Below are 276,258 nucleotides of genomic sequence, written 5' to 3' on the forward strand. Positions count from 1 at the left end.
TTAGGCACCTACCATGTTCCAGGAATTGTGCTAAACTCTTCACAAATAGGATCGTGTTGTATCTTCCCAACAACCCTAGGAGATAGGTGCTGTTCTGCACATTTTACAAATCAAGAACCCAAGACAGAAGTTTGTTTCATTTTATTTTTTCAGGGTAATGAGGGTTAAGTGACTTGCCCAGGGTCACACAGCTAGTAAGTGTCAAGTGTCTGAGGTCCGATTTGAACCCAGGTCCTGAATCCAAGCCCGGTTCTCTAGCCACTGTGGATGGACAGATCCATACAAAGAATTCATGCAGAGGGAAGCCCAGGAAACAGTATTCACAGTCCGTAAAAACAACTCCACATAACAGCCCACAATGAATGTTACAAAGTTACAGAGAATAAGCTTGGTCCCAAAGAAGAGACTGAAAGAGAAGATGCACCCCCCACCCCAGCCCCACTGCGTTGTAGAGAGGCAGGAGGTCTTCCCCAAGGAAGACTTTGTGATTCTGTGACCAGTTTTGCTCATTTTTTCTCTTCTTCGTCTTTTGATTTTTTTTTCCCTTAAAAGAATTATTTGTAGGGCAAGCTAGGTGGCACAATGGATAGAGCACCTGACCTGGATTCAGGAGGACCTGAGTTCAAATCGGACCTCAGACTCTTGACACTTACTAGCTGTGTGACCCTAGGCAAGTCACTTAACCCTCATTGCCCTGCCCCCCCCCCCCCCCGCAAAGTATTATTTGCAATATGGATCATTTCCTGGGAGGGAGAAGGGAAAAGATACCAGGAGAAATGTTGTTGATGTAGAAATAAATGGCAAAAATTTATTCTAAAAAAAAGTTTTGATTCTCCTGTTTCTGCATATCTCTGAGTACCCATTAACCTTCCTCCAACCTGCCCACCCTCCCTTTCAGTATGTATGCATAACAGAACAAATCATCCATGAGCCAAGTCTGAGAATATACATCTTAGCCCACATCTCTGATCCAACACCTCTCTGCCAGGAGGTGAGAGGTATGTCTCACCCTCAGTCTTTTGAAGTCTCTATTACTGCTGGATGCTTTGATCCGAGTCCTGAGGTCCTTCACAGATGTTTTCCTTCCTACCCATTATTGTTGTCACCGTATTAATTGTTTTCCTGTCTCTACTCAGCTCCCTCTCCATCAGTTCAGATAAATCTTTCCAGGTTTCTCTGAATCAGTCCCCCTTCCTTTGTAATAGTGCAATGTATCCAGCTTTCCCCCAGTAGACTGTAAGCTGCCTGAGGGCAGGGGCTTTCCAGTTTTTGTGTTTCTACCCCCAGTGCCTGGCTCATAGAAAGTATTTAATGAATGCTTTTTAAATTTATTCATTCACCTATTTTGTTTCTAGTTCTTTGCAGTAACAAACAGGGCTGCTCCAAATATTCTGGTAGATACAGGTCTTTCCCTTCTGTCCTGATCCTCTTTCAGACATATGCCCCATAGTCATATCACTGAGTCACAGGGTGTGTACACCCTCGATTGAACCAGTTCCCAGCTCCATCCACAGGGCGGCTGTTCCCGTGCCTTTCCTCCCACAGCACCTCCACCAGTTGTCATTGCCCTCATTGTCATCACCAGCCTGATGGCTGTGAGGCAGAAGCTCAGAGGGGTTCCAGTTGGCATTTGTACCATTTTTTATATGATTTTTGGTCTTTTGTTTCTTCATCCTGGAACTGCTGACCCATCATTTAACCACGTGCTACTCTTAGGGCTGCTCTTATGTGTTGTGCCAGCTCATCCTGACGTTAGAGAAATGTGAAGATTTTCCCCAAACAATTGTTCCCTTCTTGTTTTAACTTGCATCAACTTGGCTTGTGCATACGTTTTTCAGTTTCAGGTAATTACCATTGTCCGTGTTAACTGTGGGGTTCCTGTGTCTCTGGATCAGGTGAAGGTTTAAAATGACTTTTTTTATATTGGGTTGTGAGCCCAGGTCTGACCTTATCACTTCTCTACTCATTAAACACCAGTGGTTTCCCTATTGCCTCTCATAGCAAACAGATTATCTTGGAAAGAAAGCCCTTTCTCCACAACCTTATCAGGGCATATCTCTCCTCTCCTCTCCTCTCCTCCCTCCCCTCTCCTCTCCTCTCTTTGTGTGTGTCTCTGTCTGTCTGTCTGTCTGTCTATCTCTGTCTCTCTCTCTCCTTTCCTCTCCTCTCCTCTCCTCTCCTCTCCTCTCCTCTCCTCTCCTCTCCTCTCCTCTCCTCTCCTCTCCTCTCCTCTCCTCTCCTCTCCTCTCCTCCTCCTCTCCTCTCCTCTCCTCTCCTCTCCTCTCCTCTCCTCTCCTCCCTCCCCTCTCCTCTCCTCTCTTTGTGTGTAGGTCTCTCTCTGTCTGCCTGTCTGCCTATCTCTCTCTCTCTCTCCTCTCCTCTCCCCTCCTCCTCCTCTCTTCTGTTTCTGTCTCTGTCTCTGTCTTTCTGTCTTTCTGTCTGTCTCTATCTGTCTCTCTGTCTGTCTATCTCTGTCTCTCTGTCTGTCTCTCTGTCTCTGTCTCTGTCTCTGTCTCTCTCACTCTCTGGGCCAACCCAGAATCTTGCTGTTCCTCACATGTGACACACTGCATTCCCAGAATGAATTCCCTTCTACTGCTGCCTCTCAGAATTCCTGGGTTCCTTCAAGACTCAGTCAAACTACCACCCCTCCCCACCCTGATCCCTCCAGCTTCCCTCTCCTTGCAAAATTCCATCCTCTGTCTTGCAGACATTTTTATAAATGCATTTGGTTCCTAATGGAATGAAAACTCCCTGAGGGGAAGGACTACTTATCTTCATCTTTGTGTGCTCAGGACCTAGCATGTGCCTGGCACATAGTATGTGGTTAGTGCTTGATTGATTCTGATCTGAACTCTACTCTGAAGTTTGTCTTGATCATCTCCCCATCTCTCATTTGGATGGAGCTTCTGCAGTCACACATTTGAGCTCCCTCCTTTCTCCCATTTCTAGAGTAGCACATTATAGGTCCCACTTTGTCCTTCTGTGTTTGCTTTGGTGGGGCCTTTGCACTTCATTCCTGCTGGTACCCATCTGTAGCACCTTGGTCTGGTTTGCTCTCCCTGACCCAAGCTACACCACCTTCCCTTCAGCACTCTAGCCCAGAGAGTTGGGGCTGGTGTCTCTTTTCTACCATTGACTCAAGCCACAATAGACTATGTTCCCTCATTGTAGGGAGCCACTTATCAAGAACATAGCTACATTTTGCCTAAGTCCTTGGGAGCATCTTCTCCCCTATACCACCTTGGTCTCTGGGTGGGCAATAAACTCAAAATTTAGCATGAATGCTGTGAAGTTCCCATCCAAAGGTGGCACTTTGACTGCAGGAGTCCTTGCCTCAGCTGCCAAAGGGCTGGGATCCCAAAGGTTGCTTCTTGCTCCACTGGCTCTGGAACTAAGATTTGGGAATGCTAAAACTGGAAGGCAAGAGCATCTTCTGCATCTTTCAAAACTCAGTTTCAGCCCCCTTGTGTAGGACCAAAAAAAAGCAAAAGCCACACACTCCTGGCCAATGGCTTTGAGTACCTTTGCAGACAATGAACAAGCCTCATCTTTACCAGGAGTTAGCCCACTAGAACCACAGCTGACTCATGACAACAGTGCCCTCACAGAGCTGCATCATGTTGGCCCTATTCTCATGGCCCTAGGGGGGCAGTGGGCTGGGTTGTGTCCTTGTGCATAGGGTCCTATGGGGGACATAGACCTGGCTCATATCTTCCCTGCCCTCAGGACCCAGAGGGGTACAGATTTGGGTTATCATGTCAGTCCTGACCTCAAGTCTCTGGTTGGAGGACACAGGAATGCCTCAGGTCAGCCATGCCTTCTGGCCCCTATGAAAACAAGGTGGGTTATGTCAGCCCTACCCTTAGGAATCTGCAGTACACAGCTCTGGGTCATGACATCTTTGCCTTCAAGTCCCTAGGGTGGAGTTGGGACAAGGCAGATCCTATTAGCCCTGGACTCAGATACCTCAGAGGAGAACAGAGCCAGCAGCATCCTGTCCATCCCTTCAGAGCTCTGGGTCATGCCAGCCTTCTGATGGCTTTTTCTTCATCCTAATCCTCTCTGCAGCCTTTGACACTGTTGGTCACCCTCTTCCCTCTAGGTTTTTGTGGCTGTTCTATAGAGATGGTATTGGAATCAGGAAATCAGAGTTCAAATCCAGTTTCAGATACTTACTAGCTGGGTAACCCGGGCAAGTTGCTTAACTCTGCCTGACTCACTTTCCTCAACTCTAAAATGGGAATAATAATGGCTTCTCCAGGGTAGTTGTGAGAATCAAATAAGAGATTGTAAAATGCTTATCACAGTGCCTGTCACAGAGTGGGCCCTTTATAAATGTTAGCTTTTACTTTCTGTCTAAATTCTGTCTTCTTTGCTAGATCTTTATTCAAGTCACTCTCACTAACCTCAGGTGTACCACAGAGCTCTATCCTGAACCCCCTCCTCTTCTCCTATAAGTACTTCACCTGCCAAGTTCATCAGTTCTCATGGACTTAATGGCCATCTCCTGGCATACGACAGGCATGGTGTTTGCTTAATGATTGAAATCTATTTGTCCAGCCCTAACCTCTCTTCTCACCTCACCTTCCAACCGCCCAGTGGACATCTGGAAGTGGATGCCCCAAGAACATGTTACACTTGACATGTACAAAACCAAACTAATTTTCTTTCCCCAAGCATTTTTCTCTAAGGTCTCTTTGTTCCCTCTATGTTGAGGACATACCATCCTCCAGTGCCTCAGGCTCCCAGCCTAGACATCCTGGACTTCTCACTCTCTGTCACCCCTCAGGTCCAACATGATACCACAGTTATTTTACCTCTGCAACATCTCTCCAATATACCCCCTTCTCTCCTTTGCCTACATCCCATACCTGGAACTCTCTCCCCCCTCACTTCTACCTTCTGGCTTCCCAGTTAAAATCCCACCTTTCCCAATCCCCCTTCCCTTGTTAATACCAGGTTAATCCTGGATCTTGTGATGATTATAAACATATGAGACATAGTTTCTGGGTAATTTAATCATTTTATTAATAGTCTGGTAGGTTATTAATAAAAGGATGGTCATTGAACATCCTCTCTCAAACCAATGATGCCTAATGGCAGTGGGATCACAGCTTATATATCCTTCTGACTGTAGGAGGTCCATCACATAGCAGTGAGATCTCATTGGTTGGGGGGGGGAGGGGCTGTGATCTCCCCTTCTTTCTCAGTCTGAGTCACAGATCCCCAGGCCACTCCAATCTTGATAAGAATAACCTCAGAGAAAGAATGTAGACCCCCCCCCCCACCTCGCCCATGATCAAAGCACAATAGTTTTCCCCTAGGTATGGTTTGGTCCTGGCTAAACCTCATCAGCAAAGTCCTAGACAAGGATCTGTCTCCACCCAAGATTCTTTGTAAGCTTGGGCTGGGTCTGACCCAGATAAATCCTACTTTCAATCCTACTTTCTTAGACCTTAGAGTGGGAGGGGGGCAGGGCAGAAAGGACTGAGAAAGAAGGGGAGATCACAGCCCCCCCCCCCAAGGTAGTGACTAGTAATAATCATTTCTCACAGTCTGTCTCCAATCCTACTTGTCTGCTGTCTCCCCCAGCACCTCGCCCAGTACCTGGCACACAGTTAGTGGTTGTCCTTCATTCTTGAAGAGGACCAAAATGAGATCACTATGTTAGTCAAGTTACAAAGTGTCCGTCCCACTGTGGCTGATTGGAGCTCAGGAGGCTCAGCCACAGGTCAGCTACAAATAGTCCTTGTGAACATTTGGGGCAAATTCTCTACATTTGCACATCTTGTGTTTCTTTTGAGCTACTTCAATTCTGCTTTGCCCAGAGAGCACAGCATCTCCTCTGATGAAGGCACGCCATGCTGGGCAGTCCTGGGCCAGTGTTTCCAAAGTTCTTCAGAGAGACCTTGAGAGTGTCCTTGTATTGCTTCTTCTGACCACCATGTGGGTGCTTGCCTTCTGTGAGTTCTCCATAAAATAGTCTTTTAAGCAAACATAATATGCCATTTGAACAACATGGCCAGTCCAGTGGAGTTGTGCTCTCTGCAGTAGTTTGAATGCTTGGAGGTTTAGCAAGAGAGAGCACCTCAATGTCTGGTACCTTATGCTGCCAGGTGATCTTCAGAATCTCCCTAAGCCAATTCAAATGGAAACAATTCCATCTCCTGGCATGGCGCTGGCAGACACCTACCAGGTTTCACAGGCATACACAACAATGAGGTCAGCACAATGGCTCTGTAGACCTCTCCCACACTTTCCTTTGGAGCCTCCCAAATGCTGAGCTAGCTCTGGCAATGAGTGGGTCATCCTCATTATCTATGTGTGCATCCCTGGAAAGTACAATGCCAAGGGAAGTGAACTTATCCACAGTATTCAGAACTTCTCCATTTCCTGTAACAGATGGTTCCAAGTATGCTTGGATGGTGTGGTGTTGGCTAGTGGAGCACCTGGGTTTTTTTGGTATAGACATTTAATAAATGCTTTACTGCCCTGAGAGGCCCCTCATGACCTTCACCTAGACTCCTGCCTGCCTTGCCTTCATGGCTCTGTGGTGGCACAAGTGCCCTGGACAATGGGTACCTGGAGGAGGAAGGGACTCTCAGCTATGTCTTCTGAATGTTGGGGACAAATCAGACAGCCCTCAATGATTTTCATTTGGAGGAATGGTGGGAGAATCACCCCAGGAGGAGGGACAATGCAGGAAGGAGCAGAGGGAGTCAGAACATCAAGTCTCATGGGGTTTTTAGGGTCACTAGATGGTGTCATAATGGCCTGGAGTCAGAAAACTTGTCTTCCAGTGTTCAAATACTGCCTCAGGGAGGTAGCTAGCTGGTACAGTGGATAAAGCACCTGCCCTGGATTCAGGAGGACCTGAGTTCAAATCCAGAATCAAGAAAATCCCAATTGGGGTCACAAAGGATAGGACATGACTGAAAATGACTGAACAACAACAAATCACAGGGTTAAGATTCTTGGTCACCGAGGGGTATAGTTCAGGGTCCTGGTCTATTGCGGGGGAAGGGGCTCAGAGCTCCCAAATTTCAGGGGGGAGGCTCATTGTTCCTGGTCTAGAATGAGGTGAACCTCCTATGCCTCAGGCAGGGGGTAAGGAGGTCAGGGTTTCTGGGCTTAAATGGATGGGCCTCAGACCCCTAAGTTTCAGGTAGGAGGGATCTGGAATTCCTGGTCCCAGGTAGATGAAAGCTCCAAGCTCCAAAGTCTCAGGTGGAGGGACACTCCAGGCTCCTGTTCTCAGTTGTAGGGGCTGGGAACTACTTGGTCTTAGAAGGGCACAAGTGGCTAAGGTTGGGAGGGAGCCCTCAGAGTTCCTGTGGCCAAGCTCCTGTTCCTGGGTTTCTAGTAGGGGTGGCTTAGGTCTCATGGTGAGGAGGCTCCTATGTCTCAGGTGGGGAGGCCTCACAACTATATATCTAGTGGGGCTTCTAGAGCTCAGGGCTTCTCATTTCAGGGGGAATTGGGGCTCCTAGTCTCCGGTGGCAGCTCTGGGTTCCTGCTCTCATGGACAGGGAGGGGGAAGGGGGGAGGAATGGGACTCAGAACTATGTCTCAGGTGAGGGGTTAGGGCTTCTGATCACCTGCTGGGTCCTGGACTTTTCCTGGTCTTACAGGGGGCTCAGAGTCCCTAAGTCTCAGGTGGCAGGTCAGGCTCCAAGTTGGGGAGAGAGATTTCAGGGCTCTTGGTCTCAGGTGGGGGGGGGGGGGGGGGCGGGGGGATGGTACTTGGAGCTGCTGGTCTCAAGTGTGACAGAGAGGATGTACTCAGGAGGGAGGTGGGCTCAGGGCTCCTGGACTGAAGTGTGTTCACCTCCCCCCCATCTCAGGTGTATGTGTGTGGGATGGGGGGAGTCTCAGGGCTCCTGGGATAAATTTCCCTCAGTTCTCATGTCTGTGGATCCCTGATCTCATGGGGATACATAGGGCTCCTGAGGTGCCCTCTAAGTTCTGGGGATCTCTCAGGTTAGATTCCCTTGGTCTCAGGTTGCTAAGGTCTGGGGAGCTTCATGCAAGGCCTCCAGGACTCCGGGTATCTTAGGGGATTCTCAGCTGCTGGCTCAGCATTCCTAAGTCTGGGGGAGAGCCCTTAGGGCTCCTAGTCTTGGTAGACCTGGGGGCTCCCTCATGCTGGTGGAGTAGGGGAGCCCTCAGTGGTCCTAAATATGAAGCGCCCTTAGGGATTCTGGTCTAGGGGTCCTGGCCTGGGGGATGGGTGGACATAGCTTCTCTGTGCCTCAAGTGGAAATGGGGGCTCATTCAGAGAGGTGCTCTGAGCTTCTTTTTTCAGAAGGGTGGTCCCAGAATTCCTGGTCTCAGAGTGGTCTGGGAGTGGTGGCTCAGGGCTTCTAGTCTAAGGGGCAATGCTCCTAAGTCTGGGCTCCTGGTCTTATGGGGGAGACCCTCAGCTTGACTGAGTGGGGGTGGGGCTCAGAGCTCCTGGTCTCAGGGACAGCACTGCTAAGTCAGGGGGGGACCCTCAGGGTTCCTGGTCTGCATTGGGGTCTTTGTGCTCATGGTCTAATGGAAGGCCCACAGCACTGCCGAATGGGGGTGGGGATCTTAGGGCTCCTGGCCTCATGGGGGAGGGGCTTAGGGTTACTGTTGTCTCAGATGGGGCCTCAGGTCTCTGCGGCACTCCTAAATCCGGAAGGACCTTCGGGACTCCTAATTCCATGGGAGGGCCTCAGCATTACTGCGTAGGGGAACCTCAGGGCTCTTGGACTGGCCAGTGGGCAGGACTCGGTTTCTCTCTGTCTCAGGCCCCCTCGTCTTATGGGGGAGGGATGAGGGGCTCCTTTTCGTAGTGCGTGGACTCAGAGTTGCTGTCTCACATGGGGAGCTCAGCGCTTCTGGTCTCATGGGGGAGGGGCTCCGATGTCTCAGGTGAGGGGCTCAGGATCGTGGTCTGGAGGGGCCCTCATCGCTCATAATTCTGGGGTGCCCTCGGAGGACCCGAATCCCCAGAGTTTGGGAGTTCGGGGGGGCGGGGATTTGGGAGGTCTGGCCTGAGGTCTGGGGTTTCTCCGGAGCTCCGCCTCTCTCCGCCTCTGGGTCCTGGAGCCCTAACTTCTGGCCCAGCCCCTGCCTCCGCCCCTGCCCCTGCCCCTGCCTCTACCTCCCTGTCTGGCTCCGGGGGTGGGAGTGAGGGGTAAGAGGTGGGAAGTCTCTTAGTTCTCTTCCCGTCTTGACTCGTCGGGTCTTGTCTTTTCTCTTCCTCCTTCCTCAATCCCGACTCTGGGGTTCTCGGGCGCAGCGACGGCATAGCAACCGTTACTAGGGAGGAACTAGGCGGTCTGGCTCGGCAGGAGTCAGGCATTCATGAATATTCAATTAGGTGAAATAGCCCCGCCCACCCGTCGCCATGGGGACAGGTCCCACGCGCTGCCTGTAGTGGCCCAGCTGAGGCCCGAGCGGCCGAAGCATGGCCCGGTCTGGGGGTGGGGGGGCCTCGGGCAGTGAGAGGAGCTGAGGCGGCTGAGGTAAGGCGGGGGCGCGCACCTTCCCATACCTGGCCCTTGGGATGACCCCCAAAGAGACAGGCTCCTCCAGAAAGAGACTCCCCATGGAAAGAGATAATCCCCTCCCCAGAGAAAGCGCTGAGAGACTCTCAGAGACATTCCGACAAGAATGCTGGCGGCTCCCACCTGCTTCTGCTCAGAGCCCTCCCGGGCTGGGAAGTCACCTCCTGCTCCGGGCAGCTCTTCTCTCTGTTCGTCTGCTTGTCAGCCTCTCGGCCCCTTTCTCCCTCCCCTCTGCCCTTTGGGGCGGAGCGGAAGAAGAGTGCTGCTCGTTCCCATGAGCACAATTTGCCTCTCACTTCCAAGGCCTTCACTTCTCAAAAAACTTACCCCGTGTCCCTCAACTCCCTATAGCGTGGACTCCAGGCCCTTCTCCATCCTGGCTGCCCCCCCCCCCCCCCCCGACGCTCATCTATGCTCACAAATGTCCCCATTCGCGGTCCATGGTGCTCAGAACTGAGCACAGACTAGAACCCAAGATTGAAAGCCTGGGAGGGCAGAAGGCGCTAATGCCTTTGGAAGAAAGGGGGGGCGGGGAATGGAGGTGAGCACCGGGAAGATGATGAGTTCACTGTGGGACCTGTTGAATTTAAAGTGTCTCTACAGTTTGAGACGTCCAATATGGAGATGAAGGACCAACTCTGGGGGAAGATTAGGAACTGGCCACATAGATCTAGGTATGGTTAGAGAGAGTAGTTACACCTATGGGAGCTGATGAGATCATCTAGTGAGTGTGTATGGAGAGAAGAGGAGGAAAAGGTCCAGGACAGAGCAGGGTGCAGAATGGATGATGAACCAGCAGAAGAGATGGAGGAGTGGTCAGACAGGTCAGAGGAAAAATTAGTATCCAGGAGGAAAATGAGTGCTCATCATGGAGAAAGCAGATGCTTGTTGACCAGTTGACTGAGGTGAACAACCATGTCAAATGCTCCAGAGAAGTCAAGAAGGTTGGGGATTTCAAAGAGATCATGAAATTGGGTTGATTATTACAAGACCCCTGGGGACTTTGGAGAGTTTCAGTCAAAGGATAATATTGGAAGCTGGACTGCAGGTATTTAAGAAGAGTGAGAAAAAAAGAAATGGAGGCACTGATTGTAGATGACCTTCTTAAAGAATTCAGCTACAAAAGGGAAAAGAGCTATGAGGTGATGGCCAGTTAGCTCCAGTGAGGTTTCTTGAGGATGCTTGTGGGAAGGAGCCAGGAAGCAGAAGGACAGATTGAAGATGTTACAGAGAATATGATAGAGGGGCCAATGTGCTGGAGAAGGTGGGAAGGAGTGGATCACATCTATATAGAGAGAGGCCCTGCCTCGGAAAGGAGAAAGGCCACCTCTTGTGACATGGGGGAAGGAGGGGGGGAGGGATGATGACAGAGGAACACAAAATGAGCGGAAGGAAGAGGTAGTTCATGGCCAATGGCTTCTCTGCTCAGGAAAGTCAAACCCTTCAGATGAGAAGGAGGAGAGGTGGTGGAGGAGGCTGGAGGAGAAAATGGAAGGTTTGGAACAGCCTCTGAGGGAGAAGGGGGGAAGGATTCCTTTGCTGCAGTGAGGACCCAGATCAAATGAAATCACATAGAGTTGTAATGGCCCCCAGGCAGCCCAGTTTTTACTTCTCTGGCTCTTTTCAGAATCAGTATGAAAATGAAGGAGGCTGATGGTAAGTCATTCAGGGCTGGGATATGGCCAGACATAACCTAACAAGGGACTGAGAGGAGAGAATAGCATAGAGCTGAACTGGTATAGGGAAGGAGGGAATGAAGGAGAGTGAAGCCAGAGCAGGGGTGATGAGACAAGAGAATTGGAGGATGGAGGGTAATGGTGAGGACAAAGGATAATTTTAGAAGCAGCAAATCACAGGGGAAATGGAATTGTCATCAATTATGATCTACTAAAGGAACTTTGAAGTTCTTGAATGGGGAAATAGAACAACTGTCCTGGGCAGTGGTCAAAGAGACCAGGGAATTTATTCTCTCATCATGAAAGACAAACCTATCTACTTGGTTTTTTTTGGTTTTTTGTTTGTTTGTTTGTTTTTAGTGAGGCAATTGGGGTTAAGTGACTTGCCCAGGGTCACACAGCTAGTAATTTGAACTCAAGTACTCCTGACTCCAGGGCCAGTGCTCTATCCACTGAGCCTTCTAGCTGCCCCAAACCTATCTACTTGTGAACGTGCCTGCATGTGGCTGAGGTGGAGCACAGGAAAGGAAGTCATGGAAAGTCAGCCCTAATATGAGGCCAGGAGATGGGGAGAATGTCCAGATTGAGCTTGGGTCTGGGGTCCATTATTGTGGCCTCAGGATCAGTAGGCCTCCACCAGGGGTTAACTCCTGAAGCCTTTCCCATAGATGGGGATAGCCACAAGGCAGCAGAGGTTTAAAATCAGGGTTTCCTTCCCCTAGGTGGGTTGCCTGCCAAGGCTAAGGAGCCTCACCTGCCCGAGGATCAGGATTAGGTAATGATATATTTGGATGAGTGAACCCAAACAGAAGAAAGGTTGCTGGTGATGGTGGTAGAGAAGGAGCCTGGAAGAGGCCATTGAGAGCAAAGAGGATTCCAACTCTCCCACCATGACCAAGTAGGTGGGTATGAGTCAAAGTGCAGCCAGTGCCAGAAAAGGTGTTCAGGCAGACGGATGTTATGTGGTAATGAGCCCAAGTCTCGGGACCAAAAGAGGGAAGGAAGAGGGTTTGGGGCAATTTCTGCCATTCTAGGGAGGTGACAGTGATATTGTTAAATTATCTCGATTTTCATTCCTCTCATTTATTAGGGAAGTTCAGCATCTTCTGAGGTCTTTTGAAGTTTTAATGTTCTCCTTTGTAAATTCTTTGTTCCTATACTTTGGCTACTGCTCCATAGCATTAATCATAGAGATTTTGTGTGCCTAGATATATGTAATGTCTATTACATAGAGATCATATGTATATGTAATATATATTACATATTAGGGGGTGTTTTGTTTGTTTGTTTGTTTGTTTTTTGCAGGGCAATGAGGGTTAAGTGACTTGCCCAGGGTCACACAGCTAGTAAGTGTTAAGTGTCTGAGGCTGGATTTGAACCCAGGTACTCCTGACTCCAGGGCCAGTGCTCTATCCACTGCGCCACCTAGCTGCCCCAAGGGGTGTTTTAATAGACATATTTGCTACAAATATTTTTCCCAATCTTTCTTTTCAAGATGATTTTTATGATGCAAAATCATCCATTTTCTCACCAATGATAATGTTTGTAAAGCACTTCACACAGTGCTTGGCACCCAACAGGCATTTAATAAATGCTTGTCTTTCTTTCCTTCCTTCTGTTCTGTTGAATAGCAAGCTCATTGCTCATTTTTCTTGCACTTTTTAAAAACAGCAGATATTTCTGTCACTGACCCAATTAGAATTGATTGAGGTTTATGGTCAGGCTCTGCCCTTCACCACCACCCTAACTCTACCCCCATCATTTTGGGCCATGCAACTGTAGCCTGGCTCCCCATGTAGTATTATTGCATGATACTCAGTGTGGGTTTCTTAAACACAGAAATTTTGTACTGATTGAGCTCGGTTTGGGGGTTCTCTAGTCAGTACCATTGGCTGCTCTCTTTTACTCTTTCCCCAATGCCAGATATTTTTCTAATTCTTGTCTTCCGGGTAATGGAGAGGTCAGCTCAGTTGAGTGATGAAGTTGGAGGCCAAATTTGCCCTAGTCTTGTCTAGGGCAGCAATGTCCTCCCAGTCACCCATGATCGCCACCTCAGTGTCATTCTTGACCTATCTAGCCTGTTGTCTGACTTTCTGTCCCCTCACCCATTGCTCAAGCTCTCATTCAGCTGCCTGGAAGGTTGATTACCGGAATGACTTCCTAATCGGTCTCACTGCTTCAAATCTCTTCCCTGTCCAGTCCACCCTCCATGGCTGCCAAAGTGATCCTCCCAGTGCTTCACTATTAACTCTAAGACCTAATGGAAATTCAGGCATTCAAGCACCTCCATCCTGACCCCTTCTTCTCTCTCTAGGGTTCCTACACATTATTATCCCTTACTCTGGTCTAGCCAAACTGGTCTGCTGGCTGTTCCTCACATTCTAACTTCATCTCCTGCCTCTCCACCTTTGTCTTGGCTGTCCCCCATGCCTGGGATGCTCTCCCTCCTCACCTCAGCCTCAGCTCAAATGTCCCCTTCTTCAGGCCTTTCCATGTCTCCCCAGATTCAATGAGTGCCTGCTCCTCAGAGGTTACTTTGTATCCACTTCATCTGTATCTCATAGATATGTGTACATATGAATATCAACTACCCAAGGGCAGGAATTATTTTTGCTGCTTCTTAGCACAGTGTTGAGCACCCAGTAGGCACAATACAGTCAATGCAAGTTTCTTTTCTTCTTAATAGTATTTTATTATTTTCCAGTTACACGTTGTAAAAATATTTTATACTAACTATGGCCTAATCTGGATGAAGGACTAATCTAGGGACTTTTGACTGGCTGGCTATCTGACTGCTATTAATTTAATATGAGCCATTTAAAAATTTCTCCACACTGCTCCCAAATTGATAAGCAAAAGATAAAGAAGCCTCTCCATAAAATAATCAAAACAGTTTATTTATAAAAATCAATGTAAGAGATAAGGGTTAAGAAATGCAAATTATACAACCTGTCTACTTTTAATATAATGAGGGCCGTGGAGCCTCTTGCCTTAGGGTATGTTCCAGCTTTCTCCAACTTTCACTCTTTTTCTCCTTCACTCCAGCTCCCCTGTTCTTTCACTTTAACTGCTCCGCTCCTTTCTTCTAACTCCAAGCCCCTTTCACTTTGTCGACCCCCCTTACCATCTAACTTTCCTCTCTCTACTGCCACACTGAACCCCCCTGTGTTTCTCTCTCACCAACCTCTCCTTCCGTTCTCCTAGTGCTCCAGAGTCCTCCAGCCTCCTTGCTTTTAGCTTTTTCTCTGTCTCCATCAGCCCCTCTCTTTACATAGCCTCAGTATCCTTAGTGTCCTTGTAGCAGCCCCCCTTTCTGTCCGTCCGCTCCTGCCCTGTCTCCTTAATCTTCAGCCTCCTCTTCACTCTCTTCTCCCCTGTATATATGTTCCTTCTCTCCCCTTAAACCTCGGGCTCCCTGCACACCTCACATGCCAAGCTAATCTGCTGGCCATGCTATGGCAGCCACCAACACTCGAGTGTCCCATGGGTAACACACCCAGGGCTCTAGGGGCCCATGCCCCCTGCTGCGTGCCCTGGGACCTCTACACAGGCTGCACCAGAGGCCGGCCTGCATGAGCCTGGGATCTCTGGGGTAGATCCCTTCAGGGTGGAGGGATCTGGGGTCTTTTCCCCCAGCCATCTGACCTGGCATCCCGTAAAGCCCATAGGGCTTTTTGGCTCAGCTGAAGTGAAGGGGGAGGGACACCAGCCCCTCTTACACAGAAAAAACCCCTGAGGGCCTAGGCTTTTTAATCTCAGCCCAAAGGCAGGGTCTCCAAATAAAAATAAATTCCCACAATGTAAAGATAGTTTTCAACATTTGCGTTTTTATAAGATTCTCCTCCTTTCCTTCCCTCCCCCCTCCCCAAGACAGCAAGCAATCTGATGTAGGTTATATACATACAATCACATTAAACATATTTCTGCATTACTTTTCTTGTGAAAGAAGAATCAGAACAAAAAGAAAAAACCTCCAAAAAAAAAAAGTAGAAACAGTGTGGCTCAATATGCAATCAGATCCACAGTTCTTTTTTCTGGACATAAACAGCATCTCCCAACATGAGTCCTTTGGAATTGTCTTGGATCATTATATTGCTGAGAAGAGCCAAGTCTATTACAATTGATCATCACACAATGTTGCTGTTACTCTGTGCAATGTTTTCCTGGTTCTGCTCACTTCACTCAGCATCACTCCACTTGAGTCTTTCCAGGTTTTTTCTGCAGTCCACGTGCTCATCATTTCTTATGGCACAATAGTATTCCATTACATTAATATACCACAACTTGTTCAGTCATTCCCCAATTGATGGACATTCCCTTGATTTCCAATTCTTGCCACCACAAAGAGAGCTGCTAGAAATATTTTTGTACATGTGGGTCCTTTTCCCTTTCCTATGATCTCTTTGGGACACAGACCTAGTAGGGGTATCCTGGGTCAAAGGGTATGCACAGCCCCATAGTCCTTTTTTTTCATAGGTCCAAATTGCTTTCTAGAATGGTTGGATCAGTTCAAACTCCACCAACCACGGTAAATGCAAGTTTCTTGATTGGTGGAAAGGTGTTAGTATAGTGGGCCCAGTGCTGGACTTGGTTATGTGGAAGAGCTAGATTTGAATCCTGCCTTAGACACTTCCTAGCTAGGTGATCCTGAACAAGTCACTTCACCATTGCCTGACTCAGTTTCCTCATCTGTATCACTCATAGAATTGTTGCAAGATTCAAGTAAGGATAGAAATGGAAAGTGTTTTGTGACCTTTAGCCTGAGAAATGAAAGATATTTTTAGCTCTCTGATAGTTCCCCTTTGCCAGTTTCCTTTTTTATAGTTATTCCTGATATTTTTGTCCACTTTTCCCTATGAATTTTGGTAGGACTTTAATGCTATGTGTAAAAATATTTTAACTGACTAGGGCTAATTTGGGGGACTAATCTGACTGGAGGACTAATCTGTAGCCTCTTGACTCACTGGCTATCTGACTGCTATTAACTTAATATGGGCCGTTTAAAAAGTTTCTCCACACTGGCCCAAATTGATAAGCAAAAGATTAAGAAGCCTCTTAATTAAATAATCAAAGCAGAGTTTATTTATGAGATACAATTTAAACATAAAAATACAGGGAAGTAAAATGTACAACCTGACTGCTTTCCGGCATGTCTCTTTCCATCCACCACACCTGGAACTTTTTAAGCCTCCTCCCGAGTACCAATGGACCTTCTTCTAGCGTTCTCCTGGTGCTCCAGCATCCCCCCAACCTCCTTGCTTTCTCCAATCTCCTGTACCTTCCCCTGTCTGTCTGCTCCATCTGTCTGCTACCCCTTTCACTTTGTTGACCCGCTGAAAAACCCCTTAGCATCCTCACCTTTTAATCTTTTAATCTCAGCCCAAAGGCAGGGTCCCCAAATCAAAATAAATTTCCACATATGGAAATGGCTACTGTTATTTTGACCGGTATGGAATTAAATCTAGAAGGTGGTTTGGGAAGGTTTGCCACTTTACCAAATTTTCTTCCCTCCTCATTCAGAGGGGAACAAATGCATTTATTCAATCCACCAGGAATTGATGTAATGCTTTCCAATATTCCAGGAGCAGTTCTGGGCCCTGAAGACTCAAGGATCAAATGAAAACAAGGCCCACCATTCAGAAGCTTCCATCCCACTGGGGTGGGGTGGGGAGAGATCACAATGACATGGATGAATCAATAGGAAATAGAGAGTGTTAAGAATGTTTGATTTCGGGGCAGCTAGGTGACACAGTGGATAGAGCACCAGCCCTGGATTCAGGAGTACCTGAGTTCAAATCCGGCCTCAGACGCTTGACACCTACTAGCTATGTGACCCTGGGCAAGTCACTTAACCCCTATTGCCCCGCAAAAATAAATTAATTAATTAAAATTTAAACTTAAAAATTAAAAAAAAAAAAAAGAAGAATGTTTGATTTGTAGACAGAGGACCTGGGATTAAATACTGGCTCTACCACTAATCGTGGTGTCCTTGAGCAAAGTGACCAGCCTCTCTGGGCATCAGCTTCTTCGTCCATAAGATGAAGAGGTTGCACTTGGTCACCTCTGAGGTCTCTTGTAGCTTTGCATCTGTAATTTATGATCCCCTCCAAATACCATCTGATTGGTAGAGAGGGAGTTACTGTTAACAAATGGAAGGGGGAGTAGGTTGAGAAGCCCCTTGTATGAGCTGGTTGATGAGCTGAACTTTGAAGGGTCAGCAGAATTCCAAGAAGCCAGGAAGAGAAGGAAGAATGTTCCAGGGAGGTGGGAGATAGAATCTCTTCTAGCCAGAAGATCAAGGAAGTCTTTTTAGAACATAGAGTGCCTAGGGAGGGGAGCAAGGTGAAATTGTAAAAGGATGTCTTTCCCATGCTTATTCATCCTTTATTTTCTTTCCTTTTTATCTTAGACCTTTTTGTTCCCCCCCCCACCCCGGGGCAATGAGGGTTAAGTGAGTTGCCCAGGGTCACACGGTTAGTAAGTGTCAAGTGTCTGAGGCCAAATTTGAACTCAGGTCTTCCTGAATCCAGGGCCAGTACCTTATCCACTGCGCCACCTAGCGGCCCCCAATCTTTCTTCTTTGATTCATGGCCCTGATACTCATTTATTCCCTCTTTAGTCTCTGTATTCTTCATGGAATTAAAGCTGCTGTTTCTTCTAAATGGTTACAATGTTTTTGTCTTGTAGATCTGGCCCCCAGCCCCCTTTTTCTGTTTACAAATACCAATTCCTAAAGTGATAGAGAGAAGTATTGCCCCTCAGTAGAAATGTTCCTGTGTCCCCGGATCTCCCTTCCTCATTTGTCATGAAATCTTCTCTTTGGATCGATGTCCTCCCATTCCCCATCTCCTGAGTCAGGATGCTGTCTGTGAAAGCACAATACTGTCTCAGAGGTAGTGGCCCCTCTAAGCCAAGTACTGGGAGACTCAACCCACTGGAAGGTGCTAACTACCTTTGTGGAATGCCTGTGTCACCATGGGAACACTCTCCAGTAGGATGCCCTCCCAGAACTAAATGGAGAGCTCCCCCTTTCTTTCCCCATTTCCTCCCCTCCCTTTGCCACCTCACACATTCTCCTCTTCTTCCTGAAACAAAAGAATTTGTTTTTCCTTCATTGTCAACTATTGACTTGATTTATGTCACACACATTCCCTTCTATCTTTTTTCTCCCCCTCGTCTATACAACTTTCACTCTACAGTTTAGACCCATAGAAACAATGGTTCATCTGTGGACAGAGTAAGATAAGGCAGCGTCTGTGGTGATTCAGGCCTCTTTTTCCATTTAAGCCCAGGTTTCACCCTTGTCTCCTCATGTGCTTTTAGAAAGAACCCTTTTAATGGTGCAAAATATTGTGGTAGCAAAACTTTATAGGTGTCTTTTTTTTAAGTCAGGATACGTTGTTTCAATACCCCTTCCTTCCTTGGTTGCTATATATGTTTACCCTTCTTGTATTTCTATAGTCTGTGGTGTTTGCAAAGCAAATAATCTGCTTAAGTATAGTTTTCTTTGTAGTAGTGCTACAAATGCCTCTTTTTAATTGAATGCCCATTTTTTCTTTGCTGATTAGGCTCAGATTTGGGGGACTATTTCATCTTGGGCTGCATCTTGAGCTCCTTTACTCTTTTTTTATTTTTTTTTTTTAGTGAGGCAATTGGGGTTAAGTGACTTGCCCAGGGTCACACAGCTAATAAGTGTTAAGTGTCTGAGGCTAGATTTGAACTCAGGTACTCCTGACTCCAGGGACGGTGCTCTATCCACTGCGCCACCTAGCTGCCCCTCCTTTACTCTTTGGAACGTTGTTCAATTACCTCCTATGGTTTCTGGTGGGTGCAGAATGATTTTGTTATTCAGATTTCTTTTCCTTTATATTTAAAAAAAAAATTGGGGTGGGGTTTGAACAGTGAGGGTTAAGTGACTTGCCCAAAGTCACACAGCTAGTAAGTGTCAAGTGTCTGAGACTAGATTTGAGCTCAGGTCCTTCTGAATCCAAGGCCGATGCTTTATTCACTGCGCTGCCTAGCTGCCCCCCGCCCTTTCCTTTATATTGAATGATCTTCCTTTAAACTTGGAGATGGCTCCCTATCACCTTCAGGATGAAATATCAATTCTTATTTGGCCCCTTTCTACATTTCCAATCTTGTCCCTCCCTCTTTCTCATGGACTCTGTGACTCAGTGACACTGGCCTCCTGGCTGCTTCATGAACAAGAGGACTCCACCCCCTGCCTCAGAGAGTTTTCTCTGGTTGTTTCCCGTGTCTGTAAGGTTCTCGCTTCATCTCTGACTCTTGGCTACTCTGGTTCCCTCCAAGTCCCAACTTGTCTCACCTTCTAGGAGAAGCCTTCCTCAGTCCTCGATATTGGTGCCTTCCCTCTGAGATGATCTATTCACAGCTGCTGGTTTTGCCTCCTGGAGAGACACAGCTTCTTTCTTTCCACTGGATAAGGTGGTGGTAGACATGGGGGGGGAGGGGCAGAGTTGAGTTGTGTTGCAGATTTGCTTCCTGCTTTCCATGGTGTGCACTTGTGACGGGGACAGAGAGGGGTTTGTTTAGAGGACCTTGGGTTGGTTTTATGCAATCCTATCCATGTAGGGACCTCTGGGGAAGGGATACTGAGTGAACTCATGAAGGATTCACCTTTGCTACGATTTGGTCATTGATTTATTACCTCATTAGTGTTCTTAGCTCACAGAGCAGAAATCACTTTATCTCTTGGGCATGATCCCTGTGAATTTGGGAAAAAATGTCTAGTCCTCCATAATGTTGGTCACATAACAGAAAGACGGGTTTTAAGTGCCAAAAAGAACAGTTTGGTGGGTAGTTGGTAACCTCATCCGTCAGGACTCATGATGACTATTTGCAAAAAGACTTCCATAAAAAAAAAAAGACTTCCATAAAGAGAATGTGATGGTGGCTAAAGCTACAATATTGACTGAAGAGGGAGAGACAGAGAGATGGAGGGAGGGAGGGATGGGGAAAGAGGGAGGAAGGGATGGGGAAAGAGGGAAGGAGGGAAGGAGGGGTGGGCAAAGAGAGAGGGAGAGAGGGAGGGATGGGGATCTTCCACAAGTGTTCTTTTTATCAGGTCTTTCTATGGGGGTGGATAGTAAGCTTCATCATTAGTCCCTTGGAATTGTCTTGGATCATTGCATTGCTGAGAGTAGCAAGTCATTAGCAACTGCTCATTGAACAATACTGTTATCACTATGCACAATGTCCTCCCAGCTCTGCTCACTTCACTATACATCAGTTCATGAGTCTTTCTAGGTTTTTCTGGGATCATCCTGTGTGTCATTTCCTGTAGCACAAGACCATTCCACTACAATCATATACCACAGCTTTTTCAGTCATTCCTCAATTGATGGACATTCCCTTGATTCCCAATTCTTAGCCACCACCAAGAGTTGCTATAAATTTTTTTGTACAATTTTTCCCCCTTTTCTCTTTTTCATGATTACCATTGTTAACTGTTTGCCTTCCATCCTATTCCCTCCCCCATGATATTTATTCTATTATCCATCTTGTTTCATCCTATCCCTCTTCAAAAGGGATTTGCTTCTGTCTGTCCCCTCCCCCACTCTGCTCTTCCTTCTTTTGCCCCTCTCTCTTTATCCCCTTCCCCTCCTATTTTCCTGCAGGGTTAGACAGATTACTCCACCCAATTGAATGTGTATGTTATTTGGGATGGGGATCTTCTTACACTTTACTCCCTCCTGTCAACAGTCTGCAAACAGTGACACTAGTCTTTTTGCTATTCCTCAGAGAAAACATTCCATCCCCCCACTCTGTTATTCCCCATCCCTCCTCATCTTCACCTCCTGGTTTCCATGGTAGAGGGAGCTTTCTCTTCTAAATTCCCTATATGAATGACAGCACAGATACAATTTCAACTCTATTATCTAATGTGTAATGGCTCATTGTTCCTGATGTACATTGTATCAGTTCCTTATGTATCTTGAATATCAGGCCTCTTAGAGATACATTCTGCAAAGACTTTTCCAAACAACTGCTTTTTTTCTTATTCCACCTGCATTGATTTGGTTCATGTGGAAACTTTTCTTTCACTTTTAAAAATATACAGCACCTGTAATTTTTTTGGTATAGAGAAAACCTAGAGAGGAAATTCCTTTAACCCATGCAGATCTGTAAACTGTTCTGTAACTTATGGTGTTAGAGTGCTTTATATAAATTCATTTTTAAATCTTGCATGATCATGCTTATCTCTTTCCTCCATTCTCCATTAGTATTTTTTTACAGTGTGACCTTTTATATGTATTGTATTACATATTACATATTACATATTACATATGTCATGTATTCATTCAGAACTTATTGTGGTATATGGTGTAAGCTATTAGTTTAAGCCTAATTTCTGTCAAACTAACTAAAAACTTTCCTGGTTTTTTAATTTTTTAACATTTTTATTTAAAATTTGAGTGTCAAATTCTACCCCCTCCTTCCTTCCCTTCCCTCCCCTCTCCCTGGGTTTGTCTTAGCATGTGGATGCCCAAGTATTTTCTTTGTCTTAGTTTTTTTTTATTTTTTTCAGGGCAATGGGGGTTAAGTGCCTTGCCCAGGGTCACACAGCTAGTAAGTGACTTGCCCAGGGTCACACAGTCAAGTATGTGAGGCCAAATTTGAACTCAGGTCCTCCTGAATTCAGGGCTGGTGCTTTATCTACTGCACTACCTAGCTGCCCCCATGTCTACAGTTATTTTATATCATTATCATCATTATTATTATTATTATTATTATTAGCCAACTAGCTGCACCCCCTGCAGTTATTTTAAATGAAATTTCTCTTTCTACTGTTGCTGCTGGACTTTGTTGGGAATATATAGAAATGCTGATGATTTTTTCATCGATTCTCTAGGATTTTCTAAGCATAACATTATATCATCTGTAAAGAGCGATAGTTTTGTTTCCTCCTTGCCTATTCTAATTCCTTAAATTTCTTTTTCTTCTCTGATTGCTAAAGCCAACATTTCTAGTACGATATTATCTTTCTTTCTTTCTTTCTTTTTTTGGTGGGGCAATGGGGGTTAAGTGACTTGCCCAGGGTCACACAGCTAGTAAGTGTCAAGTGTCTGAGGCCAGATTTGAACTCAGGTACTCCTGAATCCAGGGCCAGTGCTTTATCCACTGCACCACCTAGCCACCCCCCTCTAGTACAATATTAAATAAGAGAGGTGATAATGGGCATCCTTGCTTCATCTTTGATTGTATTGGGAAGCCTTCTAGCTTATCTCCATTACAGGTAATGCTTGCTGATGGTTTTAGACAAACATTACTCATCATTTTAAGGTAAACTCCATGTATTCCTTTGCTCTCAGGAATGGATGCTGTATTTTGTCAAAGACTTTTCCTGAAGGTATTCAGATCATCATATGATTTCTGTTGGTTGTGTTATTGATATGACCAATTATCCTGATAGATATTGAACTAGCCCTACATTCCTAGTATAAACCCCACCTGGTCATAGTGTATGATCCTTGTGATATATTGCTGTAATCTCTTTGTTAGTATTTTATTTAAATGTTTTGCATCAATATTCATTAAAGAAATTGGTCTATGATTTTCTTTCTGTGTTTTGGCTCTTCCTGGTTGGTTATTAACACCATATTTCTGCCATAAAAGGAATTTGTTAGAGCCCCCCTTTTGCTTATTTTTCCAAATAGTTTATATAGTAATGGAATTAATTGTTCTTTAAATGTTTGGTAGAATTCACTTGTGAATCCATTTGGTCCTGGGGATTTTTTCTTAGGAAGTTCATTGGTGGGGAGGTGGAATGGGGTGAATTACATCATATGCAGAGGTGCAAAAAACTTATTACAATAGAGAGAAAGAAGGGAGGGGTGAACATTGTTTTGACCTTTCACTAGATTTGATTCAAAGAGGGAATAACATATATGTTCATTGGGATAAAGAAACTTAGCTTATTCTTTAGGGAAGTAAAAAAAATAAGGGGAAAAGGGAGGGAGTGATAGAAGAAAGTACATTGATGGCTTATTCAATTTCTTTTTCTAAGATTGGGTTATTTAAGTATTTTATTTCTTCTGTTAATGTGGGTAAATTGTATTTTTGTAGATATTCATCTATTTTATTTATTTTTAATGTAATAAACATTTTTATTTACATTTTGGGTTCCAATTTTTATCCCTCCTTGCCTCCCTCCCTGCCCCCCCTCCCTGAGATGGAAAACAATCAGATATGTTAAACGTGTATGATTATGTAAAACATTACCATATTTGTCATTTTGTACAAGAAAACTTGATTGAAAGAAAGTGAAAATAGCATACTTCAGTCTGTTCCTTTAATATCAGTTCTTTCTTTGGAGGTGGATAGTATGTTTCATCAATAATCCTTTAGGATTGTCTTGGATCATTGTATTGTTGAGAATAGTCAAGTAATTCACAGTTCTTTATCAAACAATATTGCTGTCTCTGTGCATAGTGTTCCCTTGGTTCTGCTCATTTCACTATATATCATTTTTTTTTTTGGTGGGGCAATGAGGGTTAGGTGATTTGCCCAGGGTCACACAGCTAGTAAATGTCAAGTGTCTGAGGCTAGATTTGAATTTAGGTCCTTCTGAATCCAGGGCCTGGTGCTTTATCCACTATGCCACCTAGCTTCCCCCACTATATATCATTTCATACATGTCTTTCCAGGTCTTTCTGAAGTCATCCTGCCTGTCATTTCTTATAGTATAATAATATTTCATCACCATTTATACCACAGTTTGTTTAGCCATTCTCCAGTTGATGGGCATTCCTCTGATGTCCAGTTCTTAGCTACAATGAAAAGAGCTGCTATAAATATTTTTGTACAAATGGGTCTTTTTCTCTTTTGGGGATGTCTTTGGGATATTAGCCTAGCAGTGGTATTTCTGGATCAAAGGGTATGCACAGTTCTTCTATAGCTCTTTGGGTGTAGTTCCAAATTGCTCTCCAGAATGGTTGGATCTTTTCACAACTCCACCAGCAGTGGATTAGAGTCCCAGCTTTCCCAGATCCCCTCCAACATCCTATATTTTCCATTTTTGTTATATTTGCCACTCTGATAGGTGTGAGGTGATACCTCAGAATTGTTTTAACTTGCATTTCTCTAAGCAATAGTGATCTAGAGCATTTTTTCATATGAGCATAGACATCTTTGATTTCTCTGTCTGAAAACTGCCTGTTCATATACATTTAACATTTATCAATTGGGGAATGACTTGTATTTTTATAAATTTGACTCAGTTCTCTACATATTTGAGAAATGAAGCCTTTATCAGATATATTTGTTTCAAAAATTCTTTCCCAGTTTTTTGCTTCCTTTGTAATCTTGATCACACTAGTTTTGTTTGTGCAAAAGTTTTTTAATTTTATACAATCAAAATTTGTCTATTTTACATTTTGTTTTACTCTCTATATTTTCTCTGGTCTTAAATTCTTCCTCTGCCCATAAATCTGACAGATAAACGGTTCCATATTCTCTTAATTTGCTTCATCTATTTCATTTAGATTGTCAAATTTATTGGCATATAATTGGGCAAAATAACTCCTAACAATTATCTTAATTTAATCTTCATTGGTGGTGAATTCATCCCTTTCATTTTTGATCTGAGTAATTTGGCTTTCTTCTTTCCTTTTTTAAATAAAAATAACCAATGGTTTACCTATTTTATTGGCTTTCCCCCCCTCCCCATAAAACCTAGTTTTATTTATTAGTTCAATGGCTTTCTTACTTTCAATTTTATTAATCTCTACTTTGATTTTCAAGATTTCCAATTTGGTATTTAATTGAGGATTGTATGTTCTTTTTCTAGTTGTTTTGTTGTTGTTGTTGCTGTTGCATGCACAATTTGTTGATCTGAACTTTGTCTCTTTTATTGATGGAAGCGATTAAAGATAGACATTTTCTGCTAAGTACTGCTTTGGCTGCATCCCACAAATTTTGGTATGATGTTGTGAAAATATTTTGATGACTAAGGCTAATTTGGGGCTAATCTGACTGGAGGACTAATCTGGAGACTTTTGACTATTTGGCTATCTGACTGCTATTAACTTAGCATGGGCCTTTATAAAGTTCTACCACACTGCTCCCAAATTGATAAGCAAAATATTAAGAAGCCTCTTAACCAAATAATCAAAGCAGAGTTTATTTATGAGATACTATTTAAAATGAAGACTACAGGGAAATAAAATGTACAACCTGACTGTTCCTTCCACCTGCTGAGCCTGGAACCTTTTTAATACAATAAAGGCCTTAGCCACCTCTTGCCTCAGGGTATGTTCCACTTTTCTCTAACTTTCACTCTTTTTCTCCTTCGCTACAGCTTCCCTGCTTCACTTTCACTTTTAACTCCATCTGCCTTAAACTTCGCTTTCTCCAACCTGTACCCTGTGCTGACCGATTCTGTGCTCTCTGCTGCCTCCTGTTCTGTCTGTCTGCTCTGTCCTGTGCCACCTTTGCCGCCCCTCTAATCTTGTCAACCAGCCTCCAGTCCTCTTCTCAGCCCCCCTTCTCCTCTTGTCTGTCCCGTCTCCTTTGCTGTCTAACTCCCAGGTCTATATATATCTTTCTTATCTGCACTCAAATCTCGGGGCTTTTTGCACCCACACACCAAACTAATCCGCCAGTCAGGACTGCGGCTGGGGCTGGGAGGATGCTCAAGCATCCTGTGCCTCAGCACAGGCTACACCAGAGCGCCAGCCTGGATGAGCCCAGGATCTCTGGGATAGCTCCGCTCAGGGTGGAGGGAGCTAGTGCTCCCTCCCCCCAGCTCTCTGACCTGGCGTCTTGTACAGCCCACGGGGCTTTTTGGCTCAGCTGAAGTGGAGGGGGAAGGGCACCAGCACCTCCCACACAGAAGAGACCCTGAGGACCTAAGGCTTTCTAATCTCAGCCTAAAAGTAGGGTACCCAAATCAAAATAAATTTCCACAATTTCTCATTGTTGTCATTTACTTTAATGAAATTATCTATTATTTCTATGATTTGTTTTTTAACTCACTCATTGTTTAGGATTACATTATTTAATTTCCAATTAATTTTTAATCTCTTTCTATTATCCACTATTGAATATAATTTTTATTGCAGTGTGATCTAAAAAGGATGCATTTAGGGGCAGCTAGGTGCCACAGTGGATAAAGCACTGGCCTTGGATTCAGGAGGACCTGAGTTCAAATCCAGCCTCAGACACTTGACACTGGCTGTGTGACCCTGGGCAAGTCACTTAACCCTCATTGCCTCACAAAACAAAACAAAAATAAATAAATAAAAAGGATGCATTTTCTATTTTTGCTTTTCTGCATTTGGTTGTGAAGTTTTTAGGCCCTAATACATAGTGAATTTTTGTGTAGGTGCCATGTACTACTGAGAAAAAGGTAGATTCCCTTCTATTCCCATTCAGTTTTCTCCAGACAGCTAAGATATCTAACTTTTCCAGAATTTTATTCACCTTCTTAACTTCTTTATTGTTTATTTTTTATTAGATTTATCTAATTATGAGAGGGTAAAGTTGAGGTCCCTCACTAGTATAGTTTTATTATCTATTTCCCCCTATAACATTCAAATTCTCCTCCAAAAATGTAGCTGCTATACCATTTGGTGCATATATTAGTATTAGTTGTTGTTTGTCCTTTGTTTTCAAAGAAGACCATGACATCAGGGTGATATTGTCACTTACACTTAATTGAATTATTTTTTAACTGAGGGAGGGCTGTTCAAGGTCACCAACCTCACTGTCTCCTCCAGAGCCATCTGGGTTCAGTGTCAAGATATATATCAGGACAACTGGAGATGGCCCCAGATGATTAAGACAATGGGGGTTAAGTGTCTTGCCCAGGGTCACACAGCTACTAAGTGTCTGAGATGAGATTTGACCTCAGGCCCTCCTGTCTTCAAGGCCAGTAGTCTATCCACTGCACAACCTAGCTGCCTTTTTAGTATTGACATGACTTCATTGTCTATGGTACCTTTCAGCAAGTTATGTTTTCCTTCTTTATCTCTTTTAATCAAATTTATTTTTGTTTTTTCTTTGTCTGAGGTCATGATTGCTACATCTGCTTTCTTTGCTTCATTTGAAGCATAATAGATTCTGGTCTGGCCCTTTACCTTTGTCCTGTATGTATCTCTCTGCTTCAAATGTGTTTCTTGTAAACAGCATATTGTAGGATTCTGGGGGTTTGTTTGTTTGTTTTTTGCAGGGCAATGGGGGCTAAGTGACCTGCCCAGGGTCACACAGCTAGCAAGTGTTGAGTTTCTGAGGCTGGATCTGAACTCAGGTACTCCAGAACCCCGGGCCAATGCTTTATCTACTGCGCCACCTAGCTGCCCCCAGATTCTGTTTTTTAATCAATTCTTCTCTCTGCTTTCATTTAATGGGTGAGTTCATCCCATTCACATTTATGTTTATGATAACTAACTGTGTATTTCCCTCCATGCTATTTTTTGCTTATTTATCCCCCTCTCTCTTACCCCCTCAGCCTTTCCCTCCTCAGAAGTGTTTTACTTCTGATCAGAGCCTTCTCCAATATACCCTCCTTTTTATCAGTCTTTTATCTCTCTTTTATGATCCCTGACCCTTTTTATTTCCTTCTAGAGTAAGATAGATTTCTATATCCAATTGAGTTTGTGTTAGTCCCTCTTTGAGCCAATTTTAATGAAAGTAAGGTTTAAATTTTCCCCACCATTCCCTCATCTTCCTTTCTATTATAATAGTGCTCCTGTGCTTCTTTTATGTGGGACAATTTATCTCATTGAATCTCCCCCCTCCTTTTTCTTCCATTTCAATTTTCTTTCTCACCCCTTTACTTTGTTTCTTGGGGCATCATCCATCAAAGTCACTTTATATCCACATCCTCTGTCTACATATACTTTCTAATTGCTCTTATAATAATCCAGTTGTTGAGTTACAAAGTTTATCTTGCCATATAGAAATATAAACAGTTTAACCTTATTGAATTTCTTAGGTTTTCTCTTTCTTTTTTTTTAACCTTTTTATGTTTCCCTTGAGTCTTGTATTTGAAGGTCAAACTTTTTATTCAGTTCTGGTCTTTTAATTAGAAATGTTTGAAAGTTCTCTATTTTATTAAATATCTATTTTTCCCTGAAATATTATATTCAGTTTTGCTGGGTGGGTGATTCTTGGCTGTAATCCAAACTCCTTTGACTTCCAGTTTATCATATTCCAAACCCTCCAGTCTTTAACATAGCCTGACTCTAGCTCGATGATATTTGACTTTTATTTTTGGCTGCCTGCAATACTTTCTTTTTATCTGGGAGCTCTGGAATTTGGCTCTGATGTTCCTGTGAGTTCTCATCTTGGGATCTCTTCTAGATGGTGATCAGTGGATTCTTTCAATTTTGATTTTGCCCTCTAGTTTTAATATATATGGGCAGTTTTCTTTGATAATTTCTTGAAATACATTGTCCAGGCTTTTTTCTTTTATCATGGTTTTGGGATAGCCCAAGTATTATTATATTATCTCTCTTGGATCTATGTTCTAGGTCAGTTGTTTTTCCAGTGAGAATTTTCACATTTTCTTCTCTTTCTTTACTTTTAAAATTTTGTTTTATTGTATCTTGATATCTCGTGGAGTCATTAGCTTCCACTTGTTCAATTCTAATTTTTAAGGAATTATTTTCTTTAATGAGCTTTCGTACTTCCTTTTCCATTTGGCCAATTCTATTTGGGGGGGGGGGGCGGCAATGAAGGTTAAGTGACTTGCCCAGGGTCACACAGCTAGTAAGTGTCAAGGGTCTGAGGCCAGATTTCAACTCAGGTCCTCCTGAATCCAGGGCCAATGCTTTATCCACTTCACTATAATTTGCTTTTTTAAATCCTTTAAAAGCTCTTCTGGTAATTCTTTTTTTTTGTCCTGAGACCAATTTGCACTTTTCTTTGAGGCTTCACATGTAGCTATTTTGACACTATTGTCCTCTTCTAAGTTTATGCCTTAATCCTTCCTATCACCATAGAAACTTTCTATAGTCAAAATCTTTTTTCTGCCTTTTTTGGGTGACTTGGTGTTTTTATGTGAGAGTTCTGATCCTGCACTGTCCTGAACTTTTTGAGCCAGGGTTCTGGGTCTTACTGCTTAGACTGGGCTGTCTCTGGAGGGCAGGCTTCCTTTTTGGCTTGTACTGAGGGTAGGGCCTCCCTGTTGCCTACTCTTAGTGTGAGGTTTAGCTGCTGGCCTACTTTAGGGGTAGGAGCTGCTCCCAGGTTGCTATGAAGACAGGGAATCTCTGCCAGCAGGCTCTGGAGAAGTAATTTTGTTGTTGATCTGCCTGATGGGTGGGGCCCTCCTGATGGGTTACTATGGAGACAGGTTGTCTCTGGTAGCCAGACCTGGAGAAGTAATTTTGTTACTGATCTGCCTGATGGGTGGGGCCCTTGCTATGGAAACTGGGTCTCTCTGCTGGTCAGCCCTGGGGGTAGGGCCCCCTGCCTTGAAGCTTGAGGCTGCTCTTGGACTTCTTCCCCTGCCAGGCTGGTAGGCTGCTTCCCTGCTCCTGGACCAATTCTAAGGTGGTTTTCCAGTTGTTTGGAGGGTGATTTGGGAGGGCCTCAGAGGGTTCCTTCCTCACTCTGCCATCTTGGCACTGGAAGTGATATAGTATTCCCTTTTGGACTGCCATGTCCAGTTATTAATTCATAATAAGCTTATAGCCCATTAACTCTCATCTTTTTTTCAGATGATTTTGTGAGAAATAATTATTCATAATTGATACCTTGGGGGACCCATTTATCCACCCTTCTTTCTCAAGTCCCTTCCCTCCACTCAAAGGCAAGCTCTCCTTGAGAGATTCCATCAAATCTCTTCATCTTGGTCAGATCCAACCCAAGCTCATAAGGAATCTTGGGTGGAGACAGAGCCATTTATCTAGATAACCAAAGGCTTCTCCATTGAGTGTATGGATCACTCAGGGGCCCTTTGAATTGATAGCCCAAGACTGGAGATCATCTCTGTATTCAGGGCTCAATTTTTTATCTCATTGACCACCCACTGTTTCAAAAATATAAGTTCTGTGCCCCACCACTGTTGGGTCTTTGGTCTAAGAGAGATGGCCATAGACCTCATTTTACTAATAACCTGCTAGCCTTATTAATAAAATGATTAAATTACCCAGAAACTATGTCTCTCCTGTTTTTAATCTTCACAATTTGTTGGTTCATTGCATTTCCCTTCCGTTTTGCACTAAGGGCATCAGTTTTTTAAAACCCAGATGTAGGACTTTTCTTCTATCGATGTTAATTTATCTTTTATTCAGCTCAACATAGTATTCCAGCCTGCTGAGAGCTTCATGGATCTTGTCAGTCACCCAGGGTGCTAACACTACTCACATTTCTCCAAATGTGAGTTATCAAGTCCCCAATCCCCACAGAAGTACTTAGGGTATTAAATGCATACTGGATCTGGGACAAGACTATTTTAACCTCTCTCCTGCTTCTGTCTCCCCCAAAATACATAACCTCTAAAGAACCCAGAGAAGCTGGTCAGCAGATCAAGAAACACATAAAGTCCTCAAGAAGTTCATCAGACTAGCCCAGGGAGGTAAATTTGAAGGCCTGAGCAACCCCTGACATTAACAGGAAATGGTGGCTAAGGTCCAGATCTCTTGGCCCCTGTAACATGGCTCCAGTCCTCCAGCTACAGGGTCAAATGGGGAAGGGAATGGCTTCTTCTGCTGGCCAATGTCCTAAATGCTCAAACCTGGCAATTCTGCAACTGGAGATTACTCAGAAGGTGGCACCTCCCCCAAAAATGTCCCCTCAAGCTTAGTTGTTGACCTATGCAAAGAAAAGGAAACCAGAGGGCAACAGGACTAGAGATCTCCGTGGATATGCACATGCAGCCAATCCTTTTCTGAAAGTCATCACTCACTTTTCTGGTTGGGATGGGGAGAGGAGGAGGAAAGAAAAGATCTGCTTACCTCAAGGCCATTTGCTGTACTCTGGGATAAGGTACAGGGGGGAATGAAAAGGGAAGGAGTCAGAGGAGAGGATGAGAAGGGAGGAAGGGGAAGGAAGGGTGGAGAGACAGAGAGAGAGGAGGAAGGGTGTAAGGAAGGATAAAGAGGGAGGGAGAGAGAAGACGGGAAAGGGGAGAAGAAAGAATGGAGAGGGGGAAGGAGGGAAGGAAAGATGGAGAAGAGAGTGAAAGGACATGAGGGAAGGAAGAGGTAGAGACAGAGATAAGGGAGGGATAGGAGAGAGAAAGAAGAGAGAAGAGTGTAAAGCAAATGCTCCCGGTTCGTGCTTGGCAAAACTGAAGGTTGGCAGGGGCCCAGGCCCAGACATTCCCGGATGAAGGGGAGTGCACTCCAGCTGTAAGGGCAGGGTCTGCAGCCAGAACTCCTGGATTTGATCTGGGATTGGTCAGGTTCACGACATCCACGTCTGTCTCTGTCCAGACAAGACAATTCATGACGTCGCCCCATGGCTCGATGTCCCGGCTGTGGAGCTTCGGCCGCCCCTGGCAGAAATCTCTTGGCCGGCGGCTTTCGCAGTCTTCCTGGGGTACGAACCTCGGGGCTTTCTCCAGCACTGATAGACTGCTCTGCAACGGATCCGACCAAGCCAAATCCTAGCCCTTCTGTCTAGATTGCCCAGGGCTCCACCTTCCTGTGAGTCAGACCTGGCAGACTGGTCAGGGCTCTGCATCACTGCTCCTCACTTTCCAAGGATGGGGGCGGGGGGCGTCTTTGAACAGCCTAGTCACCCGCCTCCCTTAGGGGGCCTGCTGCTCTTCCTGCACCGCCCCCATCGCCTCCCCACCCACCCTGCACCCCCATGCCCTCCCACGCTGCCCTCTGGACCGCCTGCCCCCTCGCTCACAGACTTGCTTCGGTCATCTTTCCTTGCATCTTGTGACTCTTGCTGAAACCTTGCTCCTTCCCCACAACCTCCCTCCCTGTCCAGCACCACTGTCCTCAGCCCACTGGACTCCTCCCCTGCTCCATCGTCACCTGCAGGTTCTCCCCATGCCTCCTCCTCTGAGGGTAGTGCCATGTTATGGTGATTTGCCCATGTAAGCCAGTGGAGCACAGTGCACCCCCATGTGGAGAAATCCATGTTAACCCATCAAGATTCAGAAAGCTGTTCTTTCCCCATCTTGAGGCCTCCAGTGTTGTTCCATTAGACTATAAGATCCTTGAGGGCAGGAACTGTCTTTTGCCTCTTTTTGTATCCCTCAAGCTTAGCACAGTGCCCAGCACATAGTAGGTGCTTAATAAATGGTTTTTGATTGATTTGTTGATTGGGAGCACGACTTATTTACAACACATGAGGGCAGGAAGGATGTCCCCATAGATACCTATGAATGGCCCATCACCTAGTGAAAGTAACTGAGAGGCAGCCTTGTGCTCCTCAGGAGGTGTGAGAAGACTTGGGTGGACTTCCAGTAGTGTCTTGTAAGAGGACATGGTCACAATGCCCACGGAAGGCTTGGACCCAACCAGAGGACTGGATCCCTATCCAGAAACACAGATATGTATGTTATTTGTCTCTGGTGATTATTTTTACTGTTATCTTATTCCATTGGTGACTGGGAAAGTGTGAGAGCATCATCCATTATCCAGAACCCAGCCAAGCATGCCATCATGAAACTGATGTACAATACTAATGAACTTTTCTGGGCAACCAAATTTTGCCCTGGTTTTCCACAAGTCCTCATGACTGACAGTATCAAAGGTCTTGGTCAGATCAATGAACATTGGATAGAGACCTCTGTTCTTCACTTAGCATCTCTCCTGGAATTGTCAGGCAACAAACACCATATCGACCATTCTTTGGCCCTGTCTGAAGCTGCACTGGTTCTCAAGTAGGTGACCATCATCCAGGTGAAGGATAGCCTATTAAGGGAGATTCTGGCAAGACTTTTGCCAGCAATGACTGAGCATGGACTCCACCCCCACCCCACGATTGTCACAGGACAATGTTTCCTTTTTCTTCATAAAGATGGACAATGGAAATATTCTTGTACTCCTGGGGGATAACCAGGCACTTTGCCACACAAGAGGAGCCTAATGGCATTCAAAACCTCTTTTTCAGTTGGAAATTTGGCTAGAGAAGGATTGACTTCAGCTTGAGGTATATGGTCAATGGCTTCAGCATTGATTAATGATGGTCTGTTGAGAACACTATGAAAGTATTCAGCCCTTCTCTCCAGAATCATGTCCTTATCAATGTGGCTCCATCAGCACTGAGTAGTTGAATTGCACCACACATCTTTGGCCCATAAATAGCCTTCAGGGCATCATAAAAGTTCTTTGGATTGTTACTAGCAACATAAAACTGAATTTCATCTGCCTTCTTACTGAACCAAGAATCCTGCAGCTCTCTAAGCTTCATTTACACTTTATTTTTTAAAATTTATAATAAACATTCTTATTTAAAGTTCTGAGTTCCAAATTCTATCCCTTCTTCCTTTCCCCCTTCCCGTTCCCTGAGGCAGTAAGCAATCAGATATATGTTATACATGTGCAGTTATATAAAACATTACCATATTAGTCATTTTGTACAAGAAAACTTGAATAAAAGGAAAAAATAAAGTAAAAAATAGCATGCTTCAGTCTGTGTTCAATCAATACCAGTTCTTTCTTTAGAGGCGGATAGTGGTATGCTTCATCATTAGTCCTTTGGAATTGTCTTGGATCACTGCACTGTATTGTTGAGAATAGCTGTCATTCACAATTCTTTATCTAACAATATTGCTGTCACTGCGCACAATGTTCTCCTGGTTCTGCTCACTTCACTATACATCAGTTCATATGAGTCTTTCCAGGCCTCTCTGAAATAATCTGTCATTTCTAATAGCACAATAATATTCCATTACAATCATATACCACAGCTTGTTTAGCCATTCCCCAATGGATGGGCATCCCTTTGATTTCCAATTCTTAGCCACCCCCAAAAAAGCTGCTATAAATATCATTGTATGAGTAGATTTTTTTCTCTTTGGGGGGATGTCTTTGGGATATAAGCCCAGCATGCACTTTACATTTGATGGGGTTAAATGCAGCCTTCTTAGAGATGAAGGAACTATCCTGCTGGCAAAGCCTGTGGAGTTCTTAGTTTGGTTTAGCAGCTTCTGTATTTCCCGTCATTTTCAATCTTGATGTTTGTGAATATTCTGCCCCAGATGAGTAAACATAATGCCATAGACCAAATTTCTGAAAGCTTGCCACTCCTTTTCTGCTCTATTGCTGTTGTATGTTGGCTCAGCTTTCCCTCCAAGTTAGCAATGGATTGTTCATACCCAGGGAAGCTTCTAATTTGTTGACATTAAGTCTTCTGCTAGTCATCTTGCCTTGGGGCCATAGCTTTTGTTGAATATGAATATTTAGCTTGGAGAGGATAAGTCTACAACACATTGCCTTCTTCACTCTCACATCCTGTCTCTTCTCCTTATAGTACAGTCTATTAAATGCCAATGTTTGCTATGAATGTGTATCCACAAAGTTTTATTGTATTTAGACGAAGACAGTGCTTGCTCCCATGCTTTTTAGCATGTTTTCAGCAATGTTGTCAAGCGCCTTCAGTGAGAATGAAGACAGCATCAAGGTCAGAAACCACACTAATGGTAAATTATTTACCTTGAAAAGGCTACAAGCCAAGACTAAAGTGGAGGGAGAGCTGGTGCATGACTTTTTGTTCACAGATGATTGTGTACTCAATACAGCCTCTGAAGCTGAGATGCAACCAAGTATGCACTGCTTCCCTGCTACTTGTACTAATTTTGGCCTGACAATTAACATAAGAAAACACAGGTTCTCCACCAGCCAGCCTCTTACAGAGGTCAGAAGAAGTGATACCTTTTTTATTCAAGTTTTCCTATACAAAATTACTAATATGGCAGTGTTTTACATAATCACACATGTATAACCTATATCTAATTGCTTACTGCCTGGGGGGTGGGAATGGAGGGAGGGAAGAAGGGATAAAAATTGGAACCCAAAAGTATAAATAAAAATGTTTATTACTTAAAAAAATTAAAATTAAAAAGAAGTGATACAAAGACTCTCTCAAAGTCTCTCTGAAGAACTCTGTAATTGATTGTAGACATGGGAGACATTGGCACAGGACTGCCCAGCGTGGCATGCCCACATCAAAGAAGGTGCTGTGCTCTATGAGTGAAACAGAATTGCATAGATCAAAAGAAATGTGAGATGTGCCAATGTAGAGATGTCTCCACTCCAAATGTTCATATGGACTCTTTGTGCCCATCCCATGGCAGAGCCTTCCAAACTTGTATTGGCCTGATCTGCCACAGTCAGACCCCAATGTCATGATGTCATTTTGGTGCTTTAGAGCACATGTATATATATATATATACATACTATATATATGTGTGTATATGTATCTAAATTTTCCCTTGCCTGCCCTGGACAAGAGGAAGTTTCATGAGAGCCCTGCTCTTACTACCTGCCATTTCACAAGAACAATCCCCAAATCTGAAATAGTTTGACAAAGACATTTGTTAGATTGTTTGGTAGAAAGAGTGAGCACTGGGAAGAAGAGGTGCTTTGCACTATGGTCTTTGTGGGGCACTCAGACAAGAGCATGAGGACTTTGCCCAATTGGCCTCACATAGGCAGCTGGTTGTCTCCTAGAGAAGGGTAGTTTCAGGTGCATATCAGCAGGTAAATCCATTTAATTTGGGGAACCCAAAGCACAGTTCTGGGGAGATCCAAAACAACACCTTAGGGGCCCCAAACAAGCTCTAAGCATTCCTCAAAACCATTCTGCTTCCCTGGAGCACATTCCCATCTTTCCCTTCTAACGGTTGCTGAGTGGTGCTGGCTGGCGTTCCTACAATGGGTGTGGCCCCTTCCTGGCCTCTGACCTGGGAGCTATGCCTTGGGGATTCCCTATGGTGGTGACCCAGCAATTCTCCTGGGATGCCTGATGTCTACAGTAAGCTTTTCAGTTAAACAATTGTCCAGCCCCATAAAGCTGGGTTCAAATGCTACTAATAAGTGGTAAATAATAATCCTCACATATCACCCCTGTTTGAATATTCTTTTCCTTTGGCACCCCACTTACAAGAAAGAGGAAACTCCTCCTTCTTCTCTTTCCTATTGCTTTTCTCTTTGTTTCCTCACTGACCCTTAGAAATGATGAAGCTTTGAAGAGACTTGTCTCTTCTCCCCATTTCTGGATGTAAACACTTGGTGACCACTTAGCCCTTTCAAATTGTTGAAGCTTATTTCCCTTTCTTTTTTTTCATTTTACCAGACCTTTATTTTTTTCAAATTACATGTCTTTACATAGTTTTCAACATTCACTTTTGTAAGATTTTTAGTTCCATTTTTTTCTCCCACCCTCTCTTCCCTTCCCGCTTCCAAGGCCAGCTGACAATTTGATATAGGTTATACATTGCAATCATGTTAAACATATTTCCACATTAGTCATGTTGTAAGAGAAGAGTCAGAACAAAAGGGAAAAAATCACAAGAAAGAAGAAACAACAAAAAAGCAACAACAGGAGCAGCTAGGTGGCTCAGTGGATAAAGCACCAGCCCTAGATTCATGAGGACCTGAGTTCAAATGAGGCCTCAGACACTTGACACTTACTAGCTGTGTGACCCTGGGCAAATCACTTAATCCTCATTGCCCCACAAAGACAAAACAAAACAAAAACCAAAAAAATGTAATTTAATTTAATTTTTTTTTAAAGCAACAACAAAAGTGAAAATAGGTGGCAGCTAGGTGGCACAGTGGATAAAACACTAGCCCTGGATTCAGGAGGACCTGAGTTCAAATCCAGCCCCAAGACACTTGACACTTACTAGCTGTATGACCCTGGACAAGTCACTTAACCCTCATCACCCTGGAAAAAAATGAAAATAGTCTGCTTCAATCTGCATTCAGACTCCATAGTTCTTTTTCTGAGTGTGGAGAGCATTTTCCATCATGAGTCTTTTGGTGTTGTCTTGGATCATTGTATTGCTGAGAAGAGCTAGGTCTATCATAGCTGGGCATTGCACAGTGTTGTTGATACTGTGTACAGTGTTCTCTTGGTTCTACTGTTCTTTCCCTTCCTAGATTTTCTCAGTCACCTGCACTGACCTTCTGAAGCCTCTGCCCAACTCTGGTTTTCTCACTAGGAATTTCTGGAAGTCTTCTCTCCTGGGAGGTCCAATTTCCTCCATAGAGTTGTACTCAGCTTTTCAGGATGCTAATACCCTAGGGATCCTTGAGTTATGCCACATTCCCATCTTTCCCTTCTAACGGTTGCTGAGTGGTGCTGGCTGGCGTTCCTACAATGGGTGTGGCCCCTTCCTGGCCTCTGACCTGGGAGCTATGCCTTGGGGATTCCCTATGGTGGTGACCCAGCAATTCTACTGGGATGCTCCTGTCTCCAGCAGGAGACGACCCATGCGCTCTTCCACCTGGGCTATATCGTGGCTCTGTCCAAGCACTTGTTATAAGATTGGTGAAGCTTTGGAGGTAGCGGCCGCTCCTCTCCTTGGCTGCCTCTCCCTCGAGCCTTTGTGCCCCATTTTTGGCCTCTTCCTTCAGCTCTGGGGACACTTCTCCCCCTGGTGATTCTCTGGCCCCTCACAATTGCTTTCCTCTCTTGGTTGTTTTTGTTTTTGTTTTTGTTTTTTTTTTAGTGAGGCAATTGGGGTTAAGTGACTTGCCCAGGGTCACACAGCTAGTAAGTGTGTGTTAAGTGTCTGAGGCCGGATTTGAACTCAGGTACTCCTGACTCCAGGGCCTGTGCTCCATCCACTGCGCCATCTAGCTGCCCCTCTCTTGGTTGTTCTTAATGTAATTATTTCCTGTCTCTTCAATAACCCCCCTCATATTTAACTCCTGAGCGTCTCCTTGGTGAGGGAGACAGGGCTCTGACTGAAGCTCTTGAGGACCCTTCACCCCAGGCTCCTCTGTCTCTGAAGCAGGTATGAGGCTGGCAGCAAGCCCAGGGCAAGGCAAGGATAGACACTGGGTGAGTGAGGGTGTGGGGGCGAAACCCCAGGAGCCATCCTGGGGAGGTTGGAAGCTCGGGGCCTGGGCAGAGTGAGGCACTCCCAGGATGGCCCTTGGCTCGGAGGGAGACCTCCCAGAAGCCTTGCTCTTCCCCTTGTTGCACAGCTCTTTGCCTTCACCACTTGCTTTTTCTCGCTGCTTTTTGTGGGGAAGGGAGGGAGCTAGATGTCACTTGGGTCTTGCCCTGATCCTTCCACCTTTTTATCCAGGGTCAAGTCAGCTGCTCATGGATCCTCCCTGGGACAGAGGCCTCCGGGGCCCTCGGACAGGGGCAGCCAGTGTGCGTGTGACCGATCTGAGCTGGCATGGTCTCCAGAACCCCAGGCCCCTGAGGAAGGATGACAGCCGCGCCGAGGTGCTGCTAGAGGAGTACCTGTCCCCCTCCAAGCTGGTGAGTCTGGCCAGGAACACCTCGCTTTTCTGATTCTCTCCAGCTCCCTTCTGCAGAGGAGGCAGAAGAGGGCGGGAGGTCTTTGGGCTCACTGAACTGCACTCCTGGGGCTGGTTGCAGCTGTAGTTCAGGCACCTCCTTGTGGGCCTCTGCTCTGGGTCACCCACTGTTCAGTGGAAGACCTGCATCTTCCACTTTTCTCTTTGTTCAACTGGAAATGCTCCGCCTTTTGTTCCTCCAGATGAATCTCACTGTTATACTTCCGTAGCTTTTCTTTTAACCTGTGCCCAGTGACTGGGCATCCTTCAAGGCTCAGCACATCCAAACCAGAACGATTCCCTCTCTTTTCTCACAAACACTCCTCCCTTCCAAACTTCCCAATAACTGCCGAGGACACACCGTCCTCCAGTTAGTCAGACTCTTCTCCCCTGCCACTCATTTTCCATCTGTCACCGGGTCGTTAGACACCATCTCCTGGGTGTAACCCTTTCTCTGGCCTCAGACAGTAGTGCAGCCCAGCTCAAGTCATAACCACCTATCATAGGGTTCCTGCCTCCTGCCCTGCTCTCCTGCCTAGCCTTCACTCTGCTGTCAAAGTGACTTTTAGAGCATAGCTTTAACTACATCACTCAGGGAGCTGTGGTGGCTCGCCATCGCCTTCAGAATCAACACCCCCTGCTTGTCATTAAAAAAAAGACCTCTCTTGACCAGTTGTGTTGTTTTCCCATTGCTTCCTTCCTCCACACCACGATCTAGCTAACAGCTCACCTTCTAGCACTCTGCCTGTGCCCAGGCTGTCCCCAACCTGCAAGTCTCACCTCTGACCCTTAGTTTCCCTGGATTCTCTCCAAGAGGCTGACTTTGGATTCATCTTGTGTGTGCCGGAATATTGATATGCTGTCTCCTATCAGAATGGAACTGCCTTGAGGGCAGAAATGGGTTTTACCTTTACTTTTATCCCTATGCCTGGCACATGGTATATATTTACTAAATGTTTGCTGCTGGACTGGCTACGGAACACCATGGCTCCACCATGAGGCCCAGTGGCTGCCACTGCCACTGACTCTATCCAGTTATCACCTAAACATGTCCAGCTGCTCTCTAAGACATGCCCAGGCTCCCTTCAGGCACAATCCCCTAGTCCTTTTGCTGAGTCCTGGGAGGCAAAGGTGGGTGGATCTCCATAGATCCACCAAGAGGGAGAAAAAGAAAATTCTGTAGTGAGGTGTCTTCCCAATAAACAACAGACCTGACCCTCCACATGCTGACCCTGGGCTCCAAGCATCTGCAGACCAGGGCCAGAGTAAGAAAATCAGAACCAAAGCTCATGTTCTCAGCACAAACACCCTTTTTTGGTGAAACCATCTGCTTTCCCTCACTGGTGGGCCTAGTGAGGGCCATAGAGATAGCCCTTGATGTCTGAGCTGAGGGTGAGGTAAGTCTTGAAAGGTGTGCCCAAGGGCTCATGCACACACCTCTCTTTCCGTGGCAACAACCGGAGATGCCTTGATACTTTTGGTGAAGTTTTGTCTGAGACAAAACTTTGCCCCTAAAATCAAGTGAATGTAAATTGACGTCTCTGGACTTGAATGGTCATTGATGAGGTGAGGGGGAAAGAGAGGGTGGAAGAGAAGTAGGTGTCAGTGAGTGGTATGGCAGCTTCACCCAGGGGGACCTAGTTTGGGTCTGCTTCAAATGGGAGCAGAAGGAACAACAGGGAGGTCGGGAGGAAGCTCTCCAAAGGCAGGGTAAGCATTTGGGAGTCTTCACTATCCTTTTGTGGGGAGAAGCCAGGAAGACAAGAACCTGCTCCAATGCCTGATACCCCTGTTGGTTTTTGCAGCAGGCTCTGGCTCAGGTGGACGACCTACGGCAAGTGACAGCACTTGAGATGTGCGTGGACACACGGGAGAACAGTCTGGGGAACTTTGGTAAGAAGAACTGTGTCTTCCCCTGAGCAACCTGCCCCCAGCATACACACACAGACACACACACACAGGTATACACGTGTAGGGTGCCCAACTTTCTGGTCCTACAATCTTACAGGGTCAAGGACCACTGGCTACTGATGTACATACACAGGCATACATACGTGTGCATATGAGTGTACTTGTGCACACTGGCACATACTGGCCATAATATACACAAATCATGCAGATGGACATGTGGAAAGAGAGAATTGGCGTGTCCTCATCTTACCCTTACTCTTTCTTGATACATGAATCCCAGTTAGTCAGTCAACAAACTGATGAAGCACTTACTCTGGGCAAGGCACTGTGCTAAGTGCTGGTGAAGGGTTAGACCTAGACCTGAGGAGCCCCGCCCCCAGTCTGATGGAGGAGACGGTGGCATGCAAACAGCTGTGGACAAACAGGCTTAGAGACTGGGTTTGGTCAGTCATCTCAGAAGAAAGGGACAAGAAAGGCACCCTGCCAAAGGTGGGGTTGTAGCTGAGCCTGGAAGGAGGCAGCCAGGAAAGCGGAGGCTGGTGATGGTGTGTGAGGAGGCCCCTCCCCAGACCTGTCACCTCTTCTGAAAATGCTGCTGCTCAAGCAGCGGCCCCTGCCCTTCCTCCTCCTCCTCCCCTCCCTCCTCCTCTCCTTCTTCCTCCTCCCCCCTCCCCTCCCTCCTCCTCTCCTTCCTCCTCCTCCCCCTCCCCCTCCCTCCTCCTCTCCTTCCTCCTCCTTCCCCTTTCCCCCTCCCCTCCCTCCTCCTCTCCTTCCTCCTCCTTCCCCTTTCCCCCTCCCCTCCCTCCTCCTCTCCTTCCTCCTCCCCCGTCTCCCCTCCCCTCCCCCTCCCCCTCCTCTCCTTCCTCCTCCTCCCCCCTCCCCTCCCTCCTCCTCTCCTTCCTCCTCCCCCTCCCCTTCCCCCCTCCCTCCTCCTCTCCTTCCTCCTCCTCCCCCCTCCCCCCTCCCCCTCCCTCCTCCTCCCCTTCCCCCCTTCCCTCTCCTCCCCCTCCCCCTCCTCCTCTCTACCTCCTGGCTGCCTAAAGGTCTCCCTCAGTTTCTTACCTTCAGCAAGGAACCCTTCCTGGACCCTCTAATGTTAGTTCCTTCCCCTTGGGATGATTTATCCTGGCAATGTGCTGATTGTACCTACTTGTTTGCACTTCATCTCCCTCATTCAGCTGTGAGCTCCCCTGAAGGCAAGGACTGTTTTTTGCCCCTCACCCCTTTTTTATCTCCAGCACTTGACACTATGCTTGGCATATAGTAGGTGCATAATAAATGCTTGTTGACTGAGTAGCTGATAAGTCAAGCATCATTGTCCCCATTTTAAAGATGGGTAAATTGAGGTCCAAAACCTTTGTTCCCGGGCACTGCCCCTGCCTATACCCGATCTCTTCCTAACTCTCTCTTTCCTGGGCCAGAGCCCCAGGAAAGCGTCTTCATTGTTGTTTTTGTTCAGTTGTGTCCGACTCTGGAGTTTTCCTGACCATTTCCTTCTCCAGCTCATCTTACAGATGAGGAAACTGAAGCACGCAGGGTGAAGTGACTGGGCCAGGGTCACATAAGTAGGAAGTGCCTGAGGCTGTATTTGAACTCAGGGAGATGAGTCTCCCTGACTTCAGGCCCAGCACTCTCTGCACTGTGGTGCCCCCTCTCTGCTCAGGAAAATGCAAGAACTTCCAAGATTCCCCTGGCCGAACTCAGTCCAGGGAAGCCCTGCCACCAGAGAAGTGCCAACTGCCCAGCGTCTCCCAGAGGAGATGCTCCCTTCCTGCCCCCGGGACAGTGGGGATGGGTAAAGATCTCCTTCCCTAAGCTCCCTGGGGCTGACAAAGAGGCCAGACAGCCAGGTTGTCCCATCTCAGAGCTCTTGGGCTCCTGGGAAGGCAGCACACCCCTGTCACCTGAGTCCTTCCTTTGTGCTCCTGGCATCGCCTTGCTGGGAGAACAGGTGGGGTGGGAGTGGAAGGAGCTCACAGCAGATCACTAGAGCCTGCGGGCTGCAGCCTTGGGTCTCCTGGGGCGGGGACGGGGTTGCCTGCAGACTTCATAGTGTAACAGGCTTTGATCTGAGTCCTCTGGCCTAGGATAAGGTTGGGGGAGAGTCGGGGAGAGCTGAGCCCTGGTAGACACTGGGAAAGAGGCTCTACGGCCAGCCAGCTGGCTGCTTTGGTACCAACGGTCTGCTCTCCTGTGACCGCACAGGTGCCCATCTGCCCAATCTGATCCAACTGAAACTGAACAGCAGCCGGCTGGCCTCCATCAGGTAAGCGAGGAGTAAGGGGCCAGAAGCCCCCTTGCTGTCCTTCCTGCCCTACAGAGGGAGTGCATGGAAGACCATGGACAGTTCCCGTTCTGGCTCTCCCAGGCCTGGGGTGAGGACCCGCCTCCGAGAGGTGTGTCCTGTCCTGCTTTCCAGGTGGCCTCTAGGCCTCTTCCCTGGTCTCTTTTGGGAAGGGCTCGAGTCCCGACCAGAACACTGACCACTGCCCATTCCTGCCTCTGACAAAGTTTCTATGCCTGGCCTCCTGCCCTTTGCTGGGGCAGAACCTGGGCTCCCTGAGATCCTTCAGGAGCAATGTCCCAGAATGCCTTGCTTACCTCCTCTTCAGGAGGAGGTCCTGTGACAGACACAGAAGGGACCCTTCCCTCCCCCCTGCCCCAGCCCAGCTGACTCCCTTTGGGTAGGGGGCGCTGGGAGAAGCCCAAGGCTGCAGTTGGGTCAGGGCATGGCCAAGGCTGGGCCCACAGACACACGGGAACCGACCCGCACTATTAGGCCCCAGCGTCCCCCGTTTTCTTGGTCACTCTCGCTCGCCCTTGGGTCTCATCTCTGCGGGTCCCAGGATTCCCAGCCCCTCGGGCCTCTTCCCCAGGCAAACCTCCAAACACTCTCTTCTGGCTTTTTCCATAACATGCAGAGCAGAGAAATTGCTCTTGACACTTCAGAGATAGCAGCAAGGGGGCGCCATAATGCCCAGATCAGGGAGATCCGAGTTCAAATCCAGCCTCAGACACTTCCTAGCTGTGTAACCTTGAGCAAGTCACTGAGCCTCTGTCTGCTTCGGGTTCCTCAACTGTAAAGTGGGGGTGACAGCCCCAGCCTTCCGAGGGTTTTGTGAGGATCAAATGGGATCATGTTTGTAAAGCACTTAGCGCAGTGCTTGGCACACAGTAGGCACTATGTGAATATTATCCATTGTTATTATTACTAAGGTCTCCATGACCTTCCTAGAGCTGATCTCTTTGGTCTTTAGGCCCAATAGCACATTCTGCACCCACACGGCCCTTATTGAGGTGAAGGCATCCCATAATTTCCCAGTCCTGGCTGAGTAATCTCAGTTCATAGAATCATGGGACCCAGGGCAGGAAGGGGCATTTGAGGCCTACAAGTGTGGGACTCAGCCTGCAACACTGCCAGAGTTAGCCTGGCTCTGATGGAGGGTGGTGTGGCATGCAGTCACAAGCTCCTGGGCTGGCCTTAAAGATGAGGAGGAGGAGGGAGAGGAGGGAGAGGGGGAGGAGGGGGAAGAAGAGGAGGAAGAGGAGGAGGAGGAAGAGGAGGGGGAAGAGGAGGAGGAGGAAGAGGAAGAGGAGGAAGAGGAAGAGGAGGAGGAGGAAGAGGAGGAGGAGGGGGAAGAGAAGGAGGAAGAGGAAGAGGAGGAGGAGGAAGAAGAGGAGAAGGAGGAGGAAGAGGAGAAGGAGGAGGAAGAGGAGGAGGAGGAAGAGGAGGAGGAGGAAGAGGAGGAGGAGGAAGAGGAAGAGGAGGAGGAGGAAGAGGAGGAGGAGGGGGAAGAGAAGGAGGAAGAGGAAGAGGAGGAGAAGGAAGAGGAGGAAGAGGAGGAAGAAGATGGGGAGGAGGAGGAAGAAGAGGAGGAGGAAGAAGGGGAGGGGGAGGGGGAGGAGGGGGAAGAGGAGGAGGAGAAGGAGGAGGAGGAGGAGGAAGGAGAGGGGGAGGAGGAGGGGGAGCAGGAGAAGGAGGGGGAAGAGGAAGAGGAAGAGGAGGAAGAGAAGGAAGAAGATGGGGAGGAGGAAGGGGAGGGGGAGGAGGGGGGAGGAGGAGAAGGGGGGAGAAAGAGGGGGAAGGAGGAGGAGGGGGAGGAGGGAGAGGGGGAGGAGGAGGAAGAAGAGGAGGAGGAGGAAGAGGAAGAGGGGGAGGAGGGGGAGGAGGAGGAGGAAGGGGAGGAAGAAGAGGGGGAGTAGAAAAAGGAAGAGGAAGAGGAGGGGGAGGGGGAGGAGGAGATGCTGTTGCAAGAAGGGCTCAGGGAGGGCCCTGGAAGGGCCCAGAAGGGAGAGAAGCCGGAGACATGGCCCCTGAGGACACACTGTAGATGTCTGCTAGGCTCCCCTGAGCCCCGCCCCCAGTCCATGGGGGCCCTGCCAGAGGCACGGGCTCTGCTTGCAAACATCCTTCCCAGCTTAGACAGAGTACAAGCTCCAAGGTGGGTGAACCGCCAGCCTCTCCTCCCAGTGACTGGTCCGGTTTGCCCTCTTAGAGCGTCTCAGCCCCATCAGATGATACATACACTTATCTTCTTTGTTTGTTTTGTTTTGGCTTTTTTGCAGGGCAGTTGGGGTTAAGTGACTTGCCCAGGGTCACACGGCTAGTAAGTGTTAAGTCTCTGAGGCCAGATTTGAACTCAGGTCCTCCTGAATCCAGAGCCGGTGCTCTATCCACTGCACCACCTAGCTGTCCCCATACACTTATCTTTAAGGGGCCTTTTGCCTCCCTCCAGTTGCCTTTTCTCAGCCTTTGCTTGGCTTTGTCTTTGCTTGACAAGCGTTATTAACTGAGAGTAGAGAATGAAGCAGGCAGTGCCTCAAGGGATGAGGTCAGAAGCCCATCTTTTCTTAGTTTGTGATGGCACGGATGGTTCCAGAACAGCCGTACACATCTCCTAACACATTCCAGCTCAAGTTGCTTGCAGCCGGCCCTCTCAAAGAGAAGCCTTTGTTCTCATTCTAGCGGCATCAGGCAAGTGCAATCTCTGCCCACCCCCACTCCCCAAGGGTTTTCCAGGGCCCAGAGCCTCGTGCCTCTTTGGCCTCCCTTCTGCTGAGGAGGGACTGGGACCCTGCCGTCACGCCCCATGAGGGGCTGCCTTCTTGACTGAAGGATTACCTGGTAGCTTGGACACTCTTCATTTTTGTAGGTCCATCGCTATTCCTGTATTTTCTTAGTGAAAACTACAGCAAGCCCAATTTTCTTTTATTTTCTCTCTGGATAGCAGTGTGAACTTACTATCAGAGTAAGGGCTTGGATGTACCAGTGGGTGCCATCTGCCTTCCTTCTTCTGATCCCCAGGTGCCACTGGACAATGGAGACTGGGTCCCCTGAAATGTAACCTTTAGCACAGTTTGTGTCTAGTGAATGAAGGGGAGAAGACAAACAGTCCTGGAGGCAAACGTACTCCCCCAAGAAGGAGCAGAGACAGATAACCACCTGCTTCCCCAAGTGGATTTTCTGGCTGGCCAGGCAGAGAATCACCTTGACCTGTGACCATCTAGCCAGAGGATAGAGGATACACCCAGTTCTCTCACTGTCACCTTTTTCTTTTCCTCAGATGGTGAAATTGTTGACACAAGCTGGGAGGCTAGAGGTGAACAGTGGAAAAGGCTGGTAGACATGTAGGAGATAGGTGGAAAGGCAAGGGGGTCCAAGCAGTCAGCTGGTATGGACTGAGTTGGTTATGGTCCCAGAGAACCCAAAGACTGGGGTCTGCAGTAGAGTCTGGGCTGCTAATTCTAAGGTGACAGGAAAGAAGCAAGCCCATGTTCCATGGGGTGACTCCCTCAAGCCACAGACCAGAAGAGTGACCCCGTGATTGCCACCCCACCAAATCATACATTCTTGTTTAGTTCATTTAAGATCCACACTCTTGCCTTGGAGTACGTAGAATAGTTTTCTGGAAGCTTGTGGAGAAATTCTATCTGCAAATAGGGAAAATCATCATTTTATAATCTTCAGGATCACAAGATGTTCATGGGTGACGTGGCATTATGTGACATGATACAATGTATACCATGCCATGACATCATATAACACACCATCTATCTAACTAACACCTGCGCCAAGTCCCAGAGTCCCCATGTTGCTGGGGTCAGGCTTCCTAAAGAGACCTCCTTGCATGCAGAAAAGCCCTGGGTGGGAATCTTTTCTCAGACACTTACTACCTGGGTGACCCTCACTGTTCCTCAGCTTCTTTCCTTGTAAAATGGGGTGGGGGTAGAGGCTCAGTGACCTCTAAGGTCCCATTTCAGCTCCAGATTTTCAATCCTATGATCTCACTGTGACTCAGTTTCCTCATCTATAAAATGAAGGGGTTGGACTAGATAGCATACCTCTATGGTCTCTTCCACCCTATGATGGCCACCACAATCTTGATTGTCTCTTTTATCCAAATTTATCAGGATCTTTCCTTTTTAAATCATAAAAGCATTTTATTGTTTTCCAGTTACATGTAAAGATGGTCTTCAACATTTGTTTTCATAAAATTTTTAGTTCTGAATTTTTCTCCCTCCCTCCCTTCCCTCCCCCATCCCCAAGACAGAAAGCAGTCTGATATAGGTTGTATATGTACAATCACATTAAACATACTTCTGCACCAGTCATGTTGTGAAAGAAGAATCAGAACAAAAGGGAAAAACCTCAAGAAACACAAGTAGAAAAAGTCTGGTTCAACCTGCAATCAGATTCCACAGTTCTTATTTCTGGATAGGGAGAACATTTTCCATCCTGAGTTCTTTGGGATTGTCTTGGATCATTGTATTGCTGAGAAGAGCCAAGTCTATCCCAGTTGATCATCACACAGTGTTGCTATTACTGTGTACAATATTCTCCTGGTTCCATCAGGATCTTTTGAAAAAGAATATTTTACCTAGAACAAAAACTGACCACTTTTGTTCTTTCTGGCACTGAGCTGCCAGCTCCAGCTGGGCTCCCCTTCTCCCACACAGGTCTTGGGGAAGGCAGCCTGTCTTTTGTTCAGGGCAACACTTTGTCACAGCCCCCCGTGACCCCAGATTCCCAGATAGTCTGGAGCCCGCTGCAAGATGATGACACCTTTGGTTGGCCAGGGCAGCTAGGTGAGGCTTTGAATACTGGACAAGCCCTGGAATCAGGAAGACTGAGTCTCTGATGCTTCCTAGCTGCTGGACCCTGAGCCAGTAAGGGTCAAAACTCTCCCAGCTTCAGTCTCCTCATTTGTAAAGTGGGGATAAAAACAGTCCCTATATCCCAGTGTTGTATAGCAATCATCTTAAAGCATCCTTAAGCTATTAACTACAAATTCCATAGATTCTTATCCTAGAGAGGACCTTCTTTCCCTTCAGAAGTTCAGGGCTATTTAAACACCCCATATGGATATACATATCTTATATCTGTCAAGTGTGGGCACCCCAGATCAATGATTCTAGGTGGCTATTTAGCTGTATGGATGTACCTTGAAAGTGGCATGGAGAGATATATCTGGAATCTGACTTGTCCCTCTCCGAGGGAGTGTGATTTCCTCCATAAGAGAGAAGGAGGGAGGGCAGCTAGGTGGCGCAGTGGATAAAGTACAGGCCCTGGAGTCAGGAGGACCTGAGTTCAAATCCGGCCTCAGACACTTAACACTTACTAGCTGTGTGACCCTGGGCAAGTCACTTAACCCCAATTGCCTCACTAAAAAAAAGAGAGAGAGAGAGAGAAGGAGGGGGAGCAGCTAGGTGATGCAGTGGATGAAGCACTGGCCTTGGATTCAAGAGGACCTGAGTTCAGATCCAACCTCAGACACTTGACACTTACTAGTTGTGTGACCCTGGGCAAGTCACTTAACCCCAATTGCCCTGCGAGAGAGAGAGAGAGAGAGAGAGAGAGAGAGAGAGAGAGAGAGAGAGAGAGAGAGAGAGAGAAGGAGAAAGGCACTGGTTAGGTGACTGCCCTTTCTCCCCTATGTCCAAGAGAATTCTGGGATTGGGTTTCTAGCTATCTCTCCCTCAAATACTGCTGTTCTTTTTTTGGGAGGGCAATGAGGGTTAAGTGACTTGCCCAGGGTCACACAGCTAGTGTCAAGTGTCTGAGACTGGATTTGAACTCAGGTCCTCCTGAATCCAGGGCTGGTGCTTTATCCACTGCACCACCCAGCTGCCCTCAATACTGCAGTAGGTTCAGAACAAGAGCTCCAGCACTATCATGCTCACCTTCTCTTCTTCCCACCAAATGCTAGTCACATGAAAAACCATTACAAATAGGAAATGGCATGTCAACCCATTTATCCAAGCAACAGAATGCAGATATCGATTGGAATGTGCCAAAGAATGTACCAGAGTGTAGCTGCTCTGGCAGTGAGATGAGGTCTCTGCCAAACCCAAGAAAGGGCCTGATTTTTCTCAATGTCAAGTCTCCAAAGTGTCCATGGAGGCAAGCAGGGAATCGTTCACGATGGAGATCTCACTTCCCCTGCATGTCTACGGCTCTCTTCTGCAGGCTTCCCCCACTCATCCATGGGACCAAGTGTGGGGATGTAGGGAGTGGGGCAGGGCTTAATTAGTAGAAATCTCTTTTCTCTCTCCCATTTGCTATTCTATTAAAAAAAGAGAAAAAAGAAAACAATTGCTTCTAATATGCATAATCGAGTAACAAATTCTTCCATAAAATAGATAGTAGTGCATGGCCTATGGATGGGACAGGTTCTCTTGTGCTATAAGAAATGAGGAAGAGGCCCAGCCATGACAGGCTTGAAAAGCCAAGCAGAGGGTTTGATGTTGGAGCCTAGATGTCATTGACAGGAGGGGGTAGGTGATGTTGTCAAACTTGTCCCTTAAGAAGATCACTTTGGTCTCTGAGGGGATGGAATGGAGTGAGGAGAGACTTGAGTCAGCAATGATCACAGGTGTTCAGATGGGAAGTGATGTCAGAGGAGGGAAGGGGGCAAAAGGTGAGAGGGATCCAGGGCTCAGAGAGGAGCCCAGGAGGATGGTGGAGAAGCGAGGAGGACGGGAGGGCATGGGGGAGATGATGAGGTCCATTTGGACGTCTTGAGTTTAAGACGTCTATGGGACATCTAGTCTAAAGTGTCTCAGCAGCGGTAGGATATAGGAGACTGGTCGTCAGAAGGGAAGTGGAAGCTGATGAGATCACCCAGTGAGACAGTAGGCAGAGGAGGCAGGCCTGGCCTGGCTGAACAGCCAGCAATGGAGGCTGGCAGACAGGCAGGAGGGGAGCCAGGAGAGAAGGCAATATGAAAGAGAGGAGGGGGATCCACAGTGGCAGAGGCCGCTGGTCACTTGGATGATGAGGTCAGGAGCCCGACTGGAGACTAGGAAGGGAATGCAAGGAGAGGAAGTGGAGACGCCTCTTGTAAACGGGAAGGGAAATGTCAGGGATGGATTGAGGGGATGTCTTTCAAGGATGGGGGAGACACTAGCACGCAGTGGTGCAAGGGACAGGGAAGCAGCCAGGAGCCAGGGAGAGACTGAGGATGCCAGAGGGGGCAATCTGTTGGAGGAGACAAGATGGAAGAGAGGAAGAAGAAGCATTGACCTTGGCCAGGAGTGAGGCCACCTCCGTGGGAGGCAGGGCCAAAGGATGAGAGAATGGCAGAAGGCATCTGAGGGATGGGAGATGAGGGAGAGGGGAGAAGAGGGAGCTCCCAGTGAGTGGCCTCCACTTTGCCAGTAAAATACGAGGCGGGGGCCTTGGCTGAGAGGGTGGGGAAGGGGGGCCATGGCAGGTTTTTGGAAGAACTGCTGTGGGGGTGGAAAAGGACAAGGTGAGAATTCCTGGTGGACAAATGTAAAGTTCGCACTTGGGATCAACTTCATGAGTTCCAGGTGGGGCAGGGTGACATGGCTGAACACGATGACACACAGAGGCCATCACCCCCTTGACCTTGCCAGGAACCACAAGCTCTCTGCCTCCTGTCCATGGACCCTGAAATGCCCTGGTCCAATCACAGCCTGTTGTCACCCACCTCTCCCTCCGCTTGCTCCTCATCCTCCCTGTGCCCGGCCGTCTTCCTGCAAAGAGGCCAAGTTAGACACGATGTCTGTCAGGAGAAGCTTCCTAACAATGAGTGCTGTTACCCCCCATCTTGAGAGGGCTTGGGGCAGGGACCAGATGGGCACTCACCAAGGCCTGGATAGGGGGTTTTCATGCATGAGATAGACCGTGGGCTGGCCACCCAAGTTCCTCCCGATTCTCAAAGCTTGTGCATTAGGGCTTCCTCATCTCTTACCAGGAGCCTGTCTTGCTGATGTTTTACTCTGTGACCCAGAAATCCAAATCTCATGAATACCCCACAAATCTGCCTTCCATGTGCTGCAGCACTAAAACAATCACCCATTCCCCCTGTGCCAGGACATTGGCGCCTCTGGCCAGGCTCACCTGAGTCACTGCCATCGAAGGGGGCTCTCTGCTCCTAAGGAGACAGCAGCTCTCCATTGTCGGCAAGTTGGCCTATAGGCTCCACTAGCAGGCGGTGGCTGCGCACCCCTCTTCTTGCATTTTTTGGCAGCTGGTGGCACCATGGACAGAGACCTGGGCTTGGCCTCAGGAAGACCTGAGTTCCAATCTGACCTCAGACACTTACTAGCTGTGGCAGGTGACTTCACTTCTGTTTGTCTCTGTTTCCTCAGCTGGAAAGTGAGTCCATTATGATCTTTGCTGCTGAAGCTGACGCTGGGTCTTCTCTTCCTGGAGGCCCTTCCCTCACTCATCACAATCTCCCCTCTGATCTCTTGCAAGGGACCTGGGCACCTCCCTGTCTCGCCTTCAGATTCTATGGATGGTTCGCTGTGGGCTGGCAGACTTGGATGGAATCTGTTCCCTTAGCTCTCTGAAGGTAGGCTGCTCTCTGATCTATTTCCTGTAGACCCCTAGGAGCCCTGGCATCCCCAGAAAACCAGAACACTACCTGCTCATGTCCTCTCCTGGGACCTCAAAGGGTCAAGGTTTCCCAGGATGTCCTGGGCCCCTTGGCTCTCAGTTCCCAAGTGTCCTCTCAGGCCTGGGGGAGGGAGCAGCTCTGGGGAAGAGTTCAGGGGCCCCTCTCAGCAGACCTGGTGGGCATGAGCTCAGTGCCTTTGTGCCTCTTGCTTTACTCACAAGCCAAAGAGGACCATCAGGATCCCTTGGGGTTTAAAAGAGGCAGAACAAAGGGGCAGCTAGGTGGCACAGTGGATAGAGCACTGACCCTGGAGTCAGGAGGACCTGAGTTCAAATCCGGCCTCAGACACTTATCACTTACTAGCTGTGTGACTCTAGGGCAAGTCACTTAACCCCAACTGCCCTGAAAAAAAAAAGAAAAAAAAAGAGTCAGGACAAGAGGGAGAATTCTCAAAAGGAATGGGGCTAAGAGGTTACTGAGAACAAGGAAGGACCAGCATGCATACAAGACATTCCTCACAGCACAATTTGTGAGAGCTGAAAGCCAGAGACAAGGCATGTGCCCAAGGATTGGGGGCTGGGCTGTCAAGGGACAGTGCTCCATATGCCCCAAGAAGGAACCAATATGAGGAACCCACAGGCCAACAGGGGCCTGGGCTGAACTGGAGAAGAATGAAGAGATCAACACCAGCAGCCCAGATTGCCGGGCCAAGGACACAACCGCCCGCCACCCCCAAGAGGCCTAATCTCAGAATGTCCCCCTACAGGCCTGGGTCACATGTGTCAGCACATTTTACAGAAGATAAGGCAAGTCTGGAGAAAGAGAATGGCAGTGAGCTTTCAGAGGGGGGGGCTTCTCCACTCCCACCCCTGCTTTCAGAGGGGGGGGATTCTCCACTCCCACCCCTGCTTTGGGGGGGGGGGCTTCTCCACTCCCACCCCTGCTTTCAGGGGGGGGCTTCTCCACTCCCACCCCTGCTTTCAGAGGGCACTTCAGAGGGGGGGACTTCTCCACTCCCACCCCTGCTTTCAGAGGGCACTTCAGAGGGGGGGGACTTCTCCACTCCCACCCCTGCTTTCAGAGGGCACTTCAGAGGGGGGGGACTTCTCCACTCCCACCCTGCTCCGGTGCAGAGGGCCCCAAGAGACACATGGGCAGCTCTCCATCTGCTGCTGTTGCTGCTGCTCCCCTCCGGGGTCCAGAGGCTTCTGAGGCCCCATCTATTGAGAAGATGTTGGGATTCTGGACTTGAACTGGACTTCCAGTCTAGCCCAAACCTTAATGCACACTCCTCCTTTAACATCCCCAACCGCTTCATGAAGCCCTCAGGGATGGGAAACTCACTGCCTTTTGAGGGAGCATAATAAGTTATTAGAAGTTTCTCCTGTAGTCAAGTCTGGCTCCCATTGCTCACAGCCTTGGCCTCTTCGACCTCTGCCAGCCCGTCCCTCTCCTGCTTGCCCCCTCTGGACATCGTGCAGCTGAACACCAACACTCAGAACTGACCACAGGCCTCCAGATGGCACCTAACAGTCATGGCCTCCGCAACTCCAGAAGCTCAGCCATTGAGCTCTCGGCTCCCAACTCCCACCTCACTCTGCTGCCTCACACCAAGCTTGCGGTCTGCTTTGTATAGCCCCCAGACCCTCTCCAGATGCTGCCTAGACACCCTCCCACCCTCTTGATTTTCCATTCTTCATCTTCAGTTTCACAGCACGGTGGATAGAAAGCATGACCCAGAAACAGGAGAGACCTGGGGGCGAGTGCCCCCTCTTAAGACACAGCGGCTGTGCAGTGCCCCTCGGAAACTCTCGAAGACTAAGTCACAGGGCAGACCCTCACCAGCATTGTAGTGAGACATCTTACTGAGCCCTGAGCCAGTCCAAAAAACCTTCATCTGGTTTGGTCGAGATGATTTGGGCATATGCAGGTGTGACGAGTATCCAAGGCCAAAAGTCGTTCGCCAGCAGAGAGCCCAGTGCTGATCCCCAAGGTCCTCCACTGGAGGCCTCTTGCAAGTCTTTGGCAACCTGTGGGTCCAGCCATTCAGACAGTTCCAAATTCACTGTGCTCTCCTTCTGTTTGAGGCAAACCCTGTCAGCAAAGGGCCGGGCCTAGTCTGGTCTTTGGAAGTCAGGACCACACGTATCCTCTCCTGTCCTGGCCACAGTCTTTCAGATATCCCTGACAGTGCCATGTTCATTGGGCTATCTCACCACTCCTTTTGAGTTTGAAGTGCCCATCTATCCTCTTTGTTCTGACCTTCTCAGTGCAAACAAAAGTCATTCTCTTTGTTGAAGAAAACAGCCAAGACACTTTCTGCTCTGCTCTCTCTCAGCTGCTCTTTATCCATAACCCTTCTCCCTGCATAGGGCTCCTGCCTCCTCCCTGATTCTCATCCTTGACCCCAGAGAGCCCCAAACCCCAGCAGCCCACTCGGCTCCCTCTCCGGCCTCGGCTCTCACAGGCCAGCCAAGTGCTTGCATTCATCTGCTGTTGCCTGCCCTAGCCTCTTCCACTCTGTGACCGCGTTGTTTGGTGTGCTCCCTGTGTGGCCACATCAATGATGAGGGAATAATGGTGAGGGTGTTGGAGATACCAAACAGTTGAGGATAGAAGGTTGGGCTCATTACCCGTAGCTCCTGTGGTTTCCGCAAAGAGGCGAGGTCGTTGAAGGAAGATGATGCAGCAGGTCTGGGGAGTGAAATAAGAGAGTTGATTCCATGTCTTTTTATAATTGATCCTGCTTCAAGTTCATCAGTTTTGTCCTGTAACTGCCTAAGTCATGGTTTTTTGTCTCTAACCTTCGCTCAGAAATCCAGTTGGCCTGCGATGAGTTAAGTTTAGACATTCAGTTCTGCTAATCATTGTTCTACTCTTTTTTTTTTTTTAGTTTAGTTTTTTTTGGTGAGGCAACTGGGGTTAAGCGACTTGCCCAGGGTCACATAGCTAATAACTGTTAAGTGTCTGAGACCAGATTTGAACTCAGGTCCTCCTGAATCCAGGGTTGGTGCTCTATCCACTGTGCCACCTAGCTGCCCCTGAGAAGGATTAACTCTTTTTTTTTTTTTGGTGGGGCATTGGGGGGTTAAATGACTTGCCCAGGGTCACACAGCTAGTAAGTGTCAAGGGTCTGAGGCCAGATTTGAACTCAGGTACTCCTGCATTGTTCTACTCTTATGTCCCAAAAATCTGTTACCCTTGTAGGAGGCAGGGGGACACCAGGGAATCTGGTCTGGTGTCTTTACACCAGCAAACTGCCCTTCAAGGATGCCTGGTTTCTCATCCACAGAAGTCCTGTCTGCTATCTCTGTCCTTGCAGATGTGGCTGCACTCAAACAGTGAACATTTCTTAGTCACAGGAGGGAAGGAGGGGGTTGTCATTAGCTCTCATTCACAATTTCCGCTCAATCCTATTTTCCTCCAGCTTCGATTCTGGCCTTCCTTATTTTCTGTCCTCCCCAGAACCATAGAAGAGAGTTGCCCCCCTCATTCAGTGTCTTAGCTTAGTTGGGGGATCCTACAATTACACTTTACTAATCAATTGGTCATGCTAGGATATTTGTGCCTCACTCAGTCTTACAATTCGGGGGGACAGGGCAATGAGGGTTAAGTGACTTGCCCAGGGTCACACAGCTTGTAAGTGTCAAGTGTCTGAGGCCAGATTTGAACTCAGGTACTCCTGAATCCAGGGCCAGAGCTTTATCCACTATACCACCTAATTGCCCCCTCACTCAGTCTTAATTTTAATGGTAGCAGGAGAAATGAAATTTGGAACAACAGCCCTGTGGGTGGGGTGCACAGAGATAATAGAACCTCAGGGAGAGTTGGCTGGCCACAACACCCCAGCATTTGTTCACTTCCCAGTTTGGGGAAAGAGGAAAGCATTTCTGGAGCTCAGCTGGAGGTTTTCACCAAAAGTTTGAGGGGCCTCTAGGGGAGAATGAGGAGAAAAGGAGGAGCTTGGTGTGACCACACAGCAGCTGGTGGCTGCCCCATCTGATTCCCTTCTTCAAGACCAAGAGAGATGACCTCTGTCTAACTAGATGGAAAAGCTTGGGGAGAGGGTGTTTTCACCACAGCTTACCCCGATATGAGGAGCTCAGAGAGAATTAAGTGAGTCAAAAGGAATGAACAGAATCCCCTCCCCTTACTTCCACTGAATTGAGTGTTGTTGTTTTTAAATCTGTCCTGGTGTGGCCAGGCTGTCCCTTTATTTAGGGGGAGCTCCACAGAAGAGGAGGACAACAATGCCCTAGGGCATTTTGAGGAGGTTTTGCTCTGAGTGGGGCCCTGCTAAGTGCAGAATTACTATGAATGAGGACCGTATTTATAAATCTGCAACACAGACTGCAAGTCTCGACTCTGTGGTGACATGGGGATGTATGTGTGTGACAGACCCACACAGGTGACACACTTCCCAGGGCTGTGGTTTGGCCAGACACAGGTGATGAGGGGACAGCAAGGCACAGATGGGCCGGCAGAGGAGGCTCAGACTGGATGGACAAAGGAGGGCTCTGGCTCTGCCTTCAGGTGTGCTACCCAGGGTTAAGGCCTTCCCCAATTGGCTCTGACCTGAGCCAATCAGACCGGGCCAGGTCAGACTTCCCCACTTCCCATGGGCACAGTGAACCTGCCCATGCTTTAGCTTTGTCAGGGTGCCCAGGCTCCCCCTAGGACATGGCCTCAGTCGGGCCCAGCTGCTGCTGAGCTAGAACTCACATTCCTTCCATCTTGACCTTAGAGGTTTGTGAATGCACAAAAGGACACCGTGCGAGCTTTGGGTCTCTCTTGGCTCTCCTCTCCTCCAAAACACCATCTGCCTGCTGGGCACAAAGCCAGTAAATGCATGTCTGAGGCCCCCCATCCCCTGTGCAGCCTGGCCCTGTCCTGGGTAGGCCCCTCCCCCTCTGAGTCAGTCCTTGAAGTCCAGGGGGACTTTTCTCCAAGTGCTTTTTGCTCATTAACTCTCCAGGGGCATCAGCCTTCCACCTCCATGAAGTTTATTGCTTCAAAATTCCTCTCCTCTTTCCTCCATTCTTCTTCCAGTGTTAGCAGCTGGGGTCCCCTCATGGCCTCCTGGCCACTTTGGCTCTTTACTCTGGGTCTAGGGAATGCGTCCCACCCCAGCATGCCCCTGACTGGAAAAGGGCATGTCTCTGGGCTGCTCCAGGATCCATTTGGAAAGCTTGGTGCTCAAGAAATGCAGAAGCTGCTTTCTCATTGGCCCTCCTTGGGCCCCAGGTCCCTGTTAGTCCTCTCTCCATCCCCATCCCCAACAAGGGCCCTTTTGCCTCCCCAGGGCTGGGGCTCATCACAAAGGATTAGAAGCCAAGTTAGAGACTGTGTCCAGGCTCTCTCCCCCAACAGGGGATGACATCCAAGCTCATACCCCCTTTGTCTCTCCAGGAGCTCAGGGGATTTGGCTTGCATGCTTAAGGGATGCCTAGTTCTGGAAGCATTGTCTGGGATTATCCTCCACACTCCCACCAGGGGGCAGCATCTAGGCTCATGACCTCCTTTGTCTCCCAAGGAGTTCTTTGGTTCCCCTGGCTGCTGTAGACAATCCCCGAGTTGGAGGCAGGGTTCAAGACTGTGTCCAGGCTCCCTCTCCCACCAGGGGCAGCATCCAGGCTCATGCCCCACCCCTTTGTCTCCCCAGGAGCTCTACATGTCCTACAACAACATTTCTGACCTGAGCCAAATCTGTCTGCTGGATCAGCTCGAGGTTCTGGACCTGGAGGGCAACAACATTGAAAATCTAGAGCAGGTTCGGTACCTAGGTCTCTGCAAGAAACTCAGCACACTCACTCTGGAGGGGAATTTGATCTGCCTGAGGCCAGACCCAGAAGCACCTGAGGTGAGGGCCTGCTCCTGACCCCTCCTGCCCTGGCCCTTTGGGGGACCTGGAATGGGAGGGGAAGCTGCATGTCCCACCCTTTCCCCCTCTCCAAGAGACTGTGGTCTTGTGTCTTTCTGCTTGCCCCTCTCCCTTCCCAGTGTAGTAGGGAGGGAACCAAGCTGAGGAGAGTCCCCCCATTCCCCCCTTTTACATCCTCAAAAATTGTAAAATTACTATGAAGTTGGGAATAAGGGGGGATGCCAAAATCTTGCCCTCCTTATATTATGGGAAGCAAATGAGGTGATAAGGAAGCAGAGCTGGGTAGGAAGGAGAATTAAAGACTCTTGTGTATGTGAATATCCACACATTGTGTCTGGAGTGCCTGGAAATATTTCCCCCTCATATGGAAGGGCTAGTCCCTCAGGTCCCAGGGACTTCAGAGATTCCCATCTCCTTTCAAAAAAAAATCATAGTTCCTGGGCCAATGTGTTTACATTTAATAGTCATCCAGAGAACACAGTTAGTTCATAATTAAGATGTTTAATGAAATGGGATAAGAAGAAGCACAGCAACAAATCATTTCTCCTATAAACTTGGGGCATGTTCTCTCACAAATATTCAGTGTCTGGAGCAAGAGTCGCTACCAATGGAGAACATACATGGAGGGGTTGACACACACAAAACGTGTGTCCAGAGGAGGGCTAACCCATGCCTTCCACCTGCAGGACCCCTGGAATCTTCCAGGGATATCCCTGTGCCACTCCCACTGAGCATCTCCTCAACAGGACAAAGACCCTTTACTACGCTGCTCCCTAGAGCTTCTGGCTAAACTAGAATCCTTAGCTATCATTTCCTCAAGGAGAAAACTAGGGTGGGTTAGGGCCACCAAGCTCTTTTAGCTTAAAGGTGATTTTTAAAAAGAAAAAGGGGCTTTTTCTAGTTCTCTTTTGAAAAGTCAGACATGCTTGCCTGGAACCAACACCATCACCAATTACTTTTTTTTTTTTTTTTGGTGGGGCAATGAAGGTTAAGTGACTTGCCCAGGGTCACACAGCAAATAAGTGTCAAGTGTTTGAGGTCAAATTTGAACTCAGGTCCTCCAGGGCCAGTGCTTTATTCACTGTGCCACCTAGCTGCCCCCCACCAATGACTTTCTTTCTGATTCTCTAGTCTTGGCTAGACACCTTTAATCTTCTGGGAAGGAATTCGCACACCAAGCTCCAAGCTCTTTAGATCAGACAACACTCCTAGTCCAGGAGCTTGGAGGACAATTGTAAATCTTCCCAATTCCCTCCAAAGAGCTCTAGGTGTCAGGGTTCCCATGTTTTTTGAACCCTAATCCTCCTCTGTTCTCCCATGAAGATGCATAGGTGAGGAAGGCATGAGCCAGGGAGGTCAGGTCCCAGTTTCTCCAGATTCCTGGTCCTTTCACTTGCAGACACAGCCAGCCCAGAGCCAGAGAGGTTTCAGGGTTCTTCTAGGTCTGAGAGAGTAGGTATTGTTACTTCTATTTTAAGGGTGGTGAAATCTGAGGCTCTGAGATAATGAGGTCACAAGTTGAATAAGTAGTAGAGCCAAGATCAGAGCCCAGGCCTTCTTCAAGGGGGTCCCGAGGGAACCTGAGGCTAGTAGGTCAAAGACAGAATGGAAATCAGATCCAAGTCCCGTTTTCAGTCCTATTCTTTGCTGGGGTTTGAGGGCTGGCTTGGTGGGGGAGTCAAGAGAGAATGGATTCCAAAGCCCACTCCCAGCACTGACTACTGGACACCACAGGGGAGTTGTTTCTTTTCTTTTTTTTCTTTTTTTTGGTAAGGCAATTGGGGTTAAGTGACTTGCCCAGGGTCACACAGCTAGTAAGTGTCAAATGTCTGAGGCTAGATTTGAACTCAGGTCCTCATGAATCCAGGGCCGGTGCTTTATCCACTGCGCCACCTAGCTGCCCCAGGAGTCATTTCAAAGCCAGGAGCCTTTGTTGCCACTTTCATAAAACCCAACCCAACCTGGGATTGGTCGGGCAAGCCTGATCTACTGGGAAAGAGGCCCTAGGTTGGGGTCTTCTGTGCCTTTGCCTGGGCAGGGTGGGCCTCCCTGAGAGGGCTGAGAATGAGAGGTTTGTTTCACTCGGGCTCTTTAGTCCCTCCTTGATCTAGGACTTACTTGAAAGTCAACAAGCATTTACTGAGCACCCACAATGTCCCAGGTGCTGTGCTGATCACTGGAAATACAGTTGCTGTTGTTGTTGAGTCCTTTTGTTGTGTTGTTTACACTCTTTGTGACCCCATTTGGGGGTTTCTTGGCAGAGACTCAGGAAGGGTTTGTCATTTCCTTCTCCTGCTCATTTGACAGATGAGGAAATGGAGGCATTTCTGTGAAGTGACTTGCCCAGGGTCACTCAGCTAGGAGGCGTCTGAAGTTGGATTTGAACTCGGGTCCTCCTGACTCCAGGATGAAATGAATGATCTCTTTTACAGGGCATAGGAAGGTGACCACCAGTTGTCCTTCCCTGCTTCTGAAAGTACTTTTGGTGATGCCTGAGAGACACTGGCTGATTACCGTGAGGGAGTCCAACCCCCTCTCCCCCAGCCTCCATTTGCCATTCAGAAAGAAGAGACTGACATGGGACTTAGGACAAATTGAGGAACTAAGAGACTGTTAAAGTTTATATCAGTCAACTAGATATCAGGACAGACACACCTAAGAAGTCAGGGGAGATAAAACTCTACAGCAGGAACTTCGAGGAGGCGTGGCCACTACCGGACAGCGCCAGGGGACTGAGATAACGCCAGAAGTCAGGACCACCCCTCCTCATCAAGGTTTCCCCCCCCAAAAAAAAGGACTTTCCATTGTCAGGTGTCACCCCATCCATCTTCTATAAAAACTTCGGCCTCCGTTCCATCCTGGGAGGAGAATGTTTCTAAGGCATCTCCTTCCCTTGAGGCGAAGTCTTCAGCTTCCCTCTTGGTCCCTTTCTCTAGCTCCCCCAATAAAGACCATCTTAATTCTAATCGGACTGTGTGCCGGAGTTGTCATCCTTTATGGAGGAATACCTAAGGACCCCCACCACCTATCCCTGTGACAAGGCTGATCAAAACATGTGCTTTACCCTTAAGGATGAACTGTCCCTGGAAGATTCTGAACATCATTTCAGATGTTCAGAATTTAATTTAATCACTATGTCTTTTACAGCCACCCTGTTATAGTGTACACAGTGCAGAGAGAGCTGGGCCTGGAGTCAGCCTCAGACACTCATCTGTAAATGAGCATAAGAACACTTCAGTCCAAGGCTTGTAAGGAGTTCATATTTATTTGTTTGGTGGGGGCAGCTAGGTGGTGCAGTGGATAAAGCACCGGCCCTGGATTCAGGAGGACCTGAGTTCAAATATGGCCTCAGACACTTGACACTTACTAGCTATGTGACCCTGGGCAAGTCACTTAACCCTCATTGCCCCGCAAAAAAGAAAAAAAAGAAAAGAAAGAAAAAGAAAAAAATATTTATTTGTTTTTGGTGAGGCAATTGGGGTTAAGTGACTTGCCTAGAGTCACACAGCTAGTAAGAGTAAAGCGTCTGAGGTCGCATTTGAACTCAGGTCCTCCTGACTCCAGGGCTGGTGCTCTATTTACTGCGCCACCTAGCTGCCCCAGGAGTTAATATTTATAAAGTGCTACAGCACTACCAGCTATTATTCTCCCAAGCTAGCCTGGATGTTCCTGGCGCTGCTTTAGCGCATCTGTCTACATCAGTGGGGGGGGGGGGGGTAGCTAGGTGGCGCAGTGGATAGAGCACCGGCCCTGGATTCAGGAGTACCTGAGTTCAAATCCAGCCTCAGACACTTAACAAGTACTAGCTGTGTGACCCTGGGCAAGTCACTTAACCCCAACTGCCTCACCCCCCAAAAAAACAAACAAACAAACAAAAAACCTTAAAACTCTACATCACTGACTCTGAACCTCAAGGGCAGTCTCTCCGGTAGATTTCACCTCTGTTGTGACTCTTGTTGATTTCATCTCTGAGGCATCTCTTGTTAACTTCACCTCTCCAGCATCTCTGGTCACTTTCGCCCTTGCAGCATCTCTCCAATATGCCCCTTTCCTCTAATGCTCACACCCTGCCTGGGGGTGGGGGTAGGGGGACAGAGTTTGCCTACCTAAAGTCTCTTCCCCACTTCAGTTCATTTTCCATTCAGCCACTAGAGTGATTTTCTGGAAGTGCAGGTCCAATCATGTCACCCCCTACTCAATAAACGTCAGTGACTCCCTGTTCTCCCAGTATTAAACACAAAATCCTCAGTTTGGCCTTCAAGCTCCTTTACAACCTTACTACCTTTCCAGTCACCCTTATGTACTCTGCAATCCGGTGACATCAGTCTCCTCATTCTTCTTCACACAAGACATTCTGCAAATTAGTCCCACAAAAAAACATTGATTCACCAGTAGGTGTGATGTTTGATCCACAATGTGATGTTTCAGGTCTGTTTCTCCAACATGATGTCTGTTTGACTTGTGCTTTTACCTTTGTCTCCTCATATACATTTAGAAAAAAATTTCTAAATTCTTCTGTTGTAATTTTGTTGTTGTCCTTGGTTACAGTATTTTTTTAACATTCTTGTGTTTCTGTTGTTTGGGGTGTTTGAAAAACATATGATTTCTTCAGGTCTGGCTTTCTTTCTAGGAATTCTTCAAAGACCTCTTTTAATTGACTGTCTTTTTTCATTTATGGCTTGGCTAAGGTTTGCAGGGAAGGTTGGTCACCTTGCTGTGTATTATGAGCTCCTTTGAACATACAATCCCATTTCTTCCTATGGTTTATGATGAGTGCTAAAGAGTCTTGTGTTATTAGAATTTGTTTTCCTTTATATTTGGAAGACTTTGTCCTGGTTGATTGCAGAATTTGTTGTTTGTGGAATTCTTTAATTTAATCACTATGTATATTGGAGCACAGCATACAGTTTTCTCTATGAATTATTTCAATTGGTCCTCTGTCTTCTATATTCAGATGTTCTGGGCAGTTTTCTTTATGTTGTTTCTTGCATTCTGGTATTCTAGTTTTTTAATTTATCATATTCTTCTGGGAGACAGAGAATTCTTAACTTGTTTCTATGTATCTTATCTTTGAAATCCATGTTTTGCTTATATGGAGAGTTACTGTCATCACTCTTTATCTTCTTCTAGATTATCCTCCTCTTCTGTGTTCTTGCATTCCCAATCAACTTTTCTCTTGTTTCTTTGGTGAGACATCACTGGGGATTCAAATTTTCCTATTCTGCTCAATATTTCTACTGTGCTGGCCATAAATTCTGCTTTCAAAATCCTCATTTCTCTTTTAAACCATGTACAACTTTGTCTGAGCCCCCTCTCCCCGAGGTAGTCATACTGTGTGCTTATTTCTCCTCCTCTTCCTAACATTGTTCACATTGCTCCCCAGAAACACCACCATAGGAGGTTTGAGGAGGAAGGAAACAGTTTGGAAAATATGCTCTGGTGAGTGGAATCGAATGTCAGCTAGGTGGGTTAGAAGGATTGCCTTGCTGCAGTAAGATTGTGTAACATAAATGTGTAGTGGACCCAGTCCACATAGTTTCATGATTTTTCTCCAGCTTTGCTTGGCTGCATGTGAGTAGGAGAAAGGGCAACGAATGGATGATTTTAAAACCCAGGGTTTGGCATTGTCAGGGAAAGACCTATGACAGGATAACAGGACACAGGGGAGGACGGTGTAGAGTTGAGCTGATTCACCAAAGGTTCGAGATGGAAAAGGGAGGAGAGTGAAGCCTGTGCAGCGATGATGGGCTGAGAAAGAACCAATGGGTGGAGGGATTGGAGGTCACAGTGTGAATGAAGAACAGGCTTTGGGTTGCAAGGCAGAGGGAGAGGTAGAATAACAACAGATTATGACCAGATAAAGGAATTTCAAAATTCACCAACATAGAAGTGGAACACTTGGCAAAGTCCAAGGCTTGACAATCTTTGTGTATAGCATAGGAGCAGGTCATAGGAAATGAGGAGGTACGTGCTGCTTGAAGGATGGAGAGTTTCTCCCATAACCTCTGTTTGAGGAGGGGGCCTGGGCCAATAATCTCTTCATTTCCCACCCAGCAACAGGCCCTAGGACTTGTCCAACCTGCCATGCTGGATGACCTGCACTCTCTCCCCTCCCCAGCTTTTTAAACTTCCTTCTGTGTGTGGTCTTATCCCATTAAAATGTAAGTTTCCCGAGGACTCCCTTTGTCTTTCTTTGAATCTCTGCCACTTAACACAGAGGTGACACCCAGTAGGTGCTTAATAAATGCTTCTTGACTGAAGGAATTCCAATATGTAATTAGAAGGCAAGAGAGAAAGGCTGAGTCAGATGCAATTCATTTGCACTGCCCGTGTAAGGGGCCACAGCAACTAGTGTGGAGTTGCAGGAGGCTGGTGGCCCAAGAAGGGTAGTATCTTCCTCTCCTTCCCAAACAGGCAAAGTAGAAGTGACATGATCAGACTCTCACTTTGGGAAAATCACTTTGGCTACTAAGTAAAAGGACAGATTAGAATGGGGAGATGAGGTAAGGATACCAATTAAAAGTCTTTTGCAGGGGGCAGCTAGGTGGCGCAGTGGATAGAGCACTGGCCCTGGAGTCAGGAGGACCTGAGTTCAAATCCGACCTCAGACACTTAACACTTACTAGCTGCGTGACCCTGGGCAAGTCACTTAACTCCAACTGCCTCACCTAAAAAAAAAAGTCTATTGCAATAAAACAGGCAAGAGATGGATGGTGAGGATCTCCATGAGGGTGGTGGCCATGTGTTGGAGAGAAGGGGAAATAGACAAGAGCTGTTGGGAAGGCAGAAATGGTCAAATTTGGAAATGAGTTGAATATGTGAAGTGAAGGAAAGTAAAGAGAAAAAAATGACCCAAAGATTGCGAGCCTACCATAGCACCTTATCTCACACTAGGAAAGTTCAGATGAGGAGAAAGTGTGGAGAAAAGAGAATGAATCCTATTGGGTAGATACAGAGTCCAGGATGTCCTTGGGACACCCACTACTACAGTAATCAGCCCATCTAAAGTATAAGGGGCAATATTATGGCCCCAGGGGTCACATGGTCTCTTCCTCTTTAGCTTTAGGGAATTTCTTTAGACAAAAAGTTCTGAATTTGTCACAATCACTCTGAACCTCTAACATTTGTCTAGAGGTTGTGCTGCCTGCCTAATTCTACATGTATATTTGTCTCTGGCCTCTTTGTAGTTGAAACAAAATTCTATTTACTGGAAACTTTTGGATAATGAAATAGCACATTATAGTATAGTATCTGTAGTTAGACAGGTAACAGCAGAGGAAAGTGGAAAAAAAGACAAACTTTTCTTGGAACTTCTTGTCTGAACCGTTTTTTTAAAAAAATGATTCCGGGGCAGCTAGGTGGCTCAGTGGATAAAGCACCAGCCCTGGATTCAGGAGGATGTGTTCAAATCCAGCCTCAGACTCTTGACACCTACTAGCTGTGTGACCCTGGGTAAGTCACTTAAACCTCATTGCCCCTCAAAAAAAAATTATTCCTCCCTCACTTTCTTTTCTCTCTCCTTCCTTTTTTCTTCCCTTTTTCTTCATCTCTCCTTCCTTCCTTCCTTCCATCCTTTCCTTTCTTTCTTCTTTCCATTTTTCCTTGCTTCCACAAGTATTTCCTAATCACCTTCCTTACTCAGGGCACTGTTCTATGCCCTGAACATACAAAGATATAAAAATGTCTGGTCCTCAAAGACCTTGAAGTTCAGTGGGAGAAGAACACAAATACAGGCAAGAACTAGAGTGGTGACTTACAGCAGTGACTCAGGTTTCTGCAATAATTATGTCACAGGGGAAATTGGTTGGGGGAAGGGGGTCCTTAAGGTATTCCTCTTTAAAGAATGACATCCTCTCGAACACAAATCCAATTAGAATAAAACAATCTTTTATTTGGGGGCTAGAGAAAGGAACCGAAAAAGAACTGTGGATTCTGAATGCAGATTGAACCATACTGTTTCTACTTTTTGGTTGTTTTTTTTCTTTTTTGAGGTTTTCCCCTTGTGTTCTGATTCTTCTTTCACAACATGACAAATACAGAAATATGTTTGATGTGATTGTACATATATAAACTATATAGGGTTGCTTTCTGTTTTGAGGAAGGGGGAGGGAGAAAACTTTGGAACTAAAAATCTTATGTAAACAACTGTTGAAAACTATCTTTACATGTAACTGGAAAATAATAAAACACTTTCATGATGAGAAAGGAATCAAGAGAGAAGTCAAACTTCTCTCAAGGGGAGATAATGGTTTAGAGATCACATGATTTTCTGAAATGCATTTCTCCTCAAATAGAAGAAAGGTAAAAGCTTTTATAAATGGTAGCTGAGGTGATGGGATGGGGTAACCACCTGACTATGGAAAGTTCCCTTTGGGGGTGGGGAAAGCTGGAATGGGAAGAGCTGGTCCTGACTTGGGAAGTTCTCTCTGTCCCCAGGCACTGATCAGGCAGCAGCCATGCCTAATGAGCTTATCTCCCTTACTTCTCAAGGTGTGTTCATTCCTCAGTTTAGCTGGTCAGTTTATGTCCATCACATTCCTCACTTCTCTATATGTAAGGAAAAACGGGGCAAAGATTCTTCTTCTGTAACTGCTTCAAGCTGAGGGGTTGAAGAAATCACAGTGGGAGGGGCGGGGAAGGGCCTGGTCCAGAGAGTAAGAGGAGATGTGAGATCGTGGGAGGAGATGTAGAGGTACCAGCTGTAGCTGCCGTGAGGTTGCCTTGATCCTGGATGGAACAGACTTTAACAAGAGGGTAAGAGGCCAGAGAAAACTAATAGCAGACATAGGAAAAAGCCAGATCCTTATACACTTTAATTGTTTAGAATATAAAAGGACTAGAATTTCTATACCTGCATCTCACTATAGTAACTCATTTGCAATACCAACCTAAGGAATGAAAATCTAATATTGTGTTCATGCTGATCAAATGACATGATTATAGGAATTTACCATAAAGAAGAGGGAACAAGCTCTCAGGGAATGATGCTTCCCTAAGCTTTATGGGCACTACAGGTAGAAGTTCTGCAGACAGCGAGGTGTATTGAGTCAGACTCAAAGTCAACTAGCTGAGATGTGCTTCATATTAGGGAAATTAAGTCAGGAGAACCCTACCTCAGCACTTGCCAAAGTCATTCTCCCAGCCTTTCCCACGACAGTCCACCACCTGCTTATTCATGCAGGTCAAGCCTCGCAGGAGTGTGGCACCATAATTCACTGGATCTGGAGTAATGTAGTATTCCTCCAATGATCACACCTGATAGTCAGACTCAGAATAATATCAAATAACAGTCCCATGATGTCTTAAATAGTAAGCTCCAATAATCAGAGCCTCGTGTGGATTTACCTATTGAGGAAACTCAGATTTCCCATTTTAGCAGAAAATAATTTTTTTTTAAAACTTGAAACAAAACCAATTAATTACCAATCAGGAGGGGGAGCTAGATGGCACAGTGGATAAAGCACTGCCTTTGGATTCAGGAGGACCTGAGTTTAAATCCAGCCTCAGACACTTGACACTTACTAGCTATGTGACCCTGGGCAAGTCACTTAACCCCAACTGCCTCACCAAAAAAAACAAAAACAAAAACAAACCAACCAGGTGTTCCTAATTGAGTTGCATATACTTTTGTTCTATACTTTAACTTTTAGCACTTTTTTTTTTTTGCAGGGCAATGGGAGTTAAGTGACTTGCCCAGGGTCACACAGCTAGTAAGTGTCAAGTGTCTGAAGCTGTAACTTTTAGCACTTAAAAAAAAAAGACTATTATCCATAAATTCACTTAGTATATTTGATGTTTCCAAGCTATGTTTAAAGTTTCTTTACTCTGTTTCTCTAAAGAACTGAGATGTCTGCCCTATCTTAGAAACATATCAGATGACAAGTTGGAGTTAAAGTGTGGCAGCTTTTGGTGTTTCCCCTCCCCCACCCCAGGCTTTTTCGGCCAGCAAACCTTAATGCAGACAGGGCATGGCCCGCTTTACCAGAGTTAAGTAATTGAATCAAAGCCAAGACCTGGTGTTATTGTGGTTCAATGGTTAGAGACTTTTAAAAAATATATATTTTTGTTTGCAAATTTTACACATTACAAGTAATTCCTGATTTAAACTATTCTACAACAAAAAGATTTTTAAAGTAGCAGTATAGAACAGATTAACAACTGTGAGATAGCTACAGGTTATTTCTTCTGGTCTATGCAGTGAACTAAGAGCCCATAGGCTAGGAATTTCTCAATGAGAAGCCGTAGTCCTCCTCTACCCACCTCCCCATCCCCACTTCGATTTTTCTTGATATCCCGACCCAACAGGGTGAGGATGGTAAAACCAGGAGAGGATAATGAAATTTGTGATCCTCATGCATACATACTAAAGGAAATGTCAGTGTACATTTAAGGGGTCTTCCCCCTCTGCCTCTAACCTGCTGACACTTCTATCATGTGCTAGCACTTTCCCCACAACACCCTTGTGAGAGACAGAGATTCATATCAAGACTTCCATTTTACAGACGAAGAAACTGAGTTACTGAGGGGCAGGAATTGGCTTCAGGTCATCTAGATTGGAATGACAAAATCTGGAAGTTGAACTCACATTCAGCATTCTTTCCACCACAGATTCCTGATTCTCTTGGAATATGATAGATATGTGAGAGATTCTAGGACAGGGCAGTGTCTCCTACCCTTAGACCTTAGGGGTTTTTATCTCTCACTTCCACTTCCTCAATTACATAACAACAACAAAAACCCTTATAAAAATATGCATAATCCAGCAAAACAGAATTTCACATTAGCAATGCCTAAAACATGTGTGTCTCTGCATTTGAAGTTTGTCACCTCTCTGGCAGGAGGTGGGCAGCATGCTTCATCTTCAGTCTTCTGGACTTCAGTTTATTATTGCATTCATTAGAGTTCCAGTCCCTCAAAGTTGTTTTTCTTTCTAATGTCACTGTATAGAGTGTTCTCCCAGTTCTGCTCACTTCCTTCTGCATCAGTTCATAGAAGTCTTCCCACTTTCCTCTGGAAATGCCAATTTCATCATTTCTTATAATACGATAACACAAAAGTACATTCATACCCTGTAATTCATTTAGCCATTCCCCAGTAGGTGGACACCCCTTTAGTTTCCACTTTGGGGATACTATAAAAAGAAATTCTGTAAATAATTTTGTACATATGTGCATGGGTCCTTTTCCTTTCTTTAATCTCTTTGGGCTTTGGCCCTATCCATCTGTCAAAGCACATCTGCAGGTTAGTGACTTTCTAAGTATAGCTCCAAATGTTTGTTTTCCAGAATGGTTGAACCAATTCCCTGCTCCACCAACAGTGCATTTGTGTATCTGTTTTGTCCAGCCCCTCCAGCACTTGTCACTCCTCACATCAGAAGGACTATCCTCCCCGATGCCTCTCTGGTTGACCCTCTCACTCTATTTTAAAGAGTCCCAGTGCAGCAATGTCTTCATCCCTCTCCAAACTACACTCTCATCTCTCCCTTGGACTTTCTCCACCTTGCTCCACACTGGGTACTTTCATCTCCCCCTCCTAATTTTCAGCTCCCTTTTATGTTCTGCCTGTCCCTCTTAGAATGTATACTCCTTTACAGCAGGCACCTTCTTTTTTTTAATAGCATTTTATTTTATTTTTTTCCAATTACATGTAAAGATGGTTTCCAACATTCATTTTTGTAAGATTTTGGGTCCCCAATTTTTCTCCTTCCCTCCCTTCCCTCACCCCTCCCGAAGTCAGCAAGCAATGTGATACAGGTTATACATTCCAATCATGTTAAACATATCTCCACATTAGTCATGTTGTAAGAGAAGAATCAGAACAAAAAGGGGAAACCACAAGAAAGAAGAAATAAACAAAAACAACACAACAAAAGTGAAAATCGTCTGCTTCCATCTGCATTCAGACTCCATAGTTCTTTTCCTAGATGTGGAAGCATTTTCCATGAGTTCTTTGGCATTATTTTGGATCATTGTGTTGTTGAGAAGAGCTAAGTCTGTCACAGTTGATCATCACACAATGTTGCTATTACTGTATACAATGTTCTCCTGGTTCTGCTCACTTCACTTAGCATCAGTTCATGTAAGTCTTTCCAGGTTCTTCTGACATCTACCTGCTCATCATTTCTTTTCTTACAGCACAATAGTGTTCCATTGCACTCATATACCACAACTTGTTCAGCCATTCCCCAATTGATGGGCATTCCCTCAATTTCCAGTTCTTTGCCACCACACACAAAAAAAGAGCAGCTATAAATATTTTTGTACATGTGGTTCCTTTTCACTTTCCTTTAATCTCTTTGGGATACATACCTAGTAGTGGTATTATTGCTGGGTCAAAGGGTATGCATAGTTTGATAGACTTTTGGGCATGGTTCCAAATCATTCTCCAGAATGGTTGGATCAGTTCACAGCTCTGGATCATATTTCTTTATGCATGAATTTGTACCACTAGCACTTAAAACAGCATCTGGCACACAGTAGGTGCTTAATGAATGCTTGCCAATGACTTTTCTTGATTCCTTTTCCTCTTTTGTCATCTTTGCCAATCTGATGGGTGGGAGGTGGAAGCTGAGGGCTGTTTTAATTTGCATTTCTCTGATTATTAGTAACTTTGCTATTTTCTTCCGTTTGTTTGATGATAGCTTGGATTCCTTCCTTTCATATTCTTAACCTATTCTTCTCCTTTGACCATTTACCTATTGAGAAAAGAATGGCTCTTAATTTTATAAATGTGAATCAGTTCTTTATACATGTTAGATATGAGAACTTTATGAGAGAAACTTGTTAGATTTTTCAAAAGGAAATATTTCTCTTCCAATGTTAATGACATTAGTTTTGTTTGTATAGAATCTTTTTGAGCTGATGCATAATGGATTTTATTCCAGTCCCTCATTTCACCTGTTGGAATCTTTGTGTTTCAAGTGTGTTTCTTTTCTTTTTTTCTTTTCTTTCTTTCTTTCTTTCTTTTTTTTTTGGTGAGGCCATTGGGGTTAAGTGACTTGCCCAGGGTCACACAGCTAGTAACTGTCAAGTGTCTAAAGCTGGATTTGAACTCCGGTCCTCCTGACTCCAGGGTCAGTGCTCTATCCACTGCGCCACCTAGCTGCCCCAAGTGTGTTTCTTTTAAACATATTGTTGGATTCTGCCTTCTAATTCATTCTGCTATCCTTTTCCATTTTATGAAAGAGTTCAACTCATTCATAATCACAATTATTATTACTAATTGTTTATTTCCCTCTGTCTTTTCCTCTTTTATTTTTTGCTCTCTTTGATTCCATTTCCTTCTTTATAAAGAAGCTAGGTGGCATAGTGGATAAACACCAGCCCTGGATTCAGGACGACCTGAGTTCAAATCCAGCCTCAGACACTTGCCACTAGCTACACTAGCTATGTGACCCTGGGCAAGTCACTTAACCCTCATTGTCCCATGGAAAAAAAAACCCAAAAAGCAAAAACAAAAACAAAAACAAAAAGAAGAAGAAGAAGAAAGTGGTAGGAGAGAGTGCATTTTCTTGGAACATACTAGGTGCTAATAAATCTTTATTGACTGACTTGTGATCATTTAGGTGAAGCATATGTTTCCTTTTCCAGCTCTTCTCATGTCCTTTCCCTACTCCCAATTCCAGGTTTTTACCCCTTCTTCCTTTTTTTAATCCCATCTCTCACAAGAATTTGAGTTTGTCAGAATGGGGTATCTTATGTCTGGGGCCAGATTTGGGCTCGGAGCCTCCTGGATCCAAGGCTGGTGCTTTGTCCACTGTGCCACCTAACTAACCCTTGATGACATCTTTAAAATGGGGTTGAGGTGTAGGAAGAATAGACTGGGGGAGGGGGAAGGGGAGAGAAGGTCTGGGGAGAGGTAGTTCATATGAAGGAAACAAGAAAAAAACTTATGGAGGGGAGGGGAAGAGGGGGAATGAGTGAACCTTAATATCATCAGAATTGGCTCTAAGAGGGACTAACATGCATACTCAAGTAGGTATACTAATCTATTTTTGCCCTGAGGGAGGGGAGGGGGAGAAGAGGGGAAGGAGGGAAGGGCAGATTGGGGGAGAGAGCAATAAAAAGCAAAACACTTTGGAGGAAGGTGAAGATGTTCTGCATAACTGCACAAGTATGACATATTGAATTGCTTGATTTCATAGGGAGGGTTGAGGAGGGAAGGAGGAAGAAAAATTTAAAACACAGAATTAACTCAAAGACCTTAATTTCATCAGAGTGGGCTCAAGGGGGGAATAACATTCACACCCAATTGGAAGGAGTAATCTATTTAACCCTACAGGAAAGTAGGAGGGAAAGAGGATAAGGAGGGAAGGGTGAAAAAAAGAGAGTGCAGAGCGGGGGAGGGGACAGTCAGAAGTAAAACACTTTTGAGGAGGAATAGGATAAAAGAAGATAGAAAATAGAGTAAATGTCATGGGAAGGGAATAGGATGGAGGGAAATAGTTATGATGGTTGATTATAATGGCAAAACATACGGTACATACTTTGCTAGGCTATTATGAAGAAAATTCTCTGTCAAGTTTAAGGTACTATATACAGGTTATGATGAAGAGAATACTATCAGAAAAACCTGGAAAGACCTACATGAACTGAAGCAGAGTGAAATGTACTGTATACAAAATAACAATAGTGGGGGATGATCTGCGGGGAAGCACATGGTTATTTTCAGCAAGGCAATGATCCAATATAACCCTGAAGGGCTTATGAAAATTGCAACCCATATTTGGAAAAAGAACTGATACTACCTGAAAACAGATGGAAACACATTTACCAAAAAAAAGATTTTGACAATTCCTTAATCTGAAGTTTTGTTTTTTTAACTGTTTTCTCTCACAACCTAGTTAATATGGGAATGTTTTCCATGACTACTCATGTATAACTTATTTTGAATTGCTTGAGTTCTTGGGGGGGGGAGGGAAGGGGGAAGAGAAGTTGGAACACAAAATTTTTAAAAATTGATGTCAAAATTTATTTTTACATATATTTTGGAAAATAAAATTCTATTCAACTAGAAAAAAAAAAGAATTTGAGTTTGTTCACCTGATGACTAATCCCTTAACAATTCTATCCTCTCTCTTGTAGCTCTGTCTCTATCCCTTCCTTGCCCCTGTCCCCTCTTATTTCCCTTCTGAATTTAATGTCTTTTTGTGCCCCAAAAATCTGTGTGGAGTGGCAAATAGAAGAGTATAATTAATTGTGTTCCATCTGCCATTATGTAGTTCAAATAAAACTGAAGGTCATGGGATGTTCTCTGCCCCCTGCCATTCCTCTACCTTGTGATTTACTGTTACATAGTAATGATTTCCTACCCTTCTTTATTCCCCAGTACAACCCCCTCCCTCCCATTTCTGTCTTCTCCTAAGGAGAACAGAACAGAATCACCTCCACCTTGGTCATTGTAACCTTTCTCTCTGACCCTTGACCACACTGGGGTTCTGTAAGACATGGGTTTCTTTTCCTCCTGTTAATATGCAGACAATTTATCCCCACATAGTACCTTAATAAACAAATATGTCTGCCTAGGTTTCTATTGGCAACTGTGGTTCTGTTTCCAGATGTCTACAGTTTCCTCCTTTTCAGCACAAATGCCTAGAAGTCCTCTACCCCACCAAAGGTTTCCCTTTTTCCCTGGAGGCTTCATTCTGTCAGTCTTAAGCTCATGCTTCTAGACTGAATGTGGCTAAACGTATTTGTGTGGCTTAAGAGATGTCTTCCCAATCCTCATCTCCTCTCACTGAGGCGGGCACCCTGTCACGTGATGCAGGATGGCTCCCTTACCCTCTGAGGAGTAGAGAGGACTCAGCCTCTGACTTCAGCCCGGTGTCTGGGTACCCATATTCAGGCTGAGTGGGGAACTGGGGGAGCCAGGGAATGCACGTCCTGGAGCACTGGTGAGTTGGGGGCAGGCCTTTAGCTGAGGAACCTCATGGTTCCTTGAAAGACATAACCTCCCCTGTGCAGGAGCACATGCCTTGCCCCATCCCGCATGGAGCCTGGCTTCTCAATGAGGCCTTCTCAGAGCCCTCCCTCACCTCCAGCCCAAGGTGGCTCTCAGCACTGGGTTTTTGGCTGAGCCCAGACCCCGGGGCCTGGGACTCTATCCCCAGCTGCTACAGGATCAGGGTCATGTCTCATTAGCAAGGGGGAGCCTTGACCTGGGAATAGTGACACAGTATCAGAACAGTGCCCCCCACACGCCCCGCCAGCAGAGAGCCTGCAGCCCGGCCCAATAGGCCCAGGCTCTGGTCAGGCCGCTGGCCACTGGGTCCTGATTTATTCTCTGACTCAGTTTCCCTGTAAGCAAAGCAAGCCCAGGGGACTCTCTGAGGCATTTCCCCACAGTCCACAAAAGAATTCTGAGTGACCCTGATGGTCCCTGTCTTGTCCTTCCAGGCTCCAGACTATAACTACAGAGCTGAAGTGAAAAAGCTCATTCCCCACCTCCAGTTCTTGGATGACCTGCCTGCTGGTCAGACCTCCCTCCAGGTCACTCGGAAGCTCAGTAAAGACTGGCTTATTGTCAAGGAGTCCATCAAGGAGGCCAGTATGGACCGTGCGAGGTTTAGTAAGTGCCATTTATCCCCCTCCACATCAGGGGACCAGGCCACTGTTGAAGCCCCTCCTTTGACAGCAGGAAGCCAAGGCTCCCATGGAAGCAGAGGTGCCCACTTAGAGCCCAGGCAGGTTTCTGGATTGGTCTAAAGAGAAGCCCAGGCCAGGTGGAGGTAGTGGTCCTCCCCAGCCCCCAGAGTCTGCTTTCCAGTTCCTGCCCCCTATCCAGTGTCCTGGGCCAAGAGAAAGAACATGAAGGTGCATCCTCATTACAGGCCTGCAGCACCTTCTCACACATGGGAATTTCTGGGGCTCAGTACAGGCTCCCAGCCAAGATCCCTCCCTTGTGATTGCCCCAGTTTACCAGTCTCTACAGTGCAGAGAGGAAACCCTGCTTCATGGCAGAACTCCTCAGAGAGAGCTCGGCTGGCTGTGAGTGGCCTCCCCACGAATCCTTGGAGGTCCGCCCAGAATGCTGAAGGTCTCCCCCTTGTCCTGGGACTTCTGGGAGGGCAGACTGAGGATGGCCAGAAGGGCACCCTGGCCCCTGACCAGGTTGATCACAATTCTCTCTATCTCTCAATCAGATGCTCATGCAGGCCTACTCAGGCAGAGGCTCAGCCCCAATCTGAGGCTGTCCACCAGCCCCTTGCCACCAGGTACCCGGTCATGGACTCTCCCTGTGGGCCGGCTGCCCTGGACAATCCCCCTGTCATCTCCTGGAAGTCCTCTTCCAGAAGCCTTGCTCCCTGAGGAGCTGGCCCCTGACAGCAGCGACTCCAGTGAACTGACCCATGGTATGCATCCCTCTCTGGGGGCGGGCACATCTCTTCCCTTGACCTCCATCACCAGGGAGCCCAGGAAAACCTCCCTTCTTTCAGGTGCCAGCCGAGTCCTCTGTGGAAACCCCATCAAAGGCCTACGGGAACGCCGGCAAAAGCTACATGTGGGTTTTGGACTTACCCTGGGGGATGGGCCTGGCCTCCTGCAGCCCCAGAGAGCCTGAGCTTAGAGGAAGCCAAGGAAAGGCTGAGATCTGGGTGGTCAGGGAGGGCAGGGCCCAGGCTCCCCAGGGAAAGAAGGGGGTGAGGGCCTGAGGGGGCAGGAGCCTCCTGGGGAGCAGAGCTTTCCATGTATTCCCATTCACACACACACACGCAGCAATTTTCCTCCTTGTTGGCCAGAGTAATCCTTTTGCCTTTGACCTTCAGCTCGAAGTCTCCCCTCTCCCACCCTTCTCCACACACACACCTTCATCTCAAACACTCAGCAGCCTCTAGGCCCCCAGCCCACCTCAGTAGCTCTAGCTGTTCCTACAAAGTACCACCTCAGAGCAGGCTCACCCAACCAGCCTCAGGAATAAAGCAGCCCTGCCTCCGTGGGTCTCCTGACCTCAGCACAAGAGTATCAGCCCCCTGACCCCCGGCTCTGGGAATGTCAGCCCCCTGGCCCCAAGGCCTGCAAGGTTCCTGCTGCCATCTGTCTCTGCAATAGGCAGATACAGTTACTGGACCCTGGCCATGCTTCTAAACCAGACCTCCATGCCAGGGTCTGTGGCAGCCCAGGCAAACCAGGGAATCCCACCTTGCCTAGCTGCAGCAGATGGGGAAACAGGCTATAACACACAGGCTCCCAGACCAAGGAGGACACTGCCTGCCTAGCTCCCCAAGGGCTTCCTCAGGACCCATTCCTATCCAGTCCCATAGGACTATGGTCTCCCCCAGCTTGAGATGAGAGCTCAGCTGGCCCCTGGGTACTCAGTCACAGAGCCCCAACCAAGGCCACCTTCTCACTTTCCCCCCAGGAACACAATGGACTCACAGCTGGCCAACCTCCACCCCTGGGATCCATCAGGTCGCCCACTCAGGAACTGGAAGAACCCTCTGGTGGGGAAGAGGACCTCTTCAACTGGCCACAGAACCTCTGGGCGGACTTTAAGGCTTGGAAGGAGGAGCAGCAACAACTGTGAGTTGAGAGGGGGTAGGCATCCACTGCTCCCCTGCTGCCCAGTGCTGGATGCCTGCAGAATGCTCATGTGCCCCAAACCAGAAAGTCACTGTGTACCCCCACCATGTGCAGGAGGGGGCTATGAGGCCAAGTGGCCTGTGGCACTGTCGCAGAGCCAAGCTGGCAGCCACACTAGGGAGGTGGCAATCTCTTCTCCGGGACCCCCCAGCACCACAGGCTAAGACAGAAGCAAGGAGACAGGGCTTTGGCTTTGGGAAGAGATCTGCACGAACCCCCACCGCTCAGCTTTCACTGTGTCCCAGACCAGGACCAGCTTGAGCCAGAGGGTAGTGGCCACAAGGGTCAAGGAGGATCCAGCCTACCTTCCTGCTCCCCCCAGCCTCCCAGTCCCCAGGCTCAACAAGGGTCACAGACTTACTTTCTCCCCCTTCACACACTCTCAAATGACCCTTCACTGCCGGCCTCCCTACACTGCCTCGAAAGGGTTAGGGGCTTCGGCCTGGGGCAGGGCCGGGGAGGGGGGGGGATGTCATGAGGAGGTGTGCGTCAGGGAAGAACTTGGAGGGACTTTCTGAAACTAGGACCCAAGTCTCTTGGCTGTGGAAGCAGTCTCCATGGCCTGAGAGCCCTGGGTTCCTCTCTCCCCCTCCTCCCCCCACCCCGTGTTCTCCAATGCCCTTGAAGGTTTGGGTGGCTGGCTGATCTCTGCCATTGGCTCAATCCCCCACTGATTACGTTCTCCCAATGTGGGGGTAGTCACAGTAGCTTTTACACAGGAAGAGTGTCTTCAAAGGTAGAGCAAGAACAACCAGATGAGCATTTCCCCCATCTCCTGTGGGGAGCATGATGCTGCCCCGCACTACCTTGGGCCCCTGGGAGGGGAGGGGATCAGGCACACAACCTAGCTCAGGGTCTGCTGAAAAGGGAGAAATAAAGCAAAGCCCACGTGGTTTCTGGGTAGCCCTTCCCCCCACCCAACAGTTTGGGTAAAAAGGCCCAATGATGCAGCCAATGGGGGAACGCAGCTATGTGAGAGGGGAGCAGGATGTCTCCCCCCAGAAGTGGGTCCCTCTGTGTCCTTCCCGGGGCCTGGTCACTCCTAAAGCCCTATCACATTCCTACAAGGGAATAGGCAAGCAAGAGATGAGGCCTGGTGACCTTGGCCCTGACACTGGAATCCTTGGCTTGCTTCTAAAGAAGCCCCCTTGTCCCCCCAGGGGAGCAGTCCTCAAGGCCCCTACTGGCTGTGACCGCCCCGTAGGGCAGCTCCACCTCTTCTTATGGGCAGGGGGCTGCCCCCAGGAACTCCCTGTATGGGAGTTCCCTTCCCCCATGGTGTAGCACCTTCTCCTTGCTGAGATTCTCCACCAGGACTGCCCGGATCATAGCGTATGTCCTCACTGGGCCTTTGTCTCCATGCCTAGCATGGTTCTGAAAGGAGAGGGGTTTGGGGACAGGCCCTGGGGAGAGGAGAAGGAGGGAGATTCTAAGGACTCCTGGGGCAGAGGGGGGCGGGTGCTGCAGAGAGGCCAGGACCGGGCTGCTGAGCTAAGGACTGGGTGTTTCAGGAGACTGAATATGCTGCTTGTGGGGAGAAGTTCCCAGGGTTCCCAGTTGTGTTCCCAGGAGGAAGAGGAGAAGGCCTCAATTGTGTTGAATGACCGGGAGGAAGAGGAGAAGGCTAAGGGCCCCTTTGAGTCTTGCCCCAGCTCCCCAAGCCCTGGCCCAGGTAACTCCCTGCTTGCCTCCCGCCTTGTTTTCCTTCCTTCCTGCTGTCATACGCATCAGTCTCCTGCCCCTTACAGCCCCATTGAGGGAGAGAGGTCCCGGCATGGGGAACAGTACCTAGGGCCCAGCATAGAGGGGGCGCTCAATAAGTGCTCATCCCCTCCGGCAGGCTGTGCCACCCATTTCCTCACCTCTTGCCTGCTTCCCTGCTGCATCTCCCCTGAGCTTTTGCCGAGGCAGCCTCCTCTTCCCCTCCCCTCCTCCAAGTCTCTCACCGGTCCCCAAAGTGACTCTGGGTTTCTTGCTCCTCGGGTCCAGGGGGGCTGCACCACCCAAACAACACGCAACAAAATTCTGCCCCTGCCACGCCCCGCCCCATTTCTGGGAGCTGGGGTAAAAGAGAGGGGTGGCCTTCCCTCATGGTTCAGTCTGTAGCACCCACAGTGGACAAAGCAGAGAAAGGAATCACCCAAAAAGAAACCAGTGACCCAGTCAGCCCGTCAGAGGGTGCTGAGCCAGCCTCAAGGAGGAGGAGGAGGACGCAATGAGGGTCATGCCCAGTAAACCGGGCATGCCCAGAAATGTCCCTCAAGGGCATGTCCATGGAGTGGGTGCACCCATGAGCACTGATTAAGCACCTACTGTGTAGCAAGCAATGTGCTAAGCTGCAGATACAAAGAAAGGCAAATGGCTTCTGCCCTCAAGGGGCTCACAGTCCAGTGGCAGAGATGCCATGCTAACAGCTCTGTACCAACAAGCTTCAGAGAGGACAGAGTGGGGGCAGATAGGCTTCTGGCAGAAGGTGGGCCATTCGCTGAGACTTGAGGAAAGCCAGAAGGCGGAGAGAAGGAGGGAGAGAGGCGCTGGCACGGGGAGCAGCCAAGCAAAAATGCCCGGAGTCCAGAGATGGAGGGTCTTGTGGGAGGAACAGCTGGGAGGCCAGTGCAGAGAGCCGGGAGAGCACTGAAGGCCAACCACAAGGTTTCCTCTTTGTTCCTGGAGGCCATAGGGAGCCACTGCACATTACTGAGTAGGAAGTGACATGGTCAGACCTGTGCCTCAGGAAGATCAGACTGAATGAAGGGTGAACTGGAGGGGGAGAAACTGAGGCAGGCATCACAGTAGGATATTGCGGTAGTCCAGGTGTGAGGAGATGAAGGTCTACAGCAATGTCAGAGAGAAAAGGGGGTATGCTTGAGAGAGATTAAGAAGGTAAAATTGACAGGCCTTGGCAATAGATTGGATTTAGGGGATGAAAGAAGGTAAGGAGTTGAGAATCACAGGTGGTCATCAGCATTGGGGAATGAGGATGGTGGTGCCCTCCACAGTCACAGGCAGAGTCTGGGGGAAAGACAATGGGTTCTGTTTTGGACACGTGGAGTTTCTGTTGCCCCTGGGTCATCCAATTGGAGATGTCCAGGGTCAACTGAAGATGGGAGACTAGGTCAGCAGACAGGTTAGGGCTAGATAGGTAGATGCAGAGATGATCACCACGTAAACTTAATAGAGAGGAAGCAGGGGAGAGGGCTCAAGACAGAACCCATGGCATGGACACCCACTGTTACTGGGCCTGGCCTAGAGGAAGAGCTAACAAAGGAGACTGAGGAGCGGTCAGGTAGGGAGGAGAGCCTGCAGAGAGACGGGCCCCAAACCTGCACAGGGTCAGGGTGAAGGAGGCTGAAGAGAAGGCCATGGAGAGATCACTAGTCCCTGTGGAGAGAGCAGTTTCATGAATAATGAGGTCAGAAGACGGGCAGGGGGGAGGAATCAGGGGCACTGGTGGCCTTCTCAAGGACAGTTGGATGGCCCTTGGGAGGGAGCCAGCTCTGAGCTTGGCCCACAGGGTCACATTTGTAGGCCCAAGGGAAGCAGCCAGGAGATAGGCCACTCTAGCTGAGAAAGTAGGTATGGCTGGGTACCAGGGAAGATGGTGGATGGGGTCATTTGGGCCTTGGTAAGGAGATGGAGGCCAAGGAGGATGGTGTGGCCAATGCTGATACACATGTGAAGTGAGGACAAGGAGAGGAGACAGCTGTCATCTGGGGGGGTGAGAGAGCGCTAAAAGGGAGGGCCCAGGGGAGATTATAGAACCTAGGCCTGTCAGTCAGCCCCAGCTGTGGGCTGGAGGGACCCAAGATAGCGGTATGGCTGGGCAAGAGACAGAACAGAGCTGAGCAAGCTCCCCTCGGCGTCCCAGAGGGGATGGGAAGAGCACAGCTGGATGGAGGGCTGGCAGTAGGTGGGCTGGGGCAAGAGAGGGACTCAGAGGCCTTGGAGCTGGGGAAGCCCAGGGCTCAGGCTGTGGGGCACAGACTGGGGCCCACCAGGACTCTCTGAGTTCATGACCATGGAAGTGATGCATTGTGGGTCCGTGTGTGGCTCCAGGGGTCATGGCAAGTACACTGAGGACCCGGGAAATGAGGGTGTTACTATGGACAGCGAGGGTCCCCTGTATGAAAGCAGGGGCTGGGGCAGAGAGGAAGACTGTGAACCAGGCCCTGAACTCATTGAGCAGAGAAGGGAGCACCCCAGAGGCTGCTGGGATTGTAAGTGGGGGCAGACAGCCACTGAGGGAAGCTACTCATAGATGGTGCAGGGAACGGGAGCTGACCTTTTCTCAGTCCTTATCCTTTGGGCTCCATCACCCTCTTCTGCTGGATACTCTGCTCTGTCCTGCTCTTCCTCCTCTCTCCAGCCACACCTTCCCCTCCCCCCACAGCTGCTGGGGTCCCCCGAGTTCTGTCCCGGGCCCTCTTAACCCTGAGTCACGGACAGTCCGGCAAAGACTATGGGCCCTTCTCAGGAGAACGTGTCGAAATTAATCAAAGAAAATGCACAGAACTAGAACGAAGAGAAATGATACTGAAAGTTTCCCATCCAAATGAATGATCGATCCGAGGACCCCAGATGGAGCCGCTCCAGAAGCCTATTTCTGCAGGAGGCTCCCACAGCCATGGATGCAGTCCTGATCCCTCTCCTGTCACTGCTAGCTAACGATGGGACTCTCAGACTGGAGGGCTCAGCTCCCAAACTGACCTTATTCTCCTTCCCCGCCGCCCCCCCCCCCCGGGCAGCGCTGCCTCAACTTGGCTGTGACTGTTGGAAACACGCCCTCCTCTAGCCCTGGCATGAAACCTCCTCTCCTGGATTTCTCCCCCAAAAGGCGATCCATTGCCAGGTTTATCCTTCAGACCTGGTACAGACACTGTTCCACCCTGGCGCAGACCCTCATCACCTCATTCCAATCTCTGCCTCCAAAGGGACCAGTGTCACTGCCCTACTCCATCAACCCAGGATCAGATTGAAATTCCTATCTGGCCTTCAAAGCCCTTTTCACCCTGGCCCCTCCCTTTCCCCTCCCTCCATGTAGTCTGTAATCCAGCCCACCATCCTGGCTGCTCCTCACATAGGACACTCCATCTCCAGATGCCAGGCATTTGCCCTGGCTGTGCCCCCTGCCTGGTGCACTCTCCTTATCTCTGCCTCCTGGCTTGCTTGGCTTCCAGTGTCTCTCAGGAAGTCTTTGCTATGGCCTCTCTCTCTCTCTCTCTCTCTCCCTCTCTCTCTCTCTCTCTCTCTCTCTCCCTCCCCACCCCCTAGGGCTTTCCCTCTAATCCATCCCCATTATCCTTGTATAGATCTCATTGGTCCATCGCCTGAATGTTTCTCCCACCTTAGACTGTAGACTCCTTGAAATCAGGGACTATCTTGGGCATTTCTTTGCATCCCCAAGGCTTTGCACAGTACCTGGAGCTGAGGCTAGAGAGAAGGGGGTGGGCCAGTGGCCTGGAATGTCTGGGGCAGGGCCCTTGGGCTTGGGGGAAGGAAGGAAAGAAACAGCCTGCTGGTGGATCACAGGGACCCCGCAGACCGCCCCCAGCAGGGGCCCCTGGACGTGGGGTTGGCACTGGCCTGCTCTGCCTGGCTCTGGGCGTGTTCCCCAGGGGATCTGGGCATCAGCCCATTAGGGCCACTTTCCCTGAAGGTGCCTGGAGGCCAGAGGAGGGCAAGGCCCAAACACTCAGAGCCTCCAAAGACCGGGAAGGGTCCGTGTCCCCTTGCCGTCTGTCATCCTGCTCAGCCCATGTCCTCCATTGCCTTCCAGATCCTTCCAAATTCATGAGCAGCAGCATGTGGCTGGCCGGGCCCAGCTACCACCTGATTCCTTCTGCCCTCAAACATCCATCCCCTCCCCCCGCTGCCCAGCCCCAGCGGGCGCTCGAGGTCGGAGCTCAGGGGCAGGCGCTTGAGCCTCAACCTTACTGTCAGCCCATTGGCCAATTCGGAGGCAGGGGCCCACCTAGGGGAGAGGCTTGCCATGCTGACTCCCTTCAGGTGTCTCACTGCCCTGAGAAGCCCAGGATCCCAGAGCCAGCCAGAGCATCGAGGAGTCAGGCCAGCCATGGGATCTGGACCCACCGAGCCCAAGTAAAGAACACTTCCAAATGCTTGTTCTTCCCACCCCCCAGGAGGAAGGAGGACCCTGACTGTCTCTCCTCTCCCTTTCTTGTGACCTTTGTCTCTCTCTGTCCATCTCATGTCTCTGTGTCTCTTCTATCTCTGTCTGCCTCTTTTCTTTCTCCTCTCTGTCTCTGTCTCCCTGTCTCTGTTTCTCTCCATGTCTGCTTCTTTCTCTCCTTCCTGTATCTGTCTCTATCTTTGTCTGTCTCTGTGTCTCTCCCCTCTCTGCTTCTGTCTCCCTCCTCTCTTTCTGGCTATCTCTCCTTTGTCTGTCCGTCTGTCTCTCTTCTCTGTCTCTCTTGACTCTCTCTCCCTGTGTCTCTCCCCTCTCTACCTGTCTCTCTCCCTCCTCTTTCTGTCCCTGTCTCTCCAGTCTCTTTGTCTCTGTTTCTCCCCCCCTCTGTCTCTGTCTCTTCCCTGTCCCTGTCTTTCTCTCTCTCCCCTCTCTCTCTCTGTCTCTCTCCCTGTCTCTGTCTCTGTCTCTCCTTCCTGTGTCTCCTTCCTCCTTCCCTCCCAGCCCCATCCTCTCCTGGTAGGAGGGGGACGGGGAGCCCAGTGCCCTGGGAATGAGTGGGAAAGCCCTGCCCCTACTGCACTATCTACCCTGTTGCTCCAGGCATTAATCCAGCCCTTGAAGAGGAGACAAGGGCGGGTGGGGCTGGAGAAGGGAAGCCCCAGCCCCTTGCAGGACTCCTGGGCAGGCAGGAGGGGACAGGACAGGTCTTCAGCTGCTTCTCTCCTCCTCAGGCACAACCCCAGAAGCCTCAGAGCCTCCGTCCAATCTCCAGTGTCTGTTGGCTCCTACACACCCTCCCCACTGGATCCCGGCTTCTCCCTCCTCAGACATCAGGCAGAGAAAAGTGCGTCCAAAGGACCGGCCTGTAGGCAGCCTGTTACCTGCTCTCCAGCCAAGGCCCCAGAGAAGATGCTCCTGGCAGCCCCCGCTCGGCCGCTCCCCAGCAGCACCAACACCCTACACAGGCTGCCCAGCAGGCCCAGCCTGGGACCCACCGCTACCCCACCCCCAACACCCCCAGCACATCCCCAGAGGAACTCCAAGTCTTAACATGGTGGTGGCAGCTGGGTCCTGGGAGCTGCTTAGGCGGGCAGACTTGGCCCCCAAGGCCCCTGGTGCCAGATCCAAGACCTGCAGCCGACCCCAAGGGGGCAGAGCCCAGAGAAGGCCCCCTTAACTACCGCCCACAAGAAGATCCTTGAGTCCTGGCAGTGACTCTCTGGAGGCGAGGGGGCGGCAGGAATGAGAGCCAGCCAGTGCCCAGCTGGGGGCCATCCCCACTGCCCCCCACAAGTCCTGGGATGGGAGAGGCTGGGCCGAGTGGGGACCTCGGCCTGGTGGGTGTGCGGATGTGTGGGGGCCTGGCGCCTGACCATGGGAGCTTGCTTAGGGACCAGCAGACACTGGGGCGGGGCCTCTATCAATCACTGTCTACTCTTGCTTGGACAGAAATGTAATGGGGTTTATTTTCAGTTAATACTGGTTAATAGAGAAGTCCAGCAGCCAGTGTCTCACTTCTGCTCCTGGCTCCCTCCCCCAGCAGCCAGAGGCTAGGAGCTGGCTGGGGGTGCCTTGACCGGGAATTCCTCACAGAGGCACACACGCCGCACCCCCCCCCCCAAATCACAGGCAGCCTCCCGTCCAAGCCAGCCGGTCACTCAGCTACTTGAGGCATATGTATTGTGGAATATGTCTGTGGCCCCGCCCCGCCCCCCTCACAGAGGCTCCCGCAGCTCTTTGGTGATGGGAGGGTAACTCAGCTGCTTCAGCCCAAATCGGCTCTCAGCAGTCTTCTGCACGCTCAGGGCCACCATGGGACAGTCAACATCTACAAACTTCCTGCAGATCCGTGGTGGCAGGAACTGGTTTGCTCTCTGCGGGGTGGGAGGGGAGGGGCTGGCTGTGGGCAGGGCCTGGCTCCCAGGCTAGCCCCCTCCCCCAAATGTCCCCCCCCCCCTCTTGATTGAGCCCATCACACACACACACATACTCTCCAGTTTGTGAGACCTTATACAGACACAGACAGCACAACATGCACACGACCACTCACAGGAATGCACTTCTCCTGCATCTTCTTGCCAATGTCTGGCAACTGTGCTAGCTCTGTTTGGGGAAAATGGAGGGACGGCATGAGGATCAGCCCACAGCCCCCCACCTCTCATGGGCAGGGATGGAGATCTGGGAGAGGCATGGGGAACAGTCTGCGTGAGGATGGAGGGACAAGCCATGAGGAGGGAGAGGAACCACCTGGAATACTGGGGAGCGGCACCATGACACCATGAAGAGACTCCTTATAGGCCACAGCCTCTTTAGGCTCCCGCTGGCTGAAGCTCTTGGATACGTTGATGCTGGGGATGAGATTCAGGGGCCTGTGAAGGGGGAGGCGGGGTTAGTGGGCATAGGTGTAGCACCTTGCAGAGGCTGGCATGGGGCAGGAGCAGAGGAATGGGTGAGGTCTGAGTGGGGTCTGCAGAGTTGGGTCACTGGAAGAATTAGGGATGGGGGTAGCAGCAGCGGAAGGGGAAAGTGAGGGCACATTTAGCCCAGGGTTGGGGAGCTGGAGAGCCCGGGACCATCTCCACCCTCCTTGCCACTGCACACCTGCATCGGTGGGGCCCAGGTTGGCCCTCCAGGGCCCGGGGAGGCCCTGGGACCTTGGTCTTCTTTCGTGCCCGGGAATGCCAGCGGTGGCTCTTGCTCCCAAGGCCTGGGACCTCCTGGGGCCTCTCTCTCTCAGCCTCCGTAAGGGGGAAGCAGTCGACAGACACGTCCGTGTGATCAGTGAAGGACTTGGAGACCTCGGTCACACAGTGTCGTGCCTGATACTGGCTCATCACCTGGGGGACTGACTGGTCACCTCCTCCCCCCAAGAGAGGAGCCAGAGCCTTCCCTGCCCATGGTGGTTTCTCCGCACTTGTGGTAGCCTCCCTCCCGTGGAACCCTGACTGTCGCCCCTACCACTCACCTGCCCCTCGGGGTTCAACAAGAGGGTAACACAGCCAGGGTTGGTGTAGAAATGAATCAGCTCCCTTTGCAGTGTCTGGGGCATGCGCTTCCTCGTCAGACTGACCCCTTCACCCCACACCTGCCCAAAGAGTCCTGTCAGACCAGTCCCCGTCCCTGGGATCAGCCACATGGGAAAGGATATGTTCCCTTAGGACCCTCTCTCCTTAGAAAGCAAGAAACACTCAGGAAATGGAGACTGCCTGAGAGGGAGTTATCTGGGAGAGACCCAGGTCCGCATGAGCTGAGGTGAACAGGAGCCAGACTGTGAGCCCAAGGGGCCTGGACCTGAGAATCCCACCACTGCCCAGCCCAGCCCTGACCAGAGCCCAAAGCGACCTGTTTAAAGAGGCTCTGAAGCTTGGGGGTCCCCTTTACTGGGGTCCTCTTACAAGGCAAGCAGCTTTTTCAGAATACCCCCAAGGGAACAGGGGTGGGTTCTGTATTCACAAGTCTGCTTCCAATGCAGAGTTCTCCTTGGGAATGACATTCCCTAAAAGCCTGTGTGATGGGTCCAAGCGTGGTCATGCCTACCCAGCTATTTGCTGGGCTCATAAGCAGAGGCAAGCAAGTAGCAAAGTCTGGGGGAAGCAGCCAGAGGAGGGAAAGAACACACCTGGACATCAGCAGCAGAAAGGGAAGCGACCAAGAGATGTCAGTGGTTAGTGGTGGTCATAGGGAGCAGTAAAGGCACCTGTCTGCAAGTGGTGAGAACTGATAGCTGCAGCTCCCCGAGTGACAAAGGTTCTCCCCTGCCCCCACCCCCATTCCCACCACTCTCTGTTGAAGAGACAGGTTGTTTGGGCCCTTTCCAAGTCCTTTGTGCCGAAGGGGCATGGGGGTGGGGAGGCAAGGGTGAGTGCAGGTGAGTGCACCAGGGGCTCCAGTCCCCAGGAAGTGTGCATGGATGGTAGCCTCCAGAAAGACTTGCGGGGGTGCTTCCAGTTGAAATGTTGTAGTTGGTCCCTTTCTCCAAGTCCAGGAGGAGCTATTCACACCCCAGGAAGTCTGCACAGGGAACCAGGCAGATCATACCCAGATCCTGCTTTGTGGGATATGAATATCTTTCTTCATCTGATTCAATGATAAGGGCCAATGCCATTGGCTGGCGGACAACTGTCTGCACAATTGTCTCTGTTCTAGCTGCTTCAGAGTTCTTGAAGTTCACATGGGAGCCACAGTCAAGGAAGAACACAACTCTTCATTTCTAGAGGAAGAGGAGGGGGATTCTCTTCTCCTAATCAGGTGGGGCATCTAGCAATGGAATTCTTCCCCCAGGAAGTACCATCTGCAGTAGTTGTGGCATTCATGCCTTTGTATGGGAGTCAGCAAGCAAACAGGGACGCACACTTTCCTGTCAGATGTAAATAAGTGAGGTAGGCAGCAGCAGAGAAGAGAGCTAGCTCTAAACCCCAAGAAATAGAAGCTAAGATTGACATTTGAAAGCCCGATTGCAGAGAAGATCCTGAAAGCCCTGCTGAATGGGGCATCCAGCAGAGACCCTGAAGCCAAAAGGGGGGCCCTGCCACATCTCCAGGAGTAGAGAAAGGGCGCTGAGGCCCCAAGTTCTGGAAATGTGGGTTGTCGGAACAAGGTATTCCATATATGCCTGCCTCACTCTCACTCTGTGCTCACTCTTCCCACAGATGCACCCCAAGTTTACTGAGGGGAGGGTGGTGGTGGAGACATTTGTTAACTTTGTCTTAGAAATGCCTGTGCTAAGAGAGAATTGTATCTACTGACTGAATGTTAAGGGGACACACACCAGAGGGGGCAAATACAAAGTAGCAGCTCCTCTATGGTGATACAGCCCTCAGTGCAAGTTGAGGGTGTGGTTCAGGAGGGGGTGTTACCTAAACGAATGTCCTTCACCTGACTCTGATATTCCCACTACCAAGGGTGATGGGGACTCCTTAGCACTGGAAATATGGAGAGGATATACTTGAAGTGGTTCTAGATGAAGTTGATAATTCTCTACATCTTGTGGGTTCATTCCTGGATTGTTCTAGCAACACCAGGACCTGCAAAATGTTGTCAGTCCACTGGCACTTATTAAGCATCTGCTTTGTAGGGCAGCTAGGTGGCACAGTGGATAAAGCACTGACCCTGAAGTCAGGAGGACCTGAGTTCAAATCTTACCTCAGACACTTATTAGCTGTGTGACCCTGGGCATGTCACTTAACCCCAATTGCCTTAAACATCTGAGGCCATCTCCAGTTATCCTTAAGTGTATCTTGCCACTGCACCCAGATGGCTCTGGAGGAGAGTGATGTTGGTGACCTTGCACAACCCTCTCTCACTTAAATACAATTTAGTGCAAGCCATGACATCACCCTGATGTCTATAGGACATCTGGTTCAAGATGTCTAATATACAAGTTAGAGATGGAAGACTGGAGGTATCTGAGAGTCATCTGCATTAGGGAAAAAGGAAAGGGAGGGAATGAAATAACCATTTATATAGCACCTACTGTGTGCCAGGCACTGCTAAAGGCTTTTAGAAAATATCACATGTGGTCCTAACAACAATCCTGAGAGGTAGGTCCTATTATTATCTTCACTTTACAGTCCAAGAAACTGAGGCAAATAAAAGTTCAGTGACTTGCCCAGGGTCACACAGCTAGGTAGTATCTTCCTGACTCCAGGCTGGGCATTCTCTCCACTGCACCACCAGCTGCTTCTGAGATAAAGATGATTATTGAAATCACAGAAGCTGACTCAATCACCCAGAGAAATAGTCTAGAGGGAGAAAAGGAGCTAAGACAGAGCCTTGGGGGACTCTCAAAATGACTAGTCTGTCACTGTAATTCAAAAAGTTTTGTCTTTTCCTTTGGAACTTTTACTGACTAGATGAGTTGTTACAACAATAGCCAATATTTCTACAATGCCTTAAGACTGGCTTACAAGTACTGTCATTTGGAGTTCCAGGGATGGAGTTAAGATGATGGAGAGGAGCCAGGAAGTTGCCTGAGCTCTCCCAAATTTCCCTTGAAAACAACATTAAATCAAACCAGCTGTGTGCCCCTGGGGAAGTCACTTAACCCCCATTGCCCCACCAAAAAAAAAAAAAAAAGAATTCTTAGCTGAGAATGAACTCCATCAGCCAGCCTTAAGTATCTTTTAGACATGGATATTCGCTATTATGGGCAGCTAGGTGGTGCAAAAGTGCACAGAGCACCCAACAACTGCACCCAAAGAGGGTTGCTAAATGTGGCCATGGTAGTCAGAAGGGAATCTATATGTACTGGCCCATGTTTTCACTGGGATTTGTGTCATTAATGTTGAGCAGACATGGTGGGATGGGGTCCTTGTCTGGGATCTGACTCACACAGGGGACATTTGGTGAAGATCTAGGGAGGATGACCCAGAAACAATGTTGCCATTGGGAGCCTTCTTTCTCCTAATCATCTGGGGGGACAGATGGAGGTGTGACGTTGGGTTCAACAATCTGCCTGGAAGTCAAAGCCCCCCACCATTTGTCTCCTAGCCCTTCCCATCTCAGTGAGGATGGCTCCCTTCAAGCACTCACTCATTGCCTGTGGTTCTCCCAAACGCCATCCCACCTCCCACCCGGCCATTCCCCAAAGGCAGACTTTCTTCTCTCACTTCTGCCTCAGAATCCCTTGCTGACCTTCTATGTAAGGGCTCCCCTAATCTTCTCCATCATCACCCCCATTGTCAGTGCTCTCTCACTTTGGAAATTACTTCCATTCCCTTGTATAAAATGTATATTTGTCTCTGTCCACACACACACACATGCACGCCCCTAGAATATAAACTTGAGGGAGGGGGGTTGTTTCATTTTTATGTGGCAACCCCATGAAGCCTTCACCCAAATGAGCATTAGCATTGTGGGCTGGAATCCCCGGAGGGTGTGGAGCACTACTCTCCTCCTGGTTCTAGAGCTATCAACCTGGGGTGGTGGCTCATGAGCCCCCACTGGTGGGTTTCCTATTCATGATCAGCAAGTAACCTTAATTAGCTCTTAGCCAAGGTATTTGCTAAGGTGACATATACAGTTGGCATATAACAATCCCCCTTGAACCAGAGACACACTCTTCCCCTGTACACATACGATTCCTGGAGAAAGCCGCTTCAAACTTAAAGGCCAAAGGTAGTGAAACACATATGTGTAGGGCAAGTCCTGGCTCGGGGGAATACCTGTGAAATTCACTGTGGGAGGTATGGTATCAGGGATGGATCAGTCTGGGCCCTAGACAGGCTCCTCTTAAGGTGAGGTATCGATAGATGGGTCCAACTGTTACAGGGCATGGCATGGCGAGGCTTGACTAGGCTGAGCTGCCATGCCCTGTAACAGTATTGTAACTGTATTGCTCCCAAGGTTTGGCAAAGTTGCCCTTTCCAACACCTGTGACAACTGCTAGCAGTTTTAGTGGGCTCTGCTACTGACCCAGGTCACTAGGAGCTCAGTATTTCTGGAACTTACAGTCACCTGAGAAAATCTGTCCTCCAACAAGCAACTTCCTCAAGGGTTTAGCTGAGGGTTAGCCACTACTCTACTGGCCTGCCACTGTACTCTGTGAGTCCAAAGTGACTTGCTGATGGTATGTGGACCTAGAGCTATGACTTGACTTACTCAACCAGTCATGTCTCCTGTGCAGAGTCCATTACCTTTCACTAAACTGACAAAAATTCTATGATCTTTCCCAATTAATTGTGATGAGATTATTGGACAATTCCTTAAGTACCTCATTTACTCAGTTGATTAACTGTGGTAAGGGTAGAATGCCCACCCTTCCTTACATTTGTCTTTGTAACCTCAGGGCCTCGTAGGTGCTTAATAAATGTTTGCCCAATATACACACCTTATAAAATGTTTAAGACTGGAGACTGCGGGGAAGCTACATGGCGCAGTGGATAGAGCACCGGCCCTGGCTGGAGTCAGGAGTACCTGAGTTCAAATCCGGCCTCAAACACTTAACACTTACTAGCTGTGTGACCATGGGCAAGTCACTTAACCCCAATTGCCTCACTAAAAAAAAAAAAAAAAAAGATTGGAGACTGCTCTGTCTAAAGTTAGCAACGATCTGTGAATGGATCGATCTGATGAGCTCTCCTGGGTCCTCATCCTCGTTGGCCTCTTGGACACTGTTGATGCCTGGATATTTCTCCTCTCTGGATTTTCACCACATTTTTCTTTCCTCTTTCTTTTCCAACATGTCTGATTGTTCCTTTTCTGTCTCCTTACCTGCATCCTCCATGCCCTGTCCCTCAGGTGGGAGTGTGTGTCATTAAGGCTCTGTCCTCCCTCTCTAGTCTTGCTCCCATGAGTTTAATCAGTGATTCTCTGCTCATCATGACTCATAGACCTATATCCCCAATTCCACTTTAATATATGCCTATTAGACATTTTGCACTTAAGGCATTTCAAACCAACATGCCCCCAGAGAGCTCATGATCTTTCTGTCAAAACCACTTTTTCCAACAGTATTTCTGCCCAGGGCATCCACCCAGGTTAACACCCTCAGTTGTTCCTCACTTCCACTCATCCCCTATATCCTCTAAGTTCCTCAGCCTCCTACCTCCACACCTCTGCAATCGGTCTCCTCCTTTATTCACAGATCTCTACCCTAATTCAGTCTCTTACATAGTCTCCAAATTGGTCTCCCCGCCTCCAGTCTCTTCCCCCATCCCCCACCTCCAATGATTCCCCTAAAGCATGGATCTGACCGCGTCACTCTCCTTTGAGACCAACAGAAATTCCTGTTTGGCTTTGAAAGCTCTTCTCGACCTGTCCCAACCTACCTCTCCAGCCTAATTACACACAAATCCCCTCCATGCTCGCCTCTCTTACTTTTTTTCCCACACACACACACACGGCCCATGTGCCAATGTGCCTTGTCTAGTCCATCCATACTCAAGTCTACTCACACCCCTAATAGTGTTGGTCCTTGCATCCCAAGGCACAGTACAGTGCCACGTGCATAAGGAAGCATGTGATAAATGCTTCTCAAGTGAGTGGAATTGAATAAGCCCCACCTCCTTCCCAAAAGCAGACCAAATGAAAAACATGTGACTTGCCTCCTTCAAAAGAGAGAAGAACCAACAAGGGGAAGAGCTCCTATTCTAGGCAGGATCCTGATGGACAAGCAAGCACTGGACACTGTGGCAGAAAGCTGAGGGATCACGGTACCACCCACAGAGCTTGTGATCGGAAAACTGTCCAGAAAACAAAGGAGACATCAGCCCATCACCCGAGGACCAGCTCCACAAACGGTGGCCCAGACATCCCGAGAACGCAGAGAAGTGCAGGAAGAGCTGACCAAGAAGCAAGGCAGCACAGTCTGGACCCCCACACACCACAACTGCAGCAACGCTCCACCAGGAAACAATGGAAACCCAGAGCCGTGAGGCTGAGGGAGGCTTGGCCCCAAAGGGAGCCATAGGAAGATGCCTCCCCCCCCAGCTCCTCGCAGAGGGGTCCAAAGATGGACAATGTGGAGAGGTCGTCAGGTTTTTCAAAGGAGTCATCAGCTGGGGGGGGGGGCTTTTTTCGTCTTCCTCTTGGGTATCTTTTTCTCCTCTTTTTAAAAGACAATTCTATTATAAGAAATGATTCTCTAGAACAGGGAAGAGAATGAAGGAGGGGAATCAGGTGATGTCAAATCAACAGATATCCACAAGAACCATTGTTTGTTTAACTGTCAAGTGCAGGCCACAGAGTAGGCTGAAGTAGGACAGAGAGGGGAAGTCTAGGACGCTCACCCACATCAGGGGAGGGTCCATTTTGGAGGATGCAGATAAAGGACAGGTATGATCTCATAGTTCCAAACAGAGCAAGGGAAGCAGGCCCTGCCCAGGGACTGGATGCTCCTGGGAAGCCAATTCAGAAAACACAAACAGAAATCACCTAGATTAGGGCAATCCTCTCCTTTCTTCTGCCAGAGAGACTGGTTGCTGAACCCAGGGCATCTAAACTCTGATTTTTTGTTTTGTTTTGTTTTTCAGGGCAGTAAGGGTTAAGTGACTTGCCCAGAGCCACACAGCTAGTAAGTGTCAAGTCTGAGGCCAGATTTGAACTCAGGACCTCCTAAATCCAGGGCTGGTGCTTTATCTACTGTGCCACCTAGCTGCCCCTGAACTCTGATTCTTAAGTGAATTTTATAGAAAGGACCATAACCAAGCCTGGAGGCAGAAGGCTGGCACCTTTCTGAAGGCTGGCTCCCACGGGACTCAGGCTCCAGCTTGGAGGGATTTGGCACACTCAGGGTGGGGGAGGAGGCAGGGGCAGCAGAATGGACCAGAAGGACTTGAAAAACACTGCTTGGCAAACAAGACAAGAGGCCAGAATTCCCAGCTCTGTCCCTTGCTTCTGCCTTCTCTTCCAAGGAGAAAGACCTTGGTCCTGGGGAGGATGGAACCCCCAAGACAAGGCAGAAGCTGGAAAGAAAGCTACCCCTGTGCATGTTACTGCTCCAAGAGAAATGATGCATTGCACGGATTCAAGGACTCGGGAACAACTCATGTGAATGGATGCAGAGCAAGATTCGGGGCACTGGGCTCCCAGGCATGGAAAGGGACACGCCGTGACAGGCTCCAGGACTTGGATATACTCAGCAACCCATGGGAACACCAAGGGCCAATGAGAAAGCCCGCCTCCCACCTCAGTGAGATGGATCGATGCAGTGCTTGGCTGCCAGGAGACAGAGGAGAAAGGACACCCTGAGCAAACAGTTTAAAATGAGGAAGAATGAAAAGGAAGCCCCCATTGCCCTGAATCTCCTGACCCGGGGAGCCACATCCCAGGGGAGGAGAAGAGCTGGGAGAAAGGTTGTGGAGAAGGGGTGGGGAGGGTTCCACAGAACTGGAGAAGGACAAACCTCCCAATTCCCTCCACACACACACACACACACACACACACAGTGGAGAGACTAGAAGCTGCCGCTAGCAATGAGCAAGCAAGCCCTGGATTCCTGGCCAAACTCTGGCTGCAGAAAAGGAAGCAACGAGCCCTCCCCCACCAGCCAGCCTGGCTTCCTGGAGATCAAATGCAGCCAGATTCAGCCAGCTTTCTTCGATGGCAGGGTCACTGACCTGGGGCACTAGGGAGCTGCTAGACAGAGATAGCAGGGGCTACCTCTGTGGGCACTGAACCCAGAGCCAAGCCCCACTGGCTCTTATGACAAAGAGGGGCCTAAAAGGGGAAGAGCCAGACAGGGGGCTGCATGTCTGGATGAGAGTGGTGACAGCTTTCTGCCCAGGTCAGGCCAAAGAAAATGAGTGATTAGATGACAAGTCCAGCTCTTGGGACCAACTCTCAGAATCTACGACTGGTGTTTAGATGAGTTAGACTTCCAGCAGATGTCCAGGCTGCCAAAAGTGTGAGCAAGTAACATCCATAGCCTTCTCCTGGGCAGGCAGCCTTCCTCAACATTCATCAAGCTCTCCACTCACTCCCCTGTGATCCTCACCAGACCGCTCTCCACCAGGCTTCCTTCCACATCAGGGACACTTAGTTGGACCTTCGAGGCTTCTCCCTGTCTCCTTCTATCGGATGTTTCCTTTGCTTCCCACACAACGATCTATTGTCATGGATGAGTTCCTGGTATGAATCTTTTCCCACTAAGTCCCAGTGACACTCCAGCCCTCTCATTTACCCACCCCCTTGTGCTACCTACCCTCTGAGTCTTGACCTATAGATAGTTTCTTTCAGTCGTGGCTTCAAGCCCTCAACCACCATTTATTAAACACTCGGTATATGCAACAATCTGCACTCATGCTAGTCAAGTATACACCAGGATTAGGAAAGGAATAGCCTTGAATCTGGGTCTGGCACCACCACCACCTAACCCTCTGCCGTCCACACAGTGCCAGCTTTTTCCCTCCCCCTCAAATTTCAGCAAGTCTTGGGTCAGACGCACTCTTTCTAGGCGGTCAGGAGGTACAAGTCAGAACAATGAGACCTGTCCTTGCACACAGTCATCATCAGCAGGGGCACCCAGCTGACCTCTCCCATGTTCCTCTATCCTTCCTCGCCTTTCCCAGGCACTTGCCAGTTATCCCAGCCTTCCTCAACAGTGACATTCATCCCCAGCAGAATCAGCAGGCACTGGTAGGGTCAGCAGAGTCACCAGCCTCTGCCTGCAGAAGCTCTCTCTTGGGGAAACAGTGGGCCGATGCCCGGAGGGCCATCACAAAGTCAAACGGTGTACCCCCATGTCATACCCATTTGGTGTTTCAGGGATTGGGGACCCAGGTGGGCCTCTCCCCAGTCCAGGTGGTCTAGGGGACTCAATGCCAAGGACCTCCCAGCCTGGGCTCTGGGGGGAGGTGGGGGGGGGGTCCTGAATGGAAGGGCTGCCCCCACCCTCCCCGAGGGCAGCCCACCTGGCCTCCTCTCCATCTCCCAGCACATCCCACTGGGGGCAGGGGCACAGACCGTGACGTGATGCTGTGGGGCCAGCAGAGTGTCCTTGGGAAAGCGGTAGACGCACACAGGGAAGTGATGGATGAGCTGCTCGAGGACAAAGCCGCTGATGTCCACGCTCTCCTCCAGGGACTCGTTGAGGACGCGGATAAACTTGCCGTGCTTGTCAATCTTCACTATCTTTAGGGAGGAGTCAAAGATCTTCCTCCTGGGGAAAGGGGAGCCAGGCCTAGCCTGGGATGGGCGGGGCCAGGAACAGCCCCACAGCCAGCCCCGCCCCTGGCGGACACTCACCCGTGGTCTTGGTGGGAGCTGGCGACGGAGCCTGGTCTCGCCAGGCCGATGCCAACCACGGCGGCCCCGAGGCTGCGGCTGCTGCTGCTGCTGCTGCTGTCCACGCGTGCCCGGGGCCTCCTGAGCTCCAGGGCGGGGAGGGCCCCTGTCCAGAGAGCGTGAATCAGAGCCCGGGGAATCAGAGCCCCGGCCCCATCCCAGCGCTCCGGGCCCTAGTGGGGGGGCAGCAGGACCCGTCCCCACACTGGCTTACCAGAGCTGCCAACCTGCTCCTGGCTCTGAGAGGTGAAGGAGGGGCTCGAGTCAGTGCCTACAGATGAGGGGACACTGGAGTGGCCAGTGGAGACCCCCTCCGTGGTCATGGCTGTGGAGCTGAGGGAGCTACAGGGTAGCAGACTCCAGTCTACGCTCTTATCTCGGCAGTGAGACTTCTCCCGTTGGGGCACAGGGTGGTCTGGGGAGTCCAGGACATGGGCAGAGGTGGGCCTGAGTGGAAGGTGAGAGAGAGCCACGGGTCCCAGTCATCCTGGATGGGACACATGGTGGGGTGGGGGTGGAGGTGGGGTGGGGCTTGTACCTGTTCTTCCTGTGTATGTCCTCAAACAGGTTGGGATAACGCTGAGCTATGCTGTTCCAATCCACGTCCTCCAGGCGGAAGTGATGCCCCTGAGAGACCCAGAGGTGGGACCAGGGCCTAACAGGTGTTGTGCCTGTCACCACCCAAGAGCCCTGACAATAGGCCCACATACATGCACGCGCGCGCGCACACACACACCACTTTACCTCAGGAGGGCTCTGATCCAGTGACTCGTCACTCAAATCCATCATCAGGGCTTCTGCTGTCACCACCTGGGCAGAAATGGGCTGGTGGGCACAGCTGGGCCTACCTGCCTCCCCCACACCTGTGTGCTGACTGCCAAGTACTAAGCTGGCCTGGGGGCAAGGTCCCCCTGGTGGGGAGCAGGGGTCGGGGGTACTAGCTCAGGAGAGGAACAAGGTAGAGCGTGAAATTGAGACACCCACACCCACACCCACACTCACGACCAAAGGAGAATTAGAATGGAGGGGCAGGGGCAGGCTTATGTCCAGCCTCGGAGGGACCCGTTGGTTCAGGATGGGGAGAGATCATGAGAAGATTGCCTTAGCCATGCAGAAGGTGGGGGCAGATAATAAGCGTGTCTGGCAGGTTGGGAGAAAGGACAGAAATCAGCTTTATGAGGGCACCTACTTGGTGCCAAGCATGGGGCTCTGAGCTAAAGGTTCACAAATACTGTCATGTTTGATCCTTACAACACCTCTGGGAGTTTGGGGCTCTTGTTACCCTCATTTTACAGCTGAGGAAACTGAGGCAGGGTCACATAGCTAGTAAGCAACTGAGGCTGGATTTGAACCCAGGTCTTCCTGACTCTAGGTCCAGCAGTCACTCCACATGCTACCAGCTGCCTTAGGCCCAAGCTTAGAGCCAGATAATTGAGGACCCTGAACTTCAGGCAAAGGTTATGTTTTATCCTTGGAGGCAACAGGGAGCCACTGTACGTTTTTGAGTGAGCTCATTGGCACAGACTCCCAGAAGGCTGGGCTTGGTGTCAGGAAGACCTGACTTCAAATCTAGCCTCTGACACTTAGTGGCTGCTTCTCATCTCACGTGAAGGACTGAGTGGAAGGGGGAAAGGCCACTGGAAGGTGACGAAGAGATGGATTCTCCAGGTGACAAGGGCGATGGTCATGCCCTCTTCAGAAAAAGGAACAGTGGGAGGAACACTGAGTCTGAGGGGGAAAGGGGTCAGTCAGTTAGCGAGCAATGATGAAGCGCCTACAGCGTGCCACGGAGGAGCTCCGACATACATCGGGCAGAAGGTGTGGAGATAACTGCCTACAATGCAAGGGGAAGGCCGCCCCAGGCTTCTGCACCAGCAGCTCTGCCTAGGGGAAGGCTCGAGGAAAAGGCCACGAGGTCTGTTGTGTTCTGTCCGGCATGAGGTCCACTAGGCAGGGGATGGCGAGACCGGAGCCTGGGAGAGATGGGTCTGAGAGGACAGTGGAGTCCACAGTAGCCCATGAGACCACCACGGGAGACAGAGCCCCAAGGGGCACCCAGAGCATGTGGGCAGTGAGGAGGACAACCGGGTCAGGGCACATCCCAAAAGCCCAGCGAGGAAAGTCTGGCCAGAAGAAGGTGACGGCCCATGGCAACGGCTTCAGAGGCTCCAGAACCTCTGAGACAGAACAGAGTGGCCCAGAGAGAAGGAAGTGAAGACACTCTTTTCACAGAGGAGAAGGGAGAGAAGAGAGCCAGTGGGGACTGCCAAGTGTGTCTATTAGGCACCCACTGTCTGGCGGTGCCTGCTCTCCAGTTCCAACAGCAGAGACAACAGGGAAACAAGGTGGAGGGCGATCTGATCAATAGTGGGGAAGGGACGCAGGTCAAGGTTTCCCCAGACAAGGCCAAGGCAGACAGATGATGGGAGAGATGGCAGGATGAGGAGGAGGGGAGGAGGGAGGCGCCCCTGTGGACATTGGGGAGATCCCTACAAGACAAGGCCCTCAGGGGGCACCTCGCTCCTCATCTTACACATCTGTCCAACGAGCGGCTGAGGGCAAGGGACTAGAGCACCAGAGGCCTTAGGCTGACTCCATGGAGACAGAGGAGAAGCCCAGGCCCATCCAGGCCAGGGCCTCAGGGCCAGGGAGGGACTCCTACAATTACAAGGAATTAGAAAAGGAGACTGAGAACAAGAGGTCGGACAGGACAGACCAGAGGCGCAGAAGTTCAGAAGGAAGGGCTGAGCGTCCAAAGAGAGATGGTCACAGTCTGGAGAGAGAAGCTCCAGCAGGGGCCAGGGCACACTACAGCGGGCTGAGAGGAGGAGGCAGCCCCAGGGGAAGGGCTGTCCAAGGCCCCATCCTGTTTGTGGGCAGCACCAGAGAAGGCCAGGACAGAGGACGGGCCCTTGGAAGGAAAAGGGGCCTGGGGGAAGAGGCTGCACATGTCTGGGCCAGTGTCCAGCCAGGCTCCTTCACCTCCACACTGCCGGTCTGGGAGCGCAGCACTCGGCCAGCCCAGGAAGATCTTGCCAGGTGCAAGAGGCAGGATCTCTGGAAAGACTGCAGCTCATCCTCCAGGCGCCGCAGGGTGGCCTGGGCCTCTTGCAGCTGATTCTCCAGCTCCACCTTCTCCTGTGGGGAGACACAAGCAGGGGTTGCAGGGCGACAAGCTCGGGCCCACCGGGAGCATGCCCCAGCCCCCATCAGGAGTGTGCCCCCAAGCCCACATCAGGAGTGTGCCCCCAGCCCCCATCAGGAGTGTGCCCCCAGCCCCCATCAGGAGTGTGCTCCCAGCCCCCATCAGGAGTGTGCCCCCAGGCCCACATCAGGAGTGTGCCCCCAGGACCACAGCAGGAGTGTGCCCCCAGGACCACAGCAGGAGTGTGCCCCCAGGACCACATCAGGAGTGTGTCCCCAGGCCCACTGGGAGTGTGCCCCCAGGACCACATCAGGAGTGTGCCCCCCAACCCCCATCAGAAGTGTGCCCCCAGCCCCCATCAGGAGTGTGCCCTAGCCCCCATCAGGAGTGTGCCCCCAGGCCCACATCAGGAGTGTGCCCCCAGGACCACAGCAGGAGTGTGCCCCCAGGACCACATCAGGAGTGTGTCCCCAGGCCCACTGGGAGTGTGCCCCCAGGACCACATCAGGAGTGTGCCCCCAGGCCCACAGAAGAGTCTCACCTGACAGGCTTGCTCCTTCTGGCCCCTCAGCTCCTGAGTCATCTTCTCAATCTGTTGCTGCAAGGCTTTGATCTGCTCCCGGGAGGTCCTGGAGGAAGGTCAGAGCAGGGGTGGGAGCGGCTGTGGGCAGAGGGGGCCCTGGAGGGGAAGGGGGCTGAGGGCTCCTGACCTCTCGGGCTTGGCGTCGGTCAGCTCATGCAGGATGTACGTCATTCGTTTCCCGGGGCCACACTGGGCAGCCTTCCGAAGGCCTTGAATTTCCAGCTCCCTCTGGGCCAGCAGCAGCCTCAGCACTCTTGGATCCAGGAGCTCTGACTGGCACCTGCAGTGACCACATCCCAGGCCTTTGAACCCAGTCCCCCCCCCCCCAGCCAGAGACTGTGGCCGCGGGTGTGGCGCTCTCCCTTCCCCAGACCCTGGCCCCTACCAGGACCCTCCATCAGGGTCCTTACTGCGGGCTGTCGGGAGACACGAAGGAGCCAGAGGAGAGCTTGCCGTCAGCTCCCTCAGGCATCAGCCCAGACTCTGTGGCCTCCAGGACGTCACTGCTCCACATGAAGGAGGGCCAGGAGATGGTCCAGGAGGGGTCATGCACCTTGAGTTCCTGCCCCAAGTCGCTGCCCAGCTGCTCCAGGCTGGAGGAGGCGCCTCCCCCCTGCTCCGCAGGCTGCCCAGCCATCCTTGGTGTTCTTGGAGGGAGCGGAGCGGGCCTGGGAGAGATGCCGGGCTCCCACAGCCCACCGAAGTGCCCACCTGGGGAGGGGGAGCAGCAACCTCTAAGTCTGCAGTGGGGAGGAGGCAGCCTGGCCCCTGGGGGGCCTCGCCCATAGCCCTAGGCAGTCCTGTGCAGCTCTGGCTAAGAGCTCTGATCGCCACCAGCTGTGGGGAGGGAGGCACCACAGGATTCCTTTGCCCCATCTGCCCCCACCCCTGACTGCCTGAGCCAGATGCCCCCCTCGCCTCCCAATTATCCAGGTCTGGCTCCTGCCCCTCCCCCCTCACCTGAGGCAGACTGTGAGCTCCGGGCTCCGGAGCCCGGGCTTTGTTGCTGTTTCCATGGTTACAAGCACCCTCCCCACCTCCCCAAGGCCCCAGAGGTAAGGAGGGGCTGTTTGTTCTGAGAACGCTCCGGCATTTCCGAGGCCTCAGTTTCTCCCTCCAGAGCACTAGGCTCTAGCAGGGGTGGTTTCAGAGATGAGAAAGAAAGACATGGGCACCATGAGGCTGGCCTGGAGAGACCTCCCAAGCAGGAGTGGGAGGAGCAGCTGGCTCGGTTCCGATGGCACCACGGAGTTGAAGAGAGTTTTTCCCACACTGTGACTCTCGAATCCTGCCCTCAGCCCTAGACAAGGGATACTGCCTCCTCTGGGAGGCCGGCCGAGGGGCAGGAAGGGGAAGGAGCCGGGGCACTTCCCTAGAGAGGGCCTCCACCCCTCCCTCTGACAGAGATCCCCTTCCCCTCCTCCCTCTCCTCCGAGGTGAGGGGGTCAGGTCAGCTGCTGCAAGACATGGGGAGCACCCAGTGAAAGGACACAGGCACGGAGGCTGAAAGTCACCCAGAAGAGTGTCGGGACAGTTCAGCTGGAGCAGAAGGGTCACTTAGGGAAGTGAGACATGCCGATGTGCCCAGCACCTCGCTGACTGCAGAGATGTAGAGGAAAGGAGCTCCCTCGCTAAGGTACACTGAGGGCCACCCCAAAAGACTTCCTGTCACTAGCCGGGGAAGGCCAAAGTGCAAAGGCACAGAACCCCAGACTGGGAAGACCTTTCCTAGAGGTGACATGCCAGGGTCAGAGGGAGGAGGCTTGGGAAAGGCATTCGATTGGCTCATCATTGGTGACTTTGGGGAGGGCAGAAGAAGAGAGAATGGGAGAAGTGGCCCCCTCCGGCTCAGCCCCAAAGAGGAAGGGGGGGTAGGGAGGATTGGATCAAGCGAGAGGTCCTTTTGATGTGCATGTTACTGGAGCTAATGGAGGGTCTGAGAGTCAGAATGACTAGAAAAGCCACAGTGGGGAGTGGGACGGCACCTTCCTCAGGGAGGTGCTGTGTAGCCGGATTTCCTCTGCTTCCAGCCCAAAGGTTGGTGGTCTTCAGCTCAGAAAACAGAAGCAGTCTGCCACCTCTCTGCTGCCATTGATGATGCTGAGACCCTCCCCTTCTCCCCCCCCCACACCCCCCCCCGAACTAAAAACAAAAGCAGACTCCACGCCCACTGCACTGTCCTTAGCCATTGACAAGTATATTTAGCAGGTGCTGCTTGGCAACTGAGGGGACAAAGGCACAAAAAGGCTACGGTCTAATGGGGGAAACACTCTGGGCACGAATACAAATATACCCACTATACATCTAGTGCCTCCTCTGTTGTCTCTAACAGCAGCTGTCGACAGCTCATTTATGCGAAGGTACTTGCAGGTTGGGAGCTCTTCTCCGGCAGGAGCCAACGCCTGTCAGTGCTTGGCACCTGTCAGCGTCCGGCACACAGTAGGTACTTAATCAATGCTGATTTCTTTCTCTTCCCTCCTCTTGGAGGAGGTAACACCTGAGCTGGGCTGGGGGGGGGGGCCCTAGACAAAGGCAGGGAGATCCTTCCTTTTCAAAGAGGACCATTGACTTCTCCTTGCACTGGAGTCCGGTGGGGTCATGGTCCTCACTCCCTTCCAGAGTCATCAGTCCATTGGCAGGACAAAAGCCAAGACAGATGTCAAGGACCCTTCGTGTCCTTGATGTCTGAGCAAGCCACCTTCCGGGCCCGTGGGACAGGTGGTTCCTATCCACCCATTCGGCTGGAGGACTCTTCCCAGGCTTGCAGGACAGCCCCCGACTCTACCCCTCGCTGGTGAGGGTTATCAGGGCGAGGCCGATCCCCAGGGAGCCGCAGGTGAGAGCTGGGACACAGGTGGACAGCAAAGGAGGATGAGAAGCCCCTCCACCCCACCCCAACCCACCTACCTGGAGTCACGTAGCTGCCTGGTTGGCCGTCTGAGGGTCGCCATCTCCCGGACCCTCGGGGTCTCACAACAGTCACTCTAAGGCTGGGCCCGGCCATCCCTCTCCCCAGGGCCCTCCCCACGCCGCCCCTTCCAAGTCCCGCCTCGTTGCCCCTCCTCATCCTCATCCTCACCAGCCACCCGCCAACCAAGGGCCGCGTCTGAGGAGCTCCCCCTGCCGGCCCCGTAGGCCCCTGCACTCGCGTGTAGCTTCGGGCAGGGCCCTGGCTACTCGCAGGGAACCCACACCACGTGGGCATCAATTAGTACCTAGAAATACCACTGGACACAAATGGGCCTGAAGCCGCGCGTGCGCAGACTGAAAGCGGTGGCCGCGCCTCAGGCCCCGCCTCCCGCTGCTGCCGGAACTCACCCACCTCATCTCAGCTCCCCCGCAAAAGCCGGGAGCCGGACCTAAGCCAATGGGAGTGCGGGAAAAGGGGGGCGGGGCGGCTATCCAGGGCCAATGGACGGAGAGGTGAGGCCTACGGCTCCGAGCAGGTACCCGGAAATCAGGTTCCTCTGGATAAATGATGGGGTCAGAGGTCACATAGAGGGCAAAGGTCAGCAATGGCACGCTGGACATCACGAAAACCATTCCCGTCTCCGTGGGCAAGGTGATCCAGACGTCTGTACTGGGAGACGACTTTGACCGCTGACCCCGAGGCGAAACGAACCAGACCCCCTAGAGTTTGGAGACGGCCGGACCACGTGACCACATCAAGCCCCGCCCCCCATACCTGCAAGCCCGAAAGTGACCAATGGGCGGGGGGCGGGGCGACAGCCAGGTAAACGAGACGCGACTGGAGGCCGGGAGGCCGGTCTAGACTTGGTAGCCAATGGATGCCTAGCGTACGATTGTGAGGCGGGGCCCGAGTTGGAGAATGGCCAATGGGAACTCTAGGTGGGGCGGGATGGTGCAACAGGCATCGGGCCAATGAGGGCGAGACGTGGGGCCGCGGGGCGAGCTGCCCCTGCCACCAATGGGCGCTCGGGGTGGGGCGGGGCGGGGCAACAGGCCAATAGGGGAGCGAGGTGGGGCGGGGTTCGCTGGATCAGCTAATCAGGTAGTGGCGTGGGGCCTCGGGGCGGGGCTGCCGGAGCCCGAGCCCAAGCCCGAACCCGAGCCCGAACGGGAGCCGGAGCCGCAGTCGGAACGAGGTTGGTCGGTTTGGAGCTGCGGGGAGAGGCCCGGAGGTTAGGGTCGGGACTGTTGGGTTCTCCTCCTGGGGTGACCTTTGACTAGGGTCAGACGCTGCTTTCCGGGGCCCGGGGGCGGGGTCAGGGATCAATGGGGGTAACGCTGATCCTCCTGACCTCTGACTCCCCCCCCCCCCAACGGGAGCCGGTCTGAGGAGACCCGGGAGGAGACGCGTGGGCTAATGATCTGTGTTTCCCCTGGGGTGGAGGGAAGAGCCTGGACCTTTAAAGGGCCGGCCTGTGGAGGGGGGAGGACCCTGGAGTCCACTTGCCCCTGCCCCGCCAGGTCCCCATCTCGGCCTTCTGAGGGGCTGGGGGTGCCCTCGAATGGGCCTGAGTGCATGCCGAGCTCCTCGATCCCCCCCCCATCCTTCCCCTGTGCCCTTCCCCAGGTCAGGTGTGGGATGCCCCGGCCCTGCCCCTATGGAGCTGAAGGTGTGGGTGGATGGAGTCCAACGCGTGGTCTGCGGCGTCTCAGAGCGGACCACCTGCGAAGAAGTGGTCATCGCCCTAGCCCAAGCCCTAGGTGAGCAGGGCATCGCCGAGGCTGGCCGGCGGGTGGGCAGCCAGAGCTGGGGCTCTGCACAGACCACCTCCTTCTCTTTCCCAGGGCAGACTGGCCGCTATGTGCTCATCCAACGGCTCCGGGACAAGGAGAGGCAGATGTTGCCCCAGGAGTGCCCGGTGGGGGCTCAGGCCACATGTGGACAGTTTGCTCACGACGTCCACTTTGTCCTACGGCGGACAGGGCCCAGCCTAGCCGAACGGCCTGCCTCGGACCCCTGTCTTCCCCCAGAACGGGCCAGCCTTCCCCACAGGCCCCGGCCCCCTGCCCCCTGTGAGCCCCATAGGGGGTGGCCCTCCCCCGCTCCAGGAAGGAGCTCCGTCCCAGCAAAGGAGAATGTAGGAGGGGAGCTGTGGGGCCTGGAGTGCCTGGTCCAGAGCAATGAGGCCGAGCTGGGTCAGGAGGGCTTCTGGGAAGAGGAGCTCCGGCGGGAATTGGACCAGGAATTGGAGCGCCAGGGCCACATGCGGGAGTTGCAGGCCGCCACCGAGGACTGCGCCCGCCGCCTTCGGGAGCTGGATGCTCAGGCCCGAGCCCTGGAGGAGGAGATCCGCTGGAGGCAACAGCAACAGGAGGTGCCTGGCCCCCAGAGACCACAGGATGAGATGGTGGCTGCTCGGCTCCAGTGGGACCTGAAGACCCAGGCCCTGCAGAGTGAGAAGCTGGAGAGCAGCCTGGCCATGGTGGGCCGGGCCCTGGCGGAGGCTGAGCAGAGCCTGCAGGTGAGGCCAGCCTGACCCACCACCCACCAGCTCATCCTGAAGGAAGGGGCCAGGCCCCTTCATAGCGACCCTCTCCCACCCATCCAGGCCCAGGCCCAAGAGGTGGAGGAGCTGAACCGAGAGCTCAGACAGTGTAACCTGCAGCAATTCATCCAGCAGGCTGGGCCTGTGCTGGCCCCTCGGCCCCAGGGCTCTGGCCCCAGCCAGGTGAGAGCCTTGGGAGCTGGGCACCAGGGGAACCCTATGGGAAATAACCCCTTTCCCAGGGCTCCCTTGACTACCCCCTGTTTGCTGCAGGATCCTCTGGCCTCACCAACAAACCCATCCCAAGCCTTCCCGAGATGTCCAGCCTGAGCCCCAAAGCTCACGTAAGTCCGCTGCCCCTGTCCCTCCAGGAAGAGGACACAGAGCAGAGTCCCTGTGTGCCCACCTGTCTGGCACCTTCCTCTGCGCCTCGGGCAGAGCCGTGGCTGGCTGCTCACTTGGCCTCCTCGGCTCTCACAGTCATCTCTCTCTCAGAAGTTGCTCACCCGAACACCGAGGCCGTGCCGAAGATGGTCACTGGCTGGCCGGGGGACCCGCATCCCAGCCATTCATGCTATACTGGACAGAGATGCGTGAAAGAACACTGGCAAAGACGACTTGGGCTCGCAGGGGAGGTTTGGAGCCACTCCGCCAGAGACCCACGGACAGAGGCTGCTGGCCCCACAGGCCGGCCCAGGCTTCTCTGGCTGGATCCCTATAGTGTGGCCAGTCAACTCCTAGCAGGAGTGGGTGAGGGCTGTCTCCTTGCTTGGGGGAATTGAGAAGCATCCCCCACTTCTCACTGTGTGAATCCCCTAGAATAAACGCACCAAAAGGAAGCTGAATCTCTGCCCTTTGCTGTGGCCTCAGGGTCAGCCCTGAGTTTCCCTGAGGCCTGAGCTGTTTTGGAGCCTCTGCCTAAATGTCTGAAACCCAGCCATTCCGTTGTTTTGTTACTAGCGCCTTCCTCCTACTCCATAGCCCGCATCCCGTGAACAGTCCGTGGCTGGTGGTGTCCCATCCAGAGCTGTGCCCTCCTAGGGTCCAAACATCCCCTCCTGGACAATCTCAGAAGCTCTGAACGGAAGGCAGAGCCCCCAGCAGGACAAGAGCAAGGGGCTTCCTCAGAGGATAGGAGAGGGCAGACTTTGGGATAAGGACAAAAGCCTGGCAAGAGGCAGCTGGGCACTTGCCCTCCCCGCTCCGGCCAGCCTCAGCTCCTGAACACACCCCACCCAGACTTGGAGGAACGGGGGAGTGACAAACAGGGCTGCTAATGCTTCAGAAAGGCTGAGACTCCCAGAGCAGGGGCCTGCTCCCTGCCAGGCAAGTCTGCCAGGGCCACACCCCTCCTTAGCCAGGTAGGGAGGTGCCAGGGGAGAAGCCGGCTCCTCAGCTCCTTCCTGGAGTCTTGCGGGGTGACTCACAGGCCAATTTCAGTTCAGATTGAAGGGCTGGGGAGAGTGGGCAGACCAGCTAGGCCAGGCCACTTTGGACCTGGAGCCCAACCTTGGGAGTTCAGAGCTCATTCAGGGAGGCCCTCTCTGGGCTCCGGAGACAGTCCTGCCTGTGCCTGGCTGCTTGGACAGGTTTGGCTAGTGAGTGCCTGCCTGTGGGTGGTGCTACATTCCTGAGGCCCTGGGCACACACCCGGAGGCAGTCGGAGAGGAGTTGGCCAAGGAAGTCAGTGCTCTTCTTCTTTGCAGAGACTGCCTGCCTCTGGCTCCTTATCCCTCTGCAACCCGAGTGAGCACCAGGCTACACTGAGGGAGACTGCCCTCTTAGGAAAGGACTTCCTTGAGCACTGTGCAGGGACAGCACCTGTCCCATAGCCTTCATTGAGAGGAGGAATGCTGTGCTGGGGGGAGCCCAGTGGCCACTGACTGGTGGGGGACTGGGGCAGAGGGAGGCCTCCAGACCTCTAGGACAAAGGTAGACACCTGAAGACCTTGGCACGGCCCAGCTCGCTCACAGGGTGCCAGCTTTTCCCCTGGTTTCCCAGGCCTCTTTCAAATATCCCCATGGGCACCATTGGTCTCTAGCCCTCAGGCTGGGAAAGAGCTAGTTCCCAGGCCCTTATCCTGCTGCCCAACCTGTCAAAGGCCTTCCTGTCCTTGAGCTGCCAGGGAGCCTGAGAAAGACAGCTTTCTTCTCACTGCCTTCATATTCCTCCAACCCTCTATGGATGCCTGAGGAGGAAGCCAGGCTCAGCTCCCTGCCAACAAAGAGCTGCCAGTCGCCCCCACCCCAGATCCCCAAGCTGTGGGGGCTCTCGCAGGCTTCCTGCCCACTCAGCCTGAGCAGCACCCACCTCCTGGGATGCTCTAATGCCACTCTCGTCCATCGACATCTTGCTCAAACGAGGGCCAGCAAGGACACGCACTGTCTAGTGCTATGTTGTGCTCAGTTATTTATTGGCAGTGTGAGAAGCCAGCCGGCCTCCCCAGGCAAGGTGACAGATCCAGAAGCAGGGCACCAAACGGCCCTTCCAGAAATGCTGAAGGGACACTTCCCCGAGGAAGGGCCTGGAGACCATGTCCACCTCATGGGAGCCTGGGGCAGCTCATGGAGAAGCAGCCCCTGAAAATGGGCTACCTCCATCTCTGGCCCCCGGGACCTGAGGGCTTACACTTGACACCGGTCTCCTGTGTAGGCACCAGGAACCTTCCAGTTAGTGACTCAGCTAGAGGAAGGAAAACAGACCAGAGGCTTTCAGCAAGGGAGGGGCACAGGGTGTGATCCAGGAAGCTCACAGCTGTGACCCCTCAGGATCAAAACACTCCATCTCAGCCAAGGTTTCCAGCCTCAGCACAGGTTATCCTGCAAGAGCACAAGGGTTAAGAAAATATCCCAAACCCAGGACCCCTCAGCACCTAAGGACGAACCCCCAAGAACCTTCAGCTCATACCCCAGCCCTGGTCATGTGCCCCTCCATCCCAGTGGCCAAACCCAAGGGGGCGGGACAGTGACCAGGCAAAGTCAGAAGCCACCTCTGGTAGCCCCTGTAGCTGGAGACAGGAGCGGGACTGATCCCAGCAGCCTGGCATGGGATGCAGGGCTGGGAGTCCCCAAGACCTTCCAGAGGCCCTGCCTGGGAGCCTTCTTGGTCTCTCCGGACCGCAGAGAGGCGCCTGAGCCCCACCCGGCTGTCTCAGGTACGCGGGCCCGCCAGCAAGGCGGGGGACGCCCCGCGTGGGCCGGGCCGGCCAGTCTCACGTGCACGGAGGTGGGAAGCTGTCCTGCGATGGGCCGGCTGCACGGTAGCCGCTGTCACACGCACAGTGGGTCCGCAGCGCAATGTGCGTTAGTCAGTGGCTGCCCTGCGGCCGGAGTCTGGAGCCTGGAGCCTGGAGCCCGGAGCCCGGAGCCTGGACCTGGACGCCGAGAGAAGCCCACCACGAGGCCCCGGAGGCTGGAGCATGGGGACTAGGGCCCGGTCCCCGAACTCGACGAAGCCCGAGCCCAGACACCCCGGAAAAGAGACAAGCCCCGAGCGGGAGGGCCGGAGCCTGGAGACCCCCGGAGGGCAAGGGCCCAGCGCCCGAGCGCTCGACTTCGGAGCTCCTAGTTCCGAGCCCGGCTGCCCTCAGCGTAGATCCTCGGAGCCCGGAGCGCCGGAACCCGGCTCCGCTCTGGGGGGCCCCAGCTCCAGTGGCCCCGGCTCCGCTCCCGCCGGCGTGGAGCCTACCCGGGCCGGAGCCGACCCGCCTGGGCTGGGCCGGGCCGGGCCGGGGCCTCTACCTACCCAGCCCAGAGTCCCTAGATTCCCTCCGGGTCCCCGCCTTCGGCCCCGGGCCCGGCCCGGGCCTCCGACCCCGGGCCCCGGGCCCCGGGCCCGGCCGGGCCCGCGCTCCGCCGCCGCCCCGCGTACCCAACCTTCCGCCCCGCCCCGTAGACCACGCCTCCTATGTAAATTACCCGCTCGCCTCCCAGCCAATAGGAAGCCAGTCTGGGCCCTCCCCCTGCAGATGCAGCCAATGGGCCCGCCGCGGGGCGTGGCCTCCCGGCCCTGTGCGGATGGTAGGCCCCCGTGCCCCGGCCGAGGATCGCGCGGCGCGTTCGTTTCTGCACGTCTTCCTTCTGGGCGGAACCACTATCCCGAGGATGGGGGGGGTCGCTTCCAGAATGAGACCGCCCCCCCCACCTGCGTGACCAAACTGCGCACCGCAAAATGACTAAGAACGGAGAAACAGAGGAAGAGGCGGCTCGCAGGCCCTATCTAAGCCGAGGCGGGGAAAGTGACGGTGCGACGACCTCCCCCTAGGCTAGAGCAGTGGTATGGACCGCGCCCGACGGCCACGCTGGGCCATGAGGACGGGGTCGCTGGGCACGTAGCCGCCGGCGCCGCGCACGCAAGCCAGGCCCCGCCCCCAGTCCCGCGGTCCTCGCACCGCCCACCCCTAGTGAGCCGTGGTCTGGCGGAGAGCCGACGTAGTACCCCCAGCGGCCGCGCCGGGGCGCCAGAGCACCGCCAGACCTCGGCTGCCCGGGTCTGACGGCGGCCAGCCTCCCGTATCTCTGGCCTCCACCCGTGTCCACAGCCGTTCTCTCTCCTGTGCTTCCCAGCCCTCCCCCGCCCCTTTGTTTCCAGAAACGAGTTCGTTTCCGTCGAGGGGGGAGGCCGAGCAGCGTCCCTTGCCCGCATTTAGCCCGGCATTCAAGGCCCCCCGCCCCTTCCTTGGTCCCCACACGCAGCGCATTAAGGGGGGAGTTCCCCAGAAGGGCCAGCGCCGGCTCTCAGCCAGGTCGGGGAGGCTCTGCTCCCTGGGCGGCCCGGAGAGCTGGAGCGTCCGGCCCCGGCTGCCGGGCTCCTGGAGTCCGAGGGGCCGCAAGGGGGGGGGGCGGTCGCCCTCCGTCCCGTGGGGTCTCAGGGGCCTGCCACCGCCCGGTCCTGCCTGGCCCAGCCTAGTCCACCCCCAGCCCGGCCTAGCCCGGCCCCTTTCTTGTACTGGGAGACCCGGCAGCCTGCCCTGCCCACCCCGAGAGGGACTCCAGCCCGGTGGCTGTGGGCTCCTGGGGCCCGGGGTTCTAGCTCGGTGGTTCTCACGCCTGCCCCATAGGCTCCCTCCCGCAAGTGACTGAGGGTGCCAAGAGCCCCCCACTTCTCGGAAGAGCATCACCTTCCAAATGGAAGCATCTCTGTCTGGGGGGGCCTTTAGAACCCTGGAACTTAGGTACCCCCTCCTGTCCCCTTAGAGAAGGAGCTTCCAGTGCAGAGCAGGGCCTCAAAACGTGGTGGAAGTTCTCTTGTCTGTAGAACGCTTCTAAGGAGGTCAACGTGCAGGGACTGTCCCCCAAGTCCACAGCTCCAAGAGGGGGCTGTCGCTCCAACAAACAGCTTCGGACTCGCAGCTCCCAAGGGTCAGAGTGACCCCAGCAAGGGGGGGCGCACCTGTGGCCCAGGAAGACTGTCCTCTGAGGGCCCTCAATCTTCTCCCCTGCAAAGTCAATGGAGCCTCTGGAGCTTTGAGCTGCCTGCTTAGCTCAGAGAGGTCCCAACCTCCAAAGCATTTGCTGGGTGAGGCCAAAGCACCTGGTGGGTACCCTGTGAGGGGCTATCCCCCCTCCTTTGGGATTTTGCCTGGCACACAGGAGGCGCCTACTAAATGCTTAGTGATGGATTAGTCCCCAGGTCCTAGTTGGCCTTCCTGAAGCACGAGTCCAACCAGGCCTCTCCAAAGGCCCTTCCCAGCCAGCCTCTACTTCATCTCTTCAGCAGCCCAGGAAGAATCACTGTCTCCTTCAGGAAGCCCTTGGGATTCACACCCCACACCCACCCACAGTGGTGATGCTTAGAAGGTATCTCCTTACCAGTGGAATATAAGCTTCCTGAGGGCAGGGATCTCTACACTTGGCAAGCAGTGTTGTTCTGTCATGTTGGACTCTTCCTGACTCCATCTGGGGTTTTCTTTTTCTTTTTGCAGGGCAATGAGGGTTAAGTGACTTGCCCAGGGTCACACAGCTAGTAAGTGTCAAGTGTCCGAGGCCATATTTGAACTCAGGTACTCCTGACTTCAGGGCCAGTGCTCTATCCACTGCACCACCTAGCTGCCCCTGGGGTTTTCTTTTGCAAAGACAGTGGAGAGGCTTGATAGTTCTCTAGCTCATTTTACCAATGAGGGAACTGAGGCAAACAGGGTTAAGTGACTTGTCCAGGTCACACAACTAGTAAATGTTTTGGGGTGGATTTGAACTATGGTCTTCTTGACATCAGGCCCAGCACTCTACCCACTGTGCCACTTAGCTGCCCTGGCAAACAGTAGGGGCTCAATAAATGCTTGTTGACTAGAGTTAGTAGATATATATTGTAGAATAGAAGGTAATCTCAGAGAGGAGGCAAAAGAAGAGGGGTGGGGACCAGGAAAAGAGTCACGAAGATGAAATCTGAGGCCAGGAAGCCAAAGTGAGGAGAGAGTATTCCAGGCATAAAGGGGCAGTAAAGCTCTTAGCTCAGGGACTGGCACATAGTAAAGCCTATGTAAATGTTACTGATCATTACTATTACTATCAAATACTAAATGGAAGGAAACAAACATTTAATAGGTGCCAACTGTGTGCTGGCGGCTAGGTGGTGTACTTCAGACCTGCGTGAAAGCCAGATGGACCTTGGAGAAACGCAAAGGAGAGCAACTCGGAAGGCTCACCTAAGAGGAGCAGACCGGCAAAGGAGGAAGAGGATAATTTTTGCAGATGGTACATTGTTTGTGGAGCTGGGAAGGGGCCTGTAGGATGATAATTAATAAATGGTAGCTTGGCGGTGTGGTAGACAGAACCCTGGGCCTGGAGTCAGGAAGAACTCAGTTCAAATCCGGCCTCAGACACTTTCTAGCTGGGTGACCCTGGGCAAGTCATATCACCCAGTTTGCCTCTGTTTCCTCACTCATAATATGATCTAGAGAAGGAAATGGCAAATGACTCCAGGATTTTGGCCAAAAACCCCAAGAGTCGGTCACGACTGAACGACAAAAACTACATGTTTTATCTCCTTTGATAATCCTTACCTTGTGACATCCCCATCTTACACATGAGGAAACCCAGTAAGTGTCTGAGGCTGGATTTGAACTCTGGTCTTCCTGACTCCAGGCCCAGGGCTCTGTCCACCACACCACCAAGCTACCATTTATTATCATCCTACCAGGCCCCTTCCCAGCTCCATCAACAATGCACCAGCTTCAACAATAATGCTCTTCCTCCTTTGCCAGTCTGCTGGTCTTAGGTGGGTCTTCCGAGTTGCTTTCCTTTGCATTTCTCCAAGGTCCATCTGGCTTGCACGCGGGTCCGAGTTGGCTCCCCTCTGATCCCTTGGTTCCCCTTTTGAGTGGGATCCGTACCACTCCTGGCACTCAGTAGGTGCATAATAAATACTGATGGGTGAAAAGATGAACGGATTGCAGGAAGGCAGACGGGCGGGTGCGGCGCTGATGGGAATCCCGCCCCCTACTTTACCTGTGCTCCTCTTACAGCCTCGCCCCACTCGGCGGGCCCCACCCCCGGGCCTCCTCCCCCTCCTCCCTCTGCCTTTGGAGGAAGCCTCGCTCGGAGCGCCCTGCCCTCCCCCTCGCCTCTGCGCTCGCACCCCGCCAGGAGCCGAGGGGAGGGGGCGAGAGAGCCAAGGGGCCGGTGCCATTCTTCAGAGGGGAGGGGATGGGCCGTACCATTCCCTAGAGGGGGACGCCGTCGTAACAGTCCGGACCATTCTACCAGGAAGAGGGGGAGCCATTGAAGGCCGTATCTTTGAAAACGACGCTCTTCGGGGCATTTCCCCGCCGTGATTCCCCTTTGGAAAGCGAGAAACTAGGAAAAGTCTGGGCTACCGCGTCACACTCCCCCCGGCGAGGCTCACGGCCTTTGTTTTTCCCGCGCTCCCCACGCCCCCCCCCCCCGTCGTCTTCATGGACCCGCCCAACGGGCGGCGGGGGCGGGGGCACCCCCGGAAGTGAGACCAGTGTGCTTCCGGGTCGGGAGCGCGCTGGCGGCGACGGCGACGGCGGGGAGCTAGGCGGCCGCGGCCGGGGCCTAGTTCGTCAGCGAGAGCCGGGCCGGAGCCGGGGCCGGGGTCGGCCCGAGCCGCAGCGCGGCGGAGAGGAGCCGGAGCGGCGCCGGGGTCGGTGAGTGTTGGCCTCCGCGCGTGGCCCCGCCGGCTCGGGGAGGCCCCGGGGGCCTGCGCCGGGCACGGGCCGAGCCTGGAGACGGTTCTTGGAAGAAGCCCCGCCCGGCAAGGCCGCGGAGGCCGGAAACCCGGGCTGCGCCGGGCCGCCCGGCTCAGACGCTCGGAGGCCAGCCTGGGGGAGGCTCCCCGCGGGGCGACCCCCACCTCCGGGGTGTCCTGTGGCGACCAGGACTCGAACCCAGGGCCCCGAGCCTGGCCGCGGTGTGCAGAGCCGCCCGCGTCCGGCCCTCCCTGGGGACAGCCCTTCTCAAGGCAGAAACATCATCTCCCTGGTGTGTCCTTCAAGGCCTCCTGCAGTCCGCCCTGCTGCCCGCGAAGGGCGCGGGGAGAGGGAACAGGGCCGCCCGGGCTGCGTTCTCGGTCCGCTGCGTGGGCCGCTGCCTGAGGGGGGGGCAGGGGAGGGGGCACTCAGGCCTCGCGTCCCCCGCAGGGCCGCCCCCTGATGTCCAGCCATGGATGACGACAGTCAGGACGAGCTCATCAGCAGGACCGCGGCGGCCCGAGGCCAGAGTGGGGGCCAGGTGGTCAGCGAGGCAGGTGAGGCCTGGGGGGGGCGCCTGATCAGCGGGGGAGGGGGGCAGTGTGGGGAGTGATAGGGGCATCCTGGGGGAGGGTCTGATTGGTGATGGGGGGGACCTGATCTGGGAGGCGTGGTTGGGGGTCCCTGGTGGGGGGCGTCTTTGTCAGTGGGAGAGTGATGGGGGGTCCCTGGTGGAGAGGGGCTGCAGGATCTGTTAGGAGATGGGGGAGTCCTGGCCAATACGGAGGTGAGGTGGGGATGGTTCTCCAGGGAAAGGCAGAGAGTCCCGGTCAGAGTCTTTGTGTCCGTTTAGACGACAGCAGTGACGTTGGGTCCAGTGGGGACTCTGAGGAAGACACAGGGAGCGAGGAGGAAGGAGAGGAAGAAGGCTCTGGTAAGGCCTTGGCAGCTCAGCCCTGGTTCTCCAAACTCCCCTTGAGGAGCTGCCAGGAGGCTTTTCTAGACCATGGAGGGGGGCAGCTGGTCTGGTCTGTTGTCCCTTTCTCCCCCCCCCCCCAATTTGCTGTTAGAGCCCAGGAAGGAGCTGGTCTGGGCCATCTGCCCCTCAGGACACTTTTCCCGTGGCACAAGAGGACAGGGTCTGGTGTTTGCGGGCTCAGGCGGGCGATCGTCACATGGGCCATAGCCCCAGCCTGTCACTTGGGTGGCCCAGAGACCCAAAGGTGCAAGGAGGGAGCATGAGCAGAGAAGGGGCTGCCAGGAAGGAGACAGGGGTGGGTCCTAACTCTCCTGGGCTTTGCATCGAAGGGTCCTTTTGTCATTCTCCAGACTGGGACAGTTCTGAAGATGATGACTCTGTAGATGAGGAAGAGATGGAGGTGTCTTTGGAAGCCACCCCAGAGCCCCCCAAAGGACAGCCGGACCTCGTAGCTGGGGGGAGCGTGAGTTCTGACGAGGATGCCGAGAGCTGTCCCATCTGCCTAAATGCCTTTCAGGATCAGGCAGTGGGCACCCCAGAGAACTGCACCCACTATTTCTGCCTCGACTGCATAGTGGAGTGGTCAAAGGTACTTGGGCTTCTTCGATGGGCAGGGCTGTCTTGGGGCCAGAGGGGCTAGGATGCCCGACGTCACTCTCTGTGTGCTTCTCCTAGAATGCCAACTCGTGCCCCGTGGATCGTATTCTCTTTAAGTGGATTTGCATCCGGGCTAGATTTGGGGGCAAGGTCTTGAAAAGGGTAAGTGCCCACAAGGCCTCAGTCATCTCTGCAGGCCTGGGTGGTGATGGGCCTCGGGGGAGTGTAAAGGAGGCACCTTCCCTGTGCTGGGCACCAAGGATGCCAGAGCTCCCATCAATCCCTCCAGTGCAACAGGCAGGAAGGAAAGGAATGACGAAGGGACCTGGCACCAGACACCTTGCTGGGCAGGGCTAGCATTCTTATCTCTGGCTTCGAGATGGAGCCTGGGGTGCTCTGTAGGCCTTCTCTGCATGTCCTCTCTCATCAGATTCCTGTGGAGAGTCAGAAGGTCCCTCAGGCTGAGGAGGAAGAAGACCCCACCTTTTGTGAAGTATGTGGCCGGAGTGACCGGGAGGATCGGCTGCTGCTCTGTGATGGCTGTGATGCCGGGTGAGCATTGCGGGGTAGGCCAAGAAGCCTCCGTGAGCCAGGCAGAGGCCCTGCCCTGTTTGGGGAATGGCAGCTCTCCTCTGCCTAGGGCATTCTTAGCAGGAGCACCCCTTCACTTGCCTCAGTCCCCTGTCTCATATCTGGTCTCAACAGTGGGCTCTGCCTCCACCTGGGCTCTCTCCTGACAGCCCTGGTCTCCATTGTCAGAGCTTGTGATCCTCTGTCTTGTGTGGCATTCAAGGCCTGTTCCTGCCTTTCCCATTAGTGCCCTGCTGTCCAGTCAGGGTTATTATTCTGTTCCATCTTCCTGCCTTTGAATCCATACTCCCCTCGAGGCCTCACCCTTGCCAATATCAAGGCCCTTCCAAAGGCCTCCAAAGTGCTGGGTAGAGGGAGGCAACCCAGCCAAGGGAGCTGCTGTAGGTATGAGGTCAGGAAAGTCTCCCAGAGGGATGTGGAGGGCTCCTGGGGGCCTCTGAGGCCTCAAGTGATGCTGGCCCAGAGGCTCACCAACCCTCTCCCACAGGGCTAGTTTGGGGTGGCTTTGTGGCTTCCAGCTTGGTTGGGAAATGGGCAAAACTCCCTTGGGAAAAGTTTGCTTTTGTCTGTAGGCCCATGGGGAGGCTGTCTTACCATGTGGCCGGGGTCCTTCCTGGGTTAGCCCCTCCTCCCTGGTTTGCTCATGCTTGCTTTAAGGAACTACGTCTGGCCATCAGAACCTTAGGCTGTCTGAAGCAGAGCTTGTCTGGAGTTCATGGTGGTCAGTGTCCCAGGACTGCTTAGGGTTAGAGGCCAAGGCCCAGGGCTAGGGACCTTGGAGGCAGGTGAGCCGAGTCCCTTCATTTGACTGAAGAGGCAGCTAAGGGATAGTGGAGGGGAAAGGACTTGTCCAGGTTCATACAGCTGCTGGAACATCTGAGGCAGGAATTGAACTCAGTTCTTTGTGTCTGCAGCAGGTCACGCTTTGCTGCTGGTGTGGTTTAGAATTTCAGAGATGCATTTACTGAGGGGAAAGTCTGTCTGCAGGAAGCCACATTCTTCATCTCCATGGTGTCAGAACTATTTCCAATTTGGTGCGACCCTGGCTATAAAGGAGTCCTCGGCCTTTGATTGGGCCAGCTCACAGCCTGACCCTTGAGCATCCCTGCACAGCCAAGTGGAGAGCCAGGCTGTCCTCAGCCTCAGGAGCCTGGGCCACCCCGCATTTTGGGCAGGCTCTCTAGCACACAGATGTGGCTTTACTGAGAAGTTGCCTCGGTTTTTGCAGACTTTCCTGGGGGATGGGTTGGGAGGGAGGCACGGTCCTGTCTTCCACAAAGCCTCCGGGTGCCTCAGGGAAGGTGGGAGCTGGCAGGGACCCTTGTGCTCCTCTGCGTGAGGGCTCATGGCCTCATCTGACCTGCACAGGTACCATATGGAGTGTTTGAACCCCTCCCTGAGTGAGGTGCCCGTCGACGAGTGGTTTTGTCCTGAATGCGTTGCCACAGCTGCCCCAGCAGCACCCCCATCTGCCACCACTGGTAATCCCACAGGTCTTTGTGGCCTCAGCCCAGGGTTGCTCTAGTACCTCCCACCCCTAGTTAGCATAGGCCGGCCTGTGGGGAGACACACAGCTCCAAGTTTCTTCCTTCATGGGGCCCCAGGAGGTGCTTGTGGACGGAAGCAGGGGTGGGGGGCTCAAGGGGAGGAGGACTGCTTCTGATACAAGGTTAGTGCTCAGTGTGCCCCAGGTACAGTGCTAGACACCAGGGGTCTAAGACAGGGCCCAGATTGGCCCGTGAACAGGCCGAGGCCGTGCCAGGCCAGTGATGGTCTCTCTTACCCTCGAGATGTGGAGCCTATAAGTGAAGAGGAGGTGGCCTTGCTTCTGGTTGATGTGGTCCCCACCACCAGTCGACTGCGCCCCAGCGCAGGCCGGACCCGGGCTATCGCCAGGACTCGCCAGAGTGAGAGGGTGAGAGCCACCGTGAACCGAAACCGCATCAGCACTGCCCGCCGGATTCAGGTGAGGAGCTGGGCCAGCCCGGCTGAGCCCAAGGCACCGGCTCTCTGGGCTGGCTCCTGGCTCTCACAGGAGCCCATTTGAGAGGTGAGGAAAAGGAGCGAGGGACTTGCTCAGTGTTCAACTGCTAGGGAATGTCTGAGGCGGGATCCAGACTCAGATCCTCTCTAACAACTGGGGAGTCTGGACTCCCCATAAGGGGGCCAGGGGGAGGAGAAAAAGAGACAGCCGTACTCCTCTGGATTGTCGGGAAGGGCTGGTGGTGGGGCAGGCAGTGGCCAGCCCCTGTAGGGATGGGGCTGGACCCTGCTCTTGGCTGGCTGTGCTGGCCCCCTCCCACGCATCCTTGGGTGACTATCATCCTGGAAGAGGAAGACCGGCCCTGGCCCCTTGCCAGGGTCACACGGAGCAGGGAGCCATTCGAGACTGAGGCCCAGTGGGATGGCACTTGCCACCAAGAAGTTGGGAGAGGGGAGGGGGCCTGGGCTGGCTTCACAGAGTTTGGGAGCAGTGGGGACAGGCACTTGGGGGTCCCCTAGCCACAGCACAACTGTGACGGAGTCTCCGTCTTGTTCTCCTGCAGCGGGTGCCCAGGTACCTCATGTCGTCCCTCCTGGACGAGACCATTGAGGCTGTGGCCTCTGGCCTGAGCACGGCTGTGTATCACCGGCCTTTGACACCCCGGGCCCAAGTCAGAAGGAAGAGGAAAACAGGCAAGTGGGGCTGGGGAGCTGGGGGACCCTGGGAGACGGAGCCGTGGCATGGAGTCTTGTCCATTCTTGGGATGGACACACAATCCTTGAGCTTTGTGTGTTGCGGGCCTATAGTAGGTAAAGGTGCCCCCCCGCCCTGGGCATGAAGGAGCCCCACCCCCTTCCTCAGGCTCCTTCCTCTGTCATCTGGTCGATTGTCGGCAGGAGCTGACCTGCGTGGAGTCCAGTTTGACTCCCGCATGGGCTCTCCCTCCACTGTCGGGCCACTGGCTTTGGCTTCCAGGGTTCGGGTGCTGGCGACCACGTGCAAGGCTCAAATTTTATTTCTTCAGGGAGAAGGAAGAAAGCGTCTGGAAGAAGGAGAGCGCCGTCCAAATCCTCAGCGAGAAACAAGGCTTCAGGGACACGCCCCAAGAGGCGCAAGTCCCGAGTGAGGAAAAGGAAAGGGCAAAGGAGTCGGGTACGTGCCCGTCCCCAGCAGAGCCCTTCCCTTGGCACGTGGGCAGTGCCTGGGGCGTGGAGGGGGCAAGGGGGTTGTTAGGCACCCCCCCCCCATGTTTCTGTGCTCCTGGCTGGAGTGCTAAGTGAGTCGGGGGGGGGGGGGAGACCATCTTGGGTTTGGTGGGGCCTCCTTCCTCCTTGCTACTATCCCTCCACAGGGAGATGGGCATGCTGGATATTGGTGTTCCCCACTCTCTACTGGACCGGGGCGGGGGGATTGAGGATGTCCTGGGCCTGCACTCTCTTGACTGAGGCTCACAAGAGTGTCCAGCCAGGGGGAGGAGGGGCGGATTGAGGTCATTCATTGCCCCGTCACTTCATGTGGTCACAGGCACCCTCCATCCATGCTTGAAGTTACAGCAGGGCCCAGATCCCCCACACTTGGCCACTAACGCTTACTTTGCTCTTCCTTCTCGTTCACGGCTCAGGTGAAAACTGAAATCACTGCTCGTTCTCGCATCGCCAGGACGCTGGGCCTCGGGAAGCCCCTGCGTGGAGCCTCCATCCCTTCTGTATATAAGCCAGTCGAGCCTTCTCTGGGATTCCTGCGAGCAGATATTGGAGCGGCTTCCTTGTCTCTGTTTGGAGACCCTTATGAGCTAGACCCCTATGACAGGTATGCGCTAGCTCGGAGACTGAGGAGCGCGTTGGCCCTCGCCCTGCCATCTTGGGTTGGGGCCCAGTAGAGAGCCTGAAGTGCCACTCTGGGCCCACAAGCTGAGGGTGCCTTGCCAGACACACACACTTTGTTGGCTGCGTCTGCAGCAGCCTCGTGGGGACAGTAGAGAGGAGCCCATGGTTGTGGGTTGTTCATGAAAACATCTCCCCGATACCCCGAGCATCTCAGAGCTGGCTGCCAAGCCCCTTCCACTCAGGAACAGCTGCCGTAGTAACTCCGCCCATATGCCCAGGGCTGCCCTCAGCAGCCGGACAGGAGAGACAGCTAATGGGGCTCCTAGCTGGCGAGGGCCTGGCACCACCTTTGGCACCTCCGGACTGTGGCCGCATCCCCTTTCTGCTCTTTCCACATTTTTGCGAACGGCTTAGTGGAAGGCAGAGGTGGCATTTGCCAGGCAGCAGGCCATGCCAAGGCTAGCTGGTGGAAAGAGAAGTGGCTGGTCTGCCTTTGAGGGCCAGCCAGGCACGAGTGGTCCTGGCAGTGTCTGAGGCATCGAGCCAGTGCTGGCTGGTGCAGGAGGGGCTGGGGCGTGGGCAGTTAGGGTTGTCTTGGGCTCTGCCTTTCCAGGCCTGTGGAAGGTGGGCTTGGGCTTTTGTGAAGGCTCCAAAGAACAGACCCCAGCCCAGATGGGATCTTGGGCAGAGCAGCTTTGGATTCAGCCTCCTCCTTCCCTGGGACAGCCATGGCCCCCTCCCCGAGGCAGGATGCCCCTTGAGAAGGCTTTTCTTTTGGGTTAGTCAGGGGGCCTGGGTGACTTCTCATTTCTTCTGTCCCCCGTGGGTGTCCAGTAGTGAAGAGCTCACAGCAAACCAGGCGTCTCCTCTGAGTACCAAGAGGCGGATTCTTTCACAGTCGGCCCTCAGATCTCACCAACCTGTGGCTAGACCCGTTTCTGTGGGCCTTTCCAGGTAAGGGGATGGGAGGAGTGGGCCACCTACCCTGGGCCAGCTCAGTGCTGACATACAGGAATTCCTTTTGTTAGCTCAGTGTTCCTCTTCGTTTTACAGCTAAGGAAACCGAGGCAGGCTGCTTAAGTGATTTGCCCAGGGTTCTACAGTTAGTAGCCAGTAAACATTGGTTAAGCACCTACTGTGTGCCGGGCACTGTGCCAAGCACTGGGGATACAAAAAAAAGGCATAAGACAGTCCCTGCTCCCAAGGAGCTTACATCTAATGGGGGGACAACAGATATACACGAAGCAGCTACAGACAGTATAACTAAGAAACAGAGATCAGGAAAGCCTGCTGTGTGTAGAAGGTGGGAGTTGTCAGAACAGAGGAAGGAGAGAGATCCATACCTGGGGGCAAACAGAGCCTATTGGGAGCTATGGGGCAGCCTGGGGGCTTGGGGGCAGGGCTTTGAGGGCCAAACAGCAGTCTGGACTTGACCCTGGAGGAGGGAATAGGGACTGGCTGGAGTTTACTCAGCTAGGGTGATAAAGTCAGGCCTTCACGTTGGCACCTGAGTAGAGACTGGCCTGGGTGCAGACAGGCCCCTGGCAGCTACTGCAGTGGTCCGCATACTTAGGGGGTGAGGGTCTGCTCTGGGGGGTTGGATATTGGGGAGGTGCTGCAGAAATGAAATGATAGGCCTTGGGACAGCTAGGTGGCACAGTAGATAAAGCCACCCGCCCTGGATTCAGGAGGACCTGAGTTCAAATCCAGCCTCAGACACTTGACACTAGCTGTGTGACCCTGGACAAGTCACTTAACCCTCATTTCCCTGCCAAAAAAAAGAAAAGAAAGAAAGTAAAATGACAGGCCTCCGCACCATATTGGGTTTGGGGGGGTGAGTGAGAGTACGGAGTCCAGAGGACTCTTGGGGGGCGGGGGGGGGGGGCCTTGTCTAAGGCTGGATCTGAACTTGGGCCTTGCTGGCTGCAGGCCCACCCCTCTCTCTCATTCTATCTAGCCAGCTAGTGTTGCTTGGTAATTGGAAGCTAGGGAAGCACTGGGGAGGGGGGGAGGCCTCATCTACTGTCCAGACCAGTGCCCACTGCAGGGCTGCCTAGGGCCCTGGCCTGCATCCCTCCTCCCTCTAGTTTCTCTGATTCTGAGAAATCGCCTGAGGCCCCACCCAAGCAGCTGGAGTCTAGGGCGGGGCCTGCTTTGTTAGCACGACAGTCAGCAGATGTCAGAGCTTGGTTTTCTAGCATTGACCCATTCCCAAGGTCCAGATGTTTCTGTTGAGACTTCAGTGTCAGCTCTGATAGATGGTCTCTTTTGGCTCCAGCATGGCCCCTCCCTGGCCGGGGCCTTGCTGTGACCCTCCAGCCCACTGTCAAGTGTGCCCTGGCATGAGAGCGAGCATGGTGGCTGACAGTTCCTGTGTGCCAGGCCCTGGGCTGAGCCCTCTACAGATTAGAGCCTCATACAACCCTGGGATGTAGGTACTATAGTAGGTCCCTGTTTTACAGATGAGGAAACTGAGGCATAGGCTAAGGGACTGGCTTCCTATCTCAGAGCTGGATAGAGAGAGCCAGCCTTGGGCACTGTGGCAATCCCCAGTGGCCTTAAGACATCTCTGAGCCCAGAGGGCACTGCCAAGCAGCCCTTTGGTGCTGTGTCTCTGGCTTGATCTGTTAGTGGCCCTCAAGAAAAGGGGAAGTGTAGTCCAAATTTGGGGGCCATCGCACCACAGCAGCTTGGGGATCGATTCTGGAGCTGCTCAGGTCCTGTCCTCTAGCGGAGGAGCATCCATCTGAAAGGACAAGGGGCAGCTGGGGAGGAAGAGCCCAGGCACATGAGAAGGGGCTGGCCGGGGTTGGGTTGGCCAGTGTACCTGTATGTGGCTGAAAGGAAGAGAGGCCTGAAAGGTGGCCACTGGCTAAAGATAAAATATTGTGCCTGGGGGGTTATGGGGACACCTCCCCTGCCATTCCTTGGAGACCAGGGGCCATGTTGAACCACCTCTTTTCATCTTCCTATCCCTCCAGTGAGGTCCTTTCTTTGTTGGTCACACCAACCTCAGGCATCTCCATTGCTCTTTGGGTGAAGGAATACTTGTGGCCTGGCAGCCTCACAGCCTGTGCATGTAGAGCTGGGCCCAGCCCATCCTCCCTCTACACAGTCTGTCCAGGTGGGCATAGCACTGGCTTCCACTGGACTTCCCCTGTGAACAGAGCTAGCTCTGCCATGTCCTGAAGTCTTCCTATCTCACACACACACATGCACACTTCCTGCTTCTCTGCATTGGCAGAGAACAGTGTGGAGATCGTGGCTGTCTCGGAGAGGTCTGTGTGGCTCCCCTCTTTGCATGGAAGAGCCCCCCCCCCATCCCCAACAAAGCAAACAACAGCAGGTGCAGAAGAGCCTATAAGGAAGCCTGCCTTGATTCTCAGTGACACAGAGCATGGGCTCTGCGGCCCCTCTTCCACCTCCCCCAGTCTTGGGGCCTCCAAGCCAGACCTCATCTGGGCACACTGGCCTCATCCAACTGCCAGTCTTTGCTTCCTTTAGTCCAGCTTCTTGTTATCACAGAGTAAGGCTTAGCCAGAGGAACGTAATCCCCCAAATGGCAGAGGAGATGGGCCCTCTCTTCATTCACACCTGCCATGGCCCGGCCCAGCCAGGTGCCTCAGCCAGAAAGGCTGTGGAGTTTCTACTACCCCCTCACAAAGTGCACGAGGGCCTGACAGATGCCTGCAAACATCCCCAGGAATGGACCCTGGAGGAAGTGGCCTGGCTTTTCCGCTAACCTTGGGGAAGTCGTCTGCAGTCCCCCAGAATGCATCTTCCCCCCCACACCCCCTCCAGCTTGGGGCTCTGCCTCTTCTTCCCTGCAGCAGATGGTAGGCTGGCTTCAGGGCAGGCTCTTTGCAAGCACCAGTGTGAGATGACCAGAGATCCCAGGACATGAAGCTTCTTTATGCCTTGCAGAGACACACTAAGGCCCCCTTCTTTCTCAGATGCCCCCAGGGTTCTCAGGGATGAGGACTAAGGTGAAGTGTACAGTCCTACCAGCCCCGGCAGTGGAGGTCAGCAGGGCTGGTAGCAGGTCTAGGGAGCTTTAGTTGGACCACAGTCTGGCACGAGCCAGTGTCCAGAGAAGAATGCTGATAAGCTGGACATAACTGGGGGAAGATTGCTCTGACATTCAGAAACGATAAGTATTGATAAAGCACTTACTGTATCAGGCACTGTGCTAAGCTCTGGGACCACAGTTAAGAGCAGAGGCCTTTCCTTCCAGCTCTTGATCTAGGGGGTAGACAGCATGCCCTGGCACCAGGTAGAGAGGAAGGACTGGTTGGACTTGGCACCATCACTCTTGCCCTTTCCTCTGGAGCCAAACCAAACTTGGTTTTTCCCACTTGCACAGTGTCATTATCGTGGTACCCCGCCCTCCCCTAGGCCTTCAGATGAGCCCCCTTTAGCTTCATTTGGGTCCAGTGGGGCTGCCTTGGGCTGAAGGGTGTGAGGGACGTCCAGAGGGGTGGGGCCGGGCCCGTGACATTCTTGTGTAACTGCTGCTCCTTGAGAAGGGGCTCTCTGGTTTGGGGCTTGTGGCCCCCAGGCACCAGAGGGTGGAGAGCAGGCACTGTCATATGCCTTCACAGGGTATCTGGGTTGGGAAGGTGGCTGGCAGCAGTCACTTATTGTCTGTCTAAATGGCTTCAGGAGGAGCGTTCCTGCCTCAGTTCCTGAACAAGACGTGGAGGTGACACCTGTCCCAGATCTCTTGGGGAGCATCCTATCTGGGCAGAATCTTTTAATGATGAGTGGCTCAGATGTGGTCATCAATCGAGATGGTTCCCTCACAGCCCGGAAAGCAGGTAAGGCCTTCAGGAACCCGTGCTGTTCATACTGGCCTTGTGGCAGTCCCTGGGCATGGTTTGAAAGCAAGGACTGCTACTGACAAGTTAAACAGCTGGGGGAGGGAGTGTCATAGATGTGCAGGGGCTAGAAAAAGTGGGGAGGCCATTGGGACTGAAGCAAAATCTATGTGGAGCAAGTTGTAAGGGCAACCCCGGAGAATGTATGCGGGACCACTGTAGGGTCACTCGCCTGGCTCCTGCCCTGGGACTTCTGGGAAGGGCATCCAGGCTAGGTCTGAGTGAGCAGTGCTAAGAGTTGAAAATGAATACGATAAAATGAATTTCTGTAACCGGGGAAATGTGCTTGAATGTTGACGAATGAGTGGTCATTGGACCCCTTTGCATCTTTTCTTTTTCAGCCCCGATTTCCTTGCAGAGAAGTTCGGCTGCCAAGTCCCGGAAAGATGGCGAGGCTGGGACCCACAGTAGCATCCAGCCTAGGACCTTACAAACGGGGACCTCAGCTGGCCGCCTCAGCTCAGATGTCTCTGAGCATTTGGGCTTGAACTCTCATGGGGGGCCCACCACCAGCATGCTTTCTGCTTCCTCCTCTTCCTGCCTCGGGGGCTTAGAGAAGTCTGTGAACCCTTCCCCAAGTGTGCCCAGAAGGGCAGCTGTGAAATTAGAATATTCGATGACCCCTCGCCCAGTCCAGACACAGAACTTGGCCAATAGGAGCAAACTGGGTTTAAAACCAAATGAAGTAACAACCCAGTTTAATGGCGACAACAAACGTCCTGTGTCAGTGACGTCTGAGTCCCCTAAGGTTTGGAAAAGGACAGCGATTGGACAGCCCCTCCCACCGGCTCCTAGGAGGATCGACATCTCAGAGCTTCCCAGGATACCAAAGATGAAGAGAGAAGGTGGCGGTGGCAATGACAGCAATGTGGATTCCAAGCCCACCGGTGGTAAGGGTGCAGACATCCCCAGCTCCTGCATCAGCCGGCTGACAGGGCGGGAAGGCAGCAGCCAGCCTGCCCGAGGGGGCCGCAGCGAGAGCAAGCCCAGCAGCCGGGACGCCCAGGAGCCCAAGACACACTCAGGCAGTGGTGGTGCTTGTGCCAGTGCCAGCGGCCCAGGTTCGCACAGCAGCCTGGCTCCATTTGGGCCATCCCGAGGCAAGGGTCTGGGCTCCTCCTTTGAGAGCTTTAGAATTAACATCCCCGGGAATGCAGCGCACACCAGCAGGCTCCCGAACCCTGGCTTCTGTAACACTTTCCGACCAGTTGACAACAAAGTCCAGCGTAAGGAGAACCCTTCACCCCTCTTCTCAATCAAGAAAACCAAGCAGATCAAAAGCGAGATCTATGACCCCTTTGACCCAACAGGGTCAGATTCGAGCTCCCCCAGCAGCAGCCCTGAAAGAATGGGTGCGGGGCTGCTGCCCTCCGAGATCACCCGCACCATCTCCGTGGACAGGCCGAAGGCCCCGACCTTCCAGACCGTCCGCTGTGTGACCTCGTACACAGTAGAGAATGTCTTTGAGTCAGGTTCCGACCCATCTGATGGGCCATCCTCCAGCCACCCTGAGCGGATTGCCACAGGTGTATCTGACCTGGAGAAGATGGAGGAAGAGGAGGAGGAGGAGCCTGGGAGCAGCCCCTGCGTGTCTACCACCATACGGCGGCGACTGTCTGAGCGGGAGCCCCTGGAGGCAGACGGGCGTGAGCGCCGCAGCACTTTCTTTGACACAGAGGAACGGACCGTGACATGTGTGACCATTGAGCCAGCCTCACCCTCCGAGGAGGAAGAGGAGGAGGAGGAGGAAGACCGACCGCCAGCCACCACCCACAGGATTGTTGAGATTCATTCCCCTTCTCGGTCACGTTCCAACTCGAGTTCACGCAGCCACAAAAAAGCCAAGCGGAAAAAAGCATCCACCAAGGAGCACAAGAAGACACGGTCCCGCTCACATTCACAATCTCCCTCTCGGGAGAGAAGCTCACGGTCGACCTCCTGGTCAGTTGAGGAGGACTACGCCAAGAAGCACCGGTTCAAGGCCAAGCCCCGGAGGTCATCCAGCGACCGCTCCAGCAGCCACGACAGAACCAAGAAGAAGAGAGCCAAGGATAAAGGCAAGGAGAAGAGGAAGGGCTCGTGGTCGCGGGACCGCCGAAAGTCCCGGTCGCGCTCAGGGAGCCCCGGCAGTTCCTCCTATGAGGTCTGTGAGAGCCGCAAGAAGAGGAGGAGGCGGTCAAGCTCCCGGGGCCGGGGCCGAGAGGGCTCGCGGTCCAGCAGCACTGAGAGAGCCCGCAGGCACAAGCACCGGAGACAGAAGAGCTTTGAGCGCTATGAGAAGAAGGAGAGGAGTTCGCGGCCCCATGACCGAAGGAGTTCCCGCTCACGATCGCGGGAGAGGAGGAAGTGGAGGTCCCGCTCTCCCTCTGCCTCCAGGTCCAGGGAGCACAAGAGGGCCCGGTCCAGGGAGAAGCGGCCCCGCTCGCGGTCCCGCTCAAGGGACAGGAAACAGCCTGTGAAAGATGTGTCTCCACCACCCCTGCAGGAGAAGGAGCCCAAGCCTGCTGAGGAGAGCCCCCCACCCAAGCCAGCAGCCCCAGGCCAGGCTGATGGGCCACAGGCTCCTCTGGCTGTGGAAGAGACGGTGCCTGAAGTGCCCAAAGAGGTGGCTATGGATGACCTGGACTATGGGGACACCGTGGAGGCCGAGCATGTCTTTGATGACTTCTGCAGTGATGCTGTCTTCATTCAGCTGGATGACATGAGCTCTCCCCCTTCCCCAGAAAGTACAGACTCCTCCCCAGAGAGGGGCCTCCTGCTTCCCCCAGCTCTGCCTGCGGGCAGCAGCTCATGCAGTCTGAGCCTGGGGGCAGTCCCTGCTGCCAGATGTGAGGCCCCCCCAGTGTCCCCAGCTCCCTCAGAGGGCCCCCTGGGGGAGGCCGCGCCCTCCCAGGGGGCCCTGGAGAACCAGGGCAGGGAGTTGACCATGGTGAAAGAGGACCCCGAGGTCAGGGAAGAGGTCAGGGAGGAGGTGATCAGCGAGGCCGTCAGTGAGGCAGTCAGTGAGACCGTGGAGACTGCAATGGAAGTCGTTTCCCAAATCCCCTTACTGAAGTCCAAAGCTTTGGTGAAGAGGGTAACTTGGAACCTTCAGGAAGAGGAGGACAGCATGGTGGGCCCAGGGCCCGGACCAAGTAAGGACCTGGGGCCAACCTACTCCCTCCACCCAATCTGCCGCTTGGCACCTCCTTTGACACCTTATCCTCCTCAGAATCTCGACCCTTCCCATCCCCACCTTCACACTCAGCCCCCTACCCCCATACACACACACACTCTCTGGTAGTAGATGCGGGGTTTGCTCTGCCATAAGGAGGGGGGCAGGGACCTCCCTTGGGCTGTCAGGGCTTGCTCAGGCCAGTCCCTCTCTGGGAGCCTGGTGCTCTTTGGACCCCCTAGGACCCCTTTGAGTCACCGTGGCCCTCATAGCCAAGGAAGTGTATAAGGTGGGACTTGTACTCGGGCCTTCCAGGCTCCAGGGTCTATCCCCGGGCGGCCCCAGCTCCCTCAGCAGCTCTCCCCTCTGGCTTCCTTCCTCTCCAGGGGCACCGTTGTACAAGCTACCAAGATCCCTGGAAGGGGCCTGGAAAGCGGAGGATTCGAACCCCAGCCTAAATCAGGTGCAGTTCCGTGAGCCTCCTCCCACCAATTACATGGTCGCTGAGCCCATGTTTCCTGACCTAGATTGCTCTCAGGTTGGTGTCCACTCTGGGGAAGGGCTGCGGGCAGCATCCCACTCCATCCCACCCTGCGAGCGGCACTCATCTCATGGTCAGCATGTGGGCGCAGTGAGGGCGGGGGGGGGGGTGCTGGGACGAGCAGGCTGAGAACTCAGAGTCTAATTGGTAGAGGGCTTTGGGGGGGTGTCTGTGCAGGTTTACAGCCCCAACATGCCTCTGACCCCGACTCTGCCCCTGAGTGTGCCGCCCTATGCCCCGGTCAGCCAGCCCACCGTCCAGTTTATCATGCAAGGCAGCCTGCCCCTCGTGGGCTGTGGGCCAGGACAGAGCCTGACCCCAGAGCCGGCCATGCTGGCCGCAGCCTCAGAACCTAGCGGCCAGGCACCGGCCACAGGAGATGGGGATGAGAAGACGACAGCCAAACCAGCCGCTGAGAAAACAAAAAACGAAGAGGTGAGTCTGGGGATTTGGATGGGGCTGGGTGGGGCTGGGGAGGGGCCCCCCAGGGCCACTGCACCCACCATCTATGCGGTCCTCCTGCAGTATATGAAGAAGCTGCACGTGCAGGAGCGGGCCGTGGAGGAGGTAAAACTGGCTATCAAGCCCTTCTATCAGAAGCGCGAGATCACCAAGGAGGAGTACAAGGACATCCTGCGCAAGGCGGTGCAAAAGGTGACCTGTGGGAGGAGGGTGGCAGCCAAGGGGCAGGGTGTTTTGTGCTGGTGGGGCGGGGCATGCCTAGCTGACCTCAGGCCCTGGGGCTGCCCCCCCCAGATCTGTCACAGCAAAAGTGGGGAGATCAACCCCATGAAGGTTGCAAACCTGGTCAAGGCCTACGTGGAGAAGTACAAACACATGAGGAAACACAAGAAGCCGTTGGAGCCTGAGGAGGAGCCGCACGATGTGGAAAACTGAGGCTGCAGGCCATACATGCACAGGCGCACGCCCCACAGCAGCCAGCAGTACCTGAAAAGTACTGATGGAACCTTTGGTCACCACGTCAGAGGGGACAGCTTTTTTATATATATATACATATACATATATATATATATATATATATACATACATACAGTCACTATATATTCTATAGACGCTGTTTTCATTGTGTTCTAATTTATCGAAACATGGATTGTCTCTAGAAACCTCTGAATCGATTTCATACTTGAATTGTGCAGCCTGGAGCCAGTCCACTTGGAGCGGAGACCGCCCCGCAGGAAGGGCTGGCTCGCCAGCCACCCCTGTTGCCTGCTCCCTTCTGTAGGACTTGTCTTCTGATTCCAGTTACGTTTCTGTTGGTGAATGCGGGGGGAAAAGCGCTGGTGCAGGGGGCCGGCCGGCCTTTCCCCGGCTCCTCCAAGAGCACCATGCTAATGTCTGTTAAGAACATTTTGTATTTTTTGAGTAGAGTTTGGTGGCTTTAAAGCATTTGAATTGTTCTGTCTTCCTTCTTGCTGAGGTGGGGGCCATGGGGCCTGGGCAGCAGGCTCAAGCAGGGACCCTCTCCTGAGCAGCGTCTGGCCCTCCAGGAGGCAGTGGCTACCCAGGCCTGAGCCCCTACCTCCAAACCATTAACGGCAGAGCCCCTCTGGCCGCAGCCAAGGATGGTGGGAAATCGGGAGCCAGAAGAGGGTAGAGAGACATCTTTGAACAAACGGGAGCCCTTCCCCACGGTACAGAAACGAGTGTGCAGGTGGTTTGAGGAGTGCAGAGATTGGAAGGGGAGGTGGGGGCGGGGCCTCCCAAGACCGAGGGGCTTCGGGTCCTGGGGGCAGAGGAGGAAGACACAGCTCAGCCTGTAGGAGCCCCTCCTGTGGAGCAGCCAGGCCTAGCCTCAGAGCTGGCCAGAGCACTGGCTGCACGGAGCAGAGGAGACAGACAGGAGATGGGGGGACACATCACAATTGGAGAAGTCAAAAGGCAAAACCGAAGCAGGTTTTTTATTTTGCCACAAGAGATAGGAAGCCGCCACTGGCTTTTTGCTAAGAAGTGAGGCAGCCAGCTGTGTGCTTGAACAGGAGAGAGCAGTGCCAAGGACTGACCCATTCGAGAGACCAGTCAGGCCCTGGATAGATTGTTCACAAATCTAGGCCGGGTATTCTGTCTCCATGAGGAAGTTTTCCAAGACTTCATAGAGGCTGAGGCTGTTGGAGACCTGCAGGCTGAGGCCACCACTGTCCAGGGAGGAGATACCCTCCTGCCGTTGGACAGCCTCATGGCAGAGCTGGCAGATCCTGGGTACTACCTGGGGGTGGAAGGGGAGGGGAGATGTGGAGAGGAGCTGCAGGAGCCAGTGTCTACCAGGGGCACTGGGGCAGGCACTCCTTGCTCCCAGCTAGGTGCCTCCCAAGTCATGGCCCCCGAGGGTGGGGTTCTGAGTGGCCCAGCTGCTCCTGGACCCTCACCTTCACCAGGATGAGGTTCCTCTCCATGGGCCTCCTGGAAAGAGTCTGTCCAAAGCCCAGGTAGATGGTATAGTCGGGAGAGGTGCGTCTCCTCTGATCCCTGTACTCGGCCAGCTCTAGAAGAAAGAGACTTTGAGACAGGACGGCCCTGCCTGCAGGCCCAGGGGGAGGCTGGGGACCTGGCCCTGGGGCAGGCGGGGGGAAAGCAGGGGCCCTGGGCACTGACCCTGGCGGAAGACAGAGAAGTCAAAGATGGGCGTGGGCTCGTTCCGGGGGAGCAGGCGGGGTTGGGCCGGAGCCGAGGAGGCCCCCAGGACACTGCTCAGCTCCCAGTACACTTTGCATTTCCCCATTCTCTTGGCCCAAAGGTTCTGCTCCCAAAGCTGCAGCTGCAGCCCGGGCCCCATATGCTGCATCAGCTGTTCAGTGTAGTGCACTTGCTTCTGGTCCGCCAGCTTCAGGGCTGCCGGGCTGGGGAAGACCACGAGCGGGGGGTCCTGGGACTCCCCCAACGCTGAGCCAGGGCTGTTGGCCGTGAGGAGGCAGCAGGTCTGGGCCACAGCCACCTGCCTCACTACCCGCCCCTTGTAGAGGATTGTCACGTCCAAGCCAGTAGGGAGGGAGCCTGGGGGGGGCAGAGACTCAAGTGAGATGGATCTGTGCCCCCAGCGGGGGGCCCCCCCCCTCCCCGGCCCAAATCCAGACCCTTGACTTACTGCTCGGGGGCAGCGGGGGGGCAGCACAGGAGGCTCCGGCCTCACTGACACAGGGAGCAGGCTCTTCCCCTGGGAGGCAGGACTGCTGGCCCAGGTCTCCTAGTTGGGGTGGAGGGAGCAGGAGGAGAGGTTAGGGCAAGCTGACTGTGGCCTTCCCTGATCCCCCCCAGTGCCTCCCACACCCCCAGGCCTCTTGGCTTTTACTCACTTGGGGCTCTGAGAGCTGGCAGCGGCCCTGGTTGGGCCTCCCAGGGTTCCCTGGGGATGGGCTCTGTCCACTGGGAGTACAGGCCCTCGGGCTTTCTCCAGAACTCCTCCTGGTCAAAGTCTGGGGGGGGGGGGAGGTGGGCAGGGGTGATGTCAGGTGACCTCCCCGCCTTCCCCTCTGTCCATTCATTCCTCAGCCTCTAGAGGGTCCTCTAGATGTTCTGCCCTGAGTGGGTCTCTGGCTCCCTGTCCTGAGTGGGTGCATCTGAGTCTCTGTCCTGAGTGGGTCAGTCTGGGTCTCTGTCCTGAGTGCGTCCGTCTGGGTCTGTCATGTTTCGTTTCTGCTTTCATGGGTTCAACCATCCTGAGTCATCACACTGATGATTCCCACGCCCATCTCTGGCAAGGTCTCTGTTGCCAGTTCCCTTCTCAGGAGTCAGAAGGCCTGAGTTCAAATCCTACCTCTGACTCTTAACCAGCTGAGATACTGTAAACAAGCCCTTCCTTCCTCCTCAGACCTCAGGGTCACAGCATCCCATGAGTCCCGTAGGGCCCCCTGTCCCCAGCTCAGGCCCTCATCCCCTCTCCCAGACCAAATCCATGCACTCTTCCCTTTTCTCACAGATGTGATGCTGTCACCCCTACTCAATGAGCCAGGGACTGGTGTCTGGATCCCCACTCAGCTTTAGCTTAAGCACCATCTTCCTACAGAGCCACCCTGCTGAGCGTCAGCAGATGGCCACCTTGGCTCCCAGGGGCTGCCCTGCACCATGACCTCCCAGAGGGCAGGGGCAGCTCTGCCCCCTCCTCCCCTTGCCCCCTGCTCCTCCCCTCATAGGCAGGACCTCACCCTGGAAATACTCAGAGGCCTCTGCCAGGCCGGCCAGCTCACTCTGCTCCAGGGCCAGCTGGAGGAGGTCAGCACTGGGGACGTCTGGGATCAAAGAGAACAACAGCTCAGGGACCAGGGCCAGGACTTGGCTGCCTTAGTCCCACCCCACCTGCATTGGCCCTAGCCCCTCACCAGCAGCCTGTCCATCCAGAGAGAGGACCTGGAACCCTGCCTGCACCTGGAAGGAGACATCGTCAGCTGTGAAGTGGCTCTGGGGTGGGGGTGGGGGGCGCAGGAGAGAGATCAGGGACCAGGACACTGCCTAGAAAGAGCTGGGCACCCTTCCTCTTGGCTTCGAGTGCCTCCTCAGGCCTCTAGGATCCCTCCCCACACTCTTGGCAGGGATGGGGAAGGGATTGGAAGGGGGTCTTCAGTCTCCACTTCTCCCGCAAACCTGTGTCATTGTTGCATCGTGCAGGGCTCCGAAGTGACCGATGCCTGTCGGTTGCTCCTCCCCAGTGCCCCTGTCGACTTCTGGAGAGGGTGATAGTGTTGGGTGAGCAACTGACCCCTGCATGAGCCAGGCCCCCTCCTGGAATGATCCCACACTCCGCCTGGCCTTCAAGGCTCTGCTGGGGGCCCCTGCCTACCTGCCACTGCCCTGGGCCGGGGCTGGCTGAGCGTGAACACCTTGTGGGGGTCGTGCTCATCCCAGGACCTGTCCTCTACCAATGTGAACAGTTGGGTGCTCTTCAAGGCACATCGGAAGTTGGTCTTCCAGTGGCTTCGCTCTGAGGCCTCCGGGGGCTGGGGGTTACTGCCATCAGGGTCAGGACACCACCGACCTCGTGCAATGGCCCAGGCCTACCAGGACAAAGGGCGGCAACCATGAGCAAGAGCAGCCCAGCGTCCTGGGCACAGGCCCTGCCCTCAGCCCTTAGAGGCCCACCTTGAAGATGCTTGAGTCGTCCTCACTGATGTCCTTCCGGGACAGGTGTTTCCAGGGTACCCGGAAACAGGTGTGACTGGCATCCAGCCAGCCCAGCCCCTGATAGCGGCCACTGCTGACTTCCCCCAGAAGCCATTCGCCAAAGGGTACTCGCCGAGACCCCCTGCATGGATGGGCATTGCAGTCCCCGGTCAGAGTGGCCATGGGACCAGCTGGAGGGGGAGCCAGGGGCTGAGGATCTAAGCAACGGAGCCTCTCACCTCCTGGCATCCAAAGCCATTGTTCAGAATGTGGTCTGGGACGAAGGGGAGAAGCAAGGGAGCTCTGGCTTGGTCACAGGTGTTATTCCAGGTTCAAACTGTTGCTCCAGGTTAGCCATGACAAGGAGATGAGAAGTCAGTGTGACTGAAGAGGCCCAGAGAGGAGAGGCTTAGCCCAAGGTCCCCCCCAGGGAGGGGCAGCACCAGCACCATAAGGCTTGGACGGCTCTTGGGTGAGTCAGGTCCCACCCAGCCTTGGTGTTCTCTCTTCTGTCCTCTGCCCTGGTCAGACCTTGCTCATCTGAGTTCTGGGCATGACAGTTTAAGACGGTCATTGATAAGGTGCAGAGTCCAGAGGAGGCCAAGCCTGACAAGGAAAGGCCTGGAGTCCAGCCTGGAGCAGAGAAAGCTCAGGGGGCATGATGGTGTTCTTGAGAGGAAGAGAGGTTGGCGAGCTGCCTCGGGAGGGCACCTGTGTTATCTGTGTGTTGTGGGCACACGCTTCACATGCGGCATGTGGTCAGGGCTATCTCACCACAAAGCACAGACTGTGTGGAAGTATTAGGGCTCTAGACAAGAATATCTCTTCAAAGGAGGAAACCAAGGCAGTCCAGAGAGGGGAAGGGATTTGCCCCAGGTCACACAGCCATCCAGGTAGCAGCGGGGACCAAACTGCCTTCCTGCCCCCTCTCCCAACCCCCCCCCTCCCACACACACACACACTGCAGCTCATGTATCAGTCAGGATCCCAAACAGAAAGTGAAACCACAGTCCCTGGCTTCAGCCAAGGGCTGGCTCAGTGAGGAAGGAAGGCCCTGGCCAGTCACCTCTGGGCCCACCCCGCAGGCCCCAAAACCTTACCTGCCAGTCTTCAGGGGGGGTCTCTCTTGCTCCTCTCTCTCTGCCCCTCCCCATCCTCTTCTTTCCCATGGGCCCCAGATCCGGTCTCTCTTTCCCTCCTCACCCCCTTCCCACCTTCTGTCTCTCAGTGCCTCCCACCCCACACACCTTTCAAGTCTTTCTGTCCCTGGGTCAGTCAGTCTCTGTTTCTGTCCCTCCCTCCTTTTCTCCCTCTATCTCCCTTTCTCCTTCGATCTCCTTCCCTCCTTTCCCCTGTGTCTCTGTCTCCCTTTCTCTCTCTGCTCTGGTCGGTCTGTCTGTTTCTTCCCTTCCTCCTCCCTTTGCCCCCCCAGTCTGAGTACCTGGAGCCACAGTGAGTCTCGTAGAAGACTAGCCACTCTCTAGCCTTTACCGGGCTCCCTTGGGGCGGTGCTTAGCCTTCCTCACCAGCTCCAGTGCCCTCCTCCCTGCCTAGCCCTGCCAAGAAGGAGGAAGTGCCCCAGGGCATGAGAAACCTCTTTGTTCGGGCCTCCTGGAAGTCACATGGTCCAAAGATGGATGGGAGGGAGAGGCCTAGAGTGGGAGTGGAGGGGGAGAGAAACTGTCCCTGTCTGCCCCTCCCACCCTCCCTCTCCCATCCAGAGAGCTGAGAGTGAACCACAGCCCCAACATCAACTCCCTAAGTGGCCTTGGCCAAGGCCCCCCCTCTCCTTGGGCTTCAGTTTGCGAATCTAGGAGGTCAGTGCCCTTGGCCTCAGTGGCCTCTTCCATCCCCCCCCACCCCCGCTCCTGTTGGGGGGGGGGGGCGGCATCCCAGGGCCAACGTGTGACAGAGAAGCCTGCCACATCACCTCACCTCCTGTCTTTCCTTCAGACTTCCCCGTCCCCATACCCCAGACAAGCCGCGGGGGACTCACTCACCCACCTCCCACTCTCCTGCTCCCTAGTGCCTCTCCCCCAAGGGGCAGCCCTCATCTCCCCAGCTTTTCTGGATCCTCTCATTGGACAGAGTTGGAAGCTTGGGATCTCTCCCAAGGCCATGGGAGGGACTCGGTACCAGGCCAGGCCAGGGTGTGAAGCCTTGTCCTCAGACTCCCTGCCCCCGGCACTTAGTTGAGCAATCACTTAACAGGCCTTTATTAAGAGTCTAGGGGCAGCTAGGTGGCACAGTGGATAGAGCACGGGCTCTGGAGTCAGGAGTACCTGAGTTCAAATCTGGCCTCAGACACTTAACACTTATTAGCTGTGTGACCCTGGGCAAGTCACTTAACCCCAATTGCTTCACAAAAAAAAAAAAAGAAGAAGAAGAAGAAAGGGTGCTCCCTGAAGGCAGGCACTGGCTCTGGCTTCTTCTAGCCTCATTCCTCCTCCATGTCTGGCACATGGGCACTTCTGTGGTGCTTATCGGCTGAGGAGAGATAACAAGTGATCCCATGGGCCTGGCCCAGTGCCAGATGCGGCAATGTTTGGCGTCTCCGGTGTAAATGGCCTTCCCACATAGGGGAGAGGGAGGGCCCTTGGTTATGGGTGATCAATGGAAGGGGTTTTCTGAAGACCAGGGAGACACGGGATGTTAGATAAGCTAGTTCCGGGGAGGCAGGGGCCGGACAAGAGAGGCAGAGGAGGAGTGCCAACCGTAGCAAGGATGCTGGCAGGTCTGTCATTTCTTCTTCTGCTCATTTTGCAGGGGAAGAAACTGAGGCAAACAGGGTGAAGTGACTTGCCCAGGGTCCCACCGTGGCCAGAGGTCATCCCGACTTGGGCCTGGTGCTCTATGTACTGCCCCATCCAGCTGCCCTGCACGGAGGTTTGCAGAGCACTTTGCAAATATGATCACCCTGGGAGACAGGCACTGTTATCCCATTTTACAGTGGAACAAACTGAGGCAGAGCTCAGTGACTTGTCCAGAGTCACACAGCTAGTAAGTATCTGAGGCTGGATTTGAACATGGGTCTTCCTGACTCAGGGCCTGGACAGATGGCATAGCATAGATTTCTAGTAGGTTGGTCAGTTAACAAGCATTTATTATTAAGCGCTTACTGCTGGCCCCAACCCCCTCTGCTGATTCTCAGGTGTACAGCTGTCTTCCTCATCTTGTGAGAGTGAGCCCCTAACCCCGGGGTCAGGGAAGGTCCCCAGACCCCCTCTCTCTGACTGTGCTGCATCTTCTCAGACTCTGCCCCTTACCTAGGCCACCTCCAGCTGCCCCTAGCCCCTAGCTCATCAGTACCAAGCAGCCCAGTGCTCAGAGCCCCAGGGGAGCTGACTGGGGCCCCGCCCATGGCCTGCCCCCCACCCTTGTTCCCCCCAAAAGAGGAACAGAGAGGGGTAGCCTGGCTTTCTCAGAATCACTTCCTTCCCTCGACAGTCTGGGGAAGAAAACATGCCCTGGGATTCTGTGGGGCTGGGGGGAGCAGACCATGATGGGGGGGCTCCCCCCAGCTCAGGGCCTGCAGGCTGGGCTCCCACGATTGCATGATTCAGGCTAGGTTTGCCAGAGGGGGAGAGGGGTGCTGCTGTTGGGGCAAGGGGGCAGACCTAGGGCTGGACCAGACCAGGCTACACCAAGTCCAAGCTGACCACAGGGAGCCAGTCTGCAGGTAGGCATGTGAGAGAGAGGCTGCCCATTTGGGACAGGGTTGAGGGGCCTGAGATGGGGCAACCCTCCAGGGATTGGAGCAAGTGCCCTGCGTGCTGGGTGGGGTGGAGTGGGGGATGGGAGGAAGCAACCCTGGGAAGAGGATGTGGCCCCTGGATTTCTAGGAAGTTACCCCTGATGGCCGAGAAACTGAAACCCAGCTGGGGCTGGTAGCCCCCCTGGTCCACCCCCTGCAGGCCAGGACTCAGAGGCACCATCAGCTCAGCACATTTAATGGGGGAGGGGCAGAGACCCACAGAGTCAGTAATGACCAGAGCCAGGCTCATGAACAGTCACAAGGGGCACAGGGCTTCGTCATCCCCCTCCCCCCACACCCCCAGTCTGGGGGAGACCCCGAGACCTCAGGTGGGACTCGGCCCTTTGCTAGGGTGGGCTGTCGGCCTCAGGGGCTGCTTTGTCCTCTGCTGGTGTCAGTGGTGCCTCCATTTCCCTGTCTCGGGTCTCATTCTCTTCCACATTGCTCTGGTCAACCTTGGGCTCTTCGGGGGGCTCCTTGGGGGGCTCCTTGGGGGGCTCCATGGGCTCCACCATGGGCTCCACCATGGGCCCCATGGGGGGCTCCTCGGGCTCCACCGCAGGCTCCTTGGGGGGCTCCTCGGGCTCCTCCACAGGCTCCTTGGGGGGCTCCTCGGGCTCCACCGCAGGCTCCTTGGGGGGCCCCTCGGGCTCCTCTTTGTGCACCACCACAGGCTCCAGCACTTCAAGCACCACGGAGAGCGGCCGGGGCGGAGCGGTTGTGAGGAGCACCTCTGGCTCTTCAGACACCACCAGGACAAACTCGGACTCTTCTGGAGCCGCGTCCAGGTCCTCCTCGGGTACGTCAGGCACCACCACGGGCTCCTCAAGCACTGGGCTGTTGATGACCACCACGTCCACCTGGGCACCGATGTCCTCCCCAAACCACACAGCTTTGTACCCACCATCCTCTGACTTGCGCTCCTTGGTCAGGATGGATCTCACAGGTCCCTCTCTACTGGTCCCCCTGCTCCCCTCGCCCTTGGCTTCCTCCTTCTCCTCCTCCTCGGCCTCTCTGACTGCAGGGCTGGGCATCTTGACCTCAGGCGTCTGTGGGGCTGAGCCATTGCTAGGCCTCCCTGGGGGGTCATCCTTGGGGGACTGAGGCAAGGGCTCTGGCTCCGGGCTAGGGCTGGGGAAAGGAACCCAATTGGATGACTCCTGGGCTTGGAAAGTTTTGTTATCATAACCTGAATCATTCAGGTCATTCTGTGGAAAGAGAGATGGAAGTAGTGAGGGAGACTCCTGATCCTAGACCCCTCCAGATCTCCCCCCCTTCCCCCTACCTCCCCCTGAGCTCAGCCTCCAAAACCTCCAACACGCTCACCTTCTCCACATCTCCTTCCTTATAAGCTCTGTCAGCACCTAGGGTTTCTTTTTCTGTCTGCCTCATGCATTTCTGTCCCTGCCTGTTATCGTTTATCTGTTTCATTTATTTCTCTTTAATATATAGGGTCCAGTACATAGATAGTGCTCTAGGCCTGGAGTGAGGAAGACCTGAGTTCAAATCCTGACTAAGATACTTCCTAGCTGTGGGCCCCTGGGCCAGTGACTTCCCCTCTGCCTGCCTGTTTCCCCCATCTGTAAAATGGGGACAATAATAGTGCCTCTCCCCCAGGGTTGCCGTGGGAAGCTTTTTTCTTGTTTGTTTCTCCTTTCTCACTTGACTCTGTTTATATGCCTTGCATCTCTGTGTCCCCTTGCAGAGACACTTCTTGCCTGTCTCTAGATCTCTGTCTCTGGGCCTCATCTCTCCTCTTTCCCTCTGTCTCTGTCTCTGTCTCTGTCTCTGTCTCTGTCTCTGTCTCTCTCTCTCTCTCTCTCTCTCTCTCTCTCTCTCTCTCTCTCTCTTTTCCCTGGTCTCTCTCGCCTCTGGAGCTCTGCTGTCAGTCTCTCTCTCCCCACTCCCTCTCTGTGTGTCTCAGCCAGAGGGCACCTCACCCCATGCTTGCTGCTGACACCACACTTCATCTGGCCCCCATAGTGCTTGTAGATGAAGACTCCCAGCAGGACCAGGGTCAGGAAGAGCAGGGCTCCCAGCACCCCTCCCATGACTGCCATCTCGTTCATAGTAAACATCTGCTGCTCCTGGCCTCCGGAGGAGCCACCTGGTGGACACAGCAGCCAGCCTCCAGCCTCCAGCCTCCAGCCTCCCCTCGGGGCTGGAAGCCCCTCATCTGGACCCAGCTGGAGAGCCCAGGGTCATGTGGGGGGGCGGCCGGTCCTTGCCCAGCCCCCTCCCCCTACCCACTGGCCGGAGACATTTAGAGCCAGCCATGCCCTCCCCACAGGGCGGGGCTCAGCCCTGGACTTCAGGCCCAGTGTGGCCTGACTGTGTCACACAGTGTCATAAACCACCTGGGAGACGGAGGGCAGAGGAGAGCAGAGGAGAGGTCTTAGGGCCTCTCTGTAGGGGTCAGTCCAACAGACATAAGGTGGAGCCCAGGACAGCTGGCCACATGACCAGAGAAAGTGGTCCAGACCCTCTGGTTGTGTGTGTGTTGCAGGGGAGAACAGCTCTGCACAGAGGTTTCAGGAAGGGGGAGGATGGAGGAGGGGCACCACCTATGGGCCTAGAGGGTCCAATGGGCCCCAGAGAGGTTGTTGATGAGACACCCACCTGGATTTGTTGATGTTTCTCCCGTGGTGCCCCCTGGTGCTCCAGTCTGGGAGCCCCCAGAGGGGCCAGGGCCTGGGGGACCTGGGGGATACTGGGTAGGGGGTATGGCTGAGGGTTTAACAGTGGTGCCTGAAGGTGGGGGGACCAGGGTGGGGCCAGGGCCGGGGGGCCCCTGGGTAGAGGAGGTGCCTGTGGGTGGGGGGACCAGGGTGGGGCCGGGGGGCCTCTGGGTAGGCGGCACAGCCGAGGGTTTCACAGTGGTACCCGGGGGTGTGGGGACCAGGGTGGGGCCGGGGCCAGGGGGCTTTGGGGAATCCTGGGTAGGAGATCTGGTTGGGGTGTTCTTCGAGGTGGGAGAGGTCTGAGTGCCACTCCCCAGGGTCGTGGACTCTAGGGAAGACCCCGATGATGAGGGGGAAGGGGTCCACAGGCTGCTTGTAGTCGAGAGAAGCAGGGGTACTGAGGTCGTCCCATCTATAGCTGGGGACGGGAGGCTTAATGTCATCAGGGACCAAGCTTCTGGCTCTATCCCAGGCTCCCAACTGAGCTAAGCTTGGCTCCTTAAGGTTGGGGGCTGGAGCTTAGCAGGTGCTGAGCCAATGCAAGCTGGTGCATCCCGCCCTCATCCCCAGGAACCCAAGGAGCCTGTGGTCATGGCCCTGGGTCAGGCTTAGCTGGGCCTCCCCAGAGGGGCTGGGGAGGGGGCATTACCTGGAGGAGGGGTGGGCTCTGTTTCCTGGATGAGGATCTCAATGGTGGTGGTGTCCTTCTCGGAGGTCAGCATATCCAAGACCTCAGCCTGGTGGGGGAGCAGGCCAGTCAGCTCCGTTCTCCTCCCCGCTCCCCAGTGCAGGCACTGGTGCCTGGGACAGAACTCACCTCTAGGTAAAGCACTTGTGGGGCCCCTACAGTGTCATTGGTCCTCACAATCTCCCCAGACATCCTGAAGGCTGAGCTGTTGGTGATTCGGTACTGGAGGGCTGAATTGGGCACCTGTGGAACAGGACACTGGGATGAGGGCACCCCAGCTCTCCTCCCCCTACCCTCAGGAGATCTCCCTCTCTCCCCGCCAGAACCACCCCCATGATACTCTCCTTCCTTACACCTGCTGGGAAGTCATCATCCTCAGCTCTGAGCCTCAGATATTTTTCAGGGTCTTCTGCATCCCTCACAGCGACATTGATGCCAGTGCCTGGGGGCAGCCAGCCTCGGTATAGGGCCTGGGGGAATCGAGGTGGGTACAGCTGCCCAGCCTCTGCCTGAATGGTGACCTGGGTCACAGAATAGCTGCCGGTGTGCACTTGTTGTTGAGCCTAGAGAGAGAAGGGGAAACCAGGGCTCGGACGGAGCTCCCAACAGGCCCAAGAGGGAGGCCCCATCCACCATCAGAGATGGGAAAGCTGCCGCCCAGAATAAGGCAGGGGTCTGGGATTCTGTGATGAGGAGCCCTAGTGGGGAAGCCGCTGGGGACCCCAGCTGGCTCCAGATCTCTAGTCCTCTGGAGCCTGCCAGGGGGAAGGGGTAGGCAGTCAGTCAATATAGATTAAGTGCCAGGTATGCCACTAAAATGCAGGGGATACAAGACAACCCTTACTCTTGAGGAGCTCACAGTCTAATGGGGGAGATGACATACAGATAAAGCAAGCTCTAGACAGGATCTGGTGGAAACAAACAGAGGGAAGATCCTGGAGTCGAGGGAGTGGTGAAGGCTTCCTATAGGAGGTAAGATTTTGGGAGGCCAGGAACATCAGTAGGAAGAGTGTTCCAGGTGGGGATGTAAGGGTCAGAGAGAGTGCCTGGAGCCCAGGGATGGAGAGTCTTGTTCATGGAACAGCCAGGATGCCAGGCCCACTGGGTCAAAAACTAGAAGGGGGGTAAGGTATAGGAAAACTGGAAAGGGAAGAGGGGGCAGGTTATCAAGGGCTTTGATGCAAGAAAACAGATTTTCTCTTCCTGGAGGTGATAAGAAGCCCTTGGAGTTTCCTGAGTAGGAGATAAAATAGTCAGACCTATGCTTTAGGGAAACCACTTTGGTGACCAAATGGAAGGTGGACTGGGGTGGACAGAGACAGGCAAGCAGACACCTCCCTGATCAGGATATTGCAGTAGTCCAAGTGTGAGGAAATGAGGGTCTGCACCAGGGTGGGAACAGGGTCAGAAGAGAGAAGGGGGCATAGAAGAGATGCTGTAAGAGGTGAAATCTACAAGAGATGCTGCTGCTGCAGAGGTGAAATCTACAAGAGATGCTGCTGCTGCAGATTTGAAATCTACAAGAGATGTTGCTGCAGAGGTGAAATCAACAATTCTTGGCCCCATATCGATCTGGGGGGTGAGAGAGTGAGAAGCTCAGGATGACTCCTGGGCTGGGAGCTTGGGGGACTGGGAGGAGGGTGGTGCCCCCCACAGTGATAGGGAAGGGTTAGGGGGAAAGAGGATGAGCTGTTGCATTTCAGAGGTCTGCTGGATGTCCAGTTAGAGATGTCTAAAGGACAGTTGGAGATGGGAGATTGGAGGGCAGCCGGGGAGTGGGAGCAGGAAAGGTAGATGGGAGAATCCCCAGCTTAGACGTGGTCATTGAATCCAGGGGGGCTGAGGGGATGGCCAGGGGAGGAGAGCAGAGGCCCAGGCCAGAGCTGGAAGCACACCCAGTGGTCCTTCCAGTGAGGGAGAGGAGCAGCACCCAGACACACTTCTCACCCGGACCATCAGGTTGAAGGTCTTGGCAACAGGGACGGCTTTGGCCATGGTGATGTTGCCCGAGTCCTCACCAATCAGAAATGTATCATCTGTGTTCCCTGGGGAAGATTGGATGGGGGAAGCAGCCTTCCTTTAGTCATCTCTGTACCTGCCTGTCCTCAGCCCAGAGGAAAGGCGGTGGGCGGGCATGGCAGAGGGGCTGGGGGAAAAGGGGGTGGCTGTCTGAGACCAGTGGGAGGGTCGTCTCACCTGCAATAATGCTATATCTGATTTGTTCATTGATGACAGTGTCTCCATCTATAGCATAGACAGGCCCAGGTTCAAAGGTCAGGGGCGATGTCTAGAGGAAGGTAGGAAGAGAGAGTGGAGTGGGGGTGGTGTCCTTGGCCCAGCCTCCCCTTGTCACCCAGCCTGGCAGGAGGAAGGGCTGGTGGCTTCCCACATAACCACTGTCCATCCTGGGGGCCCCAAGTGACCCTGACTGGGCTGTCAGAGTTCCTGCAGGGAGTGAGCAGTGCCCAGACCTTCCTGCCAAGGGGGCAGGGCTGAGGCCACCGGCAGGTTCATGTGGGAAGTGATTGGGACAACTTCCTTGAAACTCTAGGCCAAATTAGGAGAGAAAATAGTAGTGAGTGTGGCTGAGGCCTGCACCCTGGCTTCAGTGGGCTAGGGAGCATGCAAGGGAAGGGGCATTCTCTACACAAGTGAGAGCCTTGCCCCCAGGGGGCTGCACCCAAGTGAGGGTCTTGCTGGCTCTCACCCTCCTCTCCTTAAGTCACCAGGCCCTAGCTAGGTCTCATGCTCTCTTATGTGGGCAGACAGAGGCTCAGAAAGAAATAGCCCAAAACTCTGGTGAGTCAAGGACTCAAACCCCGACACTGTTGTTGGGGAAGACAAGATTTGGGCCAAGAAACCCTGGGTGGGAAGTTGGGGAGTGTGTGGAACTCACAAGTCCAGGCCCCAGCCCTGCTCACTTACTATTTTCTCTCCTAATTTGGTCCAGAGTCTCGAGAAAGTGCCCCCCATTGCCTCCCAGATGAGCCCACCAGTGGCCTCAGCCTGCCCCTTTGGCAGGAAGGTTTGAGAACTGCTCACTGCCTGCGGGAACTGTCACAGTCCGGGTCACCTGGGGCCCCCGGGATGGACATTGGTCAATGGAATGCTGTGGGAGGCCTTCAGCAGCCCTAGCCCCCTGATCCTGGGTGGGAGGGGGTGCCCTGAACAGAGCCACCTGCTCCCCATCTCCCCCCCCCCCCCGCTCCCTACCTCCCTCTGCCCCAGGCATGGACATTACCAGGACAGAGCCAGTGGGCACAGCCCCTCGGTACTGTGCGTGGATGCAGACTCGCCCATCAGTGTACAGACAGGGTAGGAACCACGGAGGTCGCATGTCTGCAGGTATCACTTGGATGGTGATAGTGGCTGTGGCTGTGTGGCTGGGCTGCTCTGTCGTCGTGGGAGTGTCCTGTGGCAGAGCCCCAAGCCATGCATGAGTGGGGTGGGTAGGGCCTGGCAGAGCTCGTGCTGGGGCTGGGGTGCACTTTCAAAGCCTCTGGCCTTAGCGGGGAGAGAGGCCTGCTTGGGGGCTGGGGGTTCTTGGCCTTGTCAGGACAAGTGAATGCCCAAAGGCTCCGGGCATAGCCTTGGCTAAAGAAGCAGTGGAAACAGCCCCTTGTCTCTTCCAGGGGGATCCTGCCCAGAGAGGGGCTGGGATTGCTTTGGGTCACACAGCCATGTTCCTTGGTGGGGCCAGGAGGGGCAGGGACTCACCCTGGCCAGCAGACGGAGGACCAGGGTTGGGTTCTTCTCGTAATCCAAAGCCTGGGCCAGCTGCAGGGCAGGGAAGTTAACCCCAGCCAGGGAGAAAACCTGGTGTGCATCCTGAGGCAGAGGTGGAGGGGGCCAGAGAGTCAATGAGCAGTCAGCTGGAGCCCAGTGCTCTCTCCCCCCTCCCTAGGGCATAGACTGAGTTGTAGGTCCTAGCACCAGGCTCTGGCTGAGAGGCAGAGGAGAGACGGTGCTCAGGGGTCCCTGAGGGCTGGGGGAGCAGAGGGTGTTCAGGGGTCCCGGAGGGATGGGAGTGGGGGGAAGTGAGCTCAACTGACCACAGGGCTCTGCCCTTCAAGACTGTAGAAGAGTAAATCTCCATCCTCGTCTGTGGCTGTCAGTTCCGTGGCTGGTATGACAGTGGTCCCCACGTTGGTGTCCTGCACAGAATTTGGGAAGGTTGGGAGCAGCTAAGCCCAGTCCCTGGTTTGGATCCCCAGCCCCCAAATGCCCCCATGCATTGCATTGCTCACCTCGCTGATATTCCAGGCCTTGTTGATGAAAGGGAACGAGGGGGTCATGTCATTAACATTGAGGACCTCCACAACCACCAGCAGCCTGGTCACCTGGGGCAAGCCAGGGGGTAGAGGTCAGGGGTCATCCCACTAGTCCGACCCCCTTCCCCATCCCTGGAGGCCCCTTCCCCCAACTCACCACAGTAGACCCCGTCTTGCACTCTAAGTTTGCTGTCAGCACAGGGTGTGTCTGGTGGAGGGGAAGGAGGGAATGTGGGATCAGTCACTCCCCCCAACAAGCCAGGCCCCTGGATGTCCACATCTGGAGTGAGTGACAGGTGGGGGGGGGTGGAGCGGTTCTAGGGGAGTACCCAGAGGATGCTGGGGAAGAAGGGTGGAAAATGACCCACGGAGCTGGTTTCCGGCTCACCTCATAATCGGGGGCCTGGTTGAGCCTCAGCTCACCATTCATAATATAGAAGATGTCTGCAGGAATGGACAAATTGCTCACAACCACCGTCTGCCCTGGGGGTGCCGTGATTCTGGCCAAAGGGTTTGTAGGGAGCTCGTTCTCTGTCACTTCGGCTCTCGTGCGGTCCACAGAGCACACTGTAGAGGGATTACCACTGAATCAGCACTGACCCCTGATTCTCCCGGAGCTGTCCTCCATCCCTGCCCCCCACCTCTCCTCCCCCCAGACCATCCTCCCTCCCTCTTCGTCCTCCCCCCGAGCCTCTCCTCCCTCTCCGTCCTTCCTCTCTGTCCTCCCCTCAGCCTCTCCTCCCTCCCTCTCCGTCCTCCCCTCAGCCTCTCCTCCCTCCCTCTCTGTCCTCCCCCCAGCCTCTCCTCCCTCCCTCCTTCTCTGTCCTCCCCCCAGCCTCTCCTCCCTCCCTCTCCGTCCTCCCCTTTTCACCGTGCCTCCAGCACCCTGACTCCCTCCTCCAGCCCTGGCTTCCCCTCAACCCAGATACCCTGGCTCTGGCCCTCAGCTCCAGGGAACAGCAGCAGCAGCAGCAGCAGCAGTGGCCGCAGAAGCCCCAGGGCCCAGCCAGAGGCCTCCATGGTGGGGAAGTGGTCCAGCCCCCCCACCCCAGGCGGCTCCAAGGAAGGGGAGAAGAGCTCTCTGGGCCTCACTTGGCCCACCCTGTCCTTCCCTGTTGCTTTCCTGGTGCAGTCACGGAGAGCGACCTTTGAGTCGGGCAAATGACGAAGATTTATGGCACCTCCAGCCAGGGGGGAGGGGGGGTAAGGGGGGGCAACTCTGCCACTCCCCCACCTTAAAGGGCTCAGCCCTCCCAGCAGCCAGAACAGGGAACATGGATGTTGTCATCTAACTGACCCTGATGCCGGGGAGGAGTTGGGGAGCTGGAGTTTGAGGCTCAGCTGGGGAGAAGTAGAAGATTCCTGCCCTTTGACCCTCCCCACTGCACACACAAGGAAATGAGGCAGATCCCTGGGTCCAGAAGGTCTTGTAGGGGCCCTTTATTCTAGGGGTGTCTCCTCTGTGCCCAGGCTCCTAGATAGTCCATTCCCTGCCCTCCCTCCTCACGTGGACCACTGACCACCCTGGCATTTAGACCATTAACCAGTTAGTGGCCTCCAGTGCAGAAAAAGGAACCTTGGGAAGGTGCTAATCCTTGATAGGTGTGAGAGGATGAGGTCTCCCTAAGGTCCAAGGGGCAAGTGACCCCAGACCATTTGTTTGGAGGGAGGGGTTCTCCAGGGCTGGGGGACTGGGAAGGGAAGCAAGCTGCTCATCTCAGGTGGGGGGGGGCAATGGACAGGCCCCCAGACACCTGCACAGGTACTCTGGCAATAAGGATTTTTAACTTGCTTGTTTTCATTATGAACAAAATCCCTCAAAACCAACCAAAAATAGGAACTCACATTTATATAGTGATTTAAAGTTTACAAAGTCAACTAGCCGGGGCAGCTAGGGCGCAAGGGATAGAGCACCGGCCCTGGATTCAGGAGGACCTGAGTTCAAATCTGGCCTCAGACACTTGACACTAGCTGTATGACCCTGGGCAAGTCACTTAACTCCAATTGCCTCACACACATACACACACAAAAAGTCAACTAGGCTTTTATTGAGTATGCACTATATACCTGGCATTGTATTAAGCATTGGGGAATACAAAGAAAAGTACAAATTATATTGCATTTGATTCTCACAAATTATTCTGCTAGTTTGTTGTTGAGTCATATTCGACACTGTGACCCCATTTGGGATTTTCTTGGCAAGGATACTGGAGGGCTTTGTTGTTTGCTTCTCCAGCTCATTTTACAGAGGAGGAAACTGAGGCAAACTGAAGTGACTTGCTTAGAGTCACGCAGCTAGTAAGTGTCTGAGGCCATATTTGAACCCCGGTCTTCCTAACTCCAAGTGCAAGGCTTTAGAATGAGGCATGGGAGGGGCAGGATTGATTCTCTCTAATCATACCTATCTCCACCTACTGGGGGCTGACTCATGGGGGGACCATCCCTGGAGTCCACTTGTGGGCTTCTTCAGGAGTCAGGAAGTTAGCTCCGGGGTTTTAGTCCAGGGCAGAGGTTGTCAGGGCTTCTTGGCTTTCTTTCTGGGCAAAACTAGAAGATTCATTCACAAAGGGCTGAATCTGCAGGTCCTGGACAGCTGGCTTGGTATAGGTAGTAAGCCTCAGCTAAGCCCTCTTTGGCAGGCAGGCTGTTCTACCAAACTCCTGAGAAAATGCAAGATGGGGAGCAGCTAGGTGGCATTAGTGGATAAAGCACTGGCCCTGGATTCAGGAGGACCTGAGTTCAAATCCGGCCTCAGACACTTGACACTTAACTAGCTGTGTGACCCTGGGCAAGTCACTTAACCCTCATTGCTCTGAAAAAAGAAAAGAAAAAGGAAAAAAAAAAAAGAAAATGCAAGATGACCAGATGGATTCACAAGTGAATTTCTACCAAACTTTTAAAGAACAATTAATCGCAATACTATATAAATTATTTGAAAAAATAAGAGCTTCAAAAAAGCTTGGAAAGACATATATGAAATGATGTATTGGGAAGTGAGCAGAACCAAGAGAACATTGTGCACAGAGACAGCAATATTGTTTGATGAAGAACTGTGAATGACTTGACTATTCTCAGCAATACAATGATCCAAGACAATCCTAAAGGATTATTGATGAAACATACTATCCACCTCTAGGGAAAGAACTGATATTGATGGAACAGATTGGGGCAGGCGATTTTTCACATTTTTTCATTAAGTGACAAATATGGTGATGTTTTCCATGATCACATATGTATAACCCATATCAAATTATCTACCACCTCAAGGAGGGGGGAGGAGGTGGGGGGGAAGAGAGGGATAGAGATTAGAATAGAAAAATATGAATTAAAATGTTTAATATGGAAAGGTGGGGGAGGGGTGTGCTGGGAAGGGTACAGGAGGTGTGTGTGTGTGTATATATATATACACACACACATGTATGGTGTGCATTTATGAGTTATTTAGGTATTATTTACATAGTAATTATATTTAAACAAATGTGTCATAAATTATTTATATACATTGATATGTATTTGTTATTTATAAAAGTTGTTTAAGGAATTAAAATCCTAAATTATATGTATTAGAATATATCTAAGTATATCTAAATGTAATTATGTAGAAAATGTATATTCTATATGTCATATGTGTCTGTGCATATTATATCTATGTTTGATATATGTATAAAATATAAGAAAATGTAAGATGGAAATGGAGTGAAGTGGCCTTTGTCTGTGTGTTGCCTCGGCAGACTCAGCACCTTGGGCTTCCTTTTCCCATTTTCCTTTGGTTGGATCACTGATTCCTTTTGTAATCTTGTTTCATTCACCAGCTAGAAAAACTGGGCTTTTCTCAAGAGATTCTGTTGGCAACCCCATCTGAAATGGACAGAGCAGGAAAGAATGGGCATGTCTGTGCTAGCCCAAGGTGGGCACCACTGACATCCTGCACCTCAAAAGGAGGGCAGTGAATTTCTAACTGGATTTCCATGGGTAGGGGAGGAGTCTTTGCCAGAGGAAGTTTGGGGTTTTTTTGGTTTTTGTTTGGGGGGAGGTGTCAGGGTAGAGAGCCAAAGAAGTACGTGGGAATATTTGCTGCTAGCCCTTCTCCCCTTGTCTAGGAAGATGATACAAAGGAAGTCATAGGTGCAGCTTGGTGGCCCTGGAATCCAGAAGACATGAGTTCAAATTTTGCTTATTAGCTATGTGACCCTGGGCAAGTCACTTATCCTCTTAACCTTGGTTTCCTCAACTGTAAAATGGGGTCAACAGCACCCCTCCTTCCCAAAGCTGTTACGAGGTACACTTGGGTGCCTGGGATCTTGTAGGTGCTTTGTAAATGCCTGTTTCCCTCCTTACTTTATAATCATGTGCTCAGTGAACACAACCTTTTCCCAGTTCTGAAGGCAAAAAAATGTCTTGTCCCACACTGGCTTCCCTCCTATAGGTTCTCTTCCTCCAGGCCCTGCCCACCCATCTTCTGACCTACTGGAGCTCAGAACCAACATAAATTGTTAATGGACTCCAGTTTCTCCTGGCTCGAGCTTGCCTGTTGTCTTTCCATTAGACCGGGAACTCCTGAAGGGCAGGAATTGTCTTTTGGTTTGTGTGTGTGTGTGTGTGTGTGTGTGTGTGTGTGGTGGTGGTGGTGGTGGTGGTGGTGGTGGTGGTTTTTGGCAGGGCAATGAGGGTTAAATGACTTGCCCAGGGTCAAACAGCTAGTAAGTCTCAAGTGTCTGAGGTCAGATTTAAACTCAGGTCCTTCTGACTCCAGGGCTGGTGTTTTATCCAGTATAGCGCCCCCAGCTGCCCCCAGGGATTGTCTTTTTATTATTATTATTTTTTTTTTGGTGAGGCAATTGGGGTTAAGTGACTTGCCTAGGGTCACACAGCTAGTAAGTGATAAGTGTCTGAGTCCAGATTTGAACTCAGGTCCTCCTGAATCCAGGGCCAGTGCTCTATCCACTGTGCCACCTAGCTGCCCCCCCCTTTTTGTTTTTGAGGGATTATCTTTTGCCTCTCTTTGTATCCCCAGCACTGGCACATTGTAGGTGCTTGATAAATGCTTTCTGATTGACAGATTGACTGATAGTTTGAGGAAACCTATGGATCCCTTCTCAGAATCACTGTTTTAAATTCAAAAAGGCAAGTGCATGAGATTACAAAGGCAGCCAATCATTCTGCAACACAGTTCTCAAAATATATTTTTTTCCTCAAAACATTTTTAAAAGATAATGCTTTGGGGGCAACTAGGTGGCACAGCGAATAGAGCACTGGCCCTGGAGTCAGGAAGACCTGAGTTCAAAATCTGGCCTCAGACACTTGACACTTACTAGCTGTGTGACCTTGGGCAAGTCACTTAACCCCAATTGCCTCACAAAAAAAGAAAGAAAGAAAGAAAGAAAGAAAGAAAGAAAGAAAGAAAGAAAGAAAAGATAATGCTTTTAAAATTAGCTATTTGGGGGGCAGCTAGGTGGTGCAGTGAATAGAGCACCGGCCCTGGAGTCAGAAGGACCTGAGTTCAAATTGGACCTCAGACCCTTAACACTTACTAGTTGTGTGACCCTGGGCAAGTCACTTAACCCCCATTGCCTCACCAAAAAAAAAAAAAAGATAGCATTTAAAATGAGCTATTTGTAGAGTGGTTTTCAAACCCTAACACACAATATAAATGTGCTCGTTCACTCTATTACAACAAGAACAATTAGAACAGAAAACAAATTCTCTCACATACCTGAGGTTGAGAATCCTTGTTCTATAGCAAAAAGTATGGCCAATTTCAGGACAACTGATATTATCTTTTTTTTTCCTTTTTTTATTTTTTATTTTTAGAATAAGATAGGGGCAGCTAGATGGCACAGTGGATAGAGCAACAGCCCTGGAGTCAGGAGGACCTGAGTTCAAATCCGGCCTCAGACACTTAACACCTACTAGCTGTGTGACCCTGGGCAAGTCACTTAACCCCAATTGCCTCACTAAAAAAAAAAAAAAAGAATAAGATAATAGTTTATTTCGGGGCTGGGGAAGGGAAGAGAAGAGAAGGGAAACCAGGAGAGAAATCATCTGACTTCTTCTCATGGGGAGAAAGGAATGGCACAGAGTGTGGCTCTGAGATACCAATCTCCAACTGATATTATCTTCATCTAGAAAACCATCGTTTAAAATGCAAATGGAGTTTAAAATACTGAGAAACTCTTAGTGATGAACTGTGCAGACCATGGAGCACTGCAGGAAAAGCAAAGAGGGAAAAAGCTGGTAGAGGGAGCCCAGTCACGTGAGTTCCAGCAGGTGGCACCCTTGTCCAGTCACTGTCTGGGGGATTCTCTCCTGTGGCTGCCTGCCACAAGGCTTTCAGTGAGGGGACCAGCCCTCTGGCCAATTCACTTTTTCCAACTCCTTTGACCCTCATCCCTCTCCAGAAAGATTCAAATCAGCTGCTGTTAGTGGACATCTGGCCTTCCAGTTCAGCTGCAGAAATGATGCCTTCCCTTCCTGAGCTGGGATGGATTGCTACTCCCAAGATCTTCCAGTCATAAAGAGCTGGGCACTAAAGAGGTGCCCATCAACTGGGGAATGGGCAGATAGATCATGGTCTATGAACATAAGGAAATATCATTGTGCCCTAAGAAATGATGGAGAAACCTGGGAAGAAAGGCTTCTAGGAATTGATACAGAGTGAAATGAACAGAACCCGAACAATTTATACACTAAGAATGACCTTGTATAGAAAAACAACTTTGAAAGACTTCAGAAATATGGTTAATGCAATAACCCCTGGACCACAATCCCAGAAGGTCTGTGATGAAACATGGTGCCCACCTCTTGATTGACCAGTGATGAGACCTTTTTTTTTTAAAAGAGAAGACAAGTGGATAGATTTCTTTTGCTTGACTAAGCATATTTGTTACAGGGATTGTAGTTTTCTTCTTTTCATTGAGAGAGGACTAGAAAAGAAAGCCAGGGATAGAGTTCCCCCCCAAAAAAAGCCATCGAAGGGAATAGAAGGAAGTGTGAAGGGAAATAGGACTGATTTCAAAGTAACTTGTTGAATTTATATCCTTTTGATATGGGATTGGGACATAACCAGGAATTAAAGGATTATTAAAGTTTAAACTGGCCAATTAGCTATGAGGATGGACATACCTAAGAAGTAAGGAATATAAGGCCATGAGATGAGGCTGCTGCTTGATCAGCACTAGAAGACAGAGTTACTAAGTCCAGACCACCACCCTTCATTCAAGTTTTCCCCACCCCCAAAGGGAACTTTCCATAGTCAGGTGGTCACCCCATCTGTCCCTCCCATCATCATCCTCTATAAAAGCATTGCCTTTCTTCTCTGGGAAGATATTGCCTCCCGTCAAGGGCAGTTTAGATTTTCCTCTTGGTCACTTTCTCTATGCACCCAAAGAAAAGACAATTTTATTCTAATTGGATTGTGTGCCGAGAGGGTGTCACTCTTTTTTTTTTTAGTGAGGCAATTGGGGTTAAGTGACTTGCCCAGGGTCACACAGCTAGTAAGTGTTAAGTGTCTGAGGCCGGATTTGAACTCAGATATTCCTGATTCCAGGGCCAGTGCTCTATCCACTATGCCACCTAGCTGCCCCTGAGAGTGTCATTCTTTAAAGAGGAATACCTAAGGAACCCCACTATCACCCACTTCCCGTGATGCTTTAAAAAAAACAAGCTGAGGGGGCAGCTAGGTGGCGCAGTGGATAAGCACTGGCTCTGGATTCAGGAGTACCTGAGTTCAAATCCTGCCTCAGACACTTGACAATTACTAGCTGTGTGACCCTGGGCAAGTCACTTAACCCCCATTGCCCCACCAAAAAACAAAAAACAACAAAAAAAAAAAACCAAGCTGAATGTGTGCAATAGAGATTTGTGATCTCACTTGGAATCAATCCTTTTGGTTCTACTTTGAATATGCAAAATTTCATTTTGGGGGCATTTGGTAAGTTTAAAATTTTGAAAATCTGCAGCCCCAGACCTAACCTCAGAAAGGCATCAGTGAAAGGGAACAATGACACCTAGAGTCCCTCCCACTCGGCATCAGCTGAATATCAGCTCTTGTGTTTATACAGTATAGTCATTGATACACAATGTAACAAAGTTGAACAACTTGGGGAAGAATTAAATCAGAATTTAACAGGAATCAATGCAAAGGATAGTTGGGTCCCCAAAATAAATACCTTACCAAGTCCACAGTGGAGGAGGTGTGCCCAGAAAGTAGTTTGCCTGAAAGTAATCTCAGAAATGTAATCGACTCTGAGGTGGTTATGAACCAACAGTGTGGCAAAGCAGCCTGCAGGGTGAGTGTCACCTTAGACTCTCTGATGTCCAGAAGGGGGAAGGGGGGAGTCCCTGCATACGTGGCCCTGGAAGAGCCACAGCGGGACCCAAGGCAAAGTCAGTAGTGTGTCTGACATCTGACATCCAATATCCAAGCTTGTGCTAGGCTTTGCAAGACTATTAGGAATTGGGGTGTCTACAAGGGAGGGATTAGGGTGCAGATATGCCAGGCACTGAACATGTGGGGAGAAAGAATGGTGGCTTGGAGGTTACAGATCTGGATGGCAGGGAGTGAACAGAAGATGGTGAACAGTGGTGGTCTTGGGGAAGGTGCAGCCAGCTTTGGGTCAGGGATATAGACAAGCATGTGGGTCTTTCTGGGCATTTCAGGCCATCAATTCAGTCCTACTTTAAAGAAAACTGGGGCCCAGAAAAGGGAAGAGACTTTGGCCCTAAGCCACACAAGAGATCATTGGAAAGGACAGGACTTCACCAGGAAGCCAAAGGAGGAAAATTTGGGGGTGCAGGTGGGGGCATTGTAGGAAGGGGAGATAGGAAATCACAGTCCCAGGAGGGAGTGGTTCCTGAGGAGGGGATGAGCAGCCCTGACATCCCCTGGGGCCAGGCAGCTCATGGTGGGGGAAGGACATCCTGGTGGGAGGGGAACCTGGCAGCAAGGAACCCAGGGAGGTGAGTGGATGGCATTATTCCCCTGGAATATCAATGTCTGGAGCCCAGGGAGATGTGGCTAGGAAGGCCAGAGTCAGGTGACCAGGAAGTAGGAAGCAGCCCCTAGGGAAAAGGATCCTTCTTCCCCTGCTGAAATTCTGAAACACAACCTCCTTGCTTGAGATCACTCTCCAAGGTTAAGAAAATGAAATGGAAACTGAGGCACAGAATGCCCCCCTCCCCAAACCACCATTCATTCATCATGCCCATATCTCCATGTGTGGATATTATCTCCCCAAGTCGAGGGTAAACTCTCGAAGAGCAGACCTGTTTGGTGGCCTCTCCTCTGTGTTCCCAGGGCCCAGTCAAGAACAGTCACCTAAGAAGCATTATCAGACTGACAGACAGGGTTGGGGCCTGACTCTGGGGGCCATTTTGGTAAGGATACATGCACTGCTGACAGCCAGGCTGGGAAAGGGCCTCCAGGTTCCCAGCCAGGTGGGTACCACTGAAAGGAACAGAGAAGATGGGAAGTGGAGACGAGCATCTGTACTGAGGAGGAGGCAGTGAGTGACTTAGTCTGCATGATTGCAGAGGTCAAACCAAGATCCAAGGGGGTGGCTGGGAAGCCAGTGCAGGGCCAGGCACCAGCCCTGGGTAAGAGGCTTTCCAGGTTTCAGTAAGCAGGAGTGAGGAAGAGCCTTAACTGTTTCCAGGGGGAGTTGGGGTTCCTGAAGGCCCTTCCAGCTCTGGTTCCAAATCCCTTGCTCCTGTGGGATGGTCTCACAGAGAAGACTTAGGGATATGAGGGAGGGGTACTGCCAGGCACTTCGGATGGAGGCCCAGATCAGGAGGAAGGAGCTAGGGAGCTCCTGGGAACCTGAGCATCCTCAGTGGCAGGAGAATGGGGAAGGCCCCTGTTTTGGTTGCCCCTTGTCATCGAACCCTCAGGAGGGAGGTCTTTGCTATGGTGTGACACCAGTGAGGGGCCAGCAGGGGATAGATGGGACCAACCAGCTCTGTCCTAGGGAGGCAGCTTCCTCCTCCCCAATTCCTTAGCATCACCAAATCTTAGTGCTAGCTAGAACCTCAGATCCTCTAGCCCGGAGCTTCTTAAGCTTTTTCCACTTATTTTTTTTTGGGGGGGGGAACAATGAGGGTTAAGTGACTTGCCCAGGGTCACACAGCTAGTAAGTGTCAAGTGTCTGAGGCTGGATTTGAACTTGGGTCCTCCTGAATCCAGGGCCAGTGTTTTATTTATTGTGCCACCTGGCTGCCATACTTTTTCCACTCTTGACCCCTTTTCACCTGAGAAATTTTTATGCGACCCTGGGTATATGGGTATATAAAATTACAGGTATACATAACTTTTGGCTGTTGCCAAATTTTTTTCAATGCCCACATTCAGTTCCACAACCTCCTACAGGGTCTAGTCTGACTCACTGCCAAGAAAGCACTCCCTGGTCTGGGCCAGTCTGCCTCCCAGGACCAAACAGAATAAGCGTCATCTCTCCTGCACGGGACAGCCTTGGATTCAGCTCTTGAGTGATGATGGAAGGGTTGTGAGCAGGAGGAACTCCCTGGGCCTTCTTCAGGCAAAACATGCCCAAGCCCTTCACCCATCCTCCTTACATTGTCCCTTGTGTCTCAGTTTCCCTGCCACATTTTCAGTGATAGGAACTGACCTCAAGCTGAGGGTTGGGATTATAAAAATTCATGTGTTTCCAAGCCCTGTTCTGTTCCTTGGAACTGCTTCCCTCCAATTGCCCTCCCAGCCACCTCCTCTGTCCCCCCAGGTCACACCAGCCAGGCTCTCTGGGCATCAGATGATCCTTTATTATTGAATCAGAGCTGCCAATTTCTTTGGCTTTGAGGCCCCTCCCATGCCAAGGCTCCCTTCCTTTCAGGCTCAGCCTCTGGCCAAGGAATGACTTTGCACAGCAAGGGACAGGGACTCCTGATGGATCTCCCTCGAAGCACGGCTCTGGGAAGAGGTCACACACAGTAGGGCCTCGTTAGACAGGTCCAGGAGGCTGAGGCCCAACTTCCCAGAAACCTTGGGAAAGGACAGGACCCGCTGCCTCCAGACTCAGGGCCCTTACTTTGGGGAGGAATGAAGGGGAGGGAAGCTAGGAGTCCCAATGTGTGCTCCGGGGGAAGAAGGGGGGGGTCATTTACCCGTCCTGTGGGAGGCACAGATGCAGCCACTTCAGGCAAAGTGAATCCTTCCAGGAGGGGGCCAGGGGCCCATTTCCCCTCCCTAAGCTCCTTCCAGTGGCCTTTTCGGGGATTCTCACTGAGCTTCTCGGGCCACGAAAGAAAAAGAAAAAAGGGGGAGGGGAGTCCCGGTTTTGCAGATGTCTGGAAGTGTTCGGACTGGGGTGGGGAGAGTGAGAGTGTGAGAATGTGTGCGTGCACCCCCAGGCTAGAAAGAACTTCGGTGTGTGTGGGGGGGTGGGGAGTGTGGTTGCCTGGGCAGGGCTGAAAGTGTGGGAGCAGGGACGTGCAGGCGCTCAGCCTCGGCTCTCACCTGCGCTTAACCACCTGCGGCTGGATAAGCCGGCGCACCTTGGCGGTTCCTCTTATTTTACTGAGCTCGCTGGTGAAGGTGCCATCCGAGTGTCTCTGGGTCCTGGGGAGGAGTCGGGGGGAAGGAGGGGCTGGGGCCGGACTGGGCGGATAGCCGTAGCCGCAGCCGCAGCCGCAGGGAGTCCCGGGTCTGCCCCTTTCCCTCAGCTCCCTTCAACACCCCTTCCCCCAAACGCCCCGGGGGTAGAGCTCACCTGGGCCCCAGGCCGACCAGCGAGCGGACCAGGCTCTGAACGAAAGCACTCTCCCTAAGGCGGCTCAGCTCGCTGGTGAAGGCGCCGTCCACGTGGCGTTCAGTCCTGTCGGGAGCCCAAAGGGTGTGGGGATGGGGTGGGTGGAGACAGACCGAAAGAGGAGATGCTGGGCGGGGTGGTCAACTCTCTGGGGCTTTAGACCCTCGCAGTGGTGTGGGGGAGGGCTCAACCCAACCATCCCCATCCTCGGCCACTTCACCTGAGAGCCTAGGCTGCAGTCCGCCTAGACTGGTGGAGGGCTAAAGGAAGCGTGTTCGCAGTTAACTATGTAACTGTGTAGCTTGGTCTTCCGTTCCTTTGTGGAGCGTTAATCTAGCCTCCCAAGCCCAGCCCTGCTTCCCCCACCCACCCAACCCATTCCCAGTTGGGCTGGAGGTCGTCGGTTCAAGGGAGCTAGTCAGACTAGTCAGCTTCGGCCCCGGACTTCACCCAGGAAGGGAAGGGAAGGGTGTCCCTCGCTCAGATCTGTCCCTCCCTCTCCAGGGAGCCTCGAGCCCAGCACGTGTTGACGTTTGCCAGTACGGCACCAAGGGGCTAGCGGAGTCGGGGTGGAGTTGGGGGGGGGGCTCACCTCTGCGGAACCGAGAGCGAAGAGGAGCCTTGGATCAAGAAGGCAGCGAGGACCGCGAGGGCCCCGACTCCTCTGGCCATGGGGACTGGAGGCTGAAAAGCAGGAAAAGGGGAATATTAGAAATATCCAAGCAGCTGAGCTCCCAGATACACAGAGGCAGGGAGAGAGCTGGAGCTTAAGGGGACTGAGCTGGGCCCAAAGCTCCGGGCTCCGAGGAGGTCCGAGTCAGGGAGACAGACTGGGGCGAGCAGAGACACAGGAAGGCAGACTGAGACCGACACTAACGGATAGATACAGAGACTGAATGACAGGATAAGGACGACCGAGAAAGTCAGAACAATGAGATTGAAGCCTCGGCGGGGCGGGAAGACTCTGGGAGACAGAGACCCGGACACAGGGAGACACAAACCGGGAGACACGGGGAGACACAGAGAACGGGAGACACCGGAAGAGACGGAGACCGTGAGACTTGGGGAGAGACAGAGACGGGGAGACACAGTCAGACACAGAGAACAGGACACACAGGGAGAGAGAGACCCGGAGACACTGGGAAAGACAGAGACGCGGGAGATACAGAGTGCACAGGGAGAGACAGAGACCAGGAGACACAAGCAGACACAGAGAACCGGAGACAAAGGGAGACAGAGAACTGGGAGAGACAAAGACCCGGAGACACAGGGAGAGACAGAGACACGGAGACACAGGGAGAGACAGAGACACGGAGACACAGGGAGAGACAGAGACCCGGAGACACTTGGAAAGACAGAGACGCGGAGACACGGGAAGAGATAGAGACCAGGAGACAAGGAGAGACAGAGACCGGGAGACACAGAGAACCTGGTGCACAGGGAGAGACAGAGACCCGGAGACACAGGGAGAGACAGAGACCCGGAGACACAGAGAACCGGAGACAAAGGGAGACATAGAGACCCGGAGACACAGAGAACCGGGTGCACAGGGAGAGACCGAGACCCGGAGACACGGAGAACTGGAGATACAGGGCGAGACACAGACCCGAAGACACTTGGAAAGACGGAGACGCGGAGACACGGGAAGAGATAGAGCCCAGGAGACAGGGAGACACAGAGACCGGGAGACACAGAAAACCGGAGACAAAGGAAGACAGAGAACTGGGTACGTAGGGAGAGACAGAGACCCGGAGACACCGGGAGAGAACGAGACCGGGAGACACCTGGAGACACAGACCTGCAGACCGAAGGAGAGCCAGAGAAAGCCTCACTAGGGAGCCGTAGGCCGTTCTCCCGGCCCCGCTCAGTCCTGGGTTTTGTCGCCTGAGCTAGGCGAGATGCTAGCTGACTGAATTTCAGCTCCAAGCGGAGTCCTCAGTCCTCCTTCCTCTTCCTCTTCCTCCGCCTTCTCTTTCTCCTTCGAGGTGGCCGCCAGACCCCTGAGCTTGGCTGCGGAACCCGCTCATTATAAATCCCCCCGGACCGGGGACCTCGAGGGCGGAGGCGGGGGTTCGGGGCGCCAACATCCACCTACTCCCCGCCCCCCCAGTCCGCCCGGTGCCCATTGAGTCTCCAGTTTCCGGCTCATCGACTTCGCAAACAGTTGATCCGGAGCTATCCCTCGGTTGGGAAGGTCAAGGACGCCCCTCCAGCTGTCATCCCTTGGCTGCTGCAAATCAGTGACCGCATCCAGTTCCACCTCATCCCCTCCTGCCCCCAGGGGCCAGATCGAGGTTTTGAAAGAGTGGGGGGCAGGCAGACTAAGGGTCAGTGCCTGGGGCTGGTTAGAGGAGCCACCGGCGGGGCGAGTGACCGCCTCAGTCTGTATCTTTCCGGAGTCTCACCAAGTCCGATGGAACAAAGGGAGAGCAGCCCGAGCAGGGGAGGAAGAGAGCAGCTCAGCTCCGAGGAGGCTCGGAGGAGAGGTGGCACTGCGGGGCAGAGATGACGGCAGAGTAGCCAGAGCAGGGCAAGATGACAGGAGGGAGCGCTAGGGATCCTAGTTGGCTCTGACAGTCTGTGTGAAGGGGAGCCGTGTGAAATAAGGGTGTAGGAGGGAGACGGCCTGCAATGGGGACCAAGAGGGGTGCCGGCCAGCTAGGAGCCCAGTATGAAGCTGGGGGGCGCTGCAGGAGGCCTGTCTGCCTTGGGCAAACACGTTTTGACCTTTATTTGATTTGATTTTGTTAAATTACAAAAACATTTTTATTTAAAAATTTGATTCCAAATTCTATCCCACCCTCCCCTCCCGGCTCCCTGAGGCAGTAAGCAGATATAGGTTATAGTGTGCAACTATGTAAAACATTTCCATAGTAGTCATTTTGTACAAGAAGACTAGAATAAAAGAAAAAATGAAGGGAAGGAAGGAAGGAAAGAAGGAAGAAAGTGAAAAATAGCATGCTCCAGTCTGTGTTTCATCGATATCAGTTCTTTGGAGGTGGACAGTATGTTTCATCATTAGTCCTTTGGGATTGTCTTGGATCATTGTATTGATGAGAATAGTTGTCTTTCACAGTTCTGCATCAAACGATATTGCTGTCTCTGTGCACAAGGTTCTCTTGGTTCTGCTCACCTCACTATACATCAGTTCATACAAGTCTTTCCAGGCCTCTCTGAAATCATCTGTCATTTCTTATAGCACAATAAGATTCCATTACAATCATGTACCACAGCTTGTTTAGCCATTCTCCAATGGATGGACATTCCTTTGATTTCCAATTCTTAGCCACCCCAAAAAGAGCTACTATAAATATTATTGTACAAATAGGTCCTTTCCCTTTTGGGGGATGTCTTTGGAAAATAGACATCACAGCAATATTGCTGGGTCAAAGGGTGGGCACCGTTCTATATGGCCTGATATTTATGAAGAGTCTAGTGTATGGGTACCAAGTTTGGAGGTCAGGTCCTCGCCCTCACAGAGTTTAAGGTCAAGGAGGCACATAGAGCTTAAGGGCCCTTGGCCTGATGCGTCTTCCTGGGGGAGGTCCAGGAGAATCCCAGAAGACTTCCGGGAGGCAGGACCTTGGAAACCAGTTGGTTCAGAAGGATGAGTGGGAGGGAGGCCAAACGGAGCAGGTGGAGGGGCCGGCCTTCTGGCTTAAGCTGAAGCTAGAGAGGATTCAGAGGATCGTGGACAGAATCAACCTGGGGTGGGGGTGGGGGTGGTGGCTGTGCTCTGAGGGGACACCTGCAGGGCCTTGGCTCCTTGAGTCCTTCCCCCACCCGTCAAAGCTGGACCTAGAGCGGGATTGGTGGCTCCGCTTTTTGCATGCATTTTGCATGTATCTGCATAGAGCCACATGCGCCAGAGGCCAGGTTAGTCCAACAAAATTTAAAGAACCTGGGCTGAGGCATAGCAGCCTCCCTTGAACCTCCTGAAGCCTAAGAGTGGTCTTGGAAATAGGGAGCCGGTATTCTTAGGTCCAGAGCAGCTAGGGGGCGCCACCGTGCACAGAGCGCCAGGCCTGGAGTCAGGAAGACTCCTCATCGTCCTGAATTCAATCTGACCTCAGACATTTACTAGCTGTGGGACCCTGGGCAAATCACTTTATCTTGTTTGCCTCAGTTTCCTCCCCTATAATATGAGCTGGAATGGGGCAGCTAGGTGGCGCAGTGGATAGAGCACCGGCCCTGGAGCCAGGAGGACCTGAGTTCAAATCTGGCCTCAGACACTTGACACTTACTAGCTGTGTGACCCTGGGCAAGTCACTTAACCCCCATTGCCCTGCAAAATAAATAAATAAAATAAGTAATATGAGCTGGAGAAGGAGATGCCGAACCACTCCAGTATCTTTGCCAAGAAAACCCCAAAAGGGGTCACGCATTCTGACACGACTGAAACCGAACAACATTCTTAGGTCCTCTGGGCTCGCGGTGTCTTAGTTTCCCTACTTGGGCGGTGGATCTAATGACCGATGGGGACTTCCCGACGTGCCCCCTGAGGTCATGTGGTATGACCCCTGCCTCTGCTGTACTCAGAGGCGAAGGACCCTGGTGTCCCAGCGCACCTGGGCGCCGGATTTGACTTCTGCCACCTCTGCAAAGAGACTGGTGGGACTCAGGAAGGGGGGCGGTTGTGTGTGTGTGTGTGTTTGGGAGGGGCTCCCCTCAAAGCCCAGAGAAGGCGGACCTGAGAAGGGGCGAGGCTGGGGCGGAGCTAGGGAATTTACCGCGCGTGGAGCCTCGGAGCCAAGCTCGCCACGGAGGGCCGGAGAGAGGCTTCCAGGGGGGACTCACTCACGCTCGGGCCCCGGCCCTAAGTTCCCAGCCCCTCAGCCCTCTTCGTCTTTTCCCTGGGAGGCTCTAGGCAAATCCAGTCTCCTGGAATGCGGCGGCCCGCCCAACCCAGGCTGCTGGAGTGCGGCGCTGTCCGCGGTGCTGAAGCGGACCTGTCCTAGGCCATGCTGGGGAACTGCAGCTTCGCGAATGGCAGCCAGCTTCTGGGCAACGGCAGAGCGGGCCTGGGGGCGCCCGAGCCGCATGTGGGCGCTCTGGTTGGGGGCGTCCTGCTCATGGCGGCCGTGCTGGCTGGCAATGCGCTCGTGTGCGTGAGCGTGGCGGCGGAGCGCGCCCTGCAGACCCCCACCAACTTCTTCATCGTGAGCCTGGCCGCAGCCGACCTGCTGTTGGCTCTTCTGGTACTTCCTCTCTTCGTGTACTCCGAGGTGAGGTGAGCCCGGACCCAGGACGCCCCCCTGGCTGGCTCTGTCCTTTGAACCTGCCTCCTAGACCCGCACCCTGCCCCTTTTACAATGAGAGCCTCTCTCCTCTATTGGACCTCCCCCTCCCCCCGATTCTGACTCGGCACCTTCCCCACCTTGGCTAAAGGACATCACTTCCCAACCACCCCCGAGTGCGTTGTTGCCCCATTCATTGTCTGTTCTTTGGACCTTCTACTCAAATTCTCCAGACTCGGAATCCTGCCCGCCTCTCCCCACCCCCTCCTGGGATCCCTCTAGAAACCCTTAGCCTAGTATATTTCTTGCCGCATGATCCCTGCCTCTCATTCCTTAGATCCCCTACCTTGCTACCTTATTCGTGTCTGTCCCATCCTTCCCCTAACCGTCTTTCACTAACTCTTTTCACACATATTTAATATCTTGAAACCTTGAACCTGGTACTGTCCTGCCCTCTGACTATCCCCACCCCCTCCATAGTCCTCTGGACGAGTATACTAGGCCTGGTTTCTTGAGTGTGAGGAGGGGAAGGAGGATGACAAGATATAGCAATAGACTGAGGAAGGCAAGAGAGAGAGAAAAGAGACGGATATACCAACTGAGATGTCAGGAGCCGCAGAGGCGGGATGAGAGATAGAGGGAGAGGAAGGGAGGGGAAGAGAGGAATGATGGAGAGGAGAGACAAAGAGACAGATACAAAGATGTCAAGAGAAACCGAAGAGCAATGGAGGGAGAGGAAGGATGGGGAGGAGAGTGAGGGAGAAGGTGATGATGGAGAGAGAGAGAGAGAGAGAGAGAGAGAGAGAGAGAGAGAGAGAGAGAGAGAGAGATTTGCTTAGAGACTTCAAGACATTCCTTCGATGCTAATCTGCTTTGTCAGTTCAAATCTGAGCAACCGAAGGACTTCTTGTCTTGCTCTGCCCAAAGAGCAATGTTGGGGGTCTCAAAGAAGGTGTTTGAGAGAACTGTTTTCTCCCTGCTGTAGTTGTTCCTGTGAAACTAATTGAACCAAAAGGTCCAAGAATTTCTTATTTGGCCTTTCTTCCTATTCACCTTACCCATTTCTAGCCCATTGAGATTTTTGGATCCTGATTGGCTAGCCTACATTATCCAATGAGTCCGTTGACCTTCCTAACTCTAAATAATCTGCACGTTGGATAAGCAAATCATCCCTGTTTTTAATCCTAGTTCACTGATAAAAACAGCACTGGCTCCTAGACCGATCCCTAGGCACCTCACTGGAAACGTCCTTCTGAGGTGATATAGATGCCATGAAGGAGTACTCTTTGGGTATGACAATTCAGTAGCGCCAGATCCATCTGCTTCCATCTGGCTCGTGTCTCTTCATCTTGTCTCCCATTTTTCTCCCTAATTCAATCTCAATGCCTTTTAATCAAAATCTGTTCAGTGAAGTGCGTGGGGATAGTCTAGCCCCCTTTGACCCTCACCTTGTAGACTCGAGGCACCAAAGAATGGGAGGTTCAGGCAAAGGATTTCTTCCAGCCCCCCACTCCTTGCGTCCCTAGCATTCCTTCTTTTGTTTCTTCCCCAAGGAGTGAGCAACACAAGGTTCCCAATGCAACTTTACAGGTAAAGGCAGGCTCTTTATAAATCCAAAATCAACTTATACTATTCATCTGTCTGGAGGTAGGGGATAAACTGGGTTACCTCTGGAGGACCTGAGGTGCTGCAGGAGCATGTCCAGGGATGAAGACAAGGTCTGGGAGAGGGGCTGAGGTCAGTAGTCCTAGGATGGGTAGAAAGGAAGGAGATTCCAGTTTTCAGAAATGTGGTGCAATGTAATAGAGACAGGGGCAAGGATGCCAGGAGAGGACATGAGTACTGTGACTTTTCTCCTGCTCTGGGAGGGGGAAGGTTGAGGCTCCAGAGGACAATAGAGAGGAAACAACCAAGGAGAGACAAAAACAGGTGAAGAATGGGTGAGCAGAGCTGAAGGATGAGGGATAGTGTAGGCATAGCTGCTCCCAACACCTCCTCTTTTGATTTTAAGGTGGGTGGAGGCGAAGAGGATGAAAAGGAGCTGAACAGGCCCTTGCCATAAATCCCTTGATAGGCCTTCCAGACATAAGGAAGGTCGAGGCCTCCCAGCCCAAGCAGGCTCTGGGGTCAATCTCTGATTACTCCCACCCAGGTGGCTCTCAACCTATTGTCCACTGTGGTCATTAGGCTTGTGTCATGAGACCTGGGGAGTGAAGGCAGCCCGCTTTCCCAATATCATTATTCCCATGGAGGGGGGCTAGAGGGTTAATTTCTGTGCTCTGGTTGGGGACTCATTGCCTCACCCCAAACATTGGCACAGCTGCTTCTGCTGCTTCTGAAGGAATAAGGGAGTGGGGCATGTGTATGTGTGTGGGGGGTGGGGTCCCGTGAGACCACGTTTTCTCAAGTTATTCTAGGGTCTTTCTGTGAATGTATCCTCACAGGTGGTGTGAAGGACAGACTGGGTGAAGGGTCGGGGGTGAGGACAGGCTAATCCAGGGAGGGTGGGGTCACTGAATTCTGACATCTAAGCCTCTAATCTCCTGCAGTGTGGATAGAGAAGGGGGAGCCAATATTTCACTTTTGGGGGTGTCAGGTAGAACATTGTTGAGGCTCCCAAGATTTACAGCTAAGAGAAGACTTTTCAGGCACCTGGATTCTGTCAGGAATTTCTAGAACTAGAGACAATGGAGGATCTGAGGGACCTTAGAGATCATTTGGTTCAAAGGATCCAGGGAGTCAGAGAAAGGGGGGATGAAGAAGGTCCTAGAGAATTCCTGGAAGAGGAAGAAGGTGCCCACCTATTTGGCCCAGTGGCCAAACCCAGGGACCAGAACCCAGGTCTCTGGATTCAAAATCTAAGGCTCATTCTACTATGCAAAGCCACTGAATGGCACCCCAAATAACAGTGGGCTCCATGCCAAGGTATAAGAGAAGGAAGGGACCTGACCAGCCCTTTCCCACATTCCCAGACATCTGCTCCCCAGGAAGTCTCCCTCCCTGAGAAACAGTGAACGGAGATGGCCAAGAAGACAGCAAGAATTCTGAGGCGGGAGGAGGGGGTGGGGAGGGAGCAGGGGGGAGGGAGCTGGGGGGGGGAGGGAGCAGGGAGAAGGGAGGAGGATTTTCCAAATGGAACCAAACTTTTCTTCTCCTGAGCAGGCTGGAGTAGGCAAAGCTTATTTTGGCCAAATTTACACCCCCATCTGGGTCCATGGTGCTCTGAGCTGGCCTGTGCTCTGGGGATGGAGAGACGTGAGGGCATAGGGGTGTAGGCTCACAGCTTCTATCTCTCTGTCCCGGGACCAGGTGTGTGTGTGTGGGGGGGAGTGTCAGGGACTGAGACAGAGACAGAGACCTCTGTCCATCTGTCCCAGTACTAGGTGTGTGTGTGTGTGTGGGGGGGTGTCAGGGGCTGAGACAGGGACCTCAGACCTCTGTCCATCTGTCCCAGTACTAGGTGTGTGTGTGGGGGGGGGGTGTCAGGGGCTGAGACAGGGACCTCAGACCTCTGTCCATCTGTCCCAGTACTAGGTGTGTGTGTGTGGGGGGGGGGTGTCAGGGGCTGAGACAGGGACCTCAGACCTCTGTCCATCTGTCCCAGTACCAGGTGTGTGTGTGGGGGGGTTGGGGGGTGTCAGGGGCTGAGACAGAGACAGAGACCTCTGTCCATCTGTCCCAGTACTAGGTGTGTGTGGAAAGGGGGGCGGGGGTGTCAGGAGCTGAGACAGAGACAGAGACCTCTGTCCATCTGTCCCAGTACTAGGTGTGTGTGTGTGGGGGGGTGTCAGGGGCTGAGACAGGGACCTCGGACCTCCGTCCATCTGTCCCAGTTTCAGGGCGGCGTATGGGCTCTAAGCAGTGCTGTGTGTGACGCTCTCATGACTATGGACGTGATGCTCTGCACAGCCTCCATCTTCAACCTCTGCGCCATCAGCGTGGACAGGTGGGACTCCTCAGCCTCTCTCCCCCCAGCCGGGTAGTCCCTGGGCCTCTCCCCAGCCCCCCTTCCCCCCTCTTTCTTTCCTGAGTCTGACACCTAGCAGATACTCATACAATGCCTGGACGCTAAGTCCCCAAACCCGTTCTCCCTAACGCTCACTTTGGAGGACCTGTTTCCCTCAAGCCCGGGCAAGCATTCGGGGTAGTCTGGCTCCACCAAGTTATGGGCAGCTTCCCAGGCCCCAGTCCGCAGCTCCCGGCCCCTTCCGGGGAGGGCAGGGGTCTCTCCTAGCTCCCTCCCAGCTCCCTGGTCTCCTTCCAGGTTCATCGCGGTCTCTGTGCCGCTGAGCTACAGTCGGCAGCAGATGGGGAGGCGGCAGCTGGTGCTGATTGGCACAGTATGGGGGCTGTCCTTTGCAGTGGCCTCGCCAGTGCTGTTCGGCCTCAACGCTGTGCCTGGCCGGGACCCCGCCGTGTGCCAGCTGGAGAGTCGGAATTACATCGTCTATTCGTCGGTCTGCTCCTTCTTCCTGCCCTGCCCGCTCATGCTCATTCTCTACTGCGCTATGTTCCGACGCCTTCGGACCTGGGAAGAGGCGCGGAGGGCCAAACTCCGCCGGAGCATGTGCCCGGGGGCTGCCCGCAAGTTCAGCCGGCCACCGCAGCCTTGGCCTCGCCGGCGCTTTCCGGGGCCTGAAGTAGAGGGCCCAGGCCCCGCTGGTTACTGGTCCCATGGCCCCATCCAGACCGTGTCCTACCCGCCCCAGCCCCCGCCCCCGCCCCAGCCGCTACCAGCAGCGCTGCCCGCCGCTGGACCCCCAAGGAAACGAGCCAAGATTACTGGCCGGGAGCGGAAGGCCATGAGAGTGCTGCCCGTGGTTGTCGGTGGGTGTCCCACAGGGCGGGTGGGGGGCTCCGCGGGAGGGGGAAGAAGGGAAGGGAGCCCCGCCTGAGCTGGGAGTGAAGCGCGGGTCCCAGAGGTCAGGGCTGGCCTCACGGGAGACCCCTGCCCCGCAGGTGCGTTTCTCGTGTGCTGGACGCCCTTCTTTGTGGTCCACGTGACTCGGGCGCTGTGCCCAGCCTGCCCCATGCCCCGGAGGCTGGTCAGCATCGTCACCTGGCTGGGCTACGTGAACAGCGCCCTGAACCCCGTCATCTACACTATTTTCAATACGGAGTTTAGGAGTTTCTTTCGCCGAGTGCTCAGGCTCCTTTGCTAGATCCCTGGGTGAGGGCAGAGGCGGAGCCCAGGCCGCGCCCCTCCAGGGTGCCCTAGTGCCTGAAGGCCAGCTAGCCTGGTTTACTTCAGAGGCACACAGGCTGGAAGGAGGTGGTTCTCTGGGGGGAGGGGGACATGGCTGGCCGAAAGATGAGTCTGGCGACCTGATGCTGAGGCTCTCAAGAAGCCCCGTATGGCTCCTTGTCAAATAGCCTCCTCCCTAGTTGGGTGGAGCGGGAGTCGTTGGAGGTGTTCTGAGCACGCGCACTTCCCTGGCCTCAGAAGCCATGTGGAGTGGGCGGGGAGGGAAGGGCTTCCTCCTGAGCCCCTGGGTGCTGACAGGGCTTGAGGTGGGTTTAGAGTTATTTATATCCTGGTTGACGGAGCTGTCCCAGCCTGCCCACTGCCCACCCACCTTTCACAAATTCCTCCCTCTCCAGGGCTGGGCCTCACAGTCCAGCAAATCCAAGGTTTCTTACTGGCCCGAAGAAGAAATGGGCAGTAAGACCTGGAGGCCCTGGCTCTGGCCACAGACTGGGCCCTTCACCCTTGACCTTTGGGGAATCCTGGGAAAGTTTCAAGGGGGCAGGGGTGGGGGCTGTTTGTACATGAAGGGTTGATAGGGGAACCGTAAGCCCAATGAAATGGCCTCTCTACCTGCACATCTGGGAATCACTTCCGAATCAAGGTCCCTCTCTGGCTTCCCTGAAAGGCTGGTATGTTCAACCTGTCCCAGCTGCCTCCAGCACTCCCAGCTGTCCCTGTGTGCTCACTTAGACCAAGCCTGACTTGTGTGAGGCAGCCTTCCCATCTGGCCTTGGCTCTCTGCCTGCCTGCTGGTTTGCCGGTCTGCTGGTTTTGGGGACCTATTCAGTGCTAATCAGCAAGGACACTGGGTACAAGTCATCCCACCACACCCTCTGGACAGGACTGTGATAATGGGAGTATAATGGGAGAAGGTCTCTGCCTAACGGGATCATTCTTAGTGCTGTTAAAGATGAGAGCTCTCTGAGATCCAGAGGCTATCTAACACAAGGAGTGCCAAGCTCCTCTCTCCCTTGTGTTTGGAAGTGACTCAGTATCCCACAATAATGGTAACTAAATCAAGGTGTCAAATTCTCTGCCGAGCTTTGTAAAGTTATGGACTGTGAAGTGGAGTGATCAAGGCACAGTGGCAAGGACTTGAGATGCTGTGAAAATATTCTGCTGGGGAGGGAGGAGCTCTCATCTTCAGCATCAGCCTCCCCTCAGATCCCTGCTCAAACAAGCCAGATGTGCCCCTGCTCCGGCAGGCAACTCCCACACAATCATGGTCATGCCAACCAGCTTGGACCCCCTGGAGCAACTGTACAACTGGGTTGTCCTGCTTTATCAGAGGACTGTGGAGACTCACACTCTGGATGTCTAGCAGCAGCAAGGCAGCAGGGTAGAAGCCATGGGTTACTGACCATGGACATAGCAAATACCCCATTGTAAGAAAGCTGCCTGCATCACTGGTGGTTCATCTTTCCCATGTCCTGTTTCAGATACAAAATGTAGTCAATAATCCGAGGACCAGAGTGTAGACAAATATTCACGTGGCCTCTGTTGAGGCTCTGAAGTGAGAAGCCAGCCCACTACCTTCTGTAGGGTCTAAACATCCAGTTTAGAAAGCTGACCCATCTAAATTGAGCACTGAGCTCTATTCACCCCAGGGACTGGAGCCAGGTCACTCCCACCTGCAGCCAGAACCGGCCACTTCCAAATGAAAGGAAGAGACTTTCCAGGGTTGGAAAGAAAGCTCCTGATAGTCCCGAGTGTCCCCTTTAGCACTACCCAGGCAAACAACGCCTATTTGCCAGCCCATCCACACTTGTACACCCACTAGTGACAAAGAGATGTGCCTTTGCTGGCAGGGAATGCCAGGAGTTGGAGACACTGGGGGGCAGGGAGTGAGGGTGAGGGTAGGGTGTTGATTGGTCATTATGCAACATAATGAGATGCTCCAGGTGCACACACATGGCCCATCAGCAGGTTAGAGCCAGTGACTACCTCCTTGGATCTCTCAGCAGCCTCTTCACAGTACAGCCAGAGCCCATTCAGGTGTCCCTATTGTTAGCTTTCCCCAGGTCTCCAGATGTTGCCGGGATCCCAAGGCAACATCTCAGCCACTTGGGTTGGCAAGTGGCAAGACTAGCTACCAATCAGGATTGCAGCTAGTGGCCACCAAACAGCAGGGGATGAGGTTTAAGGCTTCATCAGAGAAAGTTAACAGGAAGTGCTGCTGCTCTCAAGCCTCTCTGTTCTGGGCAAGGAAGTGATGAAACCTTTGCCCACCTTTGCCCATCCCATGAAGGGCCAGGGGAAGAGTCTTGGTGATTTCTCAATAGGTCAAGGGCAGCTACTAGCAAAGGGGAGGGGGTACCTTTTGTCCAGGAAAGTCTTGAGAAAAGCCAAAAGAAGTTGAAATAATTTGTCTCTTTAAAATTTTAAAATGTAATTTTCAGGACTGGTTTTTAAAATAAAATTGGGAAGATGGACACTTCATTCAGGATTTCCTCTTTCATTTCTAGAAAGAGCTTTCCCTCCTGATTTCAGGGGTGCTGCTCCCCTGTGGAAGCCAGTTGTCCCAGGGGACCAGAACCTGTTGGCATTCCCCTCCAGTTCCTTCTGAGAACCCTTCCCCATCCCATGAATTTGACTAAGCCTGGTGGGGGGCCACTTTCTGGAAGGCAGCCCAGAGGACATTTTAGGTCTGGTGCCTGCCATGCACAAGTAGATGAGCTGTTTAAAGTCTCATTTCAAGGGGCAGCTAGATGGCACAGTGGATAGAGCACCGGCCCTGGAGTCAGGAGTACCTGAGTTCAAATCCGGCCTCAGACACTTAACACTTACTAGCTGTGTGACCCTGGGCAAGTCACTTAACCCCAATTGCCTCACTAAAAAAAAAAAAAAAAGTCTCATTTCAGAATCACTGTGGTTTGCAGATTTTCACTAATACTTGAAGATGCTGCTTTTGCACCTCCTTCTCCAAGGAATATTCATTCTCTCTGAGTGAAAGGTTGCTAATGATGCTTTCTGGATCTATCCCTCCTTTCCCATCAGCTAGGGCTGAGACCCTAGATAAAATCATAGTTCTCTAATTGTCTGCCTGCCTTCTGGTGGGGAGCCCATCCATGAGGTAACTCAGAACCCAGAAAAGAGCCGAGGGTTCCAGGACACTGAATGGAGGAATGTGGGCTCAGCTTAGAATGAGGGTTAGGGTGGCTATCACACCCAAAGAATGGCTTCTGAAGGGAGAAACTTTCATGGCTGGGTACTTGTGAGAGAGGGGATTAGGGTCAATCTGGCCATAGGGCTATGAATTCACAGATGTGGAAACTCTGTCCAACAGTCCAGATAGACCCCCATTCTCCAGGGGAGTCCGTTCAATCCTGGGGCCTTCCCCTAGGTTCTAACATTCCCAGGCTCCCTGCCACACCCACTTTCTCACCTCCTGTGGCTCCCCACTCTCTCCACAGGGTCAGCCTAGCTCCTCTGAACATATGTTTCTTTGATGCCATCTTTTACACCCCTTCTTCTGCAAAACTGGCCACTGAAAATGCAGTGAAGCCTCCTGGTGCCCAGGGAGCACTTCCCCATTGCTTCAATGGCAATTCAATCACTAGACAAAGATAGCGTCCCCCACTTGGCCAGTCTCGTAGCTATCACCTGGGTGCTCCCATGAGGCAGCCCCCAAGCATCCATCTGCCCAGTGAGGTAGAGGCCTTCCTCCCTCTGCATGGGACCTGCCATTCCTCACCCTTCCTATGGGACTAGATTATCTTCTCCTTCTCAAGTCTGTTTATTCTAGCTCTTCTTCACTGATCGCATGTGGGTGCCCACAGGCCTCTCCCCTGCCCCCTGGGGATAATCATTTTCAATAATTTAAGAGATTTTCTTGTTCCATGTCTTGCCAATATACAAAACTGGTTTAAAAAGAGATGAGTCCTCTTTTTTTGGTTCCTGACCTCGCCATGGTGGGTCGGATGATAGGGTCTCTTAGAAATAGTTAGATTTTTACCTTTCTCTCTGATCCTAATGCTCTTTAATAAATACTTAAACATTTTTTTAAAAAGAGATGGGTCATTGGGGCAGCTAGGTGGCACAGTAGATAGAGCACCGGCCCTGGATTCAGGAGGACCTGAGTTCAAATCCAGCCTCAGACACTTAACACTTACTTCGACCCTAGGCAAGTCACTTAACCCCAATTGCTTCACAAAAAAAAAAAGAGAGAGAGATGGGCCTTTGATTTTGGAAGAAGTTCAGGGATGTTACAGGATCTTCAAAATGCCCTCTCCTTCTCCTGCTTTATTCTGGGTCCAACTCATTGTCCATTTGTCCTGGCTGCCCCAGATATGCACACCAATGGAAGTCCTAGAGGCCGTCCATCCAGTTACATTCACATACTCTGGGGATTGCACTTTCCCTCTATTTGCTCTTTGCTGTGGGACTGAGAAGTCAGTGCCTGTATACAGACAGCTGATTCAGGGATAATGCCTCCCTGAACCAAAGATCATTATCTCTCACAGCATTGTTCTGTTGTGTTATCCAGTCTCCTGAAGGATCCTACATTCTTCTTCAGAAACTGTAACATCCCACAACTTAGTTATATCGTGTTGCTGGAAGGACACAGGTGGGCTTTGCTGCCAGGAGAAGGTTGGGATCATGGAAAGAGTATGTCCTGCTCAATTGCAATCTATCCCACTCTCCTCCTGCTGCTGAATTCTGACTCCAGTTCACTGTCCATCCCCAGAGTCTATCTGGGGATATCTGGCCAGCAAAGGTCCTTCATCAATGTGAAGACGGTTCTTTTCCCATGTGACTCTTTGGGCCAAACTCTTTGGAGTCAAAGTGAATTTCACAAGATTTGAAACAATCTCTCTGCAATAAGACTTCATGTATATAGGTCCTTTGGGGTTTCCCCCATTAGAATGGAAGGTCCTTTGAATCGTGAGTTGTTCCATTTCTTGTCTTTGCACCACATCACTGAACACATGGTTGGTTGGTTGTTGTCCTCTGTGCTTGAAGAGGACCAAAACAGCATCACTGTACTGGGGTCAAGGTACAGTGTGATCAATTGGGACTGATCAGTCCAATACAAGCTTGAAAGGTTCTACCACAGGTCAGACACAAACAGTCTATATAAATATTTGGAGTGGAGACATCTCTAAATTTGTGCATCTCACATATCTTTTGAGTTTCTGTAATTCTGTTTCACTCATAGAGCACAATGCTTTCTTTAATGCAGGAACACCATGCTCAGTGGTCCTGTGCCAGAGTCTCCCATGTCTCACAATGAATTCCAAAGTTCTCCAGAGAGACTTTGAGAGTGTCCTTGTGTTGCTTCTTCTGACTTTTGTGTGAACACTCGCCTTGCATGAGTTGTCTGTAAAATGGTCCTTTAGACAAATGCATGTTTGGCATTCAAACCACATGGCCAGTCCATTGAAGTTACACTCTCTCCAGTAGAGTTGGAATGCTTGGCAGTTCAGCTGGAGAATGGACCTTATCTTGCCATGTGATCCTCAGAATCTTTCTAAGATTATTCAAATAGAAACAATTCAGTTTTCTAGAATGGCACTGGTAGACTGCCCGGGTTTTGCAGGCAAACAGTGAGGTCAACACAATGGCTCTGCAGACTTCCAGTTTAGTAGGCAGTCTAATGTCTCTTCTCTCTCCCACACTTTCCTTCAGAGCCTCCCAGATGTTGAGTTAGCTCTATCAATGCATGCATCAACCTCATCATCGATGTGGACATCCCTGAAAAACATACTGCCAAGGTAAATGAATTTACCCACAGCATTCAAAACTTCTCCATTTGCTTTAACCAATGGTTCCATATATGGATGGATTGTTGCCAGCTGGTGGAGCACTTGTATTTTCTTGGTGTTCACTGTTAGGGCAAAATTAGCACAAACAGCAGAAAATAGATCCATACTTTGTTGCATCTCAGCTTTAGAGGCTGTATTGAGTGCACAATCATCTGTGAACAACAATTAAAACACCAACTCTCCTTCCATTTCAGTCTTGGCTTGTAGCCTTTTCAAGTTACATAATTTACCATCAGTGCAGGAGCTAACCTTGATGCCATGTTCATCCTTAATGGAGGTATCTGACAACATTGCCAAAACATGATGCTAATAAGCATGGGAGCAAGCACACAGTCTTGTTTCATTCCATTGGCGACTGGGAAAGCCTGAGAGCACAGTCCGTTATCCAGAACCCATGCCAGCATGCCAGCTTGGAGTTAGCATACAATGCTGATTAACTTCTCCGGGCAACCAAATTTTGCCCTGATCTTCCACAAGGTCTCACAATCGACAGTATCAAAGGCCTTGGCCAGATCAGTGATGTCTAGTCTGCTCTTGGCAATTCTTCTGGAGTTGTTGGACAGCAAACAACATTGACTATTCCTAGGCCCTTTCTGAAGCCATACTAGCTCTTGGGTAGATAACCATCTTCCAGGAGAGGACTCACACTGTTAAGGACTCTTAGGGGATAACCTCCTCTTGCCATATAACCCAAAACATTTTAGTAAGCTTTGGTATGAGCAGTGGACTCCCGCCTTGTAAATCTCTGCTGGAATAGAATCAGCACTAGGTACTTTGCCACACAAGAGGATTCTAATGGCATTCAAAATCTCCTCTTCAGTTGGAAATTTGGCTAAAGAGAGATTGACTTCTGACTGTGAGGGAATAGCATTGTGCAATAAGAAATAATAAGCAGGATGATTTCAGAAAGGCCTGGAAAGACTTGTATGAACTGATGTAGAGTGAAGTGAGCAGAACCAAGAGAACATTGTGCACAGAGACAGCAATATTGTTCGATGAAGAACTATGAATGACTTAACTATTCTCAACAATACAATGATCCAGGACAATCCTAAAGGACTATCAATGAAACATACTATCCACCTCCAAAGAAAGAACTGATATTGATTGAACACAGACTGAAGCATGCTATTTTAAACTTTCATTTAATTTTTCTTATACAAAATGACTAATATGGTAATGTTTTACATAATCACACATGTATAACTTATATCTGATTGCTTACTGCCTGGGGCGGGGGGGGGGGGAAGGAGGGAAGGAGAGATAGAATGTAGAACTCAAAACTTTAAATAAAAATATTTTTTATTATTTAAAAAATAAAGAGGGATTGACTTCAACCTGAGGCATGTGGTCAGTGGTTTTAGCATCAGTTGATGGTCTGTTGAGAACGCTATAGAAGTGTTCAGTCCATTTCTCCAGGATTATGTCCTTATCAATAATCAATGTGGCTCCATCAGGCTGAGTAGTTGAGGTACACCAAAGGTCTTTGGCCCATAAATAGCCTTCAGGACATCATAAAAGTGCTTTGGATTGTTACTATCAGCATAAAACTAAACTTCCTAGCTGTGTGACCCTGGGCAAGTCACTTAACCCTCATTGCCCCACCAAAAAAAACCCCATAAAACAAACAACAACAACAACAACAAAAACCCACTAAACTTCATCTGCCTTCTTACTGAGCCAAGAATCCTCCATCTCTAAGCTTCACTTGCACTTTACTTTTTTTTTTTTAATTAAATTTTTTTTTTCAGTGAGGCAATTGGGGTTAAGTGACTTGCCCAGGGTCACACAGCTAGTTAAGTGTTAAGTGTCTGAGGCCAGATTTGAACTCAGGTACTCGTGACTCCAGGGCTGGTGCTCTATCCACTGCGCCATCTAGCTGCCCCTGCACTTTACTTTTAATGGAGCTAAATGCTGCCTTCTTAGAAATGGATGAACTATCTTGCTGGTAAATCCTATGGAATTCTTGATTTTGTATGTATCTGTTTCTGAATTTCCCTATCAAACCAACCTTGATGTTTGTGAGTGTTCTGGCCCAGATGAGTAAATGCAGTTCTGTACACCAAATCTCTGAAAGCTGCTCACTCCTTTTCTGTTCCACTGTTGTCAACCCTGTGTTGGATGAGCTTTCCCTCCAAGTTAGCAATGAACTCTTTCTGCTCTTATGAGAAGCACACTAATCTATTAACATTAAGTCTTCTGGTAGTCATCTTGTCTTGGGATCATGACTTTTGTTGAATTCCAATGCTTAGTTTGGACAGGATGAGTCTATTATCAGTCCAGCACTCTGCAACACACATTGCCTTAATCACTCTCACATCCTGTCTGTTTCTTCTCCTTACAATGACATAGTTTATTAAGTGTCAATGTTTGCTACAAGAGTGAATCCATGAAGTTTTATTGCATTTAGGTAAATGGAAGACAGTGTTGGTGATGAGACAATACTTTGAACTCAGGTACTCCTGAATCCAGGGCCAGTGCTTTATCCACTGTGCTACCTAGCTGCCCATATATAAGGATAATTTTCAACATTTGTTTTCATAGGATTTTCAGTTCAAAGTTTTCTTCCACTTTCTCTTCCTTCTCTCTTCCCCAAGATGGAAAGCAGTCTGATAAAGGTTATATATGTACAATCACATCAAACATATTTCTGCATTAATCATCTTGTGAAAGAAGAACTAGAGCACCAGGGGAAAACCTCAAAAAAGAAGGAAAAAAAAACAGCCCCAAAGCAGAAACAGTATGGTTCAATCTGCTTTCATAATCCACAGTTCTTTTTTCTGGATGTTGAAAACATTTTCTATCATGAGTTCTTTGAAACTGTTTTGGATCGTTGCACTGCTGAGAAGAGCCAAGTCTATTACCATTGTTCCTCACATAATGTTGCTGTTACTGTGTACAATGTTCTCTGGGTTCTGTTCCTTTCAGTCAGCATCAGTTAGTGTAAGTCCTTCCAGGTTTCTCTGAACTCCTCCTGCTCATCGTTTCTTACAGCACAATAGTATTCCATTACATTAATATACCACAATTTGTTTAGCCATTCCCCAATTGATGGGCATTCCCTTGATTTCCAATTCTTTGCCACCACAAAGAGAGCTGCTATAAATATTTTTTGTACATATGGGTTCTTTTCCCTCTTCTATGATCCTTTTGGAATACAGACCTAGCAGTGGTACCACTAGGTCAAAGGGTATGAACAGTCATTGGTTTTTAATTTAATACAATCAAAACTATCCCTTTCTCAGTGCATAATGCTGTCTCTTTGTTCATAAATTCTTCCTTCATCCATAGATCTGACAGGATACACTGGGAGCTGTTGTCACAACCCTGCACACAAGCAGCCCAGGCCATAGGGTCATGTTCTCACTGGAAGCAGTGCCATTTGGTAGTCCCTGGGTGTCTGAGCAGCTCTTTAAGGACCACACTGCTCACCTGCTGATGTGAGGAATGGACTAGAAAAGGTGCCCTAAAAATTGTCTGCTTAGCCAAAATTAGAAGGGAGGAAGAAAACTGGGAAATAATTTTTACAGCCATTATTACTGATAAAGGCCTAATTTCTAAAATATATAGGAAACTAAATCAAATTTATAAGAATGTAAGTCAATACCTGTCACTTGCCACAGAACTTTTTAAAAATTGATAATAAACATTTTTATTTATAGTTTTGAGTTCCAAATGTTATCCCTCCTTCCCTCCCTTCCCTCCTCCCTCCCTGAGGCATTCTTAATCTGGCTTCAATCTACATCTCCAGCTTTATTTCATTTATTCTTCTTTCATATCCTCTACATTACAACCCAATCAAATGACTAGCTGTATCTTAAACTTGCTATGTGTTTCCCACCTCTGTGCATTTGAAAAGCTACACCCCACCCAGACTAGAATGGGCCTCTTCCTCATCTCTTTTTTTAAAAAATTTAACTTTTTTGTATGTGTGAAGCAATTGGGTTTAAGTGACTTGTCCAGGGTCACACAGCTAGTGTCAAGTGTCTGAGGCTGGATTTGAACTCAGGTCCTCCTGAATCCAGGGCCAGGGCTTTATCCATTATGCCACCTAGCTGCCCCCTCTTCCTCATCTCTGCTTTTTTTGTGTGTAATTATATGAAACATTACCATATTGGTAATTTTGTACAAGAAAACTTGAATAAAAGGAAAAAATGAAAAAAAGTGAAAAATAGCAGCCTTCGGTCTGTGTTCAATCAATATCAGTTCTTTCTTTGGAGGTAGATAGTATGCTTTATCATTAGTCCTTTGGGATTGTCCTGGATCATCATATTGTTGAGAGTCATTCACAGTTCTTCACCAAACAATATTGCTGTCACTGTACACAATGTTCTCCTTGTTCTGCTCACTTTACTATACATCAGTTCATCTATGTCTTTCCTAGCCTTTCTAAAATCATCATGCTTGTCATTTCTTATAGCAAAACATATAATATAGCACAGTTTGTTTAGTCACCGAAAACAAAAGAAATAGTGTGGTTCATTCAGCATCTATACTCCACAGTTCTTTTTTTTTTTTTCCTGAATTTGGAGATCCTCTTCTATCATGAGTTCCCTGGAACTCTTCTGTACCATTGCATTGGTGAGAAGAATATAGTCCATCATAGTAGATCAACACTCAATGTTGATGATACTGTGTACAATGTTCTTCTGGTTCTGCTCATCTCACTCATCATCAGCCCACGCAAGACCCTCCAGGTTTCTCTGAATTCCTCCTGCTCATCATTTCTTACAGCACAATAGTATTCCATTGTATTCATATACCACAACTTGTCCAGACATTCCCAAATTGATGGGCATCACGGCCTGTTCATATCTTTGACCATTTATCAATTGGCGAATGACTTGCATTTTCATAAATTTGACTCAGTTCTCAATATATTTGAGAAATGAGGCCTTTATCAGTGATACTTGTTGCAAAAAATATTTCCTAGTTTTTTGCCTTCCCTATAATTTTGGTGGCATTGGTATTGTTTGTGCAAAAGCTTTTTAATTTTATATAATCAAAATTATCTATTTTACATTTTGTATTGCTCTATCTTCTTTGGCCCTAAATTCTTCTTTTGTCCATAAATCAGACACATAAACTATTTCATGCTCTCTAAATTTGCTTATGTGTAAACTGTGGCGAGTAAAACTATATGTGGTTGCCCTATTACTGTCCCAAGTGTAGGGAAAATTAGCTGGAGTTTATCATATATTTGTTACCTAGAAATTAGAGGCTACTGCACCAGTTTGGGGGTATTAAGCATTTATTAGAGCATATTAAGTATTAGCAAAGAGAGCTGACATGGCTCTGAAAGATAGGAAAGCCTAGCTAGGAAAGAGAAGAGAGAGAAAAGAGAAAATGGGGAACCCTACTGGGCTGCGTCTGCTCTCCCCAAGTTCCCAAAGAGAGAGATCAGCAAGCATAAACTCTCTGAGAGAATGGGCAGAGCCCACCCTAACACACTGCTTAAAGCTCATTGGCTAGCATCATTCAAATCTATTGGTTCACTGGATTTGAGGGTGGTTTGGTGCATTACTGATAGAGCCCAGAGAACAGATCCTCTGGTGGGAACAAGGCTTTCAGGTGGGTCTGTCTTTGAGTGAGGTAACTTCCTGACTCTGGGCTGACCTTAAGAAAGGTCAGGCCAGGGGCAGCTAGATGGCGCAGTGGATAGAGCACCGGCCCTGGATTCAGGAGTACCTGAGTTCAAATCCGGCCTCAGACACTTAACACTTACTAGCTGTGTGACCCTGGGCAAGTCACTTAACCCCAATTGCCCCTCAAAAAAAAAAAAAAAGGTCAGGCCAGGCTCTCTCAGCAGGGGCCTCTGGGAGTCCCAAAACCCCTATTATTAATACTTTTCTCACAAAATCATGTACCCATTTTGACCTTATTCTAGTATATGGCGTGAGATGTTGGTCTAGTTTCTGCCATACTGTTTTCCAGTTTTCCCAGCAGATTTTGTCAAATAATGAGTTGTTGTTGCAAAAGCTTGGATCTTTGGATTTATCATATACTAGATTACTTTGGTCATTTATTATAGTGTAATTTCTACCTATTCTATTCTACTGATCCACCACTCTATTTCTCAGCCAGTACCAGATTGTTTTGATAACTATCGCTTTGTAACACAGTTTGAGATCTGGTACTATTAGACCACCTTCTTTCACATTTCTTTTTACTCATAGACTTGATATCCTTGAGCTTTTGTTCTTCCAGATTCGTTTTGTTAATTTTTTTTCTAACTCTATAAAATATTTTTGGTAGTTTAATTGATATGGCACTAAATAAATTAACTTAGGTAGAAGGGCAGCTAGGTGGCACAGTGGATAAAGCACCAGCCCTGGATTCAGGAGGAACTGAGTTCAAATCCAGCCTCAGACACTTGACACTTATTAGCTGTGTGACCCTGGGCAAGTCACTTAACCTTCATTGCCCCACCCCCCCAAAATAACTTAGGTAGGATTGTCATTTTTATTATATTGGCTTGGCCTACCCATGAGCAATTAATATTTTTCTAAATATTTAGATCTGACTTTATTTGTGTGAGAAGTGCTTTATAGTTGTGTTCATGTAGTTCCTGGGTTTGTCTTGGCAGATAGACTCTCAAGTATTTTTTATTGTCTACAGCTATTTTAAATGGAATTTCTCTTTCTATCTGTTGCTGCTGGACTCTGTGGGTAATATATAGAAATGTTGATGATTTATGTGGGTTTGTTTTGTATCCTGCAACTTTGCCAAAATTATTAATAACTTCAAGCAGTTTTTTCCAATGATTCTCCAGGATTTTCTAAGTATAACATCATATCATCTCAAAGGGTGATAGTTTTGTTTCCTCATTACCTATTCTAATGCCCTTAATTTCTTTTTCTTCTCTGATTGCTACAGCTACCATTTCTAATACAATATTAAATAATAGAGTGATAATGGGCAGCCTTACTTCACTCCAATTGTATTGGGAAAGCTTCTAGCTTATCCCCATTACAGATAATGCTCACTGATGGCTTTAGATAAATATTACTTATCATTTTAAGTTAAGCTTCATTTATTCCTGTGCTTCCTAGTGGTTTTTTTTTTTTGCCGGGCAGTGGGGGTTAAGTGACTTGCCCAAGGTCACACAGCTAGTAAGTGTCAAGTGTCTGAGGCCGGATTTGAACTCAGGTACTCCTGAATCCAGGGCTGGTGCTTTATCCACTGCGCCACCTAGCTGCTGCACCACCACCCCCCCCCATGTGAATTTCACAAGACTTGAAACAATCAGGTTGTGGCATATGACAGTGATGGAATGGTACTATGCTATAGGAAATGATGAGCAGGAGGATTTTAGAAAAAACATGGAAAGACTCAAATGAAATGATGAAAAGTGAAGTGAGCCGAACCCAGAGAACATTGTACACAGTAACAGCAACCTTGCTCAAAGAGCACCTGTGAATGACTAAGTTATTCTGAAGGTATCAATACTCAAATCAAGTACAAGGGGCCGACGAAGGAAGATGCTACCACCTACTGAGAAAGACTGACACCAAGAAGTGTGAATGGTGCGGCTTTACATATTTCTAAATCTGTGTCAAATGACAGCCTTCTCTAGTGCTGGGTGGGGAGGGAGGAAGGGAGGGGACAATCTGAAACTTAGAATGTGACCCAAAAAAGGCATTTTTAAAAAAGATGAAGCAGTCAACACCATATCATGTGCCACAAGAAGTCCCCGCAGGGCCTCGAATACACAGGCCCCCTGCCCATAGCCACAATTCCAAAGAGGTGGCCTCTCCTGGCTGCCAGCAAGCGGCCTCCGAACTGCCGCTGACCAGCACTCTCCTCTTTTCTGCATGGCTCCTTCTCAGTCTTGTCTTGATCATCACCCTTGTCCGGTCCCTAAACGCGTGTGGCCCCAAGAGCTCTGTGCAGGTTGTACCCTCACTCATCTCCAGTCCCTAAGGGTTCCCGCCCTTGTGTTCTTCTCTCACGACCTAGTCCCGTATCATCACTGGAGGTCAGACGCCTCCCAATGGACGTCCTTTAGGCATCTCAACCCTAACACTTCCTCCCTGCAGCCTGGCACCCACCCAGAATTCCCTATTTTTGTCCAAAGTATCACTGCCTTCCAGTCAGCCAGGTTCCCTGAGTCTTCCACGGCCCTCTCCTCTCATGCCCTAGGTCCAGCCAGTTGTTGAGTCTTAGGAGCCGAGTCTCCACAGTCCCTTTGTCCATACCCTTCTGTCCACTCATGGCCACCACCGTTTCTTCATCTCTTGCCTAGACTATCCTTAGGGCATCTATATGGTGCAGTGGATAGAGCACCGGCCCTGGAATTCAGGAGGTCCTGAGTTCAAATCCCGCCTCAGACACTTGACACTACTAGCTGTGTGACCTTGGACAAGTCCCTTAACCCCAATTGCCTCAAATGCCCAAGGCCATCTCCAGTCATCCTGATGGATCTCTTGCCACTGGCCCCAGCTGGCTCTTGAGGGGAGTGAGGCTGGTGACCTTGCACAGCCTCCCTCCCTTAAAGTTAATTCAGCAGTCATGACAGCGCCCCCTGATGGACAAACAACAAGACCGTCCCAAGTCTCCTCATTTGTACTTTCTCCTTCCCGCTGCCCTCTAGTGACTGCCCGCCCAGACCACGTTGCCGTTCTGAACCTGGCATTTAAAGCCTTTAGCTGGAGCGGGGCAGGACCAACCAACCCCTCTCAGGCCACTGTGGCTGGAGCCCCACCCCAGGGGAGGCCTTTCTCATTCACACCAGCCACATGCTCATCCATGGGGGGGGGGGGGTGTGTGAACACCAGACACTCAAAGCCTTTCGGTGGGAAGTCTCCTCCCCTGCCCCACCCCACCCCGCCCCAGGCACAGGGAACGAAATCAGAGTAATCGTGACCAGACAGCCTGCCACTCTGGCCCCTCCTGCTCCACTGGGATCTTCAGTGCCTCAAATATCTTCTAAGGTCTGACACCCCCCACCAAGATGAAGGAGCTGACAAGTGAGCGACCCAGGAACAGCACTGCCCCCTCCTCTCCAGGAGGGGGCTGCCGGCCTGGCTGCTTCCCCTGGGAAGGCCCTGGGGCTGGGGGAGGGAGGCCAGGTAAGGACAGTTGGCTTTTACCCCTCCCCCCCCCAACAGCTGCTTTGAAGCCTGGAAGCCTGAGCAGGAGTGGATGAGGAGAGAATGAACAAGCGGGATTCCCAGAAGGGGAACAGGAAGGCTCCCTCCCACTGTCACTCAGGAACAGCCCCCTCCTCCTGCCGCCACATGATCAAAGGGACCCAGAGAGACTCCCTGTGACCGAGGAAGCCCAACCTCTTCCCTCCCCCGCAGGCCAGCCCCCTCCCTCCTCCTCCTCCTCCAGTTGTGCCTGCCCCGGGCTCACCTCCCCTTCTCACCTCCGTCTCTGAGACTGCTCAAGGATCCCTCCGCTTATTCTAAGGTCTGTCCTGCAGCCCCAGCTGCCCCACCCCTCCACCACTACTGTGTTTTGGGCTCACAGACTCAGAAGACAGAAGACCTTCCAGGCTTCTTGGGCAGCAGTGGAGGAAGCTGGGGCCCAGGGCCCCCAGGCAGAATTGGGATATGACCAGCACTGGCTGGGTGTAAGCCCCTTGATGGTGTCCCTCTCACTCTGCAGGGTCTTGCACACAGTAGGCACTTCATGAGTGTATGTGGTGGTGAAGTCTTTTATTTGTAGATTATCTAAAAACCACAGTGATATTCGTCCCTGCAGAGGCTGGAGGTGCTGCAGCCTGAACAAGGCTTCTCCAGTTCTGGATCCAAAGGCTCCCCTCCGGAGCGGGGGGGGGGGGGGGGGGGGGGGGGGAGCGCCTGTGAGGGCCAGCTCGAAGCCTTTCTAGCCTGGCAGAGCCTGCCGGTCAGTTCGTGTGCCCCAGAAGGGGCCGCACAGTGGGGATGGCTATGGGTGTGGCCGAGCCCAGAGCTCTCACGCTTGGGTATGGCCAAGGGGCTTTGGCTGCTTCCCTCAGAATGAGGTCCCCACAGGGAGAGGCCCATGGCCCCTCGGGGACCTCTGATGGCAGTCACAGGGGACACCGGGCTTTGAGCCTCACGGTGCCTCCTGCAGTCCCCCCAAACCGCAGGGTCCCAAGAGGCGAGCACCCGCCAGACTGTCCTCTCCACACAGAGCTGACTGGGCCGTGCCCCTGACCTTGAGGAAGAAGGACCAGCCAGGACTGTCCAGCACCTTGATGTTCTGAGCACAAGAGGAGTGCCAAGGGAAGAAAAGAGGAGTCCTGTGAAATGTCCACCCCATCCCTCTGCTGTGGGCCTGACAGTGCTGCCTGGCCCTGGGGGCTTGGAGGGGCCCTCGGTGCTGCCTGGCCCTGGGGGCTTGGAGGGGCCCTCGGTGCTGCCTGGCCCTGGGGACTTGGGGGGCCCTTGGTGCCACCTGGCCCTGGGGGCTTGGGGGGGGTCCTCGGTGCCGCTTGGCCCTGGGGGCACTGCTGTAATTTACACTGTGACCTTCTGGATCACACTCTCAGTGACATGGACTTCATCGGCCTGGACAGTGACTGTGGCTGGCTGCCCACACATGTGCTGGTGGTCCTTCCAGTCCTGCAAGTGGAGAGAATACATGGGGCAGCTCTTAGGAAACAGCACAAGATTTTACAGGGAGAGGCTCCCACGGAGAAGACCCCACCAGGCCCAGGCCCTCTGCTTTAGGGGACTACAAGGACCAGGACGAGGGCTTCAGGGAGGAGGAAGAAAAGGTTGTAACCCTACAATTTGATGAGGAGACGCTAAGTGATTGCTCAGGGTCACAGGATAGCTGAGGGTCTGAGGCCGAAGCAGGTGGCTAAAGTGAGCCCAGAAGGAAGGAACATTCCAGGCATGAAGGATGGACTCCAAGTCCCAGACGCCAGTAAACAGACTCGCGGCAATGGACAGAGAAAATCAAATCTACCAGTTTTACAAGAATGTGGTGTTCTTAAGGGGCGCTAGGGGGCGCCACAGAGTCCAGAGCATTCACAAGACCTGAGTTGGAATGCAGCCTCAGATATTCACTAGCTGTATGACCCTGCACAAGTCATTTAACTAATTTGTCTCAAGTTTCCACCGCTGTAAAGTGGGAAATTTAATAACAGCACCTGCTTCCCAGGGTTCTGAGAATTCATGAACCTTAAAGTACTAACAGATGCCAGCTACGTGAGGGGATGCCTGGCACCAGCCTGTCAAGAGGGTAAACACCAAAGTGGAGAGTCTGTCTTGGGAGTGCTTTGGTGAGACAGCAGGAGAGGCCACCGTGCCAGAGGAGAGCTGAGGTTGGCTTTGGGGCCAGGATGGGAAAAGCTGGAAGGACAGTGGCCCAACAGAGAGTGGGTGGGACTAGGGAATGGACCTGATAAAGAAGACACTGGGGGACAAGGCCGAGAGCAGAGAGAGAAAGGGGAGATGGTGTCATCGTCACCCCCCCCCACCTCCTGCCTCAAGGCTCTGCTTCAGGCTGCAAGGAGAGGAGCCTTTATGTGAAGACATCGTGGGACCATCTGTCCATGTTCCATGACTACAAGGGGCCAGAGCACACCTCTGGTCACATGGCCTTGGCACACAACTGGCCCAAAGATCTGATGTGAAATGAATTGCTGAGCATTTACTGAGCACCCGCTGTGTGCACAGCATTTTGCCAGCCAGGTAACTGGGTGGGGTCAGGAAAGGAGGCTCCCCATGGCTGCGCCCAGTGGGGCAGGAGCCAATTAGGAGCAAGCAGGAGAAATGAAATGGTTCAGGTGAGAGGGGATGGGGACATGGGGGATATGTGCTGGAGGCAGAGCAACAATGACCCTCCAAACCACCCTGGGAGGCAGCAGGAGCAGCCTGCTCACTCCCATTCTATAGCTCCAAAGTGCTTAAGTGACTTGTCTAGGGCCACCCAATTCATAAGGGTCTGAGGCAGCTCAGTGCATCCTAAATTAATCTAGTGCTTGAGCTACCCACCTTAGAAAGATTCTGCAAGTAACTGGGCATTGAGATGAGAGGATCAGGAGAACCTGAGTTCAAATCCTGCCTCAGACACTTGACACTTACTAGCTGTGTGACCTTGGGCAAGTCACTTAACCCTCATTGCCCTGCCAAAAAAAAAAAGAGAGAGATGAGAGAGAGTGAGGCCAAGGTGGCATAAGGACAGTGGTGCCCTCCAGAGGGGAGGCTCCCAGACGGCTCAGGAGGGAGCTGGGGGCTGGATCCTGTCAGTGATCAGCATAGATACAGGAAAGGACCCAGCAAGGAGGAGGTGGATGGGCACAGTTAGCAGGTGGCATGTGGAGGCATCTGGACTCAGCAAAGGAGCCAGGCAAGGGTGATTGGGCAGGTAAGAAGAGAGCCAGGTGAGAGCTACCCCATGGAAACTGAGGGGGTGGAGTAGAGATACTGCAGAAGGAGAAGGCAGATCAGCAAGCTGATGAGAGGTGCAGAAAGAGGAGGACTGAGAGGAGAGAGGTGCAGAGGAGGAGAGAGGAGAGAGGTGCAGAAAGAGGAGGACTGAGAAAAAGCAATGAATTCGGCAAATGAAAAGATCAGTCAAACCGTGAAGAGGACCATTTCAGTTACTAAGGAGGTCCGAGCCAGAAAAGGAAGCCCAAGCAATGAGAGCGGGAGGCTTGTGGAGGAAGGCCGCAGGGTAATCTCTGGCCAGGCCTGTGCTCAGGGGTCACCGAGCAACCCTTTGGGTGGGAGGGAAGGGCTGCCAACAAAAGTAGTGGCCCCTCACCTGTGGGCCCCGGTTGAACTAACAGGCTCTTCAGAACAGAGCCAGGAGACTTCTAAGAAATGACCCCGAGAGAAGGAGGGAAAACAATGTGCACAACGTGAGGAGTACTGGGTCTGGTCAGAACGGAAGGGGGCGTATGGGGATCCACAGTTGGTGCCTAGCAGGGCAAGACTGGAGATATGGTAAGGGGACAGAAGACTCAAGAGAAGACCGTACAGAGAAGGGCCGAAGGGTCAAGATGGGGAATGGAAGAGTGTCAGAGGGCTGATGGTCCAGGAGAGAACTGAGGGGTCGAGGCCACGGGAAGGAAGAAGGTGGGAGAAGAAGAGGGAGAGGTGGAAGAACAATAGACTGAGATCAGCTAAGAAGATCCCAGAGTTCTCCAACATGGAGAAAGCACAAGTGTGGAAGATGGAGAGATCAAGGGGCTGAGCATCTCTGAGGAAGCTGAGGGGGTGGGGGGTGGGGTCATGGCAAGTAAATGGACTCAAGATGTGTGAGGTGAGGACATCTGAGAGAGAAATCAGGGGGCGGAAGGGCAGGAGTTGGGGAGGAAAGACCTCGGCAGGCTCTGAACTCAGAGGAAAGGAGGCTAACAGTTATCGGAACTGTGACTGGAGGGGGGGGGGGGCTGGAGGAGGCAGAGGCGGAGGGGGGGGGGTTATGGAGTAAAACTGGCAGTTTGGATGGGGACCAAAGTGTACTCCACCCCTCCATTTGTCCCAGTGAGGCAGTGCTGGGAGGAGAGGCCAGGGAGGCTGGATGCCATCACTGATCGAGAAAGGAACAGTTTAAGATGAGAGGGAGTTTGCTGTTGCAGAGAGGCACCAAGGGAGGTGTGGACACGAGGCGAGTGGGAATGAAATCAGGCGGTGGGGCCCAGGGAATGGGCTCAGAATCACCGGGAAGGCTGAGTGCAGGGCCAGGGGAAGCTGGTTAATCATTAAGGGATGAGCTGTCCAGGATTTTATTGTCTGCCTCAGGGCAGAGTCCACTCAGGGCCTTGGTCAGTCCAGGTAGGGGTGAGGGGCAAATGCTGGCAGCCAAAGGAATGATGTCATACCCCTTTAAAAAGGTGAGGGGAAATGACAGGACACAGCAGCTGATCTGCAGTCCCAACTGCCCCGCCCCATAGCCATCCTGCTACTGTAGAAAGCCCCACCTCAATGAGGTGGGACAAGAGGGTTACTTCTACACAATCAATCCATTTGGGAAGAGCTAGAATTCCAGAAACGAGAGTCTGCATTTCAGGCTGAACCCCTTGGGAAGGAGCCACCTGGGAGAAGAAGCCCGGCCAGGTCCGACCTCTCTCCCCTTGCCCTATGGCCGAAGGAGGGTCCCAGGAGACTTGGATGTCCCCATCTTTTCACCACGGTCATAAATGGTGTCCCTGGATGGGCTGTGGCAAGCAGCAGCAGCATCAAGACTCAAGGACAGCTGGACATAAGTCTCTCTAGCCAGCCTACACCATGCAGAAGGAGAGTTTCTTGAGCACCCCACAAATGGAATAAAAGGACCTCCAAAATGGAGCCCATTTTTCTCTGAGCTTTGTATGTACTAGTGGTAAAGCATATCACACTTTGGTGTGTGTGGGAATAGTTAGCACCACCTTGTTAAACACTCCAATAAAAACTACTTGAGGTCAGTTGACTCAATGACTCTTAACTGTTAACCTTGGCAGGGAAGCACACCAGTAGGGGCTCAAGCCATCGGCATTAGCAAAAGGGAACCTTTTGCCATAGTGGGGATACCTCTGGGAGTCTCAGGGAGAGATGTCAGTAATAGTAGGTGTTACGATGAGGATACTTGAAAGCACACAAGTGTCCCACACCTGTCTACCCAGAGGAGGAGTCTCATCATTTGTTTTCTGGGGCCCAGTGGTCTTCAAGGTTATTCATGGCTTTGCTCCCACTGAATGATATTACCTGCACGTTTCTCGGGTCTCTGCTCACTTTGTATTAATTGAAACACGTTTCCATGTTTCTCTGAATTATTTATATGGGTCCTTTCAACAAGAGTTTGTTTGGTGGGTTAGGATGTGAGCTTCTTGGGGGGTGGGGCCCTCCTTGGGGCCCCGCAGAAGAACGTGGATGGGCACTCGCCCAGGACCGGAGGCCAAGGAGGGCCCCTGGCTGGGGACGTGGGCTGAGCCCCTTCTCCTCCCTGGGTTCAAGACCCTCATCTGTCCCTGCAGCTCCGGCCTGGGCCCTCTGCCCTTCTCCCTCTCTCCTGCCTCCCCTGAGGGTCTCCTCAGCTCCCATGGATTCAATGACCATTCTAGGCCTTTCCTGCCCTCTGATCTTGCCTCTCCCACTGCCCTTCAGAGATCTGGACCTGAACGTCCAGCAGACATCCAAAACAGGGCTCCCTATCTTTCCTTCTAACCTCTCCTATTAGCGCTGAGCCTCAGACCCTCAGGCTCCCATTCTAGGAGTCATCCTGGGCCCTCACTGTCTCTCATCCCCCACCTCCAAGTGGGGGCCAAAGCCTGTCAACTTCACGGGCTGCCCCTCTCCAACCCGCCCCTTCTCTCCTCTGCCCCTGCCCCTGCCCCCACCTCCTGGCTGGACTATGGCAATAGCTGCTGGGGCGGGGGGAGGGGGGGACAGGGTGCTCTGCCCACCTCCATCTCCAACCTCCAGCATGGGTCCCTGAGATACCCCCATTCAGTAATCTCAGTGTGGCTCCCTGTGGTCTCCACCATCAAATACCAAATGCTCTGTTTGGCCTTCCAAGCCCTCCACCACCTGCCCTTCCTCCCCTTCCAGGGACCCTCAACCTCCTCGTCTCTCACGAGTCCCAGACCTTTGGGCAGGCTCTTGCCTGCTCCCCCTTCTCCTTGGTGAAGCCCTCTACCCTTCCGCATGAGGCCTTTCCTGAGCTATCCGGATTCTGCCTCTCCATGACAAAAACGGATCACAACTAATTTCCATGGGTATGTACTGAATCTCCCCCAAGCCCTGCAGACCGTAGGCCCGTCCTGCCCACCAGACTATCCTTCCTTGTTTTAGGACCCCAGTGACTCAGACCTCTCAGGCACTGAAGGAATGCTTGCTGACCAACCAGCTGTCTTCACAAGAACCTTTCAGGCAGGCTGCAGCACAAGCATTCATGGGCCCATTTCACAGATGTGGAAACCGTGGCTCACACAGAAGTGATTTGCTGGGGCAGCTAGGTGGCGCAGTGGATAGAGCACCGGCCCTGGAGTCAGGAGGACCTGAGTTCAAATCCGGCCTCAGACACTTAACACTTACTAGCTGTGTGACCCTGGGCAAGTCACTTAACCCCAATTGCCTCACTAAAAAAAAAAAAAAAAAGAAGAAGAAGTGATTTACTAGTGAATATGGACTCTAGGGAATGAACCACGTTTTATGTGAGTCCCAGGCCAGGCTCTAACACCAACAATGACCATCATTTACTATGGGGTGCCCACAACGAGAGGAAATTTCCCCTCTCTGAAAATAGACCTATTGATACTGACCTCAACCACCCTGGATGAAGTAGGCAACCCTTTAAACCCAAGGGGAAAGTTGCAGCTACACTGGCCCCAGACGGCTTCATACAATGCCCTGGCTTGGGGGGGGTTGGCTTTGTCGGGGAGGGTGGCCTACAATACCAGGCCAGAACAGACTTTGTCTCAGCAGGGCAGTGCTTCTCAACTTGGGGAATGGTCCCCAGGGCCAAGTTTCACAGCACCTCACCAGCTATCATACAATCTGAAGGACGAATTGAATTTTTCATCTGCTTTAGAAAGCACAACCCTCTGAGTCCCCCCGCCATCCCATTCTAGTCTCAGGAATGGGGGGATATCCCTCCCCCACGCCCCAGCCCACTCAAAAAGCCAGTTTTAACTGGAACCCACGGATCTCTCTGAGATCTCCTCAGCGCCAACAGGGCAATAACAAGGTGATCAAGGATACAGAAATGCACGGGCAAACACTCTTATCGCTCGTCACCGGGCACAGATAAGGCCATTAGACCTGAAGGGTGCAGTGGGACTGGGCTGGAGGCAGTCCTCCAGCAGCAGGGTAATGATCTTTGGTGGGGCCACCCACAGGATTTTATTGCGTCTAAGTTAGCAACCCCCGGAAAGGAGACAGCCTAAGCAACGTGGCTGCAGAGTCCGCCAGGAATGCCAGGGCCCATGGGCAGGAGGGGCGGGAGCCTGGGGCCCTCGGGGACCGGGCAGAAATGACGGGGCCGTTACCTTCCGCTGGCAGAAAGTGGAGCAGTAGTTGACTTTATGGCAGCCGGTGCACTCATTCATGGCTTCCCGGCCACAGTTGACACAAGATTGCTGGAAAACGGAAAAAGAAAACGCGTGAGCGGGACCTCTGGGGTGGAGCTTTAGGAAATGGGAGGGGGGCTCCCAGCAGCAGATGGGGGACCCGTGGCAGGGGAAGCAGGCTCTAGCCAGGTACCTTCACCCACAGAGTGGATGGGGCTGCCACTCCAGCACTCCCAAAGCATCTCCTGGCGTTCACAGGCCTGGTGTCTGACCCCATCCCTATGAGAAAGGGAGGTGTTTCATGTCCCTGCTCTCAGTGGGTCTGGAGGGGGTGGGGATGGGGGGCACGCAGGCAGTCTTGGGAAGCCCAAGTGCCCTTTCTCAGGAATGTTTTTAGTGCACAAACTCACACATACAGGACTACCCAGGAAACCACCTGGTTGAATATAGCAATCAATACCTTAAACAAAACAAGCTCATGGTCCCCATACTAGAGGATGACTCATTCGGTGAGCATGCCAGTTCCAACTACTCCATGTGCCATCGCTCCCATGTGACAAAGGAGGGAATGGACATGAACTGTCCAGGACCATGAGGGACGGGGGAGGGGAAGGGCAGCATAAATGACAGGGCAGGTCCTTGGAACCTCATTCCTTTTTTGAAATGAAACTTTATCTTATTTTTATGGAGATCCACTTTCTCTCCTTCCCACTCCAACCCTCCTCAACTGACAAAGACTGGTAGTCACTTAGAATATTTTCCATATGATCTTTATTTTATTTTATTTTTGTTTTGTTTTTTGTGGGGCAATGGGGGTTAAATGACTTGCCCAGGGTCACACAGCTAGTAAGTGTCAAGTGTCTGAGGCCAGATTTGAACTCAGGTCCTCCTGAATCCAGGGCCGGTGCTTTATCCACTGCGCCACCTAGCTGCCCCTCCATGTGACTTTTGATGCTTGGATTTCATCTTCTGAAAACTTCTTCTTTGTAACCTTTGACCATTACTTGATGGATGGCTCTTATTCTTATACATTTTAATTAGTTCCCAAAAATCTCAGAAATGAGACCCTTAAATGAGAAACTTGCTGCAAAGATTCCAGCGCCCCACTCTACCCCCATGCCCCATTTACCTGCTTCTCTTTTCATTTTAGATGCACTGGTTCTGTTTGTGCAAAAACCTTTAAAATCGTAGTGAATCAAAGCTGCCCGTTTTACTTGGTGATCCTCATTCCACAGAGTCAACAGGTAATTTCTTCCATGGTCTTCTAACTGGTTTATAATGTCTTCCTTTCTGTCTAGGTCATGTACCCGTTTGGAGGTGGTCTTGATAGACAGTGTGAGATGATGGTCTTTGCCAAGTTTCTTCCAGGATACTTTCCCGCTGTCCCAACAATTTTTGTCACTGGTGAGTTCTTGCCCTATTACCTGGGATCTTTGGTTTTATGAGACACTAGGCTACCATGTTCATTAGCTTCTGTACACTGTGTACCTCATCTCTTGCACTGATTCATCTAACTCTTAATGAACCTTGTTCTTTTGACTACAAGATGAGGCACCTATTCACTGTGTCATGCATGCTGCCTCATCTTAAGCCACCTCCAATAAGTCAAATGATAAAATGATTTAAGATAAATTTCATAGTTAGAAACATTAGAGGCCCTCTACTATGAACCCCTTATTTTAGCCTGAAGATTTTCTTTTGTTTTGGTGGGGCAATGAGGGTTCAGTGACTTGCACAGGGTCACACAGCTGGTAAGTGTCAAGTGTCTGAGGCCAGATTTGAACTCAGGTCCTCCTGAATCCAGGGTCAGTGCTTTATCCACTATAGCGCTCCCTGGCTGTGGCTCCAAAAGGTTACGGGATTTGTCCAAAGTTGTTCGGGGAGCAGAAGAAATAAACCGTTGTCCACTGCCCCCAAATGCGTGAGTCTTTCCTGCTCCATGCAGCCTCTCCCTACCGTGACCTCCCCCTGGTGAACACTTTAGGCTTCATTACCAACTGAATATTCTCACTCCCAAACATCCCCGCTCTGGGGCTAAGCCCACACAAGGACAAGACAACAGGCGATACTTCATCAGCGTCACAAAAGTAAAAGTCTGCATCATTAGGCCCCCGTCACTCTTCCTGCCGTCGCACAGAACCTTCCCCTGAAGAGGCAGCCAGAATGTCCACTTGACTCAAATGAAACCAATTTGCCATATCTGCTCTCCTTCATTATCGCCCTCAGTAAGGCCCAGGGTATTGGGGAGTGGCACAGGTGGCACACAACCCCAACGATGGGCTCCAGTGTCCGGGCAGGCCCAGGGCACCAAGGGGACAGGGTGGACAGGGGCCTCCTCCATGGGCCCAGAGAAAAGAAGTAAAAAACGGAAACCCCTTTAGCCATTTCCTTGGAGGTGAGGTTTGAAATGGCGACACAAGAAGCCACGTACTCTATGATGCTGCTACGCTACTGGTGGGCTGGTTCCACGTTTGCATTTTCCTAAGTTCAGAGAGATTTCAGAAACCCTCTCATCTCTTATCACCTCTTATCACCTCTTCTCACCTCTTGACTCTCAAGGAATCACTGATCAATCAGTCAACAAGAATTAAGAGCCTACTGTGTGCCAGGCACCATGCTAAGTGCTGGAGGCATGGCCCTTGGCCCCGGCACACAGCAGGCTGCTTGAATGAATGCGGAGAAAGCTTTTTCTTCTCTCCCCACCATCCTTTGGGTCATGGATGATTTTGATCCTTCTGAGACCGTGGTGTTTGATTCCAATGACCAAGGGTGTTCCAGGTACTGTCTCTACCCCCCAACACATGCAGTGCAGGGACACTAGGCAGAGGAGAGAGTTGGGGAGAGTCAAGAAAAGCCCATCCTTTAGTTTAGTGGGAACACAGGCTTGGGAGTGTTGGGGAATGAGGCTGGAAAGGGAGGTGGGAGCCAGAGGGTCCAAGACAGGAGGAGGTGGCCGCCAACCACACGGAGGGAGGGCTGGGCAGAGGGTGACTGAGGTCTCAAACTGAGCCAGGTGGGAAAGATGGCAGCATCCACAAGCACAGGTAGGAGGAAGGCCCACCCCAGCCTCAAATCCAGCTCCTTCTGACCCGCTACAGCACACTCTCCCATGCACCCACCCCGCTGCTCCTCCCCTTTTCCTTCCCCAACAACTCCCTCTAAGAGGCAGGATGATGAGAGGATTCTCTGGGCCCGCCAGATGCTTCCTGTGGGGTCTCCATCCCTTGGTCAAGGCTGATGAAGAGTTCCTCACGCCTTGTTATATGAATACCTCTCCCAAGGGAGAGGCACAGGTTATCTGTGTGGAGGAGAGAAGGGGATTGTCCCTGAGGGGCTACATGAAAGAAACACAGCAGTGGAGAGTATTGGGGTAGCCCAGGGCTCTGTCCTTTAGAGGCCACAGACCCCCAGGACATTGTTTTTTGCTACATCCTCCAGCTTGCTCAGCAGCCCCCTGAAATGCCCTGGAGGCCAAGCAGCCAGCCTGGAGGCCAGGCCAGACCTCCTCTCTCCTCTTAAGAGGACAAAGAAGACCACCCACATGGAGGCCTGTGCTCCCTCCCCCCTTCTCCCTTCCCCTCCTCTCTCACGCGCGCACACACACACACACACACACACACACAGAGTGAACACACCAAGACTGAGCTTAATGAGTTTCTTCTCCCCCCGCCCCAGCTACCAAGTCCCAGTTACACCTCATCCTTATCACACTGACATCTTTCCACAAAATCTAGAAATGTGCTGAAAAAAGCAATCACACTGTGGAAAAGTGCAGGGGTGGGAAGAGCCCTGAGCTAAATCATGTAACTAACCCACGTCTCAAGTTTCCCAGTCCTTAAAAGGGAGAAAAGGACTTTGCAGATCAGAAGGCCACGTAGAACTGTTGGCTCTGATTCCTCCTTAAAGGGTCTCAGCCTCTGGTCGTGCCCAGGCTGCCCCACTTCAGCTGGGGAACTTGTCCCACACAATTCAGTCGACTCAGTGTAAGATGCTGAGTGACTCTGGAAAGGGGAGCCGGGCCATAAGGACAAGCTAAGGCAGGAGAGGAAGTCCTTGTCCTTGTAGGTTAGGCCTGTGGTCCAGCTGAGGTGGTGCATTGGAAGCTCGTCTGCCTGCCATGCAGGGTCCCAGGAATTGTGATTCACAAGCATTGATTAAGCACCTACTGTGTGCCGGGCACTGGGCTAAGCACTGGAGATACAGAGAAGGTGAGGAAAGGACGGTCTCTGGCCCTGAAGAGCTGACAAGACCCACACAGGGCAGATGGGAGGCGATCCCTGAGGGTAGGAGGGCACTTGCCGCGCACAGGGAAGACCTGAGTCTGGTCTTGGAGGAAGTAGTGGAAGCCAGCAGGGAGGCAGAGGCCCCCCTTTGGGGAGTCTCGTCCCCAAAGACAAGGCTCTGTTCCTTGCTGAAATCCCAGCAAAGTGGAATACACAAGGTGGGCCAGGAGCTGCCTTCCTTCCTTCACACCCAGTTTGTTTTGCTCTTTCTCTCCCTCCCCCAGGGTGCCCCGTGACTGGCAGTGTCAGGACCCCAGGGCTGAAGACCAAGGGAAGAGACCTCCAGGTCCCAAGGGAAGCTCCCTGGCCTTACATCCTAATGGGAAGCTAAAGCCCAGGCTTGCCTACCCCCCACCCCAAGGACAGTGGCTCCCACAGAACACCAGGCACAGAGGGTCCTGCTCTTACCTGCCTTCTTGCAGGTCTCCCTGGCCAAGGTGGGGGTGGAAGCCAATTGCCTCTCTCCTCCTCCCGCCTTTCCCAGACAGCACCTGAGGTGGAAGGCCCCTCTCCAAGGAGGTCATACCCCACCCCCCAAAATGACCAAAAACTTTAGCTACCTCTAGGGGAGGAGAGCAGAGGCTCGCTGCCCTCAAAGAGGGGGCGGGGGAGTAAAGAAGAGAAGAGTCAAGGATGACTCAGCTGCCCGGGAGGCCAGAGAATGGGCGAAGAAGCCAATAAAGACGATGAGGAGCTTTGGTGAAGTACCGGGGCTCTTCTGGACAGCGGCAAAGGAACACCACACCGCCCACACCCCGTGACCCCAGCCCAAGAGCTGGGCACCAATGTTCCCTGGTGGCACAGAACCCCAGGCCGGGGGCAGCTCTCTCTGCTCCCCTGCTGCAGGCCACGCCCCCTGTTTGCCAGGTGTTCCCAGGAATGCCCTCCTCACCTCACCACACAGGAGAGTCACCTCCCTGCTCCACCCTCTCACCTCTGGGATAACAACAAGCTCTGGACCCGGCCTCACCCCTGGCTTCCAGGGGAAGCTGCCCGAGAGAAGGACGTGTGGCGGCTTCCTGTCTTTATGGGCCCAGACCTCTGCCCAGCCCTGGCGCACAAGGAGGCTTCAGAAAAGCTGAGGACTAAAATGCTTCCCACCCTTTGAGACTTCTTTCCAAGGGCCTCTTCCCTTACCCACATCTGCAGTGCCCGCCACCCTTCTCCCTGCTGCTCAGAATCTCCGGGGCTCGGGATAGGGACCCCCAGTGGCTGGAGTTTTGTTCCAACTCAAATGATCTTATGTTGACCCCATGAAAAATAATGATTAATCATCATTATCACGGGGAACCCAGCGCTTGAGCGCTCCTGTGCACACGTGCTCTCTCTCTCTCTCCCACCCTCCCTGTCTCCCTCTCCCTCCCTGTCTCTTTCCCTCCCTCCCTCCCTCCCCCCTCCTTCTCCCTCTCTCTCTCCCTCCCTCCCTCTCTCTCTCATCTCCCTCCCCCTCCACTCAAAAGCAGGCTCTCCGTGATTCTACCAACTCTTATCCAGGTCAAAGCCACCTAGACCCTAAGCTCACAAAAGGAGTCTTGGGTAGAGACAGATCCTGTTGTCTAGGTAGCCCAAGTCTAGATGAGAGGGTTCTGCCCTGACCAGCTTGAGGGGGGGGGGGCTTGCATTCCTTTCTCTGATCCCATCTCTGAACCCGACTGAATTGCTGTGTGATGGACCTCCCACAGGGGAAAAGGTCTGGGAGAGAGACGGCCACAGACCTCATTTTAGCCATGTTCATAAAATGTCTCTCATGTTTTTAATTGTCACAGCCCTTTGGTGTCAACCGACCTTGTAAGTAGAGTGTAAGCTTCCTGAGGGGAGGCAGGAGGGTGCTCTTCCCTGGGCTCAGGAAATGCTTGCAGAAGTGAAAAGGGTGGGAGTGAATGAGCTGTGGCAGGTGTTGCCCCAACAAGGACACAGGTGACCAGAAGGGGTGGGAGCCGGGCTGCAGCCCCCTACCCCAAGCTATCCAGAGAATCAGAGGAAGATCTCCCTCAACCTGGGGAGAATCCCCAGCAGGCTTTATAGATGGGGAGGACCACTAGGTGGCACCACAGTGCACAGAGCACTGGGCCTGGAGTCAGGAACCTGAGTTCCAATGTGACATTTCCTGGCTGGGTGACCCTGGGCAAGTCACTTCACCCTGTTTGCCTCAGTTTCCTCATCTGTTAAATGAGCTGGAGAAGGAGATGGCAAAGCCCTCTGGCATCACTGCCAAGAAACCCCCCCAAAATGGGGTCACGAAGGGTGGGACACCAAGAGGCACAGAGGGATGGGGAGGGCGAAGGCTGGGTTTGTCCCAAGGGTCTTACCTTGATGATGATTTCGGCTTTCCCTTCGGCCACGTCTTCAGCTGGCTGGAAGAGCGGGCTCTGATACTGCCGAGACAAGGAAGCGGGTGGCACTTATTGCTAGGCCTCAGTCTGGCTGCAGCGACTTCTAGACTTGCTCCTTCTTTCTAAACGCGCCCCTGCTCGCTCCCTCGCTCTCCTCTCACGTGGGGCACGTGGGAGCCCTTTCTGAACGGTCTCTAGGTGCTCGAAGGAGACCAGCCTGCTCTGTAGCTGTACCCCCTCACACCTCCCACTACAATAGTGCACCTGGTTCTCTGAGGTCAGGAGGGGAGCCCACTCAAGAAAAGCAGTGTGGAGGGGGCAGCAGGTGGAGCAGTGGATAGAGCACCAGCCCTGGAGTCAGGAGGACCTGAGTTCAAATCTGGCCTCGGACACTTGACACTTATTGTGTGACCCTGGGCAAGTCATGTAACCCCCACTGCCCCACAAAAACAAAACAAAACAAAAAACAAGAAAAGCAGCATGGGCAATGCAACCACTTGAGGGGATAGAACCATTCCGATGGGATGGTGGCTGGCCAGAGCAACTGGACGTTCATGACCTTTATTGACTCGTGACAAGCCCCAGCCCTGGGAAGAGATGCAGAGAGAAAGCAGAAACAGGAGACCACAGGAGGATCTCAAGACCTCTTGTTGGAGGCGGCACCTGAGCAGTTGTATAGGAAGGAGACTGAGGGGAGGAAGGAGGGTATTCCAGGCACGAGGGACTGCCTGTACAAAGGTGTAGAGGTGGGAGATGGAGGTCCTGGGTGAAGAACAGCAAGTCCAGCCTGACTGACCCAGGGAAGGGACCATGAGGAGTCGTGCACTTAACTAAAGCTGCAAGTGCCAGGGGGATCCAGGTTGGGGGGGAGGGGGCTTTAATGCCAAGCATGTTGGGATTTTGTCACAGAAGCAAGAAGAGCCAGCAGAATGCACTGTGTGGAGGAGACCAGTAAGGAGGTCATTGCCACTGTCTGGGGAAATTGTAGAACTCTCTTTCCCTCTCCCTTTCTCCATCCCTCCCTCCCCCCGCTTCTTCCCTCTCCCACTCCCTTTTCCTTTCTCTCCCTCCCTCCCTCTCTCTCTTCCTCCCTCTCCCTCTTCCCTTCTCTCTGTCTCTGTCTCTCTCTCTCCCTCTTCCCTTCTCTCTCTCTCATTGTCCCACAACAGCCCCAGAATTCCACAGTGCCAGACAGGTCAGGCGGCACATGGTGTGCAAAGTGAGCAAGGCATACCATGATGGGGCAGCCACTGACCCCGGCCATGGGCCTGCTGTCCTATCATGGCAGCTGGGCCTGCTCCTCCTGGTGAGTGGTTAGAATATCCATCCTTACAACCTGGTGCTTCTGAAGAGAAGGATGGCTAACCTAAGAATAACAGATGTGCTGCCTTTGTCAAACAGGGTACCAACGCTAGCTCACACTGCTGGGATTGTCATGACAACCATACATGGAAGGCTTCCCCATCAGATGCCTGCCCTGAGAATGAGCAGCTGTGGACAGGCCCCCTGCAGGGTCACCGTCTCCCTCCTCAGCCTCTGCTCAGACGGGCCCTCTCCACTCTCGCTCTTCCAGAAGTTCCACAGTTCCCTTTGCTGGCTGGCCAGCTCGGCTCCCAACCCATTATTCGTATCAAAGAGCAGGACGCCAAAGGCAAAACCAAAAGTTCCTCTCCAAGCCTGTGAAGGTTTTGCAAAGTCCCTTAGGGCACTGTTGAGATTTTATAAATGAGGAAACTGGGGCTCCCCCAGTGTCACACGGATGACAGGCATCAGAGTGTCCAGAAATCTACCCATTGTACCCTTGGCCCCTTTCCACTTTAAATGTCTTCAGCCCCATGGAGCCAGTTGGAAATAAAGACAGAGAAAGGCAAAATGGGCTCTCATACTTTAGCTGATTACAAACGTAGCTTGGATCCCCTTTGGGGGCCCAGAGAACCGAAGCTGTAGGTTACCCAAAGGACAACAGAGATGGACACAAGGGGCAGAGGCCCAAGGAGCAGCTTGAACAGATGGAAAAGCATTAATTAAGCACTGACTGTGTGCTGGGCAATGAGTAGACAAGGAAAAGAAAAAGCTGGATGGCCCCTGCTCCCAAGGGGTTCACACCTGGATAAGAGGAAATGACACACAAAAGAGAAGGTGGATACAGGGCAGGTGGCAAGACCCAGAGAACCTGAAGCAGGGCCCGCTGGCCCATCAGTTCAGCAGAAGGCCGGCTGGCAGGTTCCCAGTCTTCGATCTTCAAGAGGACCAAAATGACCTCACAAGGTTGGGGTCAAGGGGCAGCATGTCTGACTGTGGCTCCATTACAGGACGGGCACAGAGTCGTGTAAACATTTGGCCGGATTCTCTAAATTTGTACATCTTGTGTTTCTTTTGAGCTGCTTCAATTCTGCTTCACTCTGAGAGGCAGCATCGTCTCTGATGCAAGCACATCATGCCGAGGGACCCTGTGCCAGCATCTCTCACGTCTCTCATGACCTTGAGAGCATCCTTGTATCGGTTCTTCTGACCTTCTGTGAGTCCTCCATAGCACAGTCTTTTAGGCCACCAAACACTTGGCATTTGAACAACGTGGCCAGCCCACTGGAGTTGGGCTCTCTGCAGTGGAGTCTGGATACCTGGCAGTTCAGCTCAAGAAAGGCCCTCAGCGTCTGGCACCTCACCCTGCCAGGTGACCTTGAGAATCTTCCTAAAACAATTCAGATGGAAGCGATTCCATTTCCTGGCATGGTGCTGGCAGACACCGTCCAGGTTTCACAGGCAGACAGCAATGAGGTCAGCACATAGCTCGGTAGACCTGCACTTTAGGAGGTGCCTAATACCTCTTCTCCCCCATGCTTCCCTCTGGGGCCTCCCAAACCCTGAGCTAGCTCTGGCAATGCGTGCCGTCAATCTCCTCATCTCTGTGGCCATCCCTGGAGAGTGTGCTGCCGAGGGAAGGGAATTTATCCCCAGCATTCCAAGGTTCTCCGTTTGCTCTAACAGATGGTCATATGGCTAGATGGTGCGGTGCTGGTTGCTGGAGAGCCTGTTTTCTTGGTGTACATTGTCAGGCCAAAATCAGCACAAGAGGTTGTTACATCTCAGCTTCAGAGGCTACCCAGTCAACCAGACAGCACACCATTGATGACTCCGGTCTGACACAAGCTAGGTGTGCAAGAAGGCAGCCCAGAGGGGTTCTCCGTGCTCTAGGGTAAAGGGAAGAGGAGAAGAGCAGCCTCTTGGTGGCAGGCTTTTACACCTCTCAGACATCCCAGAGGGGTTCTGGGCAGCAGGGGGTTCAAGGGATGGTGGAAGGTGCTCAGAAAAGGAAGGCCAGTCAGGCAGAGAGGGTGAGGGTCTACTACAAGGTCTGGAAAGGGTACAAAGGTCATCCTGAACGCTGAGGGGTCCCCTTCAAACGCCCCTGTAAAAAGGTCCCCAGCACAGCATGGGGTAGCCTGCAATCGAGGCTAGGGGAGAAAAGTGGCAGAGGTGTCAAAGGGCCCTTCGACTGGAGGCTGGAGGGAGAACTCAGACCAGTGGCATCAAATTCTGATCTGTGAAAGCCACCTGACTTCAGCAAGGATGAGTCACATCTGGTGCTCTTCAATCTGTTTTTTTAAACAGTTATTAGGCTTGTTGATTGGAAATGCCAGATTTCAGCAAAGCATTAACAGTCTCTCATGTTATTCTTGTGAACAAGACACAGAGAGAAAAGATGCCAGCAAGGTGGCCAGGCCCAACATCTGATGCCAGTTGGGAGGGCAGGCTCTGGGGAATCTCTCCAAGGTCCCCACTTAGCTCCTTGCTGCCTCCTCTCTGGGGCACGCTCACCAAATTCCTCTGTCACAGAAAGCAAGGGGATGCGGGGGGGGGGGGGGGGGGGGGGGGGCGGGGCGGGGGCGCAGGGAAGACGATGTCTAATAGGAAGAGGAATCCAGAAAGGTCTCAGAAGGCTGGAACGCTGGCCCTAATGGGACAGTTTGGCCTCTCTGGTCCCTGCTCTGAGTCTGCAATCCTCTGAGCTCACAACCATTTCTATTTGTGTTTAATAATAGCCTTAGACTAGGGAGAGACCTCGGAGGCCCTGCCTTCCTATCACATGGGGCATTCCTAATAGAATAGAAAGTCTTAGAAGCCTCCAACAGACGGAGGGGGCACAAGGAATAAGATGGCCTGGCATGAAGGCGGGGAGAGGGGGAGGAGTCCCTCTGTACTTTGGCAAGACTCTGGTCCTGGAGGGCTGTGATCAGTCTGGGGAACATCACCCAGAGGAAAGTGGTCAAGATGAGGAAGGGGCCTCAAGATTATACCATGGGAGAAATGGAGACTTTAGGCCATGATAACTACATTCAAATATTTGAAAGGCTCTCACAGGAAGAGAAATGGGACACATCTTTCTTAGCTCCAGAGGATGAAACTAGAAGCAATGGGGAAAAGTCTAAGAGAGAGATTTAAAGAAAAACCTCCTTAGAATTAGTACTCTCCCAAAATGGAAGGGCTCCCTTCCCTAGAGGTCTTCAGACAAAGTCTGGCTGACCCCTGGTGAGCTTCCTTGTGAAGCACTGTTGGGGCAGGGCTCGGGAAGGGGCAGGGGGCTTCTGCATGCACCTTTCAGTCTGACTGTGACCCCATTTGGGGTTTTCTTGGCAGAGATACTGCCAGCCCCTGCTCCCATTTCCTTCTCCAGCCCATTTTACATATTGAGGAAACTGAGGCCAAAGGGGGGAAGTGACTTGCCCAGGATCACACAGCTAGGAAATGTCTGAGGCCACACTTGAACTCAGGAAGTCATTCTGACTAGCATTCTATACCTAGCACTCTATGCACTGTGGCACCACCTAGTGGCCCATCAGTACTACCACAAGCATTCAAACAAATAGCAGGTGACCTTCAGGCCACCCAGTGGTAGACTCAAGATGGACAGACAGGCACTAAGGAGGCACTTACAACATTACAACCAACTGGCAAACAGTGTTTAAGACTCAGGGCTGACCACATCTGCTCTGCTCCAAGGGTGTTCTCCCTCCCAGCCCCAGCGAGTTTCAGCACCTGCATCTGGACAGCTCTGAGCCACCACCCACCCCTTCACCCCCCTCTTCAGAGAGGACAGGTAGCAGAGCCTGGCCTTTCCTACCAAAAGACTTTATTTCCAGGAAGTTACACAATACTCCACGTTCCACCATTTCCTTCCCCCAAATATTTGCTTTCCTAAGTTACCACCACCAGCCACAAATGGGAAATGGAACATTTTCTCCTAAATCTGGCAGGATTTTGATTTTCAAAAGAAAAATGCTGAAAGTATTCCAAGTATTGTTTTAAAATGTTGAGTGAGGAAAAGGTATTTTTAGTCATTTGATGCCTTGAGGTAAAGGGATTCGAGAGAGAATAAACTCGAGGTCAGCTAGGCTAGGAGTCTGTCTGCATGGTGGGCAGGGGGAGTTTTCCATTCTTTCAGAGGGGGAGTTAAATGGCTGAGGAACAAAAGTATACAACAGAAGTAAATATTGGGGTAGCTAGGTGGCGCAGTGGTTAAGCGCTGGCCCTGGAGTCAGGAGTACCTGAGTTCAAATCCGGCCTCAGACACTTAACACTTACTAGCTGTGTGAACCTGGGCGAGTCACTTAATGCCAATTGCCTCACTAAAAAAAAAAGTAAATATTAATTTTTCTGATGAAACCGCAGGCCAATCCAGGGCCTTGAAATCCCGAGCCTCACAATGCCAGGAGGCAGGGAGGAAGGAGCCCAGGGATTCCCACTGAAAACATATCACCTGCCTGGGAGCCTGGGGAGGAAGCTCCCCATATCCCAAACACGTGAAGCCATCAGCTATGTCACTGGACCCTTCTGAAAGCTCTGGATGAAAATGGAGGCATCCTGGGAAAAGCCCCCTCAGAATACCCTCTTGCTCTCTGGTAGGGGTCAGTCTGTGCCCTTGAAGGGACACATTTGATATTGTTATAACCAGGTCCCTCCTGTTTCCTTTCATAGCAAATTTCTATAATCAGGACAGGTGAATTGTAGAAGTTTTATCATTGCAATAGTCTATCTATTATTCATTAACAGATTAATGCTAAAATATGAGTTACTATACCAGGACGCACTATGGCTTTCAAATGTTTCTAAAAGGACATACAGGCCTTGAGTATGTTTTAATAATAAATTCTCAAAACCAGATTAAGAATTTTACATATAAAATTGTATTAATAATTGTAAAGAATTTTAAATAATATGAACAGGCGGTTTTCAGATGAAGAAATCAAAAGTATCTATAGTCATATGAAGAAGTGCTCGAAATCACTTCTGATTAGAGAAATGCAAATTAAAACCAGTCTGAGGTCCCCCTCATACTCGCTCACCATTCTGGAGAGCAATTCGGAACTACGCCCAAAGGGCGATCAAACTGTGTGTCCCCTTTGATCCAGCAGTATCACTACTAGGCCTGTACCCCAAAGAGATCACAAATAGGAAAAGGACCTACATGTGCTAAAATAGTCACAGAAACCCTTTTTGTGGTAACAAAATATTGGAAATGGAGGGGATGCCCATTAACTGGAAAATGGCTGAACAAGCTGTAGTGTATGAATGGACTGGAATCCTATTGTGCTGTAAGAAATGATGAGCAGACAGATTTCAGAGAAACCAGGGAAGCCTTGTAGAAACTGATACAAAGTGATATGAGCAGAACCAGGAGAACATTGTACATAGTAACAGTAACACTGTGTGATGATCAATTATGAATGACATGGCTGTTCTCAGCCACACAATGATCCAAGACAAGTACAAAGGGCTTAGGATGGAAAACGCTCTCCATTTCCAAATAAAAAACGGATGGAGTCTGAATGCAAACAGAAGTATATCTTTTTCCCTTACTTTATTATTTTTACTTCTTTTTTCAGGTGGGGCAATGAGTGTTAAGTGACTTGCCCGGGGTCACATAGCTAGTAAGTATCAAGTGTCTGAGGCCAGATTTGAACTCATATCCTCCTGAATCCAGGGCCTGTGCTTTATCCACTGTGCCACTTAGCTGCCCCCCTTACTTTATTTTTTGTGTGATGTTTTTTTTTTCCTTTTGATCTGTTTCTTCTTTTACTTTGACTAATATAGAAATGTGTTTTACATAATTGTACATATAAAACCTATATCAAACTGCCTGCCATCTTAGGAAGAGGGAGAGGGAGGAAGCTTACAATCTTGTAAAAATGAATACTAAAACCTGTCTTGATGTAGTTGGGAAAAAATAAAATACTACCAAAAGAATTCTAAATAATGTTTTTTCTGTCCTATTTTGAACTATCTATGGCTCAGCTGACAAGTCAGGCCCTCATGGATCCTTTTTTGAAGTTTGAGTTCGTTTTCACCACATGAACTACTTACTGGAAAAGCAAATTTTGAAAACCGGATTGTGGGGCAGCTAGGTGGTGCAGTGGATAGAGCACCGGCCCTGGAGTCAGGAGTACCTGAGTTCAAATCCGGCCTCAGACACTTAACACTTACTAGTTGTGTGACCCTGGGCAAGTCACTTAACCCCAATTGCCTCACTAAAAAAAAAAAAAAAAAAAAAAGAAGTTTAAAAAGAAACCCGGATTGTACTAAATTGTACTGAGGCTTTTCACTGACAGATCTTAGCAGAGTTAACTAGGAATCTCTGCAAGTGGCTTGGAAGCAGAGAAGCAGATCTAGTAGAAGGCATCCTGAGAGTGAGGGCCATTCCGGAACCTCCAGGGAAGATGTTGCCAGGTACCGGACAACTCCATGGACTCCATGGGCCAAGTGAATGAACACTGAAAGTGAGTCAGAGCAGCTGGGTGGCACAGTGGGTAGAGCACTGGTCCTAGAGTCAGGAGGCCCTGAATTAAAATCTGGCCTCAGACTTGATGCTTACTAGCTGTGTGACCCTGGGCAAGTCACTTAACCCTGACTGCCTTGCAAAAAAAAAACAAAACAAAAACAAACAAAAGAAAGTGGGTTACCAGGTAACAAGGAGGCTTGACAGCATTTGATACTGACGATCGTGAGCGTGTCAGCCGAGCTTTTTTGGCTCAGGATGTTTCTGTTTGCCTGAATTCCTTTTACTTATTGTTTGAGAACAGGCCCATCACTGCTTCAGTTTATATATACTTCACCCGGCCAAAACCTGACTTATGGAACGATAATGTTAACTTTTCAACATTCCTCAGGTGGAAATCAAAGGGAAGTTTGAAGCCCCCAAAGGATTTCATGATTGCATTACTTGTATAAGAGAGAATGTCCCTGACACTTAAGTCTTTTTGCTACCTTTTCTTGCTCTCCTTAAGGGATACAGGAGATTATGACTCTTCTTAACGGAGTTTGTTCTACTTTTATGACACTGAAGGAAACATGTGATCATGAATTTTGTAATTCTCATGGCCACCACACAAAGCCACTACTGCTGACTCCACTTGATTCAGCACAAGCAGCAGAGATCAGCATGATTCAGCTGTTATTCAACTGTACCATGATGAACAAGGCTAGCACCAAAGAGGGAATTGTGGGAAGCCAGTTTTTTGTGCTGAGTCAGTTGGGGTGACTCCATTTTTTTTTTAAGTAATAAACATTTTTATTTATAGTTTTGGGTTCCAATTTTTATCCCTCCTCCCCTCCCTCCCCTCCTCCCTCCCTGAGGCAGTAAGCAATCATATATAGGTTATGCATGTGCGATTATGTAAAACATGACCATAGTAGTTATTTTGTACAAGAAAACTTGAATAAAAGAAAAAAATGGGGGTAGCTAGGCTGTGTAGTGGATAGAGCACTGGCCCTGGAGTCAGGAGGACCTGAGTTCAAAACTGGCCTCAGACACTTAACACTTACTAGCTGTGTGCCCCTGGGCAAGTCACTTAACCCCAATTGCCTCACCAAAAAAAAAAAGAAATAAAAGAAAAAAATGAAAGAAAGTAAAAAACAGCCTGCTTCAGTCTGGGTTCCATCAATATCAGTTCTTTCTCTGGAGGTGGATCATATGTTTCATCAATAGTCCTTTGGGATGGTCTTGGATCATTGTGTTGCTATGAATAGTTGTCTTTCACAGTTCTGCATCAAACAGTATTGCTGTCTCTGTGCACAAGGTTCTCTTGGTTCTGCTCACTTCACTATATATCAGTTCATACAGGCGGTGACTCCATTTTTAAAACCTTGTTAAAGGGGCAGCTAGGTGGTGCAGTGGATAGAACACCAGCCCTGGATTCAAGAGGACCTGAGTTCAAATCCAGCCTCAGACACTTGTCACTTACTAGCTGTGTGACCCTGGGCAAGTCACTTAACCCCAACTGCCTCACCCCCCCAAAAAAAGCAAAAAAAAAAAAAACCTTGTTAAAAACTTGGAATGTGTGGCCCCATAAGATGGTGGGTGTGCTCCTAAGTCCACCTCCATATGATTAAGGGAGGAGCTTAGGTGACCTAATCCCATCTCCTCATAAATTATGTGAGTCAAGCAAGAGGTAAGGGAGGTAGTGCCAAGCCCCAGTCCCTTGTCTGAAACATAGACCAATCAAGATTTTCTTTCTATTATTCGAGGCTGGCCACCCAATGCTTACTGCCTTGGCTTCTTAAATAGAGTCCTTTTAACTTTCTCTTCCTGAATTTGCTTCATTAATAAGGGCAAGGCCCCTAAGAAGAGTTCTCTTATTGATAGTTTTTATAATGGTGGGGGCGGGGGGGGGGGGGAGAGAGAGAGAGAGAGAGGGAGGGAGGGAGGGGAGAGGACAAAGAAAAGAGACAGAAGAGAAACAGAAAAAGACAGAGGAGACAGAGAAAAAGAGAGAGAAACACACAGAAAGACAAAGTGAAACATAGAGAGAGACAATCAGAGAAGGCGGGGAGATAGATAAAGGGGAAAAGGAGAGAGAGAGAGAGAGAGAGAAAAGAAGACAAAGGGGGGAGACCACCAAAAAGGCTCCAAGTGTTCATTTAGATTGCTTTCAGTAAGCTCTGATCATTTTAGTTTCCACAATCAGCACTTCTGTTTGTATTAAGTTGTAACGAGAGAGTTGAACAATGACAGTCTGTTCACATTCCCCTCAGCCAAACCCCCACTCCCACCCCCACCTCCCAGAACATTCTGCCTCTTCTCTGGGATGGCAGATGTGAGAATTACCTTAGCAGATGTCAGAGGGCTCAAAAAAGGCTTCAGTCAACCTGGAGTTTGTGCTCCTTTGTGATACACCAAGGTGGTGTGTGCAGGGGGTAGAACACTAGCCTTTGGGCCGGCAGGACCTGAGTTCAAATCCTGCCTCAGAGCCTTACTAGGCAAGTTACTGCTCTTCTCCAAGCTTCTGTAAAGTGGGGCTCCTCAGAGCACCGACCTTCCAAGGCCCTCTCTACAAAGTACTAGAGAAATGGGAGCACTTATATTGTTAGGCTGAGTATCCCTTTAGGAATTTTGGAAAAACGTCCAAACTACTAGTGCTTATGATGAGCTACTATATAGACCAGACCCCCTAGACACGAAAAGGAATCCCACCCCCAACACCCCCAACAAATCCTCATCCAGTCTCCCTCCAGGAAGGGGGAGTCCACCACTGGTTCAAAACATCTAGCCTGAATCTGCCTCTTTGCAACATCCGAGCCCCAGGCTCCTGCTTCTGTCCTGGGGGAAGGGAGTGGGCAGCAGAGCAAGGTTCCTGCCTCCCCGACCCACACTTTACAGTCTCACTCCTCACTCCCCAACACAACACAGACTCTCCCCTGGCTAAAATCCCAGCTCTCTTCCCTTTCCTGTTAATTGTCATCCTGTCCAACCCCATTCTTTGCATTGTCTCCCCCATTTGACTGGGAGCTCCCGGTGGGGAGGAACTGGCTTTTAAAATCCTTCTTTGTAGCCCAGTACCTGGCACATAGTAGGCTCTTAACTTCACTGACTGACTCCTGGTACTTCCAGGCCAGCCCCCATTTCAATCGTCATGTGATAAGACAACAAGGAACTGTTGCCACTGGGACAGGGCTTTGTTTGACCTTTGGAAGGTGCTGGTGTGGTCTTCTTCAGTTCTCATAACCAGCCTAAGAGCAAGTTGCTAGTATAGGGCCCATTTTAAGGATGTGAAGTTGAGGATCAGGACAGGCACATGACATGCCCAGGGTCTTAGAGCTAGAAAGAGAGTGTCCTTTTGACAAGGCTTTGTGAAAGAACGACCCTTAGACCAAGTTTTTGACCTGGGGTCTGCCAAATCAGCTTCCCATAACGCATCACCATAAGGTAGCTAGGGAGCTGCCACAGCGCACAGAGCACCAGGCCCTGAAGTCAGGAAGAACTCAGTTCAAATCCAGCCTTAGACACTCACCAGCTGTGTGACCCTGGACAAGTCACTTCACCCTGTGCGCCTCAGTTTCCTCATCTGTAAAATGAGCTGGAGAAGGAAATGGCAAACCACTCCCAGATTTCTGCGAAGAAAACCCCATAAGGGATCATGGAGAGTCTGACATGACTGAACAGCAACAATGCTTATCACCACAGGCCCCTCCATTGCAGTTCCTAACTCAGGTCACAAGGAAAACCATCTAATACACATCCTTCTGGAGACAGAATAAGGGACAGGTTTCCAGGCTTAGGGGCCTATTTTATGGGTGAGCCAACCCTTTTAGAAACCACTGCCATGGGGAGTGACGAAGCACACAATAGGACCAGTGAAGCCAACACACAAAGGACTTTCTCCCAAGTCTATGAAAAGGCATTAGCAATATGGGCATTGGGCCTATTTCACCCATTCAACTGAGACTAAGCAAGGGCCTTAAATCCAAAATTTTTAAAAAGGAAATTCTTGTTTGTCAGAGTTTACTCATTAATTAGCACTAGTGGAAGAGGACAACCAATCAGAAGTTGTCAGAAGTTCATGTGGTCAGAAGGGACCTCAGACCACACACAACTCCACAGTAGGAAATGGCCACCAAGATGCCACTTGGGGCTGACCACTGTCCTGGCAAGATGCCTTTTGGAGGAAGACGAAGAAGAGAACAGAACAGAACATTTACATTTAGGGTGAGGTTAGAAATCAGAGTCGGAAATGACTCTGGGTTAGGTTTAGGGTTAGAGTCAGCAAGTCTCTGCTCTAGACACACCTGATAGGCCTGAAAAGTCTGTCCCATGGAACAGTTTGTTCTGCCTGTCAGGTGGGCTTGTGCCATTGTTTCTTGGACTCAGGAAGAGCCCAAGTCCTGCACATGGCACCACAAAGAAAGGGGCAAACCAAAAGCATGAAAAAATAGAGGGCAATGTGAAAAATCTCCTTGGAAAAACAACTGACCTGGAAATTAGATCCAGGAGAGATAATCTGAAAATTATTGGACTGCCCAAAAGCCATGATCAAAAAAAGAGCCTAGGGGCAGCTAGGTGGCACAGTGGATAGAGCACTGGCCCTGGAGTCAAGAGGACCTGAGTTCAAATCCAGCCTCAGACACTTAACACTTACTAGCTGTGTGACCCTAGGCAAGTCACTTAACTCCAACTGACTCACACACACACAAAAAGAGCCTAGACATCATCTTCCAAGAGATTGTCAAAAAAATTGCCCTTATATTCTAGAATCAGAAGGTAAAATAGAAATTGAAAGAATCCACCAACCACCTCCTGAAAGAGATCCTAAAATGAAAACTCCCAGAAATATTATAGCCAAATTCCAGAGCTCTCAGGTCAAGGAGAAAATATTGAAAGCAGCCAGAAAGAAATAATTCAAGTATTGTAGAGTCAGTCAGGATAACACAAGATCTAGCAACTTTCACTTTAAGGGATCAGAAGGCTTGGAATATGATATTTCAGAGGGCAAAGGAATTGAGATTACAACCAAACAAAACTGAGTATAATCCTTCAGAGGAAAAAATGGGAATTCAGTGAGAGGATTTTTTTTTTCAGGCATTTTTGATGAAAAGACCTGAGTTGAATAGAAAATCTGACTTTCAACTACAAGATTCTAGAGAAGCATAAAAAGGTAAACAGGAAAAAGAAATCAAAAGGGAGATTAAAAGGTTAAACTGTTCACATTCCTACATGGAAAGATGATACTTGTAACCCATAAGAACTTTCTCATTATTAGGGCAGCTGGATGGAGTATATTTAGACAAAGGGCACAGGTCTGAGTTAAATATGAAGGGATGATATCTTTTAAAAAATTAAGGGATGAGAGAGGAAACCCTTTTCTTTTCTTTTCTCTTTTTCCCCCCTGGGGCAATGAGGGTTAAGTGATTTGCCCAGGGTCACACAGCTAGTAAGTATCAAGTGTCTGAGGCCAGATTTGAACTCAGGTCCTCCTGAATCCAAGGCTGGTGCTTTATCTATTGCACCACCTAGCTGCCCCCTTAGAGAAGAATATCTTTTAAAAAGAATTAAGGGAGGGCAGCTAGATGGCGCAGTGGATAGAGCACCGGCCCTGGAGTCAGGAGTACCTGAGTTCAAATCCGGCCTCAGACACTTAACACTTACTAGCTGTGTGACCCTGGGCAAGTTACTTAACCCCAACTGCCTCACTAAAAAACAAAACAAAACAAAAAAAGAATTAAGGGATGAGAGAGGAATGTATTGAGAGAAAAGGAAAAGGAGAGGTGGAATGGGGTAAAAGTATCTCAAATAAAAGCAGCAAGAAAAAGCTTATTGGGGGTGGCTAGGTGGCACAGTGGATAAAGCACCGGCCCTGGATTCAGGAGTACCTGAGTTCAAATCTGGCCTTAGACACTTGACACTTACTAGCTGTGTGACCGTGGGCAAGTCACTTAACCTCCACTGCCCCACAAAAAAAAAAAGAAAAAGAAAAAGCTTATCCAGGAGGGGAAGATGGGGGAGGGGCTGGGGAGTGAGTGAGCCTTACTCTCATCAGAATTGGCTCAAAGAAGGAATAACATACACACTCAATTGGGTATAGCAATCTAGCTCACCCTGCAGGAAAGTAGGAGGGGAAGGAGATAAAGGGCAGGGGCTGGGGGGTGATAGAAGGGAGGGCAGATTCAGGGAGGAGGCATTCAGAAGCAAAACACCTTTGAGGAGGGAGAAGGTGAAAGGAAATAGAGAATAGAATAAATGGCATGGGGAGGGAGTAAGATAGAGGGAAATTCAGTTAGTAATAGTAACTGTGAAAAAATGTTGAAGCAAGTTTGTCTGATAAAGGCCTGATTTCTCAAACACACAGAGAACTGAGTCAAAGTTGTTAAAATAAGAGCCAAAAGTTGTTAAAATAAGAGCCATTTCCCAATTGATAAATGATCAAAAGATATGAACAGCTTTCAGATGAAATAATCAAAGCTATCTGTAGTCATATTAAAAAAATGCTCTCACTATTGATTAGAAAGAGGCACGTAAAATCAATTCTGGGGTACTACCTCATACCTATTGGACTGGATAATAGGACGGCAGAGGAAAGTACAAATGTTGTAGGGAATATGGGGAAAATGAGACATTAATACACTCTTGGTAAAGTTGTAAACTGATTCAAACATTCTGTAGAGCAATTTGGAACTATGGCCAAAGGGCTATAAAATCATGCATACTCTTTGATCTAGTAATACCACTATTAGGTCAGTATCTAGAAAGAGATAAAAAACACACAGTTAAAGAATCTATATGTACAAAAAATATTTGTGGCAGCCCTTTTCTGGTGCAAAGAATTCAAAATTGAGGAGATGCCCATCAACTGGGAAATGGCTGAACAAACTGTGGGATGAAATTATGATGGAACACTATTATGCTATGAGAAATGATGAGCAGGATGCTCTCAGAAAAACCTGGAAAGATCTACATGAGCTGCTGCAAAGTGAAATGTACTATATACAAAGTAACAGCATGACTGTAAGACTGTAAGCTGTAATGACTTAGCTATTCTCAGCAATGCAAGGATCTAAGACAACACTGAAGGATGTATGAAAAATGGGATCCATCTTCAAAGAAAGAACTGATGATGTCTGACTACAGATTGAAGCGGGTTTTTTTGTTTCTCTTTCTTAAGTTTTTTTGTCTGTTTTCTTTCACAACCTGACTAATGTGGAAATGTTTTGCATGACCACACATGTAAAACTTAAGAACTGCTTGCATTCTTAAGGGGCAGGAAGCAGGGAAGAAAGAAGAGAATTTGGAAATCAAAGTTTTAACATTGTTTTTACATGTAATTGGGGGAAAAATAAAATTCTAAATATTAAAAAAATATATACAAGGGCCAATCTTGCCCGGGCCAGTGTCAATGGGCCACCCTGGAGGGGACGTTCAAGCACAGAGCCTACCTGTACAGGCAGGTGGGGAACACACTGTCCTCCTCCTCCTGCTCCTCCCTCAGGTGTATTCCCACCCTCCAGGCAGGAACAACCCAGGAACCAAGCTGGGGATCTGGAAGCCCTACCCACCCCCACCCCCAATGATGCCCTATGAGTGCCTTCCACAAGAGCCAGCTCAGTCTCCTTGTCGGTAAAAGAGTCTAGTAACATCAGAGGTCCACAGGGCTGCTGTGAAGAAAGGGCTTTACGTACCTAGAGTGTTACAAAAGGCAAGTTCTTGTTCTTGCCAACATGGCCTGTCACCCTCTCTCAGCAAAGGCTGTCCCCATGATCTCCGCATTCCCTCCTCCTCTAGTCTCCCCCAGTGCCACAAGATGCAGCAGCTCTCTCTACCCCAGCCCTTGGTGCCCACTTCCTCGGGAGCCTTTCCCAGAAGCTGAAAGCAGCCCCAGCCCCACCTCATCTACAGCATGTCCATCAGTAATCAGCCTGCCCATTGTTACTAGTGGTTCCATATGCTAACCACTGGTACAGGCCATGGAGAAGGCCGATCCTTCCTGCAAGGGATGAAGAGAGAGGCATCCTTCCTTCTGAACATCTCATCGCTTTCACTGGCCTGTTCACAATGTCCTTGTTTGTGAGGGGCATCCTGCTCTGGACACTCCCAGCCTATTTCCTTTCTCTGCCTCTCCTTTTTAATCTTTCCCTCTCCCACTGACTCCTTGTTTTCTGACTGCAAGCTGGCTAAGGATTCCACAGCCTTAAAAAGAAATTTCCTTGTGCCCAAGGCATGATGTGCAGCAGACCTCCCAGCAGTGGGGTCTGGGCGGCCTCAGGAGGTCTGCAAGCAAAAGCTGGATGACTATTCGCTGTGGACGGCCAGTATGTTGGAAGCGGCTGGGGAGGGGGTGGGGGATCTGAAGCAGGTCTGAGGCAGGCAGACCCCCCAGCAGCTACTACAACAGTCTAGGCAAGAGGCGACAAAAGTCTGCACCAGAGGTGGGGCTGTCAGACGAGAGAAGGGGGCAGGTTCAAGAAATGGTGCAAAGGTAGAATGGGCAGGCCTTGGTGCCATGCTGGATCAGGGGGAAAGAGATGGTGAGCAGCACAGGATGGCTCCCAGGGTGTGAGCCTGGGGTTTGGGAAGAAGGCAGTGCCCCCTAGAGTCAGAGGAAAGGTGGAAAAGGGGAGGATTGGGGGGGAAGAGGATGAGCTTAAGATATCTACAGGGCTCCCAGTTTGAGGTGTCTGAAAGGTGGCTAGGGATGAGAGACTAGAGGTCAGCAGAGAGACTGAGGCAGGAAAAGCAGATTTGAGAATCTTCAGTTTAGAGATGGTCATTCAATCCTGGGGAGCTGAGATCAGCAAGTGAAGCAGGAGAGAGGGGGAAGAGCAGAGGGTCCAGGATGGAGCCCCAAGGGACACCTGTGATTGGAGGTCACGGTCGGGAGGAAGATCCAGCCAAGGGAGACAGAGGCAGAGTGGGCAGAGAGGGAGCAGGGGAGCCAGGGAATAGACAGCATGGAGGAGGAGAAAGGGATAAGGCGACAGAGAGGTCAAGGGAATGAGGACTCAGAAAAGTCTGTGGAATCTGTTTGTGAGCACGTGGTCTCACTTGAGGAAAAGGCAGGTTTCTTAGGGCAGAGACTCCCACTTCAGCTGCTCTAACCCAGCGCCTTTTTTTCATTCAAAAAGAACAAGAAAAGGCTCTGGCCCGAATGCTTGTTTTGCTGATGTAGCTTTTGTGCTTGGGTCACCTCTACTTCCAAGCGTATCCCTTCCCCCCTCCTATCTCCAGTCCTCTCCTGTTGGAAATTTCTTCCATTAATAGTTAGGCATGGGGCAGCTAGGTAGTACAGTGGATAAAGCACCAACCCTGGATTCAGGAGGACCTGAGTTCAAATCCAGTCTCAGACACTTGACACTTACTAGCTGTATGACTCTGGGCAAGTCACTTAACCCCAGCTGCCTCACCAAAAAAAAAAAAGAAAGAAAGAAAGAATGTTTTAATAGTTAGGCATCCGTGGAGCCTCTCTGATCTCCCTGAAGTGAGTGTCCAGTAGAGGGAGCTCTGGTTCAGAGAGACACACATTCTAGTCATCTCAGCATCATTTCCAACTGCTTTCCAGAATGGTTGGCCAAATCTCCAATCAGCATCCCCGACTGGAGGTCCAGGAGACCCATCCGAAATGGAGCTCACCTTCCATCCTCCCCAAGCCTCAGCCTTCCAACACAGGAGTCATCCTCAACCCCTCCCTATCTCTCAGCCTCCAGGTGTGACCAACTGCCAGAGCCAACTGATTCCTCCTTTGCCACAACTATCGCCTCTGACGCTGTCATGCCCCTGCTGCAGACCCTCATCATTATACATCTGGACCATGGCGATGTGGTCTGGCCCCCCCCTTGCCTCCAGCCTCCTTTCAGATACAAAAGCGTTCCTAAAGCTCAGCTCTGATCAAGTCGGCCCCTACTCAATAAACTCCAGGGACTCCCTGCCTTCAGGGTCAAAGTCTCCCCCCTCCTCTGGCCTTGATCTTCTGACACCTTTCTGCCCCCCCCCCCCAAGCCTGGAACATCCTTCCTCACCTCTGCCAGCTGGTTTCTGTGGCCTCCTGCCGTGCCAGCTCAAATCCCACTGCCCACAAGATGCCATTCCCAATGCCCCATGGTTAATCTTTCCTCGGAAACGACTTCCCATGAACTCTGTATAAATCCTGCTTGTATGACACTGTTTACAGGAGCCCGGTTGACTGTGAGCTCCCTGAGGGCAGAAACGGTTTGTGCCTTTCTCTGTATGCCTGTACCTAGCACAGTGCCTGGCACATAGCAGGCACTGACTAAATGCACGCTGATTGACCAAGTGATGCCCCCCAACTACTCCACACAGACACACACCAACCCATAGCATGCTGCCCCTCACAGATATGCTCACCCCCCCACACACACACAAACAGACGTGATCTCTCTCTCTCTCTCTCTCTGATTTAACAGAAAGCCCTCCCTGGACCCAGCTTCTCTCAGAATAGAAGGGAATGTCCTGGAAGGCAGAGAGGGCTTCCCGCCAGTCTCTGCCCCGAGCAGTGCCCAGCACAAGAGGACGCGTGACCGTCCGCCATCTCGGACTCAAGGAAAGCCGGGGGTCTCCCGTGGGAGCCATTACCTCCTTCCGCTCAGCCTCCACCTGGCCTCTGGCTTGTGCGGCGGCCGCCTCTCGGTAAGAGCTGGCCTGCTTGGCCTGTTCAAACAGGGCCTTCAGCTGCTGGGCTGTGCTCAGCAGAGAGTTGACCATCTCTTCCAGGCACAGCCAGCTCCGGTGCTCAGTCATCTCTAGCCCATGAATCACAGCAGGCGATATGGCTTTGGTGGGGGTCGCAGGTGGGCCCGCCAGTGCGGGCAAGGATGTCAGCACTGCAAATAGTGGAAGCAGAAGAAACCAGAGAGGAGTTAATGAGATTCTCCATTCAAAATGCCCTCCAGACAAAATTAGAGCTGAGTCCCCCCCCAGGGGGACCTGCCACCAGAGGCAGGGTAAGGCATAGCCATGGACAACGCTGCTAGCTCAGATACAGTCCTGGTCAACCGAGAGCCAAGGGACAAAGGGACTCAGGAGGGAGGGAAGTTGACCCCCACCAAACAGAGGCTCCTTTTCTTCCTGGCTGGCGCTATGGTCAGTCTGGGGAGGCCAGGACAGGGTCTCTAACTTGGGGCCTTCTCCATTTTGTCAGTCCCTTTGCACCAGAACACACACACAGCACGCTCCCCAACTGAACTCTGCTGGGCAGCCCAGGTCAGAGGCCTGCCTGGGAGTCCCAGGGGTCACTTTGGGGAAAATCCCTGAATATCCCTGTATCCCAGTGATAGGAGTATCTCCTCCTGAGAGATAAGGAGCCCTTGGATATTTCTGAATAGGGAAAAGTATTTTAGGGCTCCGTGCAGAATGGATGGAGGAGGGGATTAGAGGCAAGGTGACCAATCAGAAGGCTCCTGCATGGTCCTGCAGGAGAAGGGGGAAGCTTTGAGGGGCTGTAGAGAAGGCTGGAGGCACAGGACTGGACAACTGACTCAATGGAAGGTGGGGGGAGAGTAAAGCCCAGTAATGACTATTAGGGAAATTCCACTGTAAGCCCCAATGAGTGACAGTCACTCAATGATGGTGTTTTCACTTAGAGGCTGCACATTGACCAGAGCCAGGCACCTGGCACAAGGCGCAACGAACTCCCTCCCTGGCAAGCCGCTAATCTGATCTGAAACAAACGAGACGGCCGCCAGGTGTCTATTGAGCACCTGCCTCTTGCTAAGGTGCAGGATCCCTGAGATGAGAGAACAGGAGGGGCAGGCGAGGCTTCAGATGCGGCGAGGGGTAAGCTGGGCAGAAGCAAGGTGAGAGGAAAGGGATACAGACGGGCATAGACTCCTAGGGAGGAGACTGGAAGGCTGCTCCACCCAACTGTCAATATCACAAACCTCCGCTGATGGGCTCCTGGCCAAGACAAGGCCAGAGACTGGAAAGTTTCCCGTACCTGAATGAGGACCAAGAAGTTCAATGAAAAACCACAGAAAGCAATTTCTCCTACCCCAGAGGGGTCCAAGTCAGCTATGAGGCCTTAGGCAACAAGAAAGCAGAGCTCACATCAGCACAGGCAGCTAGCTGGGTCCAGAAGCAGCCAGAAGAGGCCTCCCCCCAGCCCCCTCCAGCCCCGGAGGGGTAGTGGTGATGACCGCTGAGCCTGGCATAGCCCAGGCCCCACCTGCCTTCCAGCTCTAGAACTCTGAATCTCAATAATCCATCTAAAAGGTGCAGAGCAGCACAGGAACCAACCAGACCCAGGGCAAGGGCCAAGGACAATAGCTCCACTCAGAAGCACGAGTCCCCAATGCAGGAACTAAAACTGAAGAAATTAGTCAATCTAAGGAAAAAACAACCAAGATAAAAATGACTGCAGGTCTCGAGATTCCCCCCAAAAAGAGTCTCTACAAAGGAGATATGAAGGCAATGAAGAAATGAAACAAGAAAAAAGAAAGCGAGAGGAAGGGAGGAAGGAGGGAGGGGGGAAAGGAGGGGAGGAGGGAGGGAAGGGGAGAGGGAAGGAGGGGAGGAGGGAGGGAAGCTCTAAAATTGGAAGGAGAGTAAACAGCTTGGAAAAGAAAGTGTTCGGCCTTACTTACATTATGGTGTTCCTGAAAATTCCAATAGACCAAACAGAAATTTGTGACTCCATGAGACAGGAAGAAAGATTATAACAGGGCAGCTAGGTGGCGCAGTAGATAAAGCACCAGCCCTGGATTCAGGAGGTCCTGAGTTCAAATCCTACCTCAGACACTTGACACTTACTAGCTGTGTGACCCTGGGCAATTCATTTAACCCTCATTGACCAGCCCCCCCCCCCACCAAAAGATTATAACAAAATCAAAAGACTAAGAAAAATAGAAGACATGTCAAAAAATAACTGATCTGGAAATCAGGTCAGAGGGATCATTGAAGCATCACCGGGCTTTCTGAAAACTATAAGTTTTTTAAAGCCTAGATGCTGAATTTCAAGAAATTCTAAGTAAAACTACCCAGATCAATTGAAACCATTGGGAAAAGTCGAGGGGAGGGGAGCCCATCTGAAGTAACCCCAAAGAGAGGTGCTCCAGGAAGCCCCTAACTCTCCCATCAAAGAAAAGGTGCAGCAGCCTCCAAAAAGAAGCAGTTGAAACATCGAGTAAGCACAGTGCACATCACACAGGCCCTGGCAGCACTTACCATTCCCAAGGGGAGATAATGGATACAGGCGTACAACCAAGAATAACAATCTACAAAGCTGAGTATAACTCGATGGGGAGAAAAATGGGCCTTTAAAGGAACAAGTATTTCTCATGACAAGACTAGAGTGAGCAGGAACCTTGAAATAGAAACTCAAGATTCCAGAGAAATCTAGAAAGGGACAGTGAGCAACTGGAAAGTTTTGTAAGGTGATGCTGGCTAACAATGCTCTAGTGTGCACATCTTCAAAGGGTAGTGAGGGAGTTAATAAGAAAAAGAGAGACCTCCTGGGGGTGGACTGGGGTCTTTTTTAAGGGTTTTAGTAGGAACGAAAGAAGGGAGAGTAAAAAGAGGGAGAAGAGGGTGGAATTTGCTATTTGTCCTCATTAGAGCACATGAGGACACCCCAATATGGAAGAAGGGGTGGAAGGAGTGGGCATCAGGTGAACCCTACTGTTAAGGGCTAAAATTCTAGCTAAACTGTCTAAAATATCTAATGAGTGGTCGCCAATAAATTATAAGCTTTAGCAAGAGTTAGACTTTTAAGCATTTATTAAGGAGAATAAGAATTTGGTAAAGAGAGAGAGAAAGGCCTAGATTCCTATCTATTAAAGGGAGAGCGCATTTCTAGCTCCCTTCTCCGCCCGAGTCCAGAGGAAAAGAGCCCCGAGACTCCGCGCCAGTCTCTTCCTTCCTCCTCCCACTAGCCCGCGTCACTTCCTGATACCAAAGACAAGACTCCTGGTCTTGCCCTCAAAGACCTTCGCTTCATGGGCAGAACTCTTCTACAGTTAGTATCCAGCAGGTGGCGTTATTCCAATCGTTACACTACTCTTATCTGAACCAGAAAAAGGAGGGTTAGATACAGAGAGACACACAAACAGTTTCATGTAGTAACACCTCAAACAACACAGAAACAAGCAGAGATGGAGGTGGGCGAGAATTAAGAGCCAGGATGATGTTGGGGAAGGAACAACCACAAACAAAAGAAACTTCCTGATCCTAAGGAGAGGTCCTGAGCTAGGGGGGAGGCAGGGAGGAAAATCAGAAATTGAGAATCTCGGGATGCCCATCAACTAAGGTCTACAGATGAATCGGGAGAGAGTCTAGCAGCAATCAGGAATCATGAGCATTGAAGCGGGCATGGGGAGAGACAGGAGGTCTAAGAGGCAGGCAGATTTCTACCCCATGTACAAGAACACACGGGGATGTCACCAGGCCTTAAGAAAGGGCAAACAAGAGCTTTCTGAACTGAGAGAGAAGAGGGAGCAGAACCATTCAGGATAAAGACAAACATCTTGGACACGGACTCAATGCCACAACCCAGCAGGTCCTGATCAGAAGGGGAGGGACCGAGGCACAGGGAGATACAGCCACTCTGCGGATTCATCTTGCTTGACTGTCCTTCTAAGAGTCCTTAAAATTTCCCCTCCCTCTGTTTTCAATTGGGAGGATGGGGCCTGAGTGTCACTGAAACGTCTGTAAATGCCCAGGAGAGAATAAAAGGGAGGACAGACAAGCAGGGTAGTCTTGAAAGCAACATGCAAATTTTTATAAGCACTTTAAAAAAAAAAGATTCATGGTTTCAGATACAATCCTCTTCTTGTGATTTACTATTCATATGGAAATGCTCCTTGGGCAAATTCGGGCTTAAAATAAAGATTTAACCCTCCATGCCATGTCGGGCACCCCTACTACTATGAGCAGGGGACCAGGGTGTCCGCAGCAGGGTCATCCTCGGGAAGTTGCCCCTCCCTCCTTTTCTCCTGTGTAAGAGGAGGAGGTTGGATTGGAGGGGTCCAGAGGCTCCTTCCAGTTATTCATCCTGACCCCACTCCTGGCTACATAACTCTGGGCAAATGCCTGAGGGCCCTCTCTGATACAAGGGAAAAGGGGTTGGGGGAGAGGGGGGTGGAGGTGATCCTAAAAAGACCTGCCTCTCCTCAGTCACCACTTTATCCCATGTTGCTCTGCCTTCTCTGGGAACAAAACCCAAACAAAGCAGGGTGGTCTGTCCCAGGCCCTCTTCTCTTCTCTTAGGGACCTCACCTGCCCCCATGGGAGCCCAGGGCACCATCGCAAGCCTGGATGGCATCCAACCAGAGTGCTTCCCCTTCTCCCCAGATTTCCCTAACAACTGCTAACAACTCCATCTGCCATCAACTCCTTACCCCACCTCAGCTTCCCACCCACCTGTTCCCCGTCTCCACAACCATGGCCACTTTTTTTTAAAAAATAGTTTCATTGAGAATTTTTATCTTTCCTCCACTCACATGCCCCACTGTATCCCTCCATCATCCTCCCAGAGAAGAAAACTACCCAGGAAGTCCACCAAAAGTGAGAGGATATGCCATACTCTGCCACCACGGGCCCCCACCTCTGTAAAGAAGGAATGTGGGAAAACTGGCTGAGAGACCACATCTACTTAACGCTTTACTCAGGATCCCAAAGAAGCCTTCTAGAAGATGGCAGGAGACAGGCTGTGACTCTCACAAGCTCCAGATAAACCCGTCCATTCACGCCCAAATAATGCGGTAAAAAATCAAAACCCAGAACAGCCTAATGCACGTAAGAACAGAGTGAGACTATTTCTCTGCAAAAGAGGGCAATTCCGATCACCTACTGATCAGGCTGAACAGCTCAGCGTGCCGTCCAGACCCAGCCAGGGACACTGCTTCCAGCAAGTCAGAGTCTTCCGCACCAGCAGTTTCTGAGGCTCTGATCATGGACTGGTGAGGGGATTCGGCAGTAGGCCGGGGTGAAGTGGAGGCAGTATCTACTGGAGTTGGGGCAAAGCGCCCTGGGTCTGAACCAGTGGGCTGAATCAAGTGGTGGTGGCCCAGTGGGGGAGGGGTAAAAGCACACCAAGCTTCCGACCATAGAGAATCAGAGTTCAATCAGACTTCTGTTTCCGGGTCAAAGAGAAAGCGGCTGTGATTACTCACAAGCCAGGCAGGCTGAAAAAAAGCCCAATCACCTCCTGGGCCACGCCGTAGCACGAACAGTGTGTCCTGGAAGCAGCACTACACTTTAAGGAGTAAAAAGCCAAAGAAGCCTTCCAGGAGAGCCAGTTCCAAAGATTAATGTGAGGAATTTACTCCAACTAGACACCTCAAACAACCTGCATTATGTTATGTGGAAGCTGCCTCTGTACTGGCCAATCGGCCGCTGTTTCCTGGCTCCTTTTTTTGAATCTCACATGAGGGGCACCCCACACAGACTGGGGGTGTCTCCCCCTCTGCTGGATGCCTCACTACACTCCTGGGCTCATTCTCTGCCAAAGTGACAACAATCAACAGGGGAGGTGCTGCTCAACATCTCTGGTGGCCCTCAGCAGGAGTCTGGCCCATTCCAAGACACTCCCTTTGCATGCTGCCACACCCTTTCTGTCCACTTTGTTGTAGCACCTAGCCCAGAAGGGCCCAGCTATGCTCAAATCTCCAGCAGGCTTGCCCTTCCCCCACCGCTAGAGCAGAAGCCCTCCCCCCGGGGCAGCAAGGCCTAGCTGGCACAATGCCTGGCAATGCCAAGTCCAGTACTGAAGCACTCTGTGTGTCAGGCACTGAGCCACACTTGTCACCCCTGGAGTCTTCTGGATGGCAGCTGGTCACCATTCTCTTCTCTCCTCCTTTCTTTCTTTCTTTTTTTTTTTTTTGGCAGGGCAATGAGGGTTAAGTGACTTGCCCAGGGTCACACAGCTAGTGTCAAGTGTCTAAGGCTGGATTTGAACTCAGGTCTTCCTGAATCCAAGGCCAGTGCTTTATCCACTGTGCTACCTAGCTGCTCCCAAAACCTCAAGGTACCAACCAGTTGTTTTTGTTTTTGTTTTTGTTTTTGGTAAGGCAATTGGGATTAAGTGACTTGCCCAGGGTCAAACAGCTAATAAGTGTCAAGTGTCTGAGGTCGGATTTGAACTCAGGTCCTCCTGAATCCAGGGCTGGTGCTCTATCCACTGTGCCACCCAGCTGCCCCCTCTCCTCATTCCTAATTGCTCCATCTCTTCTTGTGTGATCGCCTTTCTCCCAGCACTGCCTCTTGTTAACTGTCCTACTCAGATGCCATGGAGAGGTGGACCAGAGTTCAAATCTGGCCTCAGACACTCCCTAACTGTGGGACCCTCTCTGAGACACTTATTCTGGTACAAGGGGAAAGGGGTTGGGAGAGAGGATCTGCTTGCTTCAGTCTCCTCAAGTATAAAATGAAGGTACTAATAGTACCTCCCTCCCAGGGTCGGGGAGAGGATCAAATGGGATCATGTTTGTAAAACTATTTGCTCAGCATTACAAACTATGGTTTGCTATGTACACACTTGCCAGTGGAGAACGCTATTACTCGTTTCCACATCTGCCAAAATTTACCTGAAAGAAAGAAAACTTTTGGCCACATAAAGGACCCCTTTATTGCACAGTAGCATTGCCCTTCTGAGACTCAGCAGAAAGTGGAGTGAATAAAGACTGCGGCCAAGAGCCCGTTATTGGCAAAAACTGACCTACAAAATTGAGCACGTAGCATTGGTATTCTTCTACACATAGGCTAACCGGTTCACATCAGCGTGGAGCAGTGCTTCACAAAATTACAATCTAAAAATGTAAATGTACAACTCCTGATTTTCCTGGTCTAAGTTGGCACCTTCAAGCAAAACTGTCCAAAAGAGCTTCTTTCATCTTTTTGGAATTGGTCATTTTTTTAAAATAAGAGATTTCTGTGCATAATCTGAGGGCGCAGCACTTAATATTGCTTGTTCCCTTTCTTCCTTCCTCTGTGAAGGGGGGCTGGGTATTCCCAAAGACTGTCAGTTGAGTGGAACCTGGGGACAGGACTCATCCATGGGGAAGCCACCAAGGTCACCCCGTGAAAGCCTGGGGTTTCTGTCATCCTTATGGTCCAGAACTGCTATCTTGGAGCACCGAGTGGGGATCGCTTACAAAGAGAATTTCACTCTTGGAGGAAGCATGCATACTCACGACAGCACCCCTTGGACACCCACCCCCTGGCTGTGCCAACCATCAGATTTGTGCTGACTCTGCCAAACCCAACCAAAAACCCAAAGGTGGAGAAGAAACAGCAGATGGTGAACGATGTCTCTGCAGAAAAAATGGACTGAGCCAATGGGCAGCAGAGGCCTCTGGGGCAACTTGGGTCCTCTCAGACAAGGAGCCAGTGCCCTCATCCAAAGACACAGGGAAGGAAGATGGGTCCTCTGGGGATGGGAAACCCACTGTGTGTGTGACCAAAGGCACAGCTGGGGGGAGGGTGTGGGGGAGGGGGGAGGACTCCAGCTGTGGGAGCGGATCAGATGATCATGATGTACTTCAGTGGGAGGAAAGACTTTAAAAACCAAATAGGGAGGGGCAGCTAGGTGGCGCAGTGGATAAAGCACCGGCCTTGGATTCCGGAGGACCTGAGTTCAAATCTGGCCTCAAACACCTGACACTTACTAGCTGTGTGACTGGGCAAATCACTTATCCCCAACTGCCTCACAAAAAAACAAAACAAAACAAAACAAAAAAACAAACAGGGAAGCTTGTAGTTGATCCCAGGGGCTCCCAGTTGCCTCTGTGATGGGGGGAACAGGGATGATGTGTTGAGACCTTTGCTACTTTTGATAACTAAGTGGAGGATGGCTTGGAGAGACAGGGAGACCCACCAGCAGGACTGGCCTGTGCTCTGGGAATGGAGAGAAGCAGGGAGGCTTTTGTGGGCACAGACATGGAGGGAGGAGAGAGAGAAGGCAGGGCTGGCCTTGGGATGGCACCAACACTCAGCCGTACGACATACCACATACTACTGGACAGCAGAAAATGAGGCTGCCCCCGAGCTCCAGCCTGGCTGTGGGTTTGAGAAGCCCCCCTCATCACCTGAACTGAACTGAGCCCAGGAGGAGACGCATTGAGCAATGCCAGCATGAATCAGATACCAAGGCCCTCTCTATGCTCCCACAATGAAATCTCAGCAGTTAAAAAAGAATTCCAAATCTTTTCATATTTGTCAGTATGCCAACAACAAATTTAAAAACGACAGTCCTCAGTCTCTCTCTGGGCCTCACTGTTTCACAGAGAAAACACAAAAGCCATTTCCTTTTTGGAAAAATGCTGTCCCCTCCAGCATAAACCCAGCCTCAGTGGAGTCCTGGACACTCACCTATTTTGGGATGAGACGTCGGCAATGCAGCTTCTGGAAATGGTGAGATTGGGCAATTGTCCTGATAGCTGGGATAATGAGGCTCCGGATGACCAACCCTGCAAGACGGCTGAACGTTGCTGTCTTGTACTATTGGACAACAAGGGAGTTATCAGTCTCCATAAGTTTTAAATTTGATATGATCTTGCAGAGTACCTGACGTGATATAAACGTTAATTATGATTATTGCTATTGTTTTTATTTATACTGTAATAGAAAGATTGCTCAACTTGGAGTCCAGGGACCTAAGTTAGACTCTCAGTTCTGACACAACCAGCATGTAACCTTTCAAGCCCCGTGTCTTTGTCTATAAAAAGAGGAAATGGGACTAGAGGTCTTTCCAGGTCCTTTCCAACTCTAGATCTGATTCAATGATTCTAATAGCAAAGGTCCCAGTGTTTCTCTATTACAAATAACATTCTTCGGAGCAGCTAGGTGGCGCAGTGGATAGAGCACCAGCCCCAGAGTCAGGAGGACCTGAGTTCAAATCCGGCCTCAGACACTTAACATTTACTAGCTGCGTGACCCTGGGCAAGTCACTTAACCCCAATTGCCTCACTAAAAAAATAAATAAATAAAATAATAATAACAAATAACATTCTTCTGGGTTTAAGTGAGCTACTTAATATAAATATTAAATAACATTAAACAACAGCCCATCCATGCATAAAGTTTTTTGAATTTTTAACATAAATGACTGCTCGTCATTTATCAAAATTTGTTTCTTTATTTACGGATGTAATCACATACTTTCTGTTGTTTATATGACAAAATAAGTTAACTTTTTTCCTGAGTGTTGAGCCATTTTTACATCTCCAGCATAAATTCAACGTGATCAAAGTGAATACTTTTGGTAAATAATCTCTTGGCCAAGATTTTATTTAAAGTGTTCCATCGATATTCATTAATGAGACTGGTCTATAGAGCTCTTTCTCTGGTTTATCTCTTCCAGGTTTGGGTATCTGTACCATTTTTATCTCATAAAAGGAGGTTAGTAGAGTGCTCCCTTTCTCATTTACTGAGAATCACTATAATTTAAATAGAAATTGTTCTTTAAATGGCCTCTCAATAACAAAATCCAAAGACTGTCTCTCATTTTTCATTCCACGTCACCTTACTACATGTGACAGTAGTGACCACCCCTTCCTTCCTGGCTTCTGTGACACCGAACTTTACCAGTTCTCCTCCATGGTCTGACTCCCTTTCTTGCATTTCCTATTCTTAAGGCAAATGGGCCTGCTCCCTGACCTGCATACTCCACATCCCATCTCCAACAGGCTGGAAAGCACTCCTTCCTCAGCCTGTCCCTGTAGGAATCATAGGGTCCCTTCAAAGCTCTGCTATGATGCCCCCCTCCCCATTCCCTCCAGCCATGTGTGCTCTCCCGGTAGGGATTTATCGGTCTAGAGACTGCATCCCCCCACCCCAAGCAGAGCATAAGCTCCCTCCACCCCCAGTGCATTACCCCTGCATATAGTATTTAAAACGATGTAAGGAACGAACAAAGAAGTACTATATCATCTTGACAGAAAATACATGCAAAACAAGTTTTGATTTCTGCATCCTAAACAGGGAAAGGTCAACCCTTCAATTTTATTATTTTTCTAAAATCACAGCTCCCCTAATTCTGTTCAAGCATTTCCACTGTCTTGCCTAATAAATAAAGATTACTCCTTAAAATAAAAGTACTGATAGACACTTGCTCCCTACCAAGATCATGCTGAACTCAAACAAATTACCAGTTGCTCCAGTGAAGACATCCCCCTGAGCTGGACTTTCTGAGATGATAGCTGTGGCCTCCACAGTTGACGCCCGGTCAAAGGTCAGAGCACCAGAAGTAGTGAGCTGTCCAGGAGTCACAGTAACTAGGAAGAAAAGAAGCATCTTTTTGTCACTGATACTCAAAGCAAGGCCCTGTTTATCTTATAGCACACCAACCCTGTTCCCTATCATTACCCCAGAACTATCAGCACTTTGATAAAAAGAGGTAAGGGAAATGATTCTGACCAAAATGGAAGAAGAGGAGGAAATGCTATCCCACAAGGCCTGCTGTGGGGAAGGGTCACCTATAGTTAAAGGGTGAGCTTTTCCCCTTGATGGGCTCCAAAGGCTGAGCTGGCCCCTGGGACCCAGAGGAACGTCTGAGGCTCTTGGCGGCCGAGGTCCCACACCAGCCTGCCAAGCTTTCTCAACAACCTGAAAGGCTTTCTCAGCCACCCCTCCCCAGTGGGCTCCTTTCTTGGTTTGTATCTATCAGAGAAGAGCACTTTAGAGGCCCCGTGAGAGAGGCTCTGTTAAGGAAGAATGGAAGACCCCAGACACTCAAAATCAAAGAAAACACACAGAAAGATGGGAATGATGGGACCCTGCTCCAGTCCATAGGGAAAATGGTGCTGCTCCTGGGTCTAAGGGTGCCATCTGTGGCTCCCCTGGTCAACAGCAGGGCTCTGGGGGAGAGAAGTCCAGATTACCGGGTGAGCAGATGTGAACTCCCTGAGAACTTACAAGTTGTGGCGGCCGTGGCTGGGAGCAAGGTGATGTTCTTGGAGGAATCCTTCTTCACGGGTGTTGTCGGCATCTCGTTTTCCTTCTTCCGTCTTTTGTAAGGGACAAACAATCGGACCGGGCCGCTCTGGGGAAAGGGAAAATCAGCTCTAAGAAGACTCTTTGAGGGAAGCAGGAAAGGGGTGGGCCTCACAGAAAGTGTGTGGACACTACGTATCCTCCATGGAACACATTTTGTCTTCCCTGTTTTAGAGACTCCAAAGAAGTCAGGGGATTTGCCAAAGGTCACCATGAGAAGTGTCCAGGGGAAGGAAGGAACCCAGAATCTCCAGTGGATCTGACCTGGGGGGGGGTCACCCACATGGGGAACTCCAAGACCAACACAAGCCAAGGGAACAAATCGACCTTGAAGCTGCCCTGCAGGGAAGGGGGACCTCACCACTCTTCCTCCTCCTGCCCTCTATGGCCAAGGACAGACCAGAGCATCCCCAGGCTTCAGTCACTGGCAACCCTCCTAGGGACGCTTTCCATGGGACCAATGTTGCTAAGGGCCAAGGAGGACCCAGGGACCATGGTGTGGCTGGTCCGCGGGACTGGCAAGAGTGTGGCCAGTCACCAGATAGTTGACACGAAGTTTCTGGTGCCACCGATATCCCAGTGGCACAGCCTCGATACTCATGTCCTGGTGAGACTGATGTTCGGGGCCCATTTACAGCCCTGCTCACTGTCTGCTGGGTCGCAGGGAGCCCTGACTCAGCTCCCCATCCTTCTCTAGGGCAGCTGGCTCTGTGTCCCTCCTGCTGCCTGTCGCTCTCCCCCGCCCCTCCCCCATCTCTTCCCCAAGATGACCATGACAGTTCACCCTGAAGACCGGCTGTCATCTGGTGCTCTGCCTAGTTCTTGAGGGGTAGAAAGGGGTGCCCCGAGAGAGCCTGGCTTCAGGGTGGGCAAATGCTTTCCCCCCTCATTTTCACTGTCTTTGTTATGAGGGATAGTCCGGTGGAGTGGGGAGGGGGAGAGACAAAACGCCCGCCCCCTCTGAGAAAGGAAAGGTCTGGTGGGCACCCACAGCTCCCCAGCCCACCGTGGGCAGCCTCTGGGGACAACATGGATCCACATGGGAAGGAAGCCTCAAAGAGAAGCAGCCCCTTCCAGCCCACACTCAGCAGCCCAGACGTTCCCCTGGCATGGCCAGGCATGGCTGGGGACTTACTAAGGTCATGTCATCACAGCAGGCAGCACACGTGCAAGAGGCAGCATGAGGGTTGAGAATGCCGTCCTGTAGGGGGAAGAGGGTGAGAAGAGGGTAAGGCCCACCCTCACTCCTCCTCTCCCTGCATCCTCATTCAGCTAGCAGCCTGAGAGGAGCCCTCGGGATGAGGGCCCCAGGACCCGGGCCAGCCCCCAGCCCTGGTCCCCCTGGCCCTGCCCACTCCCCCGGACAGCACCAGCCCCCCAGCCCTGGCCCGGCTCCCTCCTCACGCTGCATGTGGGCCCCTCATCACCTGAATGAGACATTGCAGTGGCCTCCCAGCAAAGCGGATGCTTCTCTTCCAGTCCTTGCTGCTCGCTCTTCCCGCCATGGCTTCAAATTCCGTAGGGCTGTACCAGTTTTCACCTTGTTTGATGCAGCGACCGCGCCCACCTACAAGGGCAATGAGCCCATCAGCCCATCCACCAGCTAGGGGCTGGAGGAGACCAGGGTCCAATAAAGAAGGCTTGGTAGCAGTTCTCTGCCCTCACGGGCCACATCTGGCATGGAGGCACCCGGGGTGGGATGGCAGGTGCTGCCCTGAAGAGGGGAGAGGCCCTGGCAGGGAGGGGCATTCCTGGCCTGGCCCTTGGGCTGCTTCTCCCTCATTTGTGCCCATTCCTGACCTAAAGGAATTCAATTTCCACCAGCGTGGCAAGGCAGAGGGGGAGCTGTAAGCTAAGTCAGAGCCTCCCTGGCAGAACAAGAGGGGGAGGGGTCTCTAGTGTCTGTGGGGTGGTGGACAGGCAGAATGTGAGCCCAAAATTCCTCGTGGAGACAGGCCCCTATGGTGGGGCAGATCCCTCCAACTGTTGCCCACAAAGGCAGAAATCTCACTGTCACTTGGAGAGCAGTGGCCGGACTCCAGAACCACCCACACATTCCGTGTGCACCCAGCCAGCCGCCAGCCGCCAGCTGTCGCTCACACCACCCCCATGTACTGAGGGTGCCCGTCTCCTGGTCCCTCCTTTAATTTTAGCCCTGGTGAGAAGGCCTGCAAAGCCTTTCAAACCCCAAGGCTACACTTCCTTCTGAGAGCGAGGAAGATTAACCCAGCACAGCCGGGAGCCCCTGCCAAGTTGGGACTCAGCAGTCAGTCTCAAGGTAGAGTCACAGGCTTTCAAATGGAGTGTGAACACACCCCTCCAGGCTGAACGAGCTTCTACGGGGGTGCCCCCATCCCTATACGAGAGACACAGAGTGAATGGGAGGCACTAGCAACAGAGGGGCCCCAGAAAGGCCTCCTGTGAGGAGGGATCTGGAGGTAACACTGCAGCTGCAAGGCCTGTGGACTCCCAGCCAAGCAATGGGGGCAGAGCAGGCAGGAGGCCACGTGGAGGGGAGGGAGCCCAGCTCGTGAGGGCTTTGAAGGTCTGACAGAGAAGCTGATGTTTGATCGTGCAGACAGGGAACCACTGGACCTCACTGATGGAGATGTAACGTGGGAAGTAGAGGAATGGTGGACTGGAGAGGAGAGAGACCTGAGCCAGGAAGACACCCACCATCCCCCCTTGCAAGAAGCCACCGTTTGTCCAGGATCTGGACAAGAGATAGCGTAAAGGAGGTCAGGAGTCTTGACAACCGACTGAATACGTGAAATGATGGAGAATAAGTCGGGAGTGACTCCTAGACAGGACAGCTCGCGAGTCTGGCTTTGGACATGCTGAATTTGAGGTAGATGCCCGTGAGCCAGCCCAGGTGAGAGTCACCATGGAACTGAAGGGAGAGGGCCCAGGATAGACTCCTGAGGGAGGCAGATCCAGCAAAGGAGACAGAGAAGGAGACGTCGGCAAGGGGTGGGGCACCTTACAAATAGCACCTGTAAGGGAGGTAGGGGTCACTGAGCAAGGAAGCGTTTCCCCACTGTGGCGCCCGAAGCTGCAGAGGCCAAGAAAGATGAGGACAGAGAAAGCCACTGGATTTGGCAATGAAGGCCTCACGGGTCACTCAGGGAAGAGCACTTTGGGTGAGATGATGAGGTCCAGGGACAGACAGAAGTGAGAGGACAGGCGCTGGAGGCACTGAGTCAGAGCTTTCTGGAGATCTTGGACAATGGCCGCCCCACTGAGGGTAGATGGGGGCAGCGGTCAGAGAAGATGGGACAGCAAGATGAGGTCATGGCTCACCGCCGTCCCCTTCTCTGAGCTTCCCTCCCCCAACACCCCGCTCTCTGCCCACCACGCACCACTCCTCTACCTCGAGCCCCTCCTTCAACCGCCTTGGTGTGCTCGCCTCCCTTCCCCATCCTGACCCTTGGTGGGTCGGCTTGGCTTGCATTCTGCCCCACTCCGACTGAATCCCAACCTATCTGCCCCAAAGACTGCTGACTGAAGCCTCAGACGCTTGACACTTATTAACTGTGTGAAATTCTGGACCTAGAGGTCTCTCATTATTTTCTGAACCCCAATATTACGGCGAGCTGCCCAATTAAAATTTGGCCCTTACACCCTGGATAAAGTCACTTCACCCCAACTGCCTCAAACATCCGGGGCCACCTCCAGTCATCCTGATGTCTATCTTGCCACTGGACCCAGATGGCTCTAGAGGGGAGAGTGAGGCTGGTGACCTTGCACAGCCCTCCCTCACTTCAATCCAATTCAGTGCAAGTCATGACAGTACCTCCAGATGTCACGGTCCTCTCTGAGAAAAAAGGACAAACAGCAACAACATTCAAAACTAAGTTCCCAAGTTGAAGTCACAGCCAAAAGTCCATTCTAAGGGGCAGCTAGATGGCGCAGTGGATAAAGCACTGGCCCTGGATTCAGGAGTACCTGAGTTCAAATCTGGCCTCAGACACTTGACACTTGCTAGCTGTGTGACCCTGGGCAAGTCACTTAATTCCCATTGCCCCACAAAAAAAACCCCCAAAAAACAAAAAACCCCACCAAAAAAAAAAGTCCATTCTAAGAGATTCTTTGTGGGTATCAGCCATCCATGGTGTTCAATGACCACAAGGAAGGTCAGCAGATGTCCTCTCTAGGGGACAGCTGACTCCTCACGCATATCCTCTGACTACTGGACACTTCGAGAACCAACTGCATCTTCGAGGGAAGTGCCAACAATGCCAGACCTGGGGGCAAGGAGGGAGGCTCTCTCTGGTAGCCTGCTTGGTAGGGCATCACCCAGGATGAAGCTTCCATCTGCGGTGCCTGGAAAAAAGCCTTCAGAGGGAGGGCTTCACTCTTTCCAAGACCCCAAAAGGTAAGAGACCGCTCAAGACAGGGGATGGCCAAAAGACTGAAGAAAGACTAGTAAGCTGGAGAGAAGAAGGGAGCCCATGAAAGGCAGGCACAAGAGCTCTGATGGAGCAGGAGGGGGCGTGGGGAACGCCTCATTCTGGGAACAGTCAGGCGTCAGTGAGGGAGGCGTGAGGCCCAGAGAAAGGAGGAATGAGGCAGAGCAGAGACCTACCCCTGACACCAGGACAAGGGAGAGAACTCTGATTACTGAAAAGCTTCTGCAGACAGCTTGAAGGCACCAGGACACAAAGGGGTCAAACAGAAAAACAACAACGACAATCTTTACATCAAATTTTTCAATTTGAAGATTTGATATCCAAGATAAAGAGACAACTAACAGAAACCTATGAGATCAAAAGCCACTCCCCAATAGATAAGAGGTCAGACAATATGAACAAACAATCCTCACAAAGCACCCTGAGGTTTTACCTCCAGCCCTGGCAATGGTGGAGGGGTGGTAGGACAACCAGCACACTCATACATTGTTGGTAGACTTGTGAATCGGGACAACCATTGTGGAAAGCAATGTGGAATTGTGCAAATCAAGTGACTAACACACCTAGAACCTTTGACCCTGAGACTCCATTACTGGCTTCCCCCTCAAGGAAACCATGGATAAGAAAAAAAGGAGGGGGAGGAGGAGACATTAAAAACAAGCTATTCTCTCTCTCTCATTCTCTATCTCATTCTCTCTCTCTCTCTCTCTCTCTCTCTCTCTCTCTCTCCCCCTCCCTCTCCCTCTCCCTCTCCCTCCCTCCCTCTCTCCCTCTCTCTCAAGAGACGGTTATTTCAACAGCCCGCTGAGAGATAACAAGGGTCTGAACTAAGGAGCAGCCACATGTGAGAGGACAGGACGGAGATAAGGGTTGGCCTGAACAAAGTCTGGACCAGATTTGCTAAGCCAATGAACATGGGACTGGGGGGAGGGAAGAGGTACCAGGGCCCTCAACAGAAAAAGGGATACCTGGAGGAGTGATGGATTTGGGGAGCAAGGGGACCCGTTTTGTTTTGGGGTGCCTACAAACCACCCAGGGGCAGCCTGGAGTTCAGCAGAGAACAGAGCTGGACATACTGAATTTGCAATTGGTTACAGAGGAAAGGATCCAGCCCAGAAGACAGAAAAGGAGAACTGGGTGAGGGTGGTGTCTGTCACTGACTGTGGTGGGCCTTCTAAAAATGGGGAGAACGGGCACTGACAGTCCATGAGGCAGGGAGCAGCAGGGCGCCCAGCCCTGCTTCCAGCCTGGGCCATGGAGGGGCCATCACTGGGGAGAGGTAGATCCCACAGACCACTGGTCACCTCTAATCCAACACCCAGGAAGCAACCCCTGGCAAGGTACAGCCTGGCAATGGCCTCTGTGGGTGCTAGAGACCCCCAACCCTGGGCCCTGTGACTGCACCCACAAAGGTGGCCATGAGAGGACACGGGGAAACCCAACAAACATCTACCCACAAACACACAGGAGCATCTTCTGTTTGCCTGGCCCTGGGCTGGTGGTGAGGGCACCCCAGGAGGAGAGGAGCTTGGGGCATCTCTCTACCACAGCGAGATCAGGCATGGAGAAGAAACTCTACTGTGCTTCAGTAAAGTCACAAGTGAGAAGGAAAGGGGGACCTGGGGGACATGTGGACAAATAGCTTAGGAGAGTGAGGGCCCTGCTGAGATTGGAGGACAGAGAGGAAAGACAGGGGAGAGGGGGAGGGGAGATGGGGGGCAGGACAGAGAGGGAGAGGAGACAGGGGGTGGGGAAGTGAGAGGGGGAGGGGAGACAAGGGGGGCAGGATAGAGGAGGAGGGGAGATGGAGAAGGGGAGATGGAGATGGGGAGATGGGGGCAGGACAGAGGGGGAGGGGGGCGGTGAGAGGGGGAGGGGAGACAAGAGGGGGCAGAACAGAAGGGATGGGGGGGGAGACAAAAGGGGCCATTTTGAAAGAAGAGAAGAATGTGGGCATTCTGGCTACCTGGGTGAGAATGAAATCCAGGCTGTGAGGGGCAGCTAGCTAGGTGGCGCAGTGGATAAAGCACCGGCCCTGGAGTCAGGAGAACCTGAGTTCAAATCCGGCCTCAGACACTTAACACTTACTAGCTGTGTGACCCTGGGCAAGTCACTTAACCCCAAATGCCTCACTTAAAAAAAAAAAAAAGAAAAAGAAATCCAGGCTGTGGCTCTCCCCCATCCCTGAGGCAGTCGAGGCGGAGGCGCTGGGAAGCCAGCTCATTCAGGACACACTGACAGGGACCCTAAGTGCAGAAGCAGGCGAGGGTACAGGCAGTGACTCCCCCAAGATCATTCTAGCCAGGGACTGAGGCCAAGGGCCCGGCAGAGGCCGAGAGGTTTCTGGAAAACAGGCACCTACCAGAGCCAAGGCGGCTCTTGTGCAGAGTCCCGCTGAGGTTCCGGCATCTCACGGGAAGCTCACTGTCATAGGCAGATGGGTCCCAGTTGTACTTCGTGCCCCCCTTGTCCTGGCCAGGAGCTACGGGAGTTGGAGAAGCCTGAGGGCCTGCGGACAAAGAAGGCCCTGGAACTGAGTGGAAAGAAGCGGGCCTGTCTAACCAGTGCCCCGCTGCAGGAGGGCCCAAGCCCAGGCCACTGGACCCAGTCCTCTGTGTTTGTCGCAGGACTCTGCAGCCACACTTACCTTCCCACGCTCCCCACAGAAGAGAATCCATGTCCTCCCTCCGGCCTCCGGACCTCCCTGTCTGGAGAGGCCCAGCCCCCTTTTAGGGCTGCTTCCTACGGGCCTTTGTGGGCTCCCCCCCACCCCAGCCTGCCCCTATCCTTGTTGTTGGCCCCAGCACAGGGCCGGGTACTCAGTAGGTAATGAATGCTCATTACCTTGAATGGAACACGTTCATCCCCATGATGGCCCCCTGAGCCATCACAAGTGCAAAGGACAAACCAAGCTGACCCAAGCTGCTGATGGCCCTGCATCCTACCTGGGGCGAGAGGTGCGGGCGGTGCCTTCAAACCAGTGGTCTCCACAATGCTGCCGTCTGTGTGGACAACAATCAGCGTGGCCTTCTCTGTACTCAAGCCATCCCCGAGTTGGAGAGCTGCTCTGCCAGACTGCGGGAGAGAGACAGAGCCAGAGGAGCAGCCCCTGAGGACCTCCCTGGGGCCCTGGGCACTCCACTAACACTGCTGAGCCCCAGGAGGCCAAGACTTCGCTCAAGAGGCCACAGCTAGGGAGTATGGTAGCATCCAAGCCCTCGAAGACCGAGTTTCTTTTTTTTTCGGGGGGGGGGGGGAGGACATGGCAATGGGGGTTAAGCGATTTGCCCAGGGTCACACGACTGTCTGAAGTCCGATTTGAAGTCAGGTCCTCCTGAATCCAGGGCTGGTGCTTTAACCACTGCACCACCGAGCTGCCCCAACGCCTGAGTTTTAAGCTCAGGAGCAGGCTGATTTCACCACTTCTGTGAATGCCTCCAATGGCCGGCTAACTCATCTCTCCCTTCTCCGGGTCATTTTCGACACAGCCACCAAAGGGATACTCTGGACTCTCCTGCTCAAGCAATTTCAGGAGCTCCCTATTACTGCTGGGTTCAGATCCAGACCCCTCTGCTTGGTCCAGAAAGCCCTGAGGACACACTCTGTGTTCCTTAGGCTAAATTCTCTGTGTACAACATGCCAGCCACCAGCCTCAAGCCTTAGGGGCAGCATTCCCTCCTCATTCAAGGCTCCATTCCAGGGTCTGCCTGCATCCCCAGCCCTCAACTTTACTCTTCCCCCTTCCCAAGTTGCTTTGGATATCCCATGGTTTCAGTCCATTAGATAGTTGGTCAATAAACACTGATCAAGAGCCTTCTACACTCCTACGCTTAATGGTCACTGGTCACTCCATACTTGCCAGTCACTCTACATTTGCTGCTCCCTCCTACACTTGCTGGTCATTCCACAGTTAGTCCACAGTAAGAAGCTTCTTGATTGATTTGAAAACAAGCCAGTGAGCAGCTAACAGGGACTAGGGCCCGTTCCTTTGGAAGGCCCTCCCAGAACCCTCCTCAGCAGGCTCAGGATGCAGAGCCCAGCTCCTGGGGGCATTCAAGCTGTGTGAGCAAAGGGAGAGGACAGGAAGAGGGGAGAAGCCCCAGAGACCCCCAGAGTGCCAGATGTCACTGGGGGTGGACTCGACTTACACTCAGCTAGAAACAGAAACCCACCCATGTTACAGGGCCTGAAGAGAAGAACTCAATTGTTTACAGGGTTTTCTTTGCTTTTCGTCCCAGAAAAGTTCCCAAAATTCTCCCTTTGGGTCTGATCCTGTGACCTCATTAGTCTGGAGCATTCCTAATATAGAGGAAATGTACCGCATTTTCTCCCCCCATCAAAGCGGTCCAGAGTAGGCTCAAGGTCGCACAGTGAGGAGAGCACAAGGATGGCTCTCTGGCCAGACAGCTGGCTGACCCAAACACTTATCGCTCTAACTCAGAGAAGAGGCCTTCCCCCTGTAAGTGGGCTAGCTTTCCATGGTCCTGCAGCTCACAGATTCTGTCAGCACTGTCCACCTTCCTGAGTGCCAAGGCCAAAGGCCTAAGGGAGCTGCCCAGGCTGTGGTGCCCAGTTCTGGTCTGCCCCTCATCTGAGCGCACGCGCACACACACCCCCCACAGACACACACACAGCGCTCAGCTCTAATCACGTTCCCCTAACCACCCTCCAAATGGTGCCCAGCTCTGATCAGGCTCAAGTTGAAGAGACAGAACGGTCTATAACTCAGCTCATAATTAATTTTCCCTAGACCCATCCTGTTTCCCCAGCCTATGCCCCTGCCCCATCCGCACACACACCAGTGTGCCCTGTGGCCTTGACGTCCCTCTCAGCAATGCCAAACCCCCCCCCCAAGACAGTGCTAGCACCAAAATGTTTTGTGGCCATGGAGTCTGGAAACAACTGTCTGGGATTAAGCTCAAGCACTGGACTTGGGTCCCAGGCCTCACTAGCCTATCAATCAGAATGACTGTCCACTACTCTCCCACACACAGAATGACAACACTCGTTGAGGGCAAGCATCTAACACACACACGTGGCATCCGGTTGGAGGCTCGGCCCTTGATTCGGTCCCTGTCGGTACTAAGCCCCCAAATTCCAAGGGTGTCCTTCCCAGTCCTAAGAAAGTCGCTTACCAGCACGTGCCCAGAGAGAGACGCAGCGCTGGCCACAGAGGTGGTAAAGACGTTGTCCGCGGAAGATTCCACATTAGCCACCGTCACTGTGGTCACTTCTGAAACAGAGGATAGGTGCCACTGAATGCTCCAAAAGGAAACCAAGAAACCACTCCAACAGCGATGACAAACACCCCTCCTTGGGAGACTCTAACCATGGAACGGACTGTCGGTCTGTCGGGCCTCGCAGAGAAGAGGGTCAGTTTAAGGAAGGCACCTGAGACCAAGGCCCTGCTTTAGGCCAGACTGGCCAGCATGCCCAGGCTTCCAAGGCCCCTGAGAAGTGAATGTCAGTGAGAGATGAGGGCCACTGTCCCCTCCCCACTCCTATTGCCCACTAAAAGAGCCCCTACCTGGGCCTCAGCTCTCTCCTCTGAGGCTCTGCCCAGCTGTAAGTCCCTTGGGCATCCCAAAGAACAAGACTTCAGAAGACTAGTTCTAGCAAGTCTAGGAAGACAAGCCTCAGATTCTGGGCTAGGCCAATGAGCTTGGCAACCAGCCACCCCTGTGGCCCAGAGGAAAAGCCCCACAAAACATCCACCAGAAACACAACTTCAACTAGCTGTGAAGGAAAGATCCCAGCCACAATGGGGGCTCAGGACACTTGTCCGACAGCCGACGACGACAGACATCCCACTTTTCTTTGCTCAGAAAACCCCTTTCCTTCTAATCCCCGCCCTCAGCTGGGTCAGTGCCTGACAGTGCTCCTGGAAGGTCACTGACCAAAGCCATATGGGGCAGAAGCTTTTCAGAGGAAGGCCATCAGTGACAAAAATCTTATCTCCCTTTCATGGCTGATGAGATATCCCTGGGGGTGGGCCAGCAGGGCACACACTAAAACTATGAGTATGAGCCATGGAAGACTTTAGCATCTGGGTTACCGCTGGGAACATGCACCACTGACTGCTCCGAGCACTTCAGGACGATGCAGGAAGAGGAGAGAATGCAGGACAGCGGCCCCCACAGAAGTCCCTCAAGGGGGAGGGGGGAGGAGAAACTGAGGGGGACCAGTACAAACAGGAAGCATTCGAGGGAGGCAGGGGGTGGGCAGGGGGAGGCGGGAGACGACAGAGAGGGGGTGGGAGACAGGGGGAGGGCCGCTCTGACTCTCTCACATGCCTGGCTAAGATTAAGGGGGCTTCCCAGTAGTGGAGAAAAGGTCCAGCCCTTTGCCCCTTCGCCCCTGTCCCCAGTCCAGGAAGATGTGAGGCCTGAACCTCTCTCAGGCAGAAGTGGGAGCCCAGGGGCAAGGCAGCATGGGAAGCCCAAGAAGTGAAGCCGTGTTTGCCCAGGCAGTTGTGCCAGACTGATAACAAGCCTGTCTCATGTGGTCCTTCTGCCCCAGGGGTGTGTCTGATATGGGCCCTGAGGCCAAGGGAACCAGGGATGTGTGGTCTAGCCTCAGACCCCAAGGGAGGACCTCAGCTCCAGGTATGTGCCTGCCAGGTGAGGGCCTCAGGTCCAGGGGAGTGCCGGGATGGGCCCTGGGGTCCCAGGTATGTGCCAGGTGTGGTCTCGGCCCAGCACTTGCCTGCAAAGGTGGCCTCCTCCTCGGGGTCAGGGGGCTCAGGCAGTGCCTGCTCCCTGGCACCCATGTCCATGTGCCTCACAGGCTCCGATGTCTCTATTACGGCCACTGCCCTCATCCGGCGGGCCTCCCGGTCGGGGTCCGTGTCTGTGTCTGTCTCTGTCTCTGAGTCTGAGTCTGAGTCCAAATCCGGGGCCTCATCTTCCGAGCTGGCAGTACCCCTTACAGCGGCCACTGCAGCGGCCATCGCTGCAGCCTCAGCCGAGTCCGAGTCCTCCATGGGACCCAAGGGAGAGGAGCCCAGAGCCGAGGTCAGCTGAGCGAGATGGGCTGAGCACTGGCTCAGAAGAGGGGGCTGAGGCTCTGCCAAGAAGGGGGTGAGACCCCGGCCCAGCTCAGCAGAGAGGGGTGAGACCCCGGCCCAGTTATGCCAAGCTAGATGACCCTGACCACAAGCCAGACTCAGCCTAGCCAGAGGGGTCAGCTAGGAGAGGACACAGACCTTAGGGATGGAGGTAAAGGAGATCAGACCCAAGGGGGACCTCAGTCTGGCAGAATAGGATCTAAGGGGGCACCAAGGTGGGGAGATGTCAACCCAGGCGGGGTCACTCGACCCAAGAAGGGTCGGACCCAGGCCCAGTTGGGCCCGGGGGTGTGGCCAAGAGAGGAGGGGGCGGCAGGGGGAGGGACTCCTGCTTGATAGGCAGGCGGTCGGTCAGGCGGAGCCCCTCCCCCTGCCCTCCTCCCTCCGCCTCCCACCTCCCCGCCCCCCCTCCCTAGGCCGAGCTCGCCCGAAGCGGCCCGAAGGGCGGCCGGAGGCGGCGGACGGAGCCGAGACCGCCCGAGCGGACCCGAAGCGCGCCCGGAGCGAGCCAGCGAGCGGGCCCGAGCGCTCCCGAAGCCGCCCCCGCCGCCGCCGAGGCTCCTCCTCACGGACAGGCAGGGTGCCACAAAGATGGCCGCCCCCACCGTGCCGCCACGGTCCCGGGACACACCGAGAGGCCGGCCGCGCGCCCGCGCCCGAGTCCAACCGAGAGTTGCCGACGCCAGCCGAGCCCGTCCGAGGGCGACGGCCGCGCGCCCGAAGATGGCCGAACGGCAGCCGAGGCGCCCCATTGGCTGCGAGGCCACGGGGCCGCGCCCGCCGCCTCGGGGGGCGGGGCCAATACGCCACCGAGGACGCCGGTGAAGGGCGCACGGGCTGCCGGGATCGGGGAGGACCGAAGGGAGAGGGAGGGCGTAGTGGGGCAAGATGGCGGCCGTGCGGAGAGGTGAGGCGGCGGCGGCGGCGGCGGCGGCGGAGAGTGTCAGAGGGCGTAGAGCCCAGGCTGGAGGCGGGGGAACGCAGCGGGTCAGGGGACTAAATTCACATCCCTAGTCTGGGCGGCCGAGAGAGCCCGTCGGCTACTACCACCCCACCCCGCCCACTTTGGCGCCTGCGCAGTAACCTCGGTGGAATGCAGTGGGTTCCCGGGACGAGGGCGTAGCCCATGGCTTTGGCGCCTGCGCAGTAACCTCGGTGGAATGCAGTGGGTTCCCGGGACGAGGGCGTAGCCCATGGCTTTGGTGCCTGCGCAGTAACATCGGTAGAATGTTCCCGGTTCCCGGGACGAGGGCGTAGTCAGGTTTGGCGCCTGCGCAGTAAGTGCCGGGCTCTGGAGGGCGTCCCAGCCGCTGACTTTCAACTTGACCCCCGCCCGCTCTGAGGCGATTGCGGATCTGGGAGCCCGAACCCATAGTTAGGGAGCTCTGGGTTCGAATGCTGTCCCCTTCTCTGCCCGTGACTTTGGGCGAGTCACCCGGCCTCCTCATCTGTGAAGGGCGCCCGGAGAGCGGGAAGCCGCTCTGCCCTCGGGGAACCCCCCAGCTTAATGGGGGCGGGAGGGCCCTGCCCCGAGGGACACCCCAAGGACCCCCCGCCTGGAGGGCTGCGAGCCTGACCCGTCCCCAGAGCCCCTCCCTCTCATTTCCCCTTCCTTTCCCCCTCCTCCTCCTCTTGAGCTCGCCCTTGATGGTTAAACCCGTCCCAAAGCCTGGGTCCACCCAAAGGCCTCCACTGTCTCTTCCCTTCCCTCTTCTTCAGCTCGCCCATAATGGTTAAACCCCTTCTGGAGGCCAGGGTCTACAGGAAAGGCCTCCCCTGTCTCTCCTCCCCTTTCTGACCTCCGCATTGCACCAAAACTGCCCTTTCCAGAGTGACCAGTGACCTCTTCCTTGCCAAATTCAGTGGCCTCTTCTCTGGCCTCCTGGTCACTCTCATGGATTCTTTCTTATCTCGGGGTGCCCTGAACAGCGGGCTCCTGGTTCTCCTCCCTCTCTGACCACTCCTCTGGTGTATCCCTTTTACTGGATCCTCCTCCACATCACACCCCAAACATACTGGCCTTTGGGGTTCTGTCCTGTGCCCTCTGGTCCTGGTGTCAGGAACTTGAACTCAGGAAGTTTTGAGTTCAAATCCAGCCTCAGATTTTTCCCAGCTGAATGACCTTGGGCAAGTCACTTAACCTCCATTTGCCTCAGTTTTCTCAACTATAAGATGGGAATAATAAATTGTTGTGAGGATCAAATGGGTAAATATTTGTGAAGAGTTCATGCCTGACACACTGCCATCATTATTTCACTTGGTGATCTCAGCAGCTCCCAAGGGTTGAATTTTCACTTCTCTGCTGAAGATTCTCCCTGCTGCTGACCTCCGGTGTCTCAGCTCCAGGTTTCTTTCAGACATCAGCCTTTCCCTGATCCCTGCCCTATCCCTCCCTTCCCTCCTCCCAGTCCCCGGGCTCCCAACCTCAGGGTCACCCCAGACTCCTCCCATGCCCCTCTAGCCAGCATGGTACCAAAGCCTGTCAATTTCACATGCATAAACATTGCCCCTGCGGCATCTCTCCCATACTCCCCCTTCTCTCCTCCCAGCCTGGGACAGCCCTCAACACCCCATCCCTGAACAATTGCAGTAGCCCCTGGGGTCTGCCTGCCCTCCAGCCCACTCTCCATTCAGCCCCCAGTGTTCCTGCCCAGGCCGGGTCTAACCACGTCCTCTGTATTCCACCAAGCCCATCTCATCCAGGATCAAATACATGGCCCTTCAGAACCCAGCACACCCGCCCAAGCCGGTGACACTGGCCTCCTGGCTGGGCCACCAAGAAGACCCTCCGTCTCTCTGCTCCAGGCTTTCTCCCTCGCTGCTCTCCCTTCTCTCTGACTCCTTGAATCCCAGCTAAAATCCCACCTCCTACGGGAAGCCCCCCACCCTTTATTCTCATGCCTTGTTGTCTCCCCCATTACATGGGCTCCTCTTTGGTCCTCCTTTGTATTCCAGGTGCTCAGCTCCTGGCCTGGCCATGTTCAAGATGGGGCACCAGGAATGGAACACAATCTTGCTGAACTAATGCATAAATAAACAAGCATTTATGAAGTATCTAATGTATGCAGAACACCAGGGACATCAAGCACGTGTGGATTCCTAGCCTTTCCATAGAAACCAAACAGCCCAAATGTTGTGTCGTTTGGTCGTTAGGACAGAGTCTTTGTCCAGAGAGGTCTCTGGATGCCCTGCCAGCCGAGACCCCGTCTGGACTCATGTCCTGTCTCTGCTGCAGGTTGTTTCTTCATGTGTGAAATGGGAGAATTGGACTACACCGGGTCTGTCAAAGAAATGAGCCCGTCTTTGGCATCCCAAGCCCTTCCCTGGCAGTTCCTCAAAGGAGCCAACAGGGAAAGGAGCCTGGAGGCCAGATGTGTGTACTCCCCTGCCCCTGTGGCCAGCCCACACCCAGATGCCCACCTCCAGTAGTGCCTGGGGCGCGGGGCCCAGCCCTCAGGCAGTCATCCTGTGTGTCTGCCTCCCACGTGTAGTTTTGGGAGTTAACATGGCTTTCTCTTTGCTTAGAGATTGGGCCACATTTGGGGGCTCCTGGTGTCCAACTCTTCAGCCCCAGAAAGTATCTGGGGCCCCAGGGGTGGCTAGTAAAGGCTCCCAGCAGCGATTAACCGGATTGTGTTTTTTCTTACAGGAAGATCCTCCCTCCTTGTATCCTTGCTCACCCCCTTCTCTGCCTCTGCCCAGCCAGGAGTGGCCCCTGATGGACCCACCATCTCTGAAAGCTCATGGGGATCCTGAACCAGGGCAGTAGCTGCCCACCCCCACTTCCCAATCTTTGGACCTGCCCAGGGAGGCTGCGAGGACTGTCAGTCAGCCCTCTCTAGTGTTAGACCTACAGGCCACTGGGCCTCAGTCTCTTCGTCTGTAAATTGGGTAGGAACGATGCCTGTGACTCCCTGCTGACAGTATAGGGGTGCTGCTGAACCAGGTACCACCCCTGGTCTGTGAAGTTCACAGGGGCCCTGTTCTTAAGACAGGAACTAGAGCAAGCTCAGGCAGGTTCTTGGTGGTTATTGAGGGACTGGAGAAGGATGAGGACAGAGACGTTTTATTTACATCGTCTCATCTGCTTTCTGAAAAATTAATGGCAGCCAAGGGGGGTTTTCCTTCATGAGAGGGACAGCTGGGCAAGTGCTCCTGGCCTGGCCTCTGCCTGCCCCAGGTGGTTGATTGCTGCCCAGAGTGTCCCTGTCACTCCCTGGTGGCTTTGGGCTCCTATAGGTGGGGGAGGTGTGTGTGTGGGGGGCATTCATCCAGCCCAAAGAGGCTCCTTAACTATGGGCTGGCCAGCTTTCCTCGGTGCCTCTGCAGATGCAGTTTTACCTAAGCGGGGTCTATTATCCCTTCTATTTCCTGACCTCACTGCTAGTTATGGTCTACAAAAGTAAGTTGGGGGGGACCCATGGAGATGAGCCCCCCGGCCCCCTGGCTGCCTCCTGCACTGCTAACTTGTCTACCCTTGTCCTTGCAGCGCACCATTTCTCCTACCCTGCCAATTACTGGACCATGGATATGATTCTCCTTTGGAGCATGGGGGTCCTGGAAGCCCTGCGGCTTTACCTGGGTAATAGGCTATGATGGACAGATGGACGGAGCCGGGAGGGGGGGACGCCAGGGCCTCTCCGTGTGCTCAGGCCCTTGGCTTACAGGGCCTGTTTACAAGTGGCTTTTCAGGCTCCCCTTTCCGCTGTTTGTTATTAAATATTAATTAGTTTATTCAGAGGCCTAACCTGAAAGACAACTCTTGTTGAAGTAAGTGCTCTCAATGGTCTCCCCCGCAAAGTCATGTCACAGATGCTCCTCTGGAGCCATGGTGGTGGCCCCGCTCCCTTCCCCACGCCGGACTGCCCAGGCCTTCAACTGTTACCAGCAGGCTGAGCGGGCCATGCTGGGCTGGGGCCCCGCTCTGGGGCTACAAGGACCACCTGGACCCACCTGGCAGGGGCCCACTGCCCCGCATCCCACAGGGCCAATTTGGGGTGCTCATGGTTTGTCACATTGCAAGGAGCCACCCTTTGGGGTCCTGCGTGATGACGTTTGATAGTCTTCCTTGCCTTAGAAAGAGGTAACCAGAATACACTGGCGTTCTTGTAAGAAGCTCTCCTTGACCAAGGGCACCCACGTGCACATGCACACGGTGGGGCTGCTGTTAGAAAGCAGTGAGCACCCTGACCAGCTTACTCTGTGTGAGAAGGAGGGAGGAGGTGGGGTCTCCCCAGTGGGGCTTAGCAGGAACCCTGGAGCGGGGGCGGGGGGGGGGAGCGTCGTAGACAAGGGACAGGCTGGGGGGCAGGGTGGGGCTGGTGGCCTCTCTCACACAGCCTTCATGCCCCCCAGGTACAAAGGGCAACTTGACCGAAGCAGAGACCCTGCTGGGCAGCAGTCTCCTGTTGACTCTTCTCAATGCCATTCTGTCTCTCTACTTCATGCTGTGGACCACCTATGTGCTGAGGGTTGACTTCCTCCTCAACGTCATCGCGCTCACTCTCTACAGCCTGGAGGGCATCCTGCAGGTGGTGACCATCGCTGCCTTTGCCAGCTAGCCACAGCCAAGGGCCTCCCGGGCTTCCCGCAGCTGCGTCAGATGCCAGCCAGACCTGGGGCTGCCAACACTGGGGTCTGACGAGTCATGGCATCTCAGATCTTCACGTCCCGTGTTCCCCCACATGGGCCTTGGATTCGGTGGATGATGGCTCCCAGCTGGAGCCTGGAGACCCTGGTCCGGAGGGCTCTAAGCCCACCTCCCATTTTACAGATGAAAAAGCTGAGGCCTGCCCAAGGTCACAGCCTGGGGAATGGGCCACGATGATTGCTGCCAGCTTCTCATCCATCGCTGCCTTTGCTCAGCATCTCAACCCCAGGAAGCAACTCCCAGTAAACTAACTCCCTCCACCAGTGCAGATCTCAAACCCTTGGCAGTTTCTCGTCTTAAGATAGTCAGCTCCTCAGAACACTGAGGAAGTAGGTGACTTGCTTGTGGTCCCCCAGACAAGGGAGCAAGAGAAGGACTTGAACCCAAGTCTTCCTGAGGCAGCTACACGGCACCACATTGGATAGAGCACCGGCCCTGGAGTCAGGAGGACCTGAGTTCAAATCCAGCCTCAGAGACTTCCTAGTTGTGTGACCCTGGGCAAGTCACTCAGCTGCTGCCTGCCTCAGTTTCCTTAACTGTAGAATGGGGGTAATAGTACCACCTCCCTCCCAAGGTGGTTGTGAGAATCAAACGCCAGGCTGTTTGTAAAGTGCTTGGCACAGTGGCTGGCCCATAAAAAGCGCTGACTACAGAGTTCTTCCCTTCCCCTCTGAGACCAGTCTTTCATCTGCTCTGCCCCATTGAAGAGATAGGCAGGACAAGTCTGTCCATTTCACAGATGAGGTAACTGAGGCTCAAAGAGAATAGCTCGCCCAAAGCCGCACTCCTGGGATTTGAAGCTGGGTGGACCCTGGCTCCTATGACCGTGGAAGACTTGGGATCCCAGGCCCAGGACTCTACCCAGAGCCCCAAGCAGCCAGTCAGAACTCTTGCTGAGAGAGGAGAGAGCAGCCAGTCAATCTGTGTGGCAACCCTGGCCAGGCTGACGGAAGTGTGTTGCAGAAGAAGAGAGACTTGGGTGACCCTGCCAGGCCCCCTGAGGGCTCTACCCCCAGAGCTGCCTGCCCCCGGTGCCACAGGCCTGGAGCATGGCAGAAGAGGGGGCAGCCGCTAGGCTCAGGACCCCTTCTTTTCCCTTCTCTGGGGCTCCCTGGAAGCATTCTAGAGAGCTTGGTCCTTTTTTATGTTTTCAAATAAAGTCTTTGCGTCCAGCCTGCTCGGCCAGACGAGGCCTTTCTGGGATGCACAGTGTTACTCCCCCTGCTCCCCAGGGGAGCGTCCCAGGCCCTGGGGCCAGAGCTGTCTCCTGGAACTGCCCTCGTGTGGCAGCAGACACCTCTGTGGTCGTCACTGCTCCCAAGTCTGGGCTGCTCAGGCCCATTGCCTCTGGTCCTTTGGCACCCAGCACAGAATTTGGTGCCAGCCCCCTGGGCACGTGCAAATCAGGGAGAACTGACACCCCTCAGGTGACCTGCTTTCCCTGGCCCATCGATGACAAGAACATGCAGTAAGTGTATCCAGCTCCTTCTGAAATTGGCATTACTGCCACCCCACTCATCTCCCCCGTGCCCATTCAGTGTCTCCTCCATTTATACCCCTTCCTCAGGCGGGACCCCAACAAGCATTTGGGCAGGCACAGCAGCCCCACAGGTGACGGAGAAGCCATGCCTCTCGTTGGGCAGTCTTCACCCTTGGTATTCTGAATCCCGTTGCACAGAGGAGGGGACGTTCCAGGTGTGCTGGGGCTGTCTCATCTGGTGGGAGCCCAGGTAGCAGCTGAGGCCCGGCTCAGCCTCTGAAGGATGAGCCGTGTGCTCCCCGAAGGCCACTTGGGTCCCTGTTCATTTCTAGAGCTGAAGCCTTCCCGCCCCTGCCTAGAGTCAAAGCGGGCCTCCCCTAGCCCTTGGCTGCCTGATGGGCTTGCCAAGTTAGCCCACCTCCATGACCATGTTTCTAAACGTAGGAGGCACATGACCAGACCCTTCCCTCCTCCCAACTTCCTCAGTCACCAGACCCCCCAATCAGCCAGCCACTGAAGAGCCACCCTGAGGTCACGGTCTGCCAGGCACTGAGGATCTGACAGATGGACAGTCTGTGTCTTGCAGGAGTGCGAATCCTAGTGCCCCTCCCAAAAAAAGAATGCCCTTGAGAAGTTAAACAATCAGCCTAAATACTTCCCTTTCTCGGGAAGAGTGAATAGGGATAGAAAATGCCACTTGCTGAGGGACTACAGGACAAATGCCCCTTTGCCTTTTGGGGCAGTCCCCCCAAAAGATAGCATCCCAAGAGGAACCTAGCCTCACTGTTGGGGGTACCCATCTTCCATCCACCCACTCTGTTGGATGGCGCTGGCCACAGGTCTGTTGGGCAGAAGCTGCTGGAAGGCAAAGGTCAGAGGTTCTGGACCCAGAGCCACCTTGTAGCTTATAAATTAGGCCCTTCCTCAGGTCTGGGCAGCACAAAGACTCCGCCACCTTCCATAGAAACACTGGCCAGAGACTCTGCTTCTCCAGTGTGTGGGTACAACTTCCAAGTTCCCAATGCCCCTTCCCCTACCCCACCTGTGGTGGCAGCTCTGCCCACTTCCTCCTCACTCTGCCTCGGGGTTTTCTGCCTCTCTAGCCATGGGACTGCTGAATGGGACTAGGTGGGAATAGGGTGGTGGGGAAAACAGAGGAATCCTCCTGTCAAGGGATAAGCATTCATGTAATGCCTACTATGTGCCAACCACTGCGATACGCACTGGGATAACAAAGACAAAAGCCAGGCTGCCCTCAAGGAGCTCCCAGTCTAATGGGGAAGACGACATGCAACTACATACAAACAAGGAAGAGACTGGATAAATTGGGGGTGATCTCGGAAGGAAGGCCCTACGATTACTGAGGGTTGGGAAAGGCTTCTTACAGAAAATGGGAGTTGAACCTGAAGGAGCCAGGAGGCAGAGGAGGAGGAGGGAGAGAGTGGCAGATGTGGAAGACAAGTGGGGGAAATGCCCAGAATCCACAGCAGGCTCTTGCTCCAGGTAGAGCAAAGAAGCCAGTGTGACTGAATCCAGAGGAGGAAGAGATGAAGGGCTTTCAGAGCCAAATGGAGAAACTGAGATTTGATCCTGGGGGTTAAGGGGAGGGAGGCAGTGAGAGGGGAGAACTAGGATTTAGAAGGATCACATGGGCAATGGAAGGGATAATGGGCTGCAGTAGGGAGAGACTTGAGTCAGGGAGAGCCACCAGCAGCTGTTGCCATAGTCCGGGGGTGAGGAGATGAGGACAGGCAAGAACCACTTCGATGGGGGTGGGGTGTAAAAGAGAGGAGTTGTGGACGATCCCTAGGTTGGCAGACTGGCAGGACAGGAGGTGCCCTCTCCGGTAGTGACAGGGGAGTCAGGAAGGAGGGTTTGGGGAGAAAGGGAATGACTTCAGTTTTGGACATATGGAGTTGAAGATATCTTTGAGACAGAGTTTGAAATACCCAATAGGCAGTTGGGGACGTGAGACTGGAGGTCAGCAGGAAGATTTGGGGCAGAAAAGGTAGATCTGGGAATCACCAGCATATGTCTGGTCATTGAATCTCCAAGGGAAGTGGTCTAGGGGGAGAAGAGCAAGACGGCCCAGGACTGTGTTGGAGTTGCCCATGGTTAGAGGGCAGGACACAGATGAATCAATATCTAGCAAAGGGGACAGAGGAGGAGTGGCCAGACAGGTAAGGCAGAGGACCAGGAGACAGCAGCATCCCTAGAGAGAAGAGAGGATCAAGGGAAAGCCAGACACTGCAGAGGGCTCCAAAGGGATGCCACAGAGAAGGCCGCTAGCTCAGCAGCTAAGAGCCAAGTGCTAACCTTGGGGAAAGGATTGCAGTGGAAGGAGATCAGAAGCCAGACCATGGGAGCTAAGAGAGAGAGAGAGAGGAGGAAGCAGAGACACCAAGCATAGCTGGCCTTGCAGGAGGTTGGCCATGAAGGGTAGAAGGAGGAGATGGGAGGGAATGGGGGAGATGCTTACATGTTGGTAGGCAGGGGAAGGAAATGAAGAGCAGGTGATGGTGTGGTGAGGGGGAATGACAGAGAGAGGCGGTGATCTGTGGGAGGAGGGATGGAAGGGGATGGCTCAAGCGGGCAGAAGGGTCAGCCTTGGTCCTCATGGGAGGTGGGGCAAAGGAGGAGAGAGTGGCCAAAGGCCCCTTAAGTGATAGGAGATCTCAGCGAATGACCACATTGTGTTTGGTGGCATAGGGGGCAGGGGTCTCAGCTGAGAGGATGGGGGAGGAGGGACGAGAAGGTCCGGAACTGCAGCTGTGGAGGGTGGGAGAGTCCGTTGATTAGGGAGTTGCAGAAGCTTACCTGGCAGCAGTGAGGGCCCAGTTGAGGTGTCTTCCCCATTTGACTGTAACCTCCTTGAGTGCAGACTTTTTGTCTCTTTTTGCACTCCAACAGCAGGTATGGGGATGTGAGTCAGAGGGAGAGGTGACATGACCACAGATGTGGTCAGATAAGGAAATTTCAGAGCTCAGGATTGAGGATGTAATCTCCCTGTGTGGAGCTGGGGTGGGGTGGAGGAAAAGGTCATGGAGAAGGAGATTGGGTGCTTGAGGAAGTATCTCTGAGGAAGTAGGTCTGCTGAATTACCTTAGTGAGAAGGCAGGAAGGAAACCTGTGATTTAGGTCCCAAGGTCACTCTGGGAAGGGTTCCCTGTATCACCTCTGCCCCTCAGGCCCTCCGCCTCTGCCTCTGTGTCTCTCTGGGAAGCCGCAGGGTCCCAGGAGTCCGCGTGGGAGAAGAGGGCCAGTCCTGGCACCGAATGAAGCCCTCAGGGCAAAGAGGGCATGGTCCTCCCAGGCCAGAGCACCAAGGAAGGTCTGGGTGCCTGGATCCCTGGCCCCCGTCTCTTTGCCCCAGGGCTCTCCTGCCTTTTCTCTGCCTTCCCTTCCACCCAGAGCTGGGAATGTGAGTGAAAAAAGAGCCAGATGGGGAGTCTGAAGATCATGGCTGAAATCCCGGCTCAGCTACTGGAGTGCATAAGGAGTACAGTGGATAGAGTGCTGGCCTTGGAGTCAAGAAGACCCGAGTTCAAATATGGCCTCAGACACATTCTAGCTGTGTGATCCCGAGCAAGTCACTCCATCTCTGGCTGCCTCAGTTTCCTCACCTGCCCAACCTCCACTTTAGCCTAGGAAAATGTGGGCCTCCCCAAGGGATGCTGGGCTGAGCGCCCATCAGACCTGTAGGGTCAGGGAGGGAAGCAGGACAGCTGCGGGGCTTCTAGAAGCCCTCGATGAAGCGGGGCACTTCGGAGCTTCTAGAAGTCCTCTTTCTACAGGACATGGGAGCGAGTGCGCAGAGTGTGGCCATGAGCCCTCCACCCTGCCTCACCCAGTGAGGAGGTCACTCTGTCGTCAGTCCTCATTGATTAAGTGCCTACTGTGCGCCCATGGGCCCTGCGCTGAGTGCCAGCCCCACACAAAGGCCTCCTTGTGCCTCCCCAGCAGATGGGCACCTGCCAGGCAGGGGCACCTGGGAGCTAGGGCTTAGCTCCGCCCCGCAGCAGGCTGCAGAAGGTGGCCTGGGGCACAGAGGACTAACGGGGCCCAGGGGCTTCCTCTCTCTCCCTCCTCCGCCTCTCTCCTCTTCCCATTGTTCTTCCTTTTTCCTCCTTCTCCTTCCTTCCCTCCCTGGCTGCCCCTCCCTGCTCCCTCCCCAGCTGGCTGGGCCCGGCTTTCCGGTTACACTGTAACCTGTTGCTCTGGTTCTTGTCCCACCTCAACTTGCCCCGCCCCTCCCTCCCTTGTGCCTCCCTCCCTCCCCGCTCCTTGGACCAGACGAGCAGCCGCCGGCACAGCCCTCTGCCTGGTGCCTCCTGCCGTGCCCCCCACCAGCCCGGTGGCCCCTTTGTGCATGCCCCTGCGGGGAAGGGGGCTACCAGAGGGAGAGCCACCCAGGACCAAAGCCCAAGAGGTCAGGGAATGAGGAGGCAGTGAGCAGAGCCAGCAGGCACCCAGGTGAGGCCGAGGCCCTGTCTCGTCTCCTTAGGTGGGCCGGACTTGGGGGAGGGGGCCCGAGGAGGTGGGGGAGAGTGTACTCAGACCCCGCTTCCCTTTCCTGCCCAGAAATGCCCCCTCTGATCCTTAGGGCCCCCGGCCCTTGTCCAATCAATATCTCTCGAGGGTCATCTAGGTTGGGTATTTACCTATGTCCCAGGTCTGGGCTCTGAGTTGAACCACGATGCCCTAGTTCAACTGAATGTCCACCCAGGACTCTGCCAAGGGCTGCTCCGATAGCCGGGGCTGCCAAGAAGGGACGCTGTGGAGGCCGCACCCCAGGGGCTGGGGCCTCCTTGAGCTAGAGGGGGGTTCCAAGGACCTTTCTCCCTTGGCTCTGTGACTCGGTTTCCCCATATGGGGTCCTGGCATTGAGGATAAGACTGGTGGCTGAGAGGGGAGGGCAGGGGCCTGGGTGGAGGGATTATTGTGCTTCCAGGCTGGGAAGGTGATGGGCACTTGAATCTTCGATTCTGCCCGGGGCTGCCACACGTGCTTCTGCCCAGCTGGGTGTGACTACAGAGGGGGTCCAGGGGCCCTTGGCCACTTGGGTTATTTTTAGGTTGGTTCCCTACCCCACCCACCCAGCCCTTGGGCCCAGCTCCCAGCCCTGAGGCTCTGGGCCTAGAGGGGAACCCAAACATCTCCCTGCGTCACAAAGACAAGAGGGGGCGGGGCAAGGCAGGTTGGGGGACAGGATGGAGAACCTCATCTTTCTGGGTACAAAGGGTGTCCTGAGCCCCGTGATGTCACATTTTCCATGTCAGTGTAGCTACCCACCCCCAAAACCAGTGGGGGGTCTCCCAGAGCTGGTGGGGGTGGAGACCGACAACGTGTGCACCCCACAAGGCCTCACCCAAGCTGATGAACTGCCCTTTGACCCACTAGCCGTGAGAACAGTGACTGACTTGTTGGATTCCACCCGGGATCCCTGGGAGGGCCTCTGACCCGGCAGGTGGGGGGCAAAGGGAGAGTCACAGTTAGGGTTCAAGGTCAGTTTCCGGCCCAGCTTGTCAGGGTCAGGGCCCAGAGAGGGAATCTCTCCCTGGGCAGCGCAGACTCGCTCCTCAGGAAGGCTCTAGTCCCCTGATGGGGCTCAGTTTCTTCCCGAATAGCCAGGGCCTGGTCCAGTGTTGGGGGAAGGGGGTCGCTGGGGGTGGCTGCTCCTTCCCACAAAGGGAAACCAAAGCACGCAGCAGACTGGTAGATTGGCGTTGCTGACTTGTGTTTAAGGAGTGTCCGAATCTCCGTGTGAGCCCACTGGGGTTTGCTGGCAGAGACACGGGAGGGCTTGGCCATTTCCTTCTCCAGCTGATTTTACAGATGAGGAAAAGGAGGCACACAGGCTTCGGTGACTTGCCTGGGGCCACCCCGCTAGGAAGTATCTGAGGCTGGATGCCAACTCAGGGAGATGAGGTCTTCATGACTCCAGGCCCCGCTGCACCCCCTGGCTGCACCTGCCCCATCCCACGGGGGAGGCCCCTTTCTTCCCTCCCGCCCCCCATTCCCCACCACAAGCAGCTCCTATGAGGACAGGTGGGCCCACAAGCAGAGGCAAGGGTGGCCAGGGCCGTCTGTTTGGCTGGTCCTTGTCTGTGGGGACAGAGCCTAAGTAGAGAAGGCACTGAAGGGTGAAGGGCCGAGAAGAAGCCAGGGAGCTGAGTCTGGCCCGCTTTCTGGCTCTGAATGTGACTACAGCCACTCCCCTTGCCCCTGTGCCAGGCTGCCCAAGGGCAGCTCAGCCCAGACAGGCCCCCTAAGCAGGGTCCAGCCCTCTGCCCTCTCCCCTCCTCCCAAAGAAGACGTGCTCCTGGTCCGGGCCTGCCTCCTGTGCCCCTCCCAGAGGCCCCACACTACAGCGGGAGCCCTGATCACTGAGCCAACCTGCCTCAGCTGCCCCAGCCCTCCCCCAAGGTCACCAGGCATCGGCAGCTGAGCTGGAGTTTGAACTTGGAGCTGGTGGTTGGCATTCCTCTGGCCTGTTTTGCTGCCTCTCCCAGCCCAGGGGCCCTTCCTACCCAGGTGGGGCAGGTTCTGGGTACTGCCCTGTCCCCTCCCTCCCTCCCTCCCTGAGGTTTGTCATTCAGACCTGGGGCTTCCCCCTCACCCCTGCCCTCAGCTGCCCTCCATGGCTCCTTGGAACATGCCTCACCAAGGCATCCTGCTCTCCTCCTTCCCCAGGACTTCAGGAAGTCCAAGCCAGCAGCTTCCCCTCCAGCCCCCAGGAAGTTCTTTCCTCCCCAGACTCCCACCCATGCAACCAGAGGGTGCTTGGTGAAGGGGAGCCACCTCTTCTCCTCCCCACCCAGCCTGACCTCCCAGAATTCCTTCCTGATGTGGTCATGAGCCAGGGGTCTTCTTCATTCCCCAGGTGGGGAAGCTGAGGCACAGACAGCGGGGACCCTCAGAGGAGGGGCTCCCAGCTCTCCCCTCTTTGCGGGGGAGCCTTGTGTGGTGAGGGGAGGCAGGGCTCCGAATCTCCAGCCCCCTCCCATTTCTTTCAGAGGTGGCCCTTCTAAGGTATGGCCAGCCAGCTGTAACTGGCCCAGACCCGAGAGGTCAGGGCTGACACTACCTCCCAAACTCTCTAGTCGCCATCCCACTCCCCGGAAATCAAGGCACGGAGAAGCTGGCTGCTTTCTTGGGGTGAGCGCAGGCCCATCTGTCCCCACTCCTGCTGCCCCCTCCATCCCCCTCACTTTGTCTTCTTTGAGTCGGACTCTTAGAATTTCTCAATTCGGGCTTTTCATCAGCTCTGCCTCTTCCTTTAAACTGTGTGACCTTGGATAAGTCACTTAAGGTCCCTGGACCTTGGCTGGACTCACGCCTCCGAGCAAGCTTCCCACAGGGAAGGGGAGGCCCTGGGGTCCTTAGCAGCCAGGATAAAGGACCGCAGGATCCTGCCAGCTGCCCTACCTCAATTTCCTCATCTGTAAAACAAAGCTGTTTGACCTGATGGCACCTAGGGCTGTACCCTGCTCCCTGTCTGTCTCTATTCTGACCCTCAGGGCCTGAGGCAGAGGCTGGGGAGGCTCTGACTGGGGTCTCCGGCCCCTCCCAGGAGGGTACCCTTAGCTAGGGCCCAGGTTCTTCCTGGCCTCTGTCCCTGGAGAATGTCTGGAATGTGGGTGGGCCCACAATGTTTGCTTTACGGATTCCTGACAAGGCCACATACATGTGTGCAAAAGAATATGGGTCTGTGCCCCCTGACAGGGAGCTCCCCACACTTGGCAGCGGGAGCACCCCGGTAAGGGTCAGCATGCCCAGGGATAGATGCAGCAGTGTCCCCTCTGTCAGGCTCAGCCACTGAGAGGGGCCTTTGCCCTCTGGAGAATCCCTTCCTTAGCACTGGGCCTGGCAAACAGAAGACCTTGGGTCAATGTTTCCTGACCTTAGGGATGAGCTGCAACCACTCAGCTGGCGAAGATGGCAGTCTGAGAACCCAGGGGGAAGGGCTGGGTTTAACAACCGGCTCTCTAGGAAACAGTGTACACCTGACACACTTGTTTGGCGTTTCCTGTTTCTTCAGTTTAGACGGTCTGAAAACAACCAAGCCCTGGTCCGTGCGTAGGCTTGTGATGCGAACATTTAACAATCAGCTCTGCACACTAGCAGGGCACGACAACCAAAAGGTTCCTCGTGAAGCCTCAGTGGGTGACAGAGGCATTTTGCTCTCTCCTAGCTGGACAGCTCCTAGGTGACAATGAGCCAGTTGGGATCCCTGAGCAGTGGGACCAGATCGCCCAAGTGAGTCAGGCCCTCCTGGGGGAGGCATCTGTCTGGGGATCCACATGCCAGGGGGTGGGTCCAACCCCCCATCTCTCCTGGATCGGTGCCTCGGGCAGAGCCTGGGGGGAGGGGGGAGGGGAGAGGGCAGGAGCACCAGAGATGGGAAGAGTCTGCTCCCTGGCCCACTCCCAGCATCCTTTCCTCCCTTCAGTGGCAGCATGGGGCGGTCGGAGGGGCTAGGCAAGATGAGTGCCAAGGACCTGTATGGTGAGTGCCCCGTGGGCTGAGTACAATGGTGTGGGAGGGAGCGGGTGGGGGGAGGCCCCTGGGGGTGAGCCTGGAGGTGAGAAAGCTCCTGAGGCCCCTGAGGGAAGGAGCCACGCCTGGCTTTCGGAACTCAGGTGAGAGCATCTGGACACTTCCATCTCAGTCTGTGACTGGGAAACAGTGCAGGGCAAGGAAAAGAGGGCTCCATCCAGAGTTCAAGGCCCTGGGTTCAAATGCTGCTTCGGCCCCAGACTACCTGCGTGACCTTAGACAAGACACCTTCTGTCTGGGCCTCAGTTTCCTCCTGCATAAAATGAGGGCTTGGACCCATTGGAGGAGAGAGGGAGGACCTACTGTGTGCCAAGCTCTGTGCAAGGCCTTCAAGGACTCCCAGTCTGGTAAGGTGGAAGGGAGCTGCTAGTGAGGGAGACAGGCTATAGAGAGGGTACCTGAGAGCCAGTGAGGAAAGGTGCCACACTGAGGAGGACAGGGAAAAGGTGCCACTTTAGCTGCGACCTGAAGGGAGCCTTAAATGCCAGAGCAGCCCCCTGGCCCCCCACGGGGCTGGGCCTGCTCTGTCAGGGCCTCCCCTTCCCCCCACCAGGGGCTTGGGCCTGCTCTGTCAGGGCCTCCCCTGCCACCCTGGGGCACTGGGTCTGTTCTCTGTGGGGGTTTCCAGACTCACCATACCTGTGTGTCCTGGCCAGGTAAGGGGAGCCGCCTTTACTTATTCATGGGATGCTAACATTTATTCCCTGGGGGCTGCTCCTTCTTCCAGAATGGGTTGCAACCAGATCCCTGAGCGTCTGTTCTGTTCTGCCTTGAGGGGGGCAGGGAAGGGAGGCCTGGTGCCGCCTTCTGTAGGATTCTGGCTGGGAAAGATGGGCAGGCCTGTGCTCTTATGGGGCAGGAGACCAGACACATAGCTACCTGCCCATCCGAAGGGCCCCAAATCAAGAAGAGCCAGAGGTCAAGGCAGGCCTTGAAGAAGGCATCGAAGGGCAGGCCCAGGCTGGGGAGGGGATGGTTGGCACAGCCTCGTGGTTCTTGGCCAAGAAATGGGGGAGGGGGAAGGGGGAATTCTGGGTTCTGGATATAATTATGGGACATATGCAAATAATATGAAAAGAGAGTCCCCCCTCCCCGTTCCCCAATGGGAGGGAGCTGGGATGGGGAGAGCAGCAGCAGGGCCCTCCCCAGGGTCCCCACACTAACTGAAAGGAAGAAAGCTGGCTCCATCAATCCCATCTGCCAGAGGAGCTGAGCTGACCACCTGGCTCACAGTCCAGATGCAGACCTCCAGCTGGTGGGGGGTGGGGGGCTGGTGCAAGCCCTGTCTGGGCTCTCTAGCGCCAGCCCTCCCCTACTCCCTGGGGGCCCTCCATACCCTCCCCTGGGGCAGGTGACCCATCCTGGCCTAACATTCCTTGCTGCCACAAAGTCTTTCCTGGTGTGTAACCGACCACTCCCACCAAGGCCATAATGCCACTTGACTCAGCCCTGACCCAGCTTTCCCAGGCTGACTGGGCCCCTCCCTCCAGCCCCAGCCCCCGCCCTCCCCTCCTGCGCCCCTGCTCTTCCCCCCACCTTGGAGGAACCCCCCGGCCCTTGAACTCCCCTTTCCTGCTGCCCACCTCGGTGCCTGGGCCTGATTGGGAGAGGTCACGTTCCCTCTCTTCCTTGGGTTTCAGAGCAGAGGAAGAAATACTCTAACTCCAACGTCATCATGCACGAGACATCCCAGTACCATGTCCAGGTGAGGGGTGCGTCCAGGCCTGGGGCCAAAGCTTGGGGGCATCGACCCTGAGGACTCCCCTTCCTAAGCCCCCCCCCCCCCCAGCCAGAGCACAGAAGAATCTCATTTTACAGAAGATGAAGACAAGGCACAGAGAGAAGGCCTTGGCCCCTTGGCCCAAGGTCGAGGGGGGAGCAGAGTTCAGTTCTCCTGACCCCAACCCCCCCCCCCCCCCACCCGGGACTGGGAGCAATCCAGAGCACTTGGATTTGTCTCTATCCCCAGCACCGGGGAAGAGGGTGGTAGACAGATGTTTGGTGAACTCTCACGGTGCCTGGCTCCACGCTGGGTGTCACCAGGCTTTGGGGAGCTCACCAGGAGAGTTGGGGTACAGGCAGCTGGGAGGCCTTAGTTACAAAGGAGAAGTGACCGAGCCCCAGGTCCAAGGCTGAGGTCAGGCCCAGTTAGGAGGGTGAATCACGGGGAGATTCGGAGACAAGGAAGTCTGCTCCAGGGGAAAGCACCTGGAAGGCCAAGGCCAAGGCCGCCCGCTAGCCTGCTGTTTCATGACTGGGTTCAGGAACCAGGAACAGAGAGCCCAGGGACCCAAGCGAGTGGTCACGGAAGGCAGTTAACCAGTAACTCGGGGGAGCTTCAAGCACAAGGCCGACTCTGGGAGCTGGGGCTCTGAGAAGAGCCAACTTCCTGGTTGGGAGCTCAGCTTCCCTCTATGTCTGTGGGGCTCGGGGTCCTTAGCCTGTCCTCGGTGGTGGCCCCACCTTCCCCCACGAGTCTACCTGTGCTTCAGGCTTGTGGGAGGGCATGGGGAGCAAGGGCCGGCCCAAGCCTGGAGGCACCTCTGGAGGAAGGGTCAGGCCCCATGAGCACAGGTGAGAGGAGCCCCAGGTAGCCTGAGGGGCGGAGGGGGGATCTGCTGGTCAATGGGCACCCTTGCTCTGTGGGCCTGGCTGGTCAGAGTCACTACCAAGGGCTTTTCTGCTGAGACTCTGGGGTTCCTTAGAGCTGGGCTGGGTGGGCCTCAGGGTCACAGTGGGGGGAGGAAGGAGTGTGGTCAGCAGGGAGTGGGACAAGACAGACAAGTCCCTCTGGGTGGGCAAGACCAGGGTTTCTGGTCCCCTAGCTCCTTTGAGATGGAGCCAGGACTGTGGAGGCCCCCAGCAGATGAGCTCTGGAAAGGCTAGTCAGTGCCTATGGGTGGGAACATCACCTGCAGCCAGAATGAAGGAGAGAAGGGAGGAAAGAGCCCCAGGCTCTGGGTTCCTGGTGCCCAATGGCTCCCCTCTCCTGCTTGGGTGGGGTGGGGCACACACATCCCCTAGACTCTGGGCACCTGCCCCCTGCACCAGGAGCCTGTGGGCAGCGCAGCCTGTCTGGGGCAGGGATAGGACCAGGGATGGGGCTGCTCTTAGACCCTCACTGGGGCCTGTCACCCCCCAGCTGTCCGGACGACAGGCTGCAGAAGGATCAGCCTCTCAGCCCAAAGCTGGGCTCCCCAATACGGGAGGGAAGCCCCTTCACAATTGGCCTTCCCTTGCTCTTCCTCCTCTTTGTTCCTAAGGGGGATCCCCTGTAGACCCCACGGTGCTGTTGCCGAGGCAGGGCCTGGCTCCTCACAGCAGGGGTCTCACTCCTCCCCTCCCCCCCCCCCCCCAGCACTTGGCCACATTCATGATGGACAAGAGTGAGGCTGTTGTCACTATGGATGACGCCATCCGCAAGCTGGTCCAGCTGAGCTCTAAGGAGAAGATTTGGACCCAAGAAATGCTGCTCCAAGTCAACGACTCATCCCTGAAGCTACTGGACTGTGAGTCCCAGGTGAGGCCTGAGAGGGACTGTGGGAGGACCCTGGACAGGGCCCCGGGATGGCTCCACTAGCTGAGGCCCAGGCCGAGCCAGAGGCCGGCAGCAAGGGAGGGATTTGGGACTGAGCCAGACAGGGCCTGGGATTGCTGGAGTGGGCACAGGTGTGAGGGGGCTTGCGTGGGCCCCTCATATACATATAGCCTTCACCTCATTTGCATACTGCTCACCTGGGCAAGCAGGCTCCTGGGATGAATGAAGGCATCGGCCCAGTCCTTCTTTGGGGGAAGGAGGGTCTAGGCCTGAGGGGGGTGAGGGGCGCTTGGACCTGAGCCCTGGGTGTAGGGGGGGACAGAGCTCTGGGGGGAAGGGGCTTAAAAAGGAGTAACAGAGGCCTAGGAAGGGGGGTGGGGCCTGGGCCTAAGCTTGGGGGAGGGGACCCAGGGAGGGGATGGTGGGGCTGGGCCTGAAACTGGGGGCCCTGTCTCCTCCTTCCCCCCCCCAGGAGGAGTTGGAGCACTTCCCACTGACCACTGTGCAGCACTGCCAGACGGTGCTGAACCAGCTGCGCTACCCCTCTGTGCTGCTGCTCGTGTGTCAGGATTCAGAGCAGCACAAACCTGATGTGCATTTCTTTTACTGCGATGAGGTGGAGGTGAGCCCGTCCTGCACAGCACTCACACCCTCTGTCCCCGGTGGATGGGGGCACACACCTTGGGCACACTTCCACTACAGCCACCGTTCGATCCACAGTGATTCTATGCCTAGCATTGTGCTGGGTGCCAGAGATCCAAGCGCAAATCAAAACCCGTCAAAGGCCACTAGCGTTCAGTCAGGTGCAACTAGCTTGTGATCTGTGGAGAGAGAGAGGGTTGGGCCTGGAGTCAGGAAGACCTGAGTTCAAATCCAGTCTTAGATACTTCCTAGCTGTGTGATCCCAGGCACGGCCTGGCACCTCCGTCTGCCTCAGTTCCCTCATCTGTAAAATGAAGGTGATAGCAGCACCGTCCTCCCAGAGCCATTGTGAGGACCAGATGAGACAACATTGTAAGGTCCCATCCAGTTGGCTGCGGTGGTGACTTGGAGATGGTCCCAGAAGGCCAATCTGCCTGTGGGGAGGGGACGGGAGAGCTTTGAAAGCCAAGCAGGATTTCAGGTGTGACGCTCGGGGCTGGGAACCCCTGAGTTTACTGAGCAGGGAGGTGGCATGTGTGTGGGGCCGACCAGATAGGTGATGGGTCTGCACCCCGGTACTCAGTACAGATCAGGGTGATTGTGAGGGAGGAGGGTGGGGGTCACTCGGGACAGGAAAGGGGGGGAGACTGGAAGAGGGGAGGAAAGATAAGAAGTTCTCTTCTAAATCTGCCCTGGAGCAGAGGGTGGATGGTCGGAGGGGGGCCATGGATCTGGGGCTGAGAATCCTCTTGATGGGCTGTCTGTCATTCAGAACCAGAATTTGTGCTCTAGGCTTCCAGGCCCCAAAGACACGCTCCAGCCGCCACACATACATACTTACATGTACAACATGCACATGTATTCACACACGTTCTCATGCATACATGCATATTCACACACACATTAGCACATGCACATCTTTATCTTCACACATTCTTCCTTACACACTCACACACACACATCCTCTCACATAAGGGCACACTGTGCCCCCTGCCCTGAGCATGGGTCCCTGCTGTTCCCTCCACCCCAGGCAGAGCTAGTGCATGAAGACATCGAGAGTGCCCTGGCAGACAGCAGGTTGGGGAAGAAGCTGCGGCCACAGACACTCAAGTGAGGAGGAGTCTGGGAGGCAGAAGAGGGACGGTTCTGACCACGCCCAGGGGAGGGGGGAAGAAGGAGGGTTCAGAGGGCATCAGCCCTCATGGAAGAGCAGGAGTCTCTGGCCCCCCAGCTGTCCCCAATGGTCCCCCCCCCCCCGGCCACTACCACTGCCCTTCCCATTCCTGACCTACATGGCTGTCCCCCAGGGGCCACCAGGAAAAGATCCGGCAGCGCCAGTCTATTCTTCCACCGCCCCAGGGTCCTGCCCCCATCCCTTTCCACCCAGATGCTGGTGGCCCCCCTCACAGCTCCAAGAATCGTGTGGCTCCTCCAGTGCCCTTCAGCTTGCCAGGTAGAGATGAGATGGGTGAGTGGGCCCAGCCTTCACAATGCTCCCTCTCTTCTCCATCACGGAGGGTCAAGGAATCCACAGGAACCCCTCCCTGAATTCATCTACCTCCATGCCCCATCCACCAGCCTGGTGCTGCCCTCACAGCAATGCCAGGGCATAAACAACCTACCACTGGCTGCCATGGTACCACAGGCCACAAGTGGTCCTGGGACCCTCCCCCCATGAGGGCCCATCTCATCCCCCAACACCACCGCCTCAGGGATGGTGCCAGAAAGGCATTGGGGCGGGGGGGGGCAATGACCAGGGTGGGCCACTCTCCCTCCGGTCAACTCTCTTCCCCTCCTCAACCAGATTACGGACAAAGAGACACCGGCTCTCAGGATGAGGAGCCCAGGGCCATCCTGGCCCAAAAGATCGAGAAGGAGACGGTGAGCATCATGCCCTATGACCCCATGGCTGAGGGACAAGGCTGGGCCCAGCCGGAGGGAGGGGGCGCCTGGGGGAGCTGGGCCAGGCTGACAGGCTGCTCTGGCCACATGTGGGTTTCCAGCAAATCCTCAACTGTGCCCTGGATGACATCGAGCTGTTCGTGGCCCGCCTGCAGAAGGCGGCAGAAGCATTTCGGCAACTCAACCAGAGAAAAAAGGGCAAGAAAAGCAAAAAGAAGGGTCCAGCAGGTGTGTGGAGGGGACACCTGGGGGCAGAGATGGGGGAGGAGGGCAGCTGGGGGAGGGACCCACCTGGGGTGGGGGTGGGGGAGGGCAGTCCAGGCAGGCCCTGGGGTTGGGGGTAGAATCCCACCCTATGCCCTCCTCACACATCCCCTCTCTCCTCGTTCTCCCCAGAGGGAGTCCTGACACTCAGAGCCAGGCCCCCCTCTGAAGCAGACTTTATCGACTGCTTCCAGAAAATGAAGCTGGCCCTGAACCTCCTGGTAAGCAGTGCCCCGCTTCCCTCAGTGGGACCCCAGGGTCCTGTCCCCCCATGCCCTCTGCCTGCATCTGCTGGGTGAGGTGACAGGGAAGTGATGCCACCCCCAACTCCTCCTCTGCCTGAGTCTCCCACACGCGGCCTGGTGTCCCAGGCCCCATCTGATTCTCTCCCCTCACCTCCTTTGGACACACCTCTTGCGTGTGTCTCTGGGGCTCCCCCACCCCCCTCCCTGTGTCTTGCCCTGACCACCCCCCCTCCTCATTTCCTCTCCCTGGGGAGAAGTACCCTGTGCCCACCTCTCCTGCCTAGCCTCTTAGATGGGGTTCCGGGATCCTGACTACATGAAGGAACCCCCACTACCCCCCCAATCTCCCTGGGTGTTCCTTGTTGTCCTGTTCTCGGAGACAGAGAGGTGCCCACCCCCCTGGTCTGTGCCTGGGAGGAGATGCCGTGTCCCACCCCTCTATCTTCCTCTATTCTATCTTGGAGATCCTGGGGGGGGGGCGGGTGTTAGGGGCCGCTGTGGGGCTGGGGCTGGGCTACTCTTCCCTCAGCGAGCCTCCTTTTCCAGGCCAAGCTGAGAAAACACATTCAGAATCCGAGCGCTGCTGAGCTGGTCCACTTTCTCCTGGGACCCCTGGAACTGGTAACTAACCCCGGGGGGGGGGGGGAGAAGGAGGCTGTGTGGGCCACCAAGGGGAGGAGGGAGTGGGGCAGAGCTTCTCTGTGGCTTCCTGCTCTCAGTAGACTGTGGGGTCCTGCTGCCCGCAGGCCCAGCCAAGGGAAGGAGGCTCAGCCTTGGAGAAGGGGGCCTCACGGCCCTCCCCTCCCCTGAGGGCCCCTGTCCTCTGCTCCTAGATCATTAACAGCTGTGGAGGGCCCGACATGGCTCGCTCTGTGTCCAGCCCCTTGCTGTCCCGAGACACTGTGGAGTTCCTGAAGGGTCACCTGATTCCCAAGGAGATGGCGCTCTGGGAGTCGCTGGGAGAGATGTGGACCCGGCCTCGGTAAGACATCTGGGCAAAGTGTCTCCCCAGAGCCGAGAAGGCGGGGCCAGACCCGCCTTCCCCTGCACCCCGGGGCCGGCACTGGCAAGGAGGGCACCCTCCGAGAAGGGCCCGACACCATGTGGTCTTCCTCTGTGTCCCCCCAGGGCCGAGTGGCCACGAGATGCGCACGTGCCCCCCTACATCCCCAAGTTCCACAATGGCTGGGAGCCCCCACTGGACGTGCTGCAGGGGGCCCCCTGGGAAGTGGAAGGTGGGCTGCTACCTGACACTGAGGTCAGTCTGACTACGGCGCCCGGGGCGGCTCTTCTGGACTGGATCCACCTGCAGGGCTGGGGCTGGGGGAGGCGCCTGAGCCAGGCGAAGAAGCCCCAGAGGTGCGCTCCCTCCTTCTGTCTGGTAACCTCTCCCTCCTCTTTCCCGTAGCTGAGCCCCGCCAATGGGTTCTCCTACCGCCATTCCCTGAAGCACAGCCCAGGCCCCGAGCCTGCACCCCCCGGAGACGGCTTCCCACCAGGGGGCTCCCCCAACACTCACAGGTACCCCCACTCACCCCCGACCCTGCCAGGGTGAGGGGACGCCCGATGCCCACGCTGAATCAGTAACGCTCTGTGCTGGAACCTGCGATAAGGGCACACGTCCCCCAGGGGGCAGCGCACTCACGCTATCTGCAGACAGAGATGGGCTCTCACAGCTAAAGGAAGCACCACTCAACCCCCAGTCCACGCTCCGCTCCGCTAACCAAGGCCACGGCTCAGCTCAGTCCCTTCCTCCCTGCTCCTTAGCTCTTGGTTCTAACTGGGTTCTCAGACCCAGGTTGGGAGGAGCACAGGGAGGAGCCCTTCTCTTGGGCCAGCCCAGGGGGCACAGCTGCCAGCCTAGTCTTCCAATCCTTGTGGGCAGTGCCCACTGGGGCTTGCCGTCAGCCCCTCTGTCGTTCCATATAGTTAAGGACAGCGACAACAAGGAAAAGGACGTGTCCTCTCTAGCCTTTGTTTCTGGTTTTTGGTGTTTTTTTTGGGGGGGGGGCAATGAGGATTAAGTGACTTGCCCAGGGTGACACAGCTAGTAAGTGTCAAGTGTCTGAGGCTGGATTTGAACTCAGGTACTCCTGAATCCAGGGCCGGTGCTTTATTCACTGCACCACCTAGCTGCCCCCTTAGCCTTTGTTTCTAAAGACACGGTGGAGCAGGTCCTTTCAGGACAGTGGTCCCCATGTTACACTTGAAGATATTGCCTCAGGGAAGGTAGGCAGGATCACAGCCAGGATTTGAACCCAGGCCTGTAGACCCTTTCCTCCTGCTACAATCTTGTGATGCCCGTTGTAGAAGAGAAGGAGAGAGCCCAGGACTCCTGGGTAACTCCTACAAGTGAGAGGGAGAAGGTCTTCTGAAGGAGCTTTGGCTCCAACTCAGACAGGCTGCCCTGTGTGGCAGTCAGGGAGTGGGCGGTACTCAGTGACAGGGGGTGGAGAGGGCTGACTCGAAGGACCGTAGGCCACCTCTTAAATCCAGGCTGAGCTTTGGGATCAGAAAGGGGCCACTTTCTGTTTCTGATGAGAGCGGGCTCTATCCTCCCCGCAAAAGGACCAGTTGTGAGGCTAGCGGGGTGTAGCTCCAACTTCCAGATGAGACTTTTCGCAAGGCCATTGGTACGAGCAACCTCTAGCCTTCCCAGACTGCCTCTGGTGCAGGCAACCTTGGTGGCAAAAGCATCCTTGGACCTGACTTCTTTCTTTAACTGATACATCCCAAACAAACAGACCAACAAACCAAAGCGATAGAAACCCTGAGGTATAAACAGCTTGGAAGAGCCAGGGGTGTCAAAAGCCTGGGTGGCAGTTGTGCTCAGGATCTGCCTTCTTCTTCTTAAAGGGGCAGGGACTGGGCACCCCTGCTCAGGCAGCCCCGCCTGGCTGGAGTCCTCTGTCAGGGGGCAAATTGTGCTTCAGGCCTGGTTTTCTTCCCTCTCTCAGGCCACTCTGCTCTTCCCCTATTTCTCTGAAAGTTTCATCTCCTTCTGGGGCAGTGCCCACCTTGCATGCTGCTCCTCTCCAGTCACGGGGCTGAGGGCCCCATTCTCCAGTTTGGCTCTTGCAAATAGGCCTGCCAGGGTCATTTGTGTACAGGTGGGATAGACTTCTTGGCGGGTATGCTCAGTGGTGGGATTGAAATGGGTGCATTCCTTCCAGAATAAACCAAAAATTATAAAGCTTCTCATGACAAGAGATTTCTGTTCAGTTCAGCTCATTTTAATTGGACCCTGCAGTAGGTCCAGGCTCCACGCTGATCTGGCTCAGGCTCCAGACATACAATGGGCCCACCTGGGCTCCCTCTTTGGATCCTGCCTGAAAGCACCTTCAACCCCTCCTCCCAGAAGTTCTTGGGCTGAGGAATCATTGTCTACCAGGCAACAGCCAACAGAAGATCTGTCACCACCCTGGCACTGAGAGCTTGGACCCTGGGAGAAGGAAGTCAGGGCTTCTAGGGAGTGCTGACTGCTGGGTGCCACCTTCCCCAGGCACCCTGCCCGCTCCATAGGACTCACAGTCCCCGGCATTGCTATGCCAGTCCTTCCCCTTTGCATCTTGTCTGGCCTTTGCCCATGATGGCTCTTGCGGACTTCAGGGGGAGGGGAAGGGGCATGGGGACCCTCTGGGGTCTGAGCTATTCTGTGCCAGACGGTGACCCCACGGCCTCTCAGCTTGCAGTGACTGCAGGAGGAGGGGAGCCCCTGGGAGAATCTCACAGAGCCATTTAGTCGCTTCTCATATCCAGAACTTTTCCCTCTGTGGTGCGGGTCAGATAGTTGGGCTGCTTGGGCTTCTTGGGTTCAGTCTCTCCATGGTAATGGTAATGGGGCTTGTCTCTAAGCACACCTGGGGCTCTGTGGGTATCTGTGCCCTCTTGGTCTGAGCCACACCCAAGGTGCTACCGGGGAGAGGTAAGTAGCCCAGACACTGAGGCGAGACCCTCCCAGCTCCCTGGCTTCTTCAGGGAGCGCCTCCTCCCTGCCTTCCCAGGAGGCCCAGCGGGGCTGACCCACTTTGTGCGTCTACCCTTTCCTGGCAGCCCTGTGGCTGCATCCACCGCCTCTGTTCTGCCAGCCTGCCCAGTAGGCCAGGAGGGAGGAGAGCCCTGACTAGCCCCCCACCATTCTTTGCACAGGAGATTCGAGTCACCGACCATGGCCAAATTCGCCAAAATCCGTTATGACTTCACAGCACGTAATGCCAACGAGCTCTCTGTGTTGAAGGACGAAGTTCTGGAGGTAAGACGGCTCACTGAGGCCTGCCCGGGCCCGGGCCTGGGCCGGGGGCTGAGTCTGGAGCAGGGGGTGGCAGACAGGCTGCCATTGCCCAGAGCCTCAGGGTGAAGGCCGGGCCAGGAACCTGCGCCTGCTATTGGTAGGGGGGGACAACAGAAAGAGCTGTCCTTGGCCTGCAGCCCCCATAGAATGAGGGAGTGGAGAGTGAAAATGGCCAGTGTTGGAGAGCCTGTCCCCCTGCCCCCTCCCGCCACCCTGCGGGGCCTGGCTGGACCCTGTCCACTCCTGGGGCGGGCAGGCACTCTGGGGCCAGGAGACCAGAACACACTGCACTGGCCGCAAATGAAGCCCCATCTCTGTGCTGAGACCTCTAGGGAGCCCCCTGGGGACAGAGCCCTCAGACCCCTGGCATGTACTATTCACCAAGGGGTGGGGGGAGGGGAGAGGTCCTGGTCCCCAGAAGACAAAGGGGCAGGCTCAGCCTGGAGCTCCTGGGGCCAGACACAGCCAGCCCAGCAAGCCTGCCTGGGGGGGGGGGGCCGGGGGGGGGGAGGGAGTAGGGAGGAATGGTGCAACAAAATCTTGGACTCCGCAAAAGCCTATGGATGCTGAGCTGACGCTCTCCTTCTCGGGCTAGTCATCCCCCAGAATCCTTCTCTGGGCTCCCCTGTGGCCCAGATACAGGTCACCTGCTCTGGGCTGGGTAAATAGATTAGAATAGGTGTGGAGGGAAGGCAGGAGGGGTGTTGACATCCCCAGTGAGTCCAGCCTGGCTTAGCAGGCTGAGGGCACAGCTGGCATGGCCAAGGGCTGGGAGAGGGCAGTGTGGGCCTCCTCTGCTTGCGCTTTTCATGCTCCCAGCAGACCCTATGGAAGTGAGGATGGGAACGGGCCTAGAAAGGAGAAAGGGGACCCCGTCCCCAGGCTCAGCAGTGCCCAGGCAATAGAAATCCCTGTCAGAGGATGCCCGCAGACTGACTGAAGCCTCTGCCCAGCAGAGGACAGCAGAGCCAGCAGTTAGTTAGCTGACCCGAGTTCTAGTCCCACTTCTACTCCCTAGCTTGTGGCCCAAGGCAAGCTCTCTTCCTGCTGCTCTGGGCCTTGGCTTCTTCTTTGTAAAGTACAAGGAGACACCATAGGCCATCTCCTGCTCTAACGTCTTGGCCCTAGGAAGTGGTACCCTTTAGTCCACTCTAGGCCCAAGTAGTTGGTTGGTGGGGATGTGAGATCCTGGAGCAGGTAGCCCAGGGAAGCCAGGCCTTATGGGTAAGAAAGAAGTCAGTAGTCTATCTGGGCTGATGGATGACCTGAAGATGACCCTCTACTGTCCTCCCAGGTGCTAGAAGACAACAAGCAATGGTGGAAGCTGAGAAACCGCAGTGGACAGGCTGGCTATGTGCCCTTCAACATCTTGGATGTGATCAAGCTGGAAGATGCATATCCCCTAAGTGAGCAGGTATGGAGCTAGGAAACCTAGTCAAGTCCCTTTAAAACACACTGCTAGGGGCAGCCAGGTGGCACAGTGGATAGAGCACTGGCCTTGGATTCAGGAGGACCTGAGTTCCAGTCCAGCCTCAGACACTCGACACTTACTAGCTGTGTGACCCTGGGCAAGTCATTGACCCTCATTGCCCCGCAAAAAACAAAACAAAAAACCACACTGCTTATGTAGCTCCTGGGTCCCTCAGAGGCCTGTGAAGGTGCCCCTGTTCTTCCAAAGTTCCCATCCTACCAGGGGTCAGGGAGCGCAGGCATGGCAGGTGGGGAGGAGGGTGCAGAAAGTGCGCAGAGAAGTGCATACGAGGTGCAGGAAGAAAAGGCCGGCAGTTCCTGCAGGAGGTGGTACCACAGCTGCACTTGGAAGGGAGGCAGAGGAGAGTGGGAGAACAGGTCATGCCTGGGGGTGGGGAGCAAAGAATCCAAGGGTGAGAAGCTGAACTCTGAATCTGGAGAACAGCGTGCAGGCCCTTCTGGCTAGAATGGGGAGAAGGGAGATCAACCAGACTGAGCAGAGGATCTGGGAGCCAGCCTGCGGACACCTGCCTCCCCTGAAGCAGAGACCTCTGGGCCATTGGAAAACAGTTCTGGATTCCCAGTGGCCAGTCAGAAGGGACAAGAAGGGCAGCGGCGGCCCTAGCCTTGACGGAGATGTTTGGTGGAGGGGCAGAATTAGGGGCAAAGATGAGGTGAAAAGGGCCCAGGACGGAGCTCTGGGAGACACCCACAGTGTATCAGAAAAAACCAGCGAGGAAGGAGTATCCAGCTAGGCAGAGAGGTCCAGAAGCATAGAGACTGGGAAGAGGCCACCCCAGTTAAGTGGCTAAGGAATCACCAGCAGCTGGAGAAAGAGGCTTCAGTGGAGTGGTGAGTGCAGCAGCTAGACTGCATGACACCGCATGGTGAAGAAGCGCGGGCAGCGGGTGTAGATGGCCTTTTCTAGGTGTCTGACTATGAAAGGAAAAGGAGAGATTTGGGGAGGACATGGCCAAATCAAATGAAGGTTTTTAAAGAATAGGACTGGCCTGACACATTTGCAAACAACCAAGAAGGCAGCAGCTAAAAAGAGGCTGAAGATGAAAAAAGAGGAAGAAAGAGAGAAATCGGGATACAAGAGGAGGAAGGAGTAGGGAGGGGAGAGACAGAGACAGAGAGACACAGAAGAATCTCAGGGCCCTTCCCAGCCGTGGCCAGTCCTCATCTCTGCCCTCACATGAACACCTTTCTTTCTGGCCATGCAGACACCTTCTTTCCTTTTTTCCTAAGGTCACTTGGCTAGGGGCAGCTAGGTGGCGCAGTGGATAGAGCACCAGCCCTGGATTCAGGAGCACCTGAGTTCAAATCTGGCCTCAGACACTTAACACTTACTAGCTGTGTGACCCTGGGCAAGTCACTTAACACTCATTACCCTGTAAAAAAACCCAAACCCCAAACTGCCGATCACCAGGGTCGCTTGGCTGATAGATCAGGAAATGCTGCAGATCCAGTTTCCCTAGATTTTAGGGAAGTGTGTAACCATTTCTCATCCTCTTCTTTTTTTTTTTTAAATTTTTAGTGAGGCAATTGGGGTTTAAGTGACTTGCCCAGGGTCACACAGCTAGTTAAGGGTTAAGTGTCTGAGGCCGTATTTGAACTCAGGTCCTCCTGACTCCAGGGCCGGTGCTCTATCCACTGCGCCATCTAGCTGCCCCTCTCATCCTCTTCTTAATCAATTTTATTGATTTATTTTTCAATTACCAAGCGTTTCTTTCTTCTCCTCCGACTGCACGATTACAAAAAGGCAAACCCAGAAGCCTCATGTGGACTTGAGCCAACCTTATTTCCACTCTGTTGGCCATTTCCCCCCTCCCCTGCCCAATGTGCCCTCCTGCTGTTCTGGAGGACCAGATGCAGAGGTGTGGGCGGCAAGACTGGCCATTCAGCAGAGCCAGAATATCCATGCCAGCCTAGAGGGATGTCCCTCGGGGTCATGGGAGGCCTCTGCCCTAGGCTTGTTCTGATCTACATCTGGGATGTGGTTAGAAGCACACTGGGCACTTTCACCAAAGCTGCAAACCCCCTCCCCTCCAGCGGGCCTTTCAGAGCTGCCCTTTGTGTGCCAAGACAAGCCAGACACTTCCCTCAAAATCTAATGGGGTGGGGGAGGAGGAAGCACCTTGCACACAGAGGGCAGAGGTCTAACAGGAAAGGCAGCTTGTTGGCATTTGAATAGAGGGCACTGGGTAAGGCAGGGACAGAGGGTCACCCAGAGGGGTAGGGTGGGGGCAGGAGACAGCCCTGCCATCCGCTGGGAGTAGTCCCTGGCAAAGCCGGAGCATCGAGTGCTGGAGCCTGGCTAGGCTTGAGGGGCAGCCTTGCCCCTCCCCACTCCCATTCTCTCCAGACTGGACCTGCCCCAGTCCAAAGGATTGAAACCCCAAATCCCAACTTCAGCCGGGCCTTCTGCCTTCTCTCCCTCTTCCAGGACAATCAGAAATACCGGGGAGACCTGAGTCCCCGAGGCCCAGGCCCCACCAGCCCCTTCCACAAGCTGCCCCCCAGCTATGCAGGGGACAAGGACGCCAAAGAGCGTGAGTCACTGAAATCCCTGCCCCACCCCCACCCCAGGACTGGAGGGAGGAGGGAGTCCTTGACTTCTGTTCTCTGTGAAATGGGGGTAATCGGAGAGAAATGAGGAGTCTGTTCATCTGGAGAGAGGGGCCCGACAGCATCAGTGGCCAGGGAGGGAGGGGGCTACAGGGTCTCAGGCCCTCCACAGACAGGGACCAGGCTGCACGAGAGGACACTTCTGGTTCTTGGGGAAAATGAGGCTGAGGAGGTGCTGCTGCTGTAGGGGCAGGGGGAGGGCGGATTGCCCAGACCTCATGGGGGGGCCGAGGGAAGCCCTCTAGGGCAGGGCATTCCCACCCACCCTGCTTTCCTGGGCTCCAGGGGGGAGCCCGGCCCTTTTCCTCTCTGCCAGTGCCCCTATGGTAGGAGCGTGGGTGGCTCAGAGGATAAGAAGGCTGGGGGACCCCCAAAGTTAGAGAGTGTTCTGTGGGTGCCTCAGGAGCCTCCCAGACAGGACTGAGGCCCGACCCTGCTCCCGGAGGGGGAGCGTGGGGCAGGGAGGCCACAGGTGTCCTGGGCCGCCCTGCCCTGGCCCGACAACTGGGCAGCCAGCAGGGGCACAGCCAGTGGCCCCCAACCTCGCGGCTTCTTGCAGAACTCATCCACCACATGGATGAACTTAACCATGAGCTCATCAAAAAGATCACCAACTCCAAAGGGTACCCTCCTCAGAGGAACTTCAGGGTGGAAAGGAGCAGGCCAGCGGCAACCCCACTGACCTATAACTCAAATGCCCAGGAAGTCAGAATGTGGCTAGAAGCCAAGTCCTTCAGCCCAGGGTGAGTCCTCGAGGCTTCTGGGGGGCAGGGGTGGGGCCGGGTGGGGCTGCAAAAGTGGAGTGGAGCCTTGAAGGCCGGGCTGAGGGGTCAGAATATGGTGCCCCTGAAAGCTGTTGTGCCTGTCGAGCCTTGGCAGGTCACCAAACCAGAGGCCCACCCTCCTTCCCATGTGCCCCCTCCCTCCCAGGATCGTGGAGCACCTGGGCATCCTGACGGGCGCCCAGCTCTTCTCCCTTAACAAGGACGAGCTGAAGAAGGTGTGCGGGGAAGAGGGCACCCGTGTCTACAGCCAACTCACGGTGCAGAAGGGACTCCTAGAGGTCAGAACCCCTGACAGCCTCAGCCTTGCATCTGAGTGCCGGTCTGTCTCTGCCCCCGTCCCCCAGCTGGGTCCCCCTCTGGCCCCTCCCCCGGCAAAGCTCCCAATGGGCACCTGGAGGGGGTGGGGCATCCTTGGGGATGCTCCGACTGAATTTGGGCTAGGGATCAAGAGGCGTTCAGAGTTTCCCATGGCTCTGAGCAGCTTCCCATGCAAGCCAGCTCAGCTTCCTCCCCCTCCTCCCCCTCCTCCCCCTCCCTCCTCCTCCTCCCTTTCTATTTCTCCCCCTCCTCCTCCTCTCTTCCTGTTTCTCCTCCCCCTCCCTTTCTGTTTCATATTTTTAAATCATTGTGGGGGGGGGGCAGGGCAATGAGGGTTAAGTGACTTGCCCAAGGTCACACAGCTAGTAAGTGTCCAGTGTCTGAGGCTGGATTGGAACTCAGGGCCTCCTAAATCCAGGGCCCGTGCTTTATCCACTGCGCGACCTAGCTGCCCCTTCCCTTTCTGTTTCTCCTCCTCCTCCTCCCTCCTCCCTCCCCTCCTCCTCCTGTTTCCCCTCCCTCCTCCCTCCTCCCTCTCCCTCCTCCTCCTTTCCCCTTCCTAATCCCTGGTCAGACTGAAACCAGACCCTGCTTTTGTTCCTCCTTCAGAAAAACCAGGGTGGGTCAGAGTTGGAGGAGCTCATGCTACGGTTCCAGAAGAAGACCATGGAGGAGGACCAAAGCTAGGCCCCTGTTGGGGCTGGGGAGGGTGGGGACCAAAGCTCTTCCAGCTGGGAGGAAGGGGGGGGCCCTGCTGCCCCTCCCCCCGGCACAGCCCCACTGAGCTGGGAGTGCACCTCAGTATTGTGTGAAGTATTATTTTTATAGACCTACTGTTCTATGGGGAGGGCACCCCCTTGTGGATGCAGGGCAGCATGGAGGCAGCAGGCTGGGGGGGCCCCCCCCTCCTGCTCCACCTCCCCCCAGGCCTTCATGAAAACACTGCTGCTTCTCGATTTCTGGGCCCAGGGCCAGGCCTCCCCAGAGGATGCCCCACCCCCAGAAGGGCTGACCAGAGACTTTGGCCCCATACCCTTCAGCCCCACTCTTCTCTCTGATGGGCCTCCTGGCTCTGTGCCTGTACGTGGTCACTCACGCATGGTCCATCAGCAAGAAGACGCCCATAGAGATTCAGTAGCATCTCAGAGTCCGGCTGCCCCCCACCCTCAGCTCGGGGCCCCCTCGAGGAAGGGGCGGTCCTCATCACCTTCGTCTGGCCCCTCATGTCTTCAAGGATCTATCAGGAGCTGTCTCCAACTCTAAATGTTCCGTGGCCTCCACTGGAAGCCACCTCCTCAGCCAGCCGCCTCGCACTGCAGTCATCTTGGATGGCCTGAGCATCCTCTTCTGGACGTAGGCCCTGGCCAGAGATGACCTCTGCCATGTTGGCTGCTCCGGGCAGCTCGGGGGTGGGAGAGGCTCTTTCTGGACAGCGGGGGGCTCTAACAGTTCCTGGTGCACCTGAGGCCCGCTCTGCCCCCCCCAGCTCTGGGAAGGCCAGGGACCCCCTCCCTACTGGCCCACTGGCCTTGGGGGCGAGGCCAGTGCCCATGAGGCTGCTTTCTGTCTCGTTCTGGGGAAGTGCAGGGCCTAGGGGCTGGGCTCAGCAGGATCCCTGAGCAGCCAAGACTGGCTAGTCTCATATGTCCTGATGTATTAGCTCCTCTCAAGCTGCAGACTCCATCCCCCCCCCCCCCCCCCCGCAGCGCATGGCTGTCTCTGCCTGGAGGCTGTGGCCGGACAAACTGGAAGAGGACTGGGATTGTAGGCCAGGCCCTGGCCCCCATCCCCAGCAGTGACCCTGGGAAGAGTCATTCCAAATGCTGATTTAGCCGCTGGCTGCCTCTGTCTGCCCTGGGGGGACACCAGCTAGTGGTGACCCTGGGGGAGGTGCTCCGCTCCACCTCTCCTGAGCCTCAGTAAAGTAAGGGAGCTTCCCGAGGTGCCTCCTGGGTCTATGACTGTCCGTGTGTCTGCATCTGAGGTTGGCGCTGGGCTAGGTGGAGGGATGGCCCACACCGGGGCCAGAGGAGGGTGGTGAGCCCTGATGAATCAGGAAGCGGCCTTTCACCCAGGGACAGTCCGTCCTCACCCCAGGGAGAGAGGTTTCAGAAGGCAGAGGGGTGGGCAGCCCAGCCCTCAATGACCTTCCCCTGTCCCATAACCCAGCCTGGTTGACACTTTCCCTCTGTGGCCTCATCCATTGCAATCAAAGCACAGAGAGCCGTGGGCAGGGGAGTTCAGTAGCCATGGCAGGGGCTGCGTGCTGCCAGCCCACGCTGGGGAGTTGTTTCTGAGGGGTGCCCACTGGTCCAGCTGGGACTAGAGAGGCCAGAGGCATGCCCGGGGGCAGAACAAGAGGATCCTTCTCTGTGAAAACCCCATGAAGCAATCCCAGAAGCCCTATTTCTACGTCGCTGGACAAGGCTGCCCTAATGAAGTGCTCCCTATGTGCCAGCCGCTCAGCCCCAAGGAGCCTGTCGGGGGTGGGGGCCACAGAGGGGCATCTGGTTGGTGGGCTCTGAGGGTGGGGCAGAGGATGGTCCCACCCTTCCCAGAAGCCATGATGGTGTTGGCTCTGGTTCCAGAAGTGCAAAGGGAAAGGGGTTAGAGCTCAGAAACAAGGGGTCAAGAGATGGATCAAGGGCAGGGCAGGGGGCTTGCCCTCCCTAGAGCTCTTCCAGAGCAGGCTCCTGTGGCAGATGGTCCTTGTCCCGTCCAGACACTGGGGACCCCTTCCACATCTGAGAGGTTGGAGCTCTGTTCCCAGAAGTGTCTGGGGGGCAATGGGGTGGCCACAGACCAGAGGAGGAGGAGCCCACGCCCATCCAGATGTGGCCAGTGGCTATGCCAGGGATGGGACAGAAGCCAGGACTTATGCCCCAGCCTTGGGTCATTGCGTAGCCCTGGGCATGGACACAGAAGTCAGATGTGGGGGCAGGGGAGATGGGCAGCCAAGTACCCCCCAGAGAAGGAGGGACATGGTGGGGGGCAGGGGGGGTATGAAGAAGCCACTGACAAATTTCCTGCCCCTAGACCTGGTCTAGCACAGGCATGACAGAGAGAGATCTCACAGGCCACAGGAGAATCACTCCTCAGGGTGCCAGGGATTTGAGGTGGGGTGCCTGGGGATGGGGGGAGGTGGAGCATGGGAGGAAGAAGGAGTCGGGCAGAGGCACCTGCCCAGGTAGTCATAGAGCCTGGCCCCTGGTGGGATATGGGAGGGAGGGCGTGGGGGCGAAAGCCTCACTGAGCCCAGACTCAACCCTTCCAGAAAGGGAAGGGATGACCAAGGAGGTCCTGTCACTTTCCCTCAGGACAGTAGTGACGCTGCCTGGACTCCCCAAGGCCGTGCCCCAATCCCAAAGGGCTGAGCCCAGGGAAGTTGGGATAAAGCTGGAAGGGGCCCTGCATCCTTCTCCCTGGGTCTCTTCCTCTTGGCCAAGTCAGAGGCAGAACCTGGCTGAGCTCCGTCAGGCAGGGAGCCCAAGGGGTTAGGGCCCTGAGGAGGGCTGGGCTGCTCCTGGTGCTGTGGCTATAACTGCTCAGCATTCCAGGGTTGCCCCAAGGGGGTGGAGGCTTTTGTCTAGAGCACGCCTTCTTAACCTTGTCTTGTGTCCTGGACCCCTTTGGGAGCCTGGAGAATCCAAAGACCAATACACATTACTAAAGCGCCTACTATGTGCCGGGCAGGGCTAAGCACTGAGGATACAAAGAGGCAGGAGAGGGTCCAGGCCTTCTAGGAACACCCTGGGGAGACAGACAACAAGCAAACACATAGATCCGAGGCAAGCTGCAGACTGGAGGGAGGACACAATGAACAGAGGGAAGGCCTGGCATCTGGGGGCCAGAGAAGGCGGGCTTTCAGGCAGCAGGGACTTAGAAGAGGCTGGTGAGGACAGTAGGGAGAGCAGTGCAGGGGGAAGAGCGGGCCAGACCCCTGCACAGAAGAGGACCCAGTGAGGACTGAGGTGTGAGGAGACATGAAGGGCTTCGAAGGCCAAGCCAGCGTTTGGTATTTAGAAGAAGCCCTGGGGTGGATCAGATGCAGGCTCTATGGAGGACAGGCTGGAGTGGGCAGAGACTGAGGCAGGCGGCCCTCCCCTGCTCCCTGGCCGCTGTGGCCATGGCCCCGGTGGGAGGTGAAGAGGGTCTGCAGAGGGGTGGCAGTGTCAGAGAGAAGGGGGTGGCTTGGGGAGATGCTGCAGGGCTGGAGTGACAGGCCTTGGCACCATACTGAATCTGGGGCTGAGATAGTCCAGGGTGACGCCCAGCCTGGGAGCCTGAGGGGGGGGGCGGGGGAGGGGGGAGGACTCGGTTTTGTGTCTGCTGGAAATCGGGTTCAGGAAAGGCAGTGGGAGCCATGAGACCGGAGGTCAGCAGAGAGGCTGAGGCAGGAAGCCTCTGGACCCCTTCTCGGGTGCTTTTAAGTGCATAAAATAAAGTGCCAAGGGAATCCGAGATCAGTGAGGACCCGGCAGTGACTGTGCTGTCTGCTCCTCCAGAGGCCCTGCCGCTTTTCTCTAACGTGTGTGTCATGGGGGAAATTGGTGGGGGTGTGCGGTAGGGGTCCTTAGGAATTCCTCCTTAAAGAATTCCACCCTAGGGGGCAGCTAGGTGGCGCAGTGGATAAAGCACTGGCCTTGGATTCAGGAGGACCTGAGCTCAAATCCAGCCTCAGACACTTGACACTTACTAGCTGTGTGACCCTGGGCAAGTCACTTAACCCCCACTGCCTTGCAAAAATAAAAAAATAAAAATAAAAAAGAGAATTCCACCCTCCTGCACACAAATCCAACTAGAATGAAATAATTGTTTATTTCGGTGCTAGGGAAAGGAGACCAAGAGAGAAATCCTTAGACTTCTCATGGGGAGAAGGTGTGGCCCAGAGGCGTGGCTCTGAGATACCAGTCTCCTGGAGCAGGAGACACAGGCAGACACTTTTATAGAGGTCAGATGGGGGTCCGATGGGGTGATCATCTGACTGTGGAAAGTTCCCCTATTGGGGAGGCCCATCCCCCACTGGTGGTGGTTGGAGGAGTTGGGTGAGGGGTGGTTCTGGATCTCTCAAGCCATCTCTCTCTACTCCTCCACCACAAAGGCAGCAGCCACACCTAATCTTATCTCCCCAGGGGTGAGGGAGACTGGAATGAAGGGTGGGGGTCCTGGAGCTAACTCAGTCCTGATCCAGTGCCACTTATCTCTGTCCTTTGGTTTAGTTTCTTAAGAAGAAGGTTCTTTGATTTACCCTAGAAAACTTCTAAGGTGCCCAGGGGCCCATAACATCTGCTTGAACCCTCACTGGTGTGCTCCCCTGTGGTTAGGGGCCCGTGACTAAGTAACTCCATTTAAACCAGGAGACTTTTAAGAAAGGCTGTTCACCTCAAAGGTTCAAACATTTACTCCCTCAGCACCTGGAATGGACACACACTCCCTCGAGCACTTCTGTCTGGGGCAGTGGGCTTTAGGGTCCGACCCAGCACCAAGTCATCCCCTGAGGTGGCAGCTCTGCTGGGCTTGGTCACCCCAAAGGTCACAACTTCCTCTTCATCTCTCAGACATCTCTGTGATGCTGACTGCAAAACCCAGCCTGAATCCTGACCTTGACCTTCCAGACTCACAAGGTGGGGAGGCTCTACTCTTCCCCAAGAATGGGGCTGCCTTACTTTTCTGTTTGCAGCCCAGGGCTGAGTGCTGTGCATTGAACATAATAAACACTTAATCAATGCTTTTTTCATTCATTCATTCATTCATTCATTCATTCATTCATTCATTTCTGCAGGGCTCCTCTGCTAAGGCTCTCTACCTAAACCGAACCTTTGGGGGTCACAGGTCAGTCAGAGGGTCTCCAACGATGCCGTATGAAGGGAGAACATGGTGCCGCTTCCTTTGGGCAGCCCTTCCCAAGATCTATCGCTGGGCTTCAGGGACCAATTCCTTGACAAGCCTCCTGCTCTTCAGGGAGAGCCTTCAAAGGGCATCAATCCTGGGAGTGCCTGTGAGCCCAGAGCGCCTCCCCGCAGGCCCAGAGCTCCCACATCTCCCCATACTCTCCCTCAGGTCTGTTTATCAAGCCCAGCCCATGACTTGGCTTCTGGCCCAGCCCATGACTCAGGACTTTTCCGTGTTGCCACCTCAATGGCTTGGCAGCTAGGGGGCGCAAGGGACAGGGCACTGGACCCAGAGGCAGAAGACCCTGGGCAAGTCACTTGTCCTTTGCTGCCTCAGTTTCCTCATCTGTAAAATGGGGATAATAATAGTGCCACCCCCAAGGTTGTCTTGAGGATCAAATGAGCTGACATAAGTATGTGGCTCCACAACCTTAAATCTATTATTATTGTTAATTGTTATAATTATGTGGCTATTCAACCCAGAATAATTAAGGGCCTGCTGTCCATGGTGCTCTGGGAGCTGGGTGTGGCACAATCTACGGAAGGCCGGGCCAGCTGCCAGAAAAGGAGGTGGGGGGCTGAGTGGACCCCAAGCTCGCCTGAGCCAATCCCCCGCCCCCGCCAGGAGCTCCCAGAAGCCCTAGCCTGAATGACCTCAGATACCCTCAGGGGGCAGGGGCAGGTACTGAAGGGGGTCTGGAAAGGGTTCCTGGATCTGGAGGAATCCCAGGAGGTCAAGAGGCAGAGGGAAGGAGGGAGCGTGCCAGGGTGAACAGCCAGGGTGAGCGGAGAGCAGAACCAGGACAAGCCAGGTGGCCCTGGGCAAGTCAACGAATGTCATTTGTGCCTCAGTTTCCTCCTCTGTCAGATGAACTGGAGAACGAAATGTCGACCCCTCCAGGAAAACCCCAACTGGGGTCACAGGGAGTGGGACACGCCTGACCCACAACCACACATGGAGGCCTGAGGTCAGGACACACTGGCCAGAGTGGAATGGCCGGCCCTCCAGGGTGTGGGCTCCCCCAACAGGGCTCCTGGATGCCCACTGCAGGGGGCCACAGAGGGGACAGGAGTTAAGCCAGAGGTCCCAGTGTCCCTCTGCTTCCATGGGGGCCCTTACAGGATGGGCAGGGAGAGAGCAGAAGGAGCAGCAGCCCAAGGGCCTGGCAGGAGGGACATGGCCTGACACAGACTAGTTCCCAGCAATAGACCCAGGCAGGACACTGGACCTGAGGCCAGTCAGGGCGGAGGGAGCCACCACACAGCCAGAAATGGCCCCTCCCATGAAGCCCGCAGGGCCACCTGGAGGCCCCAGAGGAAGGCCCACAGAAGCTCCACCCTGGGGCGCATCAGCAGGCAGCGACCCTGTGATAGCCGAGCAAGCTGGGCATCAGCCCGGACCCCTCCTATCCAATACGGTGCCAGGGCATCTCCCCAACACGCCCCCTTCTTTCCTCTGCCTCTGCCCTCATGCTGGAGCAGACCACCCCCCCTCAGCACCTGGACCCCTGCCACGGCTGCGGGGGCGGGGTGGGGGGTGGGGGTCTGCCAGCCTTCAGTCTCACTCCAGGCCACCCTCCAGGCCGCCATTCTGCAACTCTCCCAAAGCTCCTCCAGTCCCTAGGACCCCCACGATCACAGCCTGCCCCCTCTTCCTTCCCAACATGCCCAGTGACCCCCATCTCTTGGCTGCTCCGCCAGCAAGACCCTCCACCTCTGGACTCCAAGCTTTTTCTCTGTCTCCCAGCCCGGCCCCCGCTGTCCCTCCTCGGCTGTCCCTCCTCATCTCCTGGCTTCTTGGAAGTCTCAGCTAAAATCCCACCTCCTACAGGAAGCCTGCCCAGCCCTTTTCATTCCAGGACCTGCCTCTATTAACTATCTCCTCTCTATCCTCGGAGAACTTGTGTGTGTATTCTTCGTCTCTCCCTTCAGGGCAGGGACTGTCTTTTGTGTCCCCAGTACTTAGCATACTGCCTGACACACAGTAGGTGCTCAACCACTGTTTACTGATTGATTGGTGAGGGGAGCGATCCAGGCCCAGGGGCTTGGAGATGCTGGAGAGAGCCACGTGCTCTGAATGTCAAAGATCTATGCGAGTGGAACCCCAAAAGGTGGTGAGCCCTGGAATCCCGGGAAGCTTGAGCAGAGATGATGAGTCCCTCCTCCAAAGCTCCAGAGATAAATGGTCCAGGAAGACACAAAACAAATCCTAAGAAACAACTTCCAACATAAAAATGATGGAAAACCGAACTCCGTGGTCACACAGGCCGACTCAAAGAAAAAATGGCTCTTCCTCCAGGGTCACATGAATGCCTGGAAGAAATGAAACACGAGATTAAATAATAATAAAGGCCCCTCAAGAGAGAATTGGAAGGAGAATCAAGAGCTTAGAAGAAGAAATGGTGAAATAACAGGCTCCCAGGACACCAGACCAGTGACTCCACAAGAAAGCAAGATTAGGGAAAAGATGGAAAAGACAAAAGAAAATGCAATCTGTCCGATGTCAAAAGCAAAACTGATCCGAAAAACAGGCCAAAGAGAGACCATTTAAGAACCACCCGATTTCTTAAAACCAGTTCCAAAAGAAATGCCTGGACACAGAATTTCCAGCAATCACACCTCACATTGGCAGATCTGTTAGAAGCAGAGGGCAAAGGAGAGCTGGAAACAGAATGCACTGCTCTCCATCTGAAAGAACCCCAAAAGCAAAAGTACAAGGAGTGTCAAAG

At 52.6% G+C, this 276,258-nt stretch overlaps 11 protein-coding genes and 1 long non-coding RNA gene across 32 annotated transcripts; 6 read left to right on the plus strand and 6 right to left on the minus strand.

Moving 5' to 3' along the window:
* The first annotated feature begins 11,076 nt into the window (after window positions 1–11,076).
* On the plus strand, window positions 11,077–83,080 carry LRRC56 (leucine rich repeat containing 56). Its single transcript, XM_043970035.1, is given in 14 exon segments — window positions 11,077–11,198; window positions 38,415–38,596; window positions 40,440–40,527; window positions 42,751–42,811; window positions 51,272–51,368; window positions 57,076–57,273; window positions 73,689–73,860; window positions 74,435–74,644; window positions 74,729–74,793; window positions 75,652–75,812; window positions 77,384–77,544; window positions 81,649–81,734; window positions 81,736–81,971; window positions 82,752–83,080. Coding segments are annotated over 14 exon segments (2,058 nt in total). The 5' UTR covers window positions 11,077–11,176; the 3' UTR covers window positions 83,071–83,080.
* LOC122730736 lies at window positions 17,086–31,268 on the minus strand. Its single transcript, XR_006353538.1, has 3 exons — window positions 31,144–31,268; window positions 19,545–19,739; window positions 17,086–17,543 (listed from the first exon to the last, which is right to left on the minus strand). It is a non-coding gene; the product is annotated as an uncharacterized LOC122730736 (long non-coding RNA).
* A 522-nt stretch (window positions 83,081–83,602) lies between the features above and the next one.
* On the minus strand, window positions 83,603–101,491 carry LMNTD2 (lamin tail domain containing 2). Of its 2 annotated transcripts, XM_043970033.1 has the most exons (16): window positions 101,379–101,491; window positions 98,882–99,182; window positions 98,599–98,751; window positions 98,430–98,517; window positions 97,726–97,881; window positions 95,488–95,553; window positions 95,282–95,370; window positions 94,958–95,190; window positions 94,705–94,849; window positions 94,423–94,618; window positions 93,455–93,565; window positions 84,986–85,105; window positions 84,622–84,857; window positions 84,268–84,389; window positions 84,071–84,123; window positions 83,603–83,894 (listed from the first exon to the last, which is right to left on the minus strand). In XM_043970033.1, exons 1-16 carry the CDS (start codon window positions 101,473–101,475, stop codon window positions 83,736–83,738), a joined length of 2,325 nt encoding a protein of 774 aa, XP_043825968.1. In that variant the 5' UTR covers window positions 101,476–101,491; the 3' UTR covers window positions 83,603–83,735. The 2 variants fall into 2 exon arrangements, with proteins under 2 accessions (XP_043825968.1, XP_043825969.1); XM_043970034.1 differs by lacking the exon at window positions 93,455–93,565.
* Window positions 101,221–104,808, plus strand: RASSF7 (Ras association domain family member 7). 11 transcript variants are annotated; one of them, XM_043970044.1, is made up of 6 exons: window positions 101,404–102,204; window positions 103,009–103,142; window positions 103,227–103,903; window positions 103,991–104,110; window positions 104,201–104,271; window positions 104,423–104,796. In XM_043970044.1, the coding sequence occupies exons 2-5, from the start codon at window positions 103,040–103,042 to the stop codon at window positions 104,255–104,257; spliced, it is 957 nt and encodes a 318-aa protein (XP_043825979.1). In that variant the 5' UTR covers window positions 101,404–102,204; window positions 103,009–103,039; the 3' UTR covers window positions 104,258–104,271; window positions 104,423–104,796. The 11 variants fall into 11 exon arrangements, with proteins under 11 accessions (XP_043825973.1, XP_043825976.1, XP_043825977.1 ...); XM_043970045.1 differs by having other exon boundaries at window positions 104,426–104,796; XM_043970038.1 differs by adding an exon at window positions 101,221–101,307 and having other exon boundaries at window positions 102,034–102,204; window positions 103,991–104,797.
* Window positions 104,809–111,874: 7,066 nt separating this feature from the next.
* PHRF1 (PHD and ring finger domains 1) lies at window positions 111,875–128,033 on the plus strand. 4 transcript variants are annotated; one of them, XM_043970108.1, is made up of 18 exons: window positions 111,875–112,035; window positions 112,528–112,634; window positions 112,931–113,011; window positions 113,407–113,645; window positions 113,732–113,815; window positions 114,084–114,205; window positions 115,613–115,725; window positions 116,035–116,210; window positions 116,791–116,920; window positions 117,253–117,380; window positions 117,850–118,037; window positions 118,892–119,008; window positions 122,717–122,871; window positions 123,273–126,065; window positions 126,472–126,623; window positions 126,804–127,061; window positions 127,152–127,280; window positions 127,383–128,033. In XM_043970108.1, the coding sequence occupies exons 2-18, from the start codon at window positions 112,550–112,552 to the stop codon at window positions 127,521–127,523; spliced, it is 5,091 nt and encodes a 1,696-aa protein (XP_043826043.1). In that variant the 5' UTR covers window positions 111,875–112,035; window positions 112,528–112,549; the 3' UTR covers window positions 127,524–128,033. The 4 variants fall into 4 exon arrangements, with proteins under 4 accessions (XP_043826043.1, XP_043826042.1, XP_043826044.1 ...); XM_043970107.1 differs by having other exon boundaries at window positions 111,876–112,035; window positions 118,889–119,008; XM_043970109.1 differs by having other exon boundaries at window positions 111,876–112,035; window positions 118,889–119,008; window positions 126,472–126,548.
* A 405-nt stretch (window positions 128,034–128,438) lies between these two features.
* On the minus strand, window positions 128,439–133,317 carry IRF7 (interferon regulatory factor 7). Of its 3 annotated transcripts, XM_043970113.1 has the most exons (12): window positions 133,177–133,317; window positions 131,975–132,072; window positions 131,715–131,877; window positions 131,416–131,629; window positions 131,220–131,299; window positions 130,958–131,003; window positions 130,784–130,867; window positions 129,935–130,054; window positions 129,727–129,825; window positions 129,237–129,635; window positions 129,011–129,126; window positions 128,439–128,850 (listed from the first exon to the last, which is right to left on the minus strand). In XM_043970113.1, the coding sequence occupies exons 2-12, from the start codon at window positions 131,992–131,994 to the stop codon at window positions 128,692–128,694; spliced, it is 1,500 nt and encodes a 499-aa protein (XP_043826048.1). In that variant the 5' UTR covers window positions 131,995–132,072; window positions 133,177–133,317; the 3' UTR covers window positions 128,439–128,691. The 3 variants fall into 3 exon arrangements, with proteins under 3 accessions (XP_043826048.1, XP_043826046.1, XP_043826047.1); XM_043970111.1 differs by having other exon boundaries at window positions 131,715–132,119; XM_043970112.1 differs by having other exon boundaries at window positions 131,975–133,317.
* Window positions 133,318–135,669: 2,352 nt separating this feature from the next.
* Window positions 135,670–144,252, minus strand: CDHR5 (cadherin related family member 5). Of its 2 annotated transcripts, XM_043971658.1 has the most exons (15): window positions 144,059–144,252; window positions 143,518–143,696; window positions 143,287–143,337; window positions 143,106–143,198; window positions 142,911–143,012; window positions 142,576–142,686; window positions 142,100–142,270; window positions 141,055–141,145; window positions 140,806–140,903; window positions 139,212–139,421; window positions 138,988–139,101; window positions 138,820–138,907; window positions 138,109–138,588; window positions 137,430–137,596; window positions 135,670–136,697 (listed from the first exon to the last, which is right to left on the minus strand). In XM_043971658.1, exons 1-15 carry the CDS (start codon window positions 144,147–144,149, stop codon window positions 135,837–135,839), a joined length of 2,907 nt encoding a protein of 968 aa, XP_043827593.1. In that variant the 5' UTR covers window positions 144,150–144,252; the 3' UTR covers window positions 135,670–135,836. The 2 variants fall into 2 exon arrangements, with proteins under 2 accessions (XP_043827593.1, XP_043827594.1); XM_043971659.1 differs by lacking the exon at window positions 138,109–138,588.
* Window positions 144,253–153,911: 9,659 nt separating this feature from the next.
* SCT (secretin) lies at window positions 153,912–157,438 on the minus strand. The gene is made up of 6 exons (XM_043973127.1): window positions 156,687–157,438; window positions 155,481–155,572; window positions 154,850–154,954; window positions 154,597–154,698; window positions 154,245–154,367; window positions 153,912–154,050 (listed from the first exon to the last, which is right to left on the minus strand). Exons 2-6 carry the CDS (start codon window positions 155,558–155,560, stop codon window positions 153,912–153,914), a joined length of 549 nt encoding a protein of 182 aa, XP_043829062.1. The 5' UTR covers window positions 155,561–155,572; window positions 156,687–157,438.
* A 2,411-nt stretch (window positions 157,439–159,849) lies between these two features.
* DRD4 (dopamine receptor D4) lies at window positions 159,850–167,710 on the plus strand. The gene is made up of 4 exons (XM_043970537.1): window positions 159,850–160,113; window positions 163,959–164,071; window positions 164,390–164,952; window positions 165,085–167,710. The coding sequence occupies exons 1-4, from the start codon at window positions 159,850–159,852 to the stop codon at window positions 165,285–165,287; spliced, it is 1,143 nt and encodes a 380-aa protein (XP_043826472.1). The 3' UTR covers window positions 165,288–167,710.
* Window positions 167,711–181,555: 13,845 nt separating this feature from the next.
* DEAF1 (DEAF1 transcription factor) lies at window positions 181,556–236,232 on the minus strand. Its single transcript, XM_043971335.1, has 13 exons — window positions 235,503–236,232; window positions 233,933–234,030; window positions 231,743–231,872; window positions 231,160–231,306; window positions 225,816–225,955; window positions 225,524–225,589; window positions 224,311–224,437; window positions 223,545–223,670; window positions 221,767–221,895; window positions 213,040–213,287; window positions 194,664–194,729; window positions 188,051–188,140; window positions 181,556–181,691 (listed from the first exon to the last, which is right to left on the minus strand). Exons 1-13 carry the CDS (start codon window positions 235,777–235,779, stop codon window positions 181,587–181,589), a joined length of 1,749 nt encoding a protein of 582 aa, XP_043827270.1. The 5' UTR covers window positions 235,780–236,232; the 3' UTR covers window positions 181,556–181,586.
* TMEM80 (transmembrane protein 80) lies at window positions 235,068–242,008 on the plus strand. Of its 3 annotated transcripts, none has more exons than XM_043971336.1 (5): window positions 235,068–235,402; window positions 239,513–239,529; window positions 240,172–240,265; window positions 240,353–240,445; window positions 241,219–242,008. In XM_043971336.1, exons 1-5 carry the CDS (start codon window positions 235,297–235,299, stop codon window positions 241,422–241,424), a joined length of 516 nt encoding a protein of 171 aa, XP_043827271.1. In that variant the 5' UTR covers window positions 235,068–235,296; the 3' UTR covers window positions 241,425–242,008. The 3 variants fall into 3 exon arrangements, with proteins under 3 accessions (XP_043827271.1, XP_043827273.1, XP_043827272.1); XM_043971338.1 differs by lacking the exon at window positions 235,068–235,402 and adding an exon at window positions 236,680–236,770; XM_043971337.1 differs by lacking the exon at window positions 235,068–235,402 and adding an exon at window positions 237,165–239,098.
* A 5,265-nt stretch (window positions 242,009–247,273) lies between these two features.
* Window positions 247,274–269,592, plus strand: EPS8L2 (EPS8 like 2). Of its 2 annotated transcripts, none has more exons than XM_043972718.1 (21): window positions 247,274–247,466; window positions 251,188–251,252; window positions 251,446–251,501; window positions 253,193–253,257; window positions 254,911–255,072; window positions 255,563–255,712; window positions 256,763–256,842; window positions 257,040–257,200; window positions 257,537–257,613; window positions 257,736–257,862; window positions 258,031–258,119; window positions 258,690–258,764; window positions 258,977–259,125; window positions 259,272–259,401; window positions 259,552–259,664; window positions 262,293–262,395; window positions 263,729–263,848; window positions 266,354–266,459; window positions 267,095–267,278; window positions 267,466–267,598; window positions 268,248–269,592. In XM_043972718.1, the coding sequence occupies exons 2-21, from the start codon at window positions 251,209–251,211 to the stop codon at window positions 268,323–268,325; spliced, it is 2,202 nt and encodes a 733-aa protein (XP_043828653.1). In that variant the 5' UTR covers window positions 247,274–247,466; window positions 251,188–251,208; the 3' UTR covers window positions 268,326–269,592. The 2 variants fall into 2 exon arrangements, with proteins under 2 accessions (XP_043828653.1, XP_043828654.1); XM_043972719.1 differs by having other exon boundaries at window positions 257,040–257,185.
* Window positions 269,593–276,258: the final 6,666 nt, after the last annotated feature.

Source organism: Dromiciops gliroides, chromosome 6 (genome assembly GCF_019393635.1).
Source record: "Dromiciops gliroides isolate mDroGli1 chromosome 6, mDroGli1.pri, whole genome shotgun sequence".
NCBI classification, from domain to species: domain Eukaryota; kingdom Metazoa; phylum Chordata; class Mammalia; order Microbiotheria; family Microbiotheriidae; genus Dromiciops; species Dromiciops gliroides.

Excerpts from the sequence above, each read along its gene's own strand:
- TMEM80 (XM_043971336.1), top strand. The coding sequence starts at position 235,297 with ATGTGGTCCTTCTGCCCCAGGGGTGTGTCTGATATGGGCCCTGAGGCC. Across the intron at positions 240,266-240,352 it reads GCTAGTTATGGTCTACAAAA|CGCACCATTTCTCCTACCCT; the intron begins GTAAGTTGGGGG and ends TTGTCCTTGCAG. Across the intron at positions 240,446-241,218 it reads AGCCCTGCGGCTTTACCTGG|GTACAAAGGGCAACTTGACC; the intron begins GTAATAGGCTAT and ends CATGCCCCCCAG.
- RASSF7 (XM_043970038.1), top strand. The coding sequence starts at position 103,040 with ATGGAGCTGAAGGTGTGGGTGGATGGAGTCCAACGCGTGGTCTGCGGC. Across the intron at positions 103,143-103,226 it reads CGCCCTAGCCCAAGCCCTAG|GGCAGACTGGCCGCTATGTG; the intron begins GTGAGCAGGGCA and ends TCTCTTTCCCAG. Across the intron at positions 103,904-103,990 it reads AGGCTGAGCAGAGCCTGCAG|GCCCAGGCCCAAGAGGTGGA; the intron begins GTGAGGCCAGCC and ends CCACCCATCCAG.
- DRD4 (XM_043970537.1), top strand. The coding sequence starts at position 159,850 with ATGCTGGGGAACTGCAGCTTCGCGAATGGCAGCCAGCTTCTGGGCAAC. Across the intron at positions 160,114-163,958 it reads CTCTCTTCGTGTACTCCGAG|TTTCAGGGCGGCGTATGGGC; the intron begins GTGAGGTGAGCC and ends CATCTGTCCCAG. Across the intron at positions 164,072-164,389 it reads TGCGCCATCAGCGTGGACAG|GTTCATCGCGGTCTCTGTGC; the intron begins GTGGGACTCCTC and ends GTCTCCTTCCAG.
- IRF7 (XM_043970111.1), bottom strand. The coding sequence starts at position 131,984 with ATGCCAGGAGGTGAGAGGCTCCGTTGCTTAGATCCTCAGCCCCTGGCT. Across the intron at positions 129,826-129,934 it reads GCCAGCTCTCAGAGCCCCAA|GAGACCTGGGCCAGCAGTCC; the intron begins GTGAGTAAAAGC and ends CACCCCAACTAG. Across the intron at positions 128,851-129,010 it reads GGAACCTCATCCTGGTGAAG|GTAGTACCCAGGATCTGCCA; the intron begins GTGAGGGTCCAG and ends TTCCACCCCCAG.
- SCT (XM_043973127.1), bottom strand. The coding sequence starts at position 155,560 with ATGGCCAGAGGAGTCGGGGCCCTCGCGGTCCTCGCTGCCTTCTTGATC. Across the intron at positions 154,955-155,480 it reads TCGCTCTCGGTTCCGCAGAG|GACTGAACGCCACGTGGACG; the intron begins GTGAGCCCCCCC and ends GGCTCCCGACAG. Across the intron at positions 154,368-154,596 it reads CCGCAGGTGGTTAAGCGCAG|CTCAGTGAGAATCCCCGAAA; the intron begins GTGAGAGCCGAG and ends TGGCCCGAGAAG.
- LMNTD2 (XM_043970033.1), bottom strand. The coding sequence starts at position 101,475 with ATGGCCGGGCCCAGCCTTAGAGTGACTGTTGTGAGACCCCGAGGGTCC. Across the intron at positions 94,619-94,704 it reads AGCTCCCACCAAGACCACGG|GAGGAAGATCTTTGACTCCT; the intron begins GTGAGTGTCCGC and ends CCCTTTCCCCAG. Across the intron at positions 85,106-93,454 it reads GCCTGGTGGAGAGCGGTCTG|GTGTGGGGTGAAGGGGTCAG; the intron begins GTGAGGATCACA and ends CTCTTTGGGCAG.
- DEAF1 (XM_043971335.1), bottom strand. The coding sequence starts at position 235,779 with ATGGAGGACTCGGACTCGGCTGAGGCTGCAGCGATGGCCGCTGCAGTG. Across the intron at positions 213,288-221,766 it reads GACGTCTCATCCCAAAATAG|TGCTGACATCCTTGCCCGCA; the intron begins GTGAGTGTCCAG and ends CACTATTTGCAG. Across the intron at positions 188,141-194,663 it reads AAGCCGAAATCATCATCAAG|CAATCTTGTGTCAACTGTGG; the intron begins GTAAGACCCTTG and ends TCCGTTTTCCAG.
- CDHR5 (XM_043971658.1), bottom strand. The coding sequence starts at position 144,149 with ATGGAGGCCTCTGGCTGGGCCCTGGGGCTTCTGCGGCCACTGCTGCTG. Across the intron at positions 142,687-142,910 it reads TTGAAGGGCAGAGCCCTGTG|GATGCACACCAGGTTTTCTC; the intron begins GTCAGTTGAGCT and ends CCTCTGCCTCAG. Across the intron at positions 139,102-139,211 it reads ATGATGACTTCCCAGCAGGT|GTGCCCAATTCAGCCCTCCA; the intron begins GTAAGGAAGGAG and ends CCTGTTCCACAG.
- PHRF1 (XM_043970107.1), top strand. The coding sequence starts at position 112,550 with ATGGATGACGACAGTCAGGACGAGCTCATCAGCAGGACCGCGGCGGCC. Across the intron at positions 116,211-116,790 it reads GCACTGCCCGCCGGATTCAG|CGGGTGCCCAGGTACCTCAT; the intron begins GTGAGGAGCTGG and ends GTTCTCCTGCAG. Across the intron at positions 117,381-117,849 it reads GGAAAGGGCAAAGGAGTCGG|GTGAAAACTGAAATCACTGC; the intron begins GTACGTGCCCGT and ends TTCACGGCTCAG.
- EPS8L2 (XM_043972718.1), top strand. The coding sequence starts at position 251,209 with ATGAGCCAGTTGGGATCCCTGAGCAGTGGGACCAGATCGCCCAA. Across the intron at positions 259,126-259,271 it reads GAGATGTGGACCCGGCCTCG|GGCCGAGTGGCCACGAGATG; the intron begins GTAAGACATCTG and ends GTGTCCCCCCAG. Across the intron at positions 259,665-262,292 it reads GGCTCCCCCAACACTCACAG|GAGATTCGAGTCACCGACCA; the intron begins GTACCCCCACTC and ends TTCTTTGCACAG.